The sequence below is a fragment of the Podarcis muralis genome, chromosome 7, assembly GCF_964188315.1.
Source record: "Podarcis muralis chromosome 7, rPodMur119.hap1.1, whole genome shotgun sequence".
Classification (NCBI taxonomy): Eukaryota; Metazoa; Chordata; class Lepidosauria; order Squamata; family Lacertidae; genus Podarcis; species Podarcis muralis.
This window is the reverse complement of record NC_135661.1, coordinates 83581795-83857411: the sequence shown is the minus strand read 5'-3', so window position 1 is coordinate 83857411 and position 275617 is coordinate 83581795. Positions and strand designations below refer to the sequence as shown.

General features: G+C 46.8%; 5 protein-coding genes and 1 long non-coding RNA gene across 8 annotated transcripts; 3 read left to right on the top strand and 3 right to left on the bottom strand.

Annotated features, from left to right (window-relative positions):
- Positions 1-2490: 2490 nt before the first annotated feature.
- ARHGAP35 (Rho GTPase activating protein 35) lies at positions 2491-93502 on the top strand. Its single transcript, XM_028742153.2, has 7 exons — positions 2491-2870; positions 32646-36540; positions 53017-53161; positions 81854-81931; positions 82387-82518; positions 86019-86124; positions 87844-93502. Exons 2-7 carry the CDS (start codon positions 32704-32706, stop codon positions 88205-88207), a joined length of 4662 nt encoding a protein of 1553 aa, XP_028597986.2. The 5' UTR covers positions 2491-2870; positions 32646-32703; the 3' UTR covers positions 88208-93502.
- Positions 93503-116046: 22544 nt separating this feature from the next.
- On the top strand, positions 116047-225860 carry NPAS1 (neuronal PAS domain protein 1). 3 transcript variants are annotated; one of them, XM_028742157.2, is made up of 12 exons: positions 116050-116340; positions 129464-129635; positions 132455-132693; positions 162728-162801; positions 182290-182379; positions 197563-197737; positions 205338-205450; positions 208882-209078; positions 209569-209675; positions 212799-212946; positions 217005-217102; positions 219632-225860. In XM_028742157.2, exons 2-12 carry the CDS (start codon positions 129544-129546, stop codon positions 220840-220842), a joined length of 2544 nt encoding a protein of 847 aa, XP_028597990.2. In that variant the 5' UTR covers positions 116050-116340; positions 129464-129543; the 3' UTR covers positions 220843-225860. The 3 variants fall into 3 exon arrangements, with proteins under 3 accessions (XP_077788403.1, XP_028597990.2, XP_028597989.2); XM_028742156.2 differs by having other exon boundaries at positions 129461-129635; XM_077932277.1 differs by lacking the exon at positions 182290-182379 and having other exon boundaries at positions 116047-116340; positions 129461-129635.
- Positions 225607-237455, bottom strand: TMEM160 (transmembrane protein 160). Its single transcript, XM_028742158.2, has 3 exons — positions 237240-237455; positions 232423-232515; positions 225607-226465 (listed from the first exon to the last, which is right to left on the bottom strand). Exons 1-3 carry the CDS (start codon positions 237430-237432, stop codon positions 226209-226211), a joined length of 543 nt encoding a protein of 180 aa, XP_028597991.2. The 5' UTR covers positions 237433-237455; the 3' UTR covers positions 225607-226208.
- A 1-nt stretch (position 237456) lies between these two features.
- On the top strand, positions 237457-249280 carry LOC144328508 (uncharacterized). Its single transcript, XR_013393774.1, has 3 exons — positions 237457-238207; positions 239463-239541; positions 249087-249280. It is a non-coding gene; the product is annotated as an uncharacterized LOC144328508 (long non-coding RNA).
- On the bottom strand, positions 242694-245166 carry LOC144328280 (NTPase KAP family P-loop domain-containing protein 1-like). The gene is made up of 2 exons (XM_077930922.1): positions 245019-245166; positions 242694-244866 (listed from the first exon to the last, which is right to left on the bottom strand). Exons 1-2 carry the CDS (start codon positions 245164-245166, stop codon positions 242783-242785), a joined length of 2232 nt encoding a protein of 743 aa, XP_077787048.1. The 3' UTR covers positions 242694-242782.
- Positions 249281-258512: 9232 nt separating the features above from the next.
- LOC114602103 (NTPase KAP family P-loop domain-containing protein 1-like) lies at positions 258513-260135 on the bottom strand. Its single transcript, XM_028739925.2, has one exon. It carries the CDS (start codon positions 260133-260135, stop codon positions 258513-258515), a length of 1623 nt encoding a protein of 540 aa, XP_028595758.2.
- Positions 260136-275617: the final 15482 nt, after the last annotated feature.

Here is a 275617-nt window from a genome sequence, read left to right as displayed (position 1 = left end):
CAGGTTGCTCAACCAGACGGGCTGCTGGTTAGATCCAGCAGTCAGGCTCTTCACGTGTATAGTTTAGGAAGTTAGGCCAAAAGATACCTGGGATTCTATTCCAACCCTGCATAAATCACGTGTGAGCATGTAATCAATGTAATAATCCAGGCATGTCCAACAGGTACATCATGGTGCCCCTGGTAGATCTCTTGTCCCTCAGCAATCTCCTTACAAAAAAGCCCCCCCCCCCCCCCAAGCCAACTCTTTGCCTTTCCTAAAAAAGCTCCACAATTTTGGCTTCCTATAAAAAAAGCCCCACAGCTTTGGGTAGATCACTGCCAGGTTTTTTTATGTACAGGTAGGTAGCCATCCGAAAGTGAGGAGGAATTAAAGAACCTTTTAATGAGGGTGAAAGAGGAGAGCGCAAAATATGGTCTGAAGCTCAACATCAAAAAAAGGAAGATCATGGCCACTGGGCCCATCACCTCCTGGTAAATAGAAGGGGAAGAAATGGAGGCAGTGAGAGATTTTACTTTCTTGGGCTCAATGATCACTGCAGATGGTGACAGCAGCCACGAAATTAAAAGACGCCTGCTTCTTGGGAGAAGGGCAATGACAAACCTAGACAGCATCTTGAGAAGTAGAGACGTCACCTTGCCAACAAAGGTCCTTATAGTTAAAGCCATGGTTTTCCCAGTAGTGATGTATGGAAGTGAGAGCTGGACCATCAAGAAGGCTGATCGCCGAAGAATGGATGCTTTTGAATTATGGTGCTGGAGGAGACTCTTGAGAGTCCCATGGACTGCAAGAAGATCAAACCTCTCCATTCTGAAGGAAATCAGTCCTGAGGGCTCACTGGAAGGACAGATCCTGAAGCTGAGGCTCCAGTACTTTGGCCACCTCATGAGAAGAGAAGACTCCCTGGAAAAGACCCTGATGTTGGGAAAGATGGAGGGCACAAGGAGAAGGGGGCGACAGAGGACAAGATGGTTGGATAGTGTTTTTGAGGTTACCAGCATGGGTTTGACCAAACTGTGGGAGGCAGTGGAAGACAGGAGTGCCTGGCGTGTTCTGGTCCATGGGGTCACGAAGAGTCGGACACGACTAAACGACTAAACAACAACAACAAAGGTAGCCGTCCATAGTTCTAGTTACAGGTAAGAAGCGTGCATGCACACAAAAGCTCATACCAATAACAAACTTAGTTGGTCTCTAAGGTGCTACTGGAAGGAATTTTTTTATTTAGTTTTTTTTTATACTGTGAGTAGATCGCAGTCTATTGGGAGTTGGATGTCCCTTCAATGTAAATGTAATAAATGCAACAATAAGTTTGCTCCCCACCCCTCCAAAATAAGTTTTCTGGGATGCTTCTGTGTCACAGATAACTTTTGCCACTATCGTTCTTTCCAGATCTGGTGCCCTCCAACTGTTTTGGACTCCAACTCCCATCAGCCCAAGCCAGAACTGACCAGGGGAAGTTGCTTTGGCCTAGAGCAGGACCGGCAAACTGCCTCCCCTCGCTATGTCATCTGCCCCCCCCCCCCAGCTGCTGACCCTCTGATCTAGAACACAGTGGATGCTTCTGTTTTATTGCTGGTGGTTGTTGTTGCTCATGTATCACATCCTTAAGGAAGGGGGGGGGCGAGCGGCACGAGCCCCCGACTTCCGGATCCTTGCATTTGGTTTGCAAACCGCCCGCAGCAGCTGCAGCACTTTCGGCAGCCCTTGAATATCCGAGGCGCACCCTGCGCCAGGATGCGCGCTGCTGCGAGGGATCGCCCGCATCTGCCTGGGCGACAGCGTTTGGCAGGGAGGGCGCGGGTGCGCGCCGGCGGGGTTCAAACGCACGCAAACGCAGAGACACCGCGATCCTAGGGACGCCTCCCCAAGAGGCATCGCCGCGCCTGGCAGTGCCGGGCACCCGCTGCAAGCGTCGCGCTCCTTCCCTTCGCTCCGTGCCAGGGGGCTGCGCTGCATTTTCCGCCAGGGGCGTGCGCGGGTGGGGTGGGTTCCTTTGCAACCCCGCCTCTCTCCCCCCCCCCCCCCGATCTTGGCTACAAGCTCGGGCTCGCGTGCCAGCCTCTTGCAGCAAGCGCTTCTCCCCGTTAGCCGCCCCGCCTCTCCTCCTCCTCCTCCTCCTCTTCACATGCATGCATGCAAAAAAAAAAGAAGAAAAAGCCTTAGCCGGTGGAACGCCCCTGCGCGCGCAAAAGCCCCCCCCCCCGCGGGGAGGAGGAGGAGGTGACCCCCGCGCGCGCGCGCCTCTGCAAAGTCCTGTGTATCGCTTCTGTGCATGCAAACCTGCCTCGCATGCCTGCATGCGCGCGCGCGCACTCTCCCTCTCTCTCTGAATAGAGGTTCCGGAGCCCCGCCCACTACTCCCCCCTCGCGCCGCAGCCCGCCCCGCCCACTTCTCTCCCCTCCGCCGGCGCGCGCACGCCGCCAGCCGCAACAGCAGCTTCTCCTCCTCCTCCTCCTGTCTTCCCCCCTCCCGCCCCGCTGGGCTCGGTGCGCGCACGCGCAACACACACACACACACAGGCGGTCTCGCGCCCTGTCTCTCTCGGTCGATGGTGCCACTGCCGCCGCCGCCGCCGCTCCTGCTCCTTGTGAGGGGGAAAAGAATCCGCCTCAGCCGCCGCCATTACAAGGCCGCTTTTCTTCCCTCGCTTCACCCCACCCACCGATACCCTCCTCCTCCTCCTCTCACCGCGCCGGGGGAAGGAAAGGAAGGGAGGAAGGAAGGAAAGGAGAGAGGGAGAGAGGAAGGAAGGAGGGGAACATGGCGCCGCCTCCTTCTCCTCCCGCTGCCGCCTCGGGTCCTTCTCCGCCCCGCCCCGAGAGCCCGGCCAGGACCCGCTGCTGCTGCTGCTGCCGCCGCCGAGCTGGTAGGTGCCTCCGCCGGGAGCCTCCCCGCCCAGACCCCGCTCGCCTTCCCCGCCGCCCTCCGCACCCCGCCCCGGTCCCCACTGAGGGGAACGAACAATGAGGCGGCGGCAGAGGCGCCCCTCCCCCGATCCTGCCTCATCCCGAGGGGGCAGGGGCGAAACCCCCCCCCACGCCCCCCACCGCCGCAGTTTACCTCAGGCGTGGAATGGGGGGGAAGGGGGAGGGGAGAAAAAGCCCCCCTCCTTTCTCTCTCCCCCCTTTTCTTTCGGAAATGGAGGAATCCCCTCCCTCCCCACTGCACAAGCACACATTGCGCGGGGAGGGGTGCGGTGCGAAGAAAAGACCCTTGCCTGCGAGGAGGTTGGGGGGGGGGAGAGAGAATGAGAGACGCCCCTTCCTCCTCCTGCTCCGTCCCCCACCAATACATGTCTCCCACCCCCGTTGAGGTAGCGGAATTTCGGGGAGGGTCGGGGGTGTGTGTGAGTGGGAAGCCAAAAGGCAAAAAAAGATCTTTTTTTCCTTAGGTATGTGGCGGAGGAATAATACAAGAGTCATCATCTATCTCTCCCCCCCCCCCCCCATTCCCCTCCCCGTTTCTCAGCCATTTAGTTTGGGGTTGGCAAACTTGACATGGATAAAGAGGCTCTGCCCCTACCTGCGTATTTGCAGGGGGAAAGATGCTTCCCTGCATCCCTGGCTGGGGGGGGGATGATGATGGGGGTCCTTCCACAAACTGCTCCAGTGTTCAGAGGGGCGGGGATGGGGGTTAGAAGGACGCATGCGGAGGGCCCTGGCGATGGAGGCCAGGCTGAGCTGAAAAGGGGGGTATTGTGGCAAGGGGAGGGGGAAGGAGCTTGAGTTTGGGGAAGGGCACACAGGGTGCCCCTAGAATAAAACCTAAGGTGGAGTCAAGCACACCAGCAAACAAGTATTATTCTGTCTTTGACCACCCCCAGTGGCTGATAGACATTTCTGCTGTTTTGCCTGGAGGGAAGCCCTAGTGTTGCCTTGTGGGGTGGGGTGGGGAAAACCAGGAGGCTCAGGGAAGAGAGACGCAAAGAGAAATTCTTGCCAGCATCTTCATCCCTGAGTTAATGTTGGACAGGGACCAGTGGTAGTCTTCCTGCTGATTTCGGTTGGGTGGTTCTGCCTCCTCGAAGCATGATCTGAGGTGGATGGCTGGGGTGGCAAATGGCTGTTTCTGCACTGTACACTCTGATAAACTCCAGATTGAAATTTTGTGATGCACACTGTGGGGCTGCCCTTGAAGACAGCTTGGAAACTTCAGTTGGTCCAAAGCACAGCAGCCAGGATACTCGCCGGTGTTCCATTTAGGACTCAAATCACCCCTGATTTGAAACCACTGCCCTGGTTGCCAGATATTTTCTGGGTCCAGTTCAAGATGCTCACGTTGGCGTTTGAAAGCCTTAAATGTCTTAGGCCCCAAATATCTGAAAGACTGCTTCCTTTCCTAATGATCCTCAGATATTAAGATTGGCAGAGGGTGCTCTCTTGGCAGTTCTGCTGCCCTCTGAAGTATTGGGGATGGCAGAGAACACTCCATGGCACCCCCTATATTCTGAAAACCCCATTCCAAGCTTCTAGCATCCTCAACATACAGCTTCCTCTGTATGCTGAAGACATTCCTCTATGTTGGCCTCTGACAGTTTTGATTTTTGTGATACCTGTATATTTGATTTTGATTTTTTGTTATTGACCTGTTTTGTTTTAATATTGTCTTATTGTAATATTGTTGTAACCTGTCCTAGGCAGATAAGAAAACTTCTGAATAAATAAGTGCCACCAGCTTTCCTCAGCTCAGTTCTTTCGGATGTGGAGATTCTCCTGGTTTTAAAGGCATTTGGATAAGTTGAGAAGATGGCATAAGGGGAAAGTGACTTTTCCCTAAATGCACTACTGAGGCTGAGAAGTGGTGCCTGCTGTCCTGTTGTGCATGCCCCCAAACTCTGTAGGTAAAAATGGGGCATACTTTTGACTTCTCATTGTGTGTGCATTATCTCCTCCCTGGACTTCAAAAGTCCGTCTTTTGTCTTGTAGGGGGAAAATAGGCATCTATTCTTGGTTTCCACACACCCCCCCCTTCTCTTTTCCCTTTCTCTGTGCTTTTTGTGTAGAAAAAGTGCAACATTCAAAGCAGCCCCCAGCTTCTCTACATATTCTTGATAGGTAGGATTGTGGGATATGTCTTAGTGTTTCTCTTTCTTGTCCATGTTGCTCTCCTGGGACATCTCCCAGGTTTCTGAGGAATGGCATATTTCTGACATGTGTAGTCATCCTACTTACTTAATCCTATGAAGGGTAATGGAATTTCCAATTTGTTAATGTGTGTTCAAACTGTGTTGTTGTTTTTTAGCAAGACTTTATCAAGATGATGATAATTAAATTCAGCTCTTGAAGATGGTTGGTGATACTGGAGAAGAAGGTTGAACAAGGTGTATCTTGAGAAACAAGGACCCTTTTCCTTTCACTATGCCTAACGTTGGTTGAGGGCATATGGCTCCATCAAAATGCTTTTTTCTTAAAAGTCATTCAAGATGGAAAGAAAAAGGAGAGAACATTTTCTTATAGAGATTGCAAACTCCTGGGAAACTCTTCCGTAACGTTCCTTAATTTTTTCAGACTCTTTTCCTTCCATGTTATTGAGACACCTCAGGGCCTTATTTTTTATTTTTTAATTTTTTTAAAGCAAATGTAGGTACCACTTGACTGCAAGACAACCTCTAAGGGGTTTACAAAAATATAAAACAAAACATAAAAATTCTTGGTAAGAATACAGTTAATAGTCTGGAAGTCTTGAACCTCCTGGTAAAGTCACAGATACCTTTGTGCTTTCTTGAAGGAAGGATGGGGTTGGCTAGTTGAGAGCAATGATTTTTTTTCTTGAGAATTCTTTTAAAATTATTTTATTGGGAGAAATTTATTTTGTGGCTTTGTGATGAGCTACATAACATGTTAGGACACCATCTTTCTCCCCTTTCAGGATAGGGAAGGGTCATGATGGAACTCCTTTACCTTACCCTGGTTTTGACCTTCCCTAATAATCAGACAGCAGAAGAGTTCCAAACCATGAATATCTCAGATTATTTCAGTACAATATTTTCCATCTTACTTCATGTCTCTGTTTGGAGGCATCACCAAATGATATTTTTATGCAGGCAGTTCTGAAATAAGTTAGAATGTGCACAGCTGAAAGGCAAGTGATGGGTGCCCAGTTTACTAGACGTTATCTCTTTACTTTTAGTCACTGATTAAATTGCAGGGACTCAGCCCTAGACTCAAAGCCAGGTCAGCATTTTATCCTTATGGATGACTCTGTTTTTGAGAACTGGATCATGTTCAGATAATTAGAAGTTAGTAAAGACTGCCTGCTATACCAAATATCTTAAACCATTAATTCTAATAACAAGACAGGAAACTGGGGCTTACAGTGTTGTTGGTCTAAAGCTAACTGAATAAAAGTTCTCTTGGATGTTTTGAGAAGTTTGAAGTATATTTTTGTAGCTGTAGTTTTGATTCCGGCCCTGTGTCAAATTATAGCTTTTTGTTTGGTGTTGTGCACAGAAAGAGAAACTGGGTCTACACCCTCAGTATTGACATCAATATATTCTGACCATTAGAATTATTTTGCAAAGGCAGCTCTCCAAATGATCATTCAGTTCAAAATTACTACTCAGTCCTTGTTTAAATGAGTATCCACATATAAGTAATCATGTGAATCAGTCAGTGATACAAGCAGAAATGTTCCCTTGTGATGCAAGTCAAAATAATTTTGATCAGTGGAACAGCCATGAGGTTTTAATTGTACATGGTGCTGGAGAAATCTTAGCAAGGACTCAGATTATGCATACCATTAGCTGAGGAGGGTTCTTTTTTTTGTAAGGCTGGTTAATTATATTCAGTAGGAAATTAATTTGATCCTGAAAGGGCTTTTAGATTCATCTGCATCTGCGTGTTCAGTTGCAGAGAGTTCTGGTCTCAGGAATTGAAGTTTGTTCTTTTAGTGAGGTCTGAAAATATTGCCAGTAGCAGATTTTCAGGATGTGGCAGTAAATAGCTAGTCGTCCCCCCCCCCCCCCAGTGTGGACTGAAGCCTTGTTCCTGGCTTCTTACCACTATTCACATTCTTAGAGAGAAATGTTAGTGTGTGTTCCTCTGTGAGAGCATTTTATATAATAGAATGAGTAGACAGCTTCACTGAGAGCTGATTTTCCCTATGCTCCCGAGCGATGTAACTGCTTTGCTAGGAGCTGTTGGAGATGCTCTTGTTCCATGCTGAGAGCTGACAATGAAGGAGGAAATTCAAAGCCAGTGATATATTTGCATCTGCTTTTGTTCTTATATTTATGGCTTCAAGAATCCTTGGAGGTAACATTTTCTGTGATAGTTCTGAGTGTATGCCTGTTGCTGAGGTTCTTTTGTCTCAAAGAAGGTACGTGTTCTGCAAAGGTTAAGCATTTTTTCTTACTCTTACCACTTGAGTAGGTAAAACTGGGGTGCTAGGATGTGTTGAGCCAAGGGAATAAATAGTAATATTTCAACTATTCTTTGTATAAGAATAGCTTAGGATTCTGTGCTTGAAAACCCAGGAGTATTGGTAAGTTGACATTCGTCTTGTAAAAGATCTGATATTCTCATGTAATGCAACTGCATCTCCTTGAGCCTAGTTCAGATAGAAGAATGTATGTTTAAAGGAGAGAGAATTGATCCATCCTGGCACCTAAACCTTTAAATATTTACTTGGAAGCAAGTGCAGTTTTGCTTATGTTACCAGTAAGCATGTTTTAGGACTATATAGCTGAAGAATGTTTTTAAAATGCATTCAGTGCTCAGTGTTTCTTATAGTAATTTTTGACCTTGTCCTCAAATAACAACTGAATGAATAGTTGAATTGCTGTGTCTCAGGAACAAAGTAGCACACTGGTCTGTTTCTAGCCCTGTTGATTTAGTATTTTTAGCTAAAGAACCAGCTACTTGTCAGTTTATAACAGCAGATATGTTTTCGAAATCTCTGTAATTCCACTATTAGGTTCTTATTTTTGAAGGATGACGAGGTACTTTCAGTATTAAGTATCCTCTTGAGTCATTTTAATGTGATTGCCTGAAATATCCTGCTTTTTCCAGTCTTCCCACATTTCCTTTTGTTCTGATTGAATTCCTTTCCTATACTCTTATCCAAAAAACCTCTTGATTGCAGCTCCCTTTCTAATTCTGACATAGCATAGTCATTGTGTGCAGACAGATAACTCTCAAACTTTTCCTCTTGTCTTAGTGGTTAATAAACAAATTGAACTGCTTGCATTAGTATAGTTCCTTGGAGTGATTAAAAATTGCTGCCACTTAAAGCCATGTGTATATTTTTATACTGTGGAATTAGATTAGAGATATACAACTTGCTCAGTATGTGGGGACACATTTAGGAAGTATTAGGGATTGGGGCGTGTATTTTAAGTACACATAACATAAATGGAATTGGCACTACTACAGTTGCCACATAATACCCATTCCGCATTTGTAAGCACTCAGTGGTTTAGTGTGACAGCACCTACAGTTTGGATCTCCCTGCCTATTGAGATAAAGCAGATCCCTTCACTGTACTCTTTTTGTTGCCTGCTAGAGACATTCTTATTTAGGCAAGCCTACCCAGATGCTTAGGAAGTTGAGGTAATTTTAATCTGTTTTAGTATTTTAACATTTGTATGCTTTAAAGTAGGGTTGTAAATTTTTCTTGATTTACTTGTTTTATCTTTTTGAGGCTTTTTACAATCAAGTGGTTGATTATTTATTTCATAAAAGGCACCTTTCCATGGTCACTAATTGACTAGTCAGTAGTCTGACCAAAAGGTTTAGCATTGCTTTTTCTAAATATTTTGAATCACGGTGAATAGTGCTGCCTATACCCTTGTAGGGTTTTTTGTTTGGCACTGTGTGAGCAAGCTCTGTGCTCACACACATTCTTCTCTCATGCATTCTGATTTTTCTCCCTTCCGATTTAGTGGAAGCCATAGTTTACTGTTACCTCTAAGCCAGGCAAACTATGACTTGTGCTAAAATGTCAATGAGAAAGAAAATCAGATTGCATGAGGGGAGCACCAGAGTGCAGGCCTAGTTTTGTTGTTGTTTAGTCGTGTCCGATTCTTCATGACCCCATGGACCAGAGCACACCGCACGCCTAGTTTACATAGTACCACACCCTGGTTCGGTGTTAGATCTGAACTGTTGCAGTCTTCTTAAGAGGTTTGCTGACTAAACCTTATATGTAAACACTTCTTTAACACATTGCACAAAACCATAGCTTAGCACAAGCCAGAAAAGCCAGACTGAGCGGCAAGAAATCTCAGGGTCATGCACTCAGCTTTCCTTTCACCCTGAAAGGAAGAGTTTGGAAGGTCTTGTTTCTGCTTGTTATTAATCACAATTTGCCATGTTGTCCAGACCTGGAACTGAGGTTAATCTTGAGTATGGCTAATTTAAATAATCCTGCTTCAGTAACTGTGGCTTAGTTCGCTTCTTGCTTTAAAATTAACCATAGATAATGTTAACCACAATTTGTTGCTGTAGATGACACAACAAATCATGGTTAAACAAAAGCTTCCAAGTTCTTCCTAGCCACACAGCCAGGGAATAGTGAGTGCATGAGACATGCTGCAGCTCATTCTGGCTTGTGCACACTGTGGTTTGGTGCAGGGGTGCTGAACCTTTTCGGCCCTTCTGTGAGCCAATTTTGACAGATGTGCAGGGCAATCCACCTGGCAATCACAAACCGTTATTGTGACAACACATGATTGGCAGGCAGGTTGCCCCACCCATCTGTCAAAATCCCTTGCATTCCCTATATTCCTGTCCAAGGATTGGGGGGGGGGGCGAATCTGAGAGTTCTTTGCAGCAGTTTCTCCCACACTGGTCTGGTGCAATCTTTGAAAGTGTGGGAGAAAATGCTGCAAAGGGCGCCTACTTTAAGTGAGTCCCTGCTCTGTGTCTTAGCTATGGAGAGGAGGGACTCTGTGGGGAAACAAGCACCCATTTCTTCATTGCTGTGCAATGGAGTAGTCTTGTTAGTGCTGGTGTCAAAAGCAGACCTTGGCTCTGGCAAGGACTGCTCCATCGTGAAGTGATGAGTAAAAAAACTGGACCCACTTGTTTTCATTGCATGCTTACGGAAAACAAGCAGACACCTCCCCCTTTTTTAAAGTCCACCCATGCAAGGTTTGGGGGAAATGACCTCATGGACCAAATTGGGCCCATGGGCCAGAGGTTCCTTTCCCAGTTTAGTGTGATGTGCTGATGAGTCATTTTGAACTTTTGGATAGGGCCTGAAAGCAAAACTTTATTGATTGCTTTATTGATTGCTTAGAAAGACCACTTGCCAAGGTGCGGATTAAAATTTTTATTATTTATGTATTTTGACTTTTGAACATCTATTCTGTATCTTAACAGATGAAACAGAACAGTGGTTTTAAGCAACATAAAAGCAAGACAAACTGGGGCTGATGCTAGTTGGAATCCAGCAACAAGTGAGGGCCAGAATTTCCTCACACCTTAAGAAAGTTTTTTATTCTTTTTGGAGAGGCGTGTCATTCGTTTCATTTTAGAGGGACACATATGAGAGAAAAAATAATTATGGAAGTGATAGCAATTTTGGACTAACTTCAGTAATTGTAGAATAGAGTAAGACATGTCATGTAGGGCATTTCATGTTTCTATGAGTACAGTCATTGAGATCTAGAAATAGGTAGGAGGGTCAATCAAGGTGATTTAAATAGCTGATTTAAATCAAGCGTTAGCTTTCCAAGTCATTTATTTCCTGAGCAAATGTGCATACCAAATGGTTGCTGTATCATTTAAACCAGGGACCACCAATTCTTTAGCTTCTGCACATGCATAGAGGGAACTGAAGGATAGATGGGAGACACCAACCTGGAAAGGTAGCCCATCTAGGAGAAGGAAAACTCTGATCCTAAACATCCACTGCTTTGCAGGACATCCTCAAGAGAATAGGCTAAGGAATAAACCCTACATAAATCCAGAGTGGAGTCCCTAAGATGATCAGATGGTGCCTTGTACGCCTCCTTCTAGCAACTCCTGCAGCCAAGCTGGTGCCAGAAGTATTGCTCTGCTTTCTTTTGGACTATGTCAGTGAGGCCGAGGGGGGTGGGTCTTTTCATCTGGGCACCCCAGGAGCTCCATACACATTGCCTAGGCTTGAGCCCTGGGGAGGTTGCTTCCGTGATGCTATCACAGCAGTTTGACTTCACCCCCAGAGGTGCACTCCATTGTCTCTTGAGATGGACAGATGCCAACACTACAGGAAGAAGTCCATATGAGATTTTTGCTTGTGCATTCCCCTTTTGTCCTCTTCACTTAGAAAGATGAATTCAGAAGCTTTTTGGTTCTGCTTTTGATTTAACCACAGCTATTGTTGTGACCCTGTTAATCTTAAAAGGTAAAGGTACCCCTGCCCGTACGGGCCAGTCGTGTCCGACTCTAGGGTTGCGTGCTCATCTCGCTCAAGAGGCCATGAGCCAGTGCCGTCCGAAGACACTTCCGGGTCACGTGGCCAGCGTGACGAAGCTGCAGCTGGCGAGCCAGCACCAGTGCAGCACACGGAAATGCCGTTTACCTTCCCGCTATAAAGCGGTACCTATTTATCTACTTGCACTTAAGGGTGCTTTCGAACTGTTAGGTGGGCAGGACTGAACGACGGGAGCTCACCCCGCCGCGGGGATTCGAACCTGTTAATCTTAGCTATGGTTAATTTAAACGAGTCAATTAGGTTTTGAAGTTGGTTGGTTTGAAACCATAGTTGGTATTAACCACAGTATGTTGGTCCGGACAACATGACAAAACATAGTGAGACAGAAGCTTCTGTTCTCTTACTAGCTTTGGCAGTGGAGGCATGTAAGGGAGCACGTGGGCCTGAAGCTTGCCCTGATTTGTTCATGTTTTGTCATCCTAAGCCATAGCATAGCACTTGAATGCACTTACTGGTTTGATAAAGGGTAATAGTTGAGTGTTGTCCACAGTGGCACTGAAGTAAAGTTCTGTTGAAGGTTATTAGACTCACATTAGCCATGACTAACTTCAGCAGGATTAGAGCCTATGAATATATAATTTAATAAATGTTTATTACATTCACATATAATTTTCAACCAGGTTAAGGGGCATTTTTATTGCTGTGGTTTCTAGCCCTCATTGGTGTGTAGCAAGCAATCTGGAAATGTGGTGGTGAAAATGCTGAGGGATGCTGAAGCAGTTAGAAGGGAGCCATTAAGATATAGCATGATTTCTTCATGGCCTGAGCCTGGGCAACAGTATAGTTTTAGATTGAAGAAAAGTGTATATTTTTCAGTTGGAAGCAGCTAAAATACCTCCCCCCACCCCCACAATGCTGAACATACTGCCCAAGTGTAGATATTTCTAGATAATGACCGTTATAGTAGCCAGGTAGGAGTTCTCTAAATGCTTTGGTGATAATTGTCACCATAAACTGATAAGGCATGATGCAAGCATATGCTTCTCATCAGCAGTTATTTATTGGCGATGTGATGCTGCTGTTGTGATAGTTTTAATGGGTTGAAACCTATTGATTATTTTTTTGAATCCTCTGGCCAACAGGCAATGCAAACAAAACAACATAAATAAACAATTTGATAAATTTAATATAAAAGGCATTTGTGTTATCACCAAAAACATGGAAAAATGAGTATGCCTCATTGTTCTGTCTGCATGTGTTTTTGAAAGACCACCTGTTTAATAAGAATAGCTTCTTTGCTGGGTCACATCAAAAGGTTCACCCAGTCCAGCATTTTGTTTCCAAGAGTAGCTAGCTAGATTCCTCTAGAAACTCAACAGCAGAGTTGTTTTGTTGCTTGTCCCCATCATGTGATCCTGTTTCTGAACATAAAGGTTCTGTGTTGATCCCATAGTTATTAGCTGTGGATAGATCTCCCCTCTACTCCAGCTCGTGTCCAGGTAAGATCTTAAAGATTACACTGTGCCAGCACCATGAGATGTAGCAACACCTGTGCCAGGCACAGAAAACATTACCCTGACACGACAGCAGTGTTATGCCTGTGTCTATGTGAGCAAAAAGGTTTAGGATGAGAGATGCCGGTGTGCAAGGAATGCACCTGAAAGCTCCTGGCGATTGTTTCATTCCTTCCGTAGTTTGAGATCTTGCACAGGAGGAGGGCAACATAAGAATGGACCTTTTCTGCAGTGGCTCTCTCTTTGTGGAATGCTGTCTCCAGGGAGGTTTGGCTGGTGCCTTCATTATATACCTTTAACAAGGCCTTTGGCTGGTCGATATCTAATGTAAGGTTACCAGATTTTTTCCAATGAATCCGGGGACACTTTTCAACTTCAATAGGAATGATAGGATTTTCTATGGGGACTGATTTGTAAATCCGGGAACTGTCCCCGGGAAACGGGGACATCTGGTAACCTTAATCTAATGCTCTTTTAAAATGTGATGTGGGAAGTGGGATTAGTAGCTTGTTTTTATTTTAATTACGTATTTTGTGTTTTTTTATACAGTATTGTGTTTTTATGTTGTGAACCACCTTAAGATCTACGGGTATAGGGTGGCATACAAGTTTCTTTATTATTTTATATTGGGGACACTATGTAAACAATACTACTAATGTTATTGTAGAACAGCTTGGATTTCTCCCCCTACTAGTCCTCTTCTTCCCACCAAATCATTACACATTTTCTTTTATTCATATTTGAAGTGGGCGTGGCAGTGAATAGAGGTTTTGATGATGTGACATTCTAAAAAAAGGTAAACTTTAACAGGTGAAGTAACATTTACATTCCCTGCCTATAATATTCTAGTTTTGTGTATCATATCTGACAAAGAAAACTTACTTTTGTCCATCATAGCTGTGATGTTTTATTTTTTCCCTATGCAATGCAGAATGTAGCAGGCACACTTACAGAACTGAGCTTTCATTCCTTGCCAGTTTCTTAAATGAAAGCAAAGGGGATTTTTTTTGGCGTTTGTTTAGGACAGAGCAGTGAACGTCAGGCCCAGAGTCCAAATATTGCTCTCCAAGCCTCTTTACATGCTCTCTCTACCTTGGCTGCAGTCCTTGCTAGCTCTGCTGTGCACCCTCCTTGAGTACTTTCGCCTCACTGGAATGTGCCCTTGAACTATGATAATGTCTCTTGCTTGTCTAGATGGAGAGATAGGGGTGTGTAGAAACTTCTGGCTTGCACATGTAGCCTACTGTACAAAGGTAAGAGTCATGTTCATTGCTCCAGCCTCTGTTGCCTCTGGCTCAGCCCACCCTGGCATGCAGCCCCTGGAAGTTTGCCCATGAGGCATTGTAGCCCTGGGGCTGAAAAGGATTCTCCTCCCCTAGTATAGGACATGGATGGAATCCTGTTCCCTGAATTGGATTTCATCATGTTCTTATGATACAAGGCTGCCATGAACCTCGGGCACATTCCAACTCACTGAGAATCAGCGTGTCTGCTTTAGGAATTGTTTCATCGTTTCCAAGTTTAGGGACACAGATTCCCATAAAAGACTTTTTGCTAAAGTTGGGGTAAGCAGTTCAATAACTTCATTCTTAGATATTATGCCTCTGTTAGAAACAGTTTTTCGGGGCTTTGTACAATATTGAAAGAAAGTGGATTCTTTCCCAATTTTCTCCGGTATTTGACGTGGTCACATCCATGCTGTGTGATGGGTACTACCTGTTTTGGGTGCAGACTGGGCAGAGCTTCTCTGAGAAGGACTATGGACATTATGCATTTGATAGTATGGGATACTAGTTAGTGCTTTGGGATATTCTTGCTTTTTTCTTCTGTCCCAGGGTCTGTGTTTGACTGTTTGAAATACACTCAGTAATGTAATGTGTGTGGGCTCAGAGGTTGTCAGCAGGAGACAGGAACTGGCCGTCACGGTTTTCTCTTGTGCAGTAATGGGTATCTTGCTGTACCAGAGCCAATCTAATTTATGCCCGTCCAATGATTTGGCTGTCTTGCACTGTGGGTAGGTAGAAATGCTAGGTAATCTCATGTAGGTGCTCTTGTATCCTGGTCTCATTAAGGCCGATGGTTTAGAATGAACCTGTACAAAAACGTATTTGCATGTTTCCTTTTTGGGAGAGGGCTGTTTCTCATCGTTAGAGCATCTTCTGTGTGCAAAGCACACCTGCTTGGAGAGGGCACTGCCAGCCAGTGTAGATAATACTAGATGGATCTGATTCTGTATAAGGCAGCTTGCCAAGTTGCAGTCTTCCTATTTCCTACCTCTGGTAGTTGTAATGTCCTTTTTGGTAAATAAGGGGGAAAGGATATGTGGGACTTGAAAAATCTTGAGGAAAGTAAAGTATCCGTGGGTGATCTTAATGTTGTTACGTTTCAATCTGTTTTTCTGAGTCTTTTTTTTTTTTTGTATACTGTAACAAACAATTCTGCCACTTTGTATTTTCTGTTGACTTATTTGAGTGCAGTATCTCATTTAAGTTTGGATTTCCCCCTCGTTATTTATTTTTAAAATCATAGTTGTTCAGTGGGCAGCCCTTTAAATTGGTTAAATTCTCGCAAAAGAAAAGTGCTCATTACAGTGGTACCTCGGGTTAAGTACTTACCGTATTTTCCCCTCTATAACACGCAGATTTTTTCTCCTAAAAAGGAAGGGGAAATGTCTGTGCGTGTTATGGAGCGAATGTGTGGTCCCTGGAGCCAAAAAATCAAGCAAAAGTCAAATCGCTCTTCACGGAGAAGGGAAACCTGAAAAGAGGAAGTGGCAGCTTTCCTGTATTCTGCCTCAGGGTCTTACTGCCCACCCTCCTCTGTTTCGTTGCTGTGATTGCTGAAACGGAACAAAGAGCAGGGAAAGCCCCTCCCCTCCAGGCAAGCAGAGGGGAAAGTGTCGTCTCTGTGCTCCGGTACTGCTGGGGGAGAGGGAGAGAGAGTGGGGGAGGGAGAGGGAGAGGGGGGGAGGGAGAGGGAGAGAGAGAGAGAGAGAGAGAGAGAGAGAGAGAGAGAGAGAGAGATGGCTGGCTTGGGGGGGAACTTTTGCCTCCCACCCGTTAAATCCCTCTCCAGCATTCTTAGCCAGCTGCTTCTCTGCACACCCCTCTCATGTCCCTTCTTTGTTTTTCCTTCGCTCCCCACTTAAAATGTGGTTACAAAGCATAGATCAACATGGATCCTCAGGATCTTTGCATTGGGTCACCCCAAATTCACCATCAGATCACATAGCATGTCCATGGCTACAGCCTGCACCAAAAAAATCACGCACCCACTGTTGCCTGGGGCTGCAATGGTGCAAAAACGTGGTTAAAAAGCATGGATCCACATGGATCCTCAGGATCTTTGCATTGGGTCACCCCAAATTCACCATCAGATCACATAGCATGTCCATGGCTACAGCCTGCACCAAAAAAATCACGCACCCACTGTTGCCTGGGGCTGCAATGGTGCAAACACGTGGTTAAAAAGCATGGATCCACATGGATCCTCAGGATCTTTGCATTGGGTCACCCCAAATTCACCATCAGATCACATAGCATGTCCATGGCTACAGCCTGCACCAAAAAAAGCACGCACCCACTGTTGCCTGGGGCTGCAATGGTGCAAAAACGTGGTTACAAAGCATGGATCCACAGGGATTCTCAGGATCTTTGCATTGGGTCACCCCAAATTCACCATCAGATCACATAGCATGTCCATGGCTACAGCCTGCACCCAAAAAACCACGCACCCACTGTTGCCTGGGGCTGCAATGGTGCAAAAACGTGGTTACAAAGCATGGATCCACAGGAATTATCAGGATTTTTGCATTGGGTCACCCCAAATTCACCATCAGATCACATGTCTGTGGCCACAGCATGAAGCACAAAAATGATACATCCACTGTTTCATTCAGAATGTTTTTTCCCTTGTTTTCCTCCTCTAAAAACGATGTGCGTGTTATGGTCAGGTGCGTGTTATAGAGCGAAAAATACGGTAATTCGTTCCGGAGGTCCGTACTTAACCTGAAACTGTTCTTAACCTGAAGCACCACTTTAGCTAATGGGGCCTCCTGCTGCCGCTGCGCTGCCGCAACCCGATTTCTGTTCTTATCCTGAAGCAAAGTTCTTAACCTGAAGCACTATTTCTGGCTTAGTGGAGTGTGTAACCTGAAGCGTATGTAACCCGAGGTACCACTGTACTCATACTCTTCCATCTCCTAAAAGGGACTAATAAGTTTTTGAAGATTTTGCCTTTATTATCCCAAGAGGTTTTGGTTTAGAATGGCATTTACTCGTGCTGTTCTTAGCTGATCAGTTGCTAGTTCACACTAGCTGTATGTGTAATCCTTACAAATAGGTTGGTTCAGCCTAGTAGTGAGGAGTTTCACAGTGGAGAGCTAGGAGGGAATGGAAGTTTGTTCTGCAGTTGAGCTGAATAATATTTTTGGACTCTTATCTTGTGTAAGCTGCAAATTATACATTTACCATTTGCTGTGGTTGTCCCATCCCTTTGGGACTAAAGCTTTTTGCAAAGAAGCAGCTCTGAAGTGTCCAGCACCTTGATATTTCTTTGGACTTAGAGGGTCTATTGCCTCTTAAGTTTTTCTCTGCTTATGACCCACACAGGCAGAGGTTACATATACAGATGCTAGAGTGAACATATGTTGGAGGATCAGAATCAGGCTAGCTTGCCCCCTCATAAGTCGTCTTATTTGATCTCATATCGGGTGTAAGGTTCGAAATAGGGCCTTACTAGCCCCAAAGGATTTAGGTCCCAGTCACTGTATGTTACACTCTGGTTTAGTGGTGTACATATCTTGTGGTTTGGTCCTTCATAAGCATCAGTGGGCAGCAAGGGAATGTGGGGTGAGCTGGTGTGAAACCGATCACCCACTATGGTTTTGCTTGAGTATTTGCATAAAAGGAGGTTTATATGAAATTCAGAGAGGATCACAGATCAGGTCCACTATAGGGTATATTCATCTATAGCATTGAACCCTACAAAGCTTCTAATACTTTTACATGGGTTGATAACACAGCTCTTTTTACATTTTAGAAGCATTTGATATACTCCTTAGACCATGACATTGTCAGCTTATTCAAATTCAGCATGGTTGCATGGTAGGGAGTGCATTACAGTGTGCATGTAGAGAGGTGAACCAATAGGCCACTGGAGTAGGAAGGTTTCAGATATAAATATAAATAAATATCTATTATATTTTAAATGTATTTGTGGAAGGGGGTTATTGGTTTGTTTTTGTTATGTATTTTGTGTTCTCATTTTACATTTTTATGTTGTGAACTACTCTGATCTTCGGCTGAACGTAGATATGCTAATTACTTAATTAATTAAACACACCAGTACAGGAACATATGTCCAGCCAGTATTTTGACTACTTCAAGTAACTTGGTATGAGTAACCTATATGAACTTTAAAATTGGGATCACTGAATAACATTTTAAAAAATAATAATAATTTTGCTGTATTTTTTCACATACTTCAACTCTGATAAATGTTAAATTAAATATAGGGAGTGACATTCAGTGGTGCTTGCCCACGTGCACCACAGAAATCTTGACTGCTGGAAAACATCAGACTTTTACTACTAACTCTGTTAGTAGTTTTAAACTTTGGTTCACTGTCTCCTGTCAATGGTTTGATTTTGAATTCCTCTGAAAGTGAGAGCTATACTCATGAAGCACCTATTAATTTCACTGGGGTTTGTGATGGTAATGTTCCTCAGTTGATGGCCCCTTTTTCTTTAGCTGTAGTTTTGGAGGCTAAATTCTGGCTTTTAGCTGCCTAGTTTTAATTGCAGAAGCTTTAAACCATTATTTTTAACAATAGCTTTACCTTTCTCTTTTGAGAATATCTTTGTCCACTGAACACATCCCTGGGAGTAGGGAAGGCAGGCTGTGATGACCTGAGATAGAGCCTGAATTCCTCCCCCCCCCCTTTAGTTGGATTTAATGACCCAGCTAGGGAGGTGGTTTGGCTCCTGTCCAAGACTTCAACTATGTGAGCTGTTAGATGCTTCAGAGTGTTCTGATACCACGGTGATAGGGCTTTGGCAGTGCTCAAACAAGCTATAGAGTGTCTCACATTATTCGTCTAATTCTTATATGTTTGAAGTCTGCTCCCTTAAAAAATTATTTGACGTTAATAATAATCTGTTTGAATAATGATGCCAGAAGAAGGTCTTTACATTTTCTCTTGCAGCTTGAATATTGATGGGGAAACTAGGATTTCCCTTTGCTAGTGATGGATGTGTTTGAGTTGATAACCTCTGCTTGCTTAATTTTTCTTAATACAGAAAGCAGAAGAAAGACCTTGTTCTTATAGTCCATTGAACTGCAATGGGGCAAGGTAAATCTGTAGATGAGGAAAAAAATCTGTGTGCATTGCTTATAAATCACAGAGAGAAAGAGCATAGCTTTAGAGTTCTATATAGGACATTATTTGAAATAAGCCTGGTTAAAATGAATAGATGTTATACAGTCTTGCACTTAAGTTGTTAAGCACAGTGAAAAGAGTTGAGTACAGAGTGATAACGAACGAGCCTTAGAGCTTGGGGTGTGTGCAGTTGCATCTTAATTGGCATCTTGATATACCCAACCTGTATGGTACAAATTCTTAACGTGCTTGTTCGGTGTTACAAACAGATGTGGGAAAACCATCTTAGTAAAAATAGTTTTTAACCAATTCATCCCACTGTTACAATGAATAAGAAAACAGGTAGAAAATATTAAACTTTATACCCTGTCTCTTTCCCTGAACTTCATACTGTTCCCAGGTTTCATACTTGTAACATCCCATAAAATATCCAACGCTTTATCTCAGGGCAGTAAGGTATAAGCAATAATAATCTAAACATGGGCAGTGACATCATACCAATTAGTAGTTCTTAAATTTAATACAATTGGCTGCTAAACTAAAAAAGGGGTGTGTGCATTGGGGTGTGAAAATAAGAGAACCCACTGAAACAGCAGACAGTGTGATTCCTTTTAGCTTTGTTATAGGAATGCTTGGACTTCTTGACACCTCATAATCCATCAAGGGTTGATGATATAGGCCGGGGGTAGGCAACCTAAGGTCCGGGGACCAGATGCGGCCCAATTGCCTTCTAAATCCGGCCTGCAGACGGTCCGAGAATCAGCGTGTTTTTACATGACTAGAATGTGTGCTTTTATTTAAAATGCATCTCTGGGTTATTTGTGGGGCACAGATTTGTTCATTTATTTATTTTCAAAATATAGTCCGGCCCACCACAAGGTCTGAGGGACGGTGGACCGGCCCCCGGCTGAAAAAGGTTGCTGACCCCTGATCTAGGCAGTTTCAGTTGCACCTCTTTCAACAGACCTAAGAACTGTGAAGGCTGTCTGGTTCTTCTTAAAAGAGGGTACATGGAGTTCACAGAAGTAGACCCTTCCATGTGTGGAAACCCCCAGTAATGGTGGGGGGAAGTAGAAATGCTGCTAGCATAGATATTTCCCTTTTTTGTCTCATTTATCACTTTTAATTAACAGCTGGCAAAGACGGGGAGCTTTGTTGCTTGAGGAACAAAGCAGTCAGACTGCATCCCATCTGCTGCTCTAGGAAACTAAAGCAGAAAGGTGAGAGAAATTGCCCCTCATTCCCTTTTAAGAACCAATCCACGAGAGCACAGTTCTCTGGCTGGATGGGAAAGGGAAGCACAGCTCTTTTTATGTGGTAGCACAAAAAGTGGTGGAGTAGTGATGCTGTGTTTTATGAGAGATTCTGAGCAGGCCTAGAGAGAGGTTATTGCGAGAACTGGACTACTTTATTATTATTATTTTTTATAAGATATTTATTAAGATTTTCAATTTTATACAAAGAAAGAGAAAAATGCAAAAACAAAAATAAAAAAAATATTAAAAACACATACAGTTCACAACTTATTTTTCAATAACATATTTCCCTGACCTCCTCATACCTCTCCTTCTTGTTTTCTAGTTCAAACTATTTGTTCAGCAAATACTTATCTCATAAGATTACCACTAATTAACACCTTGTTTTCTATCCAACTTCTTGAAACTTAAACTTTTGCCTTAAAATAACCATTTTTCCATAACATTTTATACCATTACAGCTAGGAACCACTTAATTTCAATCCAACACCATTTAACCTTCCTTAATATTGCAATATTTCTGCAAATAGTCCTTAAATTTCTTCCAGTCTTCTTCTGCCGACTTTTCTCCCTGGTCACAGATTCTGCCAGTCAATTCTGCCAATCCCATACAGTCGAGAACTGGACTACTTTAAATGTGGCAAAGTTTATTTACCCATACTCCCCCCCTCCCTTTTTGTGGTGAGCAGACATTGTTTGCTCTCTATGCTGCATGGGAAATCACCTTTGAACCTGAAGGGAGTTTCCAGCACAGCCTTCGATACAGGAATATGAAGGCCTTTTGTTTCAGTGCAAAATTTCAAGAACTAGCTCTTGCAGTTAGTAGCTCTTGCAGTTAGTAGCCTAGCTAGTTTTTGGATCTTTGGCCCTATAAATTACAAATGCTAATAGCCAGTTTTGCTATTGGTTTAAGACAGGGGTGGGCAACCTTCAGCCCAAAGCCCTCACTCCCTTCTGGGTCACCTTCTGAGACCAGAGGCATAAGTGCATGGAGGGACAAATGTTAATTTTACATTTGTACCGTAGGCTTGTTCCTGCCATCCAAGCAAGCAAAAGGCACGCTCAGAGTTCAAGGCCACATTCTAGCCAGGCAAAACTACTTGGGCTATGAAGCAGGGCCAGCGAGGATGTGGCCTGGGGAGACGTTTGTGGCTTGGAGAGAGATCTGAAGGCCAGCAGAGAGGCCTGGAAAGGGTGCTCCCCAACCAAAAAATGCACATAGCAGATAGTAAACTCTTTATTGTCAGAGCTGACACTGAAGAGTAGTTTGTATGGCTCCGAATACCCATGCACACCAGTCTAATGTCTAGGCAGCTATTCCCAGGTCTGCACTTCGTGCCCTGTATCAGGAGGTTTTTAACACTCAATGTTTTTATTATGTTTTAAGATACGTTGTAAGCCACCCAGAGTGGCTGGTGAAACCCAGCTAGATGGGCGGGTTATAAATAATAAAATTATTATTATTATTATGGAGTAGTTGTAGCAACAGGGGGCCACTCCACTTCCACCAGTTATGTACAGTGGTGCCTCGCAAGACGAATGCCTCGCAAGACGGAAAACCCGCTAGACGAAAGGGTTTTCCGTTTGCGATGCGCTTCGCAAGACGAATTTCCCTATGGGCTTGCTTTGCAAGACGAAAATGTCTTGCGAGTCTCGCCATTTCCCCCCCCCCCGCTTTCCCCCCTTTTTCTAAGCTGCTAATAGCCTTTTAGCAGCTAAGCCGCTAAGCCTTTAATAGCCGCTAAGCCGCTAAACCGCTAATAGTGCTAATCCGCTTAGCCGCTAATGGGGTTGCTTCGCAAGACGAAAAGACCGCTAGACGAAGAGAATCGCGGAACGGATTCTTTTCGTCTTGGGAGGCACCACTGTACCTCCCCCCTACAGGCTGTGCGCATGCAGCCAGAGACTGTGCCTTCATGCCAGCTTCCTTTGCTCATCCCTCTTCAATTCCCTACTGGTACTGGGAGACAGTGGTGCAGGAGGAGGCAGAGGGGAACACCTGGCTTTCCTGACCTTCCTCTTTTTCTGACCCATTCTGTGCTCCACCCCCCAACTGTGAAGCTTCGCCTTGCCCTGATTCTTGCCTCCTGACAAGTACAGTTCCCCACAAATCACTGCCCCCCCCCGAGTCAAACTCCAGGCCCCCTTCTCCTGGTGCACACTCATCAGTGTCCTGCCAGTCCCTGACACTTGATTTAAAATCTATAGTTATTTTACTCACTCATTCTGATTTAATAACCAATGGGGCTATTGCTAACTAATTGCTGGGATCCTGAACAAGCTATTTTCCCTTTTAAACCTCAGTTTTTATGCTGAGGTGTGTATTGGCTTTCCAGTCTCAGAACAAGCTGGTGAAGGTGTTCAGCAGATGGACTTAGTAGACAAATCCCATTTTAAGATTAAACTTGTGGGGAGATAGGATTCCTATGTATCAAATACTGGATATTTTTGGAAATTCTGAGTTGTGTTTTGCGTTTCCCCCTTTAATTTCATGTCTGCTTTCTAAATGATTTTAACAACAGACTTCCTCTTTATAACTAAATAGAGAAGCCCATTGTTCTTAAAAGCTGAAAGTAAGAGAGATGGTAAGACATATAACTAGTACTGTTTGTCGAGAGAAACTCTCCCTATGCTTCAATAAAAATATATATGCGACTTTCTGGTTACAGATTTGCTTAGATGCTGTGCAACATTTTTTGTCAATCTCAAGAGGCAAAGAAACCCTTTTTCTTTACCTGTGCAGCACCCCCTGTGCCAGTTCAGGCTTAAGGGTTTTTTTTAAGGCACCATTGACTGCTGTCTTTCTCGATTTTCATACCCCTAGTTAGGCATATCAACAGAGATGCCTCCTGCCCAGAATGTTTTTCCTGGTCAAGAAGCAAAATTAAGCTTTTCTTGCTCTTATACAGGTGGTGTTTTCTGCAATGTTTCAAGTGGAGATAAGAATACAGCATCTTATATATGTTTAATTTAATATATATATATAGCTAGAAGCACCAGGCAAGCTAAAATGAGGGTGCATTTGTACAGCAGGCTGTACATGATGTATTTATAATCTGCGTGTGCATATTAATCTTTCGCCTAACATAGATTTTGTGATAGCTAATAAAAGTTGCTGCTTGAACACTGGATTCTTTGAGTACATTCTCTGTTAGCAGAAGGTTTTGGTATGCAAGTCTATTGAAGTAAACAGAAAAGAGAGAAGCTTTGCCTGTCCAGCTAGGAAGAAAAATGAGTTCTTTTAACAATAATAGTAAAAACAAAAAGCAAATGTAGCCTTTCTTTTAATTTCTTTCACATAAGTAGCAGACTTAGGTGAGATCTAAATTGTTGAGTGACAGGTTTTACTGCCTACACCAGGATTTCTGAAGGTCATCCCTTTACTTCTGCAGTTCCCCATCTTTAACTTGAAAAGCCACCCCCCAAAATCAAGAGAACCTCTGGAGCAGCACTTGACGCAGCTCTAGGATTTCAGTACTTGGTAGACACAACTGTCGGCAGCGTGCACAAAAATCTTTCCCTCTCAGTCTCATTTTATTGAAAGAACTGCAAGAGAATTATGCACATTCTTGAAGTGGAAGGAGGATTGTCCATCTTAATGTCCTCCCTTAGGGATGGCGGTGAGGTATGCTACTAATGTGTCATAATTGAAGTTTTACAATATGCCTACTTATCTGCTTTGCTTCCAGGGGATTGTGCTAATCTTAGATGTGTCGTGTTGAAGGAATAGTGTTTTGGAAAACCACCTCTCATAGTGGGCCTTTACCCATGCAACTGATATAGTGGATTTTATGTGCTGAGGAGAATGCATGCGGCTAAGCAGGACTGGAGTGTATTCATCCCAGCTAGTAGCAGTGCCTGTGTGATTTGTGCACATACTTGGTTCCTCTCCTTGTATCAGTAAATTTCCGAAGAGACCCAGAGGGTGATGCTGGGGTTGGTGTGCATGGCCTGTAAGCTCATGTACACCCTTCATCTAAGAATAGCCCATCTGTTGCCTGAGATTAAATGTTTCAGATCCAGATGGTTAAAAGCTTAAATCAGCCTTTCCAAAGATACAAATGACCCATTTCAGAGATTTTCTACACTTGAGCCACTGTGGTGCAGTGAGAAAATTTACGACTCTGTGAGGAAATCCTTTCCCCATTGTTACACATACAGTATGGGCAGTGGACTGAAGCGGCACCCCTTGCGCTGCTCTGCTTCAGGGTCATTCACCATTTGCTTTATTAAAAGTGATTTTCAACAGTGTGTAATTCCGAACACTAAAACCACACTAAGCTGGAAGTTGGCATTAAATATAAATAATGCACATGTTTGCAGCAACAAACACCCCTTAAATTAGGTTAATTTGAGGGTATGTTTTAAAGAGAGTGCTGAGTTGGGCTGTGCTTAATTTTGCATAAGAAACGGTACCCAGCAAACAGGGAAGATAATTTAGTTGCACTACTTGCAGCAGGGAAGCATTACTATACCAATAAAACATCCTAATGTGGGGCTGTATTTCTTGTACCTAATGCAGGGTTAACCAGGGTTCACTCTAGTATTGTGTGGCTTCTTTGTTAACTAGCTTTCTGTGCTGAGGAGTCCTGCTTTTCCTCTTTAGCTTTTCTTCCCCCTTTTTGTTGTTTATTACACTGCATTTTCTACAACTGTGATGGGCAGACAAAATCATCAAGATCTGGGTGGATGAGGGCAACATTCAGTGAGGTCTGTGGGCCAGTTCTTGGAAGTGTTGAAGGTTAAATAGTAGAGATGTAGATCATGAAAATACATTTGTTTGTCTAAAACAGGGGTCAGCAAACTTTTTCAGCAGGGGGCCGGTCCACTGTCCCTCAGACCTTGTTTGGGGGGGAGGCGGACTATATTTTTTTGGGGGAAAGAAGGAATTCCTATGCCCCACAAATAACCCAGAGATGCATTTTAAATAAAAGGACATGTAAAAACATGCTGATTCCTGGACCGTCCGTGCGCCAGATTTAGAAGGCGATTGGGCTGGAACTGGCCCCCGGGCCTTAGTTTGCCTACCCATGATCTAAAATGTGCCCTTACTGATCAGGCAACCAATTTTATATTGATACTTCTAAAAACTGCAGGGTACCATCCCAGAAAAGACATATTCTCCTTTTCATGAAGGAATGCCTTTTCTAAGATGGTACATGTTGCCACAAACACATCAGCTAAAAAGTGTGCTTTCTCCTTACATTGATTTGAGAAATTTGATCAAATGATCGGTAAAATCTGCATATGATCCACTAAGGCTTGATCTTGAAAGCAGTACACGTTAGGGATCCATGTGGCCTATGATACAAGCCTTTCTTTTCTCAACTAAAATGAAGAGAAGGGCTGATAAGCTGGCTATGGAACTGTATATACTGGGTTCTAAGTATGTGCATGGATTTTACACTCTATTAATTGGCATTTTTTAATTTAATATTTTTCTCATAACTATCTGGAGCTGCTTGCTTGTCTGGTAGGGAAATTATTTACTAGCTAATTAATAGAAAATTGAAAAGTCTGTTTTGCTGATCAAGAGAACAGCAAGAATGGCAACACAGAGAAAAGCATTGAGATTGTGGAGCAGGAGGAGTGAGTATGGAGCTGGTTGTATGGCTGTTATATGTTGTGACTCCTATCTTTATCACTTGTAATGTCTTTTGTTCCTAGTTTTAAAACTTTACTTGGTAGGAAATTTGCAGGCACAGTGTTATATGTTTATAGTTTCATTCTTCGAAACATAGCAGTTCAAGTCCAGTTAAAAGAAGAGCCAGTATTGCGATACCCTAAGCCACAGGGCTTCATTAAGTACAGTGGTACCTTGCGTTAAGTACCGAAGCACAATTTCTGTTCTCATCCTGAAGCAAAGTTCTTAACCCGAGGTACTATTTCTGGGTTAGCGGAGTCTGTAACCTGAAGCGTCTGTAACCTGAAGTGTATGTAACCTGAGGTACCACTGTACAACATATTTTAGCAAATGCTCATCACCCATAGGTAAAGGTAAAGGGACCCCTGACCATTAGGTCCAGTCGCGACCGACTCTGGGGTTGTGGCGCTCATCTCGCTTTACTGGCTGAGGGAGCCGGTGTACAGTTTCCGGGTCGTGTGGCCAGCATGACTAAGCCGCTTCTGGCGAACCAGAGCAGTGCACGGAAACACCGTTTACCTTCCCGCTGGAGCGGTACCTATTTATCTACTTGCACTGGCATGCTTTCGAACTGCTAGGTTGCCAGATGCAGGGACCGAGCAACGGGAGCTCACGGGAGCCGTCGCGGGGATTCGAACCGCCGACCTTCTGATTTGCAAGTCCTAGGCTCTGTGGGTGACTAAAGCTTCAGTGGTGGTGAAGTTCAGTGTGTAACAATGTTTTTTGTCTTAAAAGTTGTACTTCACAAGGATTGTTTACCTGGCCAGTTTCCAAATCGGAGATACTGCTTGTTCATTTGTATCATCAATTTGTTGCCCGTGTCATTTTGCTGTTCTGTTGAATGAAAAGCCTCCCACAGGTTTTCTAGTGCTGAGACAGCCCCCTGCCGCCTTTCTCCTCAGGCACTTGGGCATGCCACTTTGCTAGCTTGTTTTGGTATCCTCCCGCTCTCTTTCCAAGCCGTCTCAATCCTTTCCTACTCTGGCTCTTAATGCTTTCCATTATGGTTTGCTTGCTTTCAACGCACCCCAGGAGTTGGAACTTACTAGTATTTGATGCCTAGTATGGAGAAGACTGGGACGCGGGTGGTGCTGTGGGTAAAAGCCTCAGCGCCTAGGATTTGCTGATCGAAAGGTCGGCGGTTCGAATCCCCGCGGCGGGGTGCGCTCCCGCCGCTAGGTCCCAGCGCCTGCCAACCTAGCAGTTCCAAAGCACCCCTGGGTGCAAATAGGGACTGCTTACCAGCGGGAAGGTAAACGGCGTTCCGTGTGCTGCGCTGGCTCGCCAGATGCAGCTTTGTCACACTGGCCACGTGACCCGGAAGTGTCTGCGGACAGCGCTGGCTCCCGGCCTATAGAGTGAGATGAGCGCACAACCCTAGAGTCTGTCAAGACTGGCCCGTATGGGCAGGGGTACCTTTACCTTTACCCTTATGGAGAAGACTGTTCTTAGTTTATCTTTGGACTTTGCCATGCAATATTAGCTGGATTTGCTGCCATGTGTCTTCTCCATATTTTGCCTGGTGACGGATCGGTTTCTGCTTTTATGTGAGCATTTTCCCCTACCTGTTGTGTGTTGCAGGACACATTATTTCTACTACATTCCAATCCATCTGTGTTGGCTATGAGGACCAGCTTCCATAAGTGGCATAGTTGTGCATCTGTGCAGGCAGCCCACTGAACTTGCTCTTTAGCTTGCCTGCCTGCTTTTCACTCTGACCCAGGCGCCAGTGCTGGTGAGAACGATTAGCCCTAAACGCCATTGTCTGCTTGCTCATTGGCTTTCTGCCTAGCAAGCAAACAGGTGGTAGTAATTATGAGAAAGAGAAGCATCAGAAACAAGATTTGAGAATAAGAGTAGGGTTGCAAGATGCTGGGCTTGGTTTCATAGACTCTTAGAGTTCGAAGGCATCTCAGAGGTCATCCAGTCCAACCCCTAATCAGTGCAGGATCTGCATACAGAATGCAACTACAGCACTCCTAACTGCACATCATTCTCTTCTCCAGTCTAAAAACGCCCAGTTTCTAGATCCCTTACCATTCTGATCATCATCTTTGGACGCACTTCAGTTCAATGTTCTTCTTAATGTGTCAATGTTCTTCTTAATTTGTGGCACACAGAACAAAGCAGTAGCAAGGAGGTGCCATTTTACACAGAAGTGCCAGGATTTATCTGTTCGTTTCATTCAAGAATCTCTTCCCATAAAATATCGTAGAGCAACTTGACAATAAGTATCAACAATAAAACAATAATAAATAGAATTTGAAATACAATACAAACTGGAATAAAAATGTCCATGTAAAAGGCTTGTTGGTTAAGGAATATTTATATGTGTATATTTACATGGAGGAGAAAGCTGCTGATCAATCCTCTGCCATTATCTTTCTTGGACTGCAGCATGAAAGGGAAATAGATAATCAGTCTTATAGTCAGGGTACTACATTGTACACCAGTAGGATCTGATTCTAAGGCCCCAAACCCCTTATGCTGACACTGTGATAGATGTTGTGCTGTGTGAGGTAATGTGTATAATCAAGAATGTTGACTGTGAATCTTTTAAGTTCAAATTTGAGGTGCCAAGCCCTGAAAGTTGCATGCAAAAAACTGTTCTTGGTCTGAGCGCCATTGGCTGTAAAGATGCCTTTAACTGCTAAAACTAATTTACTATGAAAATTCTAGTAGAATTATGTTCTTTCAGGGTTGAGAATCTTGTTGCCCATTACTTTATATGTGAGAAAAGCCCAGCCCAAAACATTCCAGCTGCACCAGCTGCACTGAATGGACTTGGACTTAGTAGAAAATCTTTGATTTATAACTGTAAAATGAAGATAAAATATCCAGTTGGCTGTAGATTCAGAGCAGCCCTCAGTTTATAGTACGTGTCAACTTCCTCTATCCCACTTTTTTTGTAGTAGTCCAAATACTTAATCTGGTGACTCAGCTATTTTTTTTAACTACCTCTTAGAAAAGTTGAATGCACTTAAGATCAAATGTTCTAGGCTTCCTTTTCTAACTCAAGCGTACAATAGCATTTTCAAACGTACAGCAGCCTTTTGTCTTGTGTAATTCATTCCAACTGAAGAACTAGTTAAACTACATTATTCAGCCATCAAAGCAAAGGATAATTTATACTGGTTGCGGATTCAAAGTCCACATTCTCTAAAAACAGGCATGTTGTAACTATGAAAGCAAGCAATGCCATTTGAATGCCTCCTCCCCAAATTTTAAATGATAGTGTCAGTTTTAACATGTCACTAAAGCAGTATGATTGAGACTGCTGATTGTTTCGTAATTTAATTTAATAATTTAAATTTTGTTTCATTTTTTAATAAGAGTATTTTTAGGGTGCCTTGTAGGGATTAAGCCTCCCAAGGTGGATTATGTAACAGTATTTTAAATATTTTTAAATCACTAAGCAAATATTAAAACAGTTCTGGGAAGAAAAGAGCCACTTAAAAGCAAGTAGTTATGATACCACAGTAATATTACTTAAGAATTTACTTGGGTCTTTTCACACTTTTAACTGGTTGTTATCCTATTAGACTGAGCCTGTGAGTTCAGGGAGTTCAGTTCATCCTCCTGATGAATGGAATCATCAGCTGTTAATCTGGTACCATTCTTTACATTAAAAAAAAACACCAAAGAGGTCTTTGGCTTGGTGCGTTTGGTGTTGACAACGTTGTGTACATAAACATTAAATATGTTTGAGTAGAGGGAGAGTAAGGAGTGTATGCTTGTAGTAGTAGTTTCATTATTTCTGTCTCTCTAAGACTGTGTTTTAAGTAAACAGCTTTTCTTGCTGTTCTCCAGGACAGAACTTTCTCACTCTCATTGTTGGTGATGGACTATTTCAACGGAGTTTTGTAGCGAGGTGGCAAAGAGAGTTTATAGTTTGCGGACATGCGGCTAGTACCCACAGACCACATGGTGTGGCAGTTAATAGGTAGTTAGGTTGATTTCTCATTCATTGTGATTAGTGCTTGGTTAGTAACCGCTGCCAGATAAACTGCAGAAAGTAGAAACACAGTTGTCCATCTAAACCTTTATTGGCATAACCTTTTGCCTGACGGGTAAGAGCTGCTCTCCTTTTCTAAACTAGCTTATCTGCTCAGCTTTCCTTGCGAATTTCTTGTTTCAGGAAATCTGGAAGTGGTCTTGCCTCATGTTCCCATACGTGTCCTGTGTCTAGAGCATGCACCCCTAAACTTGGCCCCCCAGCTGTTTTGGGACTACAACTCCCATCATCCCTAGCTAACAGGGCCAGTGGTGAGGGATGATGGGAATTGTAGTCACAGAACAGCTGGAGGGCCGAGTTTGGAGGTGCCTGGTGTAGAGTATTTGAAATCACCCCAAACAAGAGATACCTAGATGCACTGATAAATCTTGGCTGAGTAATGCAAGAATTCTTCTCCCTCGAGGAAACTTTTGGAGCACTTTGGGAATATTGCCAGCTGGATTTTGCAGTAGGTAGCAATTGCCAAAATTCAAGTGTTGCTAAAACCCCCATATTGTCACAGTGGAAAATATTAAACTGTAAAACTAGTCACATTACTGTTCATGACTGGGGACTTCCAACATTTTTAAAAGTAACCAAACCCCAATATTCTAACGCAGGTAATGAGCAATTGTGGTCCATTGCAAAGAATGTTGGGTTTGGGAGGCTTCAGTTAAAAGACCTCTTGTGTTTTAGTGGCCTTGGCCAATAAGTTCCTCATGGATGCAGTGGCCATTTACTTTAGTTAATTTGAAGATGAGCAAGAAAAACTATTAAGGCAACTTACACACTTAAAATACTATTTTTTTTTATTCCACGTGTCTCAAGGCAGCATACAAAGCCTATATATGTACATTTGCTGGGGGTTGGGGAGCCCCTGAAATGTGACAGTGACAGAATACCGTATTTTTCGCTCTATAAGATGCACCAGACCACAAGACGCACCTAGTTTTTGGAGGAGGAAAACAAGAAAAAAAATATTCTGAATCTCAGAAGCCAGAACAGCAAGAGAGATTGCTGCGCAGTGAAAGCAGCAATCCCTCTTGCTGTTCTGGCTTCTGGGATAGCTGCGCAGCCTGCATTCGCTCCATAAGACGCACACACACTTCCCCTTACTTTTTAGGAGGGAAAAAGTGAGTCTTATAGAGCAAAAAATACGGTATATTGTTCATTAGAACACTCACTTTGTTCACAGCTACATCGATTTCTGTTTTGTCAATCGCTATGGTGCTTTGGGTACTGCCTAGAACAAGTGTTCTGACTGCACCAGTCGAGCTTTGGTACATAGTTCAAATTTTTAAGCTTCTCCTAATAACATGAACAAATTCAAACAACAAAGCGATAGTCATCTTGCAAGGGCTTACTGACCTTGAGCAATATGAGTAGACAGACAATGTGCAAATGGAAATCAGAATACTTAAGGGTTCTTTCCCTGCCAGGGTTTCTGTGCCTCCAACAGCCTTCCAGCAGGTGAATGTTCAACAGGTCCAAATTTGCCCTTTTGATGCCAAGGAAAGCTTCAATTGTCAATTTCTGCCTGTCAAAAAACCCTTTAAAAACACAGGACTTTTGCCAAGAGAAGGTGACTTCAATATTATATGGGATAATTGTCCACACAGCTCCTATCTTGTGTCTCCATGGTCCCCCCTTCTGTCCCTCATTCTGCTATCACTTCTTTGTGGCCCCCAATGCATTCCCCTCCCCCTACAGAACTGGCGGAAGCAATGAGAGACAAGCAATGGACTCATAGTACAAGGCTTATCTCAAATGCAGCCCTCCATGATGCTTCCCCTGCGTTAAAACAGGGCTGCATTGTAGAGGCTGTGGGTGGGGTTTTCTTCTTGCTTCGTACCATGAAGAAGAAGAAAATTCTTGGAAGGGTCAATAGAGCTACTTCCTAAAAGCTGTGTGCAAGTCTTTTTCCTTTCCATCCTTCCTAAAATCAAGAGAACTGCACAAGCAGCTTTTGGGGTATTGCATTGTTGGGTCTTCCAAGTGCTTCCTCTTTCTTCCTGGTGCGAAGCAAGAAGGGCAGCACTCCCGCCTATAGAGACAGTGCCTTGGAAGCTGTTTGTAATATAGAATACTTATTAGCATTACTGTAGTAGCATTCAGGTTTGCACCCCATAACAGTGGACCCATTTCCTTTTCAGGAAAGAAAGGGGAAGAGGGAAAATGCCTGTGGAACCGACTGCCCCCCCCTTTATGCTGCTTTTAAAATGAGAAAGGATATTAGGGCTGTAAGGAGGGTTGTATGTAGAAGGGGTGTTCTTTACTTGTTTCCTGGTAGTGTGTGTGTGAGAGAATTCCAGGAGCAATTTTCAGAACCCAGCCTCAACGTCAGTTTCTACTTTAATATTTGTCTTCGTAATACGTTTAAAGCGTAACTTGTCTTTTTATCATTTTATCTCATGTTTGTGCTAAAGATCTTTCTTAAAACCATGCTAGCGCTGTCCCTTTAATCATCCTAAGACTGTGTTTGTTTTCTTTTCTCTAGGGGGGAATGCTGTCTATCCAGTGCTGAGGATCAGTGACAACTGAGCTGCTGATGGCGCATGCAGCAGGGAAATAGCCACCTTCGCTGTCCTGGAGATGATTCACCTGGATCGCCAACAGCCACCCAGTCATTTTTGATATTGCATGGGAGTGCGGCAGACTCTAATACTCTAGGAAGAAGCCGAGTGTGGCAGGATGTTTGGATGATGATGATGGCAAGGAAGCAAGATGTTCGCATTCCCACCTACAACATCAGTGTGGTGGGGTTGTCTGGGACAGAAAAAGAGAAGGGGCAGTGTGGCATTGGGAAGTCTTGCCTGTGCAATCGGTTTGTACGGCCCAGGGCAGATGACTTCCATTTGGACCACACTTCGGTTCTCAGCACCAGTGACTTTGGAGGAAGGGTGGTTAACAATGACCACTTCTTGTACTGGGGGGAAGTTGTGCGTTCTCTGGAGGACTGTGTGGAATGTAAAATGCATATTGTGGAGCAGACTGAGTTTATTGATGACCAGACTTTCCAGCCCCACCGCAGCACAGCCCTGCAGCCCTACATCAAAAGGGCGGCTGCGACAAAACTCGCATCAGCTGAAAAGCTCATGTACTTTTGCACTGATCAGCTTGGGCTGGAGCAAGACTTTGAACAGAAGCAGATGCCAGATGGGAAGCTGCTGGTGGACGGCTTTCTCCTCTGCATCGACGTCAGCAGGGGTATGAACAGGAACTTTGACGATCAGCTCAAGTTTGTTTCAAACCTGTACAATCAACTCACGAAAACTAAAAAGCCCACTGTGGTGGTTCTGACAAAGTGTGACGAAGGAGTGGAGCGGTACATTAGAGATGCGCACACTTTTGCCTTAAGCAAAAAGAACCTCCAGGTGGTGGAGACGTCTGCCAGATCCAATGTGAACGTTGACTTGGCTTTCAGCACTTTAGTGCAGCTGATCGACAAAAGCAGGGGCAAAACTAAAATTATCCCTTACTTTGAGGCTTTGAAGCAGCAGAGCCAGCAGATTGCTGCTGCTAAAGATAAGTACGAGTGGCTGGTGAGCCGCATAGTCAAAAACCACAATGAGACTTGGTTGAATGTCTCACGGAAGATGCAGTCCTCCCCTGAGTATCAGGATTATGTGTATCTGGAAGGGACGCAGAAAGCCAAGAAGCTCTTCCTGCAGCACATTCATCGCCTCAAACAAGAACACATAGAGCGCAGGAGGAAGATGTACCTTGCCTCATTGCCCCTCGCTTTTGATGCCCTTGTTCCAGACCTGGATGAAATAAACCACTTGAGCTGCATAAAAATGGAGAAGCTGCTGGAGACAAAACCAGACTTCTTAAAGTGGTTTGTTGTTCTTGAAGAGACCCCCTGGGATGCCACCAGCCATATAGATAACATGGAGAATGAGCGCATTCCATTTGACCTGATGGAGACCCTGCCTGCTCAGCAGCTCTATGAGGCCCACTTAGAGAAGCTGAGGAACGAGAGGAAAAGGGCAGAAATGAGAAGGTCTTTCAAAGAGAATTTGGAGACTTCCCCTTTCATAACACCAGGAAAACCTTGGGAAGAAGCTCGCAGTTTCATCATGAACGAGGATTTTTATATGTGGCTTGAGGAGTCTGTCTACATGGATATTTACAGTAGACATCAAAAGCAAATTATAGAGAGGGCCAAGGAAGAATTTCAGGAACTGCTTTTAGAGTACTCAGAACTGTTCTATGAACTGGAGCTTGATGCCAAACCAAGCAAGGAGAAAATGGGTGTCATCCAGGATGTGTTGGGTGAAGAGCAGAGATTTAAAGCACTACAAAAGCTGCAAGCTGAACGAGACGCCCTGATCTTGAAACACATTCATTTTGTTTACCACCCAACAAAGGAAACCTGTCCCAGCTGTCCAGCTTGCATAGATGCTAAAATCGAGCACTTGATAAGTTCTAGGTTTATCAGGCCATCTGACCGCAATCAGAAAAACTTGCTTTCAGATTCCAATATAGATAGAATCAATCTAGTCATTCTTGGTAAAGATGGACTTGCACGTGAGCTAGCAAATGAGATTCGAGCTCTTTGCACAAATGATGACAAGTATGTGATAGATGGGAAGATGTATGAGCTCTCCTTGAGACCCATAGAGGGTAATGTCAGACTTCCTGTTAATTCTTTCCAGACACCAACATTTCAGCCGCATGGTTGCCTCTGCCTTTATAACTCTAAGGAATCTCTGTCTTACGTTGTTGAAAGTATTGAAAAGAGCAGAGAGTCAACCCTTGGCCGAAGGGACAACCACTTAGTTCATCTTCCTCTGACTCTGATTCTGGTCAACAAGAGAGGAGATACCAGTGGAGAAACACTACACAGTTTAATACAGCAAGGACAGCAGATTGCCAGTAAGCTACAATGCGTCTTCCTCGACCCTGCTTCTACTGGCATTGGATATGGGCGTAATATTAATGAAAAGCAGATCAGTCAAGTTCTGAAAGGCTTGCTGGACTCAAAGCGAAACTTAAATCTTATGAGCTCAACAGCAAGCATTAAAGATCTGGCCGATATCGACCTTCGGATTGTCATGTGCTTGTTGTGCGGAGATCCTTTTAATGCAGATGATATTATTCTACCTATTCTTCAGTCCCAAACCTGTAGGCCTTCCCAGTGTGGAAGCAGCAATTCTGTCTTACTTGAATACCCCATAGGACCACACAAGAGGCGTATAGAACTCTCCTTGCTTTCATACCATTCCTCTTTTAGCATTAGGAAAAGCTGGTTGGTCCATGGCTACATTTTGTTTTATTCAGCGAAACGTAAAGCATCTTTGGCTATGTTACGTGCCTTTCTTTGTGAAGTGCAGGACATTATCCCTGTTCAGATAGTGGCACTCACTGATGGCTCAATAGATGTTCTAGACAATGACTTAAGCAGAGAACAGTTAACCGAGGGAGAAGAAATTGCCCAGGATATAGATGGAAAGTTTACAACCATACCTTGCAGTCAACCTCAACATAAACTAGAGATTTTTCATCTGTTTTTCAAAGACGTGGTGGAGAGAAAAAACATCATTGAAGCTACCCACATGTACGATAATGCTGCCGAAGCGTGCAGCACCACAGAAGAAGTGTTCAATTCACCCCGGGCTGGCTCACCTCTCTGTAATTCAAACCTTCATGATTCAGAAGAAGATATTGAGCCTCCAACCTACAGCCCTTTCAGAGATGACACATCCATGCCCACTTTGTCCAAAGATCTTTCTAAACTTTCCATGGAGTTGGAGGGGAATGACGGTCTTTCTGTCTTTTCTGCTATGAGCACTTTTGAAAGCAAACTGAACAACAAAGTACCTCCGCCAGTGAAACCAAAGCCCCCTGTCCACTTTGATATTAAGGGGGACCTCTCCTATTTGGATCAAGGGCATCGGGATGCACAGAGGAAGTCCATGTCTTCGACCACGTGGCCACCTACAGATGGCTTTGACCCTTCCGATTACGCGGAACCCATGGACGCAGTAGTCAAACCAAGGAACGAGGAGGAAAATATCTACTCTGTGCCTCACGACAGCACCCAAGGCAAAATCATCACCATTCGTAACATTAACAAAACCCAGTCCAATGGCAGCGGCAACGGTTCGGACAGTGAAATGGACACAAGCTCCTTGGAACGAGGCCGGAAGGTGTCCATCATTAGTAAGCCAGTGTTGTATCGGACAAGATGCACGAGGCTTGGGAGATTTGCCAGTTACAGGACCAGTTTCAGTGTAGGGAGCGATGATGAATTGGGGCCAATTAGGAAGAAAGAAGAAGACCACACTTCCCAAGGATATAAGGGAGATAACGCTGTCATTCCATATGAGACGACTGATGAAGATCCAAGGAAAAGAAACATCTTACGCAGCTTGAGGAGGACAACAAAGGTAACTTAATACTTTCAACGTGTTTTTAATTTTAATTTTCAAGGTTTTTTACTAAGATAAGCAGATTTACAATATGAGTGCAAACATTCAAATTGTATGAAATATGAACAGCTCTCTTACCTATTCAGCAGTCTGTATATGAGAGAAAATTGTAAAGGATGCCATCAAATTCTTTCCAGGGTTTGTTTGGAAACTGAAAACAAATGTGCATTTTCCTTTTCCTTTTGGGTTTTTTTAAAAAAAAAATCTGATGACCTTTCCTGATCAAGATGATAGATTAGATGCGTCTGCTTTATAAGGGTGGAAAATGTGTTGTAATGAAAGGTTATAAATTGTTTCCCCCTTTACATTCCATTTTTCATTTTCAACTCCAGCTTCTAAAAGCAAATTGGGAACAAGTAGCAGCTGATTCCTTCTTATGGAGTAGAGAATTTTGAAGAACATTTGTCTGGCATGCAGTGTGAAGCTTGTGTTTAAACTTACTATTTGGGAGCTTCATTGTTGTTCTAAAATGGAATGACTTGAAATATCCCATCCAGAATGTGCAGAGAAGCCAGTCAAACAGCAGCTTTTAATCTTGTAAATAGGATATGTGGAAAGCTAGTTTTCATGTAAGATTTATCTCTTCGTTTCAAACTTTTCTTTCACTGAGTTATTTTCTTAATTTGGGTTTTTTCCATTACAACACAAACAGCTACTGAACAGAAGTAGGTTCATTTCTTTTATGCAAAGACTTTTGTCTCTTTAAACAATGTCGTGACTGCTTTGCAAAACAGTGGTGATTTCATACTTGCAGCAGCTGTCCTCTTGCCAGCAGGGTATACTTCTCTTCATTGGCATTAGAGCCCTGTTCCTGGAAGAGAAAAAAAAACACAAAGGCGGACTGAACTGGTAAAACCCCTTTTGAGGAAGCTTCAGTAGTAGCTTGGAGCTTTCTTTTTCTTGCAGGATATATATATGTGCGCTTCAGAATTCTGTAATGGCATAATACAGTGGGAGCTGGAAATATAAAAAGTTCAAAGCCGTATTTCCTCTTCCTGAATCCCACGATGGCTTCTGCATCTCCCAGTAGGAAAGCAAATGTTAATAAGAAAGAATGTGAATGCCGTTAACTCTTCTGTTCTGGTGTAGACTGTGTGTGCATACCACAGCACCTATTTGAACTCCCAGTAAAGAGAGAGTCGACTTGGACGTGCAAAGGAGAGTGGAGGTCAGCCCTGTAAGCATTTTCATGAAGCGTAGAAGCAATATCTAGAAGTGTTAGCTTACCCCTCAGAAAACAATCAAAAACTGTGACTGGAATGCATTCAAAGGCCGAGGGGAAAGGCTTGGGAGGTGCTAACCTACTGCATAGCCAGCAGAGGGAGCACAAGTTAACTGCCAGACATAACTTCCAAAGCTCAAAAGCTGATGCAAGAACGGTAAATTGAAAGCTTTTGTGAATTTGAAGCCTTGTTGGCAGTACAGAGAGAGCATCTCAGATACTTGCTTAATAGAAAAAAAGACAAATAGGAGGAGATCTGTACTTTTAGGGAATAAATAATGGAGTGGAGTGGGCTCTTGGTGGCATCTCACTTTTTAAATAGCATTTTCGTTCAAGTTAGGAGTGTTAATATTTGAGCTCCTAAGGAAGGTATCCACAGGCAACTTTCTCCACGGGTCTTAAAACATGAGGCTATTCAGTGTTTGCATGCTCTGAAAAGCAGCCTTGTTTAAGCAGCAGCACCTACTCACCAGTCTGCTAGGAAAGCCTGGAAGTTAGCACAGACATGCTTTCTCATCACCCGGAGTGGTATGTAGCTTCAGCGACACTAACAACTATGCAGATCTGTAAGTGGTAATCACAATAAGTTTAATGCTAAGTTTGATAACCAAATAAGGTTGGTACAGACATACAGTACTTAAAAAAAATATATTTTAAAAAAATAATAGTTATTCCTTCTCAATGTGTTGTGAATCGCCCTGAGATGTGCAGATGAATGGTGTTATACAAATTTAATTAATAATAATAAAAGCCAGCATGTCAAGCAGTGTTAGAAACTGGGATACGAAAGCTAGGAACTAAATGGCACTTTAAACCCAGGTTTTGGGCGCAGCAACAGAATGTCTAGATGCACTGTTTTATAACAAGCAGTGCTGAAAATGAATGAACTGCAGCTAAAATATTATGTTCATTTTTCGCATGGTCTAGTCCTTCCCCTGCCCACCACCCCAATATTCTTAAGAGAGTCTCTTCTCCAGTCTTCAGAGAGTAGCTGGAAGTGGGGAGGGAGAAAAAAGCCCTCCTTTCCCTCCACTCTGCAGTTTTAATCTGAAATCTTAGGCACAGTACTGCGCCCAGAGTTCAGAAACTGCTTGCATTAATGAAATTCCTTGTCACAAAATGCACTTAGAACAACGGGAGTTTTGAGCACTGGTGTTCTGCATTTCCCTCCCTCCAAATTCTCTACCTCAGTTGGTAGTAAAGGTAAAGGTACCCCTGCCCGTACGGGCCAGTCGTGACCGACTCTGGGGTTGCGTGCTCATCTCGCTTAAGAGGCCGGGAGCCAGCGCTGTCCGAAGACACTTCCGGGTCACGTGTCCAGCGTGACAAAGCTGCTCTGGCGAGCCAGCACCAGCGCAGTGCACAGAAACGCCGTTTACCTTCCCGCTATAAAGCGGTACCTATTTATCTACTTGCATTTTGACGTGCTTTCGAACTGCTAGGTGGGCAGGAGCTGGGACCGAATGACAGGAGCTCACCCCGCCGCGGGGATTCGAACCGCCGACCATACGATCGGCAAGTCCTAGGCACTGAGGTTTTACCCACAGCGCCACCCGCGTCCCTTACCTCAGTTGGTACTTAACTTAAAATTCTCCCCATCTTGCTTTGCTGGGACCCTGGTCCAAAGCATACATAGCAACAGTTGCTTTTTATAAGAGAAAAAGATGTTGAAAGATCTATTCACAGAGCTCCCATCTCATATGTAGTTTGACTCTCCACCTTCTGCCTCAGTCTCGCATGTATTTTCACTGTCAGTCTAGAAAGTGATTTAAATTTAGCAGACATCTTCTGAGTACATTTTTGTCTTCGAAGAGCAATCTGTAGAGCTTAGGCTCCAAATTCTGCAGATTATTTTCTTAACATCTCATCAGATAGTACAGCTTGCTCCAGGGCAGATTATATTACTTGTACTTCTTCAAATGTGTTGGAACAGCAGCTTTCTTTCCTGGAATCTTAGATTGTCCTAATGGGGCAAAATGTCTATCAGGAGTTCAGAACCTTTTCCAGCTAATGGGCCAGATCCTTAGCTCCCTACCCTTAAAGGGGAAAATTTTACAGATGGGCAGGGCTGGTTACCTTTCAATCACCTGATGTTATTATAGTGATGTTGGGTGATATTGCACTTGGAAGTCCCAAGTATTGGGACTTCAAAGTGCAGCTCAGGACTGCTTGAGAGCTCTTTTGCAAACAGTCCCGGTTTGCAAACCAGAGGTTTAAAGAGCAGTGCAGGTCTGTTTGCAAAACTGTTTCCGAACAACTTTTTGCTTCGTTACCCTGTTTCCAGCAGGGGAACAAACACATGCTGCCAAACAGCAGGTTTGAACTCTTTGCTCACTAGTTGCTGAGCAGAGGGTTCAATCTTAATGGCAGCAAAGATCTGGTTTGCCCAATATGTTCCCAGCAAGGATTGAATACTACCCTCCTGCCCATCAGATAATGGCACCCAGTGACATTAGCTGATGAACAAGTGGGGATTGTTTAAGGAAAATTGCCTTGTAGGCCAACTTGGACCCCTTATGATCATGAGTCATTTGTGGGCTGGAGGTTCCTCATCACTGAAGTAAGTACATGTTCACAAACTCTTGGAAGGGATATGTTGGTAGAGATAATGGCAAAGTTTCAAATTGTAAGCTTGGTCTGTTCTCTGGCTTAATTTATTCCTTTGTACATTTATCAGTGATGCATTGCATCCTTAACAGCTCAGCTGTGTTCTGTTGATATCTTTACACTTTCCTCTTTTATGTATGTGCATTTCCCTCCCCAAAAAACATTGTCTATATTTGCACTAGGCAGTCTTACCATAACACTGCCCCTGCTACATGGGTAGATTCTTAAATGCTCTATTGCCTCCATCAGGTCCCTGTATCACAGATTTCTTCTTTTTTCAATCACATTGATTTTTTTAAAAGGTTTTTTTTTTTAGTAATAAATCTCTTCCCCTTTCTATCTGCATTCTTCGGCTGCAAGTTTAGTAGCTGACTCAGCATATGGTCTTAAGCCAGTTGTGTACAGAGACAGTAACTTAATTTTATCTAGATTTCTCTGTTAATGGCAACAAAATAATACTGCATTTTTACAATGAACTATAAACTGCTTAGTCTAATAGCTCAATCGGACTCCGCTATTGATCACAGCAAGAATGTTACCAAATTTCACTGTTCCAAAATTAACTAATTGGCTATGGCCCAGATCATTATTGAAGCAGGTTTGTAGCACACACCTTCCCATTGGCACTAATTGATCCTCATGTTGGCAGTCTCATTAAGTTGACCATGAAAGCTTTATTTGGATGCTTAGCTCACTTAATCTATGTCAAGATAGTGAAAACCCAGAACTTCAACATTCAGTTTCATCCAAAAAATATTTTAGCTAAGAACATTTATAGCATAGAACAGGCATTTATTTCCTTTTCTGTACTCTAGCCCTGCTGAAGATAGTTCCTCCTACTAGAATGTGTAAAACTTAGAATATAGTCCTTTTGAATAGAATGTCTCTTGGAACCATTCTGCATTTATTAGAATTATGTCATCGTAATATGCTGATTGCACAGTGTAGAATGGTAGTTAAACTGGGTTTACAGCTCCCAGTTGTCTTTGACATGCAAGTCACATCTATGTATTGGTTATGAGCTTCACTGTGTGAATTGCTCTTCAGAGTACTTCTTGAAATTGTTACAAAATGATCTAGTGTTCTCACTGCCCATGTTAATAAGTCAGACCTTCTGCCTTAACCGTTGTTTACTGTGAACCACTACTGTGCTGGCACACATGCCTCAACAATTCCTGCTCTGTTCGCTCTCTGGTGTGAGCATCAGGATCAAGAAGCCTTGGCTTTCCACTAGGTCTGAACCACAGATAGTTGCTTGTTGCTCCCTAGCAGGCCAGTATCAGCAAATCAAAAACAAGCCATGGTTTAAGGTGAGCTAGCAAATGTGGTTTGTTAGGAAACATAAATGTTGTGTCAAATTTCAGGCAATATTCACACACTTCTTTTTGTCCCCCATCCTCCTGTCTCAGTCAAATCCATACTTTCCCCCCAAGCTCCTCCTTGAAGAAGGGTATGTGAAATGGCCAACCTCAGTGGTTCCCAATTAGCTAAGTACTGCGGATCCCTTGTTTTCTCAAAACCCAGGCCATGAACCCCCTACTTTTGAAAAGTTTAATATATCTGTGGTAGTTTTTGTTATGTGAATGGTGCCACAGACCCCCTGGGTGGGTTACCACCAATTGGGAACCACTGGTCTACCCAATTAAACATTTGGTGGATATTTGATTGTATGATGAATATGTTGTGTATTCTTTTTGCACTGTTTTCCACACCCTTTTCTTCTTGGCTACGAGCCAGGAAGCAGGAGTCCCAAGGTAGGTTCCAAATGAGTCTCTAACATATTGATAAATAATAAACAGCATTCTCTGCAGTCCTTTTGCTGCAATCCTTTTAACGCTGGGCTGAGGTTCAGGCACCTGCTGCTTTATAGAAGCTATAAGCATGCAAGAGGAACTGGGAGGCCTGCCTGCCATTTAAAGACAATGCAGTGAGTACGAAGAATAGTTCCATTGTGTTGGATGGTCATAGATCTTCAAATAGTTCTGCTTAGTGCTTCAGTAGTGCTGGTGGTGATCTGGCATATGTGACACCCCCCCCCCCGAGCCAACATACATGTGTGTAAATGTGTAGCGCAGAGGACTCCTTAATGTTTTTTTCTAGCTAAGAATTCACTAGGCTAAATGAAGGTAAACTCTGGAATGGTGTTGCTTTCTCTTCGCTGGACTGCTTGCTGCTGCTGTGTAACATTTTAATGGCTCCCTAATGACAGACACATGCCTGGCTGAGGGTAGCGGGCTCAGACATCTGGCAAGCACTGATGCGATGGTATTTCCAGCAGGGACTTCTTGCTTTTAACCCTTTTGATGACTGAAGCATTTGTTAGGTCCCTGGTTGTGATTATGAGAGTTTAGGAAGTTGCCTCATACAAGGTCAAACTCTTGGTCTGTGTAGGCCAGGGGTGACTAACCTGAGGCCCTCCAAATGCTAGTGAATTCCACCTCCCAGCAGCCCCAGTCAGCATGGGATCTGTAGTCAACAACATTATATGGGGGGGGGGCGCAGATTAGCTATTCCTGATCTAGGCTCAGTGTTGTCTACTCTTGACTGGCAGCACTTCTCCAGGGTTCTCAAGGAGGGGTCTTTCCCATCACCTGCTGCCTGTCCCATTTATTTATGCCAATACAATCAAAATAACTTTATTGTGCTAGCCATTGGCCATGACAAATCTGAATAAAAAATAAATACAGGCAGAAGCACAACTTATAGTCTCTATTTAGATCTCTGCCTCTCCATTACAGTTCACTGCTATATTGTCCAGGGTCTCCTTTCTGATCCTTCTGGCTGCCCTCCCTACTAACTGAAACTCTTGAGGCGGCTTACTAGATATTTGAAATGCAATAAAATAGATATTGACACAGTAGTCACTGCAGCAGGGCAAAGGTGTATGTATGTAACCCCCCTTCTCTGATGTTCAAACAAATTGCATTTTGCAACTGAGTCTCCTGGCTTGGAACTGACTGTTGAAGATGCTACATGTTACTCCCACACAGGCCAGGACTTCCTTGCTGGGTGGATGCTGCTGCTGCTGCTGTCTTTCACAGCCCTGGGGGCTGATGGAAGAGCTGCTGGGGGAGCAAAGATGTTACCTGCCTTCCTGAATTTGCTGGGGATTGAATGTGGGACACTTTCTCTGCCAGGCATGTGCTCTGCCACTGAGCTTTCAGCCCTTCCTTTATTGTGATGTAGTGTGCATTTTTATTAACATTTTGACCTGTTTGGCTTGGGCCTCAAAGCAGAAAGCTGTGGGCAGGTCTTAAATGTCCAGGAGCCGGGGGAGCTTGGCATATATTCTGGTGGCTGCATGCCATTTTTGCCCATGCCTCCGTTTTGGTCAAGTGTGTGGCTAGAAAAGGTCATAGCTACATTGAGCCCTTACACTAGTTCTGTGATTTGGTCTAGGTTTTCATTCCAAGTTAGATAGCTGTGTCTTGCTCCCTTGGGCAGCTTGGCCAGGGAAATGAGGCTGGAATCCCAAGCCCGTTTCACTTTATAGTCAGCCTTGAAGTAAAAGCTGCAGAGCGCTAGGTATTCCATCACTTTTCTACTAATGCTTCTGTTGGCGAACAGAGAGAAATTTTGCCAGTTGATTGAACCCCCATGCTTTTGTCACTTAATATTGCATCCCATTTACTACTTTAAGAAGCAGGGGGGAATTCATAGCTTTGAGATTTGTATTAGGCTTTCCTCCTGCTGTGCTGTACATCATTAAAATGATGTACAGTGTGAAAGCTTTTCACTGATTTGATTCATCACAATTATACTCTCCTATCTCATCTCAGCGCTAGATCTTTTTTCTTTTCTTCTGCTGAGGTGTTGATTGCAAATCATCGGTGCTTTTAAAAGGTATGTTTCCTTTTGCTGTTTCTTCCTTTTGTTGTTTCTTCAGGCCATGATCAAATATATAGTCCTGTTTGCATTGCCTGCTGGATTTGTTTGCGTTGGTGGGGGAACTTCTGTAGCTTTAGGCAGTACATCTTTGCATTAATGTGGGCAGCTTCCTAAAGAGCATGTGCTGAGTTCGTTTAATCTTGATACATAATCTGCCATGGGGGACTTAACTTCTGCTCAACAAAGTTTTTTATATGTCCAGCATGAAAGAATGAGCAAAAAAGTGTGTGGCAAACTGGAGGTGGGCCAACAAATTGAAACTGGATCCAAACAGGATGGAGGTGCTGTGTCTTCAAAGTTCCTGAGACCAGGAAGCAGGAATACCACCTGTCCTGGACTGGGTTGCACTCCCCTGGAAAGAGCAGGTACATAGCTTGGAGGTGCACCTTGATCCCCCATTGCTAGGGAGTGCCTATTTCAAGCTACAGCATTTCCTGGACAAAGAGAAGTTTGCAACAGTGATCCATGCCCTGGTAACCTCCAGATTGGACTATTGTAATGTGCTGTTTGTAGGCTACCCTTGAAGAGGGTTCTGACCTTTACAGTGGTGCCTCGCAAGACGAAAAACTTGCTAGACGAAAGGGTTTTCCATTTTTTGAGTCGTTCTGCAAGACGAATTTCCCTATGGGCTTGCTTCGCAAGACGAAACGTCTTGCGAGTTCTTGCGAGTTTGTTTCCTTTTTCTTAAAGCCGCTAAGCCGTTAATAGCCGCTAAGCCGCTAATAGCCGTGCTTTGCAAGACGAAAAAACCGCAAGACGAAGAGACTCGCGGAACGGATTAATTTCGTCTTGCGAGGCACCACTGTATTTAGACTAAATAACAACTCCCTTCTGCTGTATTGCCATTTTTGGCTGATGTTTGTATGGATCTTAGTGTTTCAACTGTTATTTTACTCTAGCATGTATGATTTATAAATATCCCAATCTTGGGGCCTTATAAATTCATGCATCACATACTTTGTACTTTATATCCATTTGTGAAGATGCTTGACATGAAATCAGAGTCGATGTCTGTGGTCGGATCCAGCACGGCTGCTCTTACGTTTTTAGGTACTTAAATGTGTGGCTTATCCTGTGAAGTCAAAAATATTAGTAAATATTCCCTAATGTTTGAGGTGCTACTCATTTATTTCTCACCCAATGCAAAAAGAGATAAAAGGCAGTTTATATTAAATGACAGATTTAATAGCTGATCTTCTTCCAATCATTTGTAACCGAGCAGGATTGTCTTCCATGAACACAGTCTTAATAGTGAGTCTGTAAGTGACTGTGGAGGCCAATTCTAGATTCACACATCTTTCCACAGTGGGGACATAGGTTTGCAGGTGGAAGTTGATTGTGGTGAGGGTTTGCCAAACGTGCCTTCCTCTTAGCATGTAACTCCCTTTCGTCCTGAGTTCAAGTATTGCGACACCTCTGGTAAAGGCTGTTCTCCAATTGGAGAACAACTGGAGATCGCTGGCCAGTGTTTCCTAATTGTCAGTGTTTATACCACATTTTTAAAAGATTTGCCTTGAGTGAGTCTTTAAACATCTTTTGTTGACCACCAGCATTACGCTTTCCATTTTTAAGTTCGGAATAGAGTACAGTGGTACCTCGGGTTAAATACTTAATTCGTTCCAGAGGTCTGTTCTTAACCTGAAACTGTTCTTAACCTGAAGCACCACTTTAGCTAATGGGGCCTCCTGCTGCTGCTGCACCACCGGAGCACGATTTCTGTTCTCATCCTGAAGCAAAGTTCTTAACCCGAGGTACTATTTCTGGGTTAGCGAAGTCTGTAACCTGAAGCGTACGTAACCTGAAGCGTATGTAACCTGAGGTACCACTGTAGTTCTTTTGGAAGACGATAATCATACATCCAAACAACATGACCAGTCCAACGAAATTGATGTTGAAGAATCACTGCTTCGACACTGGTGGTCTTTGCTTCTTCCAGTACACTGACATTAGTTCTCCTGTCTTCCCAAGTGATATGTAAATTTTTTTTTGAGACATCGTTGATGAAATCTTTCAAGGAGTTGCAGATGGCATTTATAAGTGGTCCATATTTCACAAGCATACAGTACGGTTGATAGCACAATAGCTTTTTAAACAAGCATTTTGGTTTCCCTGTGAATGTCCCAATCTTCTGCTTTTCAATCTGGAGAAAGCTGCACTCACCAAGCTCAGGCGATACTGGATTTTGGCATCAATGCCAGCCCTTTTGGAGGAGCCCAGGGAGGAGAAGTGATTGACACTTGTGGCACTGCTGAGTGGTTGTTTAGTTCTTGTTGGTGCAGCACTTTGGTTTTTTTGGATGTTGAGTGATAGACCAAGCTATCTGTAGGGTTCTGCAAAGATATTTAGGATGGCTTGGAGGTCATCCTCTGAGTGTGCACACACTACGTTGTCATCAGCTTATTGTAGCTCTATAACGTAAGTTATGGTAACACTCTTTACTTTCAGCCTACTCAAAGAGCTTTCCATCTGTCCAATATATGATTTCTACCCCGGTGGAGAGTATGGTATATGATTTCCCCAGTGGTATATGATTTCTACCCCGGTGGGGAGTTTCCCTTCGACAAAGTGTAGGATCATGACAATGAAAATAATAGAGTTGGGGTGAAAACACAACCCTGTTTAACACCTGATCCCATTGTGAATGGTTCGCTTTGAGAGCCATTGTTATCTGTGATTGTTGCTGTCATATAATGGAGAAGCTGAAGGAAATTTAGTATAAAAGCACAGTTTAGGGTCCTGAATCAACAGTCAGATAGTGGCCCTTATTCTGATTGCCCCTGCTAAGAACCTAGCAACCTTGGCTGTTATCTGCTGTGTTTGGTCTGCCAGGAGAAAAGACACTGTGACAGTGGTTGTGCGCCCTGGGATGGTCAGTACGAGTGGGGTGATGATCTCGTTGGAGGACATGTGCCACTCTTTCGATGCTGCTGTCTCCACAAGGGCATAGGCGTTTCTCATTTTTTGGAATCAGCCCTAAAGTACAGCAGATGACAAAACGTTCAGTCTTGCGAGTGTGAAAGTACGCCAGTTTTTTGGGATAGCTAGTTGGCCCATTGGGACGCGGGTGGCGCTGTGGGTAAAAGCCTCAGCGCCTAGGGCTTGCCAATCGAAAGGTCGGCGGTTCAAATCCCCGCGGCGGGGTGTGCTCCCATTGCTCGGTCCCAGCGCCTGCCAACCTAGCAGTTCGAAAGCACCCCCGGGTGCAAGTAGATAAATAAAGGTAAAGGTACCCCTGCCCGTACGGGCCAGTCTTGACAGACTCTGGGGTTGTGCGCCCATCTCACTCAAGAGGCCGGGGGCCAGCGCTGTCTGGAGACACTTCCGGGTCACGTGGCCAGCGTGACAAGCTGCATCTGGCGAGCCAGCGCAGCACACGGAAACGCCGTTTACCTTCCCGCCAGTAAGCGGTCCCTATTTATCTGCTTGCACCTGGGGGTGCTTTCGAACTGCTAGGTTGGCAGGCGCTGGGACCGAGCAACGGGAGCGCACCCCGCCACGGGGATTCGAACCGCCGACCTTTCGATCGGCAAGCCCTAGGCACTGAGGCTTTTACCCACAGCGCCACCCGCGTCCCTAAGTAGATAAATAGGGACCGCTTACTGGCGGGAAGGTAAACGGCGTTTCTGTGTGCTGCGCTGCCTTGCCAGATGCAGCTTTGTCACGCTGGCCACGTGACCTGGAAGTGTCTCCGGACAGCGCTGGCCCCCGGCCTCTTAAGTGAGATGGGCGCACAACCCTAGAGTCTGTCAAGACTGGCCCGTACGGGCAGGGGTACCTTTACCTTTAGTTGGCCCATTTATTGTGGCTTTAAAGAAACCCTTTGCATCATGAGTGTCTGCTAAGTGCTGGATCTCTTGAGCTTTTTTTTAATCTACCAGGCGTTCTTTAGTTCTCTGGTTCTTCTTTGACCCTCAGCCTTAGCATTGGCATAGGTTTCTTTCTTAGTGGCGCAGTTTCTATATCTTTGCCAGATCTGAAAGGCCTTCCTTTTCTTGTCAATAATGTGTTCAATCTCACTATCATTCTCATAAAACCAGTCCTGGTGTTTCTTGGTTTGGTATCCAATGGTTTGTTCACAGGCTGCAATAATGGATGTTTTTAGCTTGGACCAGTGTTCCTCAGTGGTATCAGGGAACTCAGAAAGCAGATGGTTCTTAAGAGTCATTTGGAAGCAATCCCGCTTAATCTTGAAGGGTTGAGTGTTCATTTTGTGCCATGGTTTCCTTCCTTGAAGCCTGTGTTGAGGTATAATCTTGATAGCCATCATGGAGCATATTACCATATTTTTCGCCCTATAGTGTGCACCGGCCCATATGGCGCACCCAGTTTTTTTTTTTTGGGGGGGGGGAATAAAGAAAAAAAATTTATTTCCCCCCCAGGCTGGGGCGGGGGAAACCCGAGCTTCCCCTGACCCCAGCCCCCAGAACAGGCTGCTGTCCGCAAGCCTTGGGAGCCCGGCGGGAAGTCCCGCCGGGCTCCCAAGGCTTGCGGATAGCTTCCTGAAGCCTGGAGAGTGAGAGGGGTCGGTGCACACCGACCCCTCTCGCTCTCCCGGTTTCAGCGAAAGCCTTCATTCGCCCCATAGGACACACACACATTTCCCCTTCATTTTTGGAGGGGAAAAGGTGCGTCCTATAGGGCGAAAAATACGGTAATTGGTGATCTGTCCAGCATGAATGGTGATGAATGGTGTATCCATTAAGAAAGGATAGGGCATAGGCTCTCACTGTTAAGTTTCAGTTACCTGGTTTATTTTCTTAATATGCTCTCTAATGTCTTTGGCAGAAAAGCTCTTTTCTGTCATTGGTGTCTGAAAATAAATTGCCACCCCTCCCCCTGTTGTTGTATTGTTCTACGTATCCTTCTGTCACCAGAACTCTGGAGGGAGGAAGTTATATGGAAACAGACTAAACAGGAAGTGATCATTTTTTAGCTAGGAATGGGGTATAGACAATGGAGGAGGGGAGTTGGGTGGGTGGGAAGTTTCCTGGGGCCACATGGTTCAACAGATGTCTTCAAGGGAAGCTGTTGGCTAGGAGTGAGTTAATCTCCTCTCTTGAGCTCAAAATAATAGAACACCTGCCCTTGTATAGCCCTTTTTATCAAGCTGGAAACCTCCTTGCAGTTGAGTCATACACTACATATTGTGACTTTTCAATTAGTGCAGCGCGTCCATCTTCCCCAGGTTTCCTGCCAACTTCCTCATCTGGAGAGAATATTATGAACAACTATTTTTAAGATAAAGTGATTTTTTAAAAAAACCTCTTTTTAAAAAACATTATCTGATAACCTGACATTGATAGATAATGCAATATATTTTAAAATATTGATATCAGGGCTACGCAAATGACATTGCATGGCTTTCATGTGATGTCCCAGAACCCCAAATAGCAATAGCATAATTAGGCACATTCCAGAGCTAATTCACGAGGGAGTAGTCTGACTGCTAACTCCTCCTTTTAGTTTTTTGTTTTTTTTAATGTAAATACTGACGACCAAACTAACATGGCAGCCATAGCAGGATCAACCAACATTGTTGTATGTTTTTTCCTTTACCAGATGTGGGGGATTTGGATTGAGGCTTCAGCATGGGGAGTTTAACCCAACTGTGTTGACTACGAATTAGATTTTGGGCTCAGTTCAAAGTGCTGGTTCTGATCTTTAAAGCCCGGTACAGCTCGGGACTACAATAGCTCATGGACTGCCTCTCCCCATATGAACCAACCGGGACTCTGCAGTCTTCATGAGAGGCCCTTCTCTTGTGTTCCCCACCCAAAGGAGGAGTGGAGGATGGCCAAAAAGGACAGGCCTTTGTGATGGTGTGCCTCCCCCAATCTATAAAATGCTTTTCTTAAGATGATGTGCCTGGTCACTGGCGGAGGAAGAGGAGTGCTCAGGGAGCCCACCGCCCCCGGCAGGGTGCCATCACTGCTGCCCCCCTGCAGGCGGCGTGCCCCCTCATGCTGGGCGCTACGCCCCTGTAGGCAGCGCACCATGCCTCTGCGTGCCCCCAGGATGCGCGCCAGCTCCGCCCCCCCCCCCTGTGCCGGAGCATGAAGCTCTGCCACTGTGCCTGGTGCCCTCTTTGTCCATTGTTAGATTTTTTTGTTCCTTTCTTAATGTTGCCTCCTATGGTGGGGCACATCTTTTAGTGTGGGTGGGACCTGGTTTTTTGATGATCAGTTTCTGTTTATTGTGTTGTCACGGCTTCCAAGCTTTTCTTTTTAATTGTTTTTATGCATTGTAATTTTATTGTCGTGTCACTTTGAATTTTTTTATTGTAAAAAGTGACAGATAATTGAAATAACGTATTTTTCTGTGTATAAGACACCCCCATGTATAAGACGCCCCATATTTTGGGGACTCCAAATTTAGAAAACACCCCTCAGCACTACCCATGTATAAGAGGAGCCCCAATTTTAAACCTAATTTTTTGGTTAAAAAAACCCTAGTCTTATACACAGAAAAATACGATAAGTAACTCTCCTGCATGCAATCTCCCAAGTCATGTGTGAATCTGCTTGCTCTTATGTCTACCTGCAATAGCGAAACAGCACAAAAAAGTGATTTTTTAAATCAGAAGTATTTCAACCTTGCCTTTTTTGCTGAAAGCAAATCACCCTGTCTTCAGGCTTATGATAAAAAGACAATACATAAAAGGAAAATGGATTGGGTGGGACAAGGGGGGGGGGAGAGAAAGCAATTTCAAATTAAAAATTGGAAAGGAAACAGCTTTGGGAACTTCCCACACCCTGTGCCGGCACAGAGGCGCGTAATTCAAAACACACACATACACACTAAAGTGTACGGCACATCTCACTTAACACTCCTTGCCATTCAGGGATGCTTTGCAGCTGGCAAGGCATCTTGGCTGAGTGGGGCGCGGTTCACAGAAAGAGCCAAAAGCTGCTGATCTAGCAAATCCAGTAGAATGACTCTGCTTTCCTACTTTCCATCTCTGCTGCAGAGTGGTGTAATAGTAATATCTGTTGTGTCACCATAGGTCATAGCTACAGGAAAAGAGAACCCCTTCAGTTTCTGGAGCACAGGTCTTAAAGGAAAATTAGCCATGGAAATCCACCTAGGAAAACAAATGAGGAATCCAGCTGAGACCTTCGGTACCATGTACCTTAAGTGTAATGCAGAAAAATGGGAATTGAAAATATAGGGAAACTTGCCTCCCACCCACATCTAATACCTTAATGGAATTATGACTTTTTCCAGACTTTTGGTAGAATGGGACTGCACAAGTGAGAGTGTAAGAGCAAACTGTGGTGGGGAGAAATTCAGGTACTCCACTAACCAAGGATTCTAAAACGTTCTGAAGGCAGCCCTGTTTAGGGAAGCTTTTAATGTTTAATAGGTTATTGTATTTTAGTGTTTTGTTGGAAACCGCCCAGAGTGGCTGGGGAAACCCAGCCAGATGGGCGGGGTGTAAATAAATTATTATTATTATTCTGACATTTAACACTTTTGCAAGCCCTACAGTACTAGTATCTAAAAATTAAATACTTTGACTGCTATAGTTTTTGAAGTAACATTTGTCTTTCTGCTGCTAATTGAATTTTATTTGATAAAATGAATTTGATGGAGGGTGGATAAATAGTCTCATGAAAAATGAAACAAAATAATTTTGCAGCCTGGAATGGACCATAGACCAGCGGGATGGCTCTTGTTCTAGTGCCAGAGGTTCTAGCTAGCAGGGAACAGCCAATTAAATGTTGCTGGATTACAACTCCCATCGTTCCTGATCATTGGCCATGCTAGCTGGACCTGATGAGAGTCTAGAAGGCGCAACGCTGGCTACTCCTTCCCTAGGGGAAGTCCATCCATATATTGAGAAGATACATTTGCCCTTCCATCTCTCCCTAAGCAGGCCATTCTGTTTTTCTGTTTGCTGCTTGTGGCTTGTTTTTCCTGCTTTTGAAGTAGAAGCTTTTCCTTGGTACTCCAAGTAAACTTCCATGGAGCCACACTCCCCCCCCCCCCGCCCGCCATCACACACTTTTACTCAAAGCCTCACCCGGATAGAGTTTGTGAATCACTGTCACTTGACCTGAGGCTTTGTGCCTTCCTTGCCTGTTGCTCTTAGCTGTTCTTGGCACATTGTTGCTTGAGAATAAGACTGGTTTAGACGGAAACAATCCTTATTTGTTTGCTGTTCTTGATCCACTGTGGGAAGAAAATACCTGTTGGCTTCACAGCATTTTTTTGTAAGTGAACAAAATGTAGCTTGCACCATAGCATTTTGGAAGAGGAGGTGCAGAAAGTTTCCTTGTTGGATTTTGTATTTGCTGCGATTTCACTCCCTGCCAGTCAGGTGTAAAAGGTATCTGGTGTTCAAATTATTTTTATTACTGTGTAGCATTTGCTGTGGCAGGTGGTATCATTCCAAGTAGTTTAAAAATGTTTCCTTCTAAGCTTTATTTTTAAATGTTTCCTTTTTATTTTTAAAGCATTATATATAGTTGTATGAACTCACATTCTACTTACGTAGCAATAGCAACCATAGCTTTATAGCAAATTGAGCGCATATGTATAATCAGAAGTACAGCTTGTTTTTGACTAACATGTTAAATTGTGTCTTTTATCGCCCCAGTTTCTTACATTATTGACCTTTTGGCTACTTAGGTAAAGCCTCATTAAACCAATTGCTTCATTATTTATAATGATTTATGTTTCCAACAATATTAACTCTGGTAAATTCTTCTCCGCAGAAACCAAAGCCTAAGCCTCGGCCATCTATCACAAAGGCTACATGGGAGAGCAACTATTTCGGGGTGCCTTTGTCCACTGTAGTGACACCAGAGAAGCCCATTCCCATTTTTATTGAGAGATGCATTGAATACATTGAAGCAACAGGTAAGATCTTTGTAGCAAGAGATGTTGTTGTTAGTTTATTTCAATGCCACTTCTCATCTACGAAGGCCCCTTGGTTGGTTCAGAAAGAATATATTGCTCCATTTGCATTTTGTGGGTAGGTGGGCAAAGGTGGGAAACTTACAGTTTAGTAGCTATGAAAGCTCTTGCATGTACCTTAATTTAGCAGTGTAGCTTGTGTACCTTTGGTCAAACTTTATTGAAGATCGTTGGTAAAATGTCACTTCGGTTGTGCATTGAATTCTGGGTAAAATGAGCCCGCAATGGATTTCATAGAAAAATGTGGTGGCGGCGGCAAATGATTGCTTTTAAGAACAAAAATAAACTCCAAACATTATTTATACTAAACACTTTCTAAACATCATTTTCTCTTATCTGTATTGGTTTTAAAGAATTAAAAGGGAATGTTCTACAAACAGATTAGCATCTGCAGAGAAGTGAAACAGTTTATTGTTTCAACAGTATTTGAAGGATATGCCTGCTGTGCTTTGGAGGCTTTTAACTTAATGTCGTTTATGCTTGAGCAGTCTATAGATGAATTGCATGCTGTTTTATTTTATTTCCTGTTATACCGTCTATATTTAAATTCTCATGCCTTCATTTCTGCCAGATCAGAACATACTTCTCCCTCCTGAGTAGGTACCAGAAAGTTTAGCGGTAGTAGTAATAATTATTTTATTTTATTTTTTATACCCCGCCCATCTGGCTGGGTTTCCGCAGCCAATCTGGGTGGCTTCCAGCAGAATATAAAAGCATAATAAAATGTCAAATGTTAGAAGTAACTTGAAATTGCCTGTAGTGGTATTTATCAGGTGTAAAGTATTCCTATTTGATGCTTCTGCATGTCTCTGACAAGATGAATCCCTTCCCTCAATGAAGGGCTGCTGTTACTCTGCTGTACTATCAGAACATTTTAGCTAAAGCAGAGAGCAGCTGCCTTTTGCAGTTCAGCAAGTGGAGAACACTTTAAGGGCCTTCAGTTTCTTACTGTGTCTGTAAAATTTCTGTATCATGGAAGTTGATGGTGCAGTTTTGGTAGCTCCATTTTGCTTCCCGCGCTAATACAGTGAATGCAATATTTCACTCCCAATATTTATTTTCACTCCCATCATTTGATTTTTTAGCCCCTTTCAATAATTTGAGAGAGTGCTTGGTTTTTGCTTTGAAATAGTGTGTACGTACAAAAGCATTATGATTTGGTTTCAGGGTACTTGGAAATAAGTCACTGCAGAGTGAAATTGGTGCATTCTGTTCTTTATTATCCTAATGAGAGAATAGACTTTCCTTTTGCCTTTGCAAACAGCTCATGTTACTGCAGATAGGAGCAGCGCTTGGGGAGAGTCCAAGCTGCACCTGTCCTGTTAGGTGCAACTTCAGAGCAATGACTGGAAAGCCTTGACTACAAGACACATTTATTCTTACTCAAGATTTTACTACACAAAGAATCTGCCATGTGATTTCTCTACCTGAAATGAACACTGCAGCTTTATTGAAAGTTCTCGTGCCTTAGGGTTGAGCTGCAGATGATTCATCTGAGTGGAAAACCTGTCCTGTGTATAAACATCTTTAGTGTTTTTTAACAATGCCAACTTCCCAGAAGTCGATTCAGACAAAATTAGTAAAGTGCTGATTCATACTAATATGAGTTATACCAAAGACCTGATATACCTATTAATGGAAATCTCATATACTCCAAGTGAACTTGGTTCTCAGAGTGTATGGATCATTGTGAGGCCATCCATGCACTCGAGGAAGGACTCAGGAAATTTTGGGGGAGCCCCAAGGTTTGCAGAAATACAAAAAATGTTGGGGCTGACTTGGAGAAAAAACATAAAATTGGGGTGGTGTGGGGAGGAAAGGTGGGGCCTAGAATGGAGTATCCTGGAAAAAGGGCATGAATCATGGAACATGAGTTCTCCAAATGTTTTGTTTTGGGCCCTGGAGCTTGTTTGCACAATCAGAGATACCAGACATACTTTGGGATTTCTGTCCTGAATTCGCACCCTTGTTAACATAGGGTATATCTCTAGTTTTTTGCTTCTTCCATTTCTCAGGCTTTCAGAGTCACTGGGGTAATTGTGTGGTTGTTTGGAATTGTAGACTGTGTTCCCTTCTGCATAATTGTGATAATGAATATGTTTGCATACTAAAAACTAAGTCAGGAGTTCCTAATTGGCCAGAGGCATTTCTGCTATGCTTGTGCCTGACTGAATCCGTTAATAGTCAAAGACAACAGAACAAAATAAGGGGGTTTATAATTCCTTGTCTTGGATTCTCAGAATAGATAACAGTGCATCATTAGAGTGAAACAAGTAAGCTTTATTATACCATATCCTAACCTCAACACCCAACCCGAGAGGTCCTAGCATTTCGTTTTCAAAAACCAGCCGAGCAAGGGCTGTAGCAAACAAATCTGCATCTGAAGGGAGTTTCCCTATGAATTTGGACAGGCTGCCAAGCTTTCATGCTGTTGATCTTGGTTCTTAGGAGGTGTTAAGAGGATGTGCTCTTACTGGTCTTCAGCAGTTACAAAGAGAACTAGGAAACAAGTCCTAAGCTAAAATATAATTTCTTTAAAAAAAACCAGAAGGATTTATCCATATTGCTACTAAATTCATCATTGACTAAAAATGCTTTGCGGTTGCCACGTTTGTGGGTTTCTGTCCCGCTGGTGTAACTGACTGCTTTGTGGTGAAAATGAAGAGATTGATAATGGATTTAAAGGGCCATGGTTCAGTGGCAGAGCATCTGCCTTGCATTCAATCTCCAGCGGCTTCAAGTAGGGATGAGAAAGTCCCTCGTATGAAACCTTGGAGAGCCACTGCCACACAGTGTAGACAGTACTAAACTGGATAGACCAGTTGCCTGACTCTGTACCAGGCAGCTTCAGTCCTGTCAATCATTACTAAATATATAACAGTTCAGCTGTGAATATTTGTAGAAGTTAGGGGAGAGGAAGGGGCTGGGGAACTCATACTCTGCACATATTCAACTGGCCTGGCTGTCTCATCGCTTATATGCTGCTTGGGTGCTTGAGACTTTAAAAGCCAGTAAAGTTCTCATGCAGGAGTGCAGAGAGTGGAGTTAAGCTGCAAGCAGGTACCGTCCACCAGTTGCACAGATCAACGGACCAGCTCTGCTATGTTGCTTTGCCCATTCGCCAAGTACAGACACCTCTCCCTCCCTGGAGGAGCTCTTACGTTCTTTATTTTAAAAGGCAGGGATTTCTGGGCCCTTTTTTTTTGTCCCACGTGCCAGCTGTCACACTGGTCCTTTGAATCTGAAGAAGTATGAACTACATCATACATAACATGATTTTCACCCAGGGAAGGTGAAAAGCATGCCCATTCACAGGCAGCTTGGACAGCATTGAAGTGTTCCTACCCAGCCTCCAAACAGAGGCTGCATGGTGTGGGACAAGGCCTTTTATAGCATCTCCTAAGTCCCAGTCTCACAAGGCTGGTAACAGGCATTCTCATTTGGTCTTGCAATGGCCATGAAATGCTGGCCACCTCAAGACCATACCGGCCCAACATCAGACACTAGCCCTCAGACGCTGCAGCAGTCCACCTCTTCACTGCTTCCTGCATTTTGGGGAAGGGAGGGTGTCTTGTGAGATCAGAAAGATGATTCTGCATTGCATGTAAAGCTGTTCCCTTCAGCTGCTTTTAACATATTTAGTGGTAATGTATTCAGACAGTACTGTATAAATAGCTATGAGAACACGATTTTTTTTTTAGTGCTACCGTATCTTGTAGTCCCAGCGGGGTGAAATACCCTGTGGATAGCACCACTGTTCTCTCTCTCCCAATGCAGACTTCCAAGTGCTGCAATATTCTCCTTTAATCCTGGCTGTGTAGAAATAGAGACCCACCTTTGAAAGTTTGCATTATCAGGACCTCATCCAAGGCTGAAAGACAACTGGATTAGAGTGGGGTATGGAGAAAATGACCTGAATTCTTCTTATTTGAGGAAGTGAGTTTCAGATTGCTTGGCACCACGCTTGCGCTTGGCTGAACAAATATTTCAGATTCCTTGTTGTCAACATAAAATTTGAAGAAGCACAGGCTTCTGTGTGCCTGGGATTTTCCTGACAAGCCCAGGAGCAGGGAGAAAACAAGGCTCATAGGTCCATGGATCTGTACTAGTAATAATACTAAGCATTTAATATTGCATTTCATAGTGCTTCACTTTATTATCTCATTCTAACCCTGAGAGGTAAGGTAAAGGTAATGGTACCCCTGCCCTTATGGGCCAGTCTTGCCAGACTCTAGGGTTGTGCACTCATCTCACTCAAGAGGCCGGGGGCCAGCGCTGTCCGCAGACACTTCCGGGTCACGTGGCCAGTGTGACAAGCTGCATCTGGCGAGCCAGCGCAGCACACAGAACGCCGTTTACCTTCCCGCTGGTAAGCGGTCCCTATTTATCTACTTGCACCCAGGGGTGCTTTCGAACTGCTAGGTTGGCAGGCGCTGGGACCGAACGACGGGAGCGCACCCCGTCGCGGGGATTCGAACCGCCGACCATATGATCAGCAAGTCCTAGGCGCTGAGGTTTTACCCACAGCGCCACCCACGTCCCACCCTGAGAGGTAGGCCAGGATAATCTTTCAGGTGGGGGTGTGTGTGAGACAAAAGAACAGTGGCTTGCCTAAAGAAAGCATCATAGAACTTTGGCTTCAAGCCCCCCACCCTCTGGCCACAAACAACCCAGCCTCCTACGCCAAGACAGGATCTGTGAAGAAAAGGAAGTTCAAAAATTAAACGCTTTGGGTTGATGCTGCAACAGGGCACCCACTTGCAGGTGGGTGGGTAAGTTTATGCAATGGTCCAATCAAGATAATCGTTGTCTTCTGGCTGACTCCAAAGCCATCCAGATTGGCCTCCACCACGAAAGCTTTCATGTGGCTTGCCAAGGTAGTGTTGTGTACATACCTGGGGTTTTGTGGCAGGAAAGATGACACACCTATATTCTAACCTTGCTGCTTGGTCACATAATTAGCTATTGCATGCTTTTAATTGTACACCTTCAGACACTTTCATTTTTGTTGCTAGGACAGTGTTTTTTTGATACTAGGGCAGAGGTTTTCAACCTTTTTGAATCCACGGCTCCCTTGACCAACTACATTCTTTCTGTGGCACCCCTGTAGGGCTCAGAAGCCCAATTATGTCACCCCTTGTCTGCAGAGCTGGCAGTTTCTCACCCTTTTTTGAACACCCTTCCTTGTGGAGTGTTCACTCAGCCTCCTCTCCTCTCCCCTCTCATTGGGAGTCCTCTGGACAGCTGCTGCTCCTGCCCCTGGTCTCTGAGCTAAACCCCCACCATGCCCCAAGGAGAGGTGCCTCCTCACCCTGCCCCACAGGGGCTTGGGACTTGTCTGTCTATTCTCAACAGCAAGGGCAAGCGGACTGGCTCCCTCCCTCGCCCGCTTGCTTGCTTTCTCCGAGGCCGCTTACTCCTGGCAACCAGCCCCAGAGCCAGCATTTGCCTGGGGAGCTTATAGCCAGGGCTGCTGCAACAAACAGCTGTGCAAACCTTCGGAAGACAGAGATGTGAGAGGGCAACGGAGGAGGGAGGGAAGGGACAGAGGCCAGTGTTGCCCGTGGCACCCCTGGTCATCATTCAAGGCATCCCAGGATGCCATGGCACACTGGTTGAAAACCACTGTACTAGGGGAATCCTTCAGATCAATTTGTTTGCTTTTGTAGGGGATTCTGGGCCATTATCTAGGCTTGCTTTCTGTTCCAATGGGGTTTTGCCATCATTGTGCATGAATGTGATCCAGAACACACCTCATATTCTCCTACAGCTACATGTTGTAGAGAGATCAGCAGTGATACACAAGCTGCTTTTCAGGGAATCCTGTCTACCATTGCTGATTTTCCACCTGAGAAAATCCTAATAAGACAGTATGAAGCCTTAGAGTTATCCAGAACACAGAGTGAAAACCACTAAACTAAATGGCACAGCGGTTCAAATGTTGGGTTTGCATCAGGGAGCCTAGCTTCAGTTTCCTTTTCAGCCATGAAACTTACTGGGAGACCTTGGGCTAGTCACGAACTCTCCGCTTAACCTACTTCAAATGGTTATAGTAAAGAGATTGGTAGGTGGGTGGAGAGAAATGAATACGTTGCCTTAAGTTCCTTGGAGGAGCATAAATTATGATATCAATAATACGTAAGCTTATTGAACCGGTATCATGAGTCCAGTGGAATCCTAGTTTTCAGTGATGGCTTAAACCTAATCCACTAGTTTAAAAACCTACCTCGTCTAAGTGATAGTCTTCCAAACGTCGCTCCTTATCAGCTCACCTCTTTGCTGCATCAATAATTGACATAATGTGCCTGACTGTGGAAGTTCAAACAGAATATGGATTATTTTTATACCTGGAAGCAATGGTAGGTGAAATTGGATAACATCTGTGGACTGTTTTAATATTTAATTATTTTCCAGGTTGATCTTGGAGCCTTAAAAGAAATCCTTGCATATGTGTGTCCCCCTAGGATGAATGCTCTGTTACCCTTGGGGCTAAAACTGCAAAAGTATACTTTTTAAGTGAAAGATCTGCTCTCTCCATCACAGCAAAAAATGAGAAGAGTCTTGTTAGCTACTGTGTGGACTAAACTGCTCCCTTAGCCTTCCAGCCTGGGTCCCCCACTTCCTCCTTATAAGGAGGGGTCTTGGCTGTGGTTTCACATTGTGGTATGAGTGGCATTTGCTTGTGGCTTCATGTGGTCACTTGTTGAAACAGTTCATTCCTCGGTGGTTGGAGTTCTGCTTTGTTAACCCACCAAGCTACAAGCAAAGTTGCTGATATTCTTGATCATGACTAATAACCGAGAAGTTTTTGTGGGGATGAAGCATCAGCAGGCATTCTTGTTAGGGCAGCATTACAGCACATAGAATCATTTATTTTAATGTGCAGGCTTCAGTCCATCAAGATGTCACTGGCAAAAGATACAGAGCATCTTTTCCCGCCAGAAACAGGCATTGCACAGCGGAAGTTAAAACCTGAAGTTGCAGATAAATGGCTGCTTTATATCAGATTGTGTGTGTCATTTATAGTTCTCATTTTATCCTCTGTTATTTTCTGTTGTGGCTGAAAAGTTGGGCTTTTAAAATTTTATATATTGGTAGTTGAGATGCCTTTTTCTTGGCCACACTGATTTGGTAAAACAGCTGAAGGCTTTTGAGTGATCACATGAATTTATCACTTTTAATTTTCTATACCTGTGGAAGTTCCTCTTTTGAAAAACATGTCTCCCTGCAGATCGATAGACCTTTAGAAAGCAGATTGGCAGCGGAGCCTCTGAACCCAATTTATTCTCGGGGAAACTTGATTTATTCTCAGACATGGTTAGCTGCCTTGTGGCATGTAGCAGTGCTAACAAAAAGTTCTGAATGGAGAGAGTAATCAAGAATGGCTACTGGTCCTCAGTGGTAATGTATTGCTGGGCATAAAATCTAAGGTCCCAAGGAAGCAACGGTTTTGAAATTGGATCACAATCCTAACTTCCTGTTTTATCACTAACAGGTTTTCCTTGAAATTTAATAACTGAATGACAGGTCACAAATTTAGCCTGAGTCACTGCAAGATTTTCCTCCTTTATTTACATTTGTAACCAACATTTTCTGTAGACTGGAATTTATGTTTGGATAAGCCAGGGGTGCACAAATTGCACCCCTCCAGATGTTTCTGTACTACAACTCCCATCAGCCCAGCCAGCATAGCCAGTAATCGGGGATGGTGGGAGTTGTAGTCCAGAAACATCTGGAGGGCTGTAGGTTGCACATCCCTGCAAATACAGTTCTACAAACCTTGTGTATTTAAGATGCTTCCATATGAACCAGAATTACCCTCATCTATTTTTTTATATTTTTTTTTGTAAATGGCATGGCATATTTGAGCAGATTCTGGTCTGGAAGCACTCCCCCCCCCCCCAACTTCCAAATGAACTGACCTGGAACAGGTTTTTGTAATTCTCCTCCTGCCTCCAGAGAATTTATGAATGCCTGCTATATGAGGGGAAAGTTATGTTGAAAGCTCTCTTCCTTCCCGCCCATTCATCTAAACCTGGATTCCTACAGAAGCAAAGTATGTCTCCTACCCTCACTTAGTCCAATGTTCCCTCTCGCTTTATACCCTTAATACTAACTTTCCTTTGTTACTTGGGTTTAGGTAGTCAGAAGTGACGTTTATAAACTTGATGGTTGTGGATGTGCTCCTGTTCAGAATGCATCTAAACTGTGGATGAGGCAGCCTATGGTTCATTTGGATGCTTTTTCAGTTCTACCTCAGGCCGGGGTGTGTGTGTATGGGTCATATGTGGACCTCCAGGCCTCTGTCTAGTCCTTGGGACTTTCCCCCGGTCACATCCATCACCAGCCTTGCTTCAAACTCTCCTTCAGCGTTTTTACCTAGCTATATTGTTATATTGTATAGCTAGGGACGCGGGTGGCGCTGTGGGTTAAAGCCTCAGCGCCTAGGACTTGCCGATCGAAAGGTCGGTGGTTCGAATCCCCGCGGCGGGGTGCGCTCCCGTTGCTTGGTCCCAGCGCCTGCCAACCTAGCAGTTCGAAAGCACCCCTGGGTGCAAGTAGATAAATAGGGACCGCTTACTAGCGGGAAGGTAAACGGCGTTCCGTGTGCTGCGCTGGCTCGCCAGATGCAGCTTGTCACCCTGGCCACGTGACCCGGAAGTGTCTGCGGACAGCGCTGGCCCCCGGCCTATAGAGTGAGATGGGCGCACAACCCTAGAGTCTGGCAAGACTGGCCCGTACGGGCAGGGGTACCTTTACCTTTACTATTGTTATATGCAAATGCAAACCATTGATGCCTCTTGCTTTTCTGGATGGGGAATAGAGGTGTGGGTATAGAAAGTAGCCTGCTGTACCATGATAAATGTTACAGTCACTTCTCCACTAGTTCTGCCTTAGTGCCTCCACTCTTGAGAATGTGGTTGCTGGAAGGGAATGCATCCCTCTGCTGTAAAGGGTACCCCACCCATCTTAAGACAGAGAACCTTGCAAAACGTCTCTTGGTAACAAATGCTAAGCAGGTAATAACTTTGCTTGAAATACAGAAAACAATTTAGAAATTTACTTTTCATATAGTAGCACACATTCAGAATGTTGCATCAAAAGATTTGGACTGAATTAGTGTGGGCCATTTGGTTCATACACACAGACCTGGTGCTGCCTTAAGTTTTGAACGCCAGAAGACTGCATTGAAGAATAATTTTATGCTGCTTGGCAATTCCTGCTTTTTCTAAACCAGCATCCCTTTCTCTGTTTATCTGCAATACTCAGTTACGGTGCTAACATTATCAGCATGTACTGTATTCTAAAAACAGTGTAGTAATTTGAGAGTACAGTGGTACCTCTGGATACGCACACCCCTGGTTGCGTATCCTTCAGGATGCGAATGCGGGAAACCTGGAAGTATTTTTCCGGGTTTCACCGCACATGCACAGAAGCGTTCTACCACACAGCGCGCATGCGCAGAACAGGCACCTCCGGTTGCAAATTCCTTGGGATCCGACTGGAGCTCTGGAATGGATCCTGTGTGCAATGGAAGGTATCACTGTATTACCCCTAATCATGAACGTCAGTGCTTCCCAGCAACACACATGAGCCCATATCCAAACAGCTTTGCAATCAGTTTCATGTGCCTAGAGAACTTTTGACTTCTGTCTCTGAACATCAGTTGTCTGTGCCACATGGCAACGCACCTTACTGATTTTGAAGCAAAATTTCTAATGCAGTTTGCTATGGCTGTGAGAAACTGTCTGCTTCTCAGAAGACAGAAAGAAAGAAGCTCTTGGGTTCCAACTATATGCTGTTACTTTTCCTTAGCTTGCATCAGGCAAGTTTGAATAAGGAGGGGTCTGGTCTTGACATAAGTAGCTAAGATTTTGGGACTGTGTTCTTGTTTCAGTACATCATGAATGAGTGTAATATAATGCTTGTGAAGCTCTGGTTGGACCCTGTAGATCCACAGCTGCAGAGTTTGATTCTTGAACAGCTGTGTGTACGTGGAAAGCTCTGTGGAAGGTGCTGGGACAGGTACTTTATTACCTAATAGCTTAAGAATGTCTTTATGCTGTTCTCAAGAGGTTTTAAAAAGAATTATAGGAATCTCAGCTTCATTCTAGAAACCCCAGGCACCCCTTTTAAGTGTTTTGTGATGAGGTAGCGGCGGTGAAAATGTGTAGGCAGGTTCCGCTTTGAGGGTCAGATTTATTGCCCATATCCCACATTTCGTCCTCGAGGGAAACGCAGAGTCGCTAACAGCAAAACAGAAAACGGATTTGCACAAAACATAAGAATGAAAGTCAGTTTGACAAAGCATACAAATATCTGGAAAGTCAAATCTCAATTGATGTCAAAAAATGCACCAAATCTGTCCAATTTCTGGCAGGAGTTGATTCAACAACAAAGGTCCTCCTTCTGTGCATAATGTCACCCCCCCATGTCCCCATACTTGGTCTCCTTTGTATGGTGGTGGTGGGAGCTCCCTGGTATTCTTCTGACCATGTGACCAGTCACAGAGGTCTTTCCCACCTGATCAGCACCCCAATCCTCACTCTCCTGGCTGCTACACCTCCTTCAGGCAACAGTGTTTTGACCCTGCCTTCAACTTCAAGGACGGTGCCAAGCCCTTTTCCTGCTACTCACGCCAACTGCTGACGCTATAGTGGCGGGCACAGTGTAGCATTTGGTGGGCTTTTCCCCCCCCACTGATGAAATTTGTGTGGCTGATTGGTTCTGTGAAGCTTCACTGAGCACATTTGACTTAATGTTGAATGCATATTTGACTTCTTGTGTCTGCCACAGAAAGCATTCTGCAAATAACAGCTTCTCTCTCTTTTGAGCGGTTGCCTTTTATTTATTAGAACATTTCTCTGCTGCTTTTCATTTACAGAGAGAAATACCAAAGCAGTTCACAATAATAATAAAGCACAATAAATGCAGTAAAATCAGTAAAAAAAACACCAAACACAGTAACTATTATTATTATTATTAATAATAGTAGGCTGTCCTTGGACAAACAGGCATGTCTTCAGATATGTCACAAATCACTGTAAATGTATTGACAATCACATGTCAAAAAAATCCTGAGCCAAGAATTCTTTTTTCACTGGGGAGTGAGTATTTTGCTAAGCTTGGCTAGTCTGCCCCCGAACTCTCCTCCCTAAAAGAAAAACTGCACCACTCCTTAACACTATAAACCCCTTTAATCAGTGTATTACAGGTGTGTTGCACTATATGATATGTCTAAAACTTGGCGTTTATTTTTAGTTTTAAATATTTCTATCCCGCCTTTTAAAAAGGATAAAAAACTCAAGATGATTATCAATATATAAAATAATAAAACCTTATTAAAGAATGATGGTAAGGGGGAGAAACGGCCAGAAAAGAACCATTTTAAAAATTTATATTTGGAAAACTAAAATGCCTGGGAATATTAAAATTTATTACCACAGTAGCATGCATTTGAGGGTAAGCAACTTTCCATTCCACTTAGTGAGGTCTTCTTCATGACCTGGGTTACCTTTAGAGCAGTAGCCGCCAATGCTATGAGGCTTCCTGTACCTGCCATGACACTTGCAAAAGGTCTCAATAAATACCCCCTCCAAAATACGCAATGCACCAGAAACAGGTGTCCCCCCCCCCCTTGCTCAGTTCTTACTTGAACTGGCTCAACCTCTCCTACATTGAACATGCCCCATTAAACATGCCCACATTGCATTGGATGGCAGGATTGAATCCCTACCCTTCCGTCCATTCTGAACAGAGGAGAGATGTAAATAACTTTATCGCTGTGAGTAAGGGTAGTAGTGGCTGATGTCGGTGCCTTTTCCCCCACTGATGGCTTGTTTTAGGGGGTGGGATATGTCCGCAGCCTTCTTTTGTCCTGCCTCTTTTTCTGCTTTTATTTGTGGTAACCATTTGGTCATGCCCCCCCCCCAAGCCATTTTGTGCCTGGCATTCACAGGACTTTCTCGAAATTCCAAATGCTTCCACTGGCGCAAAGTTTGGCAACCCGGCTGTAGACCAGCAAAGTATTGGCCCTGTGACTTCCATAATGAAAAGTGCAGGTCTCAAAAGACAAACAGAAAAGCCCCGTAACAAAAATAGCGCTATCAGACTTCTGCAAACATGGTTTTGGACAGTTGATAGGAAATGGAAGGAGGGAACTGAGCAGATGGTTTCCATTTCCACAGCCACCAGCTGAAAGAATGTGCACGAGTAGGCAGATAAGTAAGCGGACAGCATAATTTAGGCTATAGATGAAGACTTTCAAGTGAAGACAAATAATTGGCTCACTGTCCAAGGGTTATCAAGGCCCATTTTGAATTAGATTGTTTCATGGTCATAGCAATCCTATATATTCTTATTGAACTCAAGTGGATCCTTTTGTAGCAATAACCACGCGTGATGGGGAGGGGTCTTGACAGGACAGAACCTGAGGTTTGCGTAAAAACACCCAAGGGATTGGGGGTGTGAAATGGGTATGAAATGCTAACAGTTGGGGGAGATGGAAGATCTGGGGGTGCTGAGAAGGGCATGCCACCAACTCTACTGGAAAATGGTATGGCTGACTGGCTTAAATCCTTAGCAGGAGTGTTCTACACTGAAACATTTTGTTGAATGTCCCACTTGTTAGGCTAAATACCTGTGTAAGGCTTTCAGCTGGAAAATTAGTTCTGTATTTGAGTGTGTGTTTTGAGATTTCTGTCTGGGGCCTATTTGACCAGAATTTATTGCAGATTGCTCTGATTCCAAGAGTCTGTTCAAGCAGTAACTGGTTAGAGTAACTGAGCTATTTCTTTGGCCATGTTCAAATAACTAACTCCAGCTGTCCAAGAAAGATTGTTTTTAAACTGGGATATTCCTAGAGGTTGCCCAGAGGTGCCCAGGCTGCTGTGTAACACTTGCCTTGGCCAGCAGTCACACTAGCCTAATGGATGGGCAAGGATGAGGCTGAATTATAACATCATGATAACTTTTGCAAGCTCATGTGTAGCCTGGATTCTTTAAGAGATTTCTGCAGGAACTTTAGGAAAGGAAGTCAGTAGTTGATGAATCTCTGGCTTCTAGAGATAACTGGTGAAGTCCTTCAGATTCAGGCCCAAAAAGGAACTTGGTGTAATGCTCACTTCAAAGGAGGGGTAAGTACTAGAAAGGGACATGGGTGGTGCTGTGGGTTAAACCACAGAATCTAGGACTTGCCGATCAGAAGGTCGGCGGTTCAAATCCCCACGACGGGGTGAGCTCCCGTTGCTCGGTCTCTGCTCCTGCCAACCTAGCAGTTCGAAAGCATGTCAGTGCAAGTAGATAAATAGGTACCGCTCCGGCGGGAAGGTAAACGGCGTTTCCGTGTGCTGCTCTGGTTCGCCAGAAGTGGCTTAGTCATGCTGGCCACATGACCCGGAAGCTGTACGCCGGCTCCCTCAGCCAATAAAGCAAGATGAGCGCCGCAACCCCAGAGTCGGCCACGACTGGACCTAATGGTCAGGGGTCCCTTTACCTTTACCTTAAGTACTAGAAGCTCCCAGATTCTTCTCTGACCACCCACATTGTTAGACCCATAATAGCTCCGAGCAGGGGGACAGGGGCAAATAGCAACCTAGAATCGAAGGCCTTGGAGCAGGAGGCTGAAAAGCAGTGGGTTGTTGTTTGCACTCCACCCAGTCTTTCTGGTTGCCTTTCTCCAATGATAGCAATAAGATTATATTAAAAGGCTGCCTGCACACCCACACACCCAGGGTGGTGGAGGGAGATAAAGCCCACTCATTGCATGAGATCCTTGAGGATGGAAGAGTCCCCTACTGGAGGTAGTTTTTCCAAGATGTACTCTTGTACACAAATCAGTGAATGACATCTCCATTCTTAGGGGCTTGGAAAACAGTTAGTGAAAATGGACTTTAGGTGAAACAACTTCACTTGTCTTTGATCCAACCCAAAGTGCTTCACTTTGGGGAAAGAGATGGGTGGGTGGAAGACACTCACCTATCTCTGCTCAGAGGTTAAGTAGTAAGTTTCACGACACCTCAAAATCAGTCTTGAGGAAACCCTACAGATGTTGTACCTGATCCTTATAATACAGTGGTACCTCGGGTTAAGTACTTAATTCGTTCCGGAGGTCTGTTCTTAACCTGAAACTGTTCTTAACCTGAAGCACCACTTTAGCTAATAGGGCTTCCTGCTACTGCCACGCCGCTGGAGCACAATTTCTGTTCTCATCCTGAAGCAAAGTTCTTAACCTGAGGTACTATTTCTGGGTTAGCAGAGTCTGTAACCTGAAGCGTATGTAACCCAAGGTACCACTGTAAGTAGAAGTTCTGTTTTAGTCGAGTTGATTGCTTGCTTTAAGTGGATTTAAAAGCAGAAAATAGGAAACTTGGGCACTTATTGTGCATGTTATCTGGCAGCGGCCCTCCTTGGTTTTCCCTCTATGAGACATTTTAATTGGAGATGTGGGGATCTTCTGCAAGCAGAGCGTGTACTTCACTATTGATCTATGGCCTCTTCCCTGATGTACAGTCCAGATGTTCCACCAGTACTGTTGACAAATGATTTCCCCATGCCAATTTAGCATCTCTAGCCTCACTCTAGTTTAATGTAGCCAGAATCTGTTTTAGTTCTTAAGCCAGGATTAATCTTCATCCACCCCATCTTGTAAATGGATGAAATGGTAAGTAATATTGCAGACTGTTAGTGTTTCCTTGGTGTGTGTTGGAAATGAATTAAGCTTGCTGTTGGCTCCATTTAGTGCTACTTAATGTAATAGCCATTACCCAACATGGTCAATTTTGGCTGGGTAAGTAAACAGCAAGGTGTATTTCAAGGCAATCTCTACCTGTAGAGTGGGAAACTATTAAAAACAGCTAAAAATAGGTCTTATTTGTAGTGCCAAGCCTAGGGATAAGAAAATGAATGGCTTGGGACTACTAAAAATGTGGCTTGCAATAATGTAAGCACATGCACCATCTCCCTTCTCCCCCTCACAGGCAAATTACAGTCTCCCTTCTGTCATCTGATTATTGTTATGTTGGCTTTGGCAGAAACACAATTGAAGCTAACCAGGATTGTTCTCAAAACAATGGCTTCAATTGGGCTTGCAAACTATGGTTCTTTTTTGGTAATAATTTTCAATAATTTTCAATACAAATATTCATAAACACCATATCAAGAATTTATCACAAATTTTCTCTTTTGGACTTCCCTCAGCTTCTCTGTCAATCACCCGTATTTAATTTTTGATTACGCATTTTCTAAATTTAATATTGCCTTTTAATATACCCTCCTAATCTTATTTGCTTTTTTACAATACTCCTCCAACTTTCACAGAGCTTCTTGAAATCCCACAAGCGTTGTTTGTTCATCACATATACTTTTCAGATATTCTACAAATTTCCCCCAGTCCTCGATGAACTTACGGTCTCGTTGATATCTAATCTTCCCAGTTAGTTTATCCAGTTCTGCATAATCCATCAGTTTCATTCTCCATTCTTCAAGGGTCGGTAGTTCCTCCTGTTTCCATTTTTGGGCCATTAATATTCTCGCCGCTGTCACTGCGTAATGGAAAAGTTTGCAAAGTTTCTGGTTTCTTTACAAATGTATATTTCAGCATCTTCTTCAACTCATTATATATCATCTCCCAGAAACTCTTCACTTTCTTACACTTCCAACACTTATTAAAACATTAGTTTCTGGTTTCTTTACAAATGTATATTTCAGCATCTTCTTCAACTCATTATATATCATCTCCCAGAAACTCTTCACTTTCTTACACTTCCAACACTTATTAAAACATTAAATGTTTTGAACATTTTCGCTAATTTAACCGGTGTAATATACCATCTATATACCATTTTCATAACATTTTCCTTTAACACAGTACATTCTGTAAATTTTATATTCTCCTTCCATGCAAACTATGGTTCTTAGAGCAGTCTTTGTTATCTGTAGCTATGTTTATGCCAAAGCTGGTGTAATGCTAAACCATAGTTAAAGCAAACCATGGGAGGAGGGAGTTCCTGGTGACACCTTTGTGAACTATGATTTGAAGATGACCCTGTTTTGTCTAATTTGGGCCAGTACTCTTCCTTTCCTAAATTATTTTAGTCCCGTCCTTACTTGGATAAAGCCCCCTAGCTCTTTTTTGGTTAAATTTTAATTTATAACATTGTAGAACTTGAAAGTGGATCCTTCTCATATTGAAACTTACAAGGTGGTCCAAACAATCATGATTCTGGTTGTTTGCTGATTATGTGAGTAATTTTATGTGAGAAAGCCCCCTCCTTCCAGCCACTAACTGCCGTCACTGAGACCAACAAAGGCTTAGATCAGGCTTCCTCAACCTCGGCCCTCCAGATGTCTTGAGACTACAATTCCCATCATCCCTGAGCACTGGTCCTGCTAGCTAGGGATCATGGAAGTTGTAGGCCAAAAACATATGGAGGGCCAAGGTTGAGGAAGCCTGGCTTAGATCAATAAGGTTTCGATTCTGCTCCATCACCTGCTAAATGTTGTAACTAAGAACTAGTGTCTGAACCTGTTTTTTCAGTCTCAGCCCAATGTGAAATTACACAAATTAGTAAACATAAACTCAAAGCTAATCACACATGAGTCTGTCTGTTGAAGAAAACAAGATAATGGTTTATACCCAATCATTGTATAGGCAGAAGGCAGTTTGCACAACCATGTTTTTGCCCTTCCCCAAAGCCCCCCAGATTGCCCCCCCAAGGGGTAGGGGTTCCTGAACAGCATGGGCTATGCTCCATGGAACTGCAGTGCAATGGGGAAATTGCCTGAAATTGGGCAGAAGAGCCCTGTGCAAAACTGCATCAGAGGGAAGAGGTGATGGGAAAGATTGGCTATACAAAATGCCTTCTGCATATGCAAGCTCTGGGGAGAGGCCTCCGTCAAAAGGGCTGACTGCCATTTCACATAGAAATGACCTACGGTGTGAGCTTCAAATGTATGCTTTGAGCATCCATTGATTATCTGGAATGTTTGGAGCCACAGGAATGCTATTTCCATAGAGATGCCTTGGACCTTCATGGGTACTTGGGATTGTAGTGGACTTGGATCACTGTCTGAAGCAATTTGACAACTGATAGCTTGGTGATTTAGGAAATATAGGAGGCCGAAATATGCCAGGTCAGCATGTTCATTTGTTTGATTCATAATTTTTTTACACTGCTTGGTTGTTAAAAAAACAAAAACAAAGCTGAAAGCAGTTTACCAAAAAACGAAACAGTAAAAATCCAGAATTTATTTTAGCCAAATATGTTATGTATGTAGCCAAATACTGTGTTGGTTGCCTCTAGCAATTAAGCAGACATTTGCTTGGATTGATCCCTCAGGGTTGTTCTTTAATTTTTGGACATTGCATTTCAAAGGATTTACTTCAACAATGGTGGATGTTTCCTAACAGTGTTGGATGAAAACATGGTTAAGTTAAACACCAGTACCCCATAGTTATTTCATTAAAAACTGGCAATGTAAAATGTGAGCATAATGTTCCAAATTTCCGAGGTGTACAAGCCACAGTAATAATTAACTTGGCTTCATCATTTCTGATTCTGACCACGGCTGAAGGGTGATCACCATCCAGCAATTAAATGTTCTACTTAACCATGTTTAATAAGAATATGATGAATATGTTGTGAATAATGGCACCAAAATGGTGTTCCATGTCACTGGTGGCCTCATTTGTAGTTGATTTTAATTTAAAACAGTGTTGAAATTGAATAATTCCAAATTTATGTGTAGCTTGTAGATTTCTGCACTGTCTACATCTGAGTAAGACTGAATAGCAAGTATGTCTCGAACTTGGTGCAATATCAGTCTTGCAGCTGGTCCACTCAAACGTGATTTATACAATTTTCAGCTTTCACATTTCTAATATCTACAACCTGCTTTTTCTTTAGTGTACAATTAATACTTGATCTGATTAGAACACATTTTAAATTTACACCTATTGGCTAGGATGTCTCATCTGAAACATAAATTTGTTAGTTGACCTGAAGTTCATTGAGCAGAATGTGTAAATAATGCATAATCTTGTGTGTGTTTTTCCTTCTGCATCCCTTCCCTTGGGTTTTAATGTTAGCCTGAGACAGAGAGGGGAAAGGGTCCTTTAGTACTGTTCATGTTTGTTTGTACAGTGGTGCCCCGCAAGACGAATGCCTCGCAAGACGGAAAACCCGCAAGACGAAAGGGTTTTCCGTCGCGGAGGCGCTTCACAAAATGAAGTTTCCTATGGGCTTGCTTCGCAAGACGAAAACGTCTTGCTAGTCTCGCCATTCCCCCCCCCGCTCCCCCCCCCCCCCGTTTTTCAAAGCGGCTAAGCTGTTAATAGCCTTTTAACAGCTTAGCTGCTAAGCCCGCTAAGCCGCTAATAGCGCTAAATCGCTAATAGCGCTAATCCTCTTAGTCGCTAATGGGGTTGCTTCGCAAGACGAAAAAACCGCTAGAAGAAAAGAATCGCGGAACGGATTCTTTTCGTCTTGCGAGGCACCACTGTATGCCATTTCTTGAGAAGAAAATTAGCAGGAATATTTCCAGGTAGAGAGAGAGAGTTTAGCTACCTATTTGCTCTAACACTAGCATGAATTTAAACAGTAGGACTAGCTGTTTATAAACAAGATAGCAAAAAACTGTTGGGCTATTTCTGTGAGTTGCCATCTTTGCTTTCCACCAGCCACTGAGTCCACCTGCATCTCCTTTGGAAGATGATCCTGGAACTGTCCTCTTCCTCCTCCTCCTCCTCCTCCTCCTCTTCTTCTTCTTCTTCTTCTTCTTCTTCTTCTTCTTCTTCTTCAATGAATTTATATACTGCCCTATATCCAGGGGTCTCAGTGTGGTTCACAGAATAAAATCAAAATATAAAACCACAAAATACCTAATAAAAATAAAAACAACAACCCAAAAGCCCCCCTCAAAAAAAAAACACATTTTAAAAGGGCATAGGATGTAAATCCTATGCCAGTGTGGTGTAGTGGTTAAGAGCGGTAGTCTGCTAATCTGGGGAACCGGGTTCGCGTCTCCGCTCCTCCACTTGCAGCTGCTGGGTGACCTTGGGCCAGTCACACTTCCTTGAAGTCTCTCAGCCCCACTCACCTCACAGAGTGTTTGTTGTGGGGGAGGAAGGGAAAGGAGAATGTGAGCCGCTTTGAGACTCCTTAAAGGGAGTGAAAGGCGGGATATCAAATCCAAACTCTTCTTCTTCTTCTTCTAAATCAGATCAACCAAAGACCTGGTTAAAAAGGAATGTTTTTGCCAGGCACCTAAAGGTGTATAATGAAGGCGCCAGGCAAACTTCCCTGGGGAGAGCATTCCACAGACAGGGAGCCACTGCAGAGAAGGCCCCGTTCTTGTGTTGCCACCCTCTGGACCTCTCACGGAGGAGGCATGGGAAGGCCAAAGCCTATATATATGAAGTGTGTGAGAGAGAATGTGAATGAATGGTAGATAAAAGCTTTGTGTGGATTTTCATTGTAAAGCTCTTGAGAGTTAGTGTGACAGGGCTTGTGGAATGTTGGACTGCAGAAACCTACTTCCATATCCCTGCTTGCCCACTAAACTCACTGGGTGACCTTGAGCCAGAATATCTCTCGGCCTAACGAATGTGGAAGTGGCTGTGAGAAGTAAATTGAGCGATTATGGGGAAGAGCCATATACATTGACTTGTGCCCTATCAAAGAATTGCGGGATATAAACATAATGAGCTCCTTTGGGTGTCGATCTTGACTCAAAAAGCGGAATATACATATAAGACAATATAATTGCTAGTGTTATTGGCTCCTAGTTAATTGCTTTGAATCCTGGATGGTGATGGTGAGGGGCTTGTGCAGTACATAATAGTTACGCATCTAGATGCTGAGTATTGCAGGGGAAAAGCATTTGTGAAATCATCAGAGCATCATCAAAATGTAAATTCAAAATGGGGTTTGGCTTGGAAAGCCTTTCCTGCTTGTTAGCTGGCTGGGAATAGGGAATTACTAAGTTGACGACATCCCCCAGTGGCTCTTACCGTTCCTGAAGTTACTTTTTTATGTGTTTGCAATTATGCGTTTTGCCAGCCAGTGACATTTGTCTTGCTTTATCCAAGTACTTTGATACGTTGAGACAAGAGAAACCATAGTTCTGATGGCTGATTTATACACATCAGCAGAACTATCAGGAGGAGTCTTTGTCACCAGAAAGTTGAAAAGGAGCTGGCAGCTTCATGAAGCCCCATCAAAATATCTGCATGCTGTTGTAATTTACTTGGAATGCATTTTTGCAGAAACAGATGCTGTGACATGGATCCTTTTATTAAGGGACATGTATGCTTTTATATACAGTATATATATTTTAAAAGCCTTGCTGAAAAACCAAAATTGTGGGTTTTTGAACCAAAAACCCCCCACCGTTATGGGAATCCCCAAATCTGTGACTGAAATTATACAAATAAGACAACGGGATCACTGTTTTGGTTGGTTTTGGTGCAAAATATATCACTTCGTTTGGAGCTCTGTTTGGAGTAAGGAACTGGCAGACAGCCAGTTGGTCCATTGGGAAGAGTGAAGACAAGAGATTTGGTGAGTTGCTGAGAGCCAAGGAAAGTGTTTTCCAAGGGTGTCGCCCCCCATGCTATCACAAATGCCATATACCAGGAGAGCTCCGTGTTTCAATATAATGGAGGGGGGAGTTGGGAGGTGATTGGGTTTTGACTTGGCTTTGACTGGGTTTCTATTCCTTTATTATAGGTTGTTTTGAGGGCCCTGGGGGCCAAAAAATGGCCTGCGTGTTACATAAAATGCTCAGCAGGTGCCCTCTGTCATTTATTGGCTGTGACTCCAATAAACACTTGTCAGGATTGCTTAAGAAGATGTGTGGGGATGAGTGATTATTGTTTATATTGGCTGCTGGGTACACAGGCTTATTCTGGGAGCTTTGTTATTCTTAGAAACTAATTAACTTTATTAGAACAACAAAAAAGATACCTTAATCATCAACAGGTGATTTACTCATTGGTGCTTTTTTTTTAATTAAAAAAAATTAACCGTTACAATGGAACAATAAAATTCAACTTTTGAACAATGCTAGGTAAGGTTTCTAAAGAGGTGGATGCTTCACTGAACAACCCTTATCTTTGTCATTTATCCTGAAACACCAAAGTCATCATACAGGTGAACAGTTTAGTGCTGCTGTTTTTCTTTGTTGGAGTTATTGAATCATTCTTATTATAACTGGTTTGTATTCTATTATATTTGTTTTATATTTTTATTGATGTAAACTACTCTGGAGCTTATTGATCAAGGGTGGTATACAAAACTAATAAACAAAATATAAAGCAGAAAATTGTTTCCCCTTTTGGAGAAGCCTATAGTTACAGCAGGGTGGCGCTGTGGGTTAAACCACAGAGCCTAGGACTTGCTGATCAGAAGGTCGGCGGTTCGAATCCCCGCAACTGGGTGAGTTCCCGTTGCTTGGTCCCTGCTCCTGCCAACCTAGCAGTTCAAAAGCACGTCAAAGTGCAAGTAGATAAATAGGTACCACCCTGGCAGGAAGGTAAACGGCGTTTTCGTGCGCTGCTCTGGTTCGCCAGAAGCGGCTTAGTCATGCTGGCCACATGACCCGGAAGCTGTACACCGGCTCCCTCGGCCAATAAAGCAAGATGAGCGCAGCAACCCCAGAGTCGGTCACGACTGGACCTAATGTTCAGGGGTCCCCTTACCTTTAGCTTATAGTTACAGCAAGTGGCCAATAGAAGAAGCTTTCCGTGCTCATTGACTTTCCCTCAGCTGCTTCAGGGCTGAGGGGCAAGCTTCCTTCACTTGTGCCCTTGGACACCATGTTGCAATGAAATAGTTGAGCTGCCACCTAAACAATGGCATGATTGACTTTATGGGATCCATATATGGCCAGTCAATGGCCAGTGTCCCAGTCCTCTTTGTCCTCCTGCATATTAACATGCCATTTCCAGACTTAAATCACAATCTCCGCGTGCTTCCCATTCCATTTTGCTGTCAAAAGAGGTGCAAAAGAATCTACGAAATGATTACTTCAAGTGATGCTCCAGGCGTGGCGTGAGATTTCCACCTTCCTTTCCTCCTAAACCTGAGAATGTTATGGTGCAGCTGGCTGTGTCCATAATGACTCCATAAATTAGAAGAGCTGGAGCATGTGGTCCTTGGGCCTGCGCCTATCAAGACTGTCACAACAGACCATATAGATAACGTGTCTGGTGGTGGTGAAAGCCAGTGGCTTACGGCCAGCAAGACACACTTCCTTGTTACAGAGATTTCTATTGCCAGTTACCCAGTGAAAGGATGCAAGGTGTAGGGCAGTTGTCTCTTTGTCTGACACCTTTTCTCAGTATTGAATCTAATCTGAGAATGTGTGAAGCATAGACAACCCTTGGCTATGCTGTGGGTTTGAAGTTCAGAGCATCAGAAACACTGAAGGTTGGGAGAGCTTATTCTGTGGTTGTCATTTGAGATAAAGTTGCAACTGTTGGTTATACCGCAGAACCTTGGATCTTCGATTTAAACAGGTTGTTGTTGTTTGCCATCCACCTAACTCAGGAGGCAATGAAAGAGTCCACCTTTGGCGGATAAGTCAAATCGTTGGAGAGTTACAGCGCCTGCTGCGGCTGTAGAGACTGATATAGGAGATACGTGTTTTATTGCAGGTGGAGCAGATGAAGGTGTCTGGTTTTGCTGATACAGTTACACCATGGCATTTCTTCTCTTTGTGCTCCTCCCTGCGGTCATTGTTGTGGATACGCAACCTGACTGTCTCCAGGCACTGTGATCGACTGCATGGGATACCCATCTGGCAGAGTTAGTGTTGCCAGCCTTCATGTTATGTTTGCAGACTTCGTAACATAGAGCACATCCATGGGGATCCTGCCATCTTCCATCTTAATCTTCAAGAGTCTGCATTCAGTATATCCAAAGCGCCATGATCTTGGTTGCTCTTTGCTGTTATGAAATTTATTTTTAAAAATGTAATGAAGTCTTAAAGATCCCCATAGATGGGTCCAAGAGCTTATGCGCCTGCCCAGGGGCACTTGAGTGCTTCCATTCTAATTTCAGTAGCTTGTGCTGTAGGGGAAGTGCTCTGCATGGTCCCTCCAGCTTTATAAAGCACACTTTATGGTGGGGGTAGGGTATAATCTGCTTGATTTGGAGGAGGGATAGGAGACCTAGAGCAGCTTAGTGACCTCCAGATGTTTGAGACTACAGTTCCCATCAACCCCAACTAGCATGGGCAAAAATTAAGGATGAGGAGAGACATAGTCCAAAATATCCAGAGGGTACCAGGTTAGGGAAGGTTAACATAGAGCAGCCTTCATTTATTTATTTGTTTGTTTGTTTGTTTTAATGAAATTTTATTAAACAACAAACATCGGCCCAAATAGAAAGACAAATAAAGTAATATGAATTCAGCATAAGGAGCTTTGGATGACAAAGTCAAAAGAAAAAGAAAAAATCAGGAGTAAGTGCGATGCATACAACTATAAAATTACACATGGGGTATAAGAATGCACTGATCCTTCTGATTTCATCTCTGCCTGAGGGTTATTTCTTAAATATATGACAATGCAGTCACATGGGTGATGTCTCCCTTCAGAATATGATTTTATTTGGTGACGTTTGTAAACAGGCAAGGCTTCTTTCTTTTTTTATACTTGGTTCATTCTACAAAGAATCATTGCAGTTGAAGGACAAGCTCCGGACAGAAAGAAGCGCTCAAGGAGGGCATAGAACGCAACTGTTGAAGGTGTGGTCTGGGGAGAGTCCTGAGGGCCAGATAGAAAGGCCTGGCCGGACATCCCCCACCCCTACTCTGACATGATCTTACATGCTATATGTCTTGGCAGTTGGATTTGTTGGAATAGAACTTGAGCAAAACTGGGTATTATGGATTTTGGGGTATCATTTGCCATTCGATCAAGAATAGTGGAAAGAAAGAACCCACAGTTCCAAGAAACACACTTTATGTGCCCCTTCCACAGCAGAAGACTGTTGCTTTTCCTTGGAGATCCCTGATGAATAAGTTGTGTGGGTTTGCATAGGAAACATTGGGGAATCTACAAAGCATTAGCTATAATTTATTATGCCAGGTTTTCTATAGTTGCAAGGAAATGACTATAGAGTCTACAGACACAGCATGGAGTTCGTATTTGGAGAAATCTGTTGCTGTTGTGGTTAAATGGTTTAAGAGGACTCATCTCCTTGAAAAAAGAGATCCATGGTGACAGTGTGTATCTAGGTTTTCCCAAGCTAGTAGAGAAATCCCCAAAGCACAGATACTTTTCTCAGCTTCTGAAATTCTGTCTGCCTTGAGGGACTTTGGGCAAGCGCTCAGCCCTTACACCTTCTGGTTAGTCTGAAGTGCCTTCAGTATTTATATTTGTTATATCTAGAAGTGCAACTGTGACAGGTAGCAATGTGTTCCTGGGATTTTTGTGGGCCTGGAGACTTTGGTTTCTGCTGCCAGTTGAGTTCTAAAATACTGAAAATACAAAAGTGAAGATCTAGTCATCTACTCCTTATCCAGCCTGGTGCATTTTCTCTCAGCTATGAACCTAGTGTCATTTTAACATAATCTTCCGCACAATTAGATTTATTCATAGCCGAACAAAAATTCCAAAACTGTTTTGCTATCCTTTGGGGGGAGATGTTTATTTTCAGTTGAGTTTCTAAAAATCCTGGTGGGAAGGTAAGTGCTTCTGTCTGCAACTGAAATATTGAATCTCAAATTGCTAGGAACATTGGTTCAGAAGGCTACTGACAATGAATGATCAGAGGTCACAAGCCATTAGCGAAGAAAGTTTACCTCTGAATCAGTGGATAAGGCAGACATGTTAGCCCTATTCAGACAAATTTGTACTTGTGTGGGTATGTATTCCTGTGCAATATATATATAATTTGACTCCACCCAGACGGGAGTAGGCAGTTGATGAAAAATGAAGGCTGGTCTTAGTCATGCTTAGAGTTAGACCCATTGACATCAAGGGAACTAAGTCTGGATCCAACCCAATATTGGCATCTATTTTTTCCTGCATTTAGCAGTTAATTTAATATCCTTACTCCTCTTGTTTGGTAAATAGCAGTTCTGATCATCTTCCATTTCATGCAGCCTAGCTTACTTGCACTGTTTTCAAAATAATGCAGCGGTACTAGCAGAAAGATGTGTGAGAGCCAAAGGGCACATTCTTAAAAGCAGCTGCATGATGGGGCTCCAAAGTGGAAATGAGCAGTGATGTTAGGGGAAGGAGAAGATTAACAAGCCCACGCCATTTCCCTTATCAAAATTTCACCCTTTCCCCAGGTGCTGTTGCCCTACTGGGTCCCCTTCAGATTTCCCTGCTTCTAAGTAAAAGTGGAAAAGATTGAGAAACTGGGTCACAGATTGCCTGCAAAATGTGTCATTTTGGTCCCTAGAGAGTGGAACAAGGGCTGCAGTTGCCATTTCAACTGCTTGCATGTACTAGACCTACTTTTGAGTTGGGCTTGGTGTGGTTTGATGTTCTCAAATACACCTGGTAGCCAAGCATCCTTTGTTTCTTGTGTTCTGCAAAGTCACCGCTCGTTCTTCCTTTCTTTGTTTTGGCACATACACAAGCCTCTTATATTAGCTCACATGTTAGTGTATGAATCCTGCATACTTCTGCGTGTGACCAGGGTGGGTGTAAAACAGGATTTTGTAACGTAAACATGGAAGTGGATTGCAGGAAATATTGAGCCTGTTATTAGACACTGCTTCTTTCTGTGTGTTGAGCGCCTTCTACAATCGTCTTGCGTTGATCTCAGTTTGCTGTATGGTTTGTAAGCCGTCTCTGGCTTATGCCTCTCCTCTCAACTCAGGGCTGATTGATGTCTTGCTGTTGCTGCCTGTGTGTAACTGATCCGTGGAGAGAAGAAATAGAGCGACTGCGTCTCTGTGAGAATCTCTCTTAACATTCCAGGAAGGGGGGGGGGGCAGACGGACGCAGCATTAATTGGGTGTTTATTGTAAAGCCATCTTGCAGACCTTTCTGCCCCAAGGTGTGTTTTGTTTGCTATGTACACCTTCGCATAGCCTGACTCTTACGGACAAAAATTGCTCTCGTGTCTCATTTTGATCGCTTTGTGTAGCGCATCAGTCAGGCATGTACTGCGTAATTCCGCAGCACCCATGTCCCCTCCAAAGAAACGAGGCTAGCTTTGTTCCGTGTGGCTCATCAGGGAGCATTTGGGGTCAAGCTTGCTAACTAGAGCGCAGAGCTTGCAGAGGCTTAATGACTGCGTTAGGGTGTTCAAGCAGCCCTTCATGTCTCTTTCTGGCTCTTTTCTTCTCCTCCTAGTTTACACACTTGCCTTTTGATTTTCTGCGGGGCGGGCGCCACGTAGGAAAATGGAACCAGCAACCAGCGTGGGCCGTCGCTTAACTAGCTCCCTTTTGTCGCAGAGAGGCGTTAATGGTGCGCTCTGAGACGTCCTAATGACAAGGAACCACAAAGCGGCTGCAAGTAATGCAGCAATATGTGATGTGTCTTGGGACGCACAACCGAACGTGGAGGAGCCTAGGAGTTCCTGCTGATGGCGCCTTTGCTGTGCAGTGTGGCCACGCTCAAGTCTAGGAGCTTAAGTGGGAAGGGGGGAACTGGTTTGAGAAACGCTGTTGCATTTTGGTGTAGTGAAACTGGCCCAAAAGATAGTCCTGCCTGAGGCGGGAAATTTCTGAATGGCACAACCCACTAGAAGTTCACTTGTGCAAGCCTTTGCAGAGTCTCCCACTCAGCTGTCTTAATGGCACCCTCCTGTGGTGCAGTGGGCCAGTGCATCTGGGTGTTGGTGGTTCACTGAGGACGGCTGTGGGTGCAGAATTCCTGCATTGCAGTGGGTTGGTCTAGATGACCCTCGGGGTCCCTTCCGACTCCAGAATTCTATGGTTCTACTCAAATGTCACTGCTCAGGCACCCACCTCACCTTGCCTGTCAGGGCTGCTTCTGAGTAGGCAGAACAGGTACTTTGCGTGTTTAATCCATCCTGCATTGTCCATTGACAAGTTTGTTTGGATTCCAGGCAGTGGGAAGACAAATGGCAGCAGTGGCAGCTGCTCCTTTCCCTCTCCCCATCCATGGGCACAGTGGCTCTTTTGTTCCAGGCTTGGAATTATACAGCCCTCTGGGCTGGCCCATTAACCCAGTTTCCCTCCCTGATGAGGTGAATTGCTTTCTATGAAATGAGGTCCCTATACAGACAGCCTCTGTAGCAATTAAGAGCTTTTAAGCCCTGCGATTGATGACCTGTGCTCTGAATAAATCCTCTTCACTCCAGATTCACCTACCATCAATCTATCCCTGGGCTGGGTCTCAGCCTGGCCTTTTGCTTTTATCTCACCAAATACGAGCTTCTCAGAATGTGACAATTAAAACAATTACTAAATTGAGACATTCATGCTCCCTCTCCCATCTTACGGTTTTCACTGAAGAAGGCCACCCTTCTAGTGAGACGGACCACCTTTTGTGTCCTTGGCCTTTTTATATTTACTTTGTAGATGTAATGCTAGTTTGCTTTATTTTGCAGTTCAGAGATGCTGCGAGCAGCATTTAAAATAGCAAACAACTTACTTAAAAGAATATCTATTAAGGCGTATAACTTATGTCTTAAAAATGACCCGACAACCTGCAGCCTGCATTGTAATAGCAAGACTTGGCATTTATATAGTTAAAGGGTTTAAAATTCTTAATGATTTTTATATTGATGTGATCCTCAACAGCCCTGTGAGATGGACACATCTGGAGTTGAGAGAGAGAGAGAGAGAGAGAGAGAGAGAGAGAGAGAGAGAGAGAGGTTTCCCCAAAGGCAAGCTTGGATTCTTAACCACTTACATTCACTGTATCTTAGAACAAGTGGGCAACTTCTTTTTCCCTGTAGGGGTAATTGTCAGGCGCTGCATGCCAGCGGTACAAGGGGCAGGGGCAGGAAATTGGTGAGGTCACCCCCCACCCCTCTTCCTACCCAGGAGGATCAGATTGTTCTTGCCAGAGGTCTGAACTTCTCATTTGCAGAGTCTTTTAAAATTGGGCTGAGGGCCACAGGGCTTTTCCACAATTCCTTTGAGTTCAGGAGGCCCTAATAGATGGGAGAATTTTAGATTTTCTTGCACAGAGTTCTGTTCATTGTATTTGCCTTGTTTTTCTTGAAAGTGGTTGTCGTAACATGTTAGAGCTGCTTGGGGTGTGCGGAGGGAGGAGTAGAAAGGGAGATACTTGCAGACCACAACTCTAGCTCTTTTTTCTTCTACCTTGCATTGTGTGTAGAGTTCTATTACTTCTGGAACTCTAGCTGTGCCTTCCTTTTAACAAATTATTGTACTGAGAGAAAATAAAAATCAGCTGTGTTGTGTGCTCCATCTGAGTTGTTCCTTATGTTTATATCCCCACCCTCTTTTCCATTATGGAACTCAAGGTGGTGTACATATGGTCTCCAACCAGGCACGAGACATAGCCAGGACTCTTCAGCAAGAGGGAGGCCTCATGTGCCTGGGGTGCATTTGCACAATTTTATTTTCTCGAGGCAAAAAAATTCTATTCCTCAACACATTTCTTCTCTGTTGAATGTTGCCTTTAGGTCTGCATTTTTGATCCAGCGCAATTTCTTTCTCTTTCACCAGGGTTGGGTACTGAAGGTATCTATCGGGTGAGTGGAAACAAGTCTGAGATGGAAAGTTTACAGCGGCAGTTTGATCAAGGTAAGTCTCGTCCATTTTCTCTTATGTGGGATGGAGCAAAGCATCTTAGAACTATGCACGTGTGTGTTTCTGGATCTCTGCACAACAGTGGAAGAAATGCAAGTTTCTGTGTTGATTCTCCTAGTCATATAAGTGCTGGTTACAAATCTAAAATGTTAAGTGGTGTGCCCTCATTGACTATCACAACGGTATCTGAGTTTGTGTGCACTCAATATGCCGTTGCTGGAAGTTCTAGATGTCTCACTAGTCCCAAGTCCTAACCAGCACCCTACGAACACAGATAAATGTACCTCTGCTGTACTACAGTAGTTGACATAATTCCCTTGGTAAATACCTAGGACCATCCTCTTTCCCTAATTAATTAATTGATCTGATACTTGTAACAAATCTCAGAAATGTGTGCGCCTCCGTGGCAGCACTTTGCAAGGTGTAACCATTAAATTTGCTCCTTGTAGATCACAATCTGGACCTTGCAGAGAAGGACTTCACTGTGAATGCCGTAGCTGGAGCCATGAAGAGCTTTTTCTCAGAACTGCCTGACCCTTTGGTACCTTACAACATGCAGAATGAACTGGTGGAGGCCCACAGTGAGTATGCAACAGTTGGTGATGAAAAGCCTTGTTTTTCCCGTATTAGAGAGCCTTTTAATCTTCCCCCACATTTCTCACTTAGCGTCAGATTTGGCATTCCTTCTGTTTGGGAACCCATATTCATAACTGCTGACTCATGTGCGCAGCTTTTAATTCCATATTTCTCCATTTTATTTCACTTCTGTGATGTTGCCAACATCAAGGGTGCTTATGGCACGTATGTTAGGAAATGGTTCTGAAGACTCTTGCTGTCCTATTAATCCATCCTTTTTGCTCACCAGTCTTCTATTCTTTAGACTGTGATGTAATATGGGGTGCTCTTGTTGATAAAATATTGGCAATCCTTAATAGGCTGCCACCTTAATAGTTGTGGGGGGGATCACAGATGATGGGGGGGGGGGGAAGAAAAACTCAGGGTCTACATTTTAAGAAAGTAGGCTGATGGAGTTGCAGAATTTCCTTTGAGTTCTGTACCTCCCAGTGCAGTGAGTACAAAATCCTTGAAGGACCACTCTTGACTGCTGGACTCTGATGCCATCAGTGAGTGTGCTGTTTAAAAACTTAATTTCTGTTTCATGTTCCTTTTTCAAAATCAGGTGTAATGCTGTGGTTCTTTCTGAGTTGCATGCACAAATTATGCGGGGGGGGGGGGTGTAGTGGATTGGCTTTAAACTTGACCCAAAAATTTTTTTCTCCCAAAGAACTGTAGTTCACTATTTCTGACAGGGCTATTTAAAACATTTCCTTTAAAAAGAATGCTTTCTCCCTAAGGGGATTTAGTGAATGGATGTGAGCCTTGCCATGGCGACATCAAGAGCGAGAAAATAAAATAGCATGGAGAAGAGTTCCATTGTGTGTGTGAATGTCTGAAGCAGCACCTTCTGGATTTCTTTCCTTTTTTCTACCAGTCTTAAGAAGAAATGGTTGTCGCTTGGTTTTTGTCATGTATCTGTTTACACAAGGGGTGGCCCTCCAGATGTGTTGGGACTCCGACTCCCATCAGACCCTGCAGCCAGCATGGCCCGTGGTCAGGGACAATGGGAGTTGTAGTTCAACAACATCTGGAGGGACACAGGTTTCACATCCCTGGTTTGCACTGATTTAAAACCTGAAGTGTGGTTGCTGTATCTTAGACACTGCATGAAGGGCTTCAGAGCAGAAAGGCAACAACTCTGAAATGTGGAGCTAATCCACTTAATAAATTCTCCTGTGTGTGCCCCCTTGAGATGAATGGGATATTTCAAAAATTGACCCCACCCCAAAAATAGCCTGCCTGACAAATGCCTTTTCAAGACCATTTGACACATTTTGATAACATGATAAAATGAACTTGCTGGGGCATTTGGTAGCCTGCTTTGAACATGCTTGGGAATAGCAGGATGTACGTTATTTAAACCTTTTAGCACATATATAAGCCTTTGCTAATATTGTTAAGGTCAGCAATGCTGAACTGCCCTGGCACAGTCCTGTTAACACAGTCTACAGCAGAGGAGATGCCATGGTCAAAATATTTTTGGAAAGTGAGGTGGGGTGGGGGGAAGGAGGTTAAAGCAAGATGGCTTTTGATACTGCATGGGGCTGCCCCAAAGGAGAGAGCGTAGCTGTTAAAAGAGAGGAGTGGGTCTGAATGACTGCTGGGTGACATTTTACTTCAGGCCTTTGGATGCAATTAGTTTAGAGGGCAGTAACTATTAATTGGTTGCACAGAGTCCCATGTGGTAGCACTTGTGGAGGAGAAATTAAGATACTTGTTCACTTAAAACAGAGCCTTTTACACCTAGTGAGAAATGCAAAACCTCTCCCCAATAACACCATTGTATGGACTGAGGTTGCAGGTGTGTCACAGGTCTCTACCGGATGTGTTCATTGGTGTAAATAGTGGCCTATGACTGTATTTCGCTATAAAATTATGAATAAGTTTCCATGACATGGATGCCTTCTGACTGGATGATTCCACATGACAAAAACAGATATTTCTACCCTATTTGGTTCTGTTTTAGAGCATGCTCGGTTAATTAACGACACACTTTGAAGCAAATTGGCTCAGCTATTAAGTGTCCAACCCAGAGTGGTTTTCACAGTAGAACCATCAAATACAGTAATTTAAAAAATGCAGGAATAAACAAGCAGTTTAACAAATACAGTTAAAACCCACGTGATACAAAATGAGCAAAAAGTGTGCAAAATTCAGCAATTGATCAAAGCAAGCCACAGCACCAGATTAGTAAACCAATAATACGTATGTGCATTCTAGAGATGTTTCCTTCATTTGAATTTAACACAAGCAAAGGCTGGTCAATTCCTCATGGCTTCCCACTCCAGAGATTTCTCTTGTGAAATCAGGTTTTACACAGAGCTACTCTTCTGATTTTTTTAAAAAAAAAGATGGAGCAGAAAAAGCCACAAGACCAAAGAGTCACATTTGAGTCACAGAAATACTTTGAAAAGCAACTTCTCCAGGACTCAGCTTGGTGCAAATCTAAGACACTGCCTTGGGTCTGAAATGTTTCTTCTATCCATTTCAAACTCTGAACGTGAGTTTGGGAAAGACTTTGTACTGAGCTTGTTTTAGTCCATCGAAGTCGTGTGAGGTTTGGGGCCCTTTGCTTTAGAAGTAATTCCCAGAGGATTTCTGAGAGATGGTGTTTGCCCCTTTCATATTATTGTAGCATTGTGACATGTATAAAAGTAATAATCTTCTCTTTTCAAGTAAATTGCCCAGCTCTTAGATTTACCCCTGTGATGCTTGCATACCATAAGAGAACCGAGGCCTTTGTAGGAAAGTTTGCTACCTGTGTTGGAAATTGACATAGTTATGATTCCACATTGGAAACCAAACAGGAAGCAGAGATTTTCTTACCAGTATTTGGATCTTGAAGGAAAACACATTAAAAAAGATTGACCTGTCAAACTGTTTAATGTTAAAAGAGTCTCTCTTTAGAATAGGAATGAGTAATAGCCCGGTGGGCCTTGGCTAATACCTTGATTATCTCATCTTTCATTTCTTCCTTTTAAAAAAAGATGTAAGTTTCTAGCCCTTGTGGTTTAATAGAGCTGGTTATAAACTGAGGCATGGAAAAGGAACCTCGGCGTCATTGTATTTTAACTCCCCCAAATATGAATAACTTGGTTCAAACTTAATATGAAGATAACAATTGCAAATGGAGACTGTTGCAGAAGAAATGCAACTTGGCATAACTGAAGGTGGTCTGGTGCTTGTCATGGTAAAATAAAAAGAAATCATTTTAATGACCTGCAAGTCAGCTGTGATCCTCTACCATGAAACCCTCTGTGCTCTTTGGGTTTGATGGAGACAAAGGACTGTTGAGTTCCGTTGGTGGTGGTGGTGGTTGGGCTTGTGGGATTTGTGTTCCTGCATTTACTCCTTACACATCAGTTGCAGGCTTTTGGAGTTTGCGCTTGGATAGTTGGAGATCATGAATGCCTGTTTGCACCTTGTAAAATGGTGAATTCTGGTCTGTTTCCCCTTTAAACAGAGATCAATGACAGAGAGCAGAAGTTGCATGCACTTAAAGAGGTGCTGAAGAAATTTCCCAAGGAGAACTATGAGGTCTTCAAATACGTTATCTCTCACTTGAGCAAGTATGTTCAACGCATGTTTTTTCTGTCCCTCTGAGATGCAAGGGGGGAGGCGGATCTCACCTTAGTTTTAGCTGTTGGTTTCTTAACAAGCACTGGAGCTGTGTAAAGCTAACGTTGGGTCATTTCACAGCCACAATGGGGCAGTGGAGCCTGCCTGAAGTGAATCTGTTCCCTGACGTTTCTCCCAATTAAGCAGGCCTCCATTTATCAGGGGTCTCATTAAGTTTGGTAAATCCTGCTCCTCCAGAAATTGGCAGCCGTGCTCTGGCAGAGGGCTGTATTAGGCCTGCTGTCTCCCCAGTTTCATTAGCCATGGCCAGGGGGCATTTGCTGCTTTTCAGAGGTCATATTCACAAGGCTGCGCTCTTAAGAGTCCCAGTTAATGAGCCCAAATCACCACCAGCCCTTTGGTTCGGTTCTCACAGCCACTGATACAGATCGCCGTGGCCCTATAACACTTGAAGGTGCGTTCTTGGCAGCGCTCTTGACAGCTCGCTAGTTCGGGGGAAACAAGATGACTAAAGGATTTTGAGGTTTTCCGCTCTTCTTGTATAGCTTTGAGTGTATCTTTGGAGTCCTGTTTTAATCTGAGTGTGTTTCAGTTCTGGAGTGATTTTGTAGTCAGCCCTGTTCTACTCTTAAAAGAAAGGAGGCAAAATAATCTCATTGCCATTTTTTTAAACCTTTCTGGCTGGCATGAGTGAAAAGCGATTAATGTTTACGACCCTCTTAGTTTTCCAGCTGCAGCAAATCTACCTGTCACCTTCAACCAACCCTGTCTCATCTCTCCCCCTGCCTCTGCATTGCTTCAATAACTCTCCCTCCTGTTCCTAGAATCATAGAGTTGGAAGAGACCACAGGGGCCATCGAGTCCAACCCCCTGCCAAGCAGGAAACACCATCAGAGCACTCCTGACATATGGTTGTCAAGCCTCTGCTTAAAGACCTCCAAAGAAGGAGACTCCACCACACTCCTTGGCAGCAAATTCCACTGTCGAACAGCTCTTACTGTCAGGAAGTTCTTCCTAATGTTTAGGTGGAATCTTCTTTCTTGTAGTTTGGATCCATTGCTCCGTGTCCGCTTCTCTGGAGCAGCAGAAAACAACCTTTCTCCCTCCTCTATATGACATCCTTTTATATATTTGAACATGGCTATCATATCACCCCTTAACCTCCTCTTCCCCAGGCTAAACATGCCCAGCTCCCTTAGCCGTTCCTCATAAGGCATCGTTTCCAGGCCTTTGACCATTTTGGTTGCCCTCCTCTGCACACGTTCCAGTTTGTCAGTGTCCTTCTTGAACTGTGGTGCCCAGAACTGGACACAGTACTCCAGGTGAGGTCTGACCAGAGCAGAATACAGTGGCACTATTACTTCCCTTGATCTAGATGCTATACTCCTGGTCACTACCAGCACCACAAACCTTGCTGCTGTGTTTCCTTACCTTCCTATGTATGTGCAGTAATATAAGAGCATAACTGAGATACCAGGAGACACACATGCAGCCGGGAAGGCAGTTGAACTGCAGCAGCAGGCTGGCTGGAGAGTTAGCCTGCCCCACAAGTTAGTTCCTGATGTGTGCAGCTGCTGCCTAGACCCTTCTGTCCCTGCTTCAGGAAGCGTAGAGTGTACCTTATGCTTTGCACAGTAGCCCACAGCTCCCCAGTGGTTTTGAGCAGGCCTTGCTAACCTTGTCCGTTGGTGTCTCCCGTGTCTTTGCAGAGTAAGCCACAACAACAAGACCAACCTGATGACGAGCGAAAACCTCTCCATCTGCTTCTGGCCCACCTTGATGAGGCCCGACTTTAGCACCATGGATGCTCTCACCGCTACCCGTATTTATCAGACAATCATAGAACTCTTCATCCATCAATGCCCTTTCTTTTTCTACAATCGGCCCATCATTGAGCCTCCTGGGGCCATGCCCAGCTCTCCCTCCGCCATTCCTGCCAGCACGCCTTTCCTGTCCTCCACACCTGTGATGGCCCAGCCGTCCCCTCCACAGACTCCTCCTCCCCCCTCGCCGCAGTCTCCCCTCCAGCCCCTTCTCGCCCCACAGCTTCAGGCTGAGCAGCACACACTGTGAACCCTGGGCACAAGAGGACATCGAGGTCTCCTCCTGTTCTTCCACGCGGAACAGAGACTGGAAACTCAACCCCGTCATCTGTCGCCCTCCCCCCTCCCCCTCCCCTGCCACTTGGTTGCAAACTTCAGCTGGGCAAACTTCAGGGGCGAGCTGGAGTATTGGACACATGTGACGCCTTGGTTCTGCCTCAGTGCCTGGCACAGAAGGGCCTGCTGCGTCAGGGATGACGTCGGACATTCCTTTGAGCAGGAGGGGTCTGGACCTCTCTTTGAATGCTGGATCTGATCAGTTCCGACTGGAGCAAACCCGTAGAACTCACGTGAACACTGCCGCGATCAGCTGGGGTGTGTGTGGCTTTGGATGAGTGTTTGGGGATTTCTCCTGTACACAGACAGCGAAAACCTGCTACGGCCTGGCGAGATGTGGAGCCCCTACCCCCCAAACACATTCCACGATCTGCAACCAAGGGCCTGTTCTGCACCGCTGGGCACCTCCTCGCCTATTTTGGGGAGACCACCGTTTCACCTTAGACCAACTCTCACCGTCCCAGCACAGCTGCTCAGAAGGTCTGGACCAACGCATCTGCAAAGAGAGGCTTTTTATGTTTTGGCAAAGGTGGAATGTAAATTTCTCCTGACTTTTAAGTGTCGGCCAATCGTAAAGGGGGAAGGAACGAACCTTGAAAGCAAACAAATGGCGAGGAACATTAGAAGAAATGAAAACATCGCCACCATCCGCTGGTTGGGTTGTTTTTAATCTGGCAAAGTAGTAGTTTGGGACAATGGCTCCTTTTTACTTGAGCAGAGAATTTGTGTGTGGCAGAGGCTCCCTGGCAAGGTGGGGGGGGTGAGGGCAGTCCAGGTTTGGTCTGGCTGGTTCTGCTGTCTTTATTTGACAAATCATTAACATATCTCTCACACTACAAACACACCCACACTTTCCGCCTCACGCAAAATATTGGTGTTTGCACTTAATTGAAGGGAGAGTGTGAGGCAAGGGCATGTGTGCGTGTGTGTGTGTCTTTTGCAAACACAAACGATGATTTGCTGTCTGACTTGGGATTTAATTCCTCTAGAACACTATGTTGACAGAAACACTGTTGTTAATCTTCGTGCGCGAGTGTATGTGGGCCGTATGGGGTTGGGAGCAAGTGGTGCGGCTATAGAACAGTGGCTTTTTTAAAAAAACAAATGTTGCTGGTGGAGACATTTTAAAGGATAAAAGCTGGTGCAGGAATGAAGTGCAAGTGAATTTCACCCCCCTCTCCAAACCGAGAGCCAGAGGAGGCAGGCTAACAGAAGAAAGTCCCACACTGCGGTCTCCTGGAGTGGCTGGTCCAGTCACTCCTTGTGGGTTCGGTTCACTCATTTCTGCAGTTTGCTGTCATTATAAAGGTGGCTTGAGACGTGACCGTGCCATGGGATGGTAGGATAAATCTGACTGGTTCTTGAAACCTTCAGGCGCAACCTTAAACCACTAGAATTAGCTGCCTTTCCAGCATCCCTGAAAATGGCCACGAGTCACTATCGCCATGCCTGGAGCCTGGACCTTCGTTGTCGGCTGTCACTGAGCTGCTTCTTCCCCCTTCCCCTCCCTGCCTCTCTCCTTGTGGTGTGTGTGTGTGTGTGTGTGTGTGTCTGCCCTGGCTCTGCTGTCTGGTGCATCCTGTCTCCGTGCACGGCCCCTTGTCCTTTTCCCACACCTGGAGCCACGGTATGCTCATATCAACCCTTAAACCTGTGGTCTTTTCCTAGCCGGGGTGCATGTTGGGCATGCAGTGCCCCCCGGCTTTGCTACTGTGTGACCTCGGCTTCTTTCCTTGCATCGTTTGGGGGGGACGGCGTTGTGCAGGGAAGAGGCAAGAAGTGAAACCACTAGGGATAACCAATCAATATTTCCTGTGCAGGCACCATTGAGAAGAATGGTGGCTGTACATCAGCAGTGCCTGGTAAACTGTCCTGTAGAGTGAGAGTGCGTGTGTGTGTGCGTGTGCATTTGTGGGGTGGGGGAGACGTAAGAATCTACTTAGTAACAGGGCAGTTTTAACTGGAGTTTCCACGGTACCCCTGGGAGGTCACAAGGGAGCAATCCCCTACGCCACCCTTTCTGTCTCTTCGCACTTTAAAGCAGAACCTGTGGTTTATTGCTAGTTTTAGCATTTCAAGGATGTTTGTGTTAATTTCAGTAGGATGGGGAGGGAAACCCCAGTTCTCCCCCCAAAATTTGTTAAAAACCACAACCCTCCACCTTTATCCCGCCTCTTTCCGGCATCCAGAGCCCAATCTTCAGCAAACTGTCTCCCTCCTATAAATAAGCTGAATTATGTACTCCTTATTTTAGAACCACATTTAAAATTTGTATCTATGTCAGGATTGTGTGCTTGAAAGCATCCCTTGTGAGCATCCCTTACAAGTTTTTTCTTTTTAAAAAAATATTCTCATGCGTTAATGAAGCTTTTGTGTAAATAACAAACTCTTTTTGGTTTGTTCAGACTGTTAAAAGGAAAGCAGGCTATTTTGCCATCCTTTATGCATGCATAACCCTAAAGGGCTGGGGAAGACCCCCTCCAACCTTCCACCTTGCTTCCGCCGTGCTTTGCTGTGGTCTTGGGCTGGGTGAGCGTTGACTCGTTGCAGCTAATAATGTAGGCTTTCTACCTGGGATAGGTTGGTGATTTCTGCTGCGTATGCAGCGTGTTTTCCTGTGCCTTCTCTTAGGGTCTAATGCCAAACACCTCTGTCTGAAGGACCTCTAATTCACAGTCGTTTAGATCCAGGGCGCTCTTCCTATCTTGCTATCTTGATCAATGAAGGGTGGCTTAACCCGCCTCAAACCCCATCAGTTTGCTGCACCTTGAAACTTCCGATACAGCCTCATTATCGCTTGCTGCTGCAGGAGGATAACCCACATGCTGTTGTTTTGTGAGGACAGCAGCACACACCGAACTGGACAGGGCAGGCACAAAGGGTTGCAGTGTGCTGGTTGGCGCTCTACCGTCGTTGATCTGGCCTTGTGATTCCACCCTCAGTTGCTGCTCTCAAAAGGGGAAAGGTGGACAGTAAGAAGAGTTGTGCTTTGCCCCCAATCCTGCCCCTTCCTCAGAATGCGTCGTGTAGAAGGGAGAAAATGCCCGTCGTTCTTTTTGGGCGGTGGCGGCTTCCCCCATAGGATTTACCATTCCACAATCCACAAGGTCATCTTAAAAGTCTGCTGGAAAAGCGAGGTTGGTGGTGCAGGCCACTGGAAGGCATGTAGACTGCAGAACCAAGAGCCAATTTTTAAAAAGTCCAGGCGGCCCCTGCAGATCTACCCAGCAAAGTGCTTCACCTGTTGCCATTTCTCCTTTTGAGATAAGTGCTATCTAGTTCCTACTCAAACTACCTGTGTAAGTCTCTTCGGTTGCAAGTGACGGGTTTGGGGTTTGTTTTTTTTGACTGGTAACTTGCTAAAAGACTTGAGATCCTATTCCCGGCACTCCTATTTTGCCTAAGCTATGCCATTCCTTTGCACGCACTCGTGCCCCACTTCAGTGTCCAGAATCATGCCACGTGTACGCAAATATTCCCAGCTTTTTCTGCAGTTGAGACTACATGCGTGCTTAGGCTGTCGTACAGGCAGAGAGGAGCAGTCTCGAAAGGATTGGGAGTCCGTAGGGGCATTTTCAGTCGCAGTCTTAGTAAATCCAGCTTTCTCGTGACAGCATCCTGCCCAAGGGTGCAAAATACTGTCCCATGCCTCCTGAAGCCCTCTTCTTTCTTCCCAAGCCTGTCGCTCTCTGGATTGCAACCTCTGTGCCAATTGGCCAGGCTGGCAGGGGGCTGATGGGAGCTGCTGCTCAAAACTCCCCAGAGGGCGCTGGGCCGGGGAAGCTTGCTCTGAACTGTTCACCTGCCCTAATTGGAGGGTTTTTTTGGAAACTCGCCGGGATCTGCTTTGGATGGCCACACTTTTGGTGCCAAAGGTTACCCCGCTGTACCCCCCCTCCCCCGGAGAGGATTGCTGGGCTTTGCTGTTCTGTGATTATTTTAAGCGGGAGACAAGCGGCAAAAAATTTGCGCCACTCGCCCTTCATTTCAAAACACAAACACTAAATCCAGCTGCTCCTGTGGTTGAAATGACAAACATTTCAAGGCTGCCAAGGCTCTGCTATCAGCTAACTTAACATGTGCGTTTTTAATTTTTATTTTTACATTCGCTAAAGGAACCCCACCGGGGAATTCTTTTTTTGTTCTTAATCGCTTGTCCGGATCTTTCCTCCTTAACTTTTGTGACTCAGCAGCCAACGTTCTAAGCCTGACTTCGCGTTTTTGTACACCTGGTCTTGGTTTCTCCTCTCGGTTTCTGATGCCCGGCCGGTGGGATATGCTTTGGTCTGCAGACAAAACAGTGACCCCCAGCAACCCACAACATCTGTCTCTGTCTAAAACTCTGAATAGTCTTTTTGTGGAGGTCCAGGGGAGGGGAGGAGCACTGCCTCCCCTCTCACTGCCTCTATCATAGGTCCTAGTTTAACTGTTAGGTTTAACTCTCCCCACCCCTTGTTCTGTAAAATCAAAATACGATAGAAATATTGTATTTTTAAATGTAGTTTAAGGCAGGGCATAAGTTATTGTTTAAATAAATAAAAAACTTTTTTTCTCCCTGTGTACATTAAAAAAAAAAAAAGCCCGATCTGTTTCTCAAATCGTATGGGAATTAAACTTGTACTGAAAAGTTGGGTTTAGTTTCTGCACTCAGCTTATATAATTTCCCCCCCGGTACTTGTATTTTCACATGTAAAATTACCTCTATATATGTTGAATTAACAATTTTTTGGAATCGGAAGAGGAAGGAAAAAAAATATTAATGGTAATAAAATGTGTAGTAGTTCCAGCTAAGTATGTGCCCAAAACACTCTTCACAGAAACAAACAAGAAATATTGAAAGATCTGTATGTAAAGAAAAGTATAATGCTTATTTCTCTGTATTTTTAGGAGCCTAACAACATCCTTTAGTTATTGGTGATAGAATATTTCCTTTTTATGCTTCTTTTAAAAGACATTCTTAACAATTTGTGGTTCTTTTTCCCCAGGCCAATCCAATTAGTGCATGATAATGTTGAAAGCTCTGGGCAAAAAAAGAAAAAGTAAAAAAAAGAAGGCCCTTTTTCTGCTGAGTTTAAAGAAAAAAAAATCATGTATTTGCTACAGAGTATTGTATGTGTCTCAATGGGAATGGTGTAAAAACTTAAAGGCCTTATGTGATATGTATCATAGTTAATAAACCAATCTTGTAAAAAAAAAAAAAAAAGGAAAATACTCCCTCCAAACCATGTCTCTCTGCAGGCGCCCATATACACATGCAGGCACACAACATCACATGCACGCATCCTTTGTTTTGCTCCTGCCTCTTTGTCTCTTGCGGAGAAAATCTTGCTAGCTGCAAGCTGTCTTTTGGCACAGTAGGAGAACCTTGGCGTTTGCAGAGAGGGGCTAGCAGCATTGAATACAGCAAATGGTTTAAGGCGTCCAAAGGAGGAAATATCAGCTCCTGGTGAAGGAACAGGTTTCAGCCACCTTCCTTTGTTTGATCCCACCAACCCCTTCTATTGAACTGGGTGGTCCTGGTTTAAACGTGGGTCTGCTAGATGCATGTCTAACATGTGGCAGTGTGTTGTTTTGAGGGCCAGTGGTAAGCCCCTGCTCTCGTATCTTTCCCGGAAGATTCATCCTGCAGAGAACTCTTAATTCATCCTGCAGAGAACTGCAGCTTCCGTTAAAGTATAAGACATGGGTCTCTAGCCCTCATGGCTGTACAGTGGTGCCCCGCAAGATGAATGCCTCGCAAGACGAAAAACCCGCTAGACGAAAGGGTTTTCTGTTTTTGAGGTGCTTCGCAAGACAAATTTCCCTATGGGCTTGCTTCGCAAGACGAAAACGTCTTGCGAGTCTTGCGATTTTTTCCGCTCCCCCCCTTTTTGTAAGCCGCTAAGCTGCTAATAGCCTTTTAGCCGCTAAGCCTTTAATAGCCGCTAAACCGCTAATAGCGCTAATCCGCTAGTAGGGTTGCTTCGCAAGACGAAAAAACCGCTAGACGAAGAGACTCGCAGAACGGATTATTTTCGTCTTGCGAGGCACCACTGTATACTAAAGAAAGCTGCTGTTTGCAATTCTGCCCCAAAGGAGATTCATGCAGAGCTTAAATCGCTTAGCTACGATTACTTTTCTGGAACTGTGGAGATGGGGGAGGAATTGAACTCCCAGACACTCTGCTCTCTTGGCTAACATAAGCGCCGTCTGTTAACAAGTTCCTGTATGTTGTGGGAAGTCAACCAGGATTGACAAAAGTTAGCACCAAATACCCGCACAGAAAATTACTGAGCCAAGCTGTAGGTTCCAAACAGAGTTTCTGATTGTTTGAGGCTGCTGTCTGCTGAGCTGGAGAGATGATGGTGTTCGCTGTCTAGACCAGCGATGGGAGCCTTTCTCAATATTGGGCCCCCTAGCTAGCATGGGTGATGGGAGTTGTAGTCCAGCAACACCTGGGGACTCAAGGTTGAGAAAGTCTGATCTAGAGTCTCGACTTTAAGAGCAAATGTCAGACCTGAGAGTAAATGCTACAGAGGTTTTCCTTACAATTTAGCACTATACAAATTCTGTTGAACAAGTGACAGATAATTTGCAGCCTGTTTGATGATCCCGGATGCGTAAGCACCGAAGTGTGCCGGAACCAAAGCCTGTTTGTTTTCATCTACCCAAAAGGTAGCACGTGTGGGTGCGAATCCTACATTTGAGGGCTAAACCAGCCTGTGATGCCCTAGCAGAGAACTATTTCAGGAGCGGAGGCTGGATGTAATAATAATTATATTAATTTATTATTTATACCCCGCCCATCTGGCTGGGCTTCCCCAGCCACTCTGGGTGGCTTCCAACAAAATATTAAAATACAGTAATACATCAAACATTAAAAGCTTCCCTAAACAGGGCTGCCTTCAGATGTCTTCTAAAAGTTTGGTAGTTGTTGTTCTCTTTGACATCTGGTGGGAGGGTGTTCCACAGGGCGGGTGCCACTACTGAGAAGGCCCTCTGCCTGGTTCCCGTAACTTGGCTTCTCGCAGTGAGGGAGCCGCCAGAAGGCCCTCGGCGCTGGACCTCACTGTCAAAAAGAAGTGATATAAGCAATGCACTCTAGCCTTAAACATCCAGAACAAGATCTTGCCCAGGAAGGGATATTTCTCATGCAGAGCACCTCTTGCACTAAGCTTATCTCCACTAGGAAGGCAGATAGCATCCCAGGCATGTCAATGTGAGGCTCAGCGGTTTGTCCCAACACACAACTAAGCTTTACTCAGGAGTAGGCCCAGAGGCATTAATGAGCATGACTAAGACCCATTAATTCCAGCAGGTCTGCTTGAGTGAAACTTAGTTGAATAACCTGCTCCCAAAGCTCTGATTCTGCTGCTACCAGCCCTGAAGTGCTTATTTTTAAAATATACGTAGAATATCCTGAAGTGTATGGTTCTTTGGAAAAGGACCTGTGTTTTGACAACCATAACCGGGAAAGCTGTTTTGGAGTCCTGGGGGTTTGCTGTAGATTGTTCCTACGAGGCTAAATTGGGGCTGGCTCCCTTCTAAAAAGAATTTAAAAGTTACTTATTCGAAGCCTTTTTTACTTCTCTCTAATGCCAAAGAGATGCGTACAGATTAACCCTGTCTTCAATCTAAATGGCACAACACCAAAGGAAAAAGGGATGGGGAGGGAGGAGGAAAAGAAGCAAACTCAGCCACCAGTTCTTAAAGTGACGGAGCTCTTACGCAGACCAGCTGGAAACGGGTTCAAGGAGGAGAGGAGCCAAACAGCTGAGCGTGTGGCCTGCTTCCCTTGAATTGCAGGTGACCTATGTTAAGTTTCCTACGCAGCGTTCTGTGTGTGCAGCAATTTCTGCTTAGCAAGAAGATGTCTCTTAGGAGGTTGAGCTCTTCCTGTGAACACTGAACAAGTTCTTCTGATGGCTTCTTCACTCCTTGCCTGGTGAGTATTCTGTAATGCAAGTGCTGCCCCCTAGTGTTCAGCATACAGCATCTGTCGCATACAGGAATCGAACCTGCAACCTTGGCATCATTCACACCACCCTTTAACCAGCTGAGCTACTCAGGATGGACTAGGGTAGTGCAACTAGTAATTCCTCTGTCTTGGGCCAGCTGCCTCTTCGATATCTCATCTTCCCAACTGTACCCTATGTATTTATTGTGATTTAAGTTTCTTATGTCGTCCCAGGGCAGGTTGCGACAACTTTAAAAAGTCTGCGTTAAAAATGGTTAAAGCAAATGATGGTCACACAGGAAAATGTCAGGCAATTCAACTGTCAAGAAAACTTGCATTTAGGGGCTGAAGCCTGTTATTACGGTTCTTCATCGCTGATTAAATATTTTTTCGCTGATCGGTTTGTTTAAGGACAGGTGACTAATCACTTACAGTAATTGATTGCGCATTTAGCAAGCAGCCCATGAAGGTGCGCTTTAAAGAAAGATACTAAAAGAACAAGATAAAACTTAACAATTTGATAAACCAAAACTCCCCTATTGCATCTTTATGAGACTCTTAATCTCTGAGTCATGAATTCAAGTCCCACGTTGGGTAGAAGATTCCAGTGCTGCAGGAGGTTGGACAAGATGACGCTTGCGACCCCTTCTAACTCTACATTGATATGAAAGCAAGACTCTATCCCTAATTTCAAAGAGCTAGAGGCTGATGTGAGCCCAGTGAGGTACATTAAGGCTAAATGATTGGGGATGGAGGGTGAACTCACTCTACGTGGGGCTGCCCTTGAGACTGACCCAGAAACTCCAACGGGTGCAGAATGCCGCGGCGAGACTCCTTACGGGGTCCTCGCTGCGAGATCACATTCATTCAGTGCTATTCCAGCTGCACTGGCTCCCGGTGGAGTACAGGATCAGGTTTAAGGTGCTGGTTTTAACCTTTAAAGCCCTCTACGGCCTAGGACCCTCGTACCTACGGGACCGCCTCTCCTGGTATGTCGCATGGAGGACCTTACAGTCTTCAAACAAAAACACCTTGGAGGTCCCAGGCCACAGGGAGGTTAGGCTGGCCTCAACCAGAGCCAGGGCTTTTTCGGCCGTGGCCCCTATCTGGTGGAACGCTCTGTCACAAGAGACTAGGGCCCTGCGGGACTTGACATCTTTCCGCAGGGCCTGCAAGACAGAGCTGTTCCACCAGGCCTTTGGCCAAGGCGCAGTCTGACCCCCTCCTGTAATCCTTATAGCACTCTAGCCCAATGGTTGCCATTAATTTGATTTTGAATTGATTTTAAAATGAATTGATTTTAGAATGCTGTGTTATTTTTATTGTTGTTAGCCGCTCTGAGCCCGGCTTCGGCTGGGGAGGGCGGGATATAAATATATTATTATTATTATTATTATTATTATTATTATTATTATTATTATTATTAACACTGGTCTTCCTAGCCTAACCAAGCATTCTGTTCCCTGAACCACACTGCCTGGAAGAAGGGACTAAGATGCCGTAAGTGAAGACCAGAAAAAGAGAGGGGTTGGAGAGAGATAATCAGGGTGTTGTTGTTTTTTTTGGCAACTGGCTAAATTGTGTAGATTTTGCTTCTGCAGCACCGTCAATTCACATTATGCTTTTTAGAGCGTAAGCCAAAAATGAAAATGAAAAATGAAAGCAATATTCATTGCCCCTGGGACCTTACAAACTAAAATACCCTTCCCTAAGCTTGCCCCCTCCAGAGGTGGACTACAGTTCACATATGGCAGTGCTGGTGGGAATTATCAGAACATCTGGCAAGGCACCAAGTTGGGGAAGGCTAATCTAAAGCTTGATGGTGACAGGAGGGCAGAGAGAAGAGATATGAAGGCACGTTGGACTTTGGGGCATCAATGCCAGGTCTTGACACCCTGTACCTATTTTCCTTCTCTTCCTTTTAGGGCTTTTGGCTCTCCCACAGACTCCTGGGCACCTGGCAACCTGTGCCTGCTTTTTACCTTCTCAGATCCTCAGGGAAGAATTGCAGGAGCAAACCCTCCCCGTTTCCCAAAGTTTGCCTTATATCAGGCACGTCCAACTCCCAAGGGACAGCGATCTTCTCACAGTATAAAAAGACCGGCTGTGATCTACCCATTGTCATTGCCAGGAGATGTTGAGCTTTTTTTAGGGGAGACTTGACCTGTTGGAGAGCACGGGTGGCGCTGTGGGTTCAACCACAGAGCCTAGGACTTGCCGATCAAAAGGTCGGCGGTTCGAATCCCCGCGACGGGGTGAGCTCCCTTTGAGTTTGAAAGCACGTCACAGTGCAAGTAGATAAATAGGTACTGCTCCGGCGGGAAGGTAAACGGTGTTTCCATGCGCTGCTCTGTTTTGCCAGAAGCGGCTTAGTCATGCTGGCCACATGACCCGGAGGCTGTACGCCGGCTTCCTCGGCCAATAAAGCGAGATGAGCGCCGCAACCCCAGAGTCGGCCACGACTGGACCGAATGGTCAGGGGTCCCTTTACTTTTATGACCTGCTCTATGTAAATACTTGGCTGCAGATGCTTTAGAGTCCAGCAGGTGGCAGACAATCCCCACATTCTCCCCACCTGTCTTGATTGTTTTCATTTTTTCAGCTGTCTTCCCTTTCTCATTTACTCCTCTGCCAAGGAGATCAACTTCTGGGAAGGAGGGCTGGGAGATCTGGGAGATCTTTGTGCACACAGTCTGAACTCTCTTGGCAGAGTTGGCCATGTCATCTAAAAATCGGCCGCCAGAGCATGGGTGTAGCCAAGATTTTTGTTTGGGGAGGCAGCCAAAGTTGTTGAGGTTTTCTTGGGAAATCACGGGTAAGAATACCTTGTGAATAGTACATTGCAGGGGGCAGGCTTCTGCGGGGGGGGGGGGGGGCAGATAGTTGTGTACAGTCATACCTCTGGTTACAGATGCTTCAGGTTGTGTTTTTTCAGGTTACAGACCGCCGAAACCTGGACGTACCGGAAGGGGTTACTTCCGGATTTTGGCGGTCGCACATGCGCAGAAGCACCGAATTGCAACCCCCGCGTGCGAATCACAACCTGAGCGTCCACTGTATTTTCAATGCTTTTCAATATTCGTGGATTTGGGGGGTGGACTACTCCCCCCTCCCCAGCTATGCCCATGCATCCACAGAGCTGCTCCTGACATTGTCCGACTCTTCGTGACTCCCTGGACCAGAGCACGCCAGGCACTCCTGTCCTCCACTGCCTCCAGCAGCTTGGTGAAACTCATGCTGGTAGCTTCGAGAACACTGTCCCACCATCTCGTCCTGACATGCTCCTGACATTAGGCAAAGTGAAACGACTGCCTCGGGTGACGGGGGTCAGCAGCAGCACGCACCTCTCCCTGTTCATCCTCAGCCCTCAACTACAGTGGTACCTCAGGTTACAGATGCTTCAGGTTACAGACTCCACCAACCCAGAAATAGTGCTTCAGGTTAAGAACGTTGCTTCAGAATGAGAACAGAAATCGTTCTCTGGCGGCGCGGCGGCAGCAGGAGGCCCCATTAGCTAAAGTGGTGCTTCAGGTTAAGAACAGTTTCAGGTTAAGAACGGACCTCCGGAACGAATTAAGTACTTAACCCGAGGTACCACTGTATTCCCTTCCATTGCTGTGTGGTCTCTCCTGTGTGGTCTCTCACTTCGGGGGCGAAGTGAAACCATTGGAGAGTTACAGCGCCTGCTGTGGCTGTAGAGACCGATGCAGGAGAGACAGGTTTCGTTGCAGCCGGGGCAGAGGAAGGCATCCGGTTGTGCTGCTGCAGATGCACCTTGCCGTTCCTACTCTTTGCGCTCTCTCCCAACGGGCGTTCCTCCTCTGGTCACTGCTATGGAAGCACAACCCGACGGTCTGTCTCCAAGCCCTGCAACCGACTGCAAGGGGCTTTCATCTGGCAGAGCTAATGTTGCCAGCCTTCACGTCACGTTTGCAGACATCTTTGTAACGTAAGAGTTGGTCTGGTGCCTGAAGCCACTATCCTTCCATCTTAAGGTTCAGCTGGCAGTCCAGTTGACTTTTGGGCACGCAATGGAGAGCCAGGTGCCGTCTTGACTTTTGCCTCTGGCAGCAAAGTACGTTAGGCCAACCCGGAGGCAGCTGCTTAATGGCAAGGCCTGAGGTAATAAAATAAACAGATTACAGGGGCTACAAAGAAGGGGTTAGGTTGCCCTCTTAACTCACTGCCACCACCAGCTGATCACCACTGAAACCTTGCAGCAGCCCCATATTTTAAAACAAGTTTGCCTCCATTGGTGGATTAATTTATCAAACCTTGCTGAAGCCCGGAGAAATAGCTCGCCACCAATCATCTCTGCAAACAAGAGCCTTGTGGGGCCTGCCTTTTCTCCTAGAGCAGGCATAGGCAAACTCCGGCCCTCCAGATGTTTGGAACTACAATTCCCATCATCCCTGACCACTGGTCCTGTTAGCTAGGGATGATGGGAATTGCAGTCCCAAACATCTGGAGGGCCAGAGTTTGCCTATGCCTGTCCTAGAGGCATTGACAACGTGAGTTAACCCAGGGATATGGGGCACCTTGGTCTCAAGTGTGGCCCTCCATGCCTGCCTACCTGGCCCTTGGAACACCCCCTGAGCCACACCCCTCACTGCCTCTGCTTCACGTCGTGAGTGCTTTTCCTTGAGCGCCGCTCATGCCTTTTGCTTACCTGAGTAGAGTCTAAAGAAAGGTGTGTGTGTGTTTAGAAATCAGCCTATGGTGAACAGGTCAAATATATGTTCCTTTCTCCACCCACTTTGGCCTCTGGCCCCACCCACCCCTGGCAAGAACATGTAGCGCTCAGGCTAAATAATGTTTCTCATCTCGCTGAAGCGCATTGTGCAGTAACTACATAGCCAGCAGGTGGCAGTGTTGCTTTATTTTGCTTTGGAGCCCGTGATTGAAAAGGAGACTCCTCTACATCAAATTTACTGATTAGTTTGCATTTCTAGACTTCTTGTGGTTGGCATCCATCTGTCTTGAGAGACAATGGAGTGTGCCTCCGGGGGTGAAGGCAAACCGTGGGAGAATCACAGCACCTGCCGGGGCTGCAGAAACTGGTAACTGCTGCTTCCTGTGTTGTTTTTGCTGCGTTGCCAAACCTGGGCAGTGTGTAGGGGGGCCCTGGGCTTCCCAGATGAGGGGGAACCCCCCCCCTCTTGTCTTCACTGCTGGGGTCCAAAGGAAAGAGCAAGGCATTTGGCACCAGCTGGGCTGCCGGCAGGAGGCGTGCAAGGCGCCGTCCAACCGTCTTAGGGACGCCACTCTGGGTTTGTGTAGAGTCTGCTTCTCCCGAAGATATCTCACAAGGCAGCAAAGGTTTAGGATCAGAGTTTTCTTTCCCAAGTTGATGAGCCCCACCTGCCCCTCACTTCCCTCTGTTGTTGTTTCGTCGTTTAGTCGTGTCCGACTCTTCGTGACCCCCTGGACCAGAGCACGCCAGGCCCTCCTGTCTTCCACTGCCTCCCGCAGTTTGGTCAAACTCATGTTGATAGCTTCAAGAACACTGTCCAACCATCTGGTCCTCTGTCGTCCCCTTCTCCTTGTGCCCTCCATCTTTCCCAACATCAGGGTCTTTTCCAGGGAGTCTTCTCTTCTCATGAGGTGGCCAAAGTATTGGAGTCTCAGCTTCAGGATCTGTCCTTCCAGTGAGCACTCAGGGCTGATTTCCTTCAGAATGGAGAGGTTTGATCTTCTTGCAGTCTATGGGACTCTCAAGAGTCTCCTCCAACACCATAATTCAAAAGCATCAATTCTTCGGCGATCAGCCTTCCTTATGGTCCATACATACATCGCTACTGGGAAAACCATAGCTTTAACTATACGGGCCTTTGTTGGCAAGGTGATGTCTCTGCTTTTTAAGATGCTGTCTGGGTTTGTCATTGCACTTCCCTCTACATGCTAAAAATGCCTTCTTGATTCATTGAACCCATTTTTGGTCAATCTGCCAGAGCCTGTCTTCACCTGCAGGGGACGTCCCTCGCGCACCGAGGGTTTGAGACCCATTGGCTACTCTCCCCAGGTTTAGCCAGAGAGTCAAAGCCGTTGCCCAGGATGTGCCTGCTGCTACACACTGACAGCTTCTAGGAGCCTCAGGTGAGAGCTGAGTGCAGGTTGGGGACCCAAGATGGATAGACTATCCCAGAATGAGCACGACGTGTCTCCCACCAGAGGTACTACCCCTCCCCTAACACCCCATCACTAGGACCAGAGACTTGAAAGCACAGCAATCACGTAAAATCAGACAGAAAAGAGTGTGTGCGCTTTTTTCTTCCAATAGCACAGCAGTTTTTAACTTAACCCTCAGTCACCAGGATGGTGTTCCCCTTAGACCTGTCCCAAAGTTAGGACTCTCAGGGGTCAAACGTAGTAGAAGTAGTAGTAGTAATAATACTGGCATTTTGTCACACCCTCTCAGTGGTGACAGCCTGGGTGGGCCACACCCCTGCAACCCCTTCCTCTGCCCCTGGGGGGTGGGGGTGGGGAGACATAGAGGGGGGATTCCAGGTAGATCTAAGCTCGCTCCTTCTATATATATTTTTACAACTGAATTCCATCAGCCCTAAAACTCAGGTATGAATCTGGGATATGCCCTGAACAAAGGGCTGTATAGATAAAGCTATGGTTTTCCCAGTAGTGATGTATGGAAGTGAGAACTGGACCATAAGGAAGGCTGATCGCCAAAGAATGGATGTTTTTGAATTCTGGTGCTGGAGGAGACTCTTGAGAGTCCCATGGACTGCAAGAAGATCCAACCGATCCATTCTGAAGCAAATCAGCCCTGAGTGCTCACTGGAAGGACAGATCCTGAAGCTGAGGCTCCAATACTTTGGCCACCTCATGAGAAGAGAAGACTCCCTGGAAAAGACCCTGATGCTGGGAAAGATGGAGGGCACAAGGAGAAGGGGACGACAGAGGGCGAGATGGTTGGACAGTGTTCTCGAAGCTACGAACATGAGTCTGACCAAACTGCAGGAGGCAGTGGAAGACAGGAGTGCCTGGCGTGCTCTGGTCCAGGGGGTCACGAAGAGTCGGTCACGACTAAATGACTAAACAACAACATTAGCAGGGGACTGGACTGGATGATCCTTGGAGGTCCCTTCCAAGTCTGCAATTCCATGACAATTTTACCAATGCACTAGATAAGAACATCAGAAGCCTGGATCAGGGCAAAGGCCTGCCTAGCCCAGCGTCCGGAATGCACAGCCAAATCCTTTGTCGGGAAGCCCAGGAGCAGGACCTGAATCGATGCACACTCTCCCCCACTTGTGAGGAACGGGTATTTCACCAGTGGAGGGGAAACGGAGACGCTGCGGGCTGCGCCGCTGTGCTCAAAGGGTTAACTCCCGAGCCAGTCTTCTTCGGGTCTCCTCTCTGCTCCCCCCTCCCCCCTCTATCCTAGCCCTGAAAGAGTTAACGGAGGTCAGGCATGTGTCAGCGGCTGGCAGTGTCTGGAAACCGGTGCATGGTTATGAGGCAGCGCAGGGGCCCCCCAGGGATCATCTGACATGGATTGAAAACTGCCTGATTGACAGCAGTGGCTCCGCCGGAGTCAAAGGGCTTCCCAGCGGAGCCACACGGGTCAAGCTTGGGCCTAGTCCCTCCAGGCAGCTCTGGCGATGGGTCTTTCCACAGCCCGCCCCTCCTCCTGCCGTGCGCACCCTGCATCACCAAGCACCTCCCTTCCCCATTCATCTTCCCGATCACGCTTGCATTCCTCCGCTGGCCGGGAGCCTCTTCAAGTATGCAGGGAAGGGAGCCTGTGCGCACACGGGCGGGCGCACCCGCTGTAGACGAGGCCCAGCTGGAAGGAAAACCCTTGGCCACATCGGGTGGGGTGGAGGGGCATGGCAGAACCCCAAAGGAGGCAGACCTCATGCAACACAAGATGCTCTCTGCATGGCACATCTTCCAGAACTGTGCTGGTCCCGTGGGCTACCCAAGAGGCGAGGTCCAAGTCTGGTCCGTGGTCAAAGGTGCGACGAGGAGGCAGTCCGTAGTAGCTGGAGCTGGGTGCAGGGCAGGGAGTTGGGTGAAGTCAGGAAGAGGCTTGCAAGCAGGGAGCCAGGGCGGGTCAGGCAGAGAAGCAGGACAGGGTGCAGGCAGGAACTAGCAACCAACAATGTTGCTCCCACAACTTGGGACTGGGCTGGCTGGCTTTTATCTGCCCCGAGGCATAGGGCGGCCCCGGTCCACAGCTGACTCGCCTCTCCTGGCCTGGAGGCGAGCACTCCTCCTGCGGGAACTTAGTTCCCTCTGCCTCTCTGCCCTGAGCGTCTGCAGCTCAGGAGAGGCTGGAGGGTTACCGGACCCAGAGGCAACCTCAGCTTCCTCTGACGGGGCTGAGAGTGGAGCACCTGCAGGCAATGGGTCCTCCATCCCTCAGGAGCCAGAGCAGACTCAGCTGGTGCCTGCACCTGAGGATCCAGCACAGGTGAGGACCCTTCAGGCTCAAGCCCCAGCCCCGGCTCAGCTGGTTCTGGAGGCGGGGTATCCTGTGCAGGCTGGGATCCCTCAGGTTCAGCATCTGAGTCCGAATCCCAGGCCATCACAAGAACCCTCCAAGTATCCCAATTTTCCAGGGACAGTCCTGGATTTACAGAAGCCGTCCCGCTTTCTGATTTGATCCTGGAACGTTCCGCTTTTCCTTAGGACGTCCCTATTTTCATCACAGAAATGTTGGAGGGTATGGAATAGGATGTCCCTAGGGCAGGGGGCAGGGACGCTGTGTGTTAAACCACAGAGCCTAGGACTTGCCGATCAGAAGGTTGGCGGTTCAAATCCCCATGATGGGGTGAGCTCCCGTTGCTCGGTCCCTGCTCCTGCCAACCTAGCAGTTTAAAAGCATGGCAGTGCAAGTAGATAAATAGGTACCGCTCCAGCAGGAAGGTAAATGGCGTCTCCGTGCGCTGCTCTGGTTCGCCAGAAGCACCTTAATCATGCTGGCCACATGACATGGAAGCTGTACGCCGGCTCCCTCGGCCAATAAAGCGAGATGAGCGCCACAACACCAAAGTCAGCCACAACTGGACCTAATGGTCAGGGGTCCCTTTGCCTTTACCTTAGGGCAGGGGTCAGCAAACTTTTTCAGCAGGGGGCAGCAGGGTTCACTGTCCCTCAGACCTTGGGGGGCTAGACTATATTTTTTGGGGGGGAAACTTTTTCAACAGGGGGCCGGTCCACTGTCCCTCAGACCTTGGGGGGGGGGGCAGACTATATTTTGAGGAAAAAAGAAAAAAGAACAAATTCCTATACCCCACAAATAACCCAGAGATGCATTTTAAATAAAAGGACACATTCTACTCATGTAAAAACACGCTGATTCCTGGACCATCCACTGGCCGGATTTAGAAGGCGACTGGGCCGGATCTGGGCCCCGGGCCTTAGGTTGCCTACCCGCGGTCTAGGGCTTCTTTACAGCCAGGACTCTCCAGAATTCATTTCTCAAGTGGACAGCCATTTCCATTCAAAGAGAACGAAGGAGGTGGGTTCTGGGACATCACCTTCTAGAAAAACGGCGCTGGACACCCCTATTTTCATTGGAGACATTTTGGAGGGTATGATCTGTTGTCTGAGAGTTGCAGAATCGGGTGGCAGCTTTCTGCGCGGTGAGTGTGAATGGGCTTTTTCAGGTCCACAGCATTGTGGAGTTTCCACACTGCTCCAAACACGGCGGGTCATCTCTGGCCAGGTTTCCCTCGAGTAGTCCCACTGAAACGGCTGGACCCAGCTTAGTAATGTTCGTGGCTTTTCATGGGCCTCCTCTGAGTAATAATAATAATAATAATAAATTTTATTTATACCCCAGCCAGAGCTGGGCTCAGGGTGGCTAACACCAGTAAAATTACAGTAAAAACATAATAGGAAAAGAAAAAAAACTCCAATTTAAAATACAGGTTAAAATGCAATTTAAAATGCAGCCTCATTTTAAAAGTAGCCTCAATGGTCGCAAAAGGAGTCAATTCAGACATCACACAATGTCCACCGTGGACCAGGGAGCAGGTGGGTTCAGTTTGCATTTACAGGCAAACTTGCGTGATTTGTGCTTTCTGAAACACAGCCTACCTTAGAATCATAGAGTTGGAATAGACCACAAGGGCCATCGAGTCCAACCCCCTGCCAAGCAGGAAACACCATCAGAGCACTCCTGACATATGGTTGTCAAGCCTCTGCTTAAAGACCTCCAAAGAAGGAGACTCCACCACACTCCTTGGCAGCAAATTCCACTGTCAAACAGCTCTTTCTGTCAGGAAGTTCTTCCTAATGTTTAGGTGGAATCTTCTTTCTTGTAGTTTGGATCCATTGCTCCGTGTCCGCTTCTCTGGAGCAGCAGAAAACAACCTTTCTCCCTCCTCTATATGACATCCTTTTATATATTTGAACATGGCTATCATATCACCCCTTAACCTCCTCTTCTCCAGGCTAAACATGCCCAGCTCCCTTAGCCGTTCCTCATAAGGCATCGTTTCCAGGCCTTTGACCATTTTGGTTGCCCTCCTCTGGACACGTTCCACTTTGTCAGTGTCCTTCTTGAACTGTGGTGCCCAGAACTGGACACAGTACTCCAGGTGAGGTCTGACCAGAGCAGAATACAGTGGCACTATTACTTCCCTTGATCTAGATGCTATTGATGCAGCCCAGAATTGCATTGGCTTTTTTAGCTGCCACGTCACACTGTTGGCTCATGTCAAGTTTGTGGTCAACCAAGACTCCTAGATCCTGTTCACATGTACTGCTCTCAAGCCAGGTGTCACCCATCTTGTATTTGTGTCTCTCATTTTTTTTTGCCCAAGTGCAATACTTTACATTTCTCCCTGTTAAAGTTCATCTTGTTTGTTTTGGCCCAGTTCTCTAATGTGTCAATATCGTTTTGAAGTGTGATTCTGTCCTCTAGGGTGTTAGCCACCGCTCCCAGTTTGGTGTCATCTGCAGAAATCTGTACTACTCCGGATTTTGCGAATGTAGAATGGTCAAGTTGGAAGGGACCCCAAGGGCCATCCAGTCCAGCCCCTTGCAGTGCAGGAATCTCAACTAACAATGTGGTTTTCCAGCCAAGTAATGTAAACTGGCATATGCTAGAGTACAGAGCGCATTCAAATGGATGTTTAGTAGTGAACATAATATGCAAAAATAGGGAAACTAGCTAAAAACATGCAAAAGACTATCGTTAAAAGGTAATTAGACTCTTACAGAATTGAAACTATATCTAAAGAAGCAAATCTATTCAAATACGGATAATAAAAACAGCACAACATTATTAAAAGTCCTTTAAAAAAAATAACAACTCCAAAACAGTCAGTTTCCAAAGGCCTGTCAGAATAAAAGAGCCTTCTCCTGCTGCTAAAGGGAGGAGGGAGCCAATCTCTGGGCAGGGAGTTCCAAAGTTGCCTGGGAGCTACCACCAAGAAGGCCCTGCTGCAGCATTTGTAAGTTTCCTTCTGGCCACCAAGTGGACTAGAAATGGGGAGTCCAGGAGTTGCAGGGACACTGGACACCCACAAGCTAACTTTCTGTCTCCCAGTCTTCAAAGAAGAGAAGAAGAAGAGTTTGGATTTGATATCCCGCCTTTCACTCCCTTTAAGGAGTCTCAAAGCGGCTAACATTCTCCTTTCCCTTCCTATCCCACAACAAACACTCTGTGAGGTGTGTGGGGCTGAGAGACTTCAAAGAAGTGTGAGTAGCTCAAGGTCACCCAGCAGCTGCATGTGGAGGAGCGGGGACGCGAACCCGGTTCACCAGATTACGAGTCCATCGCTCTTAACCACTACACCACACTGGCTCTTAACCAAAAGCCCAGCGGTGCCATGCCATCGTAAGGAAGGTGCTTCTGTCGGAGTCCCCGATGTGAAGTTCTTGACTGTCAGTCCCAGAAGATTTGCATCCATCCTGCTCTTCCGAAACATTTGCAATGTTCAGAGCAGCTTCTGACACATAGGATAAGAGACTCTCTTAACAAAACGAGGTGGAACAGGGCTTGTTACTTTCCACATCACTCCTGGCAAAGGAATGTGCAAACCCAGTGGTTCCCGAACTTTTTTCAGGCCACTTGGTTCCACAAACTCCCCTTTAGTGCTCCCCTATCCTGTAAAAAGCATTACTCAGAGTAATGCTTTTCACGATCCGCTACGGAAGAAAACACAGTAAAATTCAAAACAGTAGCATTCAAAACAGTAACGGTTAATTGCATAGCTATTCAAATCGAATTTGTAGCCCTGGATTCCCAGAAAAACTAACTTACAGGTGTGAGTGTGTGAGATTTATATTCACAAAAATAAATATATGCTCTGATCTAACATTGTAGCATACACACAAAGCATATACGCAGCAAAGAGTGTTGCATGAAAAAAAAATATTTTCACACATTCTTACAGAACATAAGGGTGAAGGAAATTAAAGCATAAAATATCAACCGTAAAATTGGAAGGGACTCTGGTGGTCATCTAGTCCAACCCCCTGCAATGCAGGAATCTCCATGACAGATGGCCATCCAACCTTTGCTTAGAAACCTCCAGTAAAGGAGTGTCCACCAGCTCCCAAGGGAGTCAAACAGCTCTTGCTGCCAAAAAGTTCTTCCTGATGTTTAGTCAGATTTCCCTTCTTGTCGCTTGAAGCCATGGGTTCGGGTCCTACCCTCCAGAGCAAGAGAAAACAAGCTTGCTCCATCTTCCGTGGGACAGCCCTTGAGATATTTGAAGATGGCTCTCATATCTCCTCTCGGTCTCCTCTTTTCCAGGCTAAACGTTCCCAACTCCCTCAACCATTCTTCATCAGGCTTTGTTTTGAGACCCTCCTATACAAGAGCCCTCTGCCCTTCTGTGGTTTCCAGAAACTGGTATTCAGCCAGAAGTGGTTTAGTCCTGCTGGCCACACGACCTGGAAAGCTGTCTGTGGTCAAACGCAGGCTCCCTCAGCCTGAAAAGCAAGATGGGCGCCACAGCGTCTCCTTTGACTGGACTTAAGCATCTACGGGTCCTTTGCCATTTTTACCTTTATTCGAAAGCATTGCTGCTTTCAGCTGTGGAGGCAAACAGAGCCTCCATCGTAGCTAATAGATAGATCAGGGGTCAGCAACCTTTTTCAGCCGTGGGCCGGTCCACTGTCCCTCAGACCTTGTGGGGGGCCGGACTATATTTTGGAAAAAAATGAACGAATTACTATTCCCCACAAATAACCCAGAGATGCATTTTAAATAAAAGGACACATTCTACTCATGTAAAAACACGCTGATTCCCGGACCGTCCGTGGGCCGGTTTGAGAAGGCGATTAGGCCACATCCGGCCCCCGGGCCTTAGGTTGCCCACCCCTGGGCTAGATTACCCTCATGGTTGCTTCCAACTCTAATAAGAATAATAATTTCATTATTTGTACCTTGCCCATCTGACTGGCTTGTCCCAGTCACTCCCTGGGCTGCCTCAGCCATCTATGATTCTATGAGTCTCCGTAAATTTGTCCAATCCTATTTTACAGCTGCCATCACTGGCTCCTGTGGGAGAGAGTTCCGCAGTTTAAACTACGTGCTCTCTCTCTCTCTCTCTCTCTCTCTGTGTGTGTGTGTGTGTGTGTGTGTGTGTGTGTGTCCTGCCATGAACTTCCCACATCCAGAAATTCCTCCGGCCCATTGACTGACCTGCCTGTCGCTGACGTCTTTCGGACTGTCAAATTCTATCCGCTGATGGGAAAAAAGAAACAGAGATTTTTAAAAAAATGCCTGCATTGTTCATTCCAGGACACGTAGCGCCACGATAAAGGTGGACGTGGACTCCCCACCCACTCCGCACAAGTAGAAAATGACAACAGCGTATCTGACAAGTTGATTTCGGATGGATGAGTTGTCAGAAAAACCGGGCGGGAGGGAGAATTCTCCAGATAGTGTTGGAAGCTGTGTACTTGGGTACCAAACAGCATCGAGAGGACTAGCGGCATGTTCTGCCCTCGTTGAACCACCGCAAGCATGCGGGGCGGCACCCCTTCACCCACGTGGCTCCTGCCTCTCCCTACCCCCACCCCACACGCAATGGCCTGTCAATCAAGCACAGGGTGACATGGCAAGCCGTCCTTGGTCATTACAGCTGACAGATGTCCATTATCTCCTAATCTCTCTGCATTAATCAGGTGTTTGCTGCCAATCACGTTGGCTGGGGGAGATGGGTTTTTATTTGCATCTGTCAGGGCCAATTACTGCTGTGCAGACAAAAGCTTGCCATGTTCCCCCCCCCCCTCCCTCTTCTGTCATGGATTTCATCTTTCCTCCTGCAAGGGGGAAGGAAGGCTAGAGGGACCTTTGAAAGTTGCAGGATTTCCACAGGCTCCAGAAAGGGGTGATCGGGAGGGTGGGTGGGCTTCTTAGAGGGCAGGAAATTCTGCATCGCCGCAAACGCCTGGTCAGCAACAAGGGACTCTGCTAGATTGGTAAAGAAAAAGGTGTTTTATATGCGTTGTATATGCAATATAACATTGCGACACCAGAGGGCGCCGTGGAGTTGTTTTTTGCCAACTTTATTTTTCATACAAAGTTTGCAACACGTTTTCCTGAAATGCTGCTTTGATGTGTCTGGATCCAGCCAAGGTTTCTTGGTGAGCTGCTTGTGGAGGAAGAAGGGGCCTGAGACCACCCCAAAGTGGGTGCCATGCCCTGTGTCTATGTCTTACTGTTGTTATTTAGTCGTGTCCGCCTCTTCGTGACCCCTTGGACCAGAGCACGCCAGGCACTCCTGTCTTCCACTGCCTCCCGCAGTTTGGTCAAACTCATGCTGGTAGCTTCGAGAACACTATCCAACCATCTTGTCCTCTGTTGTCCCCTTCTCCTTGTGCCCTCCATCTTTCCCAACATCAGGGTCTTTTCCAGGGAGTCTTCTCTTCTCATGAGGTGGCCAAAGTATTGGAGCCTTAGCTTCAGGATCTGTCCTTCCAGTGAGCACTCAGGGCTGATTTCCCTAAGAATGGATCAGTTTGATCTTCTTGCAGTCCATGGGACTCTCAAGAGTCTCTTCCAGCACCAGAATTCAAAAGCCTTCTTTATGGACCAGCTCTCACTTGCATACATCACTACTGGGAAAAGCATAGCTTTAACTATACGGACCTTTGTTGGCAAGGTGATGTCTCTGCTTTTTAAGATGCTGTCTGCCTTGCTGTGGCGAAGGGGCTTGAATAACTCACGAGAAGCTATGAGCTATGCTGTGCAGGGCCACCCAAGATGGACAGGTCATAGTGGAGAGTTTTGACTAAACGTGATCCACCTGGAGCAGGAACCAGCAAGCCACTCCAGTATCCCTGCCAAGAAAACTTCATGTCTTACTATATTTATTTATGTATATCCCACCTTTTTCTTCGAGGAGCCCAAGGTGGAACACATGGTTTCTCCACACAACAGCCCTGTGAGGTAGGTTGGGCTGAGAGGCAGTGACTGGCCCGATGTCATCCAGTGAGCTTTGTGGCCAAGTGCAGATTCAAACCCGTTCCTAGCCCAACACATTAACCCAGGGTTTCCTCAAACTTGAGTTTCCTGCAGCCCCCTCCCAAACTAGCAGGGATGATGGGATTTGTAGTCCAAAAAACAGCTGGAGACCCAAGTTTGGGGAACACTGCTCTAACCGCTACACCACACTGGTTCTGGCAGTATTGGTGGATGGGGGCAGGGGAGAGGCAATTCATTTTAGGCCAGCCTTCGTCAACCTGGTGCCCCCTAGCTTCCCCCCTTTTTTGGACTACAACTCCCATCAGCCCCAGCCAGCACAGTTGATGGGAGTTGTAGTCCAGCAGCTGGAAGCCCACCAGCCTTAGGTGGCTGATGTTGGTCCCCAGTCTCGCCATTCAAATCAGTGGTTCCCATAGTGTGCAGCAGCGCCCCCTGGGGGTTGGTAGGATTACCCAGGGTGGGAGCTAAGAGGCGAGGGCAATGTAAAAGACTATCAGACTTTGCAGAACTTGTATCCCTGCGTCAAGCTCGTCGGTTTTGTTGAATTAATTTGACTAAACAGGTTTTTTTATATATACAGTCATACCTCGGGTTACAGACACTTCAGGTTGCGTGTTTTCGGGTTGCACACAGCGCTGAACCCGGAAGTACCGGAACGGGTTACTTCCGGGTTTCGGTGCTTGCGCAGTACCACTAAATTGCGCTTTGCGCATGCGCAGAAGCGACATTGCGGGTTGCGAACATGCCTCCTGCACGGATCACGTTCGCAACCCGAGTGTCCACTGTAATTTTTATTGGTTTTTGCACGTTTTCCAAACATAACATCCCATCTTCTACAATACAGTAGAACCTCGGGTTACATGCGCTTCAAGTTACAGACTCCGCTAACCCAGAAATAGTACCTCGGGTTAAGAACTTTGCTTCAGGATGAGAACAGAAATTGTGCTCCGGCGGCACAGCAGCAGCAGGAGGCCCCATTAGCTAAAGTGGTGGTTCAGGTTAAGAACAGTTTCAGGTTAAGAAGGGACCTCCGGAACGAATTAAGTACTTAACCCAAGGTACCACTGTATAACAAACCTTTGCCTATCACAGCCTAGGACTTCTGTCAACCTCGACTAATGGTTTTCTAACTTTCTTTCTGATTTTGCATTTTTATTTTAATAGTTACTGCTATAAAATCCAAATCCTAAATAAACTCCTTCTTAGTCCTTTTTCACAATAATTCATATAGTTCTCCTTACAAAACTCCTGGCAACCCTGCAAGCGATGTCAGTTGATTACAATTGTCTCTCAAATATGTCATAAATTTCTTCCAACCTTTCAGGAGAGTCTGGTCTTGCTGGTTGCGAATTTCCCCACTTAACTTCGCCAACTAAACAGTTTTAATTGGATTTTGAATAAAATGTGGAATTAATTGTTACTGCTTTGAATTTTGTGGTGTTATCTTTCTTAAAAGGGTTGTGCAAGCAGCGATTTGGAATAATGCTTTTTACGGGGAAGGGGGCATTGGCGATGTGTTTATGGGACCAAGAGGGCGATGGCCCCCCCAAAAAGTTGGGAACCATTGATTTAAATCGAGGGCTGGAGGACAGAGGGGAATGGGGCTGGGAATTTCCATCTGTGGAAGAAAATTTGCTTAAGATGGAATGGAATGTTTGCAAATATCGGGAACTTCCCATTCAGATATTGCGAGGTGCTGAAAGGTAATACTGAATGAGACACTGACTCTCAAAATGTGGAACTCATATTAAAGTTGGGAGCATTGGTCAATCAAAATGTGTTTCAATTAAATTAAAATTGAAATCTCACATGCTTTCCACTGTCAAATACTTGATGCCATTAGTCAGCAGTTCAATGCTGTTTCATCCCATTTAGTTGTCCATTGTTCTTGACACATTGGAGAAAAAAGTATTGCTCGGAATGTCAAAAGACAAGGCTGGGTTTTCAAAAGATACCGTCTTAATATGGCTATCACACATTGGGAAGAGTTCCTAAGGCGCAAGTCCCATTTTACAAAGTTTATGCAAAAGTGGGTGATTGCCAACTTAGGTCTAGCTATTGAAATCAATAGGCTTAAGTCATGCCCTTCATTTCCAGTGGGTCTTCTCTGAGTAGAGGTGGCATTGCCAACAACCTAGACTCTACTGGAAAAGCTTGATTATTTCAGTTTTATTTCTTTCATGTCAAATTTCTCGTTATGATTAATTGCTACGTATAAAACTGGAAATTTAAAATTAAGATTTAGGTATGTAAGTGGTTGAGTTGGACTTGGCAATTGTCTTATTTGTTGGGTCGACAGCCAGGCTTATTTATTTATCTAATGTGTGTGTACACACACACAAAACACTCCAGCCATGGTAAACATATTTTCTCCAAAGCACAGAGTTGTTGTTTTTTAAATCTGATTTGCGCTTAATTAAACTCATTTTACTTCTCACCTCATTCATTTTATAATGTGCACTCCCCCTCTTGTTTTTACACTGTGATTATGATGATGATGATTAAATTTGTATATTGCCCTTCATCTGCAGATTTCAGGGTGGTACACAACATAAAAATGGTGACCTTTGGCAGCAAACTTGATGCCTTCCCGAACATTTTGGACCACAAATCTCAGCCTCCCTGAACTTTGGCCCTGCTGGCAGAAGGGCTGATGGGAAATGGAGTCCAACAAGAGTCAGAAGACAAAAGGTGAACCACCCTTGATTTTCTTACAATGATTATAAACCACCCTATAACAGAGGTGATTTGTTTTTACAAAACGAAATAAAACAGATTAGGAACAGACAATACACCGCACAAACCGAAAGCTAAGCCAAACCTAAGAATTGGTATAGATTTAAAAAACTGATGCAAGTTTGAAAGATCTGGTGTTGAAAATACTTTGGTGTAGTTGCCAAGTGGGGTTTTCTGGAGAGAGAGGGTGCCACCACCAAAAAGGCTTTTCGCTCCTCTGGTACTCATTTGGGGAACTGAAAATGGGCCCCCCAAAATGACTCAGGATTCAGATAGATAAGGTAGGTGGGACAAACTGTCTGGTTCCAAGACAATCCAGGCCAAATTCTGTCGTCGTGTTTATTTTGGTTGTTGTATACCATGGGTAGGCAAACTAAGGCCCGGGGGCCGGATCAGGCCCAATCGCCTTCTAAATCCGGCCTGCGGACGGTCCAAGAATCAGTGTGTTTTTACATGAGTAGAATGTGTCCTTTTATTTAAAATGCATCTCTGGGTTATTTGTGGGGCATAGGAATTTGTTCATTCCCCCCGTATATATAGTCTGGCCCCCCACAAGGTCTGAGGGACAGTGGACCAGCCCCCTGCTGAAAAAGTTTGCTGACCCCTGTTTTATACTAACTTCCATAGGAAAAAGAAACAGGAATTGTAAGCTATAATATGTGGAATTCATAATAACAAGAATAAGAATTAGAATAAATAAATGGAAAACCCCGACAGGAGATACTGAGCTTCCTTACCTCAACACAAGGAACAAACCTTTATAGTGAATAATGATTCATTCAAGAGCGCAAGTTAGAGGAATATTTGGCAAATAAAATGTAACTAGCCACAAAGGGGAGCTCCATGATCCAGCAGAAGTCCGTGTCCAATTCATGTCTTTGAGTGCAAACTCTTGGTATGCTCAGAGGCAATTCCAACAACTGGCTTTGTACAAAAGTAAAGAATGATTAAACATCTTTGGTGTTGCTTCTACATTCCTACAGTGCGGGGGGTTGGACTAGATGGCCTTGGGGGGACCCTCACTACAATTCTGATTCTATGGTTGCTGCTCTTCTTTCAATGCATGGACGCTTTCTGGCTTTGGTCTGCACGCATTTCTTCTTCTTTTTTTGCCAAATAACATTTATTAGTTTTCCCAATTTGGGACAACATCAGTGCCAAATCACATCAAATTTAACACAATCGCCCCCAAAAGTTGACTTCCCGCTTTGCGTCCTAGAGGCGTCCCTGCTTTCCCCCATCGCTTGCTATTACATTTTGATTTCTGACCCCCATTTCATTCCTTATATTACAATTACAATTTATGATTATTGTTATTTTTTTAAAAAATCCCTTTCCCATTATCCATCTTCTGTCGATTGATCAACTCCTGCTCGTATATATTCACGCAACAAGAACAAAAGGCGGTTATCCATCTTCCTTGCATGCCCGCTCCGAACCTGCGCGCATTTCCAGAATCCTTGTGTGTGTTTGGTGCGTGCGCGCGTGGAGACGAGCGCCCCTGCGCGCGTACAGAGCGCCCTGGCCGCTCAACTTCGGCTCGGGCCGACCCCCCCCTTTCTCCTCCTCCCCTCCCCCGCCCCCCCCCGTCCAGTCGGCGGAGGGGCGGAGGCGGCATCAGTATGCGCAGCGCCGCGCCCGCTCATCACCATGTGAAAGGCAGCCGCGCCGGCGGCGCCTGCTGCTTCTGCACCCGCTCCAGCGAGAGCGCAGCGCAGCCGGGGCTCGCCGGGGCGGACGCGCCTTCGCCGGCCGGCCGGCCCGCCTCCCTTCCCTTCCTCGTGCGCGCCCCCTCGATCGCCCGCTCTATGGCGGAGCCTCCCCGCCGGGCCGCCCCGAGGCCGCGCTGGACGGGCAGCTCCCGGCGGGGGCGTCCCGGGCGCGGGGAGGAGAAGGAGGAGGCGGGCGCCGTCGCCGCCACCGCCGCTTCTTCTGCTTGTGCTGCCATCATGCGCGCCCGGTGAGTGAGACGCGGGGAGCCCGGCGCGCCCCGACGAGCCCCCGGCGGCCCTGGAGCACGTGCGCGCCGGGCGCGTTGGGGTGGGGTCGTCGGGGAAAGTTTGGGGGCGGATTGGAGGGGGATCCGAGAGCGCCTGAGCGGGAGGCGAGGTGGTTAGGGGACCCCCCCCACCCCTCCGAGGGTGAGGGTTCAGGGACGAAGAGGGGGAAAGTTTTGGGGGCCCCGTAGAGCAACGGGGGTTTTTTGGGGGGAGGGTGAGAAGATTGGGGGGAGAAAGGGGGCGAGGTGGCGCAGGAAAGCTTTCTTAAAAGCTGGAGCCTCCTTTTGGGGGAGCCCCTAGACGGGGTTTGGGGTGAGGAGAAGAAAGTGGGACGGAGGCGCGAAGTTGGGACTGGGTGGAGGATCTAGGGCGGGACGGGACCCCACAGGGTCATCCAGCTCAACCCCCTGCAATTCAGGAAGCGAGGGGGTTTCGATGGAGGCTGCCTGAAAGTGGGGGCACCCACTTTTTTTACACGGGGGGGTGGTGGTGGTGGTGGAGGGAGTGGTGAGGCTACCACGGAGCTGTGACCTGGCTCGTCTGAATTGTCTGGAGCAGCAGTGATGTCTCCGATAATGGCGGGGAGAGAGAACCACCTATAGGAAGGGAGCACAAAGTTCCTAGTGGGGGTGGATGTGTCCCTGAAGGGGGGGGGCTTGATGAGAGGTTCCTGGGGTCATGTGACTTGCATTAGGCACTGGGTGGGTACCCATAGATGGGTCAAGCTGTTGCGAAGGAATGTCTGGTGTCTCCTTCCCGTGGTTTGTTTGGGGATGCAGAGTCAAAGCCTTTGGGAATCCGGCCTCCTTGCACTGCCCCAGAGCTGGATGGTGGCGCTTAGCTGCTTCCTGGCTGCACTGCCGGGTCCCTCTGCCCCTTGGCAGAGATCCTCCCTGCCCTCGATTCTGTGGGGTCCTCCTTCCATTTCCCCCAGTGTGGGGTTTCCCCACCACCTGACCCTCCTCTTCCATCTTGTGCTTTCCCTGTGCCCAACTTCCGATAAGATTTAGGCTTGGAGGGGTGGGGTGAGTCCTCCCCCCACTTCAGTAGAAGCAAGGCCACCCCCATAATTCTTGCTTGAACTCCATAATCCAGGGTGGTGGGTGACTTAACAGGAGCTTTTTACAGGATCCAGCCAAAGCGAAAGAGGTAAGTGCGAAGTTTGCTTCCTGTAAATTCTGGCCTGGGATGTTCCTCTCCCCTTACCTTTCTGGGGTGCCAAAGAGCAAACTGCGGGCGTCTTGTCTGGTGACTTCTGTATTTGCCCAGAGTGGGCTGCATGGTCCCAGCCTTGCTTTGTGCCAAACTTGAGGGCTTTTTTTCCTGGGCGGAGGAGGGGGGGAAACAATTGTTGCTTGTTTTTGCTCCACCAGAAGCAAAAGATGGGCATGAGCACATAAATAAATCGACTCGCCGCTGAACAGTCAACTAGGCAGTCTCCCTGGTGAAATCTGAATCAGGCAAGAAGTGCCCCCAATTTGGCCCTTGAGGTTCTGAATCGTGGCCACTGTTTTCTATGATACCTTCTCTGCACTGAGCCAAGAATTGGTCAATTCTGTGAAAGAGGTGCTGGGGCTGAAACTCCCCATTCCCAGCTTTGCTGGCTGCTTTCTCCCCCCCTCAGCTGCAGGTGTCTTGAGTGTAGTGAGCAGGGAGAGGAAAGACACTCTGCACGTGTTCAGAGGTTGCAGCCTCCGTTCACCGCAACTTTGCCTGTCCAAGAGCTGACCTCAGAAAACAGGTTTGCAGGGCTTGAGTGCTGGGGTCAAGAATTGCAATGCTCAAGGCTGGACAGGGGTTTTGGCTGAGTCGGTTGGGTCCTCACGAAAGGAGATGTTGTCCTGACAGAGTTTCCAGCTTTGGAAAGGGATGCTTTTGGTTTTTTTGCTTAGGGCAGAAGCAAAGCGAGGGAACTCAGACCTCGCAATGTGTGCATTTGTTCCTGAGATCCAAAGGCGGCGTTTTGGAAACAGTGCTCCAGGTTTAGCTGGGCTTTTGTGGAAGGAACGCAGACGTCAAAAGGTGTTTGGGTTGCAGAGCTTCAGAATCCGGTTGCATGCAGGTATACAGCTTGGGCGTCTCGTGTGGAGCTTGTGCCAAAACCTGGATGTTGAGGGCTTTGGAGAGCTCAGGGATAACGAAAAGCAGAGCAGAAAGTTCCGGAGAGTCGCCTTCATCCTCCTGGATATAATTTTCAGGGATTCGTTATAACACAGGTGTGTGTCCCTTCCTCGCTTCCACAGCTTTAACTGGGCTTGTGAAACAGCCACGTATGGGACTGCTTTTTGGCCAGCTAATATTACTTCTGTTGGTCCACTTAACTCAGTGTTGCCTACAGTGGTTCAGCCAGGAGTCTTTTCCAGCCATGAATTGAACCCGTGACCTTTTGCATGCCCCAGGGTGGGGCGGGGAGGAGGGGAAAGCCTCTCCGTGTATCTATCAGGCCTTCAGATGTGCTAGAAGTGATGGGCGGTGTGTTTGATGGCGGATGGTCCAGCCTTGTGCGCTACACTTCCCTTCGAGTCTGGGCTGCCAGCAGGAAACTCTCTTGTAAAAAAAATGCTCTTTTATTTTAGGAGCTAGCAGAACTTTTCTTCAACCCTGCCCCCCCCCCCCCCAATTTTTGATTAAAACTGCAGAAAGCAAATGGTTTGTATTCTTAAAAAAATAAATCAATCTCCCCCTTTCTGACTTGCCAGGTTTAAAAGGAAAGGGTTTGCCGTTTCTGGCAAAGTGTGCTCTGTGTCGCTGAGCCCCCTGCCAGTTTTTGTTGGGGTGGGGGAATCGGCGCAGGTTGTCTCAGGGCCAGATTGAAAGCAGGCTCAGTGATAGAGCATCTGCCTTGCGTGGAGAAGGTTTCTGGTTCAGTCCCCAGCAGGTGAGACCAGGAAAGGTCTCTTTCTAGTTGCAACCCTGGAGAGCAGCTGCCAGTCCGTGTAGGCAGCACTGATGCATCAGAATACTTTGAGGGGCTCTATGTGGAACGAATAGTTCCTTTGGAATGAATGGGAGATCCTTGTCCTCCAGGGGCTTCGCTTCCTTGCTGCAGCCATCAGAGATGGTGGCATGAATGATTTTGGTAGAGTGCAATCCAGCGTTTCCTAATCCCTGTTTCTCAGCTGGGTGTCTTCTCTGCCACTTGGGTCGTGTTTCTGAGCAAAAGGGCATTTATTTCCCTTTCGTTTTCTACCTTGTATACTGATGCTGAATTTCTCTCTCTGAGTGAAAGTCTTTATGCAATTAAAACACCACCAGATCCCTGCATAAGAGGGAGTTGGCAGGCAGCAGGTACGACATGACTTGACCCTTGATTTGGAGGGGCAGAGTAGACTGAAGAGTAACAGGGAGGAGAGATGCAATGGAGTGTCCTGGAAGAAGGCATGACTGGCTGGGCAGCAACACACTGCGCTGCAACTTTTTGTTGCGTTGCCCGCTTGTTTATTTCTTTCCATCAAATCCTGGCTTTATACCACGAGTCTTTTTCAAGCCTTGCATGTGTTTTCAAAACCGCTTGGGCTTTCTTTAATTTCCCGTGTTGTTTGAACAGCGTCCCCCCTCCAACTTTCTCTGCCGCGTTTGGGACAGTCTCTCTGGAGGTCTGGCCCCAAACATCTCGTTGCCCCATCAGCTGTGGGCGTTTGGAGGGGTGCTTTTCAGATCCCTCTTAGTATTACAGAGGATGCTGCCGACTGAGCAGGTTCCGCAAGTTGCACTCCCCGTTCTCTGTGGCTTTGCAAGGGACGATGGGGTGTGCGCACCCCAGGAATTGTTCTTTGCTTCTCTGCATCCCCAAAAAATCTTGTCTCGCTTTAGCAATAGCCCTGGCGTTGCTCATAAACATGGTCTTATGGCTGCTTAAAATGTTTGCCGCTAGGAATGCGATATCGGCGTTTCAAAGAAAGCTTTCTTTCTAGCTCTTTTGGCTACTTTATCTCTTATCAGGGTTTTTTTTTTTTGGTGCAGTGAAGCGCTGCCGTGCCAATAATCTTTAAGCCGCCTACCTACCTCAACTCCCCTTTGGAAACTAATTTGTGTGCCCTTCTGCTCTTCCTGGGCACCCTCTGCGGGGTGATCTCTCCCCAGTTGCAGACTGCCTTTCCCCCAGTCTTCCCCCTCGTCCTAGTTAGTCGCTTTCACCCCTTTTGTTGTCATGGCTGTCGCTGCTCTTTTCCAAAAAAGCACACACACTCCGCCTTCCTGGCTTGAAAGTTTCAGGCATGCACAAGTCCCCGATGGAGTGTGTCTCCCTCCTCTCTCCCCCCTCCAAAAAACACCCCCTGCCTTCTGCTCCAAAGTCTCCTGGTGCCCCAGTCCTTTCCATGCCATCCTCAACATGCAAAGGTGTTTAACCGGCAGGCCTGCGAGGGCATTGGTATGCGCGGTGCGCAGCGTCTATTGATGATCTCGATTTTATATGCGAGAGAGGTGTGGGTTTTGTATTGGTATGTGCGAGAGGCTGCTGGTGCAGTTGTGCGTGCCTCTGGATCGGTATGCGTGGGCACTCACGCATCGAATGCGGGGAAGAGGAGGAGAAAGGAGAGGCTTGGGGGTGCGTGCCCCCCCTCCAGAGCCTGCCTGGTAGAGCCGACTCTATGCTGATGCTTGAAAATCAGCCACTTTTTGCTCCTGCTTTCTTGAATTCCCAGCCACTGCAGATAATACTTATTTTCAGCTTTCCTGATGGACTGTTCTGCACAGCTGGGCCAAACTGGGCAGCCTTCCTCCTCCTCTGGCAAATTGCACCCCAGGGTGAGAAGTTTATTTGGCACAGTTCAAGGGGGCTTGGATGTCGCAAGTTTCTTCTTGGTTAGGTTGTCGCTTTGAAACCGAGGTTGTTGTTGTTTAGTCGTGTCCGACTCTTCATGACCCCATGGACCAGAGCACGCCAGGCACTCCTGTCTTCCACTGCCTCCCGCAGTTTGGTCAAACTCATGCTGGTAGCTTCGAGAACACTGTCCAACCATCTCGTCCTCTGTCGTCCCCTTCTCCTTGTGCCCTCCATCTTTCCCAGCATCAGGGTCTTTTACAGGGAGTCTTCTCTTCTCATGAGGTGGCCAAAGTCTTGGAGCCTCAGCTTCAAGATCTGTCCTTCCAGTGAGCACTCAGGGCTGATTTCCTTCAGAATGGAGAGGTTTGTTCTTCTTGCAGTCCATGGGACTCTCAAGAGTCTCCTCCAGCACCATAGTTCAAAAGCATCAATTCTTTGGCGATCAGCCTTCTTTATGGTCCAGCTCTCACTTCATACATCACTACTGGGATAACCATAGCTTTGACTATACGGACCTTTGTTTGGAAACCGAGGTTAGCTGAGGTTAAGCAGAATGAGGATGTGCAGTCCGTTTAAACCAGGCCTTGGCAACCAGGCGCCCTGCAGACTGTTTGGACTACAACTATCACAGCTGGGACCCCGGCTAATCCTTACAGTACACTGCCTCTAGTCTTGGGAGTCTCTGTTCTTAACCAGTGTGGTCTGTCACTTAAGTAGAGTCCTGCTGGATCAGGCAGTGTTAGAAATGCAAATATTTAAGCTGACTGCCAAATGGCACCTTAGACCTAGGTTATGGTTAAACCACAGAGCCTAGGACTTGCCGATCAGAAGGTCGGCGGTTCGAATCCCCGCAACGGGGTGAGCTCCCGTTGCTCGGTCCCTGCTCCTGCCAACCTAGCAGTTTGAAAGCACAAAGTGCAAGTAGATAAATAGGTACCGCTCCAGCGGGAAGGTAAACGGCATCTCCGTGCGCTGCTCTGGTTTGCCAGAAGCGGCTTAGTCATGCTGGCCACATGACCTGGAAGCTGTCTGCGGACAAACGCCGGCTCCCTCGGCCAATAAAGTGAGATGAGCACCATAACCCCAGAGTCGGTCACGACTGGACCTAATGACCAGGGGCCACTTTACCGTTATGGTCCCAAAACGGAATGTCTGGGCACTTTTTTTAAAACTACAGAATTTATTATTATTATTATTAATTTCATTTCTATACTGCTTTGTATTTTAAAGAAAACACCTCAAACCAGGTTACAGCACATTGAAACATCAAACAAACCAATCCAGAATAAAACTAATTAAAGCTTTCAGGAAAAAAATTCAGATCCTTCTCTCAGTGACACTTCACTTCCCCCACATTTAATGACCTACTTGGTTTCTAGAGCTGCCCTATAGCAGAAGGACTCTAGGAAGGCAGTGTGGTGTAGTGGTTAGAGTGTCGGACTGGGAGCTGGGAGATCAGGGTTGAAATCTCCACCCAGCCAGGAAGTTCGCTGGGTGACCTTGGACCAGTCACAGCCTCTTAACCTTCCTTATAGGGTACTACTTTGTAGAAACGGATGGAATATAAATGCAGCAAATAAGCTCTTTCTGCTTAACTGCTTAAGAAAGCTGGAGGGGCCAGCCAGATGGAGATGTCAGTCGCCAAACTGGCATCCAGAGATCGCAATTTGATCCGCACCGGTCTCAAAATGTGCCTGGCTCAATTCTAACTCTTCATCTGAAATACACGTTGGGCGGAGGTCTCTGTGATCCTTTCCTTGTCCGGCTGGGACAGAGGTCTCTGCCTGATATGTAAGGGGGAGCAGGGCAGGTGGCAGTTGCCAAGCGGTGAGGGTAAGGCCCTCTGTGCATGCCCAGAGGTACAGTTCTGAAAGTACGAGGCCCGGGAGCCTGTGGCCCTCCAATGTTTGGCCAAACTCCAGTTCCTGTAATTCCTGATGGCTGGCCATGGTGGCTGGAGCCATTGGGAGTCCAACCGCATTTGGAGAGTGCAGGATCCCAACCCCTGCGATATATTATTACTTTGGACTGCCCGGATGTTTTGTTCACTCTTGCCCAGCCATATAGGTAGAAGCTTTCAAGGGAAACTGGGGAAAAGAGGTGACTTCTCTTGTTGGGGTTCCATTTTTTTGTTATTCAAAGTGCTTGGCAATCCTTCGCTTTTTCACCCCTGATATCCTGGAGGACTGTGTGTCAATCATCCATGCCCTGGTTAACTCTAGGCTTGGCTACTGCCCAATGCTTCACATGGGGCTGCCCTTGAAGACAGTTCAGAACTACAATGGGGGAGAGGAAACCCACTAATATATTTAGATGTATTTTTACAGTGGGGAAACTGAGCTTGAGAGCTAGTGACTTAGCCAAGGCTGACTCCACAGGATAGATTTGAAGTCGGGACTCCGGGGGCCCACCCTGAAATCCCTTGTGCCCCCTTTGTTTTATTGTCTCCGAAGAATACGGCAATGTGCTCGATTTATTTATATTTTATTTTTAGGAAGGTCTCCTTCTCTCTGGGTTTTTACTGCCAGCTCTGTGGATTTTTAATTATAACTCCAGCAAAGGGAGTCAGCGATAATTGAGCTAAATTTGTGTCATAGTTTATGCTAATAATTTTTTTTTTGCAATTAGTGGCTTTTTAGCAAGATTCTTCTCTCGAGCTCAGCTTCTTGCTGCTCGGAGAGTTTGTCAGCCCTGCAGTTTTCCATTCTTCCCTCTGTGCCGCTTCCTCCCACCCTAGTAGTGCAAACTTGTTTTCTTGCAGAGAGCTCTCCGTACAAATGGAGAGCTATTTCAGGTCCTCTTTTCTGCATCCCAAAAGGCAGATTTCTCTCTCCCCCCCGCCCCCCCCAGTGTCATACGACTTTTCTATATGTCTCTTTCCCTAAATTAATGTGAGTGTAAATATGTATACTTTCAAAAAATTGACTGTATAGGCAGCTCAGCAGTATAACTCTCTCTGAGCTGTTTCACAGCAAGGAGCAGAATAGCGAATCCAAAATTCAAGGCACGACTAGGGCATGATTACATTCGCTGCTTCTCCAGCTTCAGCTGAGGGCTAGCGCATCTCATGCTCTGCTTGTACACTTTTGGGGTGGCCAGGCGAGAAGAGGGTGCTACACTAGGGGGGTCTCCTTTGGCCTGATCCAGCTAATGGGGCCTCTAAAGGTAAAGGGACCCCTGACCGTTAGGTCCAGTCGTGGACGACTCTGGGGTTGCGGCGCTCATCTCGCTTTATTGGCCGAGGGAGCCGGCGTACAGCTTCCGGTCATGTGGCCAGCAGGACTAAGCCACTTCTGGCGAAGCAGAGCAGCGCACAGAAATGCCGTTTACCTTCCCGCTATAAAGCGGTACCTATTTATCTACTTGCACTTTGACGTGCTTTCAAACTGCTAGGATGGCAGGAGCAGGGACTGAGCAACGGGAGCTCACCCCGTCGCGGGGATTCGAACCGCCAACCTTCTGATCGGCAAGCCCTAGGCTCTGTGGTTTAACCCACAGCGCCACCCGAGTCCCTGACCCCTGCCCTAGGGACATCCTATTCCATACCCTCCAAGATTTCTGCAATGAAAATAGGGACGTCCTAAGGAAAAGCGTGACGTTCCAGGATCAAACCAGAAACCGGGACGGCTTCTGTAAATCCGGGACTGTCCATGGAAAATTGGGATTCTTGGAGAGTTCTGGCAGATGTGCCATGCACACAGCATCTTATGTTGCGTGAGGTCTGCCTCCTTTGGGGTTCTGCCATGCCCCTCCACCCCACCCGATGCGGCCAAGGGTTTTCCTTCCAGCTGGGCCTCGTCTCCAATCGCCGGGTGCGCCGAGAGCTCACCCCGTTGCGGGGATTCGAACCGCCAAGCTTCTGATCGGCAAGCCCAAGAGGCTCTGTGGTTTAACCCACAGCGCCACCCGCATCCCTATGGGAGCACTACTGATGTCCTTATCCAGGACTGAAACTTTCCCCAAATCGTAGACCATATCTTTTCCTGACTAACCTCTCAGGGGCTGCATGCTGGAGGTGGGCGGGGCCAGAGGGAAAAGTGGGCGGAGCAACTGGTACGACCTTTCATAGGAGAGATCGTAGAATTGTAAAGTTGGAAGCAGGGTTCGAAATTAGCCAGGCGCATTTGGCGCCTAAAGACTCTCCATTTGTGAGCATCTCAAAAAGTCTGGGTGCCATTCTTTTGCACCTGGCTGACACTCAAGCATTACTGAAATGTATGTGCTTTGAAGCCTCGAAGTATACATTAAGGATAGACAATATGTTAAGGAGTTTAACAATAAATAGTAGAGCCTTTTGAAAACTGAAGTATGCTAGCAATATTATTTTTTTGTAAACACCAAATTAAACATGCGTTAACAATTTCTGATCAAAATTTGATATTAACCACGTGTCTCTTATGTGAATTGCGTATTCATGCTTATCGAAAGAATAAGTAAAAAGTGTTGCCGACCCCCCACAAACGGCGACTAGATATTCTGTTTAGGCGCCCACAACCCAGGTCCCAGAAGCTATTTGGCTCCTAGCTTTTCTATCCCAGTTTCTAACACTGGTTGGAAGGGACCTCAATCAAACAAAAGGCCCGTTGTTGTTATTGTTATTAAAATTTATATACCACGCTTCATCAAAAGATATCAGGGTGGTTCAGAGAAAAGAGACAAGATGAAACACAAGTAAATAATTAAAGCACCACAACAAAACAATACCCCCCGCCCCACGGATACATTTAAAAGACTGTAGGATATTAATCAGCCAAGAGGAAAGTTTTCGCCTGGCGCCTAAAAATATATAATGAAGGCGCCAGGTGAGCCTGCCTGGTGAGAGCGTTCTACAAACAGGGAGCCACTGCAGAAAAGTCCCCGTCCTCCTGTGGTCACCCTCCGGTCCTTATGTGGAGGAGGCACACAAAGAAGGGCCTCAGATGGTGATCACAGGGTCTGGGGGTGATGGTGTTATAAGCAGTTGGTCCCTTACCTTTCTCGCCCTTGTCTGGCTACAGTGATCCATGTGACGGTCACCTCCAGGCTTGATTATTGTAACTCGCTCTACACGGGGCTGCCCTTGAAGCTGACCCAGAAACTCCAGCGGGTGCAGAATGCCGCAGCGAGACTCCTTACAGGGTCCTTGCCACGGGATCACATTGATCCAGTGCTTTACCAACTGCACCGGCTTCTGGTGGAGTACAGGGTCAGGTTTAAGGTACAGGTTTTAACCTTGAAAGCCTTTTACGGCCTAGGACCCTCATACTTACAGGACCGCCTCTCCTGGTATGCCCCGCGGAGGACCTTACAGTCTTCAAATAATATCATCTTGGAGGTCCCGGGCCTCAGGGAGGTTAAACTGGCCTCAACCAGGGCCAGGGCCTTTTCGGCTTTGGCCCCAGCCTGGTGAAACGCTCTATTGCCGGAGACCAGGGCCCTGCGGGACTTGACATCCCTCTGCAGGGACTGCAAGATGGAGCTGTTCCGCCTGGCCTTTGGTCCGGGCCCAGTTTGACCCCCCTCTATGGGATCCTGTAAGTTACCTCTTTGGCCCTTAATCGGCTCATGTGGGACCAACATGGATAGCTGGCCCTGAGGTTCCCAAGCCCTATGGTTGTAATTCGTGGGCGGTCATTTAATTTTATCCGGATTCTAATTTTTAAGCTGTATTTTCATCAATTGTTTGATTGTGTTTTAATGTATTTGATATTTGATGTCAGCTGCCCTGAGCCCGGTCTTTGGCCGGGGAGGGTGGGGTATAAATAAAAATTTACTTACCTATATGGAGTCCAGAGTGTCGTCCTCCCGCAATTCCACAGGTGTCAGTCAGGTGCCCCAGGTATCTCTCCCGTCGCACTGCTGCTTCCCAGCCACTGGCATTCTGAGGTAGACTGCTTCTGAATCGGCAGGTTCCATCTGGACTGTTGTGGTGAATCGCCATCCACAGACCCCCTGCTCCATGAATTTGTTGAAAGTGTCATCCACCATCAGATTCTGTGAAACAGGATTAGGGAACCTTGAGCAGCGTGGCCCTCCAGGCTTCTCTATGTGGCCCTTGGAACCTTCCCTAGGACCCACCCTTTCACTGGCCCTGTTTCGCACCCCAACTGTTTTTGCCTAGCTGTCTTTGAACTCTGCTCTAATCTCGATGGAAGCCAGAGAGGCGAGTGCGAGTGTCTGTAGAAACTAGCCTACAGTGTAAGGGTTAAAAACCAAATTCATGGCCCCACCCACTTTTGCTTCCATGTGGCCCCTGGGGAGAGGAATAGGGCTCTTGGGTGAAAAACGGTTCCCCAATCCAGAATTAAAATTTGTGCCCCAAGTTGGTGGGTTGATTTGCAGCCTGGAGTAGCTCACAGCTATTTCCTGCTGCGAAATAAGTGCATTGCATGGGGGTTGGGCTAGATGACCTTTGGTGTCCCTTCCAAGAATGTGGCCCGGCAGTTTGGACAAAGGCAGCAGCGGGTGTTCACCCGTAGCCACCCCGAGGAGCTGGGGGGGGGGGAGGGAGCCCATCATGGAACCCAGAGGCTGTTGCCATGCAGAACCAAGTCAGATGAGGAGGCAGAGTTTTTCCTCCGCAAAGCGTTTTTGCAAACAAATCACAGCAATTTCCGCAGCAATCCACGCTGTTCAGAGAAGGGCTGGGATGTACGGAGCCATGTATGGCAGGTGCAATGTTGGGGGGTGCCAGAGAAATAAGTGCACCCCATTGTCACAGGGCAGGTTCTGAAATGTTTAGAAAAATTCCCGGCATTTCAGTTGGCTAGCCGGTGCATGCGCTGCTGAAATATAATAATAATAATAATAATAATAATAATAATAATAATAATAATAATAATAATTTTTATTTATACCCCGCCCTCCCCAGCCAAGGCCGGGCTCAGAGCGGCTTACAAGCAATAATAAAAGCAAGTTGAATGATTACAACTTAAAAACAAAATTAAAATACAGCATTAAAATATTGAAACATTAAAATATTAAAATGTAGCCTCATCGCAGGAGGAGAAATATTGAAACCTATCCCCGCATTTCTGAAATCATGGCACAGGGCACTTTTTTATGATAATTGGAGTAAACGTGCTGCCAGTCACTGTCGGGATATATTTTCCTTTCCAATTCTGGATGACTGTTAATGCACCAGGACAAAAGCGTTTTCTTTTTTGCCCTTCGCTCTCAGACTTTGCCGTTTGATTGGCTCAAGCGGGGGGCGAGGGCCCTGCAAGGCGGTTGGACTCCAACTCCCATCAGTCAGCGTGGCCAATGCTCAGGGACCATGGGATTGTAGAATTATAGAGTCGGAAGGGGTCCCCTGGGGGTCATCTAGTCCAACCCCCTGCAGTGCAAGCGGAGTGGTTGTCCAGCAGCATCTAAATGGTTCCTTACCTCTGGATAGAAGCTTTTGTTGATTAGTCTGCTGATTGAGACTTGCAGATCTGAGAGCCAGTGTGGTGTAGTGGTTAAGAGCGGTAGTCTCGTAATCTGGGGAACCGGGTTCGATTCCCCGCTCCTCCACATGCAGCTGCTGGGTGACCTTGGGCCAGTCACACTTCTCTGAAGTCTCTCAGCCCCACTCACCTCACAGAGTGTTTGTTGTGGGGGAGGAAGGGAAAGGAGAATGTTAGCCACTTTGAGACTCCTTCGGGTAGTGATAAAGCGGGATATCAAATCCAAACTCTTCTTCTTCTTCTTCTTGAGATCGAATTTAATGTTTATGAACATGAGGACTAGAAACTTCAGTGCTGTTTTTTGGCACTGATTTTGAAAAGATTCTGGATCTTGCGCTGGGCACTCAATTCTTCTCTTTTGGACTGGTGTGTGTGAGTGTGTGAGAGAGAATATACACAGCATTGTATACAGTTTTGGCTCCAAGTGATTGCAGTGGGAAAACGGAGTTCACAGGAAGAAGTAAAAAGCGCTGCATATTCCAGAGATGCTGAATTTGGTGTTGGCTTTTCTTTGTGCTTAGATTTAGTTGCTCAAAATGTTCTTTGAGGGAGGCTTCGATAACAAAAAAAAACCCCAACAAAACTTTGCTGAGCAGCAGATCAAGTGTACAGCCTACTAGCGGTATGACTTATAATTCTCTGGCCAGGAGGATTTTAATGCTTCATATACAGGCTGGGGCCTGAGACCTGCGGGTACAGGGCAGTATACAAATTTAACAGATAAATGCAGATTTCAGCCGTCAGCCTGGCATCCGGAGATCTCGCCATCGAACCCGCGCCAGTTGCAAAACTTGCCTGGCACCTGAGGAATTTTGAACACTGGGGAGAAGAAAGGCAAGGACAGGGGATCCCCTTATTGTAACCCCGATTTCCCTCTTTTTCCAGAAGGTTGTGGCCTTCCCTAACGGAAACCAGCCATCGGAGGACGCGTTGAGGCTGCCCCGAAATCGGATGGTTCCGGGGTTGAGATGGCAGCCCTGTACGGCAGCGAGGTGAAATGCGTCAGCGTGGAATGGGATTTCCTGCAAGGCTTATTAGTGAAGAACCAGCCGGTGCCTTGGTAAGAGGCCTCCCATTTACTGCCTCCCTTCTTGGGGCTACTGGGCGCAATATTTCATAGCCGCTGTGCCATGGATTGGGGAGATCTTGAGTTCAAGTCTTTGCTCGGTCATGAAGCTGCTCCCTCTCGCTGCCTGAGCCTACCTGGACTAATTTAGCCAGCTAGCCCTGGTGATCACCTAATGTTTATTGGATGGATTTCCCCCCTAAATTGATTTTTGAATTCTGAATTTATTGCTATTCGCGTTTTATATGGTATTTTGTGATGTTTTTTGTTGCATCAATTCATAACTGTCAACGTTTCCTTTTTTTAAAGGTAAATTCCCTTATTCCGAATAGGATTCCTCGCAAGAAAAGGGAAAAGCTGACAGCTGTGCATCAATTAAGTGTTTTAAATTTGTTGTTAGCCGCCCTGAGCCCGGTTTTCTGAACCAGGAAGGGCGGGGTATAAATAAATTATTATTATTATTATTATTATTACATTATTATTATTATTATTATTATTATTATTATTATTATTATTATTACCTTGCAGGGTTGCTTAGAGGCAGGGCCGTCTTACCCATAGGTGCTAGGGGTGCGGGGCACCCGGGCGCCGGGCTCTCAGGCGCACCAGGCCAAGAGTCCAGGGCCCGAGAGTTGAGTCCGGGGAAGAGCCCGTCTGCCCGTCAGAGCGCCGTGGCGGGCTTTTCTGCTGCGGGCGCCGCGAGTTCGGGGGCAACCCGAGTCAGTGAGACGCTGAGGTGGCCGGCTGGCTCTGCCCTACTGCGTGCCTGGGACTGGGCAAACTGGGGGGGGGGCTGGGCGGATTTTGCACCCGGCGCTGCATATGCTTAAGACAGCCCTGCTTGGAGGGTTAGCTGGGGCAAACACCCACCCACCCACCCACCCTGAACTCCTTAGAAAGCAGTCTTTGCCGTCCAGGCCTCCTGGACTACAACTCCCATCAGACCCTGCAAGCCCTCAGTTCCTTCTGTCCATTTTGTGGTGCTCCCTAGTTCTAAAAAAAATGTCTGGCAAAAGCCAAACGCGGCAGTCTCATGTCGAGCAATGAGGATTATGGACGCATGGCTTGACTGAGTGTGACAGGCCAAACCTACACCATGCATTTAAAGCTCAGGCTTGGCTCCCCCCAAAGAATCCTGGGAGCTGTAGTTTGCTGAGGCTTGTCCGTGGACCCCCTATTCCCCTCACAGAACTAACATTCCCAGAGTGGTTTTACAATCCTTCCCTCCTCCCAGGGAACTCTGGGAATTGTCGCTCTCTGAGGAGAATACAGGCGTCCCCTAACAACTCTCAGCGCTCTTGTCAAGCTACACTTCCCAGAATCCTTTGCGGGAAGCCATGTTTGTTTAAAGAGGCACCAAAGTGCTTTAAATGTGCTTTAAATGTGTGGTGCAGGTCAGGGTGGATTTTATTTAAATCATTAGTCAGTAAGACTTGATTTAAATCTTTTTTTTTACAGAAAGACTCTTTCTTGCTGGTATAATCTTAATACAGTGGACCCTCTGGATATGAATGTAATTCGTTCCAGGGGTCCGTACGTACCCCGAAAAATCTGCAACTTTTCTGGTGTACTTTATATTGGAAGGAGAAAAATAATCTTTTCCTTAATAACAATTTAAACAATTTATTTAACTAAAACAATAACATTATAGCATATATATCCATGTTTGTTAACTGACATGGTTAAACAATTTTTTAAATAAAAAAACCACCAACAACCTTAGGCTGAGTTTTAGCACACATGAAACACTTAAAACATATCCTTATTTCCTGATGGATAGCCTTTGGAGTATAATGTAACTTAAATAGAAAACTATCTTTAGAAAGATTTTTCCTCCAAAAGCACTTTATTTTAAAAATCCAATTTAAATAAAAAAAAGGTTTTTCCTTTTTTTAAAAAAAAACCCATTGATTTTTATCCACCCCTGGTACAGGTGTCTCCTCTGAGATGTTTCATACAATATAACCACCATCTTTCTCTTAGTATTTTGAACAGGAACCTCTGAGGAAAAGTGGGGGCTGGGAGAAACAAATGGAAACCCTTTTGCGCTTTTTGCAGAAGCAAGATTCCTGCATTGCAGTGGGTTGGACTGGATGACCACCGGGGTCCCTTCCAACTCTACCCTATGAGTTTTAAGTGTACCTTGTCGGCCTTTTCTGCCATTCACGGCTGGTCCTGCCGCTCCATGAGCGGTTAAATGGCCGGCAAAGGCTTTCTATCCTGTCGGTTGGCATTTGGTCAGGGCAGGCCCGTATCTCTGTCTTGTTCAGGAGGCTGGTGGTTATAATAACAATTTAATAATCATTTATAATAATTTATTATTTATACCCTGCCCATCTGGCTGAGTTTCCCCAGACACTCTGGGCGGCTCCCTATCGAGTGTTAAAACAATATGGCATTAAATATTAAAAACTTCCCTAAACAGGGCTGCCTTCAGATGTCTTAATAACAATAATATTTTTGTGGCTTTTATGATCCGTATTTTGTGTTTTTATACCGGAAGCTGCCCTGTGATCTTCGGGTGAAGGGGGTGGCAGATAAATTTAATAAATAAAATTGCAGTCATGCCGCAGCTTCAGGTTGCGTTTTTTCAGGTTACGGGCCCGCCGAAACCCGGAAGTACCGGAACGGGTTACTTCCAGGTTTCGCACATGCGCAGAAGCGCTAAATTGTGCTTTGCGCATGTGCAGAAGTGCCGAATCGCAACCCACACGTGTGCAGATGCGCTGCTGCGGGTTGCGAACGTGCATCCCGCACGCATCACGTTCACAACCCGAACGTCCACTGTAATAAGGATGGTGGTTTTTCCACAGCCTCCAGGCCCTGCGCAAGGAGAAGTCCCGAAACGCTGCACGCTCTCGCCGGGGCAAGGAGAACTTCGAGTTCTACGAACTGGCCAAGATGCTGCCGCTGCCCGGAGCCATCACCAGCCAGCTGGACAAGGCCTCCATCGTCCGGCTCACCATCAGTTACCTCAAGATGCGAGACTTTGCCAACCACGGAGACCCGCCCTGGAGCCTGCGGGCAGAAGGGCCTTCCCCACCTGGCAAAGGTGGGTGGCAAATGCGCGTGGAATTGTCCATGGGCCATGAGGGACGGCGCCTTGGTTTGGTTTTTTAGATGTAAGAGTGGCAATGACCATCGCTGCCTCTGGAAGGGAGCTGGAGCCCAACGTTTTGGGCTCCCCCTTGTTTAGATCCTAAGAAGTTGCCCCCTACCAGGGCAAAAGGCATCGAGGGCTGCCATACGTCCAGAATTTCCCAGACATAGCCGGGTTTTGGCCCTCATAAACAGCGTCCCAGGTGGAATTCGCTGAAACGTAAGGGGAAATCTGGGTTTGTGGCAATCCATGCCGGAAGTGTAGATTTTGGCGAATCTCCTTAAAAATCGCTCAAAGCTTCAGCAACAACTTTGGCAAAACAACAACAAAGCTCAACAACTTGTGTGTTTGTATATATGTGTATAACACACACACACACACTGCTTTTTTCCTAAAAAAATGTTTAAGGGTACTCTCATTTTCCTACCCATATTGAAATACTGCCCATTAATAAGGCCCAACTTATACAGTGGTGCCTCGCAAGACGAAAAGAATCCGTTCCGCGATTCTCTTCGTCTAGCGGTTTTTTCGTCTTGCGAAGCAACCCTATTAGCGGATTAGCGCTATTAGCGGCTATTAAAGGCTTAGTGGCTTAGCTGCTAAAAGGCTATTAGCGGCTTAGCGGCTTAGAAAAAGGGGGGGGGGGGAGCAGGAAAAAAATCGCAAGACTAGCAAGACGTTTCGTCTTGCGAAGCAAGCCCATAGGGAAAATCGTCTTGCGAAGCAACTCAAAAACGGAAAACCCTTTCGTCTAGCGGGTTTTCCGTCTTGCGAGGCATTCGTCTTGCGGGGCACCATTGTATTCACAAAATGTTTAGGGGTATGCGTCCCCAGAAAACAAGCATTGTGCGTGTGTGTGTATAATTTTTTTTATTAAGTTTTGTTTTACAATTTAAAATACTTATTTTACATCCATAAGATATCAGTGACTCCCCTTCTTCTCTTTCCGCAGTTCATTTTACTAATCATAAATCCCTGCATATTTTACAAAAAAACTATACCATTCAGTATTCCATTATTGCATCCATCAAAACTTGTTTGCACTGTTGAATTTATCTCAATGCTGCCAGCCCTCAACAACTTTTGGGTCCAGATTTTCACTGTTTGGAATATGGCAACCCTATAGTACAGTCTGCTTTGGCTGGCAATGACTCTCTGGGATCGCTGGCTAGAGGAAGGTCTTTTCCATCACCTGCTACCTGAGATCCCTTTACCTGGAAATTGAAGCTGGGGACTTCTGTATGCTCTGTGGCTGAGTTGCGGTTCATCCCCTCCTGCTGGTCTCTCACAAGACCGGCGTCTTTCTTGGCGACCCCTTCCCATGACACAGTTAAATCTCGTCTCCCCCAGAGCCTGTCCATTTCCTCCTCCTCCTCCTCCTCCTCTCCCCGTATCCCTAATTCCTCGCAGAAAAGGCCAGGGCGCCGTTTCATTCCAACACACCCATGCGCTCACGCACGCACCGCACAAAGGCGCTTGCCCAGATAAAATAGCATTGATTAGCCATGCAATAAATCACCATTTAAATAATGCAGCTTCAAAGTGTGTAATTAAATAAATTAACTGCCTTGGAAGAATACAGGCTTGCAGCAATTTCTGATTACTATCATTACCCGCGGGGTAATTATCAGCCAAATAACGAGTGTTCCATGAAATAGGGATAAACATCTGCCTATTGTTTGGAGAGGCTTGGGCGAGGTGCTGTCCGTTTCTCCCCCTCTTCCTGCACCCCCTTTGCCTCTCCCCCCCAAAAAAAGCAAATTCCAGCACTGAGAAAGGGGCACTTTGCTGTTGAGCCGAACTCTGCACCCCACCCTTAGGCACCCTGTTTGCAAGAGGAGCCAAAATCTCTGCAGAGTGAATTCTGTTAATGATCAGCTAGGAAAAATGAGCGCCGAGAACTTTATAAAACTATGGAAGGGCTTTCCCCCTATTGTTCTGCTGCAGCTGTGTCCTGGAAGAGGGTTTAAAAATAGAGAGTGGTGTTGGAGGGCCAAAGCGGGGTCAGAACAGAGAATGAGGATGCCCGAGTGCTTAATTTATGGGCAGAGTGTGCTGCGTGAGTTCGCTTTTTACAATGAGGACTAGTGGCGTAGTATGTGGAAGGCAGTGTGGAAATTGATGTTTGGGCCCTGAACTGCGGGGAGGGTAATACTAGTAGCTGGGAGTGGCAGCTTTCATCCAGTGAAATTGGATTCAGGGTGGGCAGAAGGAAATATTGGTCACACAACAATGCACATTTAACTTGTGGAACTCACTGCTTCAAGATGTGGGTGATGACCTCTACCTAACATGCCTTTTTTATTTTCAAAGGTTTCGGCTAATTCTTTTAAGAGGGAAAGGACTGCTACCTTAGATGTCCTTTTAAAAGGTTTAGGCCATTTCTTTTAAGAGGGAAAGTCTATTGGCTACTCTGAGATAGCTCCATGAAGCCTCCAGCTTTGGGAATAGCATATCTCTGAATATCAGGTGTTGGATCCACAGGGGAGAGCTGTTGCCTTCACACCTTGCTTGGGGAACCTGCGTTCCACCCCAGAGATGTTGCTGGACTAGAACTCCCACCAGTGCCAGGCAGTACGGCTGGGAGTTAGAGCCCAACATTGCATTGCAGGGGGTTGGACTAGATGACCCTCAGGTCCCTTCCAACAGTAAAGGTAAAGGTAAAGGTACCCCTGCCCGTACGGGCCAGTCGTGTCCGACTCTAGGGTTGTGCACCCATCTCACTGAAGAGGCCGTGAGCCGGCGCTGTCCGGAGACACTTCCAGGTCACGTGGCCAGAGTGACGAAGCTGCATCTGGCGAGCCAGCACCAGTGCCGCACACGGAAACGCTGTTTACCTTCCCGCTATAAAGTGGTACCTATTTATCTACTTGCACTTTGACATGCTTTCGAACTGCTAGGTGGGCAGGAGCTGGGACCGAACGACGGGAGCTCACCCCGCCGCGGGGATTCGAACCGCCGACCATACAATCGGCAAGTCCTAGGCACTGAGGTTTTACCCACAGCGCCACCTGCGTCCCTCCCAACAGTACGGTTCTGTAATTCTAACATAACTGTTACAGGTTCCTTTTTTCTGGAACTTTGGGTGCAACTCAGCTTGCAAAAAAGGGGTTAAGACAGGTAGAGTTTGGGACCTCCAGATCCCCAGATCATCTCTGTTTCTTTAACCTCTTGCACTGACCTGTCTGGCTGATGTTAGACTGATACCTCTTAGGTTGCATCCTGTTTTACAACTTCCTCCTCCTCCAGCTTCTCTTGGAGTTGACCAAGCAAAAACTAATTAATCTGATTTAATTAATTAATCAGATCTGTCGAGAGGGGTGGAGAGGTGGAGTGGGAAATCTGTTTTTAAAGAAGGCACTTAACAAAAACTGCAGCTTCCTTTTTCCAAGGTACTGCCGGCTGCTACAATATCACAGGAACATAATAAGGTGCCTAATACAGAGTTAGACCTCTAGCTCAGTATTCTCTGTAGCAACTCTCCAGGGTTTCAGGAAAGTACAACTGTCCTGTTTGCCCTGGTCCCTGGGAGGATTGTGTCTCTCTGAGCCTCAGTGTTCCCCAGCTGTAAAATGGGACTTCATGCTTGCCAGTGTTTGCAGAACTTTCCCATTTCATAAAACTGAATCTCGCAGCCCCTTTCTTTCTCACCTGCAAAACATAAATATTAATTGGTTCTTTGCTGGCAGGTTTTCTAATTTTCTGCAAGGATCTCTGATCTTAGTCACTTGGGTGAAGATGCATTCTGGCTACAGGACAACCAAGTGTTTAGACTTACGAGGGGCCAGGGAGGAAGGGTAATGGGTTCGATTCCTGATCCCCAAGTCAGCCATTTTGTGCTTGGTCCTTCACCTTCCGCCCCCCCCCCCATTATTTTGTACTTCACTTGGCTCTGATTGGCGGGTGCTAACCCAATACATTTTGCTGAATAAGGTGGAGCAGAAAACATACCCTGCAAGTGTCCCAGGAAAAAACAGGACATCCCGTTTTCTCATGCAAGAACATGGCTGCCATTTGGGGTGCTGTGATTTCGCACTGAGATCTCACAGGAAGACGCGCACCCCAGTTTTGGAAGGTGTGCAGAAGGCGACTTCCGGCTGCTGCGGAAAGGAATGTCGGTGTGCTAAGTGTCGGCTGCGACATGGAGCTGGCAGAAAGGCTTTTGAGGGCAGCACCAGAGGTCAGCGCACCCCCAAAAAACCCCCACAGGAGTGTGGGGACCCAAGGGTTCCTGCAGAGCGAAATTTCCCGCCCCCCCCCCGAAGGTTTGGTGAAAATGGTCCGTCCCAATTTCTGCTTCTCCTACTGTATTTTTTGCCCCATAAGACGAACATGACCATAAGACGCACCTAGTTTTTAGAGGAGGAAAGGGAGAAAGCCCCCTTTTTGGGGGGATCAGCTCAAAGTTGTGCAGCTTCTTTTGCAAAGGGGAAAAGCCCCGGTTTTTTGAGGATCAGCTCAAAGTTGTGCAGCTTCTTTTGCAAAGGGGAAAAGCCCTTTTTTTAAAGGATCGGCTCAAAGTTGTGCCGCTTCTTTTGCAAAGGGAAAAGCCCCATTTTTTGAGGATCAGCTCAAAGCTGTTGAGCTTACTTTGCAAAGGGAAAAAAAATCCTGTTTTTATGGGGTTCAACTCACAGTTCTGCAGCTTCTTTAGGACAGGAAAGGGAGCCATTTCTACAGTTTCCAGACAGATAATCTAATCAGCCAGTCACGTGTCGCTGGGGAAACAAACGGCCTCCGTCTGCAGAACATTCACCAATGGAGGCCGGGGCAAGGGGGCGGGGCCAGAAAGGGAGCCAGCGACCGACCACACATTCGCTCCATAAGACGCACAGACATTTCCCCTTACTTTTAGGAGGAAAAAGGTGTGTCTTACAGAGCGAAAAATACAGTAAATTAAGGCTGGCTGAGTTACTTTGACATGTGAGGTAGAAAATCTGCCCGAGCACATTATCCTGGGAGTGAAAATGCCAGAACCGTAAGTTACCTAACGATTTGCAGCCACACCATACATTTAACACACTATGATTCTACATTAAACAGTCGTGGCTTCCACCCAGAGCGGCCTGGGAGCTGTAGTTTGCAAAGGGTGCTGAGAGCTGCTAGCAGACCCCACTGGTCCTCTCACAGAGCTGCAATTCCCAGAATGATTTAACGATTGATCCTTCCTCCCAGGGAATTCTGGGAATTTTAGCTCTGGGAGGGGAATGGTGGTGGTGGGGTCTCCTCACAGCACTTTAAAGAAACTACAGTTCCCAGAATTCTTTGCAGGCAGCCTTGGTAGAACAGTACAGTGGTACCTCGGGTTAAGTACTTAATTTGTTCCGGAGGTCCGTTCTTAACCTGAAACTGTCCTTAACCTGAAGCACCACTTTAGCTAATGAGGCCTCCTGCTGCCGCCGTGCCGCCGGAGCACGATTTCTGTTCTCACCCTGAAGCAAAGTTCTTAACCTGGAGCACTATTTCTGGGTTAGCGGAGTCTGTAACCTGAAGCGTATGTACCGTATTTTTCGCCTGATAGGACGCACTATTCCCCCTCCAAAAATGAAGGGGAAATGTGTGTGCGTCCTATGGGGCAAATGCAGACTTTCCCGGGCTTCCTGCAGCTCTGCGCCACCCTCCGGATCCCGGTGCGAAGTCGCGCGGGGCTCCGGAGGGTGGCGCGGAGCTGCCTGCGCTCCAGGGCTTCTTGCAGCTCTGCGCCACCATCCCGATCCCGGCGCGAAGCTCCCTAGGCTTGCAGATAGCAGGCTGTTCTGGGGGCTGGGGTCGGGGGAAGCTCGGGCTTCCCCCGCATCTGCCACGTGCCTGGGGAGGGAATTCCCCCCCCCTTAATTCCCCCCCCCAAAAAAAATTAGGTGCGTCCTATGGGGCGGTGCGTCCTATGGGGCGAAAAATACGGTAACCTGAAGCGTATGTAACCCAAGGTACCACTGTACTTAAAATCTATGGTGCAGACATGCCTTGAATTTGACTGCCTGAGGTGAGTGCCTCCCTCTGCCTTATAATTGTGCTGGTTCTGAGTGGACCTTGGAGTTTTAGAGGAAGAAAAAGAACACAGGCCCCGGAAGCCTGAATTTCACCCGTCCTCAAATAACAACCCATAAAACTCTTAACCACTTGCAAATGTCGCCTCTGGGCAGAAGCAACTACAACCCAGGAATCCTGACTTGCAGCACCTTGCCTGACGGGCAAATTATTCTCTCTCTCTTCTCTCTCCCCCCCCCCCAACAACCCCCATCCGCAAAAGAGGCTGTTGGCCAGCGATTTCCCCTGTACTAATTACCATCTTTGACCCGGGGCCAATTTCCTAATCAATCGCATTAGCGCAATTAGCAGCAGTTTTTAATGCCGCCAGCAAAGATCTTCCCGGGGCTTAGCCAGGGAAAAATATTAAGGTCATGTTGATTAATCAATCAGCGGTTTATTAAAACATCTGGAGGGAGACCAATTGTTTAAATTGGCCCTAATTTGACAAGTAAAATGGAGCCTGATTTTTCAGTTCTCTTCCCGCCCCCACCCCCCAGTCACCCAGTGTGGAAGAAATGGGATGAAGGAAGGGGTGTGGGGGACAGCAAGCATAAAACTGAATTTGCTTAGGGTTATTTTATGGGGTCTTGAGTGTTTGCAGTGCTCTGCAGAGTTCAAAGGGGACATGTTCTTGCCGCCTAGTTGCTTACTTTCTAAAATTTGACATGGGGGAAATGAGAGAGGGAAATCAGGAGGGTTTGGAAGTTCTGCTTTAATATTTCTTGTAAACCCCTGGAGGTCTTACTACGATCCGGAGGTATGTGGGTTTTGCAAAATAAATAAGAAGAGTGTTTGGAAGCTCCTTCATAGCTGTCAACTTTCAGATTTGAAAATAAGGGATCAGCAGCCTCACCTGTCCTGGGGACAGTCTACGGGATATCTAACAATCTGGGATAGCAGCGGGAAACGGTGCTGGAATAAGGGAATTTCCCGCAAAAAAAGGGAAGGTTGAAAGCTATGAGATCCTTCCTTGTCCCTCGCGAGAGATCAGGCTCCGAATTAAAGTTTGCCCCGTCTAGGTGACAGAGTTGTGGAGTATCACCAAACACGAGGTTGCCCTTGAAGGCACAGACAGGAAATTCATTCTGATTTATCCAGAATGCAGCCTGCAGGATATTTTGTTCGGAGCAAGCAGGTCACATCACATTAGGCCAGTCCTCGACCAGCTGCCCTGTCGCCAGTTCAGTTTCTGGGTTTAGTTCAAGGAGCTCCCTTTTAACCGTTAACGCCCTGCCTAAAAGGAGCTGTAGTTTGCAAAGGGTGCCGAGAGTTGTTAGGAGCTGCAGTTCCCAGAGGGAAGAGGGATTCAACCGCTCTGGGAATTGTAGCTCTGGGAGAGGGGAATGGGTGTGTGTGTGTGTTTCCCAACACCTCTCAGCACCCTTAATTAACTATAGTAGTACCTTGGTTCTCAAACACCTTGGTACTCAAACAACTTGGAACCCAAACACTGCAAACCCGGAAGTGAGTGTTCCGGTTTGCGAACCTTTTTCGGAAGCCGAACATGCTCCGTTTTGAGTGTTACGCTTCCAATTTGAGTGCCACACATCCGTTTTAAGTGTTACGCTGAGGTCTGTCTGTTTTTGCTATTTATTTTTTATTTTTGCGGCTCTTTTTTGTTTTGCTTCTGCGACTGTGTGGAACCCGGTTCAGCTACGGATTGGTTGATTGTGTGACTGCAGTACATTGTTTATTGATTCCATTTTATGGATCAATGGTCAATGGTCTCGTTAGATATTAAAATCCATGTTAAACTGCTGTTTTGGGGGTTGTTTTTTAAAGTCTGGAACAGATTAATCCATTTTGCATTACTTTCTGTGGGAAAACACGCCTTGGTTTTGGAATGCTTTGGTTTTGGAACGGACTTCTGGAACGGATTAAGTTTGAGAACCACAGTACCGCTGTACAGGTCCCATAATTCTTTGGGCGGGGGGGAGCTGTGGTTGTTTAGAGTGGAATTACAGTGCTTTAACATTTGTGGTGCAAATGTAGCCAGAGAGACTGTCCTGAGCAGCAGCCCCTGACAGATGACACCCAAGGGAATGTAGCCCCTGATGGAAGCAAAAATTCCTGTCTCCGATCGGTATACAGAATGGGTGTCTCCTGCACAGAATCAAAAAAGAGAGACACAATCTAAGAGCCCACCCAGGGGCATCATTTAGCTGCCTATCCTTACGTTCAAAGGTTTTCTGATTTTTCAGTCACAATAGTTTCATAGAATTATAGATTTTGAAGGGGACCTAAAGGGTCATTCAGTCCAACCCCCTGCACTGCATGTACATAAATTTGTTTTTTGAATGGTCTTGCAGATTTCAGCTCCTGTTTTGTCTACAGCTCCTTTTGCACACCATTAGCGATCTCTTTCGTTAAGCCCTTCGCGAATCTTCCAAATGAACGAGCACGTAAGGGGGAGGCGCGTTTGACAGCTTGAAAATGTTTATTTCTTCCTTGCAACGGGGAAAGTTTCGCCTGCACTTTGCCTGAATGTGGGTCAGGCGTTCGGGAGCTGGAGAAAGCTGCCCTTGGCTGGCCCAGTTTTGCCTGCTGGTGGCCGACTCCCTGCTCTTAAATCGTTGCATTTTGCAGTTCCACCCTGCATTCTTATTTTCATCATGCATTCTCATTTTAATAGCACCATCGCTGCATGCATGACAATGCGCCCGGCAGTGCAAACGGAGGGAGAGTCCTTTCCCAGAAGAGCTTATAACAGAAAGAGTTGGGGAAGGAGGGGAGAGGTGAAAGAACGCAACAGCTGAATATGGGCAAGTCCAGTGGGGCTGCTGTTTGACAGCCCATGCAGCCGGCCTCTCTTCCCAGCCTCTTCGGGACCCGGGACAGAAGTCCTTGTCCTGACCCAGGGGCATTTCCCCCGCCTTTTCCCTCTGCCTGCATTGGAGAAGGGCTGCGTCTCAGTGACAGGACACCTGCTTTGCATGCAGAAGGTCCTTGGCAGCGTCTCCAGGCAGGGCTGAGAAACGCCCCGTGTCTGAAGCCATGGAAAACGGCTGCTGCCAGTCATTGCGGGCAACATTGAGGTCTGTGGAAGCAGCTCCCTGCGTTTCCATTTCCCATTACCTTATTTTTCGCTCTATAAGACGCACCAGACCACAAGACGCACCTAGTTTTTGGAGGAGGAAACGAGAAAAAACATATTCTGAATCTCAGAAGCCAGAACAGCAAGAGGGATCGCTGCACAGCGAAAGCAGCAATCCCTCTGGCTATTCTGGCTTCTGGGATAGCTGCGCAGCCTGCATTCGCTCCATAAGACGCACACACATTTCCCCTTACTTTTTAGGAGGGAAAAAGTGAGTCTTATAGAGCAAAAAATACGGTACCTCCCATGCGTGCGACTTTTCCTTCTCAAGCGTTGCTGCCCTCGGTCACATTCTGGATGGGGCGGTGGGAGTGTCTGTGCTCTAAAAGAGGATTGGACAAATTCACAAGAGGGTAATAATAATAGTAATTATAAAAATAAAAATAAAATAAATATTTATATCCCACCGAAACCGGGCTCAGAGCGGCCAACAACAATAAAAGCAACACAGTTCACATAAAATCACAATCAATCAATTGTAATGCATTCTAAAATCAATTCATTCTAAAATCAATTCAGAATCAAATTAATGGCAACCATTGGGCTAGAGTTCTGTGAGGATTACCGAAGGAGGGGGTCAGACTGCACCTTGGCCAAAGGCCTGGTGGAACAGCTCTGTCTTGCAGGCCCTGCGGAAAGATTTCAAGTCCCGCAGGGCCCTAGTCTCTTGTGACAGAGCGTTCCACCAAGTCGGGGCCAGTACTAAAAAGGCCCTGGCTCTGGTTGAGGCCAGCCTAACCTCCCTGTGGCCTGGGACCTCCGAGATGTTTTTGTTTGAAGACCGTGTGACATACCAGGAGAGGCGGTCCTGTAGGTACGAGGGCCCTAGGCCATATAGGACTTTAAAGGTTAAAACCAGCACCTTAAACCTGACCCTGTACTCCACCGGGAGCCAGTGCAGCTGGTATAGCACCGGGTAAATGTGATCCCGCAGTGAGGCCCCCGTAAGGAGTCTCGCTGCGGCATTCTGTAAGGCTGTCAGTGGGGTTCTGCTTCCACGGTTGGAGGCAGCAAAGCTTCTGAACACCAGTCACTGGAAACCACAGAAGGAGAGAGTTGATCTTGTAATCAGTTCTTGCTTGTGTGCTTCCCCTGGGAAGCATCTCTTTTGCCACTGTGAGAACAGGATGCGGGACTGGAAGGGCCATTGGCTGGATCCAGCAGACTCTCCTTATTATCTCAGACATATTTCCTCCAGCAAGGTGCTTCTTACGTCCTTGCTCTCTTCCCCGGTAAGCAGACCACGGCCGTGGGTGTGAGAGACAGACAGAGAGAGATGGATGGGCCTGGGTGCGTGACGATTTAGGCACCCGGCGTTTGCCATCAAGTCCCTTGGCAGAACGCCCTGTCCTCTCGCTTCTCAATGGGTACCGAATCGCCCTCAGCCTGGAGGAGAGCCAAGGGGCAGCCCCAGACTCAGTTGCTGAAGCCCAGCCTTACCACGACTCCTGTCTCTTCCACCCCCAACCAGCCCGGTGGAGGGAGGGAGGTGGAAGAATGTCTGATGCCTCAATTTCCCCCCTTGCAAAAGTGACTCACCCACGCTTGGCCTCCATCCATGGTTGCGCCACCCCCGGGCCACTCAATCTAATTGACCCAGATTGCCTCACGTTGGCTGGATGTGTGGAGACCCCCTTGTCCCCGGCTGGTGTTTTAGTCAGCGGAAGACGGGGTACATTTGGCTTGCAATGTAGGAGGAAGAGAACAGGCGAGGGCTGGCTGGAGTGCGGATGATGGGAACAAAGTGAGCATAAGTTTAGCGCCACCTGTCTTGCCCTAATGCCCCCTTCTTCTTCTTTTATACATTTTTTTTGGTTTTTTAACATATCATTTCCAACAGTCATATAACATAACTTCTTATCTTATACAATGTTTTAGACTTCCATCAACACCTCTGATGATTTTTCGTTCTTATCACCTATTCTGCATTTCTTAATTTCTCTATTACTCTTAATTGTTATTAACTAATAATTCCCCCATAGTCTTGCAATATTTCAAATCATCCTCCTTACAAAACTTCTTGCAGTCCTACTAGCGTAATCTGTTCGTTACCATTACTTTTTGAATAGTTCATATATTTACTCCAGTCTTCTAAGAATCTCTGATCCCGCAGGTTTCGAATCCTTCCTGTTAATTTATCTAATTCTGCGGAGTCCATCAATTTCATCCTCCATTCTGCTTTCGTCGGTAATTCTTCTTGCTTCCATTTTTGTGCCCGATGCCCCCTTCTTGTGCTGCTGGTGCTGGTGGCTGGCGACCGTGATGCCTTATTTTAATCCTGGTCATCCTCTAAGGAGCTTGGAGAACTTTGTTCTTATATCCTCACAACAACCCTGCCATGTTGGCTAAGGTGAGAGACAAGTGACTGGCGCAAGGGCATGCAGTGAGCTTCACGACTGAGGACAGATTTGAACCCAGGTCTCTCCAGTACTAGTCACGGTGCTGTCCCTGGCTTGGCGTGTTTCTCTGCAAAAGATTCACACTGCAGCTTCTCTCCTTCTCAATATCAGGTCCCCACCTGCCAAATGGGGGATACGGACCCACCTGGCTAGGCTGTTGTAAGGTTTGCTGAGGATGCATGAAAAAGGTTCCACATCTGTGTATAAAGACTAAGCAAGCGCTTACGACTTTGCATCTGGTCTTCCCTGGAGATGTTGTTGTTGTTGTTGTTTAGTCATTTAGCCGTGCCTGACTCTTCGTGACCCCCTGGACCAGAGCACACCAGGCACTCCTGTCTTCCACTGCCTCCCGCAGTTTGGCCAAACTCATGCTGGTAGCTTCGAGAACACTGTCCAACCATCTCACCCTCTGTCACCCCCTTCTCCTTGTGCCCTCCATCTTTCCCAACATCAGGGTCTTTTTCAGGGAGTCTTCTCTTCTCATGAGGTGGCCAAAGTATTGGAGCCTCAGCTTCACGATCTGTCCTTCCAGTGAGCACTCAGGGCTGATTTCCTTCAGAATGGATAGGTTTGATCTTCTTGCAGTCCATGGGACTCTCAAGAGTCTCCTCCAGCACCATAATTCAAAATATCCCTGGAGATATTTTCCAGTCATTCCCCTGAAGGCATTTTCCACAGCGAGCCCCAGAGTTCCAGGAACTGATCTCGGGATCTTTTGGCCAGGCGGCGCAGAATATTATTCCCTCCTTTCTCCCCCCTACTGTCACCCTCCCACCTCCAAATTATGAGGCATCGGTTAGACCCCTTCCCAGCTAACTTTGCCAGCAAGGAGCCAAGAGACGGGTTTGCTCTTTGCCTTTCAGCTGCAGCTAATTCTCCCGCTGCTCCGACTGCGCAAAAGGGGGTTTGCAGCTGCTCGGCCGTAATCCGCCGCGATTCCACTGGCTTTATTCTCCCACATAATTACACACTTGGGGGAAGAATTCAGTGATTGCTCCAGCTCTGGACGACTCTCTTTTTTCTGACTCCAATAATCCCGCCAGATTTTGACATTAACCCCCTCGCGGATTCTGCTTCTTCTTCTTTTTTGAAAGGGGGGAGGGAACGCTTCCCCCCTCCTTACACTTTTGCCGGAAGAAGGGAGACTCCGCTGGATTAGGAAAGGATAATATTCCGTGCCCTCCAAAATTTTAGGAGGTTATAGTAGTGTGTGCAGGATTCGGCCTGCAGGCAGTCTCCGTTTTTCTGGGTCTGTTGTTTGCAACGAAAGATGCTCTCAGCCCTCACGGGTACATTGGTACCTCGGGTTACAGACGCTTCAGGTTACAGACGCTTCAGGTTACAGACTCCGCTAACCCAGAAATAGTACCTCAGGTTAAGAACTTTGCTTCAGGATGAGAACAGAAATCGTGCGGCGGCAGCGGGAGGCCCCATTAGCTAAAGTGGTACCTCAGGTTACGAACAGTTTCAGACTAAGAACGGGCCTCCAGAACGAATTAAGTTCTTAACCCGAGGTACCACTTATCCAGGGAGAAAAGTACCACTTTTACAAGGAGAAACCTGCAAGTGTGCAGGCAGCTGACCTCTGAAAACTGAGGGGTAGGAGCTGAGCAGGTTTTAAAGTAATCAAGGATGGATTTGGGGCCTTGCTTCTCTAGAGAGCCAGAGTAGTGTAGTGGTTAAGAGCGGTAGACTCGTAATCTGGGGAACCGGGTTCGCTTCCCCGCTCCTCCACATGCAGCTGCTGGGTGACCTTGGGCCAGTCACACTTCTTTGAAGTCTCTCAGCCCCACTCATCTCACAGAGTGTTTCTTGTGGGGGAGGAAGGGAAAGGAGAATGTTAGCCGCTTTGAGACTCCTTCAGGTAGTGGAAAAGCGGGATATCAAATCCAAACTCTTCTTCCCCACCCGCAAGTAGAATAAATCATGCCAGATGAATAGTAATGGGAGCAAATGTGATATATAAATGTGATATACATGGATATCAGTCTTATACTGAATCAGACCATCTGGCTCGGTATTGTGTGCACTGAGCGGCAGCTGTTCTCCAGTGGTTCAGGCAGTGGTGTCTCCCAGTCCTATGTAGAGATGCTGCTGCATTTGAACCCGAGGCATTCCGCATGCAAGCTTCTACCACCGAAATCCAACCCTTCCCCACAGGAGTTCCAGCTTGGCCCCTCGACTGTGGGTGCCCGGGGGCCATGGGTACCATGCAACATGCATGACCCTGGCACCAAAATTTGTGGGTGCCCGGCCCCTTCATGGAGAATTTTGTGGGTGCTCAGAGCCCCATGGAGCCGGCACCTATGCTTCCCCATTTGAAATTGAAAAGCTACTTGATTATAGCTGGGACCTCCAGAGCAGGCACAGGCAAACTCGGCCCGCCAGATGTTTTGGGACTGCAACTCCCATGATCCCTAGCTAACAGTACCAGTGGTCAGGGATGATGGGAATTGTAGTCCCAAAAAACATCTGGAGGGCTGAGTTTGCCTGTGCCTGCTCCAGAGTGTGGCCTGGCATAGAATGAGGTCCATATCTGAGCCAAGAAAGCTTAACTTTTGGAAAAGGAGGGGAAGGGGAAGTGACTTCTTTTTCTCAAGAAGGGCATTAAAAAAAAAATCTGGTCCTCAAAACAGGTGTTCCCTTAATTTTTCAGATTTCATTTTTTTCATCCACGAGAGCTTTTATGAGGATTGCTGAGCAGAGTTTGCCCATCAGTACAAATGAGAAAATATATGCAGATGTGCCTAATTTTTACAGAGTGCAAAAATTAGTTTTGGCTTTACACAGATTCTGCACACCCCCCCCCCAAAAAAAAACCACCCTTGTGGTTTAGATAGCAGTGTAACCCAGAATGGTAGTAAGGAACTGGCAAAAATCTACTATGGATTAAAAGCAGTGTCAATCAGGATATGATGGAGATCTGATGTGGGTCAAAGCAACAACTGCTTAACAATATTTTGGCAGCTTGAGTGGAGTTTGGAAGGCAGGGGCTCTTAATTTTGTTGGGGTTTTTTCAGGTTTAGCTTCTTCAGAATCTGTGGCTTCTTAAACATATCGCTCTTTTGAAACAAGCTCCTTGTCCTCGCGGGGGTATGAAAGCCTCCACAAAGTCAGGGGGTTAAGAGCTCCCAGTACGTTTCCGAGCACAATTCAAAGTGTTGGTGATGACCTTCAAAGCTCTAAAAGGCCTTGGCTCAGTTACTCTCATCGTTCAGCCCGGACACTGAGCTCCAGCTCCAAGGGCCTTCTGGCGGTTCCCTCACTGTGAGAAGAGAAGTTACAGGGAACCAGGTAGAGGGCCTTCTTGGTGGTGGCACCCGCCCTGTGGAATGCCCTCCCACCAGATGACAAGGAGATAAACAACTACCTGACTTTTATAAGACATCTGAAGGCCGTCCTGTCTAGGGACGTTTTTAATGTTCAATGTTTTATTGTCTTTTTATATCTGTTGGAAGCTGCCCAGAGCAGCTGGAACAACCCAATCAGATGAGTGGGGTACAGTTGCTGTTGTTGTTGGCCTCCAGTCAGGTTCCACTACCCCTACACCAACTGCTACTCCTGAGTTACCTTTCCTCTTGATGCCAGAAGAACGACCTTGCAAAATATTTGCTTTGATTTAGTTAGCACAGCCGTCCTGCTACTTCCATCTGCAGTAGCTTCCTCAAGAAAACTCTGGGTTTTGTAACAGGAGGGAATCCATTCTTAAAATTGTGTGTGTGTTTTCTAATCAGCCTGTTGGAGAACTGGATTCACTATATACTTTTCTCTCTGATTGGGCCTGCCCTTTGCCATAAGGTCCCAGGGTGGGTTGCAACAAGGTGAAAACACAATATTTAAATCGGAGGAAACAATTTACAATCAGAAGGTGGGGGGAAATTATATCTCGGGTGTCAAAGGCCAGTGCGGTGAGATGGAAACAACAAATTCAAATAAGCAGCTGCAGAAGGTAACAAATGGAACAGGAGTTTCCAGCTACTTCTTGTTTAAGAACTCAAATGAAACAGTTTTAACGCATCTGGGATGGGAGATGCCTCTTGTGAGGTGACTCAAACAGCTTGGTTGCCACCACTAAAGAGGCCCCGTCCCTGGTACCTGCCTGCCTGACCTGCAAGAGCAGGGCCTTTGGTGATCTCAGAAAGCGGGTGGGCTCATATGAGAAAGGAGGCACCCGTTTGCTTATTTTTTATTAAATTTGTTAGTTGTTTTGTCTTGCCCAGGGCAAACCAAAGCAGAAAACAAACAAGCAATTTTTTAAAAAACCCACTTTGATGCTTTGAAGGCAAGAGGAAAGAGAAATAGCGTAAATACATCCACTTCTGAAAGGCCACAGATAGTCGAAGGCCAAAGGCCTGGATATAGAGGAAGGTTTTTGCCTGGCCCTTAAAAATATATATATATATAATGAAGGTACCAGGCAAACCTCCCTAGGGAGAGCATTCCACAAATAGGGAGCCACTGCAGAAAAGTCCCTGTTCTCGTGTTGCCGCCTTCCTGACCTCTCGTGGAGGGGGTACACAAGGAAGGGCGTCAGATGATGACTGCAGGGTCTGGGTCAGTTCATAGGGGGAGACGCAGTCCTTGAGGTGTTGGGGTAACACTGAGCCGTTTTATACGTCAAAACCAGCTCTTTGAATTGGGCCTGGAAACTAATTGGTGGAGCTAAGCAAATAGAGACTTAGCTTCTAAATGGCTGCGGGGCAGGAATCTGGTGGCTTAGAACAACCCTCTAATCCTGATAAGGAAAATTCCGGGTTGAGAGACTACTCAACAGCCCGTCTCGCCAGGGTTCAGGTCCCCCACGGGTCCATGCGGTCAGTAAAAGAAGGAAATTCCAGCCAAGTACCGTATTTTTTGCTCCATAAGATGCACCTGACCATAAGATGCAACTAGTTTTTAGAGGACGAAAACCAGAAAAAAAATATTTGGAGCGAAACAGTGGATGTATGATTTTTGTGGTTCATGCTGTGGCCACAGACACGTGATTTGATGGTGAGTTTGGGGTAGCCCAATGCAAAAATCATGAGAATCCATGTGGATCCGTGCTTTGTAACCACGTTTTTGCACCATTGCATGATCTTCTTTTCGCCCCTGGGCAATTCAGCTTCAGGGACCACGCATTCGCTCCATAAGACGCATAGACATTTCCCCTTACTTTTTAGGAAGAAAAAGGTGTGTCTTATGGAGCGAAAAATATGGTAATTTGGAGCAAAACAGCAGCCAGTAGACTTAGATTCTTTATTGTTGCACAGCAGGTTCAAACTTCCCACAATATCCCATAATACAGTTCGTAAAGCATCATTGATACATCACCTTGCGTGTTCTCACGCTTGAGGGATTATGGCAGGAGGTGGCAGGGCCTTTTTCCAAGGGCAAAATGGCATTGGAATGGAGGAACTTGGCAAAGGGGTTGATTTGATATGATTTATAAAGCTAGGTATCTCCCCTGAGCTGTCAAGTCGAAAGGATACATTCAGGCATAATATTTGTAACATTTAACAGCTTTAAGGATGTGCCCCCTGCCCTGTAATTTCTGTAACACTTCCCTCCATAGAAGTGAATGGTGACCGTTCTCTCCTGCGTGCCATTTGCTCCCCTGAAAGTCAGCAAAAAGTCCAGGCTGTGAACAGGCAGGCCTTGCGCTGCTAGGTCTTAGGCATAGCAAAATAAATTCATTTAAATAGAGCTTCCTCCTGCCGTGGAATGGAGGGAGGGGGAAAATAACATGTTTTAAGAGATTAAGAACCATTGTTCAGTGGAGGGTGAAATATTATGATTATTGCACGTTGACAGGACAAAATTACTGTGTGGATTGCGGTTGTGATGGTGCTTGCATGTGCTGTCCACCCCCCCGTCTTCCTCCCCCGCTGTGGGCCTTGTTGTTGCACAATGCACACCGCGGAATCAGTTCTTTGGTTGCTGTTTTCGTTCAGGTGCGGCTGTAGGCTGCCTTTGGGCTGCTGCTGCGCTAACACTAATAATAATAATAATTTATTATTTATACCCCGGCAATCTGGCTGAGTTTCCCCAGCCACTCTGGGCGGCTCCCAATCAGTGTTAAAAACAGTACACTAGAGCACATGGGCGCTGCATTGAATTCCTTAATTTATTTGGAAAAAAGTAAGTTCCTAGGCCTCAGTGTGGCCACATGGAGATTTAGGAAAGTTGGCTCTGTCTTTAACCCTCTTCCCCCCAACAAACTCGGAAGCTGCGAAAGGGAAGGGGGAAATAGAACCCCCAAAGGCAGAATTTAGGACCGAGATAAAGCTCAGGTATGAGGAACCTGTGGCTATCCACAGATATGGCTGGATTCTATCACCCCCGAGACCTGGCTGGGACTGATGGGCCTGGAGACCAACACTAGGCCAATCATTCTCACAACAGCCCTGAAAGGTGTTGTTGTTGTTTAGTCGTTTAGTTGTGTCCGACTCTTCGTGACCCCCTGGACCAGAGCACGCCAGGCACTCCTGTCTTCCACTGCCTCCCGCAGTTTAGTCAAACTCATGCTGGTAGCTTCGAGAACACTGTCCAACCATCTCATCCTCTGTCGTCCCCTTCTCCTTGTGCCCTCCATCTTTCCCCGCATCAGGGTCTTTTCCAGGGAGTCTTCTCTTCTCATGAGGTGGCCAAAGTATTGGAGCCTCAACTTCAGGATCTGTCCTTCCAGTGAGCACTCAGGGCTGATTTCCTTCAGAATGGAGAGGTTTGATCTTCTTGCAGTCCATGGGACTCTCAAGAGTCTCCTCCAACACCATAATTTAAAAGCATCAATTCTTTAGGCTTGTATTATTCTTAGAAGCCCCGTTCAGCAGCTGGGGAAAGAGGAGGATGAGACTGACAGGAATCAGTGCCTAAGGCTGCCTCAGTTCTAGACTGAGTGGGAGCCCACCCAAAATTTATCCAATTTGCATTTTTCGCCTCAGTTCTCACAAGGTCGAACTTTGCCTGGGCTGCACCTGCTCAGAACTCCCTTGAGAGCTTCCTTGATGGATGCTCCTCCATCTAACCAAACTCCCCACACATAGTAAACTAGCATCTAAGGGGGGAAAGCCAGGATTGAATATCCCTCAAGCTGGTTACTTGAAGGAGTATTCTGTTGTCTGTTCCTTCACTTGCTGCCTGAAAAACGGTATGGATTGATGACCTTGGTGAGGACAAGGTTTACATCACTGTCCTGGATTCAAATCTAGCAAGAACTACAAACTCTCCAGGGGCTTTCAGGCTAAGTCACTCGTAGGCCTTTGTTATTCCCTGTCTGTGAAATGGGCACATGAATGACCCATCTCTCGGGTGTTTGAAATTCTCTAGAAATAATAATTGGAAATGTCAAGTCCCTTTCTCTGCTCATCCCTTATCCAACATGTTTTGCAAAAGGAATAAAAATTTTGCAGATCATTCCAGATTGCTTAATTCTGATTGCAGAATTTGGATGTTTACAGATTTTGCAGATAATCTGATGCCATGGTCTTCAGCTGGTCCAAGTCTGAGACCCACCTCTGAATTCTAGCTTTGGACCCGTTTCACTTTCGATGTTTAATAGTGCTAATAAAGGTAAAGGTTAACGGGACCCCTGACCATTAGGTCCAGTCGTGACTGACTCTGGGGTTGCGGCGCTCATCTCGCTTTATTGGCCAAGGGAGCCGGCATACAGCTTCCGGGTCATGTGGCCAGCATGACTAAGCCACTTCTGGCGAACCAGAGCAGCGCACGGAAATGCCGTTTACCTTCCCGCCAGAGAGGTACCTATTGATCTACTTGCACTTTGACGTGCTTTCGAACTGCTAGGTTGACAGGAACAGGGACCGAGCAACGGGAGCTCACCCCGTCGCGGGGATTTGAACTGCCGACCTTCTGATCAGCTAGCCCTAGGCTCTGTGATTTAACCCACAGAGCCACCCACATCCCAATAGTGCTAATAAGGCACATTATTAATCCTAAAATGGCCATTCACATGGGGATGCACGCATAGCTGCCTTTGCATTACTGCCAAATGGAAACCAGTGATTTTTACACTTGATCTTAACCAAAAGACTAAAATGCTGTTGAAAACCAGGGTTTTTTTTAAAAAAGGCTGACGATTTCAGTGGGACACTTGAGCATGTTTGTGCTTCCAGATTTTGTTATAGTGTTGTGGCGGGGGAAAGTTATTAGAAAGACTAACTCACAACTAATTTCCTATGGCTAAACTGGGTTTTTTTTTAAGTGGCAGCAGATGAGAGATTGCTTCACGTGCCAATTCTGGGTATTATTTACTAATCGAAATCCAAAACATTGGTAGCATTAGTTGCTGAAATTGCACTTTTATGCTTGTGTCACAACTGAGTTCAAAGAATTGTTTTTGCATCCTGTATCTTAATTCCAGTGAATCTGGGCCCACATATATTATGGGGGAAACAGCCACTTAATCGTTCAATTAATTGTTCTACATGTTGCAAAACATTTCCTTTTATAGAAGCAAAATTTACTGCTTGATCTTCCTTCCCACCCCCCACCCCCCCCAAAAAAAGCTGTGAAAAAAAGTTGGAAAGGTGTCAGTAAAATTTTCTGATTAACATCTCAACTGGAGTTTCAGCAATTTTCGGAGTGGTTCTTTTTTTTATTGTCAAAATTTGGAAAAAAATATCTTCACTGCATTGAAAGGTTTCATTAAGCAGCTGAACCCACCTGCAAGGCACGCCATCCTTAAAAGCTGCAACGAGGTGTCCAATAAAGAAGCAGATATTAAAGATTCATTTCTCAAGAACTCCCAAAACTTCATATTGAAGTCCAAATTAGCCTTGTTTGCACCTTTTCCTACATGACCACCACCTCACTTTTTATGAAAAACAGCAAGGGTTGTGTGTTCAGAACCCCTTCCTTTGCAGAGGGCTTTATTAAGAGCATAGGCTCTGATGAACTTAACAAATTCACTTTTTTAAAAAGAACAAAATGCATGGAAGCCAATGCTTCGCTGTGGAGAGAGGGATGAATCCAAGTTAAATTTGGAGCGACGTTGAGAACAAGTTGAGATCTGCCCACCCTCTCCTGCTGCCTTAGAGGGAGCCATGTTTCCTTGCTTTTCAAAAACTGATTGTCCGTTCTTATTATGGCTTGCTGGCCAGCTTTGTTTCTGAGTGCCTCGGCAGCTTCGATGGTTTCAAACTTCCACTTGCTAGCATCTCTCCACATTTCACACACTGAGGAACTGGCATGCTATTTCCCCCTCAGTCCCAGTGAACCCCTATTTCCATGCATTGCTGGTCAAATTTTTCATGTCCTTTTAGCCGTGGTGTCCTCTTTGCTTTCTGGTTTTTTTAAATTACTTTTTTATTCAAAATTAAAACAAAACATATTATCCAGAAACATACCATCCTTATTCCCCCCCCCAATTTTCCTTCCCCCCCTCCCACACAAAACCCACCCACCCCACCCCACCCCCGACTTCCCTCAGTTCCAGTCTTTGATTTCTCTAAAAATGATGTTTTCTGCATGTTACACAGTTGTATAGATCCTCAAACTATTTAGCTGATTATTATCAATAAAAAGTTGGTGAATGTTTATTCAAACCCAGTTCGCTTGGTTTGCGTCTTCAGATACTTTGTAAAGGATTCCCATTCATCTTTAAAGTCACAGTTATCCTTGTCCCATAGCTTATATGTCAGTTTTGCCAGTTCTGCATAGTCCATCAATTTTTCTTGCCATGATTCTTTAGTTGGGGTTTCTTCAGTCTTCCATCCTCTTTGCTTTCTGGATTTCCCCTACTCTTTAGTGAACCCTGTTTTTGACACTGAGCAAGGGAGGGAAAAGTAAGAATCACCATTATATTTTGTGTTGTCTTACACTAAAAAGCACCGATGGCATCCAAAACGATTCAACTCTCCCTCGTTTTCTCTACCTCCTTCCTTCCTCTGTCATCTGCTGGTACTTTTCTCTCACCCTTCCTTCCTTACCTTTTTGTCCTCTGTCATCTAGTCTTTGCTTTCCTCTCTCCTAAATTTCTGCCTTTCTCTGCCCTGTCTCTTTTGCCCCTCTCTCCCTCGCCTCAACTTCTTTCTCAGCCCTCCGTCAGCAGCTGCCCTCCTCTTGTCCTCTCGGCTGCCATTCTTCTTCCACCTTCTCACATATTTCCAGCCTTCCTTCCACTCACCTTTTTTATTCCAGCTGTTGCTGCTGCTGCCTTTCCTAGAGGCCTTTGCAGCCGTTCCACCCCGCTCACGACAGAAACAGCTACGATGCCCTCTCTGCCCTCCTTCCTGCGCTGAAAATCTGCCCCAAGTTCAGCATTTGCCCCTCGTAGCTCTCCAGAACAGGAGCTTCAAAAAAGCAAAGTGGGCCTGGACTGATATTCTGAAAAAGGAGTGTGTCAATCATGCTTGTGGCATTAGGAGTTGGCAACCTGTGCAGAGAGACCTGGAAATGGCTCCTGCTCTTTGCCTCCAGACCCTCGATCAGGCACCCCCAAACTCGGCCCTCCAGCTGTTTTGGGACTACAACTCCCATCATCCCTAGCTAACAGGACCAGTGGTCAGGGATGATGGGAATTGTAGTCCCAAAACAGCTGGGGGGCTGAGTTTGGGAGTGCCTGCCCTAGATTCAGGGAGAGGTTGATGTGGCATCCCTGCTCCCTCCAAGTCTCACATCTTGCAGACTCTTACAGCAACTTTCTGACCCCCTTCCCTCCGCCACCTTCAGCCATGATGGCATCCAAGCTATCCCACCGCAATGGCCATTTCAGCATTCTAGTCCTCAGCGTACTTCCATTCATTCATTTCGTTCAGCATACTTTCATTTCATTCATAGAGAGCCGGTGTTGGTGCAGCGGTTAGAGGACCAGACCTGGAGCCGGGAGACCAGGGTTCAAATCCCCAACGCCCTGCCCTCAAACTTGGGCATGAAGCTCACTGGCTGAGACCTTGTTCCGGTCACTGCCTCTCAGCCCAGCCCTACCTCACAGGGCTGTTGTGGGGAATAAATGTGGAGAAGGGGGAGGAGAAATCGGTACCGCCACCTTGAGCTCCTTGAAGAGAAAATTGGGAGATAAATGCAATAAATTTGAAGAGAAGCCATAGAAATAGAAATAAAATGGACAGAGTGCCCCTGCTCCATAGAAAGCTCTCTCAGCAGAGGCATAGCCGTAGGATAGTATAGTAGTAGTAACAACAACAACAACAACAACAATAATAATGTTATTGTTATTAATAATAATACCCTGTCCATCTTGCTGGGTTGCCCTAGTCACACTGGATAAAAGGTAAAAGTAAAGGGACCCCTGACCATTAGGTCCAGTCGTGGCCGACTCTGGGGTTGTGGCGCTCATCTTGCTTTATTGGCCGAGGGAGCCAGCATACAGCAAACCAGAGCAGCGCACGGAAACGCCGTTTACCTTCCCGCCGGAGCAGTACCTATTTATCTACTTGCACTTTGACGTGCTTTCGAACTGCTAGGTTGGCAGGAGCAGGGACCGAGCAACGGGAGCTCACCCCGTCGCAGGGATTTGAACTGCCAACCTTCTGATCGGCAAGTCCTAGGCTCTGTGGTTTAACCCACAGCGCCACCCGCGTCCCTTTTTAGTCACACTGGGTAGCATCCAACAAACATAAAAATAAATAATAAAACATTAAACATTAATAGTAACAATCTGATCCAATATAAAAAGTCACAATAACTTTAAAACAAACAACTTACATTGAATAAAGCAATACTTAATAATCCATTGGAATCCAAAAATAAACAGTAAAATTAAACACCAGCTAATAATAATTAAACAGTTTACACCTATCAATTACAATAAAGAATTACTCATCTATAATCAATAAAAATAACAGGAAATCGCAATGCACAAAATGTACAAAACCATGTAAATGATCAAATTGAGAAACGAGGACACACAACTTATAAAATTATTTTTTAAAAAACTATCCCTGAGCTCCTCTCTTCACAGCTGCTGCTGCTGCTGCTGCTTCTGCTGCTGTTCTCAAAGTCATGGTCTGGGAAAAGCTCCTGGGGCTGGAGGCCAGAGCAAGGAGAGTGGGAAAAGCCATTGCCTGCAGAAAGTCTCTCTCCCCTCAGTTCTAGTATTCAGAAATGTGTTATTGGAAAAAGGCCTATGCCTTTCTCCTGCCATAGTAGTTCCTTATTACATTCATATACCGCCTTTTCTTCCAAGGATCTCAAGGCTGTGTACAGTGGTACCTCAGGTTACATACGCTTCGGGTTACAGACGCTTCAGGTTACAGACTCTGCTAACCCAGAAATAGTACCTCGGGTTAAGAACTTTGCTTCAGGATGAGAACAGAAATCGTGCAGCGGGAGGCCCCATTAGCTAAAGTGGTACCTCAGGTTAAGAACAGTTTCAGGTTAAGAATGGACCTCCGGAACAAATTAAGTACTTAACCCGAGGTACCACTGTACGTGGTTCTCCACCCTCCCCATTTCATCCTGTGAGGGAGGTTAGGCTGAGAGACGCTGACTGGCCCAAGGTCACCCAGTGAGCTACACGACCAAGTGGAGATTTGAACCCTGCTCTCCCAGGTCCTAGTCCAGGGGTCAGCAAACTTTTTCAGCAGGGGGCCAGTCCACTGTCCCTCAGACCTTGTGGGAGGCCAGACTATATTTTGAAGGGAAAAAATGAACGAATTCCTATGCCCCACAAATAACCCAGAGATGCATTTTAAATAAAAGGACACATTCTATTCATGTAAAAACACACTGATTCCTGGACCATATGCGGGCCGGATTTAGAAGGAGATTGGGCCGGATCCAGCCCCCAGGCCTTAGTTTGCCTGCCCATGTCCTAGTCTGACACCCTAACCATTACACCACCTTGGCTCTGAACACATGGCAGCCCTCGTGGAAGCTGATCAGATTACGGTGCCTGGTCAACAGTTCAACAGTACATGTGAAAAGGATCTAGGAGTCTTGGTTGACCACAAACTTGACATGAGCCAACAGTGTGATGCGGCAGCTAAAAAAGCCAATGCAATTCTGGGCTGCATCAATAGGAGTATAGCATCTAGATCAAGGGAAGTAATAGTGCCACTGTATTCTGCTCTGGTCAGACCTCACCTGGAGAACTGTGTCCAGTTCTGGGCACCACAGTTCAAGAAGGACACTGACAAACTGGAACGTGTCCAGAGGAGGGCAACCAAAATGGTCAAAGGCCTGGAAACGATGCCTTATGAGGAATGGCTAAGGGAGCTGGGCATGTTTAGCCTGGAGAAGAGGAGGTTAAGGGGTGATATGATAGCCATGTTCAAATATATAAAAGGATGTCATATAGAGGAGGGAGAAAGGTTGTTTTCTGCTGCTCCAGAGAAGCGGACACGAAGCAATGGATCCAAACTACAAGAAAGAAGATTCCACCTAAACATTAGGAAGAACTTCCTGACAGTAAGAGCTGTTTGACAGTGGAATTTGCTGCCAAGGAGTGTGGTGGAGTCTCCTTCTTTGGAGGTCTTTAAGCAGAGGCTTGACAACCATATGTCAGGAGTGCTCTGATGGTGTTTCCTGCTTGGCAGGGGGTTGGACTCGATGGCCCTTGTGGTCTCTTCCAACTCTATGATTCTATGATTCAACAGTTTTGTTGTGGTCCATTTGAGGGTCCCAGCCCACTGGTTGGAGACCAATGACCTGATGTACTGGCTTTTTCCTTCCACCTGTAGAGTCGGCTGTCTTACTCCCTTGCCGATTCATACTGTGTATTGATCACATTTCGAACCCGGGTCATCCCAGTCCAAGTTCACCACGCCAGCAGCTCCCACCGTCTCTCTGCCTTTGCCTTTCAGAGGTTTCCGCTAATAATAATCAAATAATATAAGGTGCTTGTGTTTTCTGGGCAGCCTGTGGTTGTGGTTTCCCCCTGCTTTATGGCTTTAAAAGCTGGCGATGTTGCAATCGTGTGTGTTGGGGGGGTTGTATTTCTGTCCCCCTCCCCATATATTCCTCTTTCACTCTCCCCCCACCACACCGTACCCTTCTTTTCCCCGTAATCCTAGCAGCTTTCTAATTCTTACATTAAATGCTTTTAATTATAGGAGCATTCTGTCTGACCCGCGGGGTTATTTCAAGAGAGAAAAATGAAGGAATTAAAGAAAATGACAGAGCAAATTGCGGCAATTAGCGGTGCTGGTATTGTTCCGAGTGTCTGTCAAGGGAGTTCTCTGTTTGTTAGTTACAAGTAAATTCGTACAGATAACGGAGACAGCCATTATAAATGCCATCTCCGAGGCTGCCTGGCGCTGCAGCTATTTTTCCTTTTTTAAAAAAAAGAGGGGGGGAGAGAGAGATTTTCTTTGTAAAAATAATATTTCTCCTTGTAAAAATACTATTTCTCCTTGAAAGTGAGCTCTGAAAGAGAATTGGTTTCTATTCCTGCCCTCCTTTTGCCCCAGTAAGTCCAGGATCATGGTTTTGTGGGTCTGTGTCTGCCTAGTCAAGCATCAGACTGAAAGAGCCTTAGAGATGCAATGGGTGACCATTTGAGTTTGGGGGGCAAGTTTTCACCCGGGGCTTAACCCCACAGCCTGCTTCCCATGGCTGAGGGCAAGCTGGGCGCTAGAGCCCTTTCCTTACACACAGAAACCCTCCCATGTCCATTTTCCCGGCATCTGCAGTTAAAAGGATGAGGTAGGCAGCGATCATAGGGACGCGGGTGGCTCTGTGGGTTAAACCACAGAGCCTAGGACTTGCCAATCAGGTAGGCGGTTCGAATCCCCGCAACGGGGGTGAGCTCCCGTTGCTCAGTCCCTGCTCCTGCCAACCTAGCAGTTCAAAAGCACATCAAAGTGCAAGTAGATAAATAGGTACCACTCCGGCGGGAAGGTAAACGGCGTTTCCGTGCGCTGCTCTGGTTCGCCAGAAGCGGCTTAGTCATGCTGGCCACGTGACCCGGAAGCTGTACGCGGCTCCCTCGGCCAATAAAGCGAGATGAGCGCCGCAACCCCAGAGTCGGCCATGACTGGACCTAATGGTCAGGGGTCCCTTTGTCTTTACCTTTAGGCAGCAATAGGGGTGTCTATTTCCTGCCAGAGACCACGGAGGGCTGCTGCTGCCAGCCAGAGCAGGGCCCACTGACCTCAGCAGGATAACGGCGTGACTCCCTTCAAGGCAAGCTTCATGTGTATGTATGAAAACCAGGCGTATAATTAGAAGTTTACTGAAGCCAACTGGTGTCTCAGCATCTGAAGAATCATAGAATTGGAAGGGACCACGGGGGCCAGTCCCCTGCAATGCAGGAATATTTTACCCAACCCGGGATTCGAACCCACGACCCTGAGAGTAAGAGTCTCATTCTGTACCAACTGCGCAACTGAGGAGTTGGGGGGGGGGGCTGAGCTCCAAACCCTCGTTTCCAAAAGGTTATATAGAATACCAATTTATACAGAGTCAAACTGTTGGTCTGTTTTGCTCAGTATTGTCTACATGGGCTGGCAGCAGCTCTGCAGGGTTTCAGGCAGTTTCAGGAATTTGAACCTGGCACCTTCTGCATGCAAAGCAGACTCACAGCCTTTCCGTTTCATCTGTGCCCCTTTCAAGCAAAGCCACCTGCCCACAGGCAGGTGTGGGTTTTCCATAGTGTTTGCTGAGCCGGGGCAAGACTGTGGCACCGGGTGCAAATGATCCCCTTGCCACAGCAGTCTGGAAGCTCAAATCTGTTTCCCACAGCCAATTATGCAGTGGCATCCCATTGACAGATGGGACAGAAGATTAGGGCAGAATTGCAAAATGGAACTTTCTCCGATTTTTAAGTTGTCGTAACCAGTGCTGGGACTTTGCAGGCGAAGGGCAGGTAATAAATTTAATGATCGTTAATTAATATGACAGACAAGAGTTGGGCAGACCCATTGACACTAACAGGAGAGGGGGCTCAGCATTTTGTCCTGTTCTCCCCACCCCCACCCCACCGTTGACTTCAACAGGGCTGGCACAGGAAGATTCCCTGGTGGACCCTGGATGTGCCCAGGGTTAATTGGCAGGTTGGCTCTACAGTTCCATGATCTGAGGTGCTATTTTGCTTGTTGTTGTTGTTTAGTCATTTAGTCGTGTCCGACTCTTTGTGACCCCATGGACCAGAGCACACCAGGCACTCCTGTCTTCCACTGCCTCCCGCAGTGTCCTCTGTCGTCCTCTTCGCCTTGTGCCCTCCATCTTTCCCAACGTCAGGGTCTTTTCCAGGGAGTCTTCTCTTCTCATGAGATGGCCAATGTATTGGAGCCTCAGCTTCAGGATCTGTCCTTCCAGTGAGCACTCTGGGCTGATTTCCTTCAGAATGGATAGGTTTGATCTTCTTGCAGTCCATGGGACTCTCAAGAGTCTCCTCCAGCACCAGAATTCAAAAGCATCAATTCTTCGGCGATCAGCCTTCTTTATGGTCCAGCTCTCACTTCCATACATCACTACTGGGAAAACCATAGCTTTTACTATATGGACCTTTGTTGGCAAGGTGATGTCTCTGCTTTTTAAGATGCTGGCCATTTTGCTACCCCACCTCAAAGCACCAAACGATCCGGTATCTGCCCAGGCAAACTCCTGGCGGATTTTTCAAACTCCTCCCCACCTGCGTCAAAACAGCCCCAGGAATTCAGAAAGGTGGCGGAACGGAAGCCATCTTTTTCAGGCTTGGTGCAGATTTCTCCAAGGGCCTCTCCTCTTGGCATCTCACAGTTGGGTGTCCTCGTCCGCAAGTCACCCTCCCCAACACCCCCTCTCTTTCGGCCCCTGAGCCAGGGAACTTCGCTGCAAGGGAGTGAAGGGGCTGAAAGGAAGGTTAAGCCGGGGTCTTGTGAGCTTTTCAGCTTTGCTGGGGAGCAGTGAATGCGGAGCTGATAAGTATTCTAATCCCATCTCCCAGGAATGTGCGGAGCACAATGGCAGGTCCTCTCTCTCCTCTCCAGACTTCCCCCTCCACCCCCCCCAGGGCTCTGTCCTTGTCTTCCCCCAGAGTGAGTGCCTGGGCCTTGCTTGTGTTCGCTCACCACCCCACAATTGGGGTTTGTGCAAACATCAATGTGCACAGATGCACATGCATGTAAAGAGAGGAAATTTGGTTGACAGGCTTGGTTTGTTGTTGTTTTGTGTGTCCCTGTATAAAATTGCCCGGAATTGAGATGCAAATGCCCCTCTTAGTAACAGCTCTTGTTTTGCCAAATTACTTGGTAAATCTCTTTTTGTAACAGATCTGTGTCTGAGGCTTCTCTCCTCTTCTTCACACTTCCCTTCTACCTTTAAATTACTTCTGGAAAAGAATCCCAACCTTTCTGCCCCCCTTCCTCTTTCTTCTGTTTTTTTTGGGTAATGTTCGGGGCTTAAGAATTTCCTCTTTGGTGACCAGAAGAAGCTGTGGGGAGGAGGGTCTCTGTCTGCAGCTGACCTCTAACCCCCTGATTCAGTCGCTTGAGATGCTTTCTTGCCTTTGAGCAAGATGGATGAGGTTTAGGATTGACATGCTTATATACAGACCTTAAAACACTTGACGGCTGATGGTCTACAAGCCTTCCTCAAGCACTGGCTGGGCTGCTGTGATGTCACAGCATGCGCACGCTTGTCACTGCTGAATGAAGGAAAGGCCTTAGAAAAATGAGGAGGTTGGTGTGTGGGAAAAATTATCTTTGCACTTCATTTATTTATTGTGGGGACAGGTGGGGAGGCTGAAACTTTGGTTGTCAGTCCCTGATCATTATCCCCTGAATTTAACAAATATAAGATGAAAGAGAGTTTCTCCTCCTCCTCCTCCTCCTTCTTCTTCTTTCTCTTTTTGGAAGTGGCTTCCTGACCTCAGAGATGTGGGAGTGGGGTCAGGAAGCAGCAAGGGAATCTGTTTATGTTCAGAAGTACATTCTCCTTTGCAAACGTAAGCAGGAAGTAGCTGGTATCCTGTGGATTAAACTAGGCGTAGGCAACCGTGGGCCAGATGCGGCCCATTCTCCTTCTCAATCCGGCCCGCGGATGGTCTGGGAATCAGCATGTTTTTACATGAGTAGAATGTGTTCTTTTATTTAAAACGCATCTCTGGGTTATTTGTGGGGCATAGGAATTCGTTCATATTTTTTTCCAAAATATAGTCCAGCCCACCACATGGTCTGAGGGATGGTGGACCGGCCCACGGCTGAAAAAGGTTGCTGACCCCTAGATTAAACTCTCTTAGGACAAATCTCTCGCTGATAAGAGAGATCTTCAGTTCTGCAATTCCAGCTTTGGGGGGGGGGGGGTAAGCTCCGTGCTGGAGCCAAACCTGCAATACGTGCTGTGATTATTTTTGGGGTCCAAGAAGGATCTCCCAGGGCTGGCAAATTCCGCGCTCCCCCCAAGCTGTAACTTTGCAAGTTCTCAGCCTCTCGCATCCCTGCCCTCCTAGTCACACCATGAGTCTCAATGCCATGGCACCAGCAACTTCTCCCTGGCAAGTGTGGAGCCAAATACTGGGTGGTGGGGCGTCCAAGGCGTGACCTCTCTGATAGCAGGTTCCTTCTCTCTCTCTCTTTGACAGCTGCTGGCCGGAGGAATGTGAACACCCTGCTAACAGAGCTCTTTGAACAGCACTTAGGGGGCCACATCCTACAGGTGAGTGTGGATCACGTGACCTGCCTGTCTCTTACTGGTCTGACTCTATTTGGCAGTTATCTGCAGGATCTGATTTCTTTCCGCACGGCCCGTAAGACAGAGTTGTTCCACCTGGCCTTTGGCTTGGAATCAACTTGATCCCTTTTTCCTTTCTCCTTCTGTGATGGAACTCCTATTTGAGGACTTCCCTGGCTTTTTTCTGGCCCACGTAGGACCAGTCTGGATAGTTGGCTTTGGTGAAGAGTTGACGTTTTCATCCCAAAAAAAGTATTTAATTTGAGTTCCTGCTGAAATGAGGCTGCATTTTAATGTTGTATTTTAATCTTGTTTTTAAGTTGTATTTTAATCAATTGTTTTTATGCCTGGTGTTAGCCGCCCTGAGCACAGTCTTGGCTGGGGAGGGCGGGGTATAAATAAAATTTATGATGATTATTATTAATTATTGTGAAGAGCCAATGAAGTCCAGATTCTGTCTGATCTCCCTCGCTTCACCTGAAAGATTCTTCTCCTTCAATCTCTGGGCAGGCTCCGCCCCCTTCCTGAGCCACCATATTGCACTGAAATTCCACTAGTGCATTTATTTGTTGTTGTTTTTTCACATTTTATGCATTGGTATCCTGGCGTTCAATCCTTTTTTTTTTTTTTGTCAAACGTATTTTGCAGAAAATCCTTGAGGCATCCAATTTTGAAAATACCGTATTTTTTGCTCTATAAGACTCACTTTTTCCCTCCTAAAAAGTAAGGGGAAATGTGTGTGCGTCTTAGGGAGCGAATGCAGGCTGCGCAGCTATCCCAGAAGCCAGAACAGCAAGAGGGATTGCTGCTTTCACTGCGCAGCGATCCCTCTTGCTGTTCTGGCTTCTGAGATTCAGAATATTTTTTTTCTTGTTTTCCTCCTCCAAAAACTAGGTGCGTCTTGTGGTCTGGTGCGTCTTATAGAGCGAAAAATACGGTCGTTTGCTCGTGCTACTTTTGGGAGAAGGGAGGGAAGTGAGCTTGCTTGCACAGTTCTTCCGTCTTTGTGGAGTTTTGTGGCCAGGCAGAAGGAAGCCAGTTTCCCGCTCCCTTTGATACGATACGATAATCTTTATTGTCATTGTCCCATACAGAACAACGAAATTTAAAAAATCTACACCAGACTTTCAAAACCAACAAGCCTGCTATCCCAGCTATCCCAACCTGGTTGGCCCCCTAAAAACTCTGATAGATACCCCATAATTAAATACAGTATACTCCCACAGAGACTACGTTACACTGCGTTTAAAACCAAAATCGCATTTGGATAGAAACTGTTTCTCAGGCGGCTAGTCCTGGTCTTTATAACCCTGTACCTTCTTCCAGAAGGCAGAAGCTGAAAGAGATCATCTCCGGGGTGCGCACTATCCTGCGCTATCTCTGCAGCTTTCTTGTGACACCTGGAAGCCTAGATTAGATCCAAGGTGGGAAGAGTGCACCCAGTTATTCTCTCCGCAGTCTTTACAACCCTGGACAGCATTGGTTTCCCCCTGACCGTGCAGCTCCCAAACCACACACACAGTCCATAAGTTAATACACTCTCAACAGTACAATGGTAAAATGCCATCAACAGGTCCTTTGAGAGATCATTTTTCTGGAGGATTCTCAGAAAATATAACCTCTGCTGTGCTCTCTTCATCAGGTCTTTGCTGTTTTCTCCCCAGGTTAGGTCATCTCTCAACTCCATTCCCAGAAATCGAAACACAAGATCTGTTCCACGCACTTCCCCTCAATAATGAGTGGCTGAATATTCATGCCACCTATTGTTACAGCAGAACATTTCTGGTGCAGGGAGCTGTGCCATTTTGATTTCCTTGTTAGGAGTTTATGGGTCTAAAACTCGACTTCTTACACCATGTCGCACAAGGCCTTGGAGCCTGGGATGGAAAGCCTGGGGCCCTACAGATTTCATCTCCCATCAGCCTCAGCTAGCATGACCAATGGTCAGGGGTGAGGCAAGCTGAGGTCTATCAACATCTGGAAGCTCACAGTTTCTGGCTCAGAGAAGGAGCCTACTGCAAAGCTAAGCAGGAATGTCCATTGTCTCTTCCTGGAAAGAATAGAAAGCCTCTGATTTCCACAGTGAGCCAAGCAAGTCCAGTGCCACCCAGTGGCTAAGTGATGCCACGACGCTATCCATGCATCTTGCGAGTCTTGACATTTTGAGGGCAGGCACTGGCGAAGCCGACGGATCGGGCTAATTATTTCTTGAGAGCGCTCATTACTGCTGTCTCCTGGGGCTGTGGGCTAATTATCAGAAGTGGCATATGGTAATATTTTAAACAGCAATTTATCAATCCCCGGCCGATGGCTGCCCTTGTTGCACAGCCTGGCTCGTGACAGCTGAGGGGAAGTGTGTGAGCAGGGGAACAGACCCTGCATTACATCTGTGCCCCACAAGCCCACGCACATGAAGGATCTGGGAGACTTGCCTCGTCACGTTTCCAACAGGTCCCCCCAAATCTGGATGGGGTTTACTCTGTAGCTTTTAAAATCAAGAGTTCAATCCTGTGCTACGTAGATGGTGTTTGCTCATTTCATCTTCCTAACATCCCTGCAAAGTAGGCTAGACAGAGAGAGAGAGAGAGACTTGCTCAGAGAAGTCCCATTCAAATTAATGCACCGTAGCCACGTTCATTCATTTGACTGGGTCTCCTCACAGTACGGCTAGTGTTAGGTACAGCCTCACCTGGTAGCAGCGCAGCCACAGATCCACACTGGAAGAAATATTTATTTGTTTTTTCACACTACTGGAAAACTTTGCTAGGGAAACTGTTGAAGGATTAACAGTGTTGGGCACTCCCTGCTGATGCACATAATCAATTAAATGCAATTTGTTTACTTTAATTACTGGCTGTTTGCAAGCCTTTACCTTATAGGGCAGATCGGGTACTCTGCTAGCCTCTTTGGTGTGGCTGGCAGCGGTCAGGATTTGGCCTTCCTTCTACCTTCTGCTACCTCAGCTAGTCGTGCAGTTTCACTTCATTTTAAAGCCCTTTCAATAGAGGCATGTTCTTGCCCCTTCTCCTCAAGGAGCTGTCAGAAAGAAAGAAAGAAAGAAAGAAAGAAAGAAAGATAGAAAGAAAGATAGAAAGAAAGAAAGATAGAAAGATAGATGATAGATAGATTCTGGTTTCCCCCTCAATGTTTCCAAACGCTGTCCATCGAAACTTGGCAGGGATGATGATGATGATGATGATGATGATATTCTTATACACCACTCATCTGGCTGGGTCTCCCCAGCCACTCTAAGTGGCTCCCAACATAATATTAAAAGCAGGATAAAACATCAAATATTAAAAACTTCCCTAAACAGATGTCTTCTAAAAGCCAGATATTTGTTTATTTCCTTGACATCTCATGGGAGGGTGGGTGCCACCACCGAGAAGGCCTGATCCTTTCTCTTCCCAGGGGTCCCTCTCTTTCCAGAGACTCTGAGCCTAGCCCACCTCCCCATTAGATTCCAGCTTGCCTGTCCAGCCCCCTTCTCTTTACCTGCCCCACCCTGCTTAAAACGACCACCCAGCTTTTAAAACCCTGCCATTTATCTTGGGAAGGGAAAGGCTGGAGGTAGTTTGGCAGCTGTTGACCCAGGGCTTGTCTGCACCATAGCCTGAGAGCAGCCTGCCATCATTGCATCATTGCTCTGCATTTGACTCACTGATTGGGACAAACTTGGGACTGGCAGGGGGTGGTGTGTGTGTGTGTGTGTGTGTGTGTGTGTGTGTGTGTGTTAGGAGAGGACTTAGCTTTGCTCTTTTCCAAAAGAGGCTACGGGAGTCAATCCAAGGTTTAAATTAAGCCAGGATGACACTTCCCTCTTAATTTACATTTTCATCTTTCCAAAATTCTAACATTGCAACCTGTTCGTTGGGGTTTTTTTTGAGCCTCGTCAGAACAGGTATTCCCCACCCCCCACTCCAGGTGAGAGGCAAAAAGGCAAACGGTCTCTGACGATATGTTGTTGTTTGTTGTTGTTTAGTCGTTTAGTCGTGTCTGACTCTTCATGACCCCATGGACCAGAGCACGCCAGGCACTCCTGTCTTCCACTGCCTCCCGCAGTTTGGTCAAACTCATGCTGGTGGCTTCGAGAACACTGTCCAACCATCTCGTCCTCTGTCGTCCCCTTCTCCTTGTGCCCTCCATCTTTCCCAACATCAGGGTCTTTTCCAGGGAGTCTTCTCTTCTCATGAGGTGGCCAAAGTCTTGGAGCCTCAGCTTCAGGATCTGTCCTTCCAGTGAGCACTCTGGGCTGATTTCCTTCAGAATGGATATGTTTGATCTTCTTGCAGTCCATGGGACTCTCAAGAGTCTCCTCCAGCACCATAATTCAAAAGCATCAATTCTTCGGCGATCAGCCTTCTTTATGGTCCAGCTCTCACTTCCATACATCACTACTGGGAAAACCATAGCTTTAACTATACGGACCTTTGTTGGCAAGGAGATGTCTCTGCTTTTTAAGATGCTGTCTAGGTTTGCCATTGCTTTTCTCCCAAGAAGCAGGCGTCTTTTAATTTCGTGGCTGCTATCCAGAGTTGGAAGGAGAGGCTCCCTTTCCATCTGCCTCTGCTTCTAATCAGCCATAGCTAGGGGTGTAAGGAAAGCACTGATTTCTGATCCGCTCTGCATTTGTTGCTGTCCTGCTTCTGGGGTGGGGGAATGTTGTTTGCCTTGCTGTCCACTGTGGTGGAACTTCGCGTAATTAACTACATGCTTAATGATGTTTTCATTAGGTTACCTCCCCCCCCCCGCCCCAATTCATGTCCGTGCAAAGGAAGCAGAATGCAAATGAGGTTGAGGGGAGAGCGATCATTTGCGTATCTTTTGAGGATTGAAAACAACAGTGACTACAGATCCTATTTGCCAGGTGCATTTTTGTTCTGGACACGGGACTAATAAGTGGATCTTGTCCATTTCCACATCCCTAGCTGTTAACCTCCCACGCTTCATCTTCTTCTCCAGCCACAGATCAGTGAAGTGTGCCCTGCAATTAACTCATTTCTGAAGGCAACAAATTGTCTTGCGCAGGGGTAGGCAACCTAAGGCCCGGGGGCCGGATGCAGCCCAATCGCCTTCTGAATCTGGCCCATGGACGGCCCAGGAATCAGTGTGTTTTTACATGAGTAGAATGTGTCCTTTTATTTAAAAATGCATCTCTGGGTTATTTGTGGGGCATAGGAATTCATTCATTTTTTTCAAAAGATAGTCCGGCCCCCGACAAGGTCTGAGAGACGGTGGACTGAGAAAGATTGCTGACCCCTGATCTAGCTATTAACTACGATGGAGGCTCTGTTTGCCTCCACAGCTGAAAACCCATTAACTAAAGTGATGCTTCAGGTTAAGAACAGTTTCAGGTTAAGAACGGACCTCTGGAATGAATTAAGTACGTAACCTGGGGTACCACTGTATTTAAAATGCATCTCTGGGTTATTTATGGGTCCTGCCTGGTGTTTTTACATGAGTAGAATGTGCCCTTTTATTTAAAAAGGCATCTCTGGGTTATTTGTGGGGCATAGGAATTCGTTCATTCCCCCCCCCCCAAAAAAATAGTCCGGCCCACCACATGGTCTGAGGGACAGTGGACCAGCCCACGGCTGAAAAAGGTCGCTGACCTCTGGTCTTGCTGGATCATCTCTAAGATCATCTCTAAGCGCAAGCTCTTTCTTCCAACAGGGGGAGCCCAATTGCTGCAGGAAATCACCAGCAGGGCATGAAGGCAACAGCCTACTGCTGCCGGCTGCCTTCCTGTAATTAACACAAGAACCTGTATCATAATGATGTTGTTCTGCTTCTCCCTGGGAAACTGCTTTACACTGAGTCAGGTCCTTGGTCTATCTAGTTCAGCCTTGCCCACACTGACTTTCAGCATCTCTCCAGGACTTCAGAGAGGGCTTTCTCTCAAGCCCTACCTGGTAGGGAACCTGGGGGGGGGGGGGCTTGCTGCACGGGGAGCAGATGCTGTACGTCCCTTCTCCTGGCTTGAAACAGAGCTCAGAACAACACACACATCTTCCTCTCACTTCTGTACACCACTTCTCGCTGGCTGTCTCGAGAGACAATGGAGTGTGCCTCCGGGGGTGAAGTCAAACCGCTGGGTTTGCAGCACCAAAGTGACCTCCCTGGGGCACAAGCCTGGGCAGTGTGTATGGGGGTCCTGGGCTGCCCAGATGACACGACCCCCCTCTCAGCCCCACCAATGTGGTCCATAGGAAATCAGAGCAAGACGTTTGGCATCATCTTGGCTGCATCTGTTGCCGGAAGGAGGCATTTGGTCCAGTATATCTGATGGAGCGTCTCCACCCCCAACGTTCTGCCCAGAAACTGAGATCCAGCACCGAGGGCCTTCTGGCAGTTCCCTCACTGCGAGAAGCCAAGTTACAGGGAACCAGGCAGAGGGCCTTCTCGGTAGTGGCACCCGCCCAGTGGAACACCCTCCCACTAGATGTCAAAGAGAAAAACAGCTACCAGACTTTTAGAAGACATCTGAAGGCAGCCCTTAGGTTTATGATCAGAGTTTTCCGTCCCCTAGGTGGACGAGCCCCATCTGCCCCATACGCCCCACTTCTACAGAATGTGCAGAAACCGCCTTCTTTGACTGCTGGACCCCATACACCACATTTTGTTGTTGTTGTTTAGTCGTTTAGTCATGTCCGACTCTTCGTGACCCCCTGGACCAGAGCACACCAGGCACTCCTGTCTTCCCCTGCCTCCCGCAGTTTGGTCAAACTCATGTTCATATCTTCGAGAACACTATCCAACCATCTCGTCCTCTGTCGTCCCCTTCTCCTTGTGTCCTCCATCTTTCCCAGCATCAGGGTCTTTTCCAGGGAGTCTTCTCTTCTCATGAGGTGGCCAAAGTATTGGAGCCTCAGCTTCAGGATCTGTCCTTCCAGTGAGCACTCAGGGCTGATTTCCCTAAGAATGGAGATGTTTGATCTTCTTGCAGTCCATGGGACTCTCAAGAGTCTCCTCCAGCACCATAATTCAAAAGCATCCATTCTTTGGCGATCAGCCTTCTTTATGGTCCAGCTCTCACTTGCATACATCACTACTGGGAAAGCCATAGCTTTAACTATACAGACCTTTGTCGCCAAGTGATGTCTCTGCTTTTTCCCCCTTCCTGCTTTTTCTCCTTCATGGATCACTGCCTTGCCGTGACAAAGGGGCTTGAACAACTCAGAGAAGCAATGAGCTATGCCATGCAGTGCCACCCAAGTTGGGCAGGTCATAGTGGAGAGTTTTGACCAAACGTGATCCACCTGGAGCAGGAACCGGCAAGCCACTCCAGTATCCCTGCCAAGAAAACTCCATGGACAAAGAAAACAGGCATACACCACACTAGACGTCTCTATTTCTGGGCGTAGTGCGCTGGCCTGGCAACACACTTTTCCTGGGTTGCTGATTCAAAGGGAACCTAATTTTGCCCGCGGCCAGAGCAGGTGCGAAGAGGCAGGAGCGAAAAGGCGAGCAAGCTGGATCAATTGAGTTTGAGGATTCTGCGCAGAGGGGGAACGGAGGTGTTAACCTCGTTTGGCTCCTTGGCCAGGTGTGGCGGCTTCCTTTGCACAGCCCACTGTCTCCAGCTCGAGGGCTTGGTTTTTTTAAGTGTGAGAGACTAATTCGGGTTTATTTGGAAGCAATCTGATTTGGCCGCTGGTGTGCGTGAGGAGGGGGCTACGTATAGGGAGGGTGAGGGGGATGCAGATGTTGTGCCAACAGCTGGCTGACAGAAAGCACTGCTGTGGGGGGGGCAGCCCTCCATGTGCAACCTCGGAGGGAGCGCCATAGCTCCTCACAGGGTAGTGGAAGCTGGTTGCTGGACTCTGCTTTTATACGGACAAGGCTAATCCTCCCCCTTTTGGACTCCTTCCTTCCTCCGCCAGCCCTGTTGTTGCCAGAACGATTTGTCTTTTCTCGTTGCTCTGACTATGGGATGCAGGCCCTAAAATCCCTCTCCTGGCTTCCTGATCGCTCTCGGATTCGGCAACAAGCCCCTTTGTCCTTCCCTCCCATGTGACGCGGTAGAAATCCCGTGGAACGATGCACGGAATGGAGAAGAGCGAATGTGGAAAAGTTTATCTCCCTCTCTCGTAACTCCCACAACTCGTGGACATGTGAATGTTGGGAAGATTTGGGAGAGATAGAAGGAAGCCTTCACACCAGCGCAGAGTCAGAGCATGGAACTTGCTCTTGAGAAGTGATGATAATAATAATAATAATAATAATAATAATAATAATAATAAATTTTTTTATTTATACCTCGCCCTCTCCAGCCAAGATGGGGCTCAGGGCGGCTAACACCAGGTATAAAACAATTGATTAAAATACAACTTAAAAACAAGATTAAAATACAACATTAAAATGCAGCCTCATTTCAGCAGAAACTCAAATCAAAAACTTTTTTGGGGGGATGAAAACGTCAAAACTTCACCAAGGCCAACTATCCAGACTGGTCCTACGTGGGCCAGAAAAAAAGCCAGGGAAGTCCCCAAATAGGAGTTCCATCACAGAAGGAGAAAGGAAAGAGGGAGAGGGGATCGAGTTGATTCCAAGCCCAAGGCCAGGCAGAACAACTCTGTCTTACAGGCCCTGCGGAAAGAAATCAGATCCCGTAGCCATCAGAAATCAGAAGTTGCAACGGCCACCAGCTTGGATGGCTTCAGAAGAGGATTGGACAAATTCACAGAGGAGAATGAGGCTATCGATGGCTATGAGCTGCAAACAGCGACCCTCTGCTTCCATGTTTGGAGGCAGCAGTAATTCTGAATCCTAGTTGCTGGAAACCACAGGAGAGGGTTCTTGCGCCCAGATCCCACAGGCATCTAGTTGGCCGCTATGAGGACAGGATGGACTCGATGGGCCATGGGCCTGATCCAGCATACTTCTTCCTATCTTCCTAGATTCCAGGACCACCATGGGCTTGACCCACCCATCTTTCTGCTCCTCTATCCTTTCCCCTTTGCTGCTTCCTTGTCGCATCTTCAAAACACCTGCCTAGAATCCATCAAGACTTCCTCCCAGAGCTAGCCAGCTGCATTGCTCAGCTGGTGAGCTGGCCTGTGGGTCCTTGCCTGCCTCAGCCTCTTAGAGCACCCCATCCGCTGCTTCTCCCTATGCCTCAGAGCCCTTTGTGTTCATGGAGACAGGGGCTGCTCTGGCTCTGGGTCCTGTGCCCTGGCCCCCATCCCCTTGCCATTCTCCATCACCCCGTGAGTAGCTTCCTACACCAACCTCTCCTTCCCCATCTCCCAGCATGCCCCCTTGTGCCCCAAGTCCCGGCTACACCCCTCGTCCAGATCCTCTTTCTCCTTCCTGTTGTCCTGCCAGTTTGTGACACAAATGAAGCTTCTCAGTGGTTTGTCCTTTAAGGATTTGCCAGGGCCCAGAGTCTGGGACAGAGAGAGAGAGAGAGAGAGAGAGAGAGAGAGAGAGAGAGAGAGAGAGACGCGGCAGCTAAAAAAGCCAATGCAATTCTGGGCTGCATCAATAGGAGTATAGCATCTAGATCAAGGGAAGTAATAGTGCCACTGTATTCTGCTCTGGTCAGACCTCACCTGGAGTACTGTGTCCAGTTCTGGGCACCACAGTTCAAGAAGGACACTGACAAACTGGAACGTGTCCAGAAGAGGGCAACCAAAATGGTCAAAGGCCTGGAAACGATGCCTTATGAGGAACGGCTAAGGGAGCTGGGCATGTTTAGCCTGGAGAAGAGGAAGTTAAGGGGTGATATGATAGCCATGTTCAAATATATAAAAGGATGTCACATAGAGGAGGGAGAAAGGTTGTTTTCTGCTGCTCCAGAAAAGTGGACACGGAGCAATGGATCCAAACTACAAGAAAGAAGATTCCACCTAAACATTAGGAAGAACTTCCTGACAGTAAGAGCTGTTTGACAGTGGAATTTGCTGCCAAGGAGTGTGGTGGAGTCTCCGTCTTTGGAGGTCTTTAAGCAGAGGCTTGACAACCATATGTCAGGAGTGCTCTGATGGTGTTTCCTGCTTGGCAGGGGGTTGGACTCAATGGCCCTTGTGGTCTCTTCCAACTCTATGATTCTATGAGAGATTTCTGTGCTCTCAGACTCTGCTGAGCAAGTTGCCTGTTTGGAGCTGTCCGTGGTCCTGCAGCTCCTCACCTACTGGATGGGAAACTGGTCTTCAGGAGGCCTCTCCTCTCAGCTCCTCCAAACCCTTCCTTGAAGCCCCTCTTTCCTGTGAAGTCTTTGGCACAATCCTTCCATCCTCAGGCCTGGGGGCTCTTGAGTGCTTTGGTCTGCAGCTTCCATTTGCCCCAGCCGGCATGGGCCGTGGCTCAGGGACCTTGCATGCTGTTTGATCCCTGGTAGGTAAAAGTAAAAAGGTAAAGGTAAAACGTTTAGTCCAGCCAAAGGCGACTCTGGGGTTGCGGCGCTCATCTCGCTTTCAGGCCGAGGGAGCCGGCGTTTGTCCACAGACAGCTTTCCGGGTCATGTGGCCCGCAGGACTAAACCGTTTCTGGCACAACGGAAATGCCATTTACCTTCCCGCCGCAGTGGTACCTATTTATCTACTTGCACTGGCGTGCTTTCGAACTGCTAGGTTGGAGGGAGCCGGGACAGAGCAATGGGAGCGCATCATGGTCACACGGATTCTCCAGGTGACCAGGTTCATGCCCCAAACCCCAGACAGACACTGCTGGCAGCCAGTCCAGGCAGTAGAGAGCAAGATGGAACCCAGTGGTCTGTACCCATTGTGCCAATAAAGTCTGAATGAATGAATATATGTACCTGTAGCTGCCTGCGTTCTTAGGAGAAAAGCAGAGGCTGGAGTCAGTGTGGCCTGCTTGCTCAGCAGCTGGTGAGAAGTGCTGTGGGGAGGTTGGTTCACTGATGTGGGGGGCAGGGGACCCACAGAGAGCTCCTTCCCCCAACAAGGGGCCCCCAGAACCTGCAGCTTACATTGCGGCTCTCTCTGTCTCTCTCAAACTGCTCTTCCCCTGCTTCTGCTACTTTTGCTACCTGCGCCAAGTGTGTTTTTCTTGATGTGCATGTGTTGAAAATCTGGCAAAATGAAATCTAGGGATTGATCCATGCATACCTCTCTTCCTCACTGTTTGCAGCCCACCCCCACCCCCCGCGGAGACGTCCCCGTCATGTGGTGTCAACCATTTAATTGCCACAGCAATGACCTCCGGCCGGCACATCGAAACCACTTGATGATGATAAAAAAAGCAATTTTATCTGTCAGCAGTAATTAACGTGCTGGAACGTTAACGTGGCTGTCGGTTCCATTCATCTCCTGCTATTTCTTTCTCTCTCTCTCCCCCCTCTCTCCCTTCCTCTCCCTCTCCCCACCACCCAGGCTCCTTCGTGGGGGAAACGTCGTAATTGTGCAAATATATCCCGTTGGTATAAAGAGGCATTGTTGCTGCAGGGCAGACCTTGGGAGAGAGGCAGGGGGTGAGAGATCGGGGGGCTAAGAGGAGCCCCCATGCCCCAGGACAGGGATTCTGGTAGTGCAAGCTCCAGAATTTTTATTTTTGGGGAGGAGACTCATAGAATCGTTGAATTGTAGAGCTGGGAGGGACGGCAACGGTCATCTAGCCCAACCCCCTGCAATAATTATTATTATTATTATTATTATTATTATTATTATTATTATTATTTATTTGTACCCCGCCCATCTGGCTGGGTTTCCCCAGCTACTTTGGGCGGCTTCCAACAAAGATTAAAAATACATTAAAATGTCACACATTAAAAGCTTCCCTAAACAGGGCTGCCTTCAGATGTCTTCTAAAAGACTGGTAGTTGTTCTCTTTGACATCTGGTGGGAGGGCGTTCCACAGGGCGGGCGCCACTACCGAGAAGGCCCTCTGCCTGGTTCCTTGTAACTTGGCTTCTTGCAGTGAGGGAACCGCCAGAAGGCCCTCGGTGCTGGACCTCAGCATCCAGGCAGGATGATGGGGGTGGAGACGCTCCTTCAGGTATACTAAGCAGAAATCTCAGCTAAAGCAAGAATCTCAGCCAAAGCATCCATGACAGATGTCCATCCAACCCCTGCTTAGAAAACCTCCCAGGAAGGAGAGTCCACAACCTCCTGAAGGAGACTGTTCCACTGTCTCCTTCAACTCTCACTGTCAAAAAGCTCCTCCTGATGTTTAGTTGGAATCTCCTTACTTGTAACTCAAAGCCATGGGTTCGAGTTCTACCCTCCAGAACAGCAGAAAACAAACTTGCTTCATCTTCCACATGAGATATTTGAATATGGCTGGCACTGTGGGTTAAACCACAAAGCCTAGGACTTGCTGATCAGAAGGTCGGCAGTTCGAATCCCCGCGACGGGGTGAGCTCCCGTTGCTCTGTCCCTGCTCCTGCCAACCTAGCAGTTCAAAAGCACGTCAAAGTGCAAGTAGATAAGTAGGTACCACTCTGGCGGGAAGGTAAACGGTGTTTCCGTGCACTGCTCTGGTTTGCCAGAGGCGGCTTAGTCATGCTGGCCACATGACCCGGAAGCTGTACGCCGGCTCCCTCAGCCAATAAAGCGAGATGAGCACCGCAACCCCAGAGTCGGCCACGACTGGACCTAACGGTCAGGGGTCCCTTTACCTTTACCTTATCAAATCTCCTCTCCTTTCCAGGCTAAACATACCCAGCTCCCTCAACCGCTCCTCATAAGGCTTGGTTTCCAGACCTTTGATCATCTTTGTCACCTCCCATTGCACACGCCCCATATTGTCAATGTCCTTCTTATATTGTGGCGCCCAGAACTGGACACAGGAGTCCTGGTGGGGTCTGAGCAAGGCAGAATAGAGCAAGACAAAGCTACTTGATTACAGGAAAAGACACTGTCCGTGGCTCACTCCATCTGAGAGACGCCGACTGTGAAAGCACATCTGACTTATTTCGGGTGTGAAGCAATATTGGGAGTCTGAATTTTGCACCAGGGTAACCCACCCCAGTTGGAAAACTCCCCTTTTCTGGGGTCCAAAGATTTCATTAGGCACTTCTGCTTCATCCTCTAGCTTATCCTGGCAATCACATGGACTAGAAATTTTGCCGAACCTCTGCTTGTTTAAACTTCCTTTCAGAGCGAAACTACATTTCAAAGGCAAATGTGTTGTGCCCTAACAGACTCCCCCCACCCCTCCCACTGTTTATTTTGATTGAGAAGTTTCTTCAGGAACAGGCAATCTAGAGTGGAGAAGCAAAGTGGGGTGCTTAACTTCTTCCTGTGCAAATGGCGATGACTCCCCCTTTCCACCTTTTTAAATGCGTGCTTGTGAGGGTAAATCATCATCAATCTTTATTACGGTCCAGAGACCCAACAAATCATTACAAAGCAATACACAATTCATACAGCCTACCTCCAGGTTAAACAAGCATTCTGTTCAGAATATAGGGATTATTTGTTCTTGCAACCACCAATAAAAACTTTGCCACTGCTAATGTTCTAGCATTTGTCCGGTCTTTCAATAGGAACCTGACATAGTGAGCCTCTGATTTTCCTGGGAAAGGTACCAGCAAGGGTAGTATCAGTTCAGCCCTGGCTTGCTCATATTTTGCACAATGCAACAAAATATGTTTTATGGAATCGATGTCTTGAGGGTAAATAATGTCTTTTTAACCGGGGGGGGGGGGAGAAGCAGCTGATTTTGAGTTTAGGGCAAAGAAAGTGAGGAAAGGGTTACATGAGCCACTTCCATGCTTCAAATCCTCTCCCCAACTCCACCCCCCCCCCCCCGGGACCAGTACACAAGTTGGCATATAACATGTCCTTTGGCCCTGGGAGTGGCGATGGCTTTGGCCCCGATCCCACCTTCCAGTCCTGGGCATTGTTGCAGCCACAGAGGGGCCAGGTTAACATTCATTCCTCCTTACGGGGATTTATCGCCCGGACTTTGCAAAACGAAAGGAAGGCGAACTCAGCGTTGCGCCCCCAAAGTCCTCCCCTTGGAGCTCGCAGAGTCCTTTCTGCCCAACTGCCCTGGGACCGGTTTCGTAAACTGCTTCAAACGTTGCCTTAGGAGAGGACATAATCATCCAGCTTTAAAGGGATTTGGCCGGGGACCCGAAAACTGGGCATTTTTTGGCGTTTGCTAACATTTGCCATGGCGAGATTCAAAGGGGACGTCTGAGGCTTCCGTCCGGTGTCTCCTTGGGGAGCAGCTTCCTGTTTTCTGGAACAGTTTGGAGTGGGGGTGAAGAAGCAAAGGGGGAAAAAAACTTTTGGCTGTGGCTCTTCTCCCCCTCTCGGCCTTATTTGGCTCTCCTCCCTGGATGAACCCTGAAGAGGTTGCGCTCTCTCTCTGTCTGATCTTTGCTCATCACAAATATTCAGGGCTTTCTTGCTCCTTATTTTGCAGAGAGGGTTTGCTGCCTCTCTCCTCTTTGCCCAGGGAATTTCCAGATGTTCCTGCGCTTTTAAACAGCTGCTTCTAGGTGCCTCTTTAGGCGCTGTGCAGATTTTAAATCCACACGGAGGTGCATAAAATTTATGCTCAATTTGGAGAAAGCAGAAAGGAAGTTTGTCCTCCTCGTCACAGTAAAACACTGCAATCCGGAGTCGGCCAATGAAGCTGAAAGCTGTAAGCTTCAGGGCAGGCAAAATAAGTTACCGTATTTTTTGCTCTATAAGACTCACTTTTTCCCTCCTAAAAAGTAAGGGGAAATGTGTGTGCGTCTTATGGAGTGAATGCAGGCTGCGCAGCTATCCCAGAAGCCAGAACAGCAAGAGGGATCGCTGCTTTCGCTGCGCAGCGATCCCTCTTGCTGTTCTGGCTTCTGGGATTCAGAATATTTTTTTTTCTTGTTTTCCTCCTCCAAAAAACTAGGTGCGTCTTGTACGTCTTATAGAGCAAAAAATACGGTATTTCTTTGCACGGCGCAGGGTTTATTCGCTCCCCCAAGAGGTAAAGATCGCCACCAACTCTGGGTGGCTTCAAAAGCAAAGTAGACAAATCTAGTTAGGGAGAAATAACGTCAACATTTACATGCACTTTCAAATCTGTTTCTTAAGCCAGAGGTCTCTGTTGGGATGCAAGGTGTACTCTGAGCTTTAAAAGAAAAACACGCCCACAAAAGCTCTCTGTCAGAACTCTGTGTCAAGGTAACCCAAACCCTGACCAGAGAGAGGCTAGGTTCTGTGACCTTGTGGGAATAAAGCGGATTTGCAAGGCTTTCTCATTATTTATTTTCATTTATTAAATAGGTGCTCTGCTCTTGGCTCTGTAGATCTCAAGACTGTTCACAGCATGAAAATGCGAGATTAAAAAACACACAAAATGCATAATAACAAGAGCAAACAAGCAAACAAAAGAACCCTCCCAACAAACGCATTTAACAGGATATAGGATGTTAGCCAAAGACCTGGCTGAAGAAGAACATTTTCACCTGGTGCCTAAAGGCGTATAATGAAGGCGCCGGGCGAACTCCTCTGGGGAGAGCATTCCACAAATGGGGAGCCACTGCAGAAAAGGCCCCGTTTTTGGTGGACCTCGCTGCACCAGGACTCTCCCGGCTTGTGATTCCCAGCAGCTGGTATCTGGGGCATTCTGCCTCTGGCAGTGGGTGCTGGACGTAGCCTGAGTGGCGGGTAGCTATCGATGGACAGGAGCTGTTCAGGGTCTTAAGCCCCACCCCCCAGAACACTCAATATCTTATTGGGCAACCCCCCTGGCTTCTGAGACTTTATAAAACCATCATTCTTTTGCCCTGCCCTTTGTATCAGACAATTCAATTTGTGTTCATTAATCAGCTGGTTAATTAGCAGGTAGTGGCCATCAGACGATTGCAAGCGTAGTCTTCCTAATGTTTACTCAGCATGGGGATAAGATGGGGATAGTAACCAGGTTTCTGCAACACGCAGTGAGGATTTGCAAATGTCACACAACAGTATTTTAACTGTTAGATGCAGATATTGCTGCGATTTTATTGTACTGAACCTTTTGGAACCTCGTCTATATGCCAGTGAAGGTTTGAGATGGGTTGGTTGACATAGAGTTGGAAGGAACCAACCAAAAAGAATCTTTTTGCCCAATGTGGGGCTTGAATCCACGACCCAGGGAGTAAGGGTCTCATGTTATACCGACAACTGCTGTTCTTTCTCTTCCGAGCCTGCCTTCGCTACGATGAGGTTTAGGAATGCCTTTTTGCTCAAAACGAACCCTAATATTCTTGTTGTCATTTAGTCGTTTAGTCGTGTCCGACTCTTCGTGACCCCCTGGACCAGAGCACGCCAGGCACTCCTGTCTTCCACTGCCTCCCGCAGTTTAGTCAAACTCATGCTGGTAGCTTCAAGAACACTGTCCCACCATCTCATCCTCTGTTGTCCCCTTCTCCTTGTGCCCTCCATCTTTCCCAACATCAGGGTCTTTTCCAGGGAGTCTTCTCTTCTCATGAGGTGGCCAAAGTCTTGGAGCCTCATCTTCAGGATCTGTCCTTCCAGTGAGCACTCAGGGCTGATTTCCTTCCGAATGGAGAGGTTTGATCTTCTTGCAGTCCATGGGACTCTCAAGAGTCTCCTCCAGCACCATAATTCAAAAGCATCAATTCTTCGGCGATCAGCCTTCTTTATGGTCCAGCTCTCACTTCCTAATATTCTTAGGAAGTCTTAATTCCAGGACCTCTTTGGGTGACTTTTGGTCCTTTGGTATTGACTTGGCTCTAGTCTTGATGTTGTCCACCCCTTGCAAGCAGCTATTTTGTGGGGTGCTTCTTCTGTAGCAAATAGCGTTCCCGGGGTGTTGCCATGCCGCCTGTTTTGGCAGAAGCGACAAAGGGCCTAGTGGCACCTTAACAACGGGCGCATTTATTGTAGTTTAACAAGCTTCCGTGAACGAGAGTCTACTTCATCACATGCAGATTGGTGCCTGACTTCATCTTTGGGGGGGGGGGGTGAAGCCTGGGAGTCAGGAGTGGGAGAGGGAAATCCGCTCAGAAACAGCCCATGACGTCCCTACTAACCTGGTGCTAGAGGAGTCCCTAACTCAATGGTAGAGTGCATATCTTGCCTGCAGGAGCTCACAGGTTCAGTCCTCATGAAAAGCAATCTGTGGGGGATGGGAAAGTTGTGGAAGAGCCCTGCGCCTGGAGAGTCGCTGCCGGCTAGAGCAGGCCAAGCCTGGCTATATGGGCCAATGATTTGTCCCTGTGCAAGGCAACAGCTTAACTTCATAGCCTGCCATTGCCAGGTTTTCTGCACATACCTTATTTTTCCGTGTATAACACGCCCCCTACTTGTTGATCTTTTTTGGGGGAGGATTGCCCGGAGCTTTTCCGGGGGGGGGGGGGATGCAGTAAATCACTAACCCAACGGATAGGCGCTGACATTCGCTCACATCGCAGAAGCCAAAAAGCATCTGCTCAATTGCCAGCAGTGAGCGATGATCACACGCACAATTGCCCCGGCACCAGCCAATACAAACCAGCCTTTGCCGCAGCCACCAATCACCAACCAAATCGCCTGTGACAATCTGCAGCTCACGGCAGTCACATGTCCTCCCTACCCACTCTCTGTGTATAAGACAACCCCCGTTTTTTAACACTATTTTGGAGTTAAAAAACCCCCTCGTCTTATACACAGAAAAGTACGGTACGTCTTTAACATGGGCTGCCAGCCAATCTGAAGGTGCTTCCTGTTTTAAATTAATTTATCCTCACCCCCATTTTTCTTCCTCGATCTGAACTTAAATATGTTTGCATGTGGTGTTCAAAATTCCTCAGGGCGTCAGGTGTGTTTTGCTACTGGTGCGGGTCCAGTTGGGGATGCGTGGAGATTTCTGGGTGCCAGGCTGATCACCATGGTTTAAAAACCTCTGCCTTAGTCCATGTTGTTGTCTTCTTCGTGACCCCCTGGACCAGAGCACGCCAGGCACTCCTGTCTTCCACTGCCTCCCGCAGTTTGGTCAAACTCATGCTGGTAGCTTCGAGAACACTATCCAACCATCTCATCCTCTGTTGTCCCCTTCTCCTTGTGCCCTCCATCTTTCCCAACATCAGGGTCTTTTCCAGGGAGTCTTCTCTTCTCATGAGGTGGCCAAAGTATTGGAGCCTCAGCTTCAGGATCTGTCCTTCCAGTGAGCACTCAGGGCGGATTTCCTTCACATGCCATGGAAATGGAATTGGTATTAACTAGTCCATAAGACCCTGATGTTGGGAAAGATGGAGGGCACAAGGAGAAGGGGACGACAGAGGATGAGATGGTTGGACAGTGTTCTCGAAGCTACCAGCATGAGTTTGACCAAACTGCGGGAGGCAGTAGAAGACAGGAGTGCCTGGCGTGCTCTGGTCCATGGGGTCACGAAGAGTCGGACACGACTAAACAACAACATTAACTAGTCCATAGTTAATACCAGTTCCATTTCCATGGCGTGTGTCTCTACTCCTTGCATACAGGGACAAGTGAACAAGCTGCAGTCAAGCTATATGTAGCAGAGATCATAGAATTGTAAAATGGTAGCTTTGGAAGGGACCCTGAGAATCATCTAGTCCAAACTCCTTGCAAGTAGACATTCCTTTGTGGCGACGGCAACCTAGGTTTAAGGTGCCATTTGGAGGCTGGCTTATATTGCTCAGTTTCTAACACTGTTTGCATGTTGCAAAATCATCCTTGGAGGAGGAGAGGGCTCCCTCCCCATCTTTAAATGTGAGGCAGATAACAGTCTATATATTTTTTTAAAAAAAAGAAGGAAGGAAGGAAGGAAGGAAGGAAGGAAGGAAGGAAGGAAGGAAAAGGCCTTCTGCAATGTTTTGTCTGCCATCCAGCTTAGAAGCTGGCGAGATCCAGTCTCACCCAATAATTAATCAATGGGCTCGTTTTAAGCTGCAGTTAATATCTGCGCTGATCAATCGTTTTAAAGCTTGCTGCCCTATTTTTAGTGCATTTGTTTGCTACCCTGGATCTGTTTGGACACTAAACCGAATTAGGAACTGGATTTACCAAGGTTTGATTTGGGGTAGAGTTTCTAGTCCCTATGACGTGATGCCCTGGGAGTTTTGCAGCGAGGTTTTATGCTGTGAACCACCCTGTGATCTTCGGATGAAGGGCAGTACAGTGGTACCTCGGGTTACATACGCTTCAGGTTACATACGCTTCAGGTTACAGACTCCTCTAATCCAGAAATAGTGCTTCAGGTTAAGAACTTTGCTACAGGATGAGAACAGAATTCATGCTCCGGCGGCCCGGCAGCAGCAGGAGGCCCCATTAGCTAAAGTGGTGCTTCAGGTTAAGAACAGTTTCAGGTTAAGAACAGACCTCCAGAACGAATTAAGTACTTAACCCGAGGTACCACTGTATACAAATCTAATAAATAAAATAATAATACTAATTTTGGAATCTTCCCTACACCTGGACCAGCTGTGCTAGTGTGACACATAACTTTCTTTCCACCTTTTCCCCCTCTCCTTGGCAAAAGCACCAGCCTGTATTATTTGGAGTGGGGGGTGGGGAAACACAACTATATAATATAAATGTTGTTTCTGTGTTCTCTCTCTCTCCACAGTCTCTGGATGGGTTTGTGTTTGCACTGAACCAGGAGGGAAAATTCCTTTACATCTCCGAGACGGTGTCTATTTACCTTGGGCTCTCGCAGGTAGGAGCTGTGTGAGCTGTGTGCTAAAACGTGAATAATACATGCACAGACTGGAAATAAAAGAGGGGGGGAAACCCCACTCATGCGGCCAGATGTATAGCGCATGAGTATTATGCAGCCGGGTGGGGGTTGCGCTGGGAACAGGCAAGATTATTCTCTGCGGCGTCTGCAAGGTGGAGAATCTACAGGCTCCCAAATACTTTGCGGGCTGCAGCCAGATACCGTTGGGCAGCTGGAATGGGCAGGAATGGTTGCAGCCAACCCATAATTTGCTTACTATGGTATTCGCTAAGCATGCATAGCTGGGATTTCTTGCAGACTTCTGAGAACCTCTTCTGCCATTTTAATAGGGAGAGAGAGAGAGCGCGCGCATATGTGTAGTCCTCATGAGGACAGTCCTTTTGCCCATGCATAAAGGAAGTTGACTTGTTTAGCTTAGGAGGTTGAAACCAGACGTGCTAGAGCAGCCTTTGTCAACCTGGTGCCCTCCAGCTGTTTTGGACGGCAATTCTCATCCGCCCCAGCCAGCACAGAGATCTAGGACTCCACAAGTGATTCTGGGAGAGTGAACAGGATTGGGCAAAATGGACATAAAAATGGACATAAAACGCTGCTGAAACATGTACAGTGAATAAGAATGCAACTTTAATCTGACAAAAAAAAGTATACATACGAATAAAATTTCTAAAATGCAGTGAGATATGATCTCAGCTACCCAGAATGACGCCTAAAGGCAGGTGCATGGGAAAGTGTGGGATAACACTTGCTCTGATGCGGCAGCAGTTTAACTCTCCGCTTGCAAAGAAATCAGAATGATGGCTCATTAAATAGCCAGTGTAGCGGATCTCCCTGCAAACCAATCTGGATGAATGCTCAACAAACTGGGCGGTTTGGAAACGCCCTTAGTTTTGCAAGGATGATAATGATGATGATGATAATAATAATAATAATAATAATAATAATAATAATAATAATAATAATAATAATAATAATATATTTCTACCCCGCCCATCTGGCTAGGTTCCCCCAGCCACTCTGGGCAGCTTCCAACAAAGATTAAAAATGCACTAAAACACCAGTCATTAAAAACTTCCCTAAACAGGGCTGCCTTCAGATGTCTGTCTGTGATCCCTGTAAGGGCCAGCTGCATATTCTTGCATTGCAGAGGGTTGGACTAGATGACATTCAGGGTTCCCTTCCAACACTATAGTTCTACAATCCATGAGAGTGTGGTGCATTGGGACCTCTCCCTCTCTCTTTCCCCCTTAAATTGGGCTGCCTTTGTGTGCTCAAGCTTCAGAGTGCGAGCTTCCAGGTTCCACAGGATGTTTCCTTGGGCTTGGCTGCACGAGAAACTTCTGAGCCGAAGGCTTTGCCCGGCCCCAGCGCCACCCTTTGCCTCCTGGCGTGGTGTGCTCTCCCCACACTTTTTAGCGTTCTGGGTCCCACCTCCCAACAGAGAACATCGCTCCCCTTCCTGGCCTGCCGATTTCCAGGCCCCCCCCCCCAATAAACACTTCACAGTCCTTGCCGCATGAATAATTAATCGTGGTAATTATCTCTGCTACAAACGATGCAATTTAAACATGCTTTGTCTGATAATTGATGATCGGCCTTCCTTCTGAGCTGCGATTGATGGGTTGCAGCTAGGAGAAAGGGAGAAGAGAAGAGCGTCGTCGTCGTCCCCCCGCCATATCCCACCACGCTCATGTTTTCCAGGAGACCTTGGGGAGGAGGAAGTCGGGAGCAAATTGCAAATTCCACACACCCCACCTGCATCTTCCTTGCAAAGCACCCTGTTAAAGGTGGTTTGCCCTAAGGGAAGGGAGCGCATAACCCCATTTGTACCCTCAAAAACATCCACCTTCCATTGCCGGGACTCCCACTGTTGTCCCAGGTGCCACGCTGCTTGATGAGCGACCTCGCAGCAGTAAGCAATTTTTTATTTTTGCATTGTCCTAAATTGCAGGGTTTTTGGGGGGTGGCAAGGTGATGCCAACAAAGGTCCGTATAGTTAAAGCCATGGTTTTCGCAGTAGTGATGTATGGAAGTGAGAGCTGGACCATAAAGAAGGCTGGTCACCAAAGAATTGATGCTTTTGAATTATGGTGCTGGAGGAGACTCTTGAGAGTCCCATGGACTGCAAGAAGATCAAACCTCTCCATTCTGAAGGAAATAAGCCCTGAGTGCTCACTGGAAGGACAGATCGTGAAGCTGAGGCTCCAATACTTTGGCCACCTCATGAGAAGAGAAGACTCCCTGGAAAAGACCCCGATGTTGGGAAAGATGGAGGGCACAAGGAGAAGGGGATGACAGAGGACGAGATGGTTGGACAGTGTTCTCGAAGCTACCAGCATGAGTCTGACCAAACTGCAGGAGGCAGTGGAAGACAGGAGTGCCTGGCGTGCTCTGGTCCAGGGGGTCACGAAGAGTCGGACACGACTAAACGACTAAACAACAACAAGAAGCTGATTCCACTCAGTGTCATTTACGCGTTTGTTTAAAGCGTTTTTTTCTTCGACCCTTCGGCCAAAAAGGACCCCGCACCTCCCACAGCTTGCAGTCTGAAAATACGTGGCACGAAAGGAAAAGGCGATGAGGAGGGAGGAGGGGAGAAAGGGAGCTTGGCTCTTCGAGTTTCAAATCTCTTGTAGCAAGCAGCTGAGAAGGGAACTGTGCTCCCGGGGAGCCGACAGCGAAAGGAGCCGGTTTGTGAGCACAGTCGATGTCACGACCCTGCTTCCCTTCTCGAGAGTTGGGACAGAGACGAAAGGTTGCAACCAAGTCTTCACTCCCCCCCTAGCCTCTTGTGAAGGAATCATCCATAACAGCAACCGAAGAGCTGCAGATTCGTAAAGCAAATCGTAAAACGACCATGGCCATTTCTCTTGAGAGACAAGCCCCGTTTCCTGCACACGAAAGTCGCTTAACACTCAACATAACACCCCGCAAGCTTTCCCTTTTCTTTTTAAGCTTTCTTATTTTTCGTTTTCACCTTGACAACAAGGCAAGAATGTGAAAGCAGGGGGCTGACGGCGGGATTTGAATATCAGCAGAGGGGAACGTGCTCCGGCCCCGACCAATCAATAGCGCCAGTTTCGCTCCGTGCAGTGCCGAACGAGACCTCTTTTGCCTTTCAACTTTCCATTTCCCCTTAAGCAATTAGAGCTGGATGAAGGGGTATGGGGAGGCAAGGGACCAGCCCCCCCCCAGCGGAGAGCCCTGTTGTTAGGAGGTGTCAGTCGGCTGGCGCCGGGCCCAGGAATGGCAGTTTGTGCAGCCTGAGTGACAGCTGCCTCTTCCATCAGCACATCTCCCTTTCGGAGAAGGAGAACGAGAGGATGCCGGCAACCGATTCCTCTTATTCCCGAGGAGTCCAGCTATGCAGGAAGGGAAACTGAGGCAGAGAAGGGGGTGGGCGCCTCGAGCGAAGAAGACCCAGTTCATCCTAGAGGAAATCTGGCTTTTGTGCCATCCGCCTCTCGGAGTTGGCATCTGAACCCCTCTTGTTTGCCACAAACCCAACTCAGGTGCTGGAATTTCGGCAGCCGCGTTCCAGCCCCCCAGAATCCTTTGCTCTTACCCTCCAGGAACCAAACTCTTGAAAGAAGAGTTTTGAACGGAGGCCAAGAGCTTGCAGCGCCGTTCGGACTTCGTGCTGGCTGCAAAACGGTGTGGGCATCTGTTCTCCGGAAAATATACCATGGAGGCAACTGGGTCAGAATCAGGCCTTATCTGCCCCCGTGCAGAGAAGGGTGGCAGAATGAGTGCCCATGTGCACGGGGCGTATTCCTGTTTTGGTCCTGGGAATACTCTGCTGGTAAGATCTTGAGAGACCCTGCAAGCCAAAACACACCTCCTGATTGTCTGGAATTCAGGATTTTTTCAGTGTGCACGGAACAATTATGGGGAAGCCGTTGTAAATAACAAATCTTGAGTCTGGTTCATCCCCACCCACTCCTTGTTTCTTCGGGTGGCTTCCTTCCTGTGCTTTCCTTCTCTCTCCCCCCCCCCCCCACAATCTGGTTGGGGTGTGCCTGAGAACAGCTGCGGGGCGGGGGGGCGGGGCGGGGAGAGACAAGGCGACTGCTCCGCTTTTCAAGCTGATTTTTGCTCCCCGAGGCCCCCACTTACAAACTGGGCACTTTCAACCTGTTCTCTGGCAAAGATTCCAGACTGGAGCAAACCCCGGGCAAGGAGAAGGCAGCCTTTGATATAGCATTAAATTGTGATGGAGAAGACCTTGCCGGAGGCCGTAGGAAAAAGGCAGAGGGGACTGGCGGGGGGGGGGGGCGGGTGAGAGGAAAAGAAGACAGGTAGTGTGTGTGTGTGTGTGTAGAAGGAAGGTGACTCTTGCATCCCACTCTCAATTTCATCAGGACTCTACTGGGCAGCTCCTTCTCATACTGGGTCTGGAATGGAGTCGGTTCGTCTGGGTCTCGTGCATCCCCGAATTCTTCTCCCCTCTTCAAACAGGAGCTTCAAATGCACCGGAAACGCCTCTCCATCATCTCTGTGCCCCCCTCGAATCCCACCTACTCTTTCCCCCCAAATTCCTTTCTTTCTCAGCCTTTACATTTAGAAACCAACCAACCAACACCACAGCTTTAAGGCTGAGCCTGGCCACCGTGGACCTTCAGCTCCTTGGGGCCGGCCCACCCATTAGGTAGTGGGAGGCGGCCGCTTCAGGCAGCAGTTGCTTGGTTGAAGGCGTTGGAGGGAACAGAGTTGTGTGTGGTGCAAGGTTCTTTCTGCGTCTCTTAAGCTACCCTGCTACCCTCAGGTGCAGAAGAGGACGCTTGGCAGAGCTGAAGTCAGAGGCATCTCCCAGCCCGGTCGGATTCTGCACACAGAAGAGGGAGTGTGTGTGTGATCTGGGCATTTGCCTCTGGCAGCAAAACATCTTGGGCCAGCCTTGGCCCAGCCATTTGCCCTCTGGCCCTCAACCCATCAGCTCATTCAAGACATGCAAGTAGGATGTGATGGTCAGATGCATCGCCTGTTTTCCCCTCCCTTGGCAATCTAATCTGTGACCGTCTTCCTGCTGTGGAAAAGCATCCTTAAGAAGATAAGAGGGCCTTCTGGCAGTTCCCTCATTGCAAGAAGTAAGGTTACAGGGAACCAGACAGAGGGCCTTCTTGGTAGTGGCGCCCGCCCTGTGGGACACCCTCCCATCAGATGCGAAGGAAATTAGCAGCTATCTTCTCTTTAAAAGACATCCGAAGGCAGCCCTGTTTAGGGAAGTTTTTAATGTTTAATGCTGTATTGTTTTTAACACTTGATTGGAAGCCGCCCAGAGTGGCTGGGGAAACTCAGCCAGATGGGCGGGATATAAATAATAAATACTGTATTTTTCACAATATAGGGTGCACCGGCCCATAGGGCGCACCTAGTTTGGGGGTGGTAAAGAAAAAAAAATTTCCCCCCCCCCCAGGCGCAGGGCTGGGGAAGCCCTAGCTTCCCCCGACCCCAGCCCCCAGAACAGGCTGCTATCCGCAATCCTTTGGAGCCCGGCGGGAACTCCCCCGCGCTCAGAAAGCTTGCAGATAGTTGCCCGAAGCCCGGAGAGCCCAGCTCTGCACTCTCCGGGGTTTGGGATGCAGGCTGCTATCCGCAAGCCTTGGGAGCCCGGCAGGAACTCCCGCCGCGCTCCGAAGGCTTGTGGATAGCTTCCTGAAGCCTGGAGAGCGAGAGGGGTTGGTGCGCACTGACCCCTCTCACTCTCCAGGCTTCAGCGAAAGCCTGCATTCACCCCATAGGACGCACACACATTTCCCCTTCATTTTTGGAGGGGGAAAAGTGCCTCCTATAGGGCGAAAAATACGGTAATAAATTATTTATTATTATTATTATTATTATTATTATTATTATTATTATTATTATTATTAGCAGAGCACCCCTGTTGTGGTTAGTAGCCATTGGGGAAGACGGTGCCAGGTGCTGTACAGAATTGAACAGCCAGGCCAGAGGTGTGTTGCTAACAAGCCCCGGCTCTTTAGAGGTCTTTGACCCTGCAGGAGGGGGCAGCAAATATATTTCCTTTCCTCCCGTCTGCTTTCCGTGTCCCCCCCCCCTTAACCCGCCGCCGCCCCCTCCTTCTTCCTCCGCCTTCCTCGCCTCTTTCAGTCAAATTGCCCTTTGCTGGTGCATCTTTAATGAGGAGCAGCTCTTTTCGAATGCACCTGACCCTGCCGATACCTCGGCATTATTATTTATTGATCCCTTTCTCCTGTCCGCCCCCCCCCCCAATTCATTACGATGTGGGAAACGTTAACCCGAAGTGCTGACCTTTAGTATTCAAATCAGGCAGTGCTGTTCCCTGGCTGCCTGCATGCTGATGAGCTGCTGTTGGGTCGGTAGGCAGGGTGGCTCGGAGGTCACGGAGGTGGGGGCCTACCTTTTTATTTTATTTTATTCCTGGGGAGAGGGTGGCGGCTAACAGAGAGGGCTGGGTTGTGTGCTCCTAGCTGCCTTTGCGGGGGGGGGGGGGTTCAGGCAGCAGCCGAACGCAGCTGCCGCTTCTCGATGTTTGCGCAGGGTGGGCCCCTTCTGCATGCAGATGTGCCGGCACACCCAGATTCCCCCAAAATCTAGGGCGGAGCCACAAAACAAGGGACATCGCAGCGGGCAGGAAGGCTGCAGCTTGATTGCCGAGTGCATTGAGGAATAATAATAATAATAATAATAATAATAATAATAATAATAATAATTTTTTATTTACCGTATTTTTTGCTCTATAAGACTCACTTTTTCCCTTCTAAAAAGTAAGGGGAAATGTGTGTGCGTCTTATGGAGCGAATGCAGGCTGCGCAGCTATCCCAGAAGCCAGAACAGCAAGAGGGATCGCTGCTTTCACTGCTCAGCGACCCCTCTTGCTGTTCTGGCTTCTGAGATTCAGAATATTTTTTTTCTTGGTTTCCTCCTCCAAAACCTAGGTGTGTCTTATGGTCTGGTGCGTCTTATAGAGCGAAAAATATGGTATATCCTGCCCTCCCCAGCCAAAGCCGGGCTCAGAGCGGCTAGCAACAATAAAAGTAACACAGTTCACATAAAAGCACAATCAATTAATTAAAATACATTCTAAAATCAATTCAGAATCAAATTAATGGCAACCATTGGGCTAGAGTTCTGTGAGGATTACCAAAGGAGGGAGTCAGACTGTGCCTCGGCCAAAGGCCTGGTGGAACAGCTCTGTCTTGCAGGCCCTGCGGAAAGATGTCAAGTCCCGCAGGGCCCTAGTCTCTTGTGACAGAGCGTTCCACCAGATCGGGGCCACGGCCGAAAAAGCCCTGGCTCTGGTTGAGGCCAGCCTAACCTCCCTGTGGCCCGGGACCTCTGAGATGTTTTTGTTTGAAGACCGTAAGGTCTGACAGTAAGAGCTGTTCGACAGTGGAATTTGCTGCCAAGGAGTGTGGTGGAGTCTCCTTCTTTGGAGGTCTTTAAGCAGAGGCTTGACAACCATATGTCAGGAGTGCTCTGATGGTGTTTCCTGCTTGGCAGGGGGTTGGACTCGATGGCCCTTGTGGTCTCTTCCAACTCTATGATTCTATGATTCTATGATTCCTCCGTGGGACATACCAGGAGAGGAGGTCCCGTAGGTACGAGGGTCCTAGGCTGTATAGGGCTTTAAAGGTTAAAACCAGCACCTTAAACCTGATCCTGTACTCCACTGGGAGCCAGTGCAGCTGGTATAGCACCGGGTGAATGTGATCTCGCAGCGAAGACCTCGTAAGGAGTCTCGCTGCGGCATTCTGCACCCGCTGGAGTTTTGTCGCGTATTCCACGCGGCGTTTTCAGCGAAGCACTAAGAGTTCCAGGTTTTTCAGTGCAGTCTTTTTTTAATGTGAGCTATATACAGGCATTTACAAAAGAAACAGTCCATACAGAGTACTTACAAACGAATACTCTCCACCACAGCACCACCACACTACAGCACAACCACCACACTCACTGTTAAACAGGCTTTCCTTTTAAAACAGGTGATAGCCAATCACACTAATCACACTCCTGCTGAGTCACTCTGACCCAGCAGAGTATTGCATCATCCTGTTGAAGCCTGCAGACTTATCTAGTATCCTGCGAATCCCAACACTCCTCCTTAAGTCAAAGGCTTGAGACCTAATAATTCTCTTAAGTCTCGAAATTTAGGAGCATCCAAACATTTTGTATACAAATCTGCCACATTACATTTTGTGTTACAGTGCTGTACCTTTAACACATTTCTTTCCAAAGCATTTTTCACATTTCCGTATCTTATAGCAATATGTTTACTCTTGCTTTTAAAGTTCTGTTTGTTAGCAAGCTGTTGTGCAGCCATGTTGTCACTTAGCACAGTGATTGGCATTTCAGAAGGTATTCCAAGCTCTTTTGTTAGGCAAGCAAACCATTCTATTTGTGATACACATTCACTTATGGCTGAGTATTCTGCTTCACAAGTACTTGTGGCAACAAATGTTTGTTTCTGGGATTTCCACTGAACCAGGGCATTTCCAATATATATGGCATAGCCAGTGGTAGACTTTCCATTTTCTCTGTCCCCCCAGCTGGCATCAGCGTATGCATACACTTGCTGATCATATCCTGTATCCAGCACCAGTTTGTAATCTTTTGTGCCTTTCAGATACCTTAGGATTCTTTTAAGTGCTACCCAATCTCTCAGAGCCGGGTCTGCACTTCTTTGGCTTAACATGTGCACTGCCAATGTTATGTCGGGTCTTGTCCAACAACTTAAATATAACAGAGAACCCAACAGAGAATGAAACGCTGTTGCATTCTCACATTTTTGCCCTTCTGGTTCATTTTTGTACTGGGTAGTTATGGGAGTGTCAACCTCATTTGCCCTCTCCATTCCATATGTCTTCAGTAACTTTTCAATTTTTTCCTTCTGACTCAGAGAGTAGACGCCCTCTTCATTTCTCTGAACCTCTACTCCTAAGTAATTCTGAATCTCTCCCAAATACTTCAGTTTGTATTTGTTACCTAGGCTGTTTATAAACCAAGACACTTGCTTTTGTGCAGTTGTTATTAGACAGATATCGTCAACATACAAAAGTAAATAACAAACACTTCCTTGCACCATTGCTGAGTATAAACAGGAATCAGCCAGGCTTTGTTTGAATCCCATCTTTTTCAAAGTTGTGTCTATGCATTCATGCCATAGACGTGCACTTTGGTGTAAACCGTATAGTGCCCTTTGCAGTTTTAACACCATGCTGTCTTTTTCCAGCTCATAACCTGGTATTTGCTGTAAATACACCTCGGCATCAATAGGAGCATTTAAATATGCTGAGGCAACATCAAAATGATTAACTTTTAACCCTCTCAGACTTGCCATTGCTAAAACTGATTTTACTGTTTCAGCCTTTGCTGTTGGGGCAAACACTTCATCATAATGTATCATTTTCCTCTGTGTAAAGCCCCGTGCAACCAACCTGGCTTTCCTCTGACAACTACCATCAGCCAGTTTTTTCACTTTAAAAACCCACTTACAGCTTATGGGCTTTTTACCTTTAGGCAATTCTGTAGGTACAAACACATTGTTGTTTAGCAGAGAGTTATACTCTGCCTGCATTGCCTTTAACCACGCCTCTTTCTCTAGAGTAGGTAACTCTTGCACTTCTTCAAAGTTTTCTGGCTCAGTTACACAAACCTGGTTTATGGTGGCTGGGAACCCATAACGGTCTGGAGGTTGACCTTTATTACTTCTTGCAGACCTCCTTGGTTCATTAATCTCACCCCCTGGGCTACCTTCAGGACTGCTTTTGGGGTGGATTGACTCTGTAGATCTACCTCCTCCTGTCCCTGTTGCACTTTCTTCTCTCCCCTGCTTTATGCTAGCAGCTGGAGAAAAATGCTCAGCCTTTACCTCCTCCCTTTCAGTTTCTCTGGGAGAGGTGCCAATTCTCAGCTTTGTTTCAACTGCCTTATCAGGTATGCTCGGCAGTAAAACTTTTTCTGGCAGCAGGTTTGCATGTATCTTGGGCCAATTTCTTTGCTCATTAAAGCTGGCTGATCGACTGTAACTCAAAAGATTTTTATCATCTTCAAACCTGTAGGCTTTCGTACCACTTTCATACCCAAGAAATAGCAACTGCTGTGCCCTTTTCCCACCTTTTCTTCGGTTTTTTACAGGTATGTCAACCCACGCCTTTGTCCCAAAGATTCTCAAATGTTGCAAACTGGGACTTTTGTTATAGAGAATTTTATAGGGTATGTCATCTAGTACCCTTGACCACAAGCGATTCCCAATATAGTTCGCAGTCTTAATACTTTCAGCCCAGTACTTAATTGGAAGATTTGCATCTGCTAACAATGCTTTCATTTGTGTCTGCAAGACACCTCCCCTACGCTCTGCTACTCCGTTCTCCTGAGGCGTTGCCACATTGGTAAGCCTATGTTTAATCCCTTGGGAACGCAACCAGTTTCTTAGGGAGCTTGCCATAAACTCTCCTCCCCTGTCTGTCTGAATAGAGCACACCTTTTCGCCAAGTTGCCTTTCTACCCTTCTTACCCAGAACTTCAAAGTTTGGGCAACGTCAGACTTCTGCTTTAATGGATAGACCCAGCCAAATCTAGAATAGTCATCCACTAGAATCAAACAATACTTGTTATGGGAGACACTTGGTGGAAAAGGACCAGTTACATCAGCATGAATCAACTCCAGTGGTTTTTTGGTTTCTCTCTGGCTTGCTCTTGCTACTGGGCAAGCCCTGCTTTTAACCTCCTTGCAGATATTGCAGTCTAAGTAATTATCACAACTTTTAATGTTTTTTATCCCCCCACACAACTCCAATGTTTTGTTCAGCACCTTATAGCTAGCATGAGCCAGACGCCTGTGCAGGAGATGAATACACATATCATGGGTTGGGACATTTTGCACATTCGCAACCCTAGACTCACACTGCAGTACATACATATTAGTTCTAAGGTTAGCATTTGCCAACACTGCCCCATTTTGCTTTATCTGGCACTGATCTCCCACAAAGTTTACTTCAAAGCCTGCTTTTGCCAAGTCAGGAATGCTCAGGAGATTGTTTTGCAAACTAGGCACACACAACACATTCCTGAATGTGTGTCCCAGCTGTGGGAACACAACCTCCCCCTCACAAACCACATTGGCTTTCTGGCCCGTAGCAAGACTTACATGTTTTTTGTTTGTAGCCCTAGCATCAGTTAGCAGTCCTTTTCTTTTACAAAAGGTTTGAGAAGCTCCACTGTCCAGAACCCACAGCTCTTCATTTTCTTGACCATCTGCAGACACCCAAGCGGTAGACTCCCTCTGCTGCCTCTTGTGCTTCTGCTGTTTTTGTTGTTTTCTTGGGCAGTCCCGCAGCAGATGTCCACTGGACTTGCAGCAAAAACACCCTTTTACTTTGTTGACCACCGACTGGTCTGCAGCAGCTCCTCCTGGCTGTTTCTCCGGCTCCCGACACCTCTGCTCTTCCCAGCTGTTGTTCCCTCTGGGATGCTCCAACAGCTGGGCTGAGGTCATCTTTCGCTCTGCACGCCTGTCCTCCTCTGCATACAATCGTCCGGTAATGTATTCCAGAGTCAGCTTATCAGTCTCTACAGACTCAAGGGAGTTGACCAGCATATCATAGCTGTCATCAAGGGAACTCAGGACTATAAAGACTTTGTCCTCTTCCCCCACAGGCCTCCCTCTTAAGGCTAGCTCCTGGAAACAGCCTGTTAGGAATTTTAGGTGGTTTACCAGGGAGTCCCCCGGTTTCTTCCGACACCGGTACAGTCTCCTGGTCAGTGTTATCAGTGAGCCAGCTGTCTCTCGCACATGGACAGCCTTGAGCGCATTCCACGCCTCACTTGCCGTCACCTTATCAGCTACGTAGACTAGCTGGCTGTCATCCACTCCAAGGATGATCGTAGCCAAAGCTTTCTCATCCTTTTCAAGCTGGGCCTCTGCTAGTGCCAGCTCTTCATCGTCGTCCTCCCACTCCTCCTCCGGGGGCTGCGGTGGATCTTCCACCACCTTCCACAGGCCCTCACACTTGAGGAAGTGTTGCATGCGGACTGACCAGGTGCTGTAGTTCGTGGCCGTCAGCTTCTCCAGCAACACGCCAGTTCTGGACTGCTCCATCCCTGCAGCTCACCTCCAGCACCCACGGCTAGATAACTGCCACCTGTACTCTTGCGCAGCGGAAGCGTGCTGGGCCCATAACCCTGTCGCGTATTCCACGCGGCGTTTTCAGCGAAGCACTAAGAGTTCCAGGTTTTTCAGTGCAGTCTTTTTTTAATGTGAGCTATATACAGGCATTTACAAAAGAAACAGTCCATACAGAGTACTTACAAATGAATACTCTCCACCACAGCACCACCACACTACAGCACAACCACCACACTCACTGTTAAACAGGCTTTCCTTTTAAAACAGGTGATAGCCAATCACACTAATCACACTCCTGCTGAGTCACTCTGACCCAGCAGAGTATTGCATCATCCTGTTGAAGCCTGCAGACTTATCTAGTATCCTGCGAATCCCAACAAGTTTCTGGGTCAGTCTCAAGGGCAGCCCCACGTAGAGCGAGTTACAGTGCCTGGAGATTGACACCCCGCCCCCACCAATGCTGGATCCTTTTTTAAAGGTAGAAAAGCATCTGGTTGGCGTGCAGAAGGTCTCATCGCCAGTGGCACCACTGGCAGGCTAAATGATCAGGTAGCGGCAGGAACCTCTTTTCTCTGAGAGCCTGGAAGAGCAGCTGCCAGTCAGGCTGGATAGCTCTGGTCTATACGGGCCATTGGTCTAATATTGGAGGCAGCGACTTCACATTGCAACCCAGAGCAGTTACAGGTAGGTAGCCGTGTTGGTCTTCCTTAGTCAAAGCAAAACAAAATAAAAAATAAAAAATAAAATAAAAAAAATCCCACAGCCACTTCAAATTTGGTGATGATCTGTTCCTCTACAGCAATGGGCACCTGCATGGCTCCACAGTATGCCAACATCTTCATGGCAGATTTAGAACGACGTTTCCTAAACTCCTATCCACTCAAACCTCTCTTGTACCTGCGATACATTGATGATGTTTTTATTATCTGGACCCATGGTCAACAGACCCTGGACACTTTCCACCAGACATTCAGTGACTTTCACCCCACCATCAACTTAACAATGAACCAATCTGTTCAAGAAATACATTTTTTGGACACTACTATAAAAATACAGGACGGGCATATAGACACCACCTTATACCGTAAACCAACTGACCGACAAACATATCTACATGCTTCTAGCTACCATCCCAAACATACCAAACAATCCATTGTATATAGCCAGGCTCTACGTTGCAGCTGCATCTGTTCACTCTAACGTGCTATTGGAATCAATTATTTTATTTTATTTATTTTATTTTGTTTCAACCCAGAGCAGTGAGTCTGCTGTTCTCTTTAAAAAGATAAAATAAAGGTAAATGAGATTCTGCAGGAAGAAAATTCTGGGCATGCATGAATGTGTATGCCCCTCCTTATTATTGTTAATGAGTTTTTGCCCCTCCTGTTCTGCATAATTTATTTATAGTGCATGGTATCGCCCTGTTTCTTCTGCTCCCGGGAAGAGGGCAAAGGACTACCAGGAATGTATACCTCTTTAAATATAATACAAATAACTAAGCAGGGCGTTGGAGGCCCCCCCCCCCTTGCCGGCCCCTGAAAACCTCCTTAATCCACACCTCTGGTTTTTGCTGAGCATTGCCCGCGGACCTTCAAGCCACGAGGACTAGAAACTTGCCTTCTTTACAAAACAAAAAGCGAAAGCTAGGGTTCTCTGGAGGCTGAATCCTAAAGGCAATGTTGCATTCAGTGCTGAATTCCCACGCTCCCCAGAACTGCAGTGCTGCTACAAAAATCCAAGAGGATCTGTTGCACCGGGCGAGAGGGATTTTTGTAAACTTGCTATGTTAACTTTCAGCGTTTAAATCAGGGCGGTCCAACTTTTCATATCAAGTGGGCCGCGAGTATACTTCGGCACAGAACACTTTGTTGCACAGGGGTGGGGAGCGAGGCCAAAATTGAGGGAACCTTTCCCCCTGCCCCGAGGGACACGGGTGGTGCTGTGGGTTAAACCACAGAGCCCTAGGACTTGCCGATCTGAAGGTCGGCGGTTCGAATCCCCGTGGCGGGGTGAGCTCCTGTTGCTCGGTCCCAGCTCCTGCCAACCTAGCAGTTCGAAGCGCATCAAAGTGCAAGTAGATAAATAGGTACCACTCCGGCGAGAAGGTAAACGGCGTTTCCGTGTGCTGCTCTGGTTCGCCAGAAGCGGCTTAGTCATGCTCGGCCAGTAAAGCGAGATGAGCGCTGCAACCCCAGAGTCGGTCACGACTGGACCTAATGGTCAGGGGTCCCTTTACCTTTACCTTCCCCCTGCCCCAGCCCTTCTGCTGCCTTCCCAAAGCCAGATAAGCAAGCAAGGGCTCCCCTTTTGAGAAGGAGGCACAAATAAATAAATAAATAAATAAATAAATAAATAAATAAATAAATAAAATATATATTTATTTATATATACATACGCCAGCCACTCTGGGCGGCTTCCAACAAAGTATTAAAATACAGTAGTCTGTTAAATATTAAAAGCTTCCCTAAAGAGGGCTGCCTTCAGATGTCTTCTAAAAGTCTGGTAGTTGTTCATCTCTTTGACCTCTGGTGGGAGGGCGTTCCACAGGGCAGGTGCCACCACCGAGAAGGCCCTCTGCCTGTAACTTGGCTTCTCGCAGTGAGGGAACCGCCAGAAGGCCCTCAGCACTGGACCTCAGTGTCTGGGCAGAACGATGGGGGTGGAGACGCTCCTTCAGGTATACTGGACTGAGGCCGTTTAGGGCTTTAAAGATCTGACCGGGTCCTAAAGCCTCCCTTTTCCTTCCCAGACTTGGCAAAGCACTATGTTTTGGGAAGGAGAAGGGAGGACTCCAGGACCCTGCCAGAGTCCTCACGCCTCCTTCCCAAAGCCCAGCGCCATGCTTACCTGGCTGTGCAATGGCAGCACAGAGGGCTGGGGTGGAGGGCTGCCCAATGTTGCCCAGGGCCGCTGAAAAAGGCCTCAAGGGCCACACGTTGGACAACCCCGATGTTGATCAATCTGGGTAAGGAATAAGAAGGGGGTCAGAATCCAGGAGGGCTTGGAATCCCGAAAGATCCTGCTCCTGTTCCTGACACAGCCAGCTGTTCCTTGTCTTCCAGGTGGAGCTGACGGGGAGCAGCATCTTCGATTACGTCCACCCTGGAGACCACCCTGAGGTCGCTGAGCAGCTGGGCCTAAAGCCTCCCTCGGAGACGTCTCACTCGACGCGCCAGAAAGCGCCCACCCTGGCCACTGCCACCTCCTCTTCTGGGCTGACGGAGACCTCTGAATCTGGTATGCCTTCTGGGTAACTGCAAGAGGGGAGAGGGCTCCTGTGCTCAGATCCTGTTCACTGGTTTCCCCATAACGGGCGTCTGCTTGGCCACTGCGAGAACAGGATACTGGACTCGACAGGCCACCAGCCTGACCCAGCAGGTTATTCTTACTTTCTTGCGTGCCCATGCTTCAAGCACACCGGGAAATGGGTGTATTGCAAGCATGGAAGCGGTGTGCGGTTGCTCAGGTCATGGGGAACAGGCACTTGGCGCATGCTCAGAGGCGCCCTCTCACCTCCAGGGCTAGAGCAAAGCCATCTGTTTCAAGGGGGGGACCACCTATGGCTCCAAGGAACAGCGACAGGGAATTTCATTTGACGTTTCTGGCTCTCATCAGAGGTTTCTTGGCTGAGAGCCATGATAACTGAAGCCAGTTTAATATCCAGTGTGGACTAGCATCTATAAATGAATTAAAACTTGGTCCCGAACCAGCCTACCCCCACCAGATTCTCTCTTTTTGTCAGTGTTTGCAGTCCATCACCCAGTCTCCTCCTCTTCCATTGTTCTTGTTGTTTTTGAGTCGTTTAGTCATGTCCGATTCTTCGTGACCCCCTGGACCAGAGCACGCCAGGCACTCCTGTCTTCCACTGCCTCCCGCAGTTTGGTCAGACTCATGCTGGTAGCTTCGAGGACACTGTCCAACCATCTCGTCCTCTGTCGTCCCCTTCTCCTTGTGCCCTCCATCTTTCCCAACATCAGGGTCTTTTCCAGGGAGTCTTCTCTTCTCATGAGGTGGCCAAAGTATTGGAGCCTCAGCTTCAGGATCTGTCCTTCCAGTGAGCACTCAGGGCTGATTTCCTTAAGAATGGAGAGGTTTGATCTTCTTGCAGTCCATGGGACTCTCAAGAGTCTCTTCCATAATACTGGCTATATAGTATTTCACCTTCATTAGCTCAGCAATCTTTACAACACCCCAGCGAGGTAGACCACCCCTGCAGTCTTGACATTGCAGATTGGGCTACTGAGGCTAAGAACATGCCTGTGACCAGGGCCGTCTTAAGCATATGCGGCGCCCGGGTACAAAGATTCACCCAGCGCCCCCCCCCCCCCGGTTGCACAGGTTGCCAACGCCTCAGCAGCAACAGGGAAGCGGTAGCGGCGGCAGCAGAGCAAGGCCGGGGCTGGGCGCCTGGGGGGGTGGATGGGCAAGCAGAGCCCAGCGTAACAACAGTCAAGCCCAAGGTGGCAGTGGCGGCGACTGAGCAAAACCGGGTGCCTCGTGTGAGCAGTGTGCGCTGGGCGGGCCTTTCGATGGCCCGCCAATCCCAGGTGTGCAGGAGGGCATAGCTGGCTGGCTGCCTCAGTGCCTCACTCACCTGCAGCAGAAGAGCTGCGGCGCTCCGACGGGCTCTGCTTGACTCGACTCGGCAGCGGCTCTTGGCTCTTCCCAATCCCCAGACTCCAAATCTCAGCCCCGGACTGAGAGCCCGGCGTCCGGGTGCCCCGCAACCCTAGCACCTATGGGTAAGACGGCCCTGCCTATGACCAAGTGAATTTGTGGCCGTGGCAATGGTTGTGTGCTGGTCCCAGGGGGTTACCATGCAGCATGGTCTGAGTCCAGTCCGTGGTCGATGGTGTGGTATGGAGGCTGTCCGTCAAGGCTGATGCGGGGTCCAAGGCAAGGAGCCGGATGTAGTCAGGAGCTCTGGCAGAAGAGCAGGACAGGATGCCAGCAGGAACAGGTTACCAACAATGTTGCTCCTGGGACTGGGCTGGCTAGCTTTTATCTGCCCCGACGCATAGGGCGGTCCCAGTCCACAGGTGACTCGCCTCTCCTGGCCTGGAGACGAGCACTCCTCCTGAGGGAACTTAGTTCCCTCTGCCTCTCTGCCCTGAGCGTCTGCAGCTCAGGAGAGGCTGGAGGGTTACTGGACCCAGAGGCAACCTCAGCTTCCTCTGACAGGGCTGAGAGTGGAGTACCTGCAGGCAATGGGTCCTCCATCACCTCAGGAGCCAGAGCAGACTCAGCTGGTGCCTGCACCTGAGGATCCAGCACAGGTGAGGACCCTTCAGGCTCAAGCCCCAGCCCCGGCTCAGCTGGTTCTGGAGACGGGGACTCCTGTTCAGGCTGGGATTCCTCAGGTTCAGCCTCTGAATCCGATTCCCAGGCCATCACAGGTTGAACCTGGAATATTCCAGCTCAGGCTCCTGGGATCACACGTCATCGCATGCAGTTGTGTGGGTTTGCGGCCCCAGTGGGTTTTCTCCCGAGGAAAACGCTCGTGGGAAGCTGGAATCGTGAATCAATCTAGCCTGCAAAGGCAGCCAGGAAGCCTCTTTCAGAACACTACTTTCTCTTGCAGACAGAGGGGAAGAGACCTGGGTGCATAATTGGAGCACAATGACCCCCCTCTACTCCCTTCCCCCATGGACGCCTCCAGCTCTAACCACTGGCCAGCATTTCCCTCCCCAGGGAGTTGGTGAGAAATAAATCTTTTGAAGAAAGGGGGAGGGGAATCCCAGATAGCTGACACGATTAATTTTTAAAGCTATTTATCTAGTACCAATTTATTTTTGACGGCAAACAGAAACGCCGGCACAGAATCTTCTGAACAGGCCTCTTCTCTTCCAAACAGTGGAGCTCACTCCTTTCCCCCAAATCTGGAAGAGAATCCATGCAAGGGTCATAGCTCAGTGCTAGAGCATCTGCGATGTGTGCAGAAGGCCATAGGTTCAAACCCCGGTGTCTCTAGGTAGGGCCGGGAAAGATTCCTGCCTGAAACCCTGGGGAGGTTCTGCCGGTCAGTGTTAGACCAAGGGCTGCCAATTCCAAGCCCTCCAGATGTGTTGGACTACAATTCCTAGCATCCCCGGCCATGGGTCATGCCGGCAGCGACTGATGGGAGTTGTAGTTCAAAACACCTGGAGAGTGCCAGGTTGGGGGAAAGCCAGAGCAGACAACACCGACCTGGGTGAACAAATGACTCTGGCCCCATTCACGCTGTAAATTTAAAACGCTATGATTCAGCTCTAAGCAGACGTGGCTTTCGCCAAAGAATCCTCGGAACTGTTGCCTGTTAAGGCTTAACCCTGTTCCCCCTCCTACAGTTCCCAGAATGACTTACAATCAATCCCTCCTCCCAGGGAACTCTGGGAATTGTAGTTCTGGGAGAGGAGCAGGGGGGTCTCCTAACAATTCTCAGTGCCCTGAACAAACTACAACTCCCAGGATTCTCTGGGGGAAGCCGTGACTGCTCAGAGGGGAAATGTAGAGTCACAAAATTGTAGAGGGACCACTAGGATCATCTTTGGCCCAACATGGGGCTCGAACCCACAAGATGAAGAGTCTCACGCTCATGCTTGGACTACTGCAATGCGCTCTATGTGGGGCTACCTTTGAAGGTGACCCGGAAACTACAAGTAATCCAGAATGCGGCAGCTAGACTGGTGACTGGGGGGCCCCGCCGAGACCATATAACACCTGTCTTGAAAGACCTACATTGGCTCCCAGTACGTTTCCGAGCCCAATTCAAAGTGTTGGTGCTGACCTTTAAAGCCCTAAACGGCCTTGGCCCAGTATACCTGAAGGAGCATCTCCACCCCCATCGTTCAGCCTGGACACTGAGGTCCAGCGCCGAGGGCCTTCTGGCGGTTCCCTCGCTGCGAGAAGCCAAATTACAGGGAACCAGGCAGAGGCCTTCTCGGTAGTGGCGCCCGCCCTGTGGAACGCCCTCCCATCAGATGTCAAAGAGAAAAAACAACTACCAACATTTTAGAAGACATCTGAAGGCAGCCCTGTTTAGGGAAGCTTTTAATATTTAATAGGTTATTGTATTTTAGTGTTTTGTTGGAAGCCGCCCAGAGTAGCTGGGGAAACCCAGCCAGATGGGCGGGGTGTAAATAAATTATTATTATTATTATTATTATTATTATTATTATTATTATTATTATACCAACTGAGCTATCACAGTGCTTTAAAGGTATGGTACGGATGTGGCCTCGGTACAAGGCATCTTTCTCTGTTTTTCCTGTGCTGCTCTGAACCTGTTTCGCCCTTGCTTGGCTGCAAGCACCATTGGGCCGATGGGAGGTTGCTGCCCGGGATCAGGCGCCGAGTCTCCAGTAGCTCTTCCCTGCTGCTTCTCTGCAAGCTGACCTGGCGGGTCAGAGGCTGCCGCCGGGTGCCCGGTTTGCCCTCTGCCCCCACCCACTTGCAGACCCGCGAAGGACAGCGAGGGAGAGAGAGAGAGGAGCGAAGCGTAATCTCGCGTCTCCTCCCTGCTCGTTTGGCATCCGCCTGCTCGGCTTTTATCCAGGGAACTTGTGAAAGATTTATACCGAGCTGGAAAGTAAAAGAGAATACGAGATCAGCGTTCTGCCCCTGAGTGTGTTCTCATAAGAATGTGGGGGGAGGAAAGGGGGGGGTCAGATGAGGGGTCTGTCTCATCCAGCAGTCTTGTTCTCAATATGGCCTGGCTAGCTAGATTCCTCTAGGACAGCTTTCACCCCAACCCAATCCCCTTCCAGCTGTTTTGGACTACAGTTCCCATGTGGCTGTGTAACTCTGGGAGCTGCTGGAAATTGTCCAAAACAAGCCGAAAGGGCTGACGCTTTTATAAACATGAGAAGCAGGGATCCCCACAACCGAGTGAAGGAAAACGAAAGGTGTGCTGGTTGCTCAGATAAAACATTTCTTCTAGACCTGATGTCCTATGTAGGGTGTTGGAGCTGCAAGATGCTAAAATTAAATATATACTTGGTCAGGGTTCCCTCCCCCCTCCCAATTAAAAAGCTAAGCCAGGAACCAGCTCCTCATGTGGCAGGCAGTTCCATAGGTTAAATTGTGCTTTGATGGGAGTGGATGGGAGTTGTGGTCCAAAACAGGTTGATGAAGGCTGATCTGTGAGTCCTGATTGCAGCCTCCTGTGGTTGCTTGTTTCGTTACAGTTGGGTTAGGTTAGGGTTTCTTTGTTTATTTCACTACATTTGTATCCAACATTCTTCCTCCAAGGAGCTCAAGGTGGCATATATAACCCCCCCCCCCAATTTAATTCCCACAACGACCTGCTGAGGTAGGCTGGGTGGAGAGGTAGTGACTAGCTGAGCTTCGTGGCTGTGCAATCCAGATTTTGGTTTTTATGACCTTCAATAGTTCATTGTAGACAGCATCTTAAAAAGCAGAGACCTCACCTTGCCAACAGAGGTCCGTATAGTTAAAGCTATGGTTTTCCCAGTAGTGATGTATGGAAGTGAGAGCTGGACCATAAAGAAGGCTGATCGCCGAAGAATTGATGCTTTTGAACTATGGTGCTGGAGGAGACTCTTGAGAGTCCCATGGACTGCAAGAAGATCAAACCTTTCCATTCTGAAGGAAATCAGCCCCGAGTGCTCACTGGAAGGACAGATCCTGAAGCTGAGGCTCCAATACTTTGGCCACCTCATGAGAAGAGAAGACTCCCTGGAAAAGACCCTGATGTTGGGAAAGATGGAGGGCACAAGGAGAAGGGGACAACAGAGGACGAGATGGTGGGACAGTGTTCACAAAGCTACCAGGATGAGTTTGACTAAACTGTGGGAGGCAGTGGAAGACAGGAGTGCCTGGGATGCTCTGGTCCATGGGGTCATGAAGAGTCGGGCATGGCTAAACAACAACAATCTGATGTTGCTCTAGGCCACATCACTGTTCCTCACACAAACTCCAGAGCATCTGTGAAGGAGTTAAGTCGAGCTGGTCCCGACACAGATTCTTCTTGCATCCCTTCTTTGCACCCCTACTCTCTGCTTTCGGCCTTCAACCAGTTTCTGAGTCATATAACGATCATTTTCTTACCAATAACTGCCAAGTTCGCTCAAGAGCCTTTGATGAGCTTTTGAGATGTTCAGCTATATAAGATTGTTTCCAGCTAAGTCCTGCTCAAAGTAGACCCGTGAAATTAATCTAGGTTGGTCATGCCCATTAATTTCAGTGGATCTGAGTATGACTAGCATCTGATCCAACCTCTCATGTCTATCAGATCACCCCTGGCCACGTGATTTTTGAGACACACAAACAATTACAAAAGGCTAGAGTGAGGCAGGACCGCCCATTGCAGAAACCGTGCTGATTCTTCCTCCGCATGGCTTGTTCTTCCATTTACTTAAAAATACTAGCTTTAATAATGGTCCCTGCAAATTTACCTAGGAGAAAAAAAATAAGGTAGTGAGTCTGTAATAGCAAATGCCCACCACATTCCTTAATGCTTAGGTTACCTTCCACTCCTCTGGGAAGAAAGAATCTGATTTTTAACGCTGAATATTTATGTTAAAAGATCAGCAGTTTTGCATTTGAGTTCTTTAAGGACTCTTGGGTGAATGCCATCTGGCTCTGACTTCTTGTTAGTTTGTGATTTGTCAATTAGCTCTTAAAGTTCACTCTTTATCACCTCTATTTGACATAGCTCTGCAAACGCTTCTCTTCACCCCCACCCCCCACCCCGCGTGAAAACAGTAGCCCAGATATGGACATCTTCCACGGGGAAGGCCAACACACAAATACAATGCGCCATTCTTCTTCAAAACTCTCCATTCTATGGAAAGTCATCTAAAGATCTTCTGGCTCCCTGGTTTCCTGTTCCTAATGTGTCCAAACTTGGCAAAACTTCTGCTTCTTAAAAGGAAGTCCGCTCACCATTTACGGTGTCCTTGACACAGCTGTTTAACCACGCTGGCATCCTCCTGGACATTTCCACAGGGTTATTGTATAGGTAAAAGGTAAAGAGGGGACGCGGGTGGCGCTGTGGGTTATACCTCAGCGCCTAGGACTTGCCGATCACATGGTCGGCGGTTCGAATCCCCGCGGCGGGGTGCACTCCCGCTGCTCAGTCCCAGCGCCTGCCAACCTAGCAGTTCGAAAGCACCCCCGGGTGCAAGTAGATAAATAGGGACCGCTTACTAGCGGGAAGGTAAACGGCGTTTCCGTGTGCGGCTCTGGCTTGCCAGAGCAGCTTCGTCACGCTGGCCGGAAGTGTCTGCGGACAGCGCTGGCTCCCGGCCTATAGAGTGAGATGAGCGCACAACCCCAGAGTCTGTCAAGACTGGCCCGTACGGGCAGGGGTACCTTTACCTTTACTAAAAGGTAAAGGGACCCCTGACCGTTAGGTCCAGTCATGGACGACTCTGGGGTTGCAGTACTCATCTTGCTCTATAGGCCGAGGGAGCTGGCGTACAGCTTCCGGGTCATGTGGCCAGCATGACTAAGCCGCTTCTGGCAAACCAGAGCAGCGCACGGAAATGCCATTTACCTTCCCGCCGGATCGGTACCTATTTATCTACTTGCACTTTGACGTGCTTTCAAACTGCTAGGTTGGCAGGAGCAGGGACCCAGCAACGGGAGCTCACCCCATCACGGGGATTCGAACCGCCGACCTTCTGATCGGCAAGTCCTAGGCTCTGTGGTTTAACCCACAGCGCCACCCGCGTCCCTCTACCGTATAGGTACGAATCCTGATTGCTGGTTGGCCATTGTGAGGGCAGGATGCTGGAACATGTGGGCCATTGGCCTGGTCCAACAGGCTCCGCTTATGTTCTTGGAACAGCTCCTAATATTGAAGTTGTGACACCTGCCTGTCTCTGTGTCTTAGATCCAGCCAGCTCCCATCCTGCTGAGGGCGACGTTCTGGACCGCTCCTTTTTCATCCGTCTGAAATCCACCCTGACCAAGAGAGGGCTTCACGTGAAAACCTCCGGCTACAAGGTAAAATGACGCCCGCTCCGGCTGTGGGTTTTACTTCCTCTTTATTTATTAAAGATTTTCTTGATTTACAAAAGTGTGTTCAATGTCTCTCTCTCTCGTATTTCCCCCCCCCCCCATGTAACATTTTTACAAATCAGTTTCATTTGTTGAGACATTAGGAAGAACAGGGGGAAAGAGGTTGGGGGGAGAGATGGGTGGGGTGGCGATGTTTCTATTTTACTTACTATATGTGGGGTTTGGTGTCAGCGTTGCTTGTGCAGGTTCTCTGCTGTTCGCTTGTGTTCCTTTGGTGGTGAGAGAGGTTGGGGTTGGCCTAGGGTGTGGTTGTTCATTTGTGGTTGGCTGTGGTGGTCTTTCTTTTCACGTGTGAGTGAGGTGGGTGGGTGTTTTGGATCAGGTTAGCCATATTGATTTGTATGCTGTTGGTGGATTTTTGTCGTTGTCTTGTTGGGCTGTGTATGTGATAAAGGGGAGCCATACCGGGGTGAAGGCATCTTCTTCTATTTGTCCCTGTGTCAGTTTCAGTTTATTGGTTAATTTTTCTAGTAGGGCTGTTTCCCATCCTATTTGGTACCATTGGTCCATGCTTACTCCTGACAGGTCTCTTCAGTGTCTGGCTATGTGGGGAGGGGGGGGGGCACTGTTGACAACCTGTCTTGTGGCTGGGGGGGGGGGAGTGGAAGTGCAGAATTTCCTTTTTTTCCCTCCCCCCCCCCCACAATAATATTTATTGAATTTCATACAAACACAACACATACTATACATTCAATAAAACAAAAATAAGAAAAATAAAAAATAAAACAAATATAACAAATAATAACCAAGGATACAAACACCAACACATATACATTAAGAGGTAATTAATTAACTTCCAACTTCATAAACATATTACTTGACTTCCTCTAATCTTTTCCATCTGAATTTCCTTATAATTGAGTGTAGCAGTTTTCCAGTTCATTATTCAAAAAACAATATTCCAATTATAATCAAATTTCTTAACTTTGCTTAACATTATATTTCTCATTTATTTGTTTAATTCTAATTTAATCCTAGGCCTATTTGGTACTTTCAAGTAGTTACTAATCTTTAATATTACTATATTTGTTCAAATAATCTTTAAATTTCTTCCAATCATCTTGAGGAAGTGCAGAATTCCCAATGTGCATCTGAAAACAGCAGCAAAGAATCAAGTCGCTAGTCCTTAAGACGTCACCTTGTATAGGCAATCTCAAAAGCAGTGTTCTTAGAAATCAGGCCTGGGGCTTTCAGGTTTGCCTCCTGCCGCACAGCTAACAGGCGCAGAGTAATGCACACAGAATAAAATCCTGCAGGGTGCAGGGAGCGGTGCAGATGTGTGTGCGTTCTTTGCAGGTTGCAGAATTCTGCTTTTCTCGATGCAGAATGTGGTTCGCCTTTGCACAAAAACGTATAACGTTTTCCCATTTGGAAAAAAAAAAGTAGTTGCGCAGAATATCTAAGCTGCAACTTAGAGCCAAAGTGGTGGTTGTGGCTGGACCAGGATTTAAATGAAACAAAATTACTGTATTTTTCGCCCTATAGGGCGCACCTAGTTTTTTTGGGGGGGAAATAAAGGGGGGGAAATTATTTTTCCCCCAGGCGCAGGGCTGGGGCGGGGGAAGCCCGAGCTTCCCCCGACCCCAGCCCCCAGAACAGGCTGCTATCCGCAAGCCTTGGGAGCCCGGCGGGAACTCCCGCCGGTCTCCCCAGGCTTGCGGATATCTGCCCGAAGCCCGGGGCGCGCTCCGCTGCGCTCCCCGGGTTTCGGGCTGCAGGCTGCTGCCCGCAAGCCTTGGGAGCCCGGCACGACTTCCCGCCGGGCTCCCAAGGCTTGCGAATAGCTTCCTGAAGCCTGGAGAGCGAGAGGGGTCAGTGCGCACCGACCCCTCTCGCTCTCCAGGCTTCAGCGAAAGCCTGCACTCGCCCCATAGGATGCAAACACATTTCCCCTTCATTTTCGGAGGGGAAAAAGTGCGTCCTATAGGGCGAAAAATACGGTAGGTAGGATTCCTGCTGCTGGCATGAGACGATAGAATCAGAGAATTGTAGAGTTGGGAGGGACCACGAAGATAATCTAGTGCGACCCCCTGCAGTGCAGGGATCACCCAAAGTGGGACTTGAACCCACAACCCTGAGATGAAGAGTCATGCCGGATCAGACCAAAGGTCCATTTACTCCAGTGTCCCACGTTTTGCCACAGGGACCAGCCAGAAGCTCTCAAGCAGGGCATGAAGGCAGCAGCCGTTCCTCCCTTCTATCCCCAAGCACCTGGGATTCAGAGGTAGACTCCTTCTGAATCTGGAGGTTTCATGTCGCCATCACTGTTAGTCGCTGTTCGATAGAGCTGCCCGCGGTGGCTGGGCTTAATCTGCTTTCAAAGCCACCAGAGTCGCTGGCCAGCACAGTGCCTTGTGGCACTGAGTTCCACAAGCAAAACTTTCACACTTTTGTGAAGAAGTGTTCTTTCGCATTCAGTGAATCTAATATGCTGAGATTCACTGAGCAATTCCACGCTCTAATATTACGGAAGGGAGGGAAAACAAGGCTTTCTCCATGCCCATTGTACGGTTACAGCCAACAAAGTTCTGCTCAGAGAGTAGACTCACTAAAATGGGTCTACTCATAACCCAAGCTAGTTATGTTCATTGGGTCTTCTCTCCCTAATGTTGGATACAACCCATAATTTTCATGACTTCCCATCCAAGTTGCCCCCCAGCTCCTAAACTGAAACATTTGATCCTTTCCTTGCAAAATTCCCCCAATAGCTCCATGGAGGAGTCCCTCCTTTTCTGAAACCCATTTTGGGGGTAGAATGCGGGCATGAGCCAGCAGCCTTCTGGTAAGATTAATGTTTTTAAGGGAGATGGGGATGCTTTAAATTGTTGTCTAATTAAGCGTGCAGTGGTACCTTGGTTTAAGAACAGCTTAGTTTATGAACAACTTGGATTAAGAACGCTGCAAAAGTAGGTGTTTTGGTTTGTGAACTTTGCCTTGGAATAAGGACATGTTTCGCTTCCTGTTGAGTTTGTTCCATTTGTAAATTGAGTCCCCCGCTGCTATGGGAAAAAATGCCTTGGTTTAAGAACGCTTTGGTTTAAGAATGGACTTCCAGAACGGATTAAGTTTGGAAACCAAGGTACCACTATATTTTAATTAGTTTGTATTCATTAGTATTAATGGATTTAAGTATTTTTATTAAGTGTTTTTTATATTGTAATTTTATGTTGATTTCCCAAATTTTATTCCGATTATCGCAATTATTTCCAGATTAATACTTTGTTTAAATGACTTCCTATGCGCCATTCTTGATGATGATGATGATGATGATGATGATATGATGATGATGATGAGGTTCTCCTGTCCGTGCCCCCTCCCTCAAACCCGCTTCTCCCGCTCTCCCTCGCCCCCTGCAGGTGATCCACGTCACGGGCCGCCTCCGCCCCCGGCTGCCCTCCTTCTCGCACGCCCACTCCCTGCTGGGCCGTGTGATGGGGCTGGTGGCGCTGGCCCACACCCTGCCCCCTTCCACGCTCAGCGAGGTACGCATCGAGTGCCACATGTTTGTCTTCCGGGTCAACATGGACTTGCAGATCGTGTACTGCGAGAGCAGGTGGGTTGCCAGAGCCCTCTGGGCTGCTTTTTGCCATTCTCAGGGAACGCGGGCATCTGTGGGCAAGAGACGGCTGAAAAAGTCACGGCGCCCGAGTGAGTTGGAAATCGAAGTTACGCACACAGCACTTCAAAGGATGGTGGCTTTCTGTTGTCTTTATTTCTTCCCTCCCTTGGTTTCTGCTATTGCCTCTAGATTTGCTGCTCCTGTCCCCCAGCCCCCCACCCATATTGTATCTGAGCCAAAGTCCACATAATTGTTCCTATATCCTCCCCCTGACTCCTTTCCCTGCCCACGTTCCTTCTGTTGTTTCCCTCTGCCTGGTTTGGATAGTAAGCTCCTTGGGGCAGGGCTCTGTCACACCTCTTTCTTGTAAGGTGCTGTACGCACAGATGGCCCCGTATGAATGAATGGATCTCCTGCTCAGCCCTTCCATAATCTGCCTTCCTTTTTCCTCTCTCTTCCCCTGACACCCCCACCCCCACCCCAGGATCAGCGATTATATGGACTTGACCCCCTCGGAGCTCGTGGGCAAAAGCTGCTACCAGTTCATTCACGGCGAGGATGTGGAGGGAATCCGGCAAAGTCACCTGGACTGTACGTTGGCTTCGTAATGGTGTTGACGGCGATAGTCTTTTTTGTTTTAGAGCATCCCGTGCACGTTCCTGGGTTGTGCCAGAGCTCCCATCTAGTCCAGGGCATGCCCTCGAAAAGCTAGAATTCCTGGCACCCTTAGCGAACTACAGATCCCAGGATTCGGGGCAGGGGAGTCCATGTACTTTAAAAACAGGCAGCCTTTGGCAAGTCCACAAGCAGAATCCACCAATAATAATACAGTGGTGCCTCGCAAGACGAAAAGAATCCGTTCCGCGATTCTCTTCGTCTAGCGGTTTTTTCGTCTTGCGAAGCAACCCTATTAGCGGCTAAGCGGATTAGCGCTATTAGCGGTTTAGCGGCTTAGCGGCTATTAAAGGCTTAGCGGCTTAGCTGCTAAAAGGCTATTAGCGGCTTAGCAGCTTAGAAAAAGGGGGGGAGCGAGAAAAAAATCGCAAGACAAGCAAGACTTTCGTCTTGCGAAGCAAGCCCATAGGGAAAATCGTCTTGCGAAGCAACTCAGAAACGGAAAACCCTTTCGTCTAGCGGGTTTTCCATCTTGCGAGGCATTCGTCTTGCGGGGCACCACTGTAATAATAATAATAATAATAATAATAATAATAATAATAATAATAATAATAAAATAATTTATTTATACCCCACCCTCCCCGGCCAGAGCCAGGCTCAGGGCGGCTAACACCAGTAAAAATTACAGTAAAAACATAATAGGGGGGGAAAAACCAATTTAAAATACAGGTTAAAATGCAATTTACAATGCAGCCTCATTTTAAAAGTGGCCCATAGATCAAAACCATAAGGGGAGGGAAACATAAGGGTCAGACTGAGTCCAAACCAAAGGCCAGGTGGAACAGCTCTGTCTTGCAGGCCCTGCGGAAAGATGTCAAGTCCCACAGGGCCCTAGTCTCTTGTGACAGAGCGTTCCACCAAGTCGGGGCCAGTACTGAAAAGGCCCTGGCCCTAGCTGAGACCAATCTAACCACCTTGTGACTTGGGACCTCCAAAATGTTGTCATTTGTGGACCTTTCCCCTTGGATTCCCCAGGGACTGATATTCAGAGGCTTGGGCTGCTTTGGTCTGGTCCGCCAGGGCTCCGCTTAGAATCATAGAGTTGGAAGGGACTGCATCTAACCCTCTTTAATGCAGGAATTTTTTGCCCAATGTGGGGCTCAAACCCGCAAGCCTCAGATTAAGAGTCTCATTCTCTATCGGCTGAGCTTTTTATGTCGTTCTAGAACATGGCTTGGGACGCAGGTGGCGCTGTGGGTTAAACCACAGAGCCTAGGACTTGCCAATCAGAAGGTCGGCGGTTCGAATCCCTGCGACTGGGTGAGCTCCCGTTGCTTAGTCCCTGCTCCTGCCAACGTAGCAGTTCGAAAGCACATCAAAGTGCAAGTAGATAAATGGGTACCACTCTGGCGGGAAGGTAAACGACATTTCCGTGCGCTGCTCTGGTTTGCCAGAAGCGGCTTAGTCCTGCTGGCCACATGACCTGTAAGCTGTATGCCGGCTCCCTTGGCCAATACAGCGAGATGAGCGCCGCAACCCCAGAGTCGGCCACGACTGGACCTAATGGTCAGGGGTCCCTTTACCTTTACTAGAACATGGCTGGGCACTCTATGGCCCTCCTGATGTTTGCTGGGATCATTGGGATCATTGATAAAACTTTATTCGCATTAGCCAATGGCCACAGCAACAATAAAACATTACAGTACACACAGAAAGGGAAGTTTGATATAAGAGCACAATTTAAAGTCCTGAATCAGCCGTCAATTAGTGGCCCTTATTCTGATTGCCCCTGCTATGGACCTAGCAACCTTTGCTGCTATCTGCTCATTTTGATCTGATAGAAGAAAGGGCATTGTGGCAGTGGTTGAGCGCCCTGGGATGGTTAGGACGAGTGGAGTGATGATCTCGTTCCTCAGGTCTTTGTAGAGAGTGCAAGACAGGAGGACGTGTGCCACTGTTTCGGTGCTACCGTCTCCACAGGGGGGAAAGACGTTTCTCAGGCGGGATCTTTTGGAATCGACCCTCAAGTACCGCAGATGGCAAAACATCCAGTCTTGCAAGTGTAAAAGCACGTCTGTATTTGGGGATAATAAGTTTGTGCAGATATGGGGCCAGAGAATCAAAATGGAGAGGTGGAAATTGAACATACCAAGGGCAGAATTTCCTTAAAGTGGCCAGGTTGTTCTGATGCTCGATATCTTTCAGACGTTGACCAATTAGACTGTTTGCTTTAGTAGGGCCCGTAGTGAGTAGGTGTTGTGGGGATAGGTCACAAGGGTGAAGTTTTCGATAGACTGTTTTAAGCCAGGCACTTGTATGGGAGTCTTGAAGTACTAGGGATAGTAAACCGGGGGGGGGGGGGGCGGTGAGTTTAGGCGGAGCCAGAAGTTAAGAGTTCTTTGCCAAGTCCGTACTTCTAATGAAGGGAGACTTGTTTGCTGGACTACAGCTTCCATCGTCCCTTGCTGTTGGCCTTGCTGGCTGGGACTGATGGGTGTCGGAGTCTAGCATCACCTGGAGGGCAATGGGTCCCCCCCTACATTACAGACCAAAGGGATCACTGTTTAGGCCAAAGCAATCTCTATAAGCCACCCCTGGCTTCTCCTGATCTGTTTTCAGTCAAGATTCCTGCCTCGTAGGGGGTTGGACTAGATGACCCTTAGGGTCCCTTCCAACTCCACAGTTCTACGATTCTTCTACCCTGGCACCTCTTCAGCTCTGCTGCCTATGCAAAGCACATTGTCCAAGGACCAGTTTGATGCAGTCAGCAGAATCAAGCGGTAAAGCTCTTCCTGGACTGTACTACCTTCCAACAAAGTGGGGGGGGGGGCTGTTGAATTTTTGATTGGCCCCCTCCATTTAAAAAAAACCCTCCTTGCATTTAACAAATCTGTTGTGAAAGAGTGAAGAATTTCAGCCAAGCTCAAGGCTTGCTTTCTACCCAGCTTGCAACCTTCCCTGGTGACCTGAAGTGGTACAGTCTGGGCAAGTCTTCGCCACTGTTCCTCAGCGCTTTGGGGTAGACACAGTTCATGTTTTTCTTCTTAAAACTGTTGTTAACGGCTGTTGTCTCCCCTTCCTCCTCTCCTCCTCCTTTAGTGTTAAACAAGGGGCAGGTGGTGACCCAGTATTACCGTTGGCTGCAGAAGAACGGGGGCTTCGTGTGGGTCCAGTCGTGCGCCACCATCTCGGTCAACGTCAAGAACCCCACCGAGAAGAACATGGTCTGGGTGAACTACATCCTCAGGTAAAGCGTCCCGTCTCGATTTGTGCAAAGTTCAGAGCAAACGGGGGCATATTTTTTAATAGCTTGCCACCTCCGCAGAATTCCCAACACCAGGGGTTGCCATCAGCGCATCCCAGTCAAGGTTGAGGTTGAATCCTGACAAGACAGAAGTACTGTTTTGGGGGGACAGGAGGCAGGCAGGTGTGGAAGACTCCCTGTTCCTGAATGGGGTAACTGTGCCCCTGAAGGACCAGTTCTGGACTCACAGCTGTCCACGGAGGCGCAGGTCAGTTCTGTGTCCAGGGCAGCTGTTTACCAGCTCCATCTGGTATGCAGGCTGAGACCCTCCCTGCCCGCAAACTGTCTTGCCAGAGTCGTGCATGCTCTGGTTATCTCCCGCTTGGACTGCTGCAATGCGCTCTACAAGGGGCTACCTGGACATTATTTTTATTTTTTTAATATTTTGCTGGAAGCTGCTCAGAGTGGCTGGGGCGACCCAGTCAGTGCCAGGAGCTCGTCCTACTCTCGAGTAGGACCCTGGCAGAGACACATGTCTGACTGGCATGTTCTCTCCCTCCCGGTCGATCGTTTGGGAGCTTCAAAAGCTTTCTTCAGCCTGAACATCACAGCAACCGATGTTCAGAGACCGGCACACTTAGGGATCCGCAGAATCTTCGCAGCTTGCGTAACAGACCTCAGCAGCTCAGCATTTTGGCTAATCTACTTTATTTACATATAAACACACATGGAGCACTGCAACATGGCTCCCTCTCTCTCTAGCATCAGAAAGCAAAGAGAAAAAACAAAGGACAATAGTCCCACTTCACGGAACACAGTAACACAAACCTGTCTCCGTCACTTCCCACTTTGTGGAGTCAAAACATATACCGTCATGTGAAAGACAACAATCCCATGACTGCAATCATGGAGCAGGAATTCTAACAGTCAGCTGGGTGGCATATATATAATAAAAATATTTATTATCATTTATTTATCTTGCTCAAGCCCCCACCATCTCCCTCCTAAAAAACAACAACCCCAAAGCTGGCAGTGAGCATGTGTGGAAGTGGTTATTCTGCAAGAACGCAGGCTATTCTTGAAGCAGGCCTCCTCCCACTGGTGTGGCAAAAGTTAGATACTCAGAGGGACCCTTAGGATCTCAGGAAGCAGCCTTACGCAGAGTAATCCCATTGGTCCATCAAGCTCAGTACAGAAACTGAGCGCACTAGGGAGTTTTTCAAATGGGCATTGGATGTTCAGGGTGCCTGGCTGCCTTTTTAAATCTAGATTTTTCAAAGGTTCAGTCCCTGCTCCCTGAGGTCTCAAGTGGCAAAAGTTCATCAAGAGCTTCCACCACACTCAGCCCTTCGGATTCAGAGTCCTTTAAAGGTAAAGGGTAAAGGGACCCCTGACCATTAGGTCTAGTCGTGGCCGACTCAAAGCACCCTGTTAAAGGTGGTTTGCCCTAAGGAAGGTAAAGGTAAAGGGACCCCGACCATTAGGTCCAGTCGTGACCGGCTCTGGGGTTGCGGCGCTCATCTTGCTTTACTGGCCGAGGGAGCCGGCGTACAGCTTCCGGGTCATATGGCCAGCATGACTAAGCCGCTTCTGGTGAACCAGAGCAGTGCACAGAAACGCCATTTACCTTCCCGCTGGAGTGGTGCCAATTTATCTACTTGCACTTTGATGTGCTTTCGAACAGCTAGGTGGGCAGGAGCAGGGACCGAGCAACGGGAGCTCACCCCGTCGTGGGGATTCGAACCGCTGACCTTCTGATCAGCAAGTCCTAGGCTCTGTGGTTTAATCCACAGTCCCGAGTCCTTTAAAGGTAAAAGTAAAGGTACCCCTGCCCGTACGGGCCAGTCGTGTCCGACTGTAGGGTTGTGCGCCCATCTCACTTAAGAGGCCGGGGGCCAGCGCTGTCCGGAGACACTTCCGGGTCACGTGGCCAGCGTGACGAAGCTGCTCTGGCGAGCCGGCACCAGCGCAGCACACGGAAACGCCGTTTACCTTCCCGCTATAAAGCGGTACCTATTTATCTACTTGCACTTAGGGGTGCTTTCGAACTGCTAGGTGGGCAGGAGCTGGGACCGAAAGACGGGAGCTCACCCTGCCGCGGGGATTCGAACTGCCGACCATGCGATCGGCAAGTCCTAGGCTCTGAGGTTTTACCCACAGCGCCACCCACATCCCTACCCGAGTCCTTTACTGCTCCTCAAATCAAGACCACCCCCATCTCTGTTGCCCCAGGTGCAACATTTAAAATCTACTTAAGAACTACCAAATATTCTCTGCTGAAGTCTTTTTTCTCCCTCTTCCCAGCCACGCTTGCCCACTCTTCCAAACAGATAAAAGAGATCTGTGAATGGCTACTGCAGATGGTTATTAATGACTACTTTCCCCCTTTCCCTCCCGATAAAGCAAAGGGAAGCATTATTATGCTAATCCTGCAAGCAATTGCCGATGGTAATGTATGATTTGTAAGGGTGATTAGTATTTTAGTTAATTAGTGCTGTAATTAGAGGCTAATTAACTTTCTTGCAGCCTCCCTGCAAACTTGCTTGCTTCCCTCTCCGCTGCCACCGCCCCGCCAAAACCAACACCACTTTGCAAAGCCGGACGGGGCGGGATTGTTCCTTGGACAGGACAAGGGAGAAAGAAAATGCCCGGGCTGGAAGGCTCTGTGTTTGAGGAACAGCAAAGTGGTGTGTTGAGCTGGAACACACCATTTGTAAGTTGCGGGGAGGGCAGTTTGGCAGTTTCGGGGAGGGAAAGCAGCTGAACTTAGCGGGTGGCGCTGACCCCCAGATTTTGTCTCCTCAATTATATGGCGATGAAGCATCATTCGCAAAGACCCCTGGGAGCAGGGAATGGTGCCTGAGAGTAGCACAAGCATTGCAGCACAGAGGTTGGCAATGGGAAAAAGTGAGTGATGGTATCAGACATAAACTCTCTCTCACTCCCTAGAGCCCAAGCCCCAGATCTGTTTGGACTGCCATATTCACTGTGCACGTCCCTCTATTTTGCATGCCCCTGACATCCCAAATGGGTCCTGGGGCTCCAGGGAAGAACGACGCCTGGGTTCTGAATCGCCTCCTTCCATTGCATCGGCTGCCCTGCGACGATAACTTGCTTTTGGGGGGAGGGACTCTTAACTTGAACTGGTTCCAGCTTTGCTCGCTTGACAATAAAACCCCCAACCCTGCTGTTTTTGGTATGTGTGAATGTAGGGTGTTCTTTTTTTAAAAAAAAAAACACACACACACACACCCAATCCACAAGGGAGAGTTTGTGATTTCAATCTGTCCTTGTTTGTTCTTGGACAATGAAGCGCCAATGGTCCCTCTGCTGTGGCGGCTGCTGTTCCGCTGATTCTAGCCTGCAGGTGGCTGGATGTGTCAGCTCTTATTCAACTTGGCTTTCTTCAGTCCCCTTCTGGTTTGCAAGAGGGTGGGAGGAGGGAGTTGCGGCGCTTATTTTAATCCCTGGCCTCTCAGCGTTGCCACATGGCTGCTAAGCAGGGAGACTGGATCTCTCTCTCTCTGTCTTGGCTTCCTTGCTGCCACCAAGCGGCCGCGCTTACGAGATCCAGCTACGATCCTTCACGATGCCAAAGTCCCCAGCGCCATTTCAAAGGCCTCCTCTTGAGGGAGGGCTGGTGCAGAGTAGTGCCCCAGAGGTGGAAATGGTAGGGAATGTGTACGGGAGAGAGAATTACATAGGAACTTCCTTTGCATCCTGGCACCAATTCCACTGCCTTCTGTATCCCGGCCACCACTGGAGGTGTCCCACTCTGAAGTTCTTTATACTGCTTTCTGGCGATCCTCCAAGCTGTTGCGGGTGGAACGGAAAAACGGACCCTCCTTCAAGGCATCTCCTGGGCCCGGCCTTTGGCTTAACCCCGGCGAAACATCTGAAACCCCAGCATCACCTCTGAACCTCGCAAACTGCCTTCTAGGGGAGCGAGCCTCCCTTGGCAAGACGAAGATATATCTTGAAGCTTTAGAACGATCCTTACATGTGCATTTCTTTAATCTTCTCCTTTCCTCCCCCCCTGTTTCACTTTTAACCCTTTCCAGCAAGCCGGAGTGTAAGAACACCGTGCTGGACATATTCCAGCTGCCTGGGATCCCTGCAAGACAGACGGAGGCCGTTGAGGTGGGGCCAGAATTCAAAGGTGAATAAAATGAAGCCTTGGATAGGGAGGGGAGGTTAGTTTGCCAAGCAGACAAGCTCCGTGCATTGCTAGCGGAAGAGATTTTGGCAAACAGGTGTGGGCTGCCTCTTTCAGCAGAGCTCTTAGGTTCTTGCCTGCTGATAAAACATAGCAAACCTACTATTTTCCCTTTAAAAATCAAAGGGCCCCTTTTGCTATTTGTTGTTGTTGTTTAGTTGTTTAGTCGTGTCCAACTCTTCGTGACCCCCATGGACCAGAGCACGCCAGGCACTCCTGTCCTCCACTGCCTCCCGCTATTTACCAGTGTGCTTTTTTAAAAGAGAGTCCTGGTGTAGGCGCTGCCTTCGCTCTTCTCAGCCCCTTTGTGAACTGCTGCAGGCAGGTGGTGTTTAGTTTCTCTGACCCCAATTCAAGGTGCTGTTTTAAGCTTTCAGGGGCTTAGGACCCTGGGGGAACTGAAGGATTGCCTTCTTCTGTGTGTTTCTGCCCTGCATGCTCCAGTCATCTTCTCACACCACAGAGCCCTCAGCCCCATGAAGCACAGTGGGCACTACCTTTAAAGCCCTAAACGGCCTCGGTCCAGTATACCTGAAGGAGCGTCTCCATCCCCATCGTTCTACCCGGACACTGAGGTCCAGCGCCGAGGGCCTTCTGGCGGTTCCCTCATTGCGAGAAGCCAAGTTACAGGGAACCAGGCAGAGGGCCTTCTCAGTGGTGGCACCCGCCCTGTGGAACACCCTCCCTTCAAGGCAATAAGCAACTATTTTACTTTTAAAAGACATCTGAAGGCAGCCCTCTTTAGGGAAGCTTTTAATGTTTAATAGATTATTATATTTTAATATTCTGTTGGAAGCCTCCCAGAGTGGCTGGGGAAACCCAGCCAGATAGGTGTATAAATATTATTATTATTATTATTATTATTATTATTATTATTATTATTATACCGTTATGGCCCTGACCTTGTGGCACACGCCCTGCCAGTTGGGGTGTCTCAGGCCCTGTTTGTTGGCCATGGTGCTAAGCCATCAGAAGTCTGCACTCTGCCCAATCACTCTCCCTCTGTGCTCCTTGCCTTGGCCTAAGGAGCAGCAACAAATAAGCTAGTCTTGGCTTATTAGAGCCTTTCACAACCTGGCTCCTTTTAGAGGTTTTGAACTGCCATGCCCATCATCCCTAATGCTGGCTGGAGCTGATGGAAGTTTGCTAGTTCGTTCATTAAATTTGCATGCCGCCTTTCATCCGAAGATCCCAGGGCGGTTCACAACTTAAAAAAACAAAATGAAGACCTTAAATACATAATAAGCAAGTTGCAACCCCAACCAGGATTCATGTTAGGGGGGGCTGCCCTACTGCAGTAACTGAACTAGTCCTCATGGTTTGTTTTCTCCCAAACAAATCATGGAGCCAGAAGTCACGGTTTGTTGTTGAAGCTGCTGTTCAAGACAGGAGCGAGGGACCTCAGGTTGGTCCTTCGGGTCTCGCTGCAGGTCATGATCTTACTGCCCTGCTATGTGCCCTTCTCAGTGCAAAGGCCGGAATGTGGACTGGACCAGTGCTCCTCACTTGCCTTGTGCGTTGGTGTCAAGTGTGTAGCAACCCCTTCCTTTATTGCAGCTGGGATATAGGCTGCTGGGCAAAAGGTTTTCCTCTGCATGGATTCTGCTTCTTGTAACTTTTGCCTCTGGCCCTGCCCACTGCTGGTATGTGGCCCCTGGAAAGTGGCCCTTGAGGTTGTTATTATTATTATTATTATTATTATTATTATTATTATTATTATTATACCACACTTCATCTGTAGGTCTTCAAGAGGGTTTACAGCTTAAAAACAAAATGCATAATAAAAACAAGAACAAAATAAACCAATAACCCCCCACAAACATATTTAAAAGGGTTTAGGATCTTAAGACAGCCCAAGGCATGGCTCAGTGCGACCTTCAAGCTGAAAAAGATTCTACACCCTGCTGCTTGGTGGCTCACCACGTCACCCAGATGTGGGCACTGCACTGTTATAAGTGGCCCGCGAAAACGTGGCTATTGAGAAAGACTCTCTGCTGATTCACCTTTAACATCCCAGTTTCAGGGGATGTTTTGTATATTGTTATGGGGGCTTGGCCTTAAGATTTTTGATGGGGATTGCTGCATTTATTCTTATTATTATTAGCCACCTTTAAAAATACATAAAGGGATAAATGAAATTACGGGGAGGATGTGCAACCTTATTGAGTAGGTTTCCCCCCTCTCCAAGGCGGAAATTCTGCCATGCTGGCTTTTGAGTTCCCGCTGTGCCCAAATCCACTTCAAGGCTTTCCGGAGTAGCTTTGCCCTGTGGTGGTGATTATTAGCTGCGCTGCTGGCAGGAAGCTGCTCTGAAGCGAGGTCTAAACTCTCCCCCAGGTCTTCTGCGGAGAGAAATTTTGCTGGGCAAAATAAATCTGCCCAACTCCTGGCTGTGGGAAGATGCTTAGCTCCCTGCTGCCTCGCTCAGTTGATTTCCCCCCCTCCTGTCTCCCCACCTGATTTCCCTTTCAGAGAGCAGCCTTGCCAAAGAGAGCAGCCAAGGGAGGAAGCTTTACTCCCCCAGCAAACACGGCTCCCTAGCCGAGGCCTATCCCCGGGGTGCGGCAGAGGCCGGTGCCCGGTGCCGCCTGGCAGAGACCGATTCCAGCGGCCCTGAAACGAGCTACCGGGAGGAGGAGCTGTCAGACGGAGGCGCCGGGAGCGACACCGAGGGACCGCCCAGCAAGCGCATCAAGCTGGAGTTCCCGCCAGAGAGCCCCTTGCGGGAGGCAAAGGAGGCCAGCTCTGAGGAGTCGGACAGTGGCAGCGAATCTGAGCTGGGCCTCCTCCCACAACAGAGGGCAGCCCTGGCGAGGAAAGCCAATGGCTGCAAGGCCGGGGGGCGGAGGAGCGCAGGGCCCGGCCGCCCCTGCACGTCAGAGTTTGCCTCTGTCATCCAGACTCAGAAGAGCACCGTTCTGAAAGCCGCCCCAGCACTTAGCATTAAATCTGAGCAGCCGCCCGGTGCCAAGGGAGCCCCCTGGACCTGTCCCGCCGCCCACAAGGGCAGCCCTTACACTGTGAACAAAGCACTTAGCTTAGAGAAGCCCTCTCTGCGGCCGGCCTCTTCTCACCTGTACGTCTCCATCCCGGACTCTGTGCTCACCCCGCCCGAGATGGAGAGCGGCACCCCCAAAGGGCCTTTCGGCACCTCTCCCCGGACCATCCCGGCCGCCTCCTCTTCGGCGGACACTCTCTCGCCCCCGCTCTCGGGCTCCCCGTGCGAGGAGAGGGCCACGTCCACGCCCTTCACGCCGCTCCTCTACCCCGCCGACATGGAGGTGCTGCAGCGGTTCCACGCGGGCAACGTGGTTGTGCCGCTGGTGCACCAGCTGGGCGGCCCGCATGCCGGCACATCCGGCTCGCAGGGCCTTTACGCCACCAGCACCATCCGGTACGCCCCTGCCGACATGACGCTCGGCATGCAAAGCAATGTGCTACCGCCTTCCCACCCCATCAACCTCATGGACATCGGAGGCGCCGAGGCCAAGACACCCCGGGAACTTATGTACCACCACCTGCAGCGGTTGAACATGGTTGCGCCCTTTGGGAACTCGGCAAGCTTGGCCCAGATTTCAGGGGGAGCCTTTGCCGCGACGGACTCCTTGTTTTCCACGCTGCCCTTCTCGATGGCCGGCAGCGGGGTCCACGGTGCCTCGGCTTTGGAACGCAAGGAGGACTGAGCCCATGGCCAAACTCTGTGCCGGGCGGAGCCATTGATAAAAGGTCCTGCGTCCCCCTTTCAGGGGAAAGCTCAGTGCCAACTTCCCTGCCACTGGGGGAAGAAATCTTTGTTCTCTAACCAATCCCTGCGCGTCTCATCTTTTCACAGCACTCCTTTCTAAACCTCTGGCAAATTAGTAGCGTGACCACCTCCTCAGCAGTCTTGTGTTCCACTCTTGCTCCTTGCCTGGCCACCCAGATGCTGTTTGAAACTGCTGTTCTGGTTGCGGAACGAATTCAGGAGTTAGCCCAGTGCAAATGCGGAGTTCGGGAGTTTAGCCCAGGGCAAAGTCGGTGCACCTTTCCTGGGAAAGATGAAAGAACATTCGTTCTCGTCTGTCTTCCTGCTGCTACAAGTTGACTTCCTTCCTCCACCATATTTGCTGGGGACTTTGGGGTGGGCTTTTTTTTGTATGTATGGGGGTTATGTTTAGGCCCTGCAGGTTTTTCTGTTGAGAGGACCACCTGCCTGCTAGCCAAGGCGAGTGTAACTCGAAGAAACCTGCACATGAAGAGCAGGGTGTCACCACCCCCGACTCAATCCCCCAGTGTGATTACATCAGCGTTACCACTTTTGCTTCTGTTCTGTCCACACTGCACTCTCCCTTACAGCACAGCAATTGCTCAAAAGTCCGGCTCTGAATTATAAACAAGAAATCCAGATGTGGCAAGTATATCTGAGTGAATCAACCCTTTGGGCACTCCTCTTATCTCGTATAGCCTCACCTTCGTCATGCTTCCCCCTTCTGCAAATAATGGATTAATAGCTTTTATGTTTTCTGTGTGCTCAGATCAAAGGGGAAAGAGATTACTAAAGCTGTCTTAACTGCCCTGTTGCCGAGAGTTCTGCCACCAGCTTAACAGTCTTAAGTGAAATGTGGGTGCCAATAGGGGGACGGCTAATTTCCCAGTGGTTAAAACTTCTGAAAGTGAAGGAAGATGCAGTGTGGATGAACCAATAATTGAGCATGGACAGTTCTAAACAGTTGACAGGGTGCTGATTCTGCTCTTCCAATTACCAGGTGTTAAGACTTCTCATCCGCCCATTTGTCTACCAGTGGCTGTTGGCTGTTGTAGCAAAATGGAAATTCTGTGGGCAGAGGCAGTCTACCAGAGTGACAGATTTGGGGTGGGGTAGATTGGGAGAACCGTCACCACCACGCCGTTCCTAGAAGGTTCTGCCTGGCCACTGTTGGGAGGTGGGGGAAATGGTGGACAAGATGCGCCTCTTTGATGGTCCAATCCTGCAATGTTGCTTCTTCCTCTCATCACTGTGCAAACACAGCTGTTGCTTTGATCCTGTACTCAGTAGGAAAAAAGCTTCCACCATTGAGACCCCTTGGGACATGAAAAGGACCTTTTCCACCCAGAGCCCAAAATTCAGGCCAGAAAAGGGATGGAAACAGGTAGGTCGTCATCGTATGTGATGACAGCACTTAAAAAGTTTAAAAAATGTTACGCCATAACTTTTAGCACTTATTCAGAATAAAGACTACTTGTACAGTTCGGCGGGAAAGGGTGGGTGGGGGGAAACCCACAGCGAGACAGTAGCACTTGGATGACGTGGTATTTTCTGTGTAACTCATCGCTAAAGATCTGTGTGTGTGTGTGTGCGCGCGTTTTTTTTCTTTTATTAACCTACGGTTCTCGTTGGATAGATGAATGTAGTTTCCACTGTTCACTTGTTCTTGACATTTTGCTGCTTCTTTTGGCGATCTGGGGTTTCAGAGAAAATGAAAATAAATGGGACTCTGTTCCTGCCTAAAAAGATTTCAGTGGGCGCAACCATGTTTCCTGGCAGGCTTAAGAGCAGTAAGATCTTGTCGTAATAAAGCCTGTGTGTATCCTCATTCTGAGTTAATTAACAAAAGGATCCCCCCCCACACACACACACCAAAGAGAAATACAAACATATTTGAAAGTACAGTGGTACCTCGCAAGACGAATGCCTCGCAAGACAAAAAACTCGCTAGACGAAAGGGTTTTTGGTTTTTTGAGCTGCTTCGCAAGACGATTTTCCCTATGGCCTTGCTTCGCAAGACGGAAACGTCTTGCAAGTTTGTTTCCTTTTTCTTAACACCGTTAATACAGTTGCGACTTGACTTCGAGGAGCAACTCATAGCACGCGGTGTGGTAGCCTTTTTTGAGGTTTTTAAAGCTTTTTGAGGTTTTTGAAGCTTTTCCAAAACTTTCCCGACACCGTGCTTCGCAAGACGAAAAAAATCGCAAGACGAAAAAAATCACGGAACGAATTAATTTTGTCTTGCGAGGCACCACTGTACTTGGAATAACAATGTGATGATTTTTTAGGGCACACACCAGCCTGAACACGCATGATTCCTCTGCAGTCTGGTCTCCCCTGAAATGTTTGTTAGTTATTTGGATCAAAAATTCCCAAAAGTGTGTTTTCTCAAATTTGCTAGTGACAGGATAGTTCAGTCGGTAGAGCACGAGACTCTTAATCTCAAGGTTGCAGGTTTGAGCCCCGTCTTGGGCAAAAAGATTCCTGCATTGCAGGCGGGGTTGGACTAGATGACTCTCGTGATCCCTTCCAATTTTACAGTTCTGTGATTCTGCAATAAAAGCAGAAGTGGTTGCCAAGGGCCATCAAGGAGGACAGGTGTGAAATTCAAAGCGGCCTTGGCAAATTGTGAGCAATTACCTGAAACGAAAGGAAATTCGGCGCTGCTAAAGCACAAGGAAGGGTCTCAATACCGTTGACAAAAGTGACTGCCTTCCTCGTTGCCAGCTCGAAACATTCAAATAGGACAAGAGCTACTGGGCACAGGGTCACGTAAGTGTATAAAGTGAAACGTGACAGAGCTGGATAGGTAAGAAATTTTCCTCCCACATAATACTAGGAGTTGGGGCCATCTGGTGAAGTTCAATGTTGGAAGATTCAAGAAGGACTTCTTCACACGGCACATAAAACTATGAAAGCAGTTTCCCCCCCAGAGGTAGTGACGGCCACCTACTTGGATGGCTTTAAAAGAGACTTTTTAGCAATTCACAGAGGATAAGGCTGCCAGTGCCTGTTAGCCACAAGGGCTCTGTTGTTGGAGGCAGGGTGCTTCCGAGTTGCTGGGACACACAAATGGGGGAAGTGCTGTTGTGTTCAGGTCGTGCTTCATTTTCCACAGGCATCTGGTTGCCCCCAGGGAGAGCAGGCTGTAGACTAGATGGGCCTTTGACTTGATCCAACATGGTTTTTCTTATGTACCCAGAGGGGTGAATGAAGTCAAATCACAGCCCTTCCCATCTACGTCAGCTGCATGCTGTGCATCCATGTCTGGAGGGAAGAGCTCTCATCTTCCCTATTATAAGTACATGACAAAGCCCTGGCCCCTAGGAGCAGCACAGCTCAAATGAGGCTCAACAGGAGAAGGCCTGCAAACACACGGACAGCTCTACCCAGAGCTGCCTCTTGGGTTTGTGGGTGCCCTATTGGCACTTCTGGTAGAAACATTGCTGGGAGCAGTGCTCCAAGCGAGGCTTGGGGGTAGTTCCAGCTTCTCTCAGTGCTCCAGAATGCTCAATGTAGTGCCTCTCCAGGACATGCTGGGAAATGCCAACTGGTGGCTTGTAGGCGCAGCTGCCCGGCATTGTGGGGAGGAGGCGAGTGGCTAGGGCAGGCATTCGTGGTGGTGGTGGGCCCTGGCAGCTTCACTGGAGTAGCGAGCTACAATGTGAAGAGTAGGATTGTGCCAACCTTTAGAGCAGGCATGCAAGGGGACTTCTGGGTTCCATGCCTCGAGGGTCCCACCTTATCTCAAGAACCATCCTCACACCTTGATGTGAAAATTGTGGGAAACTATGAAGAGAGATGGACGCGGGTGGCACTGTGGGTAAAAGCCTCAGCGCCTAGGGCTTGCCGATCGAAAGGTCGGCAGTTCGAATCCCCGCGGCGGGGTGCGCTCCCACTGCTCGGTCCCAGCGCCTGCCAACCTAGCAGTTCGAAAGCACCCCCGGGTGCAAGTAGATAAATAGGGACCGCTTACTAGCGGGAAGGTAAACGGCGTTTCCGTGTGCTGCGCTGGCTCGCCAGATGCAGCTTTGTCACGCTGGCCACGTGACCCGGAAGTGTCTCCAGACAGCGCTGGCCCCCGGCCTATAGAGTGAGATGGGCGCACAACCCTAGAGTCTGTCAAGACTGGCCCGTACGGGCAGGGGTACCTTTACCTTTACCTTTTTATGAAGAGAGAAAGGGACACGGGTGGCGCTGTGGGTTAAACCACAGTGCCTAGGACTTGCCGATCAGAAGGTCGGCGGTTTGAATCCCCATGATGGGGTGAGCTCCTGTTGCTCGGCCCCTGCTACTGCCCACCTAGCCATTCGAAAGCACGTCAAAGTGCAAGTAGATAAATAGGTACCGCTCCAGCAGGAAGGTAAACGGCGTTTCCGTGCGCTGCTCTGGTTCTCCAGAAGCAGCTTAGTCATGCCGGCCACATGACCTGGAAGCTGTATGCCGGCTTCCTCGGCCAGTAAAGCGAGATGAGAGCCACAACCCCAGAGTTGTCCACGACTGGACCAAATAGTCAGGGGTCCCTTTACCTTTATGAAGGGAGAAGATGGCCTTAGGTACCAACTGGCAGAATGTATGAAATCGTTTTTGTACGTAGAAGTAAGTCGCCCCAGCTAAAACCCAAGAACTGCGTGCCCGGCTGCTATCGGAGGAAAGAGTGTGAGCAGTTTTTTGTCCCCAGGTTTTTTAAAAAAGTAGGAGATTTGGTTTTGGTGTCTTTAATACAAATGTCAACTGATTTGGACAGGTGGAGCAAAGAAGGCATGGGCCAGTGGCAAAAGAGATACACCTGATATGTGAGAAGCAGGAGGATTGGGGAGCATAAGCAACACTGGAAAAGCAGGGCCAGGCTTTACAGGAGATGCCAAGAGAGCAGGGCATTTTTTAACAATATCTTCAGCTGATAAATATCAGCTAGCACTTCAATTAACTGGTTGAAGCCGGGGGGGGGGGGGGGGGCAGAGCAGAGCAAGACCAACTTCAACAGAATGCTTACGTGCCAGAGACCCCAGTTCAGCAAGAATGCGTGCTGCTGGCTCAACAGAGTGTCCTCTGAACAATCCCTTCCTTTGTCGTTGCCGGTGACCTGATTTTTGCTACTGTCACTTTCCCAGAGCCCATCTGGAAAACCTGAAATAAATACAAAGCAGCCAACACATCCGCTTGTCTCTTGTGTGCAAGGAAGCCGCCTGTCCTTGCCCTTCGGCCCAAAAGGCAGAAGGATTCAAACATGCCGGGTGGGGTGGCCTTAAAAGCTGCAGTCCACAGAATACCATCGCGTGTCCGCACAAGCCAACTGGGCCTTCACTTATCCGACTTCCCGTCCTCCTTTTTCTTGTCCTGGCACTTGTCGTTGGGGTCGTCCTGGATGATCTCCACCTCCAAGCGCCCAATGTAGAGGGAGATGGCGCAGAGCCAGAAGAGTGCCACAGTGGTGACTGCGGCACAGTTCAGGAGAGCCGTGGAAAAGGACAGCATCATGGTGCGACGGAGGAGGAAGAGGCTGACGAGGTAGGAGGCGCTGCCGTACGAGACGCAGATTCCACCCAGGATGAAGAAACCTGCAAGGAGATACAAAAGTCAGCATTGGACAGTACTAAGCAGTGAATATGCCTGTCTATACAACTCAACAGCCTTCTACTAAAACAGAAAAACGCCTATGCGTGTCTGGATGGGCTTATACTGGAGGGGAGAAATCCCTTATTAATTCTTATGTACAGTGGTACCTCGGGTTAAGAACTTAATTCGTTCTGGAGGTCCGTTCTTAACCTGAAACTGTTCTTAACCTGAAGCACCACTTTAGCTAATGGGGCCTCCCGCTGCCGCCGCTGCGCAATTTCTGTTCTCATCCTGAAGCAAAGTTCTTAACCCAAGGTACTATTTCTGGGTTAGCGGAGTCTGTAGCCTGAAGCGTCTGTAACTTGAGGTTACCACTGTATTCTTTATAAATTCAGACCTTCAAGCTGACATTAAAATGTAACATGAAATTTTATTAGACCAACTAAGTTTGAGCTAGGAGCACACATGCCTTCAAGACGAGCCAAGCTCTTCGTGGGTTGAAAAAACAAACCATTGATGAAAAGTTCTACATGACTCTAAAGCCTGCATAGGTCTCTGTTCATCTTGCCTATCTCCTGTCTCTGAATTAATATGTTTACCCATCCCTACTGAGTTTCCCTATTCACCAGACGTGGCACAGGCCCAGAAAAGAAAGTATTTAACCTGTTCCTCTAAATCTGGAGGTTATTTGATACATAAAGAGACCCACTCCAAGTCTCCTGCTGTAGTGGTAGAGAGCAAGATCCCATTGGGACAGGGAATCTGGTGTGAAAAGCCTGGGGAGGTGAAAGGGATTCAACTGCAATGTTTGACATGCACACTGTCTTGCAGAGTTAATATCCTATTTCCAGTATGGTGAACCCAAAAAAGAAACCATGCGTACTCCACTGGCTCCTCAAAGAGAAAAGCTTGACCAGAATTATTCCTCACCACCACCACCTCATACCTGTACAACTATGTCATTTCTCAAAACCGTTTATAAACCAGGAACACCAACCCAACTAATTGTAGCTCAGTTTCAAGTATGAGGATCCACTGCCCCACTGTGGCATAAATGAGAAACACTGTTTTGGAACCAGTTGACAGATTTAAGAGTCAGCAGTGACTAAATCTTTTTCAGGCAGCCCTCAATATCCCAACAATATTGACTTTGCTGTGTAACTGTTACTCTCTCACCCACCCACTCACCCCACATATATATAGTGTCTGTGAGAGTGGGATCTTTACCAAAGCTGGTGCAATTCAAGAGGATGCTATAGCTAAAACTGGTTTTCTACTTGTGTGCCTAATTTCTGCATTGAATATGGAGGAGGGTACATTAGAACAAACTTGTCCATAGTTGCAGATTGCCCCCTTCACTGTGCAACCACAGGGAATGCTGGACGCATGACAGTCTTTACTCTTCTTGCCTTCTCACAGAGCCCATCCAGCAACCTCCCTCTCCTGACACAGAACTGCACTGAGGTGAAAGAGGTGACAATACTGTAAAGAAACCCGGTATCTGGAGAAAAGCCAATTAAGAAAATGCAGCTTATCCGCAGAACTATGGCTTGTTTTTAGGAAAAGCTATTTGCATTTGGAAGATGGCGGAATTATGCAAGCTCGTAGGTCACTGCAATCTGCATAATTACCAGCGTGCTGAATTTCCTTTAAAATGGGGAAGGAGGGACGAGGGAGGGAGAACCACTTTAAGGGGCCAAGTGTATGTTCTGGTGCCCTAGCCTCCGGGGAAAGGAACACGTGCTACTCTTCGCAGCATCAGCCTTAAGTGCTGGCCTGACTGCAAGTGCTGGTGTGGCTGGGGGGGGGGGCAAGTAAATGGGGAAAGAATTTAGATATGGTTACCCAGTTGGGTAGGTGGACATACAAAAATGGAGCGAAGAGGACAGAGAAGGACCTGCTGGCACAGCCTGGTGCATAGGGAGCAGAAGGCCAGGAGGCCAGCATCTCACAAAGGACTTCTGCTGGGTCCCTGTAATGTAGATTTCCTATAAGCAAGCAAGAATGCAGTTCAGAGTAGGGAAACTTGTGGCCTCCAGGTGTTGTTGGGCTCCAGCCCTCATCAGCTAGTGTGGTGACTGGGAGTGGCCGCCGGGACCACATAACACTGGTCCTGAGAAATCTGCATTGGCTCCCAGTACGTTTCCGAGCACAATTCAAAGTTTTGGTGCTGACCTTTAAAGCCCTAAACGGCCTCAAAGGTCCAGTATACCTGAAGAAGCGTTTCCACCCCCATTGTTCTGCCCAGACACTGAGGTCCAGCGCCGAGGGCCTTCTGGCAGTTCCCTCATTGCGAGAAGTGAGGTTACAGGGAACCAGACAGAGGGCCTTCTCGGTAGTGGCACCCACCCTGTGGAACACCCTCCCTTCAGATGTGAAGGAAATAAGCAGCTATCTTATCTTTAAAAGACATCTGAGGGCAGCCCTGCTTAGGGAAGTTTTTAATATTTAGTGTTGTATTGTTTTTAACACTCAATTGGGAGCCGCCCAGAGTGGCTGGGGAAACTCAGCCAGATGGGCGGGGTATAAATAATCAATAATAATAATAATTATCATCATCAATGGTCAACTGTTATAGTCGTAGTCCAGCCACGTTGGAAGGGCGACAGGTTCCCCAGTCCTGATGCAGTCAAACCCTGCCTCCTCTTGTCTCCTTCCCTGCTTTATTTCACAGACTTCAGGGCACATCAATTTCAACTTTCCATTTTATTCAGGCTTAAAGAGTTCAAGCCGCCCATTTCAAAGAACAAACCCTCTGCTTCTGCTACCTTCCTCTCTGCACACCTGCTACCCCTTCCTGGGCATTCCATGTGGGCAAAGGGAATACACCTGCAACTCAGTGGATCCTCAGCCTCTAACTGCTGCTGCTGGCCACATTTGAGGAGGAGGAGGAAGAAGAAGATTTTGGATTTGATATCCCGCTTTATCACTACCCTAAGGAGTCTCAAAGTGGCTAACATTCTCCTTTCCCTCCCTCCCTCACAACAAACACTGTGAGGTGAGTGGGGCTGAGAGACTTGAGAGAAGTTTGACTGGCCCAAGGTCACCCAGCAGCTGCATGTGGAGGAGCGGAGACACGAACCCGGTTCACCAGATTACGAGTCTACTGCTCTTAACCACTACACCACACTGGCTCTCAAGCTTTTAAAGTCAGCTACTTCTCCCCACCCAGCTTTTTCCTAGGGACAAGCAAACTGCCCAAGGTCGCTGAAACAGTCCCTGTCTGACTTTCAAGGCTGTAGAATCGTTTGCTCTTCTGGATGCCATTTACAGAAGATGACATCACAAGAGCTATTAGTGTCTGAAATGTCAATTGAGACTTATTAAGGTTCCTCTTGTCTTTTGACTCACTTATTCAGAGAAGCTCTTTCTGGCTCTAACCATCAATTAGCTCTTCCAAATGTTGGAAGAATGACGGCCCCAGTCGTAGACAGTACAGTGTCTACAGACAAATGTTGCACAAGGTGCATCTCAAGTAGGTTCCCCCTCGGACAACACAGCTCTCCGTAAGTCATTTGCTACACGGCAACAGCCCTAGAAGAACAACCCGCTCTTTTCCGGTTTGCAAAGTCTTCTCAATCCAGTCACTTTTAAAGCCATTTTGACTCCCCACTTGCCGCTGGGCAAATAAACAGGTCTGTTTTGCAAACGGGCAAAACAGGCTGTGATGCTAGTGTCCACTTCCTGAGCTCCAGAGTTACAGCTGCGGTGTGTCGACATTGGCGATATAACCGCGATGTTGAAAAAAGCTGTGTTGGCCCCAGCCGGCGAGATGCCGGGTGAAACTGCTGCAGCTCTTGTTGTGGGAGCTGAGGTGCTTTCACCCCAGTGCCTCGCGGGCTGCGGTGGGTGGGGGGGTGGGGCTCTGTAAAATTGCTTGACAGCAGCACGCTCCCCAGCCATGCAGTTTAAAGAGGAGGAGGAAGGAACAAGCAGAAATGGCACCTCACAGATTCAGCTTGATTCTCCCTATGTCGGGGCAGAGTGCAATGGTGATTTCGCCAGCGGTATATTGCTGGTGACGCGGGTGGCGCTGTGGGTAAAAGTCTCAGCGCCTAGGGCTTGCCGATCGAAAGGTCGCGGTTCGAATCCCCGCGGCGGGGTGCGCTCCCGTCGTTCGGTCCCAGTGCCTGCCAACCTAGCAGTTCGAAAGCACCCCCGGGTGCAAGTAGATAAATAGGGACCGCTTACTAGCGGGAAGGTAAACGGCGTTTCCGTGTGCGACTCTGGCTTGCCAGAGCAGCGATGTCACGCTGGCCATGTGACCCGGAAGTGTCTCCGGACAGCGCTGCCCCTGGCCTCTTGAGTGAGATGGGCGCACAACCCTAAAGTCTGTCAAGACTGGCCCGTATGGGCAGGGGTACCTTTACCTTTACTTTATATTGCTGGTGAAACTGCCACAGCTTGAGTCCCTCTGCCTCTAGCTCCCAGCTTGTTTATTTCTCCCTCAGCATGCTGGGGGCAAAGGGACTCGAGAGCAGTGACAGTTTCACCAGCAATATACCACTGAGTGAAGCTGTCATTGCGGCCTGCCCCCATATACTGCTCCTGGGCAATATATCAATATATCACCCAGGCCTACTCTCCTGCTACGTATGCAAACTATACAGCTTGTGGTTGCATCCTTTCTCTGAAGAGCAGAGGGGCAGAAGACCAGAGGCTAGGTACCTTCTATTTCATCAGCTGTATTGGAAGACCTTGACCAAGTCTTAGAAAATGACCCATGGGGACCCACCCTTAGTGTTAGAGCCAGTGTGGTGTAGTGGTTAAGAGCGGTAGACTCGTAATCTGGTGAACCGGGTTCGCGTCTCCGCTCCTCCACATGCAGCTGCTGGGTGACCTTGGGCCAGTCACACTTCTCTCAAGTCTCTCAGCCCCACTCACCTCACAGAGTGTTTGTTGTGGGGGAGGAAGGGAAAGGAGAATGTTAGCTGCTTTGAGACTCCTTAGGGTAGCGATAAAGTGGGATATCAAATTCAAACTCTTCTTCTTCTTAATTATCCTTACCACGGCCCTGAAAGGCAGGCCTGTAATTTATTCTCATATTACCAGTGATCAGTGTTAGAAACTCAGATATATAATCTAATTGCCAAATGGCACTTTAAACCTGAGCTGCGGTCACCATAATGGAATATTGAGGTTATGTTCCCCACCACACACACACTCACTCCATGGTATGATATTATTCTTATTCTGATTCTTATACCGCTTTATATTTTAAAGAACAAATCTCCAAGTGGTTTACAACACATTAAAACATCAAATAAAACAACGCAGAATAAAATGAATTCAAGCTACAAGGGAAATATTTCAGATCCTTCTCTCCGTGACATTTTGCTTTCCTCGGTGGCCAACCTGGCATCCACAAATCTCCACGTGGTCCCAAATGGACCCACGCTAGTCATAAAATGTGCCTGGCTAATTTTGAACGCTGCCAGTGATGTTTAAAAATTGAACTGAATTAGAAAAGTGTCCTGTGCAAATTGGGGAAATTTTCCGATACCCTTGACTGGAGAGTGATGTAATTTAGCACATATCACCTGTATTTAGTAAAGAAGGCTAAAAGCGTTCAAACCGTCAAGCTTGCCTAATACTGTGGTTACAGTGGGCATCCGTTTGTGGTTACTAACCATCCTATGAATCAACATTTTTTCCGCTCCACATCACTGCACACTGCAGATGAGGCAACTGTATGGCCTGCATGAACCCACGATGCAAGTTTCTGATCCAAAGGATAAATGAATCAGAGCCATGTAAGCTGACTTTGTGCCTTCTCACTTCTCCCTAAGGAAAGGGTGTTGGCCTGTTGACACAGGTAACCCCTTCTATGATTGTTATCCTCTTAGAAGAATGATGCCAACAACATTTTGATGGAATGATTCCTTTATCCATGGCAGCAAACTAAGATCTGCCAATATCCTGTCACCCCACCCTGAGTATCGGCTTGCTTGTTACCTACCATAAGCTGCTTCGCGCCCCATGTCGCTTTGAACGTAAGAAATCACTCCAACACCAGTAGCCAGCAAGCCATTCCGAAACCAGGAGAGGAACCCTGGTGAGAAAGGAGGAAGGGAATAAGAACCATCTCCTCTGTGTTTCAGCAGACATGGTTTCTATCAGATTAAATCAACACATATTAATAATGCTAATAGTACACCCTACACATAGAATCATAGAGTTGGAATAGACCACAAGGGCCATCGAGTCCAACCCCCTGCCAAGCAGGAAACACCATCAGAGCACTCCTGACATATGGTTGTCAAGCCTCTGCTTAAAGACCTCCAAAGAAGGAGACTCCACCACACTCCTTGGCAGCAAATTCCACTGTCGAACAGCTCTTACTGTCAGGAAGTTCTTCCTAATGTTTAGGCGGAATCTTCTTTCTTGTAGTTTGGATCCATTGCTCCGTGTCCGCTTCTCTGGAGCAGCAGAAAACAACCTTTCTCCCTCCTCTATGTGACATCCTTTTATATATTTGAACATGGCTATCATATCACCCCTTAACCTCCTCTTCTCCAGGCTAAACATGCCCAGCTCCCTTAGCCGTTCCTCATAAGGCATCGTTTCCAGGCCTTTGACCATTTTGGTTGCCCTCCTCTGGACACGTTCCAGTTTGTCAGTGTCCTTCTTGAACTGTGGTGCCCAGAACTGGACACAGTACTCCAGGTGAGGTCTGACCAGAGCAGAATACAGTGGCACTATTACTTCCCTTGATCTAGATGCTATACTCCTATTGATGCAGCCCAGAATTGCATTGGCTTTTTTAGCTGCCGCGTCACACTGTTGGCTCATGTCAAGTTTGTGGTCAACCAAGACTCCTAGATCCTTTTCACATGTACTGCTCTCAAGCCAGGTGTCACCCATCTTGTATTTGTGCCTTTCATTTTTTTTGCCCAAGTGCAATACTTTACATTTCTCCCTGTTAAAGTTCATCTTGTTTGTTTTGGCCCAGTTCTCTAATCTGTCAAGGTCGTTTTGAAGTGTGATCCTGTCCTCTGGGGTGTTAGCCACCCCTCCCAGTTTGGTGTCATCTGCAAATTTGATCAGGATGCCCTTGAGTCCATCATCCAAGTCGTTGATAAAGATGTTGAATAAGACCGGGCCCAAGACAGAACCCTGTGGCACCCCACTAGTCACTCTTCTCCAGGATGAAGAGGAACCATTGATGAGCACCCTTTGGGTTCGGTCAGTCAGCCAGTTACAAATCCACTGAGTGGTAGCATAGTCAAGACCGCATTTAACCAGCTTTTTTACAAGAATATCATGGGGCACCTTGTCAAATGCCTTGCTGAAATCAAGGTAGGCTACACATATCTACTCAGAAGGCTACACATATCTACTCAGAAGGCTACACATATCTACTCAGAAGGCTACACATATCTACTCAGAAGTAAGCCCCACTGAGACATACTCTCAGGTAAGCCTGTAAAATATGAGAGTCCAGTGCTACTGTTAATAAACATAACTGTCACCTTACTTTACAGAACTGGTTGTTACAAGGATTAACTAAGACAATACAGTGGTACCTTGGTTCCTGAACTCAATCTGTTCTGGAAGTCCGTTCGACTTCCAAAACGTTCACAAACCAAGGCGCGGCTTCTGATTGGCCCGGAAACAATGCCAACAGCCGAAACGGACATTTGGCTTCCAAAAAACGTTTCGCAAACCGGAACACATACTTCTGGGTTTGCGGCATTTGGGAGCTGACTTGTTCGGGAGCCAAGCCGTTCAGGAACCAAGGTACCATGTATTCATGAAGCGTTCTGAACACTCAAAAACAGATAGAAAAGTGCTGCTGTTGTTTCAGTTCTGAATAACTTTAAATGTTCTTAGCTGTTAACGCTTTAGTTGGTTTTTATGTTATTCTTCGTGATATTGTTTGTAAGGATGACTTGAGACCATTGTGCTGCAGCTTGCCTGGCTCCTCCCTCTCTGCCCACTGAGAGGGAAAAGGGAGGGAGGAGCAAGCAGTTCGGTGGGCAACTGGCAGCCCAACTACAAGCAATGTGGGTTGAAAGGCAGTGGAAACAGCCATGGTGATTTAATGAGCATTCACGTTTCATAGGAAGGATTTGTTTGTTCCTACTCCATGTATGCCACCCCTCGATGCCAACAATGCCAGGGTGGTTTACAACAAAAGAAAAGTGGGGAAGAGAGAAGAGCCCAATGAGCTGCCAAACACCGAGCAGTAGTCCTGTTTGGGTGTTTCCTCTACAACAAGAACCATCACCACTCAAGAATCATATTGAACATTATTCTCTTGGAGTGAATTGGTTATATTATAGAATTTTTATTGGTATGTTAGAATTTTACTGAAACCACTCTGAAAGGTCTGGCTGAAAAGTGGCATATAAACATCTTAAATACATAAAAGAATGCAAGATTAAAGGTAAAAGGTACCCCTGACCATTAGGTCCAGTCGTGACCAACTCTGGGGTTGCGGCGCTCATCTCGCTTTACTGGCCGAGGGAGCAGGAGTACAGCTTCCGGATCATGTGGCCAGCATGACTAAGCCGCTTCTGGAGGCGAACCAGAGCAGCGCACGGAAATGCCATTTAGCTTCCCGCCGGAGCGGTACCTATTTATTTACTTGCACTTGACGTGCTTTCAAACTGCTAGGTTCGCAGGAGCAGGGACCAAGCAACGGGAGCTCACCCCATCGCGGGGATTCGAACCGCCAACCTTCTGATTGGCAAGTCCTAGGCTCTGTGGTTTAACCCACAGCACCACCCAGGTGCAAGATTACAGTATCAACAAAATCTGAAGCAGTAGCTAGAAACAGCATAATGATAAAAGTACTTAAATAGCCTGAACAATACTGTAATGAAGTCTTAGCTAGGGGGCAGGCAAAGAAACAAACCATCAAACAGGTGCCAGTGGAAGACCCCAGGTTCAGTCCTGAGACCACCTACAATTAAAAGGGTGAAGAAGCAGGTGGTGCAGAGAGATCCCTTGGCGAGAAGGTGCCATTCAAGAAAATTGACGATTCAGAGCTACAACAGCCAATGGTCTAAGCCAGGAAAAGGCACTTCCTATATACTGAAATAGGGACGCGGGTGGCGCTGTGGGTAAAAGCCTCAGCGCCTAGGGCTTGCCGATCGAAAGGTCGGTGGTTCGAATCCCCGCGGCGGGGTGCGCTCCCGTTGCTCGGTCCCAGCGCCTGCCAACCTAGCAGTTCGAAAGCACCTCCGGGTGCAAGTAGATAAATAGGGACCGCTTACTGGCGGGAAGGTAAACGGTGTTTCCGTGTGCGGCTCTGGCTCGCCAGATGCAGCTTTGTCACGCTGGCCACGTGACCCGGAAGTGTCTCCGGACAGCGCTGGCCCCCGGCCTCTTGAGTGAGATGGGCGCACAACCCTAGAGTCTGTCAAGACTGGCCCGTACGGGCAGGGGTACCTTTACCTTTACCTTTTATATACTGAAATGGTAAAGGTTGGTGGGAGTTACAGTCCTACAATGTCTGAAAGACCACAGGTTCTGCATCCCTGTTCTAAATCATGTTCCACATAAGAGGATCTTTGATATTTAGTTAAAATCACTAGGCAATGCTTCAATTGACTGTTTTGCCTAGTACTGTACATAAAATCAGTCACGAACTTTGCTGATATAAAGCTAGCTATGCTTCTCTTCACAAATGATGTCTGACTAAAGAAGATAATGCAGACCTCCAGATGTTCTTCCAACTACAACTCCCATCAGTGCTGATCACTGTCCATGATGGCTGTGGACCAACATTTGAAGGGCCACAGGTACCCCACACCTGGCACGAGACAGACTGAGGTAACAACAAAGCTTAATGTTTTCAAAAGTGGGGATTAGCCATTGCTGCTGTTTCCTAGAATCCTACCTATAGGTTGACACCTGATCTAGCCTGCAGCCTTGCATCTTCTGACTAAGTCTATATGCAGACCTCAATGTCCAGTGTACAGTGGTACCTCGGGTTAAGTACTTGATTCGTTCCGGAGGTCCGTTCTTAACCTGAAACTGTACTTAACCTGAAGCACCACTTTAGCTAATGGGGCCTCCTGCTGCTGCCGCACCACCGCCGCACGATTTCTGTTCTCATCCTGAAGCAAAGGTACCCGAGGTACTATTTCTGGGTTAGCGGAGTCTGTAACCTGAAGCATATGTAACTCAAGGCACTACTGTAATGTGCTGTTTGTGGGGCTACCTTTTGAAGACTACCTTCCAGCAAGCAGTTTGGAAACTGCTGTTAGTACAGAATTGTTTCTACAGGGAGGCGGGTGTTTCTGATCCCTTTCAGCTCTGCATTGTGCACCACCTACCCCAGGCATAGGCAAACTCTGGCCCTCCAAATGTTTGGGACTACAATTCCCATCATCCCTAGCTAACAGGACCAGTGGTCAGGGATGCTGGGAATTGTAGTCCCAAACATCTGGAGGACCGGAGTTTGCCTATGCCTGACCTACCCTGATGATGATCTCTGCCGAACTCGTAACGTTGCACATTGATAAAGGTACTGCCTAGTAGCATATATATGTATATAATATTCTTGGGGGATATTAAAGTTAAACATGCAATGTAAAATATCTAAAACATGGAGTTATTTTTAAAAGCAAGCTCCTGAGAGGTAACTCTTGGCCCACATTAATTCTCCCTGTTCCCGCCCTGGAACCTCTTTATCCGTCTACTTCCTGCAACAGACCTTAAGCCCCGCCCCTTCAGAAGCCCCGCCCCCGTTGGCATTACGCAGGCCCCGCCCCCTCCCTGCGCGCGACTCAGCCCCCTCCGCCCCGCCCGCCGCCCTTCCCTCACCGGTCTCGTGAGCTTTCCTGAGGAGCCAAGCGTCTGCCTTGTCCAGCTCCGAGACGACGGGAGGTCCCGGGCCCCGCCCAGAGCTGGGCCTCGCCGCCCTCCCTTTCCACGGCCAGGCCTCTCCCCTCAACAGGCCGCCGGCCCCTCTCGCCCGCGCCACGGCCCGGCTCCACCAGCCCCCGCTCAGCGCCATGGCGGCTGCCTCGGGAAAGGTGTGCGGAGAGACCGCCCCTGTCGGGCGCGGAAGGCGGGGCTGGCGCTGATAGGCCGCGTGGGCTGCCGCTCCTCGGTAGCGCCGCCCCTCCGCGGGCAGATTTCGAGAGGGATTGGTCGAGGCGCATGTCGTTATGAAGTGAGGCGGGTACGTTGCTTATCAGGATAGGTCCTTCGTGACCCATCGGGTATTCAACGGGGTACCTTCACCCTTCTGATTGGTCTCCCGAGAGCATTCTGGGAGATGCAATCCCTTTCCTCAGCTCTGGGCTGCCCCGTTGCATGCTGGGGATTGTAGTTCTTTACCTCAGGCGTGCCAAGTACAGTACGTTACACTGTACAGAGAGAGAAAAAAGCGGTTGAGTGACAGAAAACGTCTGCAAGGTTCCAGTTTTAGGACCATTTAGGACCGAGGAAAGCTTCGCTTGTGTGACTGACGTGCGGAAGGAAGGAAGAAGACGTTTTAATTTCAAAGCTCCGCTCAATCTGCCATATGAAAATATGAACAGTGGGCTAAGAGTTCAGGCCTGTCATAAGCTGCTCGCTTCCAGGTCCGAGACCCATGTTCAGTGTGGACCATCTTACAGTGATATGACAGGGCTGCCATAAACCACAAAGATAATATTTGTAGTATTGGACCACACTGCAGGGTTGTCATAAACCCTGCTAGGCTCCCAGTGCCCCATTTCTCCTGAGCCATGGACACCAACGCTCTCATCTCGCTGCAATTTATATATGACAGGAAGTGTTAGCAGGTGAGCATTCGCTTGAGGTCACCAATCTGTGTGGCAAATATTGCCCAGCTTGGGGTAAAACCGATGAACTTTAACGGGGAGAAATGTAAAGTATTGTACTTGGGCAAAAAAAATGAGAGGCACAAATACAAGATGGGGGACACCTGGCTTGAGAGCAGTACATGTGAAAAGGATCTAGGAGTCTTGGTTGACCACAAACTTGACATGAGCCAACAGTGTGACGCGGCAGCTAAAAAAGCCAATGCAATTCTGGGCTGCATCAATAGGAGTATAGCATCTAGATCAAGGGAAGTAATAGTGCCACTGTATTCTGCTCTGGTCAGACCTCACCTGGAGTACTGTGTCCAGTTCTGGGCACCACAGTTTAAGAAGGACACTGACAAACTGGAACGTGTCCAGAGGAGGGCAACCAAAATGGTCAAAGGCCTGGAAACGATGCCTTATGAGGAACGGCTAAGGGAGCTGGGCATGTGTAGCCTGGAGAAGAGGAGGTTAAGGGGTGATATGATAGCCATGTTCAAATATATAAAAGGATGTCACATAGAGGAGGGAGAAAGGTTGTTTTCTGCTGCTCCAGAGAAGCGGACACGGAGCAATGGATCCAAACTACAAGAAAGAAGATTCCACCTAAACATTAGGAAGAACTTCCTGACAGTAAGAGCTGTTCGACAGTGGAATTTGCTGCCAAGGAGTGTGGTGGAGTCTCCGTCTTTGGAGGTCTTTAAGCAGAGGCTTGACAACCATATGTCAGGAGTGCTCTGATGGTGTTTCCTGCTTGGCAGGGGGTTGGACTCGATGACCCTTGTGGTCTATTCCAACTCTATGATTCTATGAAAACCTCAAGTGTACCATATACAGTAGTACCTCAGGTTACAGACTCCACTAACCCAGAAATACTACCTCGGGTTAAGAACTTTGCTTCAGGATGAGAACAGAAATTGCGTGGTACCATTAGCTAAAGTGGTACCTCAGGTTAAGAACAGTTTCAGGTTAAGAACCGACCTCCAGAACGAATTAAATTCTTAACCCGAGGTACCACTGTAAATGTATTTGGGCTCCATTCAAAGACCCCACTTCCTTCTTAACACCAAATATGTTTTTTGCTCCCCGTTTCCTGTCCCTCCAGAGAACCAGGGCACCTTTCTCTTCTACATTGGGAAAGAAAACCTAAATTGTGTCTCCATTAAAAAATAAATCATAGAGTTTCAAATATAAATTGTACCAATTTGCAGAGTTTCACACATTATTTTTACAGGTGCCCCACTTCCCGAAATGGCAAGAGGTTTCAGGGGTGCTGCTTTCCTGGAAGGAGAGAGAGATCACTGGATGCTTATGTGAGTTTGCAATGTTTGTATTTATGCACAATTATACAAGATGAGCACAGGAAGAGGCAAACAGCACAGTGTTCTTTCCCACAGTAAATTTACTACCTCACAATCAAATTCCCTGGATCCAGCACTCCCCAAGATATAATCGCCCAAACTGTGAGAAGTGAGGTTACAGGAAACCAGGCAGAGGGCCTTCTCGGTAGTGGTGCCCACCCTGTGGAACACCCTCCCTTCAAGGCAATAAGCAACTATCTTACTTTTAAAAGACATCTGAAGGCAGCCCTGTTTAGGGAAGTTTTTAATGTTTAATGCTGTGTTTTAATATTCAGTTGGGAGCCGCCCAGAGTAGCTGGGAAAACCCCGCCAGATGGGTGGGGTATAAATAATAAATTAATATTATTATTTCTTTTCCTTCTGTTTCTCTCTGTGCCTCTCTGCCTCTCCCAAAATGCTTCTGTTGTCCTCTGCACACACAGATCTCGAGCCTCACCCATAGGTGCTGGATAGGGGTGAAGCAGTCAGAAAAGGCATGTGTAATCTCTTTTGAAATGATTTTCATATTCCCACCATTTCTATTATTGCCCTATCATCTGGCCGAGTGAGGCAACTGCTTCAGGTGGCATGTGCTGCGGGTGGGAGTAAAGCAGGGCCAGCCCCTCCAGCTCTTCCTGTTAGTTGGAGGGCCACATGCCCTCTTCTGCACTCACTAAGTTAGCCTGCTGCCCTTGGATGCAGTGGGGAATGCTGACCCATTGCCGGAGCTGAAGTCAGATTTAACTGCCAGAATTTATACATGGGAATGGGGTGAGGGGTGGGGATCTTATAGGCAGTGCTTTGTTTCTGCAAAAAAAAAGGTGCCAGTACTCTCTGGGCACAAATTTTCCCTGAGGCCAGGAGAAACAATTATATGTTAAACAAATGCATGTTCTACTGAAACTTCATTATGATCTTGGTATATAGTTATTACACGGTGCATGATAATGACTTGCGGCAATACCACAACTTTTTCTGCACTCTCAGTACCTGACTCTGCATGCTTATTTTCACCACAGGGTCATACCATCCGACATTCTGCTGGGGCACAGGCTTGCAGCTCCTACCTCAATCCTGGGAAGTATTTGCACAGCTTAGAGGAGGCACGATGCTTTGAGGGGGTCCAAGAGCCATCCTGCCTAAAGCCCTCCCAGTTTTGGAAAGGAGGCAGCAGGGCTCCAGGATCCTGTCAGAGCCTCACGCCTCCTTCCCTAAGCTCAGAAAACGTTTGCCCAGCTTAGGGAAGGAGGCGCAATGTTCTGACAGGTCCGAGAGCCGCCCTGTCTCCTCCCCTCCAAAAAAGGTGGTGGAACTGTGTTCTGGCATGTTCAACACTGCTAATAACCTGCTTCAAACATCAAAGTGTATTGGGCTGGGTCCAGATATCAATTCTAGCCCATAACACTCTTTTACTAATCCTGGAAATCAGAGAGCAAATTCACCAACATTATGTTCCATGACATTTATAGTTAAATATGAATACTTCAATACACACACACACACACACCAGCACTTGTTGGTTTATTTAATAAAATGTATATACCACTTTATTGTATTGACGCTTTTAAGGTGCTTACAAGAAATATTAAAATTATCGTAAACAACAGTTAAAAACAGTAATTAAAATGAATTGAAAGATTAACAGTAAAATAAATTAAAATACATCACCATCCATATATCTAAGTAGGCTTGCCTAAACAAAAACACAGGTGCTGAAATGTTGCCTTAACTATACCTACATAAATCTCAACAGAAAATGATCTGACCATGTGCTGTTGTCAATATCTCCCACTTTTAGAACACCCTCCTCCTGCCCAGTTGAGAAGAGCCCAGGACGGCAAACAAATAAGAATTAAAATATCCAAAAACAACCCCAATACAAATGCAGACTGGGAAATAGCTTATTGACAAGAGGGTCTTCAGGTAGGTCCCGAAAAGACAACAGACCCCCTAATTTTCACAGTGTTTCCTTTTCCAGTGATACACATGCAGCAGTGCCATTTCAGGGTTTGGTGGGGGAGATTCCCATCTGAGTTTCAAGCTCTGCCATTTCGGTATATTAACTACTGATTTAAAACAATGCATGTTAAAAGTATTTGTCTTGTTGCTTTTTAATGCCTTCTTTGACAGCCTCCTGTGTAAGAAACACAGAGATAGGAGCATTTGAGATATAATGATGTGAGAGTTGACTTAACATCCTAATTGGTAAACCAGTATTGATCCAGGGTTGTTAAAATTGTCTACCAAATGTCTAGCTAGTATTGGTTGAGGTTTAATTTCTGGGTCATGGATATTGGTGGTTCTGGGGTATTTTTGTGTTTGGTTCTTTTAACTAGGGCTTTTTATCAGCCCTGGAACTCACTAGAACTCAGTTCTGACACCCCTCAGTTCTGACACCCCTCAGGTAGACGCCATTGCCATTCTAAGTGGAGGTGTTCATGGTGAGTTCCGGCATCTCTTTTTCTAGAAAAATAGCACTGCTTTTAACCCTTTTGAGAAATGAGAAGTGGAAGAGTCCTTCGACTCTCTAAGCCCTGCCTTCCTCAACCTGGTGCCCTCCAGATGTCTTGCACTACAACTCCCATCAGCCTCGACCAGCACAACTGCAGAAGGCTGTCTCACACCTGTAGCCATATGCATTTTCAAACTGTTTGGGTTGTGGCTTGCTGTAGTGACACTGTTCTTGATTTCATTTCACTTTTAATTTGTATACCGCCTTTCTATATTAGTATACATAAGGCTGGTTAGTTGATAGTGTTTTCGAGGTTACCAGTATGAGTTTGACCAAACTGCGGGAGGTAGTGGAGGACAGAGGTGCCTGGCGTGCTCTGGTCCATGGGGTCACGAAGAGTCGGACACGACTAAATGACTAAACAACAACAACATACATAAGGCTGTTTACAAGCTGAAGGAACAACAAAATATACAACAAAGATAACACACACCTTATATCAATTTGATCCAATACAAAAAAGTCATCATAAAAATATATCTTTAAAATAAACAATTTATATCAAATAAAGTAACATTCAATAATCCATTACATATACAATAACATTATGTATCAGCAAATAATAATTAAACAGAAATTCACTCTCAACAATTACAATAAATAATTACTAAACCATAATCAGTAAAAGTAACAGCAATTCACAATGAATAAAATACCACAATACATACAAAACCTTGTAAAAGGATCAAGTTGAGAAACAACTCATTTTAAAAAAATATTTCTGAACTCATCTTCTCTCATCTCAGATGTTTCTGCTTTTCTTAAAGTCACGGTCTGGGAAAGACGGGAGGGTGGGGCAAGGCAGGTGGGAAAATTCATTGTCTGATGGCCAGCACAAAGTCTCTCCCCCCTCATAATTCTTCCTTCGGAAACAGCTCCTTTATGAAGGAGACTCCTAGGGCTGGGGTGTCGGGCAAGGCGGGTGGAAAAAGCCTTTGACTGATGCCCAGCACAAAGTCTCTCCCCCCTCATAATTCTTCCTCTGAAAACACCTCCCATATGAAGGAGACTTCTAGGGCTGGGGCGTCGGGTAAGGCGGGTGGAAAAAGCCATTGCCTCATGGCCAGCACAGAGTCTTTCCCCCCTCACATTTCTTCCTCTCAGAACAGCTTCCTTATGAAGAATACTCCTAGAGGTGGGGCGTCGGGCAAGGCAGGTGGGAACAGACATTGCGTGATTGCCAGCACAAAGTCTTTCTCCCCCCAATGGATGGTGACTTGCTGCCTTTTCGTCTACTGTTTCTTTCTCTGCTTTTTCTTCCTCTGCTGTTATGCTGTTCAGGCCCCGTAGCAACTCAAACGGCCTTTTCAAAGAGAGATCCAAACTGATCAGGTAATTTGCCAAATATCTGGCCCACTTTGCTGTGATATGGGACCTGGTGACCAGGAAGCTTCTGAACAGATCTGGATCTCCATCAAGTTCCAGAAGTTTTTGGATATCATTCTTAATCTTAGCCAGTGCTGGCTCATGGTCATCATAAATCTCCAGTAATGTTTTGCCATCTTCCTCTGTCTCCCTCCATAGCAGATTTCTTCCTTGTCTATCTGCTTCCCTCCTCTGGCTTTCCTCAAGCTTTCTTCGGTATCGGGCATCATCCAGACATTGCAAAATCCAGCTCAGGCGGCAAGGCCAGCCGTTGCAAAGAACAACCCAGTCTATCACCTCTCTGATGTCAATTTTTTCCTCATATTTCCAAGGAGCCTTCGATTCCATCTTGGTGATGGACAAGATGGTCAGGACTGTGTTCACCACCCTCTTCAGTTGCGCAGAATTCCCTGGAATGTATTCATTATTCATCAGGTGCTTACAAATACTTAACTTTTCGCTACAGCTGGGGTCTCCTAAACCTACCACCGTGATCTTGATGTTGTTTTCTTCACAAGAGCATGCAGCTGGATTCTCATAATTCACTTTCAGGATCTCATTAAACAGCCTTAATTTGTCCTTGGGAGTCATATGCGGCAGGGAGAAGGGCAAGGACACAATTCGGTTTAAGTACAAGTAGCCATTTGTGTTTTTCTTTTCTTTCTGAATACAATCCACAAGGATGCTTGGATCGGCAGCCAAGATGGAGATAAATGGGGCATCTTTGTTGGAAAGAAGTATGTTTATTGCATCCAGAACATCCACCACTTTGTCCTGTGTGCACCTGTCCAAATTCATGATCTTCAGGACCACCAGGATCTTTCGATTCTCTATCCATCCCAGGAACTGGAGGAAATTAGCTATGGTTTCCACTTCTTCTTTCACAAAGTTCATGAAGCCCATCTTGGCACTGAGGGTATTTCTGTCAATTTCTATCTGAAGCTTCTTTTTCAGTGTGTAGTAGAACTTTGTCATTACGTGTATGAAAGGAGCGATAAACAGAATAGCCCCTACTAAAGCAGTGGATCCAAAGAGCGACTTTAAATTATCTTCCTTTATCAACATGCTAACTGCTAATAAAATAAGAATCAAACCTATTATAACAGGAATGAAGAACTTCCCCCATCCTTTAAAAACCCATTTCCTTCTCTTAGTTTTTTTCAGAGATTGCCCATCAAGGATCATAAATGTTGTAAAAAGTGCTTTGTTTTTTCCTTCGATTCCATCAAGCAGCGCTGTAAGAATGCCAGCCCAGATGTGGTCACATCCCACATACTCCCAGGCATCGAAATGGATGAAGATGTACTGGGTACCTTTGTATTCTTCTGAACCAGAAGCAGGGTAACATAGAATCATATGCCAAATGAGTGAAAACAGGGAATACTTTCTTCCACCTTCCTCTCCCTCCGTGGGCATGTGGCCTGTAAAAGAAAGCAGAAGCACACCATTTATATTAATCTGTACCCGTTATTACTTAATATTGATTTCTCCTGGCCCCAGTTTATTCCACACTCCTTACATTTTGTCTCCTTATCTGGGCTTTTCTTTTCCCATGGGAATTGGGGGTACTTACTTTCAATTTCATCTAAGAGTCTTCTTTTGTTTCTTCCCCATGGTGCATAGAATCCCACTGTCACTGGTGGGTCAATCTCTTGTAGAGTCTTTGCCAGGGCTTTGCAGTAAAGGGCTTCGTGGGTTTCAACTGTGCAATCACAATCCATTTTACAGGAAAGAAAGCAAAAAGATATTATTTTTTAAAAAACCAGGTGGATAGTAGCTGCAGTCGGCACCTCCTATTGCAACCACAGGCGTGAAATAAAGAGGCACGCCACAGGAGAAGTTAAAGGCAGGCTTGGGTGACAAGGGTTTTGCCTTTTAGCAAGCCCAAATTGTTGCACCCACATGAATGACAAGGATCTGAGAAGTGTGCTGCAGCAGCACAGGGTCAAACCATGTTGGCAAGAGGCAATCACACCTCATACAACGCCTACCCGTCCAGTGCACTGAAGGTCAGAGACTGAACTCAAACTCAGCAGTTTTCTACACCCTCTGACTGACCCAAAACGCCATGCTGTGGACACCAGTAAGCTCTGTGAGCTGCACGTCAGGTGGAACCGTAACCAATGTGGGCCCTTAGATGGCCTAACATAAGGCTGGAAAGCTCCAAATGTCAAGTCCACCATGGCCTGTATATCCTTGCTGCCAAAACCCAAAGCGCCAGCAGTAGTATATGCAGCAGCCATGCAAAAGGATTGTGCACCAGAACAGGTCACATCCACCCCCAGCCATGTCAAGGCACGATTTGTAACAGCCCCAAACTGCTATTTAATGAGGAACTTCCCATTGTGGTGATGAAACAGTGGATTTGCAGAAGGCAGAAGGCTGACTTAATGTCGCACTTAGCCATGAAAACACCTTGGGTGACAACAGTGAACTATGATGATTCCGCTATCAAAGCAAAAGTAGCAATCTGAACAAAGGTGATCAGGGAGGGGCATCATTAACCGCCTGCCCCTTGTGCTGGGACCACTGCTGAATGAGATGGGGTTGAACCTCCTGCTTCAGGGGCCACGGGGAAGATGTAGCACTGACTGGCTTAAGCATGAAACTTAAGCATCTTAAAAAGCAGAGACATCACCTTGCCAACAAAGGTCCGTATAGTTAAAGCTACCGTTTTCCCAGTAGTGATGTATGGAAGTGAGAGCTGGACCATAAAGAAGGCTGATCGCCGAAGAATTGATGCTTTTGAATTCTGGTGCTGGAGGAGACTCTTGAGAGTCCCATGGACTGCAAGAAGATCAAACCTATCCATTCTGAAGGAAATCAGCCCTGAGTGCTCACTGGAAGGACAGATCCTGTAGCTGAGACTCCAATACTTTGGCCACCTCATGAGAAGAGAAGACTCCCTGGAAAAGACCCTGATGTTGGGAAAGATGGAGGGCACAAGGAGAAGGGGACGACGGAGGACGAGATGGTTGGATAGTGTTCTCAAAGCTACCAGCATGAGTTTGACCAAACTGCAGGAGGCAGTGGAAGACAGGAGTGCCTGGCATGCTCTGGTCCATGGGGTCACGAAGAGTCGGACACGACTAAACAACAACAACAAAAGCAGCCTGGCTACAGACTCATACCACCACTGCTGCCACACGTCATTTCTCTTTCCTCCACAAGGCTTCCTCAGAGGCACACGTACCATAAAGATCTGAAGAAGCTAAGAGGGAGGTGAGATGGGCTGAAATAGCCCCCTGCTCTGCTTAGCTCACTCTGTGCCAACATGCAATAGCACAGTAGTTTGTGGGTAAAGGCACATCATTCATAAATAAATAAATAAATAAAATTTTATTTATATCCCGCCCTCCCCAGCCGAAGCCGGGCTTAGAGCGGCTAACAACAGTAAAATAATACAGCATGGCCCATTCCTGAAGTGGCCACAAAGGCCCAGTGCTACCAGAACCCTGTGGACCGAGCGGCTGAGAGGGGAAAGTGCAGAAAACTGATTTACTAATAATGATGCACCTTCGTGGTCTCTCATCAGTGCTTGGTGCTCTGGATCATTCATCTCTGTGGCAAAGCGTCTCAACTTCAGCAGCTGCTCAACTCTGTCAAAAAAGAAATACATAGAATAAATACATTTTTGGGCAGGGCACTAGCTTAAAGGAAGGGTAAGTGGTGGTGGGCCATACTGCTTAAATCACACTGGGATGCTGGCAATTCCCACCATACCTAGATGTCTCCCCATTCATCTCCAGGCTCATTTAAAAGGTGCTGGTTAAAGCCAGGATACTTAAGCATTATCTGTATAGCTCAGTGGGTAAGAGCATGGTGCCAAGCTTGCAGGCTTGATCCCTGTATGGGACAGCTACATATTCCTGCTATTGCAGGGGGTTGGACTAGATGATCCTCAAGGTCCCTTCCAACTCTACAGTTCTGTGATTCTATTATCTCTTTGGCATTTATGATCCTGACTGTCCCCTGTGGTCAATGGGTGAGGTGCAGTTGGGAACAAGTAGCACCCTGGTAATGCAGCACCCAGATCAGCCTTTCTTAATCTGTGTCCTTCCAGATGTTTTGTAGTACAACTCCCATTAGCCACAAACATGATGGTCATGCTGGATAGAAATCCTTGGATATGGTCTGAAGATTCATGAGGCTAAAGCCAAGCTAGACAACGTAGGAATTCTTGTGGCTTGGGACTGTGCTGCATTCCCTGATCCATAACATTTATGCAGGTGCATAAATCATCTCTAGATAAGCAAGTTAATCCCACCCTCTTCTTTTTTGCCTTAAAAAAGAATGCACCTTACCTGGAAAAAAAACCAACACGAGCATGGACTTGTTTGGATCCTTTACCTGAAGGCTTGCCACAGATTTAGGGAGCTTGAATAACCCCAGACACTGACTCTTGGCTCTGAATCTCACAGACTATATATTAAATGGGATGTGGCTAACCATGACACAATATGAGCAGTGGCTTTCAACATAATGAAAGGAAACTTGGATTACACCAGGTTGCTTGGTGAGAAGTTTGCTTGGCTGTAGATTCACAGAAAGTAAACAATTATCAGTTCATAAAAGCCAGTAATTTATTGTTGTCACCATAGAATAGAATCATAGAGTTGGAATAGACCACAAGGGCCATCGAGTCCAACCCCCTGCCAAGCAGGAAACACCATCAGAGCACTCCTGACATATGGTTGTCAAGCCTCTGCTTAAAGACCTCCAAAGAAGGAGACTCCACCACACTCCTTGGCAGCAAATTCCACTGTCAAACAGCTCTTACTGTCAGGAAGTTCTTAGGTCTTAATAAAAGTAACCATCATACACAAATTAAAACGATTTATTTGGATAGTTCATGTAACATTAGTAATATCTTGGTAAGGTGTAGCTTTTCTTCACACAAGCAAAATAAGCTACTTTTTCAGTAATCACCCTATTATTTGTGGCAGAATCAAGGTATTTGTTTCTTTATTTGCCCAGTGGCAGACCAATGAGAAAGTGACTTGGGGACTTGGATTTTGGTTGCTTGAAAACAGAATAGAAAATGAGGGTTATGTTCAACTTCTTCAAACCTACAAATACAGCATCTCTGGGCAGAGAGAACCTTCCTCAACAGACTACTGTACAGTGGTACCTTGGGTTAAGAACTTAATTCGTTCTGGAGGTCTGTTCTTAACCTGAAACTGTTCTTAACCTGAGGTACCACTTTAGCTAATGGGGCCTCCCGCTGCCGCCACGCTGCCACAGCACAATTTCTGTTCTTATCCTGAAGCAAAGTTCTTAACCCGAGGTACTATTTCTGGGTTAGCGGAGTCTGTAACCTGAAGCATCTGTAACCTGAAGCGTCTGTAACCCGAGGTACCACTGTAATGTGCTGTTTGTGGGGCTACCTTTTGAAGACTACGGTGCCTTCCAAACAGCAGTTTGGAAACTGCTTTTAGTGCAAAATACAGCAGCTAGATTGCTGCTAACTAGTACCTTGCACTGAGAAACTGTTGCCCCCTTGTTCAAGAACTGCACTGGTTTCCCCGAGTGCAGTTCAGAGCTGATGTTTCCCTTCAAAGCTCTACATGGCTTGGGATCTGTCTTGTAGGAATGTCTTCCCCTCATATTAAACTGCCCTTGTCTTGTGATCCTCTTGGAGGTCTTCCTCCAGGTGTCCTTACCAACTGAGGGAAGGGTCTGACTCTGACCACAACCGAGAAGAACTAATATGTGGGTATCACCCCATTTATTGAACACTTTCTCCTCTTTGGAGTGTGGCATGAAGGACTTTTGACTTTTAATACAGTACTCATTTTGGTTTCTGGTTTATACAGCTGCTATTGATTATCCTATTAGCATTTCGTTAATGTGTTATTAGTGAATAGGAATTTCACCCTGCATTAGGAGAGTCACTCATCACTTGACTTGACAGGAAGCAGGTGCATGAGTTTCTTGCTCATACTAAAATTAAGGAACAAGCTATTGCACAGCTAACCACACTAGAGGTAGTGATCTTGGCAGCCAGGGAAAGGAACAAAGGCATTGTTTTTATCCTTTATAACTGGTAATCCTTCCTTCTTAGCATTTTCCTCGAGGTGGGGATATGAGTCTTTTCCGAGGAACTCTTAGGTCAGAAAAGATGACACTTACCTCATGAGTTCTACTCTCTAAGGAAAGGGTCTGTTTCTTGGCTAAGTGTTAATGACATAATGAGTCAAATATCACTCATGAAGACTTGGCACAAGAATGAAATTCCAATGCTGACAATGTGTGTGCATGAATTCCCAGCAGAGCTCTTTAGAGTGGTAAACCGGCTGGTCCAGATCGGTGTGGTATCATTGACAGTCAATAGCCTGCTGGGAGAAACCTGTGAATCACTTTTAGGGTAAAATCACCTGAACCCATGCTGAACTTGATGCCACAATGGTTTCAGGTTTATTGAAAGTCTCTGGAGCATCAGGGAATTACAGGTGTGAACAGGATCCTTGCACAGTGAGGCCGTAGCTACCACTTTGAAGAGGGTCTTCCCAGCATCCAGAGGTTTTTGAGAACTACTGTCTGCTCTCTAATATTCCTTTCCTCAGCAAGGTGATCAAGCGGGTGGTGGCCACCCAGCTGCAGGTATGCCTGTAGGATGTTGATTATCTAGCTCCATCCCAGTCTGGTTTCAGACCTAGTTCTGGCAGCAGATCAGTCTTGGTTACTCTGACCGATGACCTCTCTTGGGAGAGAGACAAAGGGAATGCAATCCTGAAAGTACTGTACTGCAATGGTTTCATTCCTACCTGCAGGGTCAGTACCAGGAAGTAATACTAGGAGATTGTTGCTTGGCTCCATGGCTTTTGGACTGTGGGGTCCCGCAAGGGTCCATTCTGTCTCCTTTCAATTTAACATCTATATGAAACCATTGGGAGCGGTTGTTTGGGGATTTAGAGTGTGGTGTCAACTGTATGCTGAAGACACGCAGCTCTTATCTCTCCATTCCATCAGAAGGAGGCAGTGATGAACTGGATGGGAGCCAGTAAAATGAGGCTGAATCCTGATGAGACGGAAGTGATTTGGGTGAATGGTTCTCCTATCCAGAAACTAGGTACACATCCTGTTCTGCAAGGGATTACACTTCCTTGAAGGACCAGGTTTGTAAATTGTCTCAGGAGCCCTTAAAGCTAGGAGTGGTTTACACAAAAGTCTTAAAGATTGTTATAGACTGGCTGGATGCAGAGGAGTGGTGAGAGGCTGGGGAACCCCCAAAGGAGGAAGGCTCAGAGCCAGGGTGGGGTGGGATGACAATGAGAGGGAGAAGAGGGAGCAGACTGGAAGGAGTAGGTGCTGGATCCTGGAGAGGCAACAGCATTTAGTGAGCAGGAAGAGTCTGTGGCAGAGAGCAGTTCAGAAGCAGAGGCTGGAGAGGAGAAGGGGCCAAGAGGCAGAGATGAGGCAGACTGGGGAAGGAGCCATGGGGTCTCTCCCCTTGCTGCAACCAGCTCCCTTCCTCCCTGGTCTCCCAAAACCAGGAGAGGTATGAAGAGGGAGGAGCAAAGACAGACAAGGTGTCAGAGTCTCAGATTGCTTGCGAAGGACCTGAGGGAGCAGACTTAGAGAGCTGTGGGGAGGCGGGGCTCACAACTGCCTCATTGGGGCAAGATCTACTGGGAAGAGTTGCTGTGCTCACTGGGCCTGGCCTCCTGAGCTGTTTTGTTTCTTTGAATAAAGAGAGTTAGCTTCACTGGCACTCTGCGAGTTATTGCTGACTTGCTCCTGACAACCACTCTGACAAGTATCAATAAAAATTATGTAATAAAGCCATTGAACCAAGCTCCAAGAGAATAAAAAAAAATTGTGTACAGCTGCATCTCCCCAGCACTGGCCTACTTAGTGCAAGATGGTTCTTGAGTAGTCCTGTGGGGGCAGTGCAAGAGGGGTAACACCCCAGCTGGACCACTGGGAGATGATGGGCAACTCTGCCTTCCCCACTTTTTTTGCTGTAATCCCCCCTGGAAATACTTGCACTGAAGGACGGCATATAAAGTATAGGAACAAACAACTCCTTCCTATAAAATTCTAATTCTAGTTAGGTCACTGTGGCTGTTCCCTCTGCCTTTCATCCCACCTCAGTCCCACATTTGCTGGCACTTGGGTGGTCAGTTGCCCACCCAGCTGCGTACTCCTCACTCCCTTCATCACAGGTCTTGTTGGTCTCCAGCAACAGGAGCTAGATGAAGCAGCTGTGGCTCAGGCAAGCTATTACGCATTTTTCTTGACTCATCCTGGCGAATAACCCCGTAAGGCAGTCTGATAATTATCTACTTATTTCATAACAGCAGTAGCGTTTCAGTGTTCAAAGCACTTCATTTATTGCCTTGGTTCTTCCTTAGAAACACCCCTGTGAGACTGACCAATTACTGTGTTTCTACTATTATTTATTGAATACCGAAACAGTATGGGGTGATGGAAGTTGTGGTACAACATCTGGAGAGCCACTGGTTCTGCATCCTCCACCAGGGCCAGGGCCTTTTCAGTGATGGCTCCGACCTGGTGGAATGCTCTGTCCCATGAGACTAGGGCCCTACAGGATTTAACCTCCTTTCTCTGCGCCTGTAAGACAGATCTATTCCGCCTGGCCTTTAATTTGAATTCAGCCTGTTCTTTTATTTCCCTTCCCTTCCCTTCCCTTCCTTCCCCCTCCCCTTTTATGAAGATTACCCACTCTGGGACCCCACAGCTAATACTCTCCTGGCCTCCTCGCTGGCCCGAGTCGGACTTATTTAGCCAGCTAGTCCAATCTAATGTTTATTGGATGGATTTCCCCCAAATTGATTTTTGAACTTTGAATTTTATTGTTATTCATGCTTTTCTACTGCATTTTATGTTGCTTCTATGTTGTATTACAATTAAGTAATTTGTTTTTAGCTGCCCTGAGCCCGGTTTTCTGAACCGGGAAGGGCAGGGTATAAAGGCAGGGTATAAATAAATTGTTGTTGTTGTTGTTGTTGTTGTTGTTGTTGTTGTTGTTGTCGTCATCTCTATTCTAAACTGGATCCCACGTAAGATGAACTGTGCTCTTTAGCTAACAATCACTAAGTAACACTATACAATTTGGCTGCAATTTGACTGTTTCACCCTCCATACACCACCTAAATCTAATTACCGGCTTTGATGATGTAGACATCTGTTCTCCTCTTTACAACTGCTTTCTGCCTAAAGGAGATGTGTATCATTTAAGGCAGGGATGAGGTGCCTGTGGCCCTGTTGCTGGATGACAGCTCCCATCATCCTTGACCATTCATTGTGCTGCCTGTGGACTCTTGGGGGTTGGGAGTCTTACAGCATCTGGGGGGGCCACAACTTCCCCAAACCTGGCTTAATACATAAGACAGATCTGGATAGCAGCAAGGCTTAACGTTTTCAAATATGGGAGTCAGCCATTGCTGCTTTTATGCCAGGTATAAGCTGCTACCTGATCTAATCTGCAATCTCCATCTTCAAATTGAGTCTATATCCAGACCTCAAGAGTTCAGCATCCAGCCTAGTTCTTTCTGGGGGTGGGGGAGGGTGGGTCTGATCCCTTCCAACCCTGCTTGTGTACCATCAAACCTGATGAAGAGTTTTGCAGAACTCAAAACCTTGCACATCATTTTACAACATTTTTGACGGTCCCAATTAAGTTATTGCCCAGTGGCCTATTTTTTTTGTGGGTGGGAAGGTTATTAAAGTTTAAAGTCTATTGTTTGGTTTTGGTTGTGATTCAGAAAGCACAGATCACTGGCACTCTGCGAGTTATTGCTGACTTGCTCCCGACAACCACTCTGACAAGTATCAATAAAAATTATGTAATAAAGCCATTGAACCAAGCTCCAAGAGAATTAAAAAAAAAAATTGTTTACCGCTGCATCTCCCCAGCACTGGCCTACATAGTGCAAGATGGTTCTTGAGTAGTCCTGTGGGGGCAGTGCAAGAGGGGTAACACCCCAGCTGGACCACTGGGAGATGATGGGCAGCTCTGCCTTCCCCACTTTTTTTGCTGTAATCCACCCTGGAAATACTTGCACTGAAGGACGGCATATAAAGTATAGGAACAAACAACTCCTTCCTATAAAATTCTAATTCTAGTTAGGTCACTGTGGCTGTTCCCTCTGCCTTTCATCCCACCTCAGTCCCACATTTGCTGGCACTTGGGTGGTCAGTTGCTCACCCAGCTGCGTACTCCTCACTCCCTTCATCACAGGTCTTGTTGGTCTCCAGGAACAGGAGCTAGATGAAGCAGCTGTGGCTCAGGCAAGCTATTACGCATTTTTCTTGACTCATCCTGGCGAATAACCCTGTAAGGCAGTCTGATAATTATCTACTTATTTCATAACAACAGTAGCGTTTCAGTGTTCAAAGCACTTCATTTATTGCCTTGGTTCTTCCTTAGAAACACCCCTGTGAAACTGACCAATAACTGTGTTTCTACTATTATTTATTGAATACACAGTTCTGTGATATATACAGTCTCTTTGCTAAGGTTGCTACCATCTGATATGAGGCAAATATGGTGGGGTGGGTACTGATTTGAAATAAACTCTTTGTTTGTGGGGTTGGGGCACTATTTTGAATGATGTAAAGTTTTAAAGGAAATTTCTTTTTCTTTAATTTCTTAAGGAAATTTCCTTTAATTTCTTAAGGAAATCAGCCCTGAATGCTCACTGGAAGGACAGGTCCTGAATCTGAGGCTCCAAGACTTTGGCCACCTCATGAGAAGAGAAGACTCCCTGGAAAAGACCCCGATGTTGAGAAAGATGGAGGGCACAAGGAGAAGGGCATGACAGAGGATGAGACGGTTGGACAGTGTTCTCGAAGCTACCAACATGAGCTTGACCAAACTGCGGGAGGCAGTGGAAGACAGGAGTGCCTGGTGTGCTCTGGTCCATGGGGTCACGAAGAGTTGGACACGACTGAACAACAACAAAAGTTTTAAATGCTATAAAAAGGGAGAAAACAGGTGTGCTTGTACTTACAAGAAACCCACCATAAAGAGGCCCGCCAATTGTTTGCTTAAACATCAAGGGCACAGTATGCAATTCACCTCTTCAGGTTCATCCAAATCACATGGGGCTCCAGCAGATGATGGCAGTTGCCTCATCTTTGTTAAAGAATTATTGCAGGGTCACCTGTGCTTCAATTTACAACCCTAATTCAGGTCAACAGCCATTTGACAGCCTTTAAGCCTTTATAAGCCAGGATGGGCAAGGATCAAGGAGACAGGTGGTTGGTTTCACTCGTCCAAGCAGCCTGTCTACATCCTCGGACGTAACAGATTGGAATTGACCCCACGCAACTTGACTAGACAGGACTCTAGCACTCTCCCGCCCCGGCCCTGCTCCCACAGTGGAGTCTACCTCTTCCCAATTCTGAGCGACTTTATCTGCAAAAAACTTTGCAAAATCAATGCAGGAGGTCATGTGGTTCCACTAAATTGCGAACCACCTGAAAGAGCCTCCTGCTGCTGTTTTCTGCAGATGCAATAGAGGCGATGAAGAAAGTCTTTTTTGCCGTCACTACCACTACTTGGTAGGCTCGACATTGAGCTTTAACCCGTGTACGGTCAGCTTCAGAATGCGTTATCCGCCACCAGCGCTCTAGCCTTCTCAGCAATTGTTTCATTGCCCTTAGATCTGTGGAAAACCACGGGGCTATCTGGGCTCCATGCAATCAGAGAGGGCGCTTTGGAGCCAAACAGTCAATGTTGTTGTTTAGTCATTTGGTCGTGTCCAACTCTTCGTGACCCCATTGACCAGAGCACGCCCGGCACTCCTGTCTTTCACTGCCTCCTGCAGTTTGGTCAAACTCATGCTAGTAGCTTCGAGAACACTCCCCATTCCAGTGGGCCACCAGGGAATCAGCTGAAAGGCCATCAACATGGGATAAAACATCCCCTACCACTCTCTGGAAACCATTTGGATCCATTAAGTGGCGGGGGCGGACCATCCAAATCGGTCCCACCTCCCTGCAGAGGGGAAGGGTCATGGAGAAGTCCAGTTGCACCAGGAAGTGATCTGACCATGGCACTTCTTTAGTTTCACTTTTACTTAGTGTCAGATCGCCAACATCCATAGAGGTGAACACCGGGTCCAAGGCATGTCCGCGGCTATGGGTTGGGCCAGACTTACTCAGGGACAGCCCCATGGAGGCCATGCTTTCCACGAAGTCCCGAGCAGTCCCTTGTAAGGTCGTGTCGGCATGGATGTTAAAATCCCCTAGGACAACCAAGCTAGGTGTCTCCAGGAGGACATCCACCACGACCTAACGCAGCTCGGGCAGGGAATCCTTGGTGCAGTGGGGAGGTCGGTACACCAAAAGGAATCCTATACTGCCCCTATTTCCCAGCTTCCAGAACATGCACTCAGAGAACTGGGTCTTCCCAATATGACACCTGGTGCAAACTAATGACTTCCTAAAAATCACTGCAACCCCCCCTTCCCGCCCACAAGGCCTGGGTTGCTGTGCGTAAGAGAAACCTGGTGGACAAGCAGCGGCTTTACCTTTTACTGGGCTTAAACATTTTGAGGAACATGCTTTATAGTGGACACCTGGCGCCACCTACAGCATGGAGAGCATAATCACACATTTTCCTCTCCTAGGCATGCTGTTCACACAAGAATCTATTTTATACTGATTTCCTCCAGTCTGGTGTCTAGGGTGGAAATAGCAGAGAGAGGTCCAAGGAGGCATCTGACCACGCCATGCTTAAAGTACTGCTGTGGAGAGATGATTCACACCCCACATAGACTCTGTTAACTAAATGAGTTCATTGTGAAAGAAAATATATACAGAGGCTTTATTTAAACTTTACATAGGGGACAACATGCACCTGCATTTTAAGCATCTTATTGGCCAGCTTTTATTAGCATCATGGCTTGTAATAGCTGGATACTGAAATGTATTTGAAATATACCGTATTTTTCTGTGTATAAGACGCCCCCATGTATAAGATGCCCCCTGCTTTTGGAGACCCCAAATTTAGAAAATGGGCATATGCACTATCCGTGTATAAGATGCCCCCAGATTTTTGACCTTCTTTTAAAGTAAAAAAACCACTAGTCTTATACACGGAAAAGTACGGTATATAGGTTATGACATTTATTTAAAAGATTGGCAATTGGTGCTGATAGAAAAATTAACTACTAAACTAAAAATATCAAGGGGAATGAAACAAAAAAACACATGTTGGTTGGATTGGCATATCTTTATTAAGTATAGCGCAAAATAGAATGTGGGACATCCTTCACATTCTTTCTTTTTTCTTTTTTCGGTTTCCTGTAGTTTTTTTTCCCTTCACACATTAGTGTTATAGGTTCCGCATTCCAAATGGCAATAAATTTCAGGGACGGTGCTTTTCTGAGTTCAGCTCCAACAGGAAGGATACATCACTGGAGACTGGTGGCAGTTGGTAATATTTGGATATATTTACAAAAATACAAGTTGGGCATAGGTGAAAGCAAACAGCATAATATTCCAGCCCACAGCAAATCAACTGCCTCACATCAAATCAAGTATTCCCAAGATATATTTCCCCTGCTTTCGCTCACTCTGGTTTCCATCCTTAAACATATAGCCCTGAATATATTTGAATGGATTATAGAATTATAGGTTTACTTGAGAAGAAGTTTGGTTCATACCTCACCATTTCCCATCAGTCTGATATAAAGTAACATCTTGAGCCAGGATTCTGTTTTACCCAGTTCTTAGTATATTTAACATGTTTTTAGCTGTTATCGATGTTTTAAATATTTTTATTTTTATAGTTTTGCAGCTTTGTTGTTTGTCACCCTAGGGCCTTTGGGAGGAATGGTGGGATAGAAATTTAATGAATAATTGGAATAAATAGAAACATAAATATCAGCCAACCTTTGCAAGGAGGAACCAAGACAATAAAGAAATGCTTTGAACTCTGAAATACTATTGTTATTATTAAATAATGATACATAAAGATACATTTTTATTGACACAAGAGGTTTTTTTAATGTAAGCTACACTGAGGATTGCCTGAAAAGTGTTAATAAAAACCTTAAATAAATCAATGAAAGATAAAAATACAGAATAATAGCAACAATATAATCTCAAGAAACAGATAGCAGCATAATAATAAAAGATAAAATAAGTTAAATATTAAAGTAGACCAGATCTTTCCAAACTGTGTGTTGTGACACATCAGTGCGTTGGCCGCCGTGTGTAGGTGTGTCGTGTGAATGCTCCCCATGTTTGTCCCGGGGCTGGAAAGGGGTTAGTTTAACCTCTGGTTTGCTAGTAAAACTGAATTACTGTGTTGCGAAATGATGCATGTCTAAAAAGCGTGTTCCCAACCTGAAAAGTTTGGAAATCTCTGAAGTAGACTCCTGGAGGTCAGGAGTCCAAAAGCATCTAGAAGGCGACAGGTTTAAAGCCTAATGCTTTCAGAAGTAGGTATCTACCTCTGCTGCTTCCCCCAAAATCCTAGTTATAACCTAATACCTGACCTAGTCAGAGTCTCCATCTTCACCCTGAATCTATATGCAGACCTCCAGGCTTCAACATCCAGCCTGTTTTGGGGTGGGTTTTCCTCCCTTCCAATCCTGCTTTGAGTCTATTTTGTAAGATACAGAGCAAAAGGTGCTTTGGGGAGGAAATGCTAGGAGAGCAGACATCGCGTCCTAACTGGCAAACCAGGATTGTTCCAAAGTTGTTAAATGTTTCTACCAAATGGCAAACTAGTATTAGTTGAGGTTATGTTTGCGGTTCATGGATATTGGTGGTTTTGAGGTAATTTATTGTTTTGTTCCTGTACTCTTTTAAGTACAGGAAGCCCACAACTTACGCACATTTAATTTGTGTATATTCAGCTTTACGGTGTGGCAAAAAATAAGTGAATTAAAAAGCGGGTGGAAAGGGGGCAGAGTTCTGGGGAAAAAATGGCTTTGGTAATCCCACAATATGCAATGTTGGCTTTATTTGTGAACTGTGGTAACCCCCCTAGTAATTGTGGATTTACAGTAATTATAAGAGGCAAAAATAATCAAATCACTTAGCTCAGCCTACTACCATCTAGATACAACTTCCACCGGTCTGTCTAGTACAGCTTAGTACAGCAGCAGTCCTGGCTGCTAAGCATATGTGTTTTCAAACTGTTGGGATTTTGATTTCTTGTTGTGACACTCAATGGATGGTGACTTGTTTCTTCCTCTGCTGTTATGCTGTTCAGGCCCCGTAGCAACTCAAATGGCCTTTTCAAAGAGAAATCCAAACTGACCAGGAAATTTGCCAGATATCTCGCCCACTTTGCTGTGATCTGGGACCTGGTGGCCAAGAAGTTTCTGAAAAGATCAGGATCGCCATCCAGTTCCAGAAGTCTTTTTATGTCCTTCTTAATCTTAGCCAGTGCTGGCTCATTGTCATTGTAAATCTCCAGTAATGTTTTGCCATCTCCCTCTTCCTCCCTCCATAGTCGGCTTCCTTCTTTTCTATCTGCTTCCACTTTCTGGTTTTCCTCAAGCTTTCTTTGCTGTCTGGCATCTTCCTCACATTGCAAAATCCAGCTCAGCCGGCAAGGCCAGCAGTTGGAAAGAACAACCCAGTCTATCAGTTCTTCAATGCTGATTCTTTCCTCATATTTCCAGGGAGCCTCTGATTCCACCTTGGTGATCGACAAGATGGTCAGGACTGTGTTCACCACCCTCTTCAGTTGCGCAGAATTCCCTGGGATGTATTCATTATTCATCAAGTGCTTACAGATAATTAACTTGTCACTACAGCTGGGGTCTTCTAAACCTACCACCGTGATCTTGATGTTGCTTTCTTCGCAAGAGCATGCATGATAATCCACCTTCAGAATCTCATTGACCAGCCTTAATTTGTCCTTGGGAGTCATCTGCGGCAGGGAGAAGGGCAAGGACACAATTCGGTCTAAGTACAAGTAACCATTTGTGTGTTTCTTTTCTCTTTGAATACATTCCACAAGGATGCTTGGATCAGCAGCCAAGATGGAGATAAATGGGGAATCCTTGTCAGAAAGAAGTATGTTTATGGCATCCAGAACATCCACCACTTTGTCCTGAGTGCACTTGTCCAAATTGATGATCTTCAGGACTACCCGGATCTCTCGCTTCTCTATCCATCCCAGGAACTGGAGGAAATTCGCTATGGTTCCCACTAATTCTTTCACAAAGTGCATGAAGCCCAGCTTGGCACTGAGGGTATTTCTGTCAATTTCTATCTGAAGCTTCTTTTTCAGTGTGAAGTAGAACTTGGTCATTACGTGTATGAAAGGAGCGATAAACAGAATAGCCCCTACTAAAGCAGTGGATCCAAAGAGCGACTTTAAATTACCTTCCTTTATCAACATGCTAACTGCTAGTAAAAGAAGAACCAAACCTGTTATAACAGGAATGAAGAGCTTCCCCCATCCTTTAAAAACCCATTTCTTTCTCTTTGTTTTTCTCACAGATTGCCCATCAAGGATCATAAAAGTTGTAAAAAGTGCTTTGTTCTTCCCTTCGATTCCGTCAAGCAGCGCTGTAAGAATGCCAGCCCAGATGTGGTCACATCCTACATACTCCCAGGCATCGAAATTGATGAAGATGTACCGCGTCCCTTTGAGTTCTTCAGAACCGGAAGCAGGGTAACAAAAAATCATACGCCAAATGAGTGAAAGCAGGGAATACTTTCCACCACTTTTCTCCCTCTCTGTGGGCATGTGGCCTGTAAAAGAAAGTGGGAAGCACAACATTTGTACCAGTCTGTACTCATCATCACAGGTGGGATGAGTCTGCTGCAGTCCACAGTCATTTTCTGGTCATCACTTAGGAACATAGGAAACTGCCTTATACTGAATCAGACCATTGGTCTATATAGTAGTAGTAGTAATAAGTAATAAATAGTAATAATAGTAATAGTAATAATAATAATAATAATAATAATAATAATAATAATAATAATAATTTATTTGTACCCCGCCCATCTGGCTGGGTTTCCCCAGCCACTCTGGGCGGCTTCCAACAAAGATTAAAAATACATTAAAATGTCACACACTAAAAACTTCCCTGAAGAGGGCTGCCTTCAGATGTCTTCTAAATGTCAGGTAGTTGTTTATCTCTTTGACATCTGATGGGAGGGCGTTCCACAGGGCGGGTGCCACTACCATGAAGGCCCTCTGCCTGGTTCCCTGTAACTTGGCTTCTCGCAGTGAGGGAACTGCTAGAAGGCCCTTGGTGCTGGACCTCAGTGTCCAGGCAGAATGATGGGGGTGGAGACGCTCCTTCAGGTATACTGGGCCGAGGCCATTTAGGGCTTTAAAGCTCAACACCAACACTTTGAATTGTGCTCGGAAACGTACTGGGAGCCAATGTAGGTCTTTCAAGACGGGTGTTATGTGGTCTCGGTGGCCGCCCCCAGTTACCAGTCTAGCTGCCGCATTCTGAATATATAGCTCCATATCTACCTGCACTGACAGTCATTAGCTCCCCAGTGGTTTTCTGGCAGGGAATATTCCCAGCCCTAACTGGAGATGCTGGGGATTGAACCTTAATAACAGAAATCTACCGGCTCACAAGCTGGTTTGGAACAGGAGACCACTTCCTCTTTCATCTGTTCTTTTATTTGGTCTGTTTCTAGACTATGTGCTTTAGCAGGGCATCACAAAACTCCGGATACCAGTTTGGTGTGGGTATGGAGACACAGCAATGTAAAAGAATGTGGAGTTAGTAGTTAGTTTGTTGGACTGGGACCTGTGAGAAGAAAGTGCAATTCATAGGTCAGCCATGAAGCTCACTGCCTCTCAGCCCAACCCATCTCACAGGTTTGTTGGGATACAAGGCGAACTCTGTGGAGGAAAAATAGAGTACACACATTATTTTAAACAAATTACTGGAAGTATGACTTAAAAATAATAATTGTGTGTTGAGTACTTAATCTGGTGTTCTCCTGGCCCTTAGCCACTGAGCTTCTCTGATGCAGGATTTCTTTGCAAGAAAGATCCCATGCCTTGCCAATTAGCTCCACACCCCTTACCTTCTGCATCCCTCTCTGGGATATTTAAATACAGCTTTGATTATTCTTTTCCGAGTCAATGGTACTTACTTTCAATTTCATCTAGGAGCCTTCTTTTGCTTCTCCCCCATGGTGCGTAGAATCCCATTGTCACTGGTGGGTCGATATTTTGCAGAGACTTTGCCAGGGCTTTGCAGTAAACAGCTTCATGGGTTTCAACTGTACAATTATAACCCATTTCACAGGGGAAAAAGAAAGCAGAAAAAATTATTATCTTAAAAACCACATGGTTAGTAGTTGCAGCAACAAAGGGAGTTTAAGTAGGCACATCCTATGGCAACCATAAAAAGGTAAAGGGACCCCTGACCATTAGGTCCAGTCGTGACCGACTCTGGGGTTGCGGCACTCATCTTGCTTTACTGGTCGAGGGAGCCGGAGTACAGCTTCCGGGTCATGTGGCCAGCATGACTAAGTCGTTTCTGGCGAACCAGAGCAGCTCACGGAAACGCCATTTACCTTCCCGCCGGAGCAGTACCTATTTATCTACTTGCACTTTGACGTGCTTTGGAACTGCTAGGTTGGCAGGAGCAGGGACTGAGCAACAGGAGCTCACCCCGTCGCGGGGATTCGAACCGCTGACCTTCTGATCAGCAAGTCCTAGGCTCTGTGGTTTAACCCACAGCGCCATCCGCGTCCCATGGCAACCATAGCCATGAAATAAAGAGGAGTTCAAGGCAGGCTTGGGTGACAAGGGCTTTGTCCTTTAGCAACTTTAAATTGTGGCACCCACATGAACGACCAGGATCTGAAAAGGATGCTGCAGCAGCACAGGGTCAAACAATGTGGGCAGGAGGCAATCCCACCTCATACAACGCCTGCCCATCCAGTGCACTGAAGCGCAGTGACTGAGACTGAACTGGATTCAGTGAGCAGTTTTGTACACCCTCTGACTGACCCAAAGGACCAAGCTGTAGACCAGTGGTGTCCAAACTTTTTTCAAAGAGGGCCAGATTTGATGAAGTGAAGGGCCGTGGGGGCTGACCAAAGGGCCAACCCAAGTTGTTGAGCTTTTCTTAGGATTGAAAAATTGGGTTGGAGTTGTTGAGGTTTTTAAATAAGGAAATAAACTGACCGGCGGGCCAGATTAGGCCCCCGAAACGGACTTTGGACATGTCTGCTGTAGACACCAATAAACACTGTGAGATGCATGTCAGGTGGAACTATAACCAATGTGGGCCCTTAAATGGCCTAACATAGGGCTGGAAAGCTCCAAATGTCAAGTCCGCCATATATCCTCTCTACCGAAACCCAAATTGCTAGCAGTAGATTCAGTGCAAAAAAGAAACTTTACCAAACCAGGACACATTCATCCCCAGCCACATGAAGCCATGATTTGTAATAGCCCCTAAGTGCTATTTAATGAGGAACGGCCCATTATGGTGACCAAACAGTGGACAGGCAGAAGGCTGACTTAATGACACATTTACCCCTGAAAGCACCTGGGCTGCGACAGTAAACCATGACATTTCTGCTATCAATGGAAGAGAAGCAAACTCAACAAAGGTGATCAAAGAGGGCACCATTGACCACTTTTGCACAGACAGCATAAAGATTTGAAGATGCCAAGAGGGGAACGGAATGGGCAGATATGGCCCCCTGCTCAGTTCCACCCATTCTGCACCAAAATGCAGTAGGACGATTTGTAGGCAATGGCACTCCGGGACCCATTCCTGGAGTGATCAGAAAGGGCCATCGCTGCCAGAGCCCTCTGGGTCTGGCAGCTGAGAGGGAAAACTGATGTAATAATAATGGCACACCTGGATGGTCCCTCATCAGTGCTTGGTGCTCTGGATCACTCATCTTTGTGGCTGGCAAACTTCAGTAGCTGTCAAAAAAATACATAGCGTGAGTGTCTTTGGGCACTGATTTGCTTGGAAGGCTACTTTGAAGATAGTGTGGAAAGTGGTGGGCTGTACACAGTCAATTCCTGACAGTAAGAGCAGAACTTCCTGACAGTGAGAGCTATTCGACAGTGGAATTTGCTGCCAAGGAGTGTGGTGGAGTCTCCTTCTTTGGAGGTCTTTAAGCAGAGGCTTGACAACCATATGTCAGGAGTGCTCTGATGGTGTTTCCTGCTTGGCAGGGGGTTGGACTCGATGGCCCTTGTGGTCTATTCCAACTCTATGATTCTATGATTCTAATTCACGCTGGGCTGCTGACAAGTCCCACCATCCCTACACATCTCCCCGGTCATCTGCAGGCTCAGTTAAAGGGTGCTGGTTAAAGCCTGGATACTTGAATAACTATCTCTCCAGCATTTATGTGCATGAGTGTCTGAGGGTGGTTGGAGGATAGGTAAAGGGACCCCTGACCATTAGGTCCAGTCGTGGCCGACTCTGGGGTTGCGGCGCTCATCTCGCTTTATTGGCCGAGGGAACTGGCATACAGCTTCTGGGTCACATGGCCAGCATGATTAAGCTGCTTCTGGCGAACCAGAGCAGTGCAGGGAAACGCCGTTTACCTTCCCGCCAGAGCGGTACCTACTATTTATCTACTTGCACTTTGACGTGCTTTCGAACTGCTAGGTTGGCAGGAGAGCTCACCCCGTCACGGGGATTCAAACTGCCGACCTTCGGATCGGCAAGTCCTAGGCTCCACAGCACCACCCGCGTCCAAGGTTGGAGGATAGATGGCAGTTAATGGATTGAGGTTGAATCCTGACAAGTACTGTTTTGGGGGGATATGGGGCGGGTGGGTGTGGGGGACTCCCTGGTCCTGAATGAGGTAACTATGCCCCTGGGAGTCATTTTGGACTCACAGCTGTAAATGGAGGCACAGGTCAACTCTGGGTCCAGGGCAGCTGTCTACTAGCTCCATCTGGTACACCGGCTGAGAGCCTACCTGCCTGCAGACTGTCTCACTAGAGAGGTGAGTTATCTCCCGCTTGGACTACTGCAATGGGCTCTTTGTGGGGCTACCTTTGAAGATGACTCGGAAATAACAACTAATTCAGAATGCAGCAGCTAGACTGGTGACTGGGAATGGTCATGCTGGATAGAAGCCCTAGGGTATACTCTGAAGATACAGGAGACCACCACCTTGCTAAAGCTGAGCTGGACAATATAGGACTTCTCAGTGCACATGCTTAGGATGTGCTGCATTTCCTAAAGATGTGGAAGGTGAATGAACCTAAGATTTACAGATGGTATCTTATTGAAAGAGAATTATATGAAAATGATGTATAGATGGTATATAACACCAGAGAAAGTGATCAAAATGTATAAAAAGGGATCAAAAACCTGTTGGAAATGTAAAGAAAAAGATGGGACATTCTATCATATGTGGTGGGAATGCAAAAAGATTAGAAATTATTGGAAAATGATATATAATGAATTGAAAAAAATGTTTAAAAAGACTTTTGTTAAGAAACCAGAAGCATTCCTTCTAGGAATTTTAGACCAAGATGTAAAAAAAGAAAACTGGAAATTATTTATGTATGCAACAACAGCGGCAAGAATTTTATTAGCACAAACTTGGAAGACAGAAGAAATACCAAGGAAAGAACAATGGCAAGGGAAACTTATGGAATATGCAGAACTGGCAAAACTAACAGAAAAAATTACATGAAAAGGACAACAAAGACTTTAAAAGAGAATGAGAACCATTTATAACATACATGAAAAGGCAACATAAAGAAATGGACTCATTGGCAGGGTTTGAGTAAACAATCACAACTGTATACAACAAAAAATAAGTATATGTATTGAGAAAATTTTGGGGAAACAATACGCAGGGTGAACAATATGGAAATAAAACAAAACGGGAGTATGAGGGAAGTCCAGGGGAGGAGGGTTGAAATATGAAAAATTGTGAAAGCTATATTGTTAGAAAAAGTATACATGGAAAAATCAAATAAAATTATTTATCTCAGGATGTACTCTGTTTTCTGATCCTGAACATCTACCTGGGTGCATAAATCATACCCAGATAAGAAAGTCCATCCCTGCCTCCCTTCTTTTTACTCATTAAAAACACTTACCTGGTAAAAATCCAATGTGAGTGTGGACTGAACTTGCCTGGATTCTTCAGCTGAAATACATGCCACAGAATTAGTAGAGCAGCAGTAACCCCAGACACCGACTCTTGGCTCAGAATCTTGCAGAATATATATTGAATGGGATGTGGCTAATCATGACACAATATGAGCCATGTCTTTGCATCACAATCATGGGAAGTAAGTTTACGTGAACCCAATTTGCTTGGTAATAAGTTAACAGAAAGTAAACCACTATCACGTCATAAGTCAATAATTTAATTGTCCTCACCATAGGTCTTAACAAAAGTCAGCATCGTACATTGATGAAAAAAATTACTTAGAATAGCTCAAGAACATTAGTTACATCCTGGTAAGATGTATCTTTCCTTCAACCAAGTGAATTAAGCTACTTTTTCTTTTTAAAATCAAATTAAGGTACTTTTTCAATAATTACCCTGTTAGTTGCGGCAAGCAAAAGTTTGTTGTTTATTTCTCCAATGGTAGACCAATGAGAAATTGACTCAGGTTCTTAGATTTTGGTTACTTGAAAACAGAACAGAAAATAAGGGTTATGTTCAACCTCTTCAGCCCTACAAATACAGCATCTCTGAGCAGATGAAACCTTCCTCAATTGATGGTTGTAATGTGCTGTTTATGGGGCTACCTTTTGAAGAAGACTGTTTGGAAACTGCCGTCGGTACAGAATACAGCAGCTAGATTGCTGCTAACTGACACCGTGCATTGAGAAACTGTTGATGATATTCCAAAAGACAAAACTAAATTTTTCTTATACGCGACATCTGCAGCAAGAATCCTGGTGGTAAGTATTGGAAAGGGAATCAGTTACCCACTAGGGGAGAATGGTTATGTAAGCTTTCAGAGTATTTAGAATTAGCCAAATTGACAGATATAATAAGACAAAAACCAAAAAGTGAAGTGAAAATGGAATGGGAGTGTTTAAATGAATACCTTAAAAGTCAAAGTTCGAGGACAGAAATCTGGCTGAGTCTGGAATAACCTTGTGAAGTGAAACGATAAGGGATTTATATCTAGATGCTAGGATAGAGATGATCAGAAAGACAGGAAGACAGGAAGACACAATGAGAGATAAAGGAGGTGTTGTGGGATTGGTGGAAGTCAATGTTTGTTTTTCCTTTTAGTGTTTATATTATTAACTTGTAAGATATGGATTTGGTTTTTTTGTATGTTGGTTTTTGTGTTTTGTGTATTGTTATTTTTCGATATTTTTTGTGTTGTTGTTGTGTGGGAAATACTAATAAAATTTAAATTATAAAAAAGAGAGAGAGAAACTGTTGCCCCCATGTTTAAGAACTTCATTGCCTTCTGTCCTGTTCCCAAGTACAATTCAGAGCTGCTGTTTACCTTTAAGGCTTTAAGGCTTGGGAAGTGAGAACCTGTAGAAATGTCTTCGCCCAAACCAAACTGTCCATGACTTTCGTGAAGGCCTTCCTTCAGGTGTCCTCGCCAACTGAGGGAAGGGGTTGACCACAACGAAGAAGGACTTATCTGTTGTTGGTGGTGCCACCACCCCAGTTACTTAACCCTTTTTCCTGGAAAGCTCACCCATAGTGGCATCAAGAAGAGCTTTTAATATACAATATACCTAAATGTTTGGACTCCTTTTGGTATCTGGTTTACGCTGCTGCTATTATTATTACATTAACTTTTTTTGTTAATGATGGACCTGTAACTGAACAAGAATTTCACTCTTCATTAGGAGATTCTCCATTCACTTGGATTCACTTGAAACAGGTGCACGATTTTCTTGCTCCTACCAAAAGGAACAAGGAATTCTCATGAAATCTTACAGCTAAAAAGCTGGCACTTACCTAAACAGTTCTGCATTGCTTCTAAGGAAAAGACATATTTTGTTGACTTCATTGTATGAATGATGTGAGTGAGTCAAATATCCCTCGAAAGACTTGGTGCAAGAATCAAACTCTAAAGCAGAGAGAGAGGGGGGGGGGGAAGGAATATGAATCACCCAGCAGAATTGCTTAGAGTGGTAAACCATCTGCGCCAGACCCGTGTGGTATCATTGACAATGGACCAGTCAATATCCTGCTGTGACTCACTTTTAAGGACAAAATCACCCGAACCCATGCTGAACCTGATGCTGCAATAGTTTCAGGTTTATTGAAAGTCTCTGGAGCATCTACTGGGCATTGTTGGGCGTGATATAAATAGAAAGGAATGTAAGCTTTTTTATAGGCAATAACAGCAGCAAGAATATTATTGGCTCAAAAATGGAAGCAAGAAGAATTACCGACGATTGAAGAATGGAGGATGAGGTTAATGGACTATGCAGAACTAGATAAATTAACAGGAAGGGTTCGAAACTGGCGGGACCAGAAATTCACAGAAGTAAATTTACGGACTATTTGAAAAGTATTTGTGAAGATCAGAGGACGTTTGTAGGTTTGCAAGAAGTTTTGTGAGGAGTATTATTGGAATTATTGCAAAAATGTATAAGAGGAAGGATGATTTGTTAAAAGATTTAAAGGCAATATAAAGTTAAGAAATGCATAAGAAGTGGTTAAAACGGTGGATCATCAGAGGTGCTGATGGAAGTCTAAAAAGATTGTATATATGATCAGTTTTGTGGTTTACTTTTATACTTTATATGTTAAAATTATATATATATATATATATATAAAAACTGACACCAGATCCAGAGGCACACAGAACGCCATCACCAATCAACCACACCAGACCCAAACCCAGACCCTCTCCACAGATAAATTACAGACACCATCCAGTAGCCAAACCATGATGGCACCTCCGGATGCTGCACCCCCCTGCAATCCCTACACAGATCTGGCTGGCACAGGCCACAAAACCACAGCTCGCCCCTATACACGAAGCCAAGCCAGAGCACAACTACAGCCATCTTCTCAGAAAAACTCTTCACAAAATTCAAGAGGTCAAGACACAAAGGCTTTAGCAACTAATCCACACCTAATGACCCACCTAAGTGGTACTCAGGATATCACTCAAGAAATCACTCAAGATATCCCTCAAGCAACTAAGGAACAAAAGAAGAAAAGGCACACTAGCCTGGGAACTTCCTCTCGGCCCAGAACATTGGAGGCTATACACCACACCCCTCAACAGTATTTATAGGAACTCAAACACTGAGATCCTGCTCTGTTCCAGTAACAAGAAGCCGAAAGCACCAGCCTGAAGATGACGAGTGAGACCTCGTCGAAACGTCGCCTAGACACCCCAACTTTTACACGGGAAGACACCCGAGGACACCAAAACCTGCATACCTATACCCGTGAAAATCTACGAAAGCAAATATATATATATATATATATATATATATAAAAGAAAGTCTCTGGAGCATCAGTGAATTATACCTTGTGGAATCCATTTCAGGTACTGCAACCCAAAGATATGGATAGGATGCCTATGGTGGTGAAGGTCAGCAATGTGCCCTCTAGATCCCTGTCCATCATAGCTATAAAAACTAGGAGGAGGGGATTGATTGGATGGGTCCAGGCAGTGCTCAGTTCCTCACTACAGGAGAGAGTTCTGTCCAATGCTTTGAAACAAGCAGTGGTGTCCGTCTGTCCCCTCCTAAAGGGATCCAGAGGTTTGGGAAAACGTCAGCCCATTCTTTCTTATTTCTTTCCTTGGCAAGGTGGTGGGCAACCAGCTGCATCTCTTTCTGGAGGAAGGTGATTATCCGGATCCATTCCAGTTTGGTTTCAGACCCATTTCTGGCTTCAAAAGAGCCTTGGTCAGTCAAGATTAAGGGGAATGCAACCCTGTTGGTTCTTCTTGTTGACCATAGTGTTCTTCCGGAGCAACTCAGAGGTGGGGGCACTCTACCACAGTGCTTCTACTCCTACCTGCAGGGTCAGTACTAGAAAATACTGCTAGGATATTGTTGCTTGGCTCCATGATTTTGGGGCTATGGGGTCCTGCAAGAGTCCATTCTGTCTCCTTTGTTATTTAACATCTATATGAGAGTGTTGGGAGCTCTCATCTGGGGATTTGGAGGGTGATGTCATCAGTATGCTGATGACACTCAGCACTATCATTCCATCAGACTCAGGAGAGACCATGAAGGTGTTGGACAGGTGTCTGGATGCACTGAATGGGGGTCAGTAAATTTGATGCGTCTTCATAAGGTGCAAGTGCTGTGGGTGGGTGGTTCACATGTCTGTGAATTCAGTATACATCCTGTTCTGAGAGGGATTGCACTTCCTTGAAGGACCAAGTTTGTAGTTGGGCAGTTTTCCTGGATTCCAACTTCTCACTGGAGTCCCAAGTAGCTTCTGTGTCTAGGAATGCTTGTGCCCAGCTAAGCCTGGTTCACCGGCTATAGCCATTCCCGGCCTGGGAGAGTCTGGCCTCAATTGTCCACACTGTAGTGGCCTCCTGCTTGGACTGCTTGGATGGGGGTCTCCACCCCCATCATTCAGCCCAGGCACTGAGGTCCAGCACTGAGGGCCTTCTGGCGGTTCCCTCGCTGCGAGAAGTGAGGTTACAGGGAACCAGGCAGAGGGCCTTCTCAGTAGTGGCGCCTGCCCTGTGGAATGCCCTCCCAGCAGATGTCAAGGCAATAAACAACTATTTTACTTTTAAAAGACAAATGAAGGCGGCCCTGTTTAGGGAAGTTTTTAATGTCTGGTGCTGCATTGTTTTTAATAATCAGTTGGAAGCCCCCCAGGGTGGTTGGGGAAACCCAGCCAGATGGGCAGGGTATAAACAATAAATTATTATTATTATTATTATTATTATTATTATTATTATTATTATTATTATTACTACTGTTGTGCACTCTATGTGGGTCTGCCCTTCTTGTTGTCACTGCCATGGGCCACCTGGCTGTTGCTGATGCATGAAAGGGCCTTTTCAGTGGAATGCCTTCCCTAGCCTGACTCAATCATTATTACCTTTCAGGAAGAATTTGAAAACATTCCTGTTTACCCAGGCATTCGGTGACTGAAGAATACTGTTCCTGGCAACCTTGAGATTAATGGAAGGAAGCATGTCTTTATTATTCAGCACGAACTCTGCTACCTTTTAAGTGCCGCAACAGCACATGCAGTTGGCCCAGCCTCTTTTGCCTTGGGAGGTCATGCTCAGGAGACAATTCCTGTTGTTTGTTTGGCCAATAGCACCATCTGATTAGGGCCAATGAGGTGGGAATAGTCACCAGGTGTTATCTCATTGCTGTGCCACAGACAATAGCCCACGAATCACAGTTCCTTCCTTATTTCAGGTGACAGCTGGGGAAGAAGTAACAAAGCAGCTGCCACACTCCAGGATCTTCAACTCTGGCTGCTAAGGAGACAAGAGCTGCTTGGAGGGCAAGGGTGAGTTTTCTTAAGCAGCTGGAGCAGCAACAGCAGGCAGAATCTGCAGCAGGTGAGAGCTATGGCTGGGACGGTGGACACACAGCAGTTTAAAGTGGGTTTGGCCCATCCTGTATGTATGTGTTGTCTTCATTCAAATGACAGCCTACACAATCTCTCTGTTTAATTCAGCTCTTCCTGATCTGGGGATAATGCAGTGAGGGGGGGAAATCCAGCATATGGGTGGGCCCTGGTGATATCATTAAGCATGATGCTTTATTCATTAACCACATTTGCTGAGAGCATGAAAACCGATCCTTTTGGAAGGAAGCCCTGTCCAGACCCATAAGTGATCATTCAAAATTTTATTTGCAGAACTTTCTTCAAAACCATAACAAAAGCATCAAAGATACATCCCAAATATCCAAGCAATGTCTTGTGCAATTCAGCACAGGCTCAGCATCATATAAATAACTTTAACTTATAATCAGAGCTGACAAACATAGCTCTCTCTTCCACTCAGGCTCTATTGAAGGGGTCAGCAAACCTTTTCAGCAGGGGGCCAGTCCACTGTCTCTCAGACCTTGTGGGGGGTGGGACTATTTTTTTGGGGGGGGGTGGTCTTTTTATAGCCAGACAGCACAGAAGTTCTTCGAAGGAAAGTGGTGTTGGCATGTCCCACTGGGCACTGAGAGAGTCCAACTCTCCAAGCACTTTCTCTTCCCCTCTCTGTTGTGCTCTGTCTCCTGCACCTGGTCACAAATACATGCTGAGTAAAACCCAAACATCGCTTGAGAACTGGAACTTGGAACCAACTGGTGCAAAGTAAATATATACAATCTTATTTTATTTCCATCACACAAAGTGAAGCATGTGTTTCTTCAAAGTGTAGAATCTATGTTGCTTTGAGGTGGGAGGTGATGGGAAGTTTTGCTTCTGCACATGACTCTGGCAAACCACTCTAAGCTGAAGCATTCCTTCCTCACCCACCCTAGAATGTTTAGTTCACATTGAGTTCATGAAACATCGTACCCTGACCTGTTCTTAATGCATGGTTGACCACATCTACGGAATGCGATAGTTATGCTCTTTTAAGTTTTGTTATATCAATCATTAGTAATAGTTTAATAAGGAGGTTTTCATACCTGTCCAATTCTGTGTTCCCTTTCCCAACCTTTAATCTATTGATGATTAATGTCTATATGCAACCCTTGCATTGTATTTGTGTTAACCAATCAGCAACAAGCACATATGTGGCAATGCTGTAATATTCAATAAAAGGGACTCCCCGAGACATGCTCGGTAGATGCCTCCCATATGACACTTGTCATTCGTCTGTTGTTTATTTCAACCCAACAGGAGGAGTTCCTAAATGATTTGGGTTGCAATCCTAAGAAGAAAATCCTAGTGAACTCTGCAGGACTTCTCAATAAACTTGCGTAAGTTAACAACTACTTACCTGGTAAAAAGTGAGCATGAGCATGGACTGAACCTGTCTGGAGCCTTCTAGTGAAAGATATATCTAAGCAGAGCAGCTATAGCACCAGATACCAAATTTTGACTCAGGTGGTTGCAGAATATATACCATATGGGGTGTGGCTAATCATGATACAATCTGAGCAATGGCTTTGCTAGGAAGTTCGGATTACTTTCACCAAGGAGAGAACAGATCTTGGAGTAAGCTGTGGGGCAAGTTTCCCTATAAAAGCATCTCAGACCGCATTAAGGAATCAATGTTGAAGAGAATGCAGAAATAGTAACCCCAGTTAAACTTTCACATATGCATAAACATACTTCATCTAGGTGCTGGCAAGGGTGTGGGAACAGAGGCAGCTATAGGCACTTGTGGAAAATTTTGGGGAGCAAGTGTTTAATGAGATAAGAAAAATTACTCAACTGCATATCACGAAGTCTCCAGAGGTTGCATTATCAAATCTGTATTTAAATGAGAATCAGGACTTGATGGATAAATCACAAATGGCATTTCTCTCAGTGGCAACACGTGTGGTTATAATCACGTTCTGGAAGGACTTAGATGGTGTGAACTTGAATACCTGGCAAGAGGAGCAAAGTACAAAGATACCTTTGCAGGAGAATGGCGGACCTTTATTTCATTTACAAATTCTCTAGAAAACCAAAGACCAGTTCCGAAAGTTTATGAAGAGCTCGTCGCCCACTCAATAAGAACACATTTTACAAATGCTTACTGTTACAAGTTGTGGTGTATGGGAATGCAAGTTTCCATAATGTATTTTTGGAACTACATTATATTTTTGGAAATACATGAAAATGAAGATGAAAAGAAGATTGCTACTAACTGGCACTGTGCACAGAGAAACAATTGCCCTGGCATTTAAGAACTGCACTCCTTGTAGCCTGTTCAGGTCAGAGCTGGTGTTTACCTTTAAATCTCTACCTCACCGGAGTACTTATAGGAATGTCTTCTCCCAAGTAACTGTCCACATCCCGTGATGGTCTTGGGAGGCCTTCCTCCAGGTCTCTTCTCCAACGAAGGGAAGGTGGCTACAGTGGCGTAGGAAGGGGGGGTGCGGGTCGCCCTGGGTGTCATCGCTGACGGGGGGGGGGGTGTGTGAGAAAACGGCAATGGGCTATGTGAGTCTGTGGCATTTTTAACTGTCAGGTTAATTCAGAGAAGCAATCAGCCCAAAATGAATGCCTAACAGCAACAAACTATTGCTGGAATCAATCAAGAGCAAAGGCATAGCTGGCGGATGCCACACCACGGGGGGGGGGCATCACAGTGGGCACTGGCGGAGGAAGCGGACCGCTCCCGGCACCACTATTCCAGTAGGGCGCCATCGTGGCAGCCCCCCCCCGGACATGCGCTGTGCCCCCCCCCCCCCGCGCACCAGGCACCACACCCCCACGGGCGGCGTGTCACACACCCAGAACACACGCCACACCCCTGTGGACGGTGTAGAATGTGTCCTTTTCTTTAAAATGCATCTCTGGGTTATTTGTGGGGCCTGCCTGGTGTTTTTACCTGAGTAGACTTGTGTTGTTGGCATCCGTCAGTCTACTGGAAATGTTCACTTACTGCCAGGAATTCATCAGAAGCCATATTCTCCACTAAATTAGAAAAGGGTAAATACACCAAAGCTCTGTATGCACTGAGGATCAGAGAACCTCAGTTCAAACAGTTGCACATTCCATGGCTGGGCAACCACCTTTGCTAGCCTAGAACGCACGACCACCATGCCCAGGTTCTAGGAGATTCAGAGTGGCAGAGTGGTTAGAGTGCTAGACTCAGACCCGGGAGACCAGGGTTCAAATCCCCACGAGGCTCACTGGGTCTGACTCACTCTCAGCCTAACCTGCCTCACAGGGTTGTTGTGAGGATAAAGTGGGGAGAAGGACCTTGAGCTTCTTGGAGAAAAGGTGGGATAGGAATGTCATAAACAGATCATTGAACTACCAGTTGTAGAAAGTTTACCCTAACAGCCACACCATATTTCTTCTACAGGATTTTGAAATTGGTGTTCACATCTGCTTGCTTGTACAGCTAAATTTAGCTGTGAGTGTGATGAAGGCCACTCACCAGCCCCACTGAAGAGGCTCGACATGAGGCCAGAGCAACATTGCCCGGCTGTGGGGCGTGAAGGCCGCTCCCTACAAGGCCCTTTCCACCAGGCTAGGGGGCAGGGCCCACACTCACCAGCCCCACTGAAGAGGCTCCTCATGAGGCCAGAGGAACATTGCCCGGCTGTGGGGCGTGAAGGCCACTCCCTGCAAGGCCCTTTCCACCAGGCCTAGGGGGCAGAGCCCACACTCACCAGCCCCACTGAAGAGGCTCCTCATGAGGCTGGAGGAACATCACCCGGCTGTGGGGCGTGAAGGCTGCTCCCTGCAAGGTCCTTTACCAGCCCAGATTTACCAGCCCCACTGAAGAGGCTCCTCATGAGGCCAGAGGAACATTGCCCAGCTATGGGGCGTGAAGGCCGCTCCCTGCAAGGCCCTTTCCACCTGGCCTAGGGGGCAGGGCCCGGACTCACCAGCCCCACTGAAGAAGCTCCTCATGAGGCCAGAGGAACATTGCCTGGCTATGGGGTGTTGAGGCTTCTCCCTGCAAGGCCCTATCCTAGGGGGCGAGGCCCACACTCACCAGCCCCACTGAAGAGGCTCCTCATGAGGCCAGAGGAACATTGCCCGGCTGTGGGGCATGAAGGCTGCTCCCTGCAAGGCCCTTTCCACCTGGCCTAGGGGGTGAGGCTCTCACTCACCAGCACCACAAAGGTCTCCTCATGAAGCTGGAGGAACATGGCCCAGCTGTGAGTGTGGGCATCAAGCATCCATACTGGACCTTCTATTATGATGAACTATCTCACTGCTTTCCTGTGAGTAAACCAGTGAATAGGATAGGATTCATCCAGTTTTGGAGATACAGTGCTTACGTTTATTTTGAATTTTGTTCTGACCTTCTGCCAGTTTTCAACTACCTTTTATTGTTAGTAAAGTTTCCCAGTTTGACCATTGAAGGGTGGTGTTGTTGTTGTTGTTGTTGTTTAGTCGTGTCCGACTCTTCGTGACCCCCTGGACCAGAGCACACCAGGCACTCCTGTCTTCCACTGCCTCCTGCGGTTTGGTCAAACTCATGTTGGTAGCTTCGAGAACACTGTCCAACCATCTCGTCCTCTGTCGTCCCCTTCTTCTTGTGCCCTCCATCTTTCCCAACATCAGGATCTTTTCCAGGGAATCTTCTCTTCTCATGAGGTGGCCAAAGTATTGGAGCCTCAGCTTTACAATCTGACCTTCCAGTGAGCACTCAGGGCTGATTTCCCTAAAAATGGATAGGTTTGATCTTCT

What these genes read in the sequence shown, in the direction of transcription:
- ARHGAP35 (XM_028742153.2), top strand. Translation starts at nt 32,704, where the DNA reads ATGCAGCAGGGAAATAGCCACCTTCGCTGTCCTGGAGATGATTCACCT. An exon ending in GCTTGAGGAGGACAACAAAG is followed by an intron (nt 36,541 to 53,016) that starts GTAACTTAATAC and finishes TCTTCTCCGCAG; the next exon opens with AAACCAAAGCCTAAGCCTCG. An exon ending in ACAGCGGCAGTTTGATCAAG is followed by an intron (nt 81,932 to 82,386) that starts GTAAGTCTCGTC and finishes TGCTCCTTGTAG; the next exon opens with ATCACAATCTGGACCTTGCA.
- NPAS1 (XM_028742157.2), top strand. Translation starts at nt 129,544, where the DNA reads ATGGCAGCCCTGTACGGCAGCGAGGTGAAATGCGTCAGCGTGGAATGG. An exon ending in TAGGGGGCCACATCCTACAG is followed by an intron (nt 162,802 to 182,289) that starts GTGAGTGTGGAT and finishes CTCTCTCCACAG; the next exon opens with TCTCTGGATGGGTTTGTGTT. An exon ending in TTTACCTTGGGCTCTCGCAG is followed by an intron (nt 182,380 to 197,562) that starts GTAGGAGCTGTG and finishes CTTGTCTTCCAG; the next exon opens with GTGGAGCTGACGGGGAGCAG.
- TMEM160 (XM_028742158.2), bottom strand. Translation starts at nt 237,432, where the DNA reads ATGGCGCTGAGCGGGGGCTGGTGGAGCCGGGCCGTGGCGCGGGCGAGA. An exon ending in CAGGAAAGCTCACGAGACCG is followed by an intron (nt 232,516 to 237,239) that starts GTGAGGGAAGGG and finishes CTTTCTCACCAG; the next exon opens with GGTTCCTCTCCTGGTTTCGG. An exon ending in GGGGCGCGAAGCAGCTTATG is followed by an intron (nt 226,466 to 232,422) that starts GTAGGTAACAAG and finishes ATCTCCTTGCAG; the next exon opens with GTTTCTTCATCCTGGGTGGA.
- LOC144328280 (XM_077930922.1), bottom strand. Translation starts at nt 245,166, where the DNA reads ATGGATTGTGATTGCACAGTTGAAACCCACGAAGCCCTTTACTGCAAA. An exon ending in ACTCTTAGATGAAATTGAAA is followed by an intron (nt 244,867 to 245,018) that starts GTAAGTACCCCC and finishes TTTCTTTTACAG; the next exon opens with GCCACATGCCCACGGAGGGA.
- LOC114602103 (XM_028739925.2), bottom strand. Translation starts at nt 260,135, where the DNA reads ATGCCCACAGAGAGGGAGAAAAGTGGTGGAAAGTATTCCCTGCTTTCA.